This window comes from Rhamphochromis sp. 'chilingali' (genome assembly GCF_963969265.1).
Source record: "Rhamphochromis sp. 'chilingali' genome assembly, chromosome: 17".
Lineage (NCBI taxonomy): Eukaryota > Metazoa > Chordata > Actinopteri > Cichliformes > Cichlidae > Rhamphochromis > Rhamphochromis sp. 'chilingali'.
Genome location: NC_137944.1, coordinates 33755484 through 34030275, shown reverse-complemented (window position 1 = coordinate 34030275; position 274792 = coordinate 33755484). Strand labels below are relative to the sequence as shown.

Sequence of the window (274792 nt, the reverse complement as noted above, 5' to 3'; positions counted from 1 at the left end):
TCTATGATTTAGATGTTTAGCTAGGATTCGAAGAGAGCTCAAATGACCTGATTTATTTTTGGTTAAATAAGTTCAACAAGATGAAAAAGGAGGTTAAATACACAGTGGGCCAAAATTCAAAACTGGAACAAAGTCGCAGCCTAACATTAATATTTATTGAAAAAAAAATCTTCCTCCAGATATAAGAATGAATCTTCTCTTATGGACTCAAACAGGTTTTGCTGAAAGACTGAATATGGAACAAGCAAAGCTTAATACTAAACGATATATATATTAGCTGTATAATACCAGTAGGCCAGCTCTAGTAATTTGGTATGGCTTCGCGGGCCAAATGTAATTAGGCTGGCCAGAGTTTGACACTTATGTGCTAAGGTTTAACAGATCCACTGAGGCTCAAAATTGATTGTCTTTAATATTTGGATGGAATTTTTTTGTATTAATCGCTGCCCGATTTCTAGAAGCCAAGCCTGTGTCGCTAGCTATCACGTAGCACATCATTAAATACCAGCTAGCCTAACTTCAGTAACCCTACAAACGTCACTGCTGTTTAGTTTTCTGTCTTCATTTGTGTTGGAAGTGATAGCAGAGCTGTACGTTCGAATTTTTCTCGAAATCTCAGTCAGAACATGCTACATCATGTTTAGCTGGAAACTGAAGAAGGCTTTCCACTCTGTAAACCATCAGATATTGTTGTCCAGATTGACTCAGTTTAATATCTCCAGTCAGGCTCTTCAGTGGTTTGCCTCATATCTCTCACACAGGAAACAGTGTGTGGTGTTGGATGGGGTTAAATCTCCATATTTAGACTGTGATACAGGGGTTCCTCAAGAATCTGTTCTAGGGCCCTTATTGTTCTCTCTTTTTATCAATAACTTACCTGAGGTCTGTCCAAATATATTTACTCAAATGTATGCGGATGATGCAGTTATATATACGCAAGCAAATAGTGTCCAGCAGGTGGCAAAAGATCTTACAGCTGCTTTAGCATTAATGCATAGCTGGCTGGAGGACTCATGCCTAATGTTGAACACCTCAAAAACTGTCGGTATGTATTTTTCAAAACGCTCCTTAAACTTGAAGCAGTCAAACATATTCCTGGATGGAGCAGAGCTTGAATTAGCTCCAGAATTTAATTATCTTGGGGTCATTCTAGACCCAACATTATCCTTCAAGAGTCACATAAATAAAGTGTCCCAGGTACTTAAATTTAATAATCGAAATTTTATTTTATTTTATTTCATTTTTTTTGGCCTGTCCTGTTTGGCTCTTTTGCATCAGAATTGTTGTCTAAAGGCAAAGAAAGATGCCCAACGGATTTACTTTACCAAATTGACCATCCCAGCCTTGCCATAATGGTCCATTTGATTCACCTTTTATTGTTTATTTTATTTTCACTTACTGAATACGGGACAGACTTGACTGGGGGAAAGAAGGGGAGAAAGAAAGAGGGAAAGAGAAACAGCTGAGAAGAGGGACGGGGGAGAAGGGCAAAAGACAAAAACTAACAGAACGGGCAGGAAAAAAAAAGAAAGAAAAAATGCATATATCGATCACCTGGATCACCTGTTGAGAAAGAAAAAAGAAAACAAGCAGAAGAGAACAAGAGTAATAGAATAAACAACATCACAATGATATATGGGAATATGACAGTAAATACTAAATATTAAACATTATTGTGCAGCACATAAGATCAACAGAACACAGTGTGCTTTGAGGTAGGAGCCAAAAAGGGTGTAGTTTGTGGGTGTGATCACCCGTGTGTACACCTGTGAGCATGGACGCGCTTGTTTTTTGTTTTTTTAAAAGGTTCCTTCATGCAATGATCTGCTAGAGGGTGTGGGGGGGCCACAGCCCCGTCCTCCAGGGCATGAAGCAGGTATGGAGGAGATCAAAACTCCAGACATCCAGAGGCCCCCAGAACACAAGAGACCAAGGAAGACCAACAGAGGGGCAGCCGCGCCACTGTCCCGGAAAGAGCTGAGGAGAGTCCCAGATGAGGGCTCACTCAGCAGCCGCGGAGCAGAAGCCAGGGGGGGTTGCAGTGACGCGCCCGTGAGCTCCGCCGGCAACCAGCCGTGCCTGAGTGACCGAGCCCCAGGCCGAGAGGCCGGGGGCACCCCACCTCTGAAGTGGCCCGAGCGAGCCCCAGGTCCCAGGCCCCGATAAGCGGCCGCCAAGGAGTGAGCCGGTGTGTACCTGGATGCCCATCCCCGGACACAAAGAACCACCAACGCACCGACACCTGAGGGCGTCTGCCACTGGCAGGGGGAGTGGTGGTAGGGGGAGATAGGCCTCCAAACCTTGGAGGGCCTGAGATGTCCCCAGAGAGGTGGCGTCTGATACCCAACCTGACATATAGACACAGACATACAGGCACACACAGACACAAACATCCATTCCCACCCTCATGCTCTCATATGCACTCACTCCACACTCAACCAACGTGGAGACAGACATAAAGAGACGCTGTACACACGATCACACTCCCCAAGCGTACTCTACGAACCGGGTCTAGGTACCCTTGCCCCTGGAGGGGGGAACTGCACCCAGACCCAGGTGGTGTTACCCTTTTCCCTGCGGTGGGGAGAGGCAGACCGCCCCGACTCCGCAGCAGCAGGGAGGCCCCACACTCCAGACCGCAGTCGGACGGCAAACTCCTCCTCCTAGCCCCCCCGCTCCAGCAGGTCGCAGAGAATGGGGGTGAGAGAAGACTCCAAACCTCCCTCCACCCGCTCATTGTAGTGTTGATGCATATGTGTTCTAAGGTGCATTTAAAACCCAGGAGGGCATGGAGCTACCTGCCAGAGAGCAGCAGGTAAGCGCATAGCCCCTCCTGCTAGCCCTCAATGTCTACGTGTATTTAACCTTGAGAGGTGGGCAACGACGCCAGGGGTGAGGCGTACACCCTGATGGTAACTTGGACTCCGTGTATCGTGCCCACCCCCAAGATCCTATATGTATGTGTAATGAGAGTGTGAGTAATGTGAATGTCTAAGTTGTGGGATAAAATTGAGGCAGAGGCAGCCAGAAGGGGACGGGGGGGGTGGCCTCCTCTGCACCCTGGTGACATACCCCTACTCCAAGGTCCTGCATGTGTGGGTGGTTGTGGTGGAGCGGGAAGAGGGAGGCAGCTGGAGATGGGGAGGGAAGGAAGGGAGGGGCAAGTGACACCTCCCTGGGGCCAGCTCCCCCGCTGACCCCAGTAGGCACCCCCATACTCCGCGACCCGCCAGGGAAAGGGGGCCCAGGCCCATCCAGACCGGGCCCAGTGCAGCAGCGCCCCCCGGCCCCACAGAGCCCGGGACAGTCCACCCAACCCCACCACAGAGAAAACTGCACCCACCCCACCATCCACTCATCTTCCAGACTACATAAGACAGTAAACACCCAGGCTGAGATCTTCCTAATCTAAATTTTAATCATATACGTAATAATTTAAATATGAATGTTGCAAAAACTTACTTTTACTCAATGATCATCTCTCATATGGACTATTGTTTGACGTCCTGGTCACTTGCATGTCCAACAACACTTAAAACTATTGAAAACATTTATAAAAGAAGTTTAAAACTACTTGACAAAAAACCGACTTCCCACCACCACTGTCATGTGTTAAAAAAACATAAATTACTGAACTTCAATAACTTAGTGAAACTTAAAAGAGTGTGTTTAATATATAAGGTCTTACACTCCCTTGCTCCACCACCACTAAAGCAGTTCATTAAAGCAGTTCATTAAAGCAGTTCATTAGGCATAAAGAAAGCTCAGACAGGACCACTCGAGCTACAATCCGAGGAGACGTGTTTATACCCCACAGACGGACAGCATTTGGGCAGAACGTCCTTTCTGTCCAGGGTGGTCATCTATGGAACAGTCTTCCTCAACCCATTAGAGAATGCTCGACATTCAATTTGTTTAAGGCAAAGGTTAAAAACTGGTTATGGACAAATCAAGTGTGTGATCATGTATGAGTTGTATAGTTTTAATGTTTTATTTGGGAACAGAATGGTGTGTATGTGTAAGTTTGGTGATGGAGTTTTTATTATGAATGAATGATGAATTTTTATGAATTATTATGTCTATTTTTTATGTTTAAGGACAATAGATGGAAATTAGCCTTTGGCTATAATCTGGCATGTTTACATTCATGTAATTTTTTTTTTTTACATTTATGTTCATTGACATGCACTGTCCTAAATAAATAAATAAAATAAATAAAAAACTAGCTAACTTCCTGCTAACTGCTCTCAGTGATGCCGCAGTGCTCGTTTGACTTTGGGATCTGGGGTGGACGGACTTTAGGACCCAGATTACTCCACAAGGCTCCTGACTACGGCAGCCGTAATGCTCCCACAATCCCTCAAGCGGTGCGGCTCCATAGCTCACCAAAGTCGTACTAAAACATTTTTTTGACAGATTTTTGAGTGCTGTGTACCACATAAAATCGGTTCGAGGTCAGTAAGCACAACCAGAATGAATACATAAGGCGCACCGGATTATAAAGTGCACTGTCAATTTTTGAGAAAATTAAAAGATTTTAAATGCGCCTTATAGTGCAGAAAATATGGTTTTATATACTGTCAAATCACAACAACAGTTATGTCAAGGCGCTCTATATTGTAAGGTAAACTATGAGCAAGCACTATGAGCAAGGCGACAGCGGGAAGGAAAAACCCCTTCGTGTTAAAACTTCCTTTGAAGACATGCTGTGGAAGAGAGCCAGAGATTAATAATAACTAATAATTAAAGCCAGAGTGGTGTATAAACATGGATGATCTGATATTGTCATGTTGGTGTTGTTCCTGGAACAACATTGCAAGTAACCAATCACATTGTTGTGATGTTATTCTTTGGCGCACCAAGCCATTCGTGCATTTATGAAATTCCAATGTTGCAAGGACAATATCAATTCTGCTTAGCGTTTATTAAAGGGTCAGGGTCAGGGTCCGTTGATCGGTGGACAGAGGCACTTTCTCGCAGCTTAAGTACAGTTTTTTGTTTTACGGCTTTTTTTCCTGAAGTCGCAAAAGTATGACATCACAACATTCTGATTGGTCACCTGCAATGTTGATCCTGGAACAACATTTACTATGTTGTTCTAGGATCAACAACAACACGACGATATCAGATCGTGCTATAAACACATGGTGGGTGAAAGGTGGTGAGAGAAGGACAAACGCTCAAGCATTAGCAGCCTAAGTGTATTGCAGCATTAGGGAGACTTCAGGGTCACTCGATCCATCTCTAAATATTAGCTTTGTTAAAAAAGAACATTTTAAGCCCAATCTTGTAAGTAGATTGGGTGTCTGTCTCACAAGTTTAAACTGGGAGCTGGTTCCAGAGAAGACGGGCCTGTAAGCTGAGCACTGCCTCCTATACTTCTTTTGAATAAAATAGCATCCACCAGCCAGCAGTAGGAGAGCGCTCTTTTTGGGTGATATGCTAGTATAAGGTCATAAGATGGGACCTGACTATTTAAGACCTTGTGTGCAAGGAGCAGGATTTAAATTTTAATTCTGGATTTAATATAGGAGAAAAATGCTTATCACATTGTCTTCTACTCTATTCTAATTCTTGAGGCATTAGTTTTTACCGAATGCTGAAACTGAATCCTTTTGACTCAGTGGCCTATAAACAACGTCTCACATTTGCAATCATTTTTCCTAAGTAGTGTTTCTTAGGTTTCTTTCTAGGAAGGACTGTTTTCTATCTCATTACCTTTAAGCCACTCATACAGTTTAGACTTTAAGTGTACTGTTTAGCTAAATACACCATGACAACATGCAAGTGTCCTTACGAAGAGTCTATACAAAGTCAAAATACAACATCACACCCCCAGTAATTACAGGGATATTCAGAAACAGGTCCAAAGCTCCTTTTTTGGCGTTGTCACAGCAACAGTCACATCAGTTTGCCTTAGGTTATAGAGTAAGGATCCTATAATGATAGAGAAAAACTGCAGCAATCACTCATCCTCCCATGAGTTGCCTCATTGCTCATGGGACAGCGGAAAGGAGAAACTCCTTTTCAACAGGAAGAAACCTCCAGCAGAATCATTTAGATAACCTCTTGTCTTCTGTGTTCTACTTTATTTCCTTTGTCACCAGCTTAATTAGCTGTTTCAGCTGCTTCTTGTCTTCCAGGTGTTTCCTTTCTCTCAGATTACTCCATTTTTGCTCTCTTCAGTCTTTGTTAGCATTTTCCCTTCCTGTATGTCACCTTCCTACTTAGGATTTGTTTTACACTTGTGTATCTCACTACATGTTTTCAATGTCTGTTATCTAATATATCTACTATTTTCAAATATTCTCGTCTTTTTTGTTTGTAATACTGTAGACTTTGGAGGTGGGGTGCCCCCGGCCTCTCGGCCTGGGGCTCGGTCACTCAGGCGCAGCTGGGGGCCGGCGGAGCTCACGGGCGCGTCACTGCAACTCCCCCTGACTTCTGCTCCGCGGCTGCTGGGCGAGCCCTCATCTGGGACTCTCCTCAGCTCTTACTGGGACAGTGGCGCGGCTGCCCCTCTGTTGGTCTTCCATGGTCTCTTGTGTTCTGGGGGCCTCTGGATGTCTGGAGTTTTGATCTCCTCCATACCCGCTTCACACCCTGGAGGACGGGGCTGTGGCCCCCCCACACTCCCTAGCAGATCATTACATGGAGAAACCTTTGGAATGCAAGCATGCTGATCCACACAGGTATGCACACATGGGTGTTCACAGACGCGGACTAAAGCTTTCTTGGCTGCTGCCTCAAAGCACACTGTGCGCTGTCTATCTTGCGTGCTGCACAATATCGTTTATTATTTAGTAAATATTGATATCTATGACTAGCTAGTTTATTGTGATGGTGCTTTGTTTTCTCTATTATTATGTTGCTCTTTGTTGTTTGCTGTCTCCTCTGTTTGTTTTTTTTGTTTGTTTTTTTTTTCTCCATACAGGTGACCCAGGAGTTCTTTTTTTTTTTCTCTCTCTCTTCCCCCCCCTTCTCACCGTCTCTTCTCCCCTTTGGTTTTCTTTCTTTCTCTCCCCCTCTTTCTCTCATTCATTCCCCCTGTCCTATTTATTTAAAAAAAAAAAAAAAAAGACAAAGGATGAACTGAAGCTCTGCCATCACGTAATGTCGCATACTGCTGTTTCTGATGTCATTTAGAAAAAAAAAAAATAGGATTTGTTTTACACTTGTGTATCTCACTACATGTTTTCAATGTCTGTTATCTAATATATCTACTATTTTCAAATATTCTCGTCTTTTTTGTTTGTAATACTGTAGACTTTGGCTTCCTGCTTTAATTTAGGTTAGTTTTAAGTTTATTTCTGCATCTGAGTCCTCTGAAAATGTATTTCTCCTGCAAAATAACACAACTCACCTTTAGCAGGTTTAAATACCACATGTTATTAAGTCATCTCTGTCTCATCTCTTTGTTTTCACCTGCTACAGCCTGCATTGACCCTGTCAGGTTACAGGCGAACAGTTTGGTTTGGAGCTCAAATGTAAATGAATTCATTCATTAAATTATGGATTACTAAATAGAAGATGACCAAAAACAACCACTCTTCATTATTTATCCATTGCCATCATGACTCCTAGGATGAAACTACCACTGGTTGTTTTTTCAACAGGGTGAGTTGATTGAAATGATTCAATTCTAACATGGGAAACTCAGGGAAGTCAGAGTTTACAGCTCCTTTCTGTCACAGAGCCCAGGATCCCTGGTGTAGTTAGAAATAGCTGCAACTATGGTAACGCATGAAATCATCTTCAGTGAGTGAACGCAAAACAGTGATTATGATGGAAATCCTTCCCTTAGGAACAAGCCGTAGTCAAAAACACAGAGAATAAATTCATTTGTTTATTTTTCCGAAGACGGTGACAGAGAGAAGAGGGCATGCAGCTGTACGAAGTGGATTGCTAAACCGTGGAGGAGACAAACAGATTTGTTTCTAAATCAACATTCAGTGGGGAAGTATCTGTTTTCTCAGGATTATTAGTTGTTGGTGAGGAGGCTAAGAAAAACAAGACTCATGGGGGGTTTGTGGTTCATTTAGGCAGGTCTGGCACTTACAAAGATGAATGGAGCTCCTGTGACATCATCCACTGGTTTCTGAAGTCTTGTTACAGAGACTAGTGATTAATGCTTTCACTGTCACCAACTGGGAGATTTGAAGCCACATACCATAAGAACTGTCGGGACTGACTGGAATACCGGGAACGTCTTGATGTTCACCCGGATTAGCTGGAGGACAAGTTTTTTTTTTGTTTCTTTTAAATGGAGAAAGAATATCAACCAAAAAATAAATAAAACTCTTTTCATTGTTGTGACTGAGGGAATGAGGGTCTCATCCAATTCAATTCAATTTTATTTATATAGCGCCAAATCACAACAAAAGTCGCCTCAAGACGCTTCATAGATACAGAGAAAAACCCAACAATCATATGACCCCCTATGAGCAGCACTTTGGCGACACTGGGAAGGAAAAACTCCCTTTTAACAAGGCAAGGCAAGTTTATTTGTATAGCACAATTCAACAACAAGGTGATTCAAAGTGCTTTACAGAGACATTAGAAACAAGAACAAATAAAAAGCAGGATTTAAAATTGATTAAAACAAGCAAATAAACTAACTAACTAATTAACAAACAAACAAACAAACAAACAAACAAACAAAACAGTATATAAAATCAAAACAGATAAAATCAGAACAGTAGATAAAATCAGTAGTTAAATGTAAGTTTTGAAATTTAAGCTTAAAGTGTGGATTTGGTGTTTTATTCAAATGCAGCTGAGAACAGGTGAGTCTTCAACCTGGATTTAAATAAACTGAGTGTTTCAGCTGATCTGAGGCTTTCTGGGAGTTTGTTCCAGATATAAGGAGCATAAAAGCTGAATGCAGCTTCTCCGTGTCTGGTTCTGACTCTGGGAACTGATAAAAGACCGGATCCAGATGACCTGAGGGATCTGGAAGGTTCATACTGGGTCAGGAGGTCATTGATGTATTTTGGTCCTAAACCATTCAGAGCTTTATAGGCCAGCATCAGAACTTTAAAGTCTATCCTCTGACGGACAGGCAGCCAGTGTAAGGACCTCAGAGCTGGACTGATGTGGTCCACTTTTTTGGTCTTAGTGAGGACTCGAGCAGCAGAGTTCTGAATGAGCTGTAGTTGTCTGACTGATTTTTTAGGTAGACCTGTAAAGATGCTGTTACAGTAATCAAGCCTACTAAAGATGAATGCATGGACTAGTTTTTCCAGGTCCTGTTGAGACATCAGATCTTTTATCCTTGATATATTCTTGAGGTGATAGTAAGCTGACTTTGTTATTGTCTTAATGTGTTTTTCTAAGTTTAGGTCTGCATCCATCACTACACCCAAATTTCTCGCCTGGTTTGTGGTTTTTAGATGTATAGATTGAAGTTCTCTGGTGACCTGTAATCGTTTTTCTTTGGCGCCAAAGACTATTACCTCAGTTTTGTTTTTGTTTAGCTGGAGAAAATTGTGGCACAACCAGTCATTGATTTCCTCAATGCATTTACCAAGAGCCTGTACAGGGCCTCGGTCTCCTGGTGACATTGTGATATATATTTGTGTGTCATCTGCATAGCTGTGATAGTTTATTTTGTTGTTGTTTATAATCTGTGCCAGTGGGAGCATGTAGATGTTAAACAGAAGGGGTCCCAAGATGGAACCTTGGGGAACTCCACATGTGATACTTGTCTGCTCAGATGTGAAGTTACCTATTGATACAAAGTATTTCCTGTTTTCTAAGTATGTTTTGAACCAGTTTAGTACAGTTCCTGAAAGACCTGTCCAGTTCTCCAGTCGTTTGAGTAATATGTTGTGGTCAACTGTATCAAATGCTGCACTGAGATCCAGTAAAACTAGGACTGACATTTTTCCACTGTCTGTATTCAGACATATGTCATTAAACACTTTGGTCAGAGCGGTTTCAGTGCTGTGGTTCTGTCTAAAACCTGACTGGAAGGCATCATAGCAGTTATTCTGTTTTAAGAAGTAATTGAGCTGTTGAGAAACTGCTTTTTCAATGATCTTACTTAAAAACGGGAGATTTGAGATCGGCCTGTAGTTGTTCATTTGTGTCTTGTCAAGATTGTCCTTTTTCAGTATAGGTTTGATTACAGCAGTTTTTAGTGATTCTGGAAACACACCTGATAATAAAGAAAAGTTGACGATCTGTAACAGGTCTGACTCTAAAGTCTTTGAGACCTTTTTGAAAAAACTTGTTGGCAGGACATCTAAACAGCAGGAGGAGTTCAGTTGACCTAAGATGTCCTCCAGGTCTTTGCTGTTAATAGGTTGAAACTGTTTCATGGTGTTTAAACAGTTTTTTGGTGGACACAGTACATATCCTGGATCTGCTGTTGATGTACCAATTGCTTGTCTAATTTTTTGGATTTTTTCAGTGAAGAATTTGGCAAAGTCATTGCAGGCCATGGTCGAATGAAGTTCAGCTGCCACTGACACAGGAGGGTTTGTTAGCCTGTCAACTGTAGAAAATAAGACCCGAGCATTATGGCTGTTTTTAGTGATGATGTCAGAGAAGTAGGACCTCCTTGCATTCCTCAGTTGTAAATTATAATTGTGAAGTTTCTCTTTATAAATGTCACAATGAACCTGGAGGTTTGTTTTTCTCCATCTGCGCTCAGCTTTCCTACACTCTCTTTTTTCATTTTTCACCAGTGTGGAGTTTCTCCATGGAGACAGGAAGAAACCTCCGGCAGAACCAGGCTCAGGGAGGGGCGGGGCCATCTGCTGCGACCGGTTGGGGTGAGAGAAGGAAGACAGGATAAAAGACATGCTGTGGAAGAGAGACAGAGGTTAATAACAGATATGATTCAATGCAGAGAGGTCTGTTAATACATAGTGAGTGAGAAAGGTGACTGGAAAGGGAAAAACTCAATGCATCATGGGAGTCCCCCAGCAGCCTACGTCTATTGCAGCATAACTAAGGGAGGATTCAGGGTCACCTGGTCCAGCCCTAACTATATGCTTTAGCAAAAAGGAAAGTTTGAAGCCTAATCTTGAAAGTAGAGATAGTGTCTGTCTCCTGAATCCAAACTGGAAGCTGGTTCCACAGAAGAGGGGCCTGAAAACTGAAGGCTCTCCCTCCCATTCTACTTTTAAATACTCTAGGAACAACAAGTAGGCCTGCAGAGCGAGAGCGAAGTGCTCTAATAGGGTGATATGGTACTACAAGGTCATTAAGATAAGGTGGGGCCTGATTATTTAAGACCTTGTATGTGAGGAGCAGGATTTTGAATGAAGGGAAGCCAAAACAGGAGAAATCTGCTACCTGTCAGGACTCTTGCTGCAGCATTTTGGATCAGCTGAAGGATTTTCAGGGAGTTTTTAGGACTTCCTGATAATAATGAATTACAGTCGTCCAGCCTGGAAGTAATAAATGCATGAACTAGTTTTTCAGCATGACTCTGAGACAGGATATTTCTAACTTTAGAGATGTTGCACAAATGGAAGAAAGCAGTCTTACATATTTGTTTAATATATGCGTTGAAGGACATGTCCTGGTCAAAACTGACTCCAAGGTGCCTCACAGCGTTACTGTGGGTTTTACAGTACATGGCCCCATCCACCGGCCGCTCAGTGTGAAAAACAGCCCCAAATTCTTTATTTCAGAGAAAAAAAACACATTACATGAAAATTATAAACTGATTTGCATGTCAGTGATTGAACGATTTATTTGATCCCCTCCAGAATGGCTGTGTGTCCATGTGGCTCACATACTGCAGTCCATCAGTTACATCAGGGACAACATTATACAGCTGCACACAGCTGGAAGGGCCAACAAGACCATCTGCACGAAGCTTGGTGAGAAGGTGACAACTGTTGGTGCGATTATTCAGAAATGACTGTCAGTCTCTCTAAGTGTGGCACATGCAAGATTATTTAAACATAGAATTCATATTATTGCATTCATTTTGATTTCATGTTTTTCCTTATTAAGAGATTTATTGTCATAATGTGTTTAATTTATTATTGACCTACGTACGACTATATTTACCCTCCTGTTGTGTTCACCCTCACCTGCCTTACTTTAGTGTTCTGGTCACAATTAAACAGTTAGTTTTAACAGCTCTTAAATGATCACAAGAAACATTCTTCACCACCAAATTCAGCTCAGTGGGTCATTCAGTAGGCCTCCAGGGGGCCAGAGGCCAAAGGGCGGGACTCCCGTTCATTCACGTTTGACCGGGAACACCACAGATGTAACAAAGTTGACTAAAACACTCAAAATTCAATGAAAGACACGCTCATCACTTTTATATGTTCAAGCACATAGTGTGGAGGATGTCACAAGGCCTCGGATGTAAAACTCAATATTTATGAGGTTTTTTTATTTGTAAATCGCTGAGATTTTACTTTTACTTTTACAAATCTAGACAGGTGTGCAGCTTAACTGAACCCGCCAGCCTCTCTTAGTCGTCAAGACTCCAGTTCGACCACATTCTCTGTTAGTTAATAAACAAATAAAAACCGGTCTGTGCTATCTCTAGTTTCATTGAGTCACTTTTATATACACACACTGGAATGTATGTAAGTATCAGCATGATCTCAGGTCTCTCACATTCCAGTGAATCGAGACATCTGAAAAAGTCTCTACTTATTCGTGGTTTTAATTAAAGATCAAACGATTCATATCTTTAGGAGCAAGATGTAAAACAGAGCATCTTTAGTCCACAAGGTGTCATCACTCACAAAAAAAAACGAACAGCAACAGGATCAGTGTTCTGTGGTGAAAGTCAGTCTTACTGCAGGAGATGAGATCAAAGTAAAGAGCGATGTGAAGGTGTAAAATCTGCCTCTTGTTTCCCCGAGCAGTCTGATAACTAGTCTCAGCAGCAACCGCACTCTTGGATTAGATTTTAAAGACACTTTGAACATTTTCAAGGAAAGAATTTGTGGCCTTGTTAATGACTGCTGTGAGTTGGAATATTTTCAAATACTGAGGGAGAACAGTTTTTTTTTTTTTTTTTGGAGGAAGGGTGTTTGCATGTATTCCCTGTGTCTGCGTGGGTTTTCAGTCCAAGACAAGCAATTAGTGGGGTTAGCTTAATTGGTAATTCTGAATTATCCATAGGTGTTCATGTGGGTTTGGATAGTTATTTGTCTTTCTGTGTTAGCGTATCCAAGGTGCTCCCCGCCCTACAGCAGCTGGGACAGGGTTCAGCCCCTCCACAGACACCACAGTGAGTGTTCCCACCACCCAGCTTGTAATTTTTATTTAAACCCACTTTTATACCCGGCAGCTTGGACTGCTTCCCTAGTATCGTTTCAACGCATGATGTATCATCATTAGCAAAGCCAAAACATCATGTGGGGTTAACTCATCGCACCACAGTTTCAGGATCTACCACATCAAAGCACCTGTCAAACCGCACCGTGGGCTCAGTGTTACCCAACACCAACCGGAAAGAGAGAGAAAAACAACTGAACAGTAAAAAAGAAGAAGAAGAAATAAAGAAAATCTGAGGAGCAGCTTTATTTTATTTAAAGGTTCTTCATTCTGGTGGGAGTCCAGTCAATGCAGCATCCCGCAGGATGGATAGGTAGTGTTTATACAGACATCCCAAACCTGTATGATGATATAAAAAAATTTAAATGTAGGCTGTAAGAAGTAATTAAACTGGGGATAAATACAAGCCTTTTTTAAAATACAAATTAGCTGGAGTCATGCGGTGATGATGACGCATCCTAAAGTTGTGTATTGATTTTTTTACGGGGGCGTCATAGCTTAAATAGCGAGGAGAGGAAGCCGAAGCCAATCCTCCTGACAGAGATGAATCCTGCTGCAGCGCACACACCCCAGCTGTTTGCAATGGTAGGTGACGTCGTCAGCGTCTGAGGGATTCCCTCCTCACGCTAATCATTGTAGAACAAGCTCGCGTGGACGCATTTATTCGTTTAGTAAAGATTTTTGTTTGAGTTTGGTAAAAATGTGAGGTAGACGTTTTTAGCATGGAGACCTACAGTTTTCATTTATTTTGACTACTTCTAAGAGTAGCCAATAAGAGAGAGATTCATCTGTTCCACGTGTCTGTCGGACGCTTCTGTTTTCCTTGAAGTTATTTTCTTATTTCCTTCTTGGATTTTGCCGGACTTTGATGTTTCCTTGCACTCACCGTTGGTACTTTTCTCGTTTCTTTCCAGATGACGTTATCGGTGCTCCCGGTGGTGCTGCTCTCACTGCACGTCGTTCGAGTCGACAGCGTGGCCATGACCTTTGAAAGCAGAGACCCCATCACCGGGTCGCCGGTGAGCTGTGACCGCTGTCCCCCTGGGACATACCTGCGATCTCAGTGCTCGTCCGAGAGGAAGAGCGACTGCGCAAATTGTCCGCACGGCTCCTTCACTGAGGTGTGGAACCACATCGGGAGGTGCCTGCGCTGCGGAGTCTGCAGTCACAATCAGGTGGTGAAGACCCCGTGCACAGCGGACAGTGACTGCCAGTGCCAGTGCAAACCGGGGTACTACTACAAGACGCAGTACGACATGTGCCTCCCACACAGCGCGTGTCCACCCGGACAAGGAGTGCGGGCCAAAGGTAGAGTGCGCAGAGCTGCTGCATGAGCTCAGAGCTTTTCATCATAGGGAAATGTGTTTTCTGCAGCACGTATTTTGAGGTGTCATAGCAGTGCTGTTAGGTTTCCTCCTATGACGCATCGAAATTGCTGCCGCTCTGCTGTGTAAAAGGGCAACATCAACTCAAAATAGCCTGCTTCCTGAATTATGTGCCTATTTATATATTACAACAATGACGCTGTTTCTTTGGCACAGATGACATCATCAGAACACTAAGCAAATACAAACTGACAGTCTTTATGACACTGTCATTCTTCCCACACTGCAAACATTCTGTGCAATTTAAATTTTGCCTGCAACAGTTGTCTTGGCCATCTTACAGCTTTTGGTTTTTCTACTGAAAAGCCAACACAGCAACAAAGAGCAGGATTGCTTTAGGAAGCTGTAGGTGTTGCTTTTTTGTCAGCATTGGACTGAAGCAAGTGCACAGTCTCAGTTTGAGTTTCAAGACTGTAGTTTGCTGACACACAGGGGAAAAGACTGCAACTACATGTATTCATTCAGGGTACAGCGACACAGAGTCTTAGCAGGACCACTGTTACACCTACTGCATTTTTAGCACATTGAGCCGAGGGCGATTTCACTTAGTTCAAAAGGGTTTGGTTTTATTCCTTTCGATTAGTATGTTAATTGTTAACCTATCCCAAATAATATTCCATTTGTTACACGACTGATCTCAGGTGTCTTCATCAAAGTACTCATTACCTTTTCCAGGTACACCTGATGAGGACACCGTGTGCCAGACTTGCTCTGACGGCACCTTCTCAGAGGTTTCCTCTGCTCATCACAACTGCACAGAGCACAAGAGCTGCAGTGGTGCAGGACTGCAGTTGGCACTGAGGGGCTCCTCCTGGCACAATAATGTATGTGCAAACTGCGCAGATCTCAAAGGTGAGATGAGCAGTTTAAAAAGGCAAAAGGATGCATACGAATTTATTAAATCTGAAAAGAAACAGAAAGGAAGAAAATCTGAAAATGACGATGATTTTACGGGTGTTTATGTCAGCTCTTAGCGAGTGATCACAGACTTGGCTTTTGGTTATCAGAGGGAGTAAAACAACTGTGTTCAAACAGCTTCTTTCTTCCACCTGGAACAGTTCCAGTAAATACAATAAACAGTTTCATTTTCATATCTCAAGGTGTGGAAATCACCTATAACCATAACTTTGCATTAGTCTAAGAATATCTGATGGCTTATTATCAGTTTCTATAATAATAAGAATGGCTCTTCCACGCAAAATGTTTTATCTGAATGCCTTGTTACCATCTTGCTGTCAGAGCATTGCTCCATTTCTTTATCAGCTACTGATTGTCTGTACTTTTTGCAGATGGTGCCGACTACCTCAGAGAAATCCTCCCAGCTTTTTTTGTGCACCATAACATAAATATCAAGCGGCTGCGTCGAATTGTGCACAAGCTCCCATCTCAGGATGGGAAGAGACAGGGAAGAAACACAGAGCTGAACTCCTCAGAGCTTCACCAACGGCTCAACGCCTGGATAGCATCCGCGACAGCAGAGGAGATTCGGAAGCTTCCATCAGTACTGACGAACGCTGGAGCAAGCGGCGCTGGTGAGAGGTTAGACCAAAAGCTGAAAAGAGTTGACAGTCAGCTGAAAACTGAGTGTAGAGGGAATGAGGTGGAGATGGTTAATGTGCCAAAGTAGGTTGAGATTAAGAGAAAAAAAAAAAAAAATATATATATATATATATATATATATATATATATATATATATATATATATATATATATATATATATATATATATATATATATATATATATATATATATATATATATATATATATATATATATATATATATATATATATATATATATATAGATATAGATATAGATATAGATATAGATATAGATATAGATATAGATATAGATATATATATATATATATATATATATATATATATATATATATATAGATATATATATATATATATCTCATGCACAGGCACCAAAGAATTTTCCTTGTGTATTGTTTGTATTAAAATCTTTTTGTATTAGAAAGTTGCTTCGTTAGTTTAAATGCACTGAAGACAGGCTTTGGCACTTTTTTGTTACCATAAACATTGGTTTCATTTGAACATTAAGATTGTTTTGTCATTCTTTTTTTTGGGCCAATTTAAAAAAAAAAAAAAAAAAAAAAAAAAAGTAACCTCACTTTAGTTACAAAATGTTACATTTTTTAAATCCTTTGTCAATGATGTGCTGCTAATAGTACATTGATGACTTATCTGCTACTTCTAGGATCTACTTGTGTCAGTTATCACTTTATAGGTTCCCAGCAAAGTGACAATGTTTCACCTGTGTTTCTAAACTAACAAGCACTGAATTTAAAAACACCCATTTTTATTTCTGGAAGTGAAAACAGAAATATGCTCCAGACTTAATAAAGAAATGCTGGTATTAACCTTTACAGGAGAAAAAATTGACCTACCTCTTTCTTTGTTGCAACGGTTCTGCTCATTTCAAGGCTTTTAAAGCTTTAACAATGTGTAACAGCTCGATGTGTGAACTTTGTAATTTATTTTGCTATTTATAAGCCCGAGACAAGTAGAAAGAGAAAATGGTGTAGCCTGTTAGCCATCTTTATTTTTATATGTAAACAATGAGTTCAGTTTATTTTGAGCTCTTTTGGCTATGCTAGTCTACCTGAAGCTTTGTGTAATGCAAAATAAAATTAATATATCAAACATAAAAAGTGGCAATTTATTTGTTTAGTTAGTTTTCAAGGTCTCTCTAGTACCGAGAGTCATTTTTGTTGCAAGCCTGGCTTCAGAGACTGTAAGAAGAAAAACTGACCCCCACCCCTTCAAAGTTTACAGATCCATCTACAGTGCCAGTTATGCCAAAAAAAAGTGAAAGTGTCACTTAACCAGTGTGTGAATGTGAGAGTGAATGAATAGTGGTATTGTAAAGCGCTTTGGGTGCCTTGAAAAGCGCTATATAAATCCAATCCATTATTATTATTATTATTATTATTATTATTAAAAATGTAACCGAGTTGGGTGCCGGTTTAGCTCAGGCGACCACATGTCATACAACTCACAGCGGTCGGCCCGGGGTTGAGTCTGCCCCACGGCCCTTTGTCACGTCTCTCTCTGCCCCCACTTTCCTGTCCGCTCCACACTTTGTTTATCTAAAGTTGGGAGAAGGCTGGAGAACTGGAGCCCTCACTCGTCTCAGTTTAGGTTAGAATTCATGATTCAAACAAAAGGAAGAGGACGGGAAAAGTTCAATTCTTCCAGAAAATTCTGAAGCAGACTGTCCGTCCATCAGTTTGTGGCCTGAAGCTCAAACACAGTTGTGTTATGTGACAGGACAGTGAGGCAAAACACACCAGCAAGCCTGCCTGTGAAAGCTTTCAAAAGCAAAAGAGGTTTTAGATGTTAATCCGATCGGGCTACTTTGGAATAACCTTGAATGGGATATTCAGTCTGCAAAAAAGAGTTTGCCAAAATCCCCCCAAATAGAATAAAGACTCCCTGACAGTTATTACAGACACTTGATTGCAACTCTTGCTGCCCAGTGTCCCATATGGAAAAGATATATATAAATCTTATAAAGTTTGTATCTGTCTTGTGTGAAACTTGTATGAAAAGCATATAAGTGTGAAAACAGATATAAGATCCGTTGAAAAATTATATAATGAAACTTGTATGTTTCTGATACTTACTAAAACAATGTATGAAAGTAATGAGAAAGTGGCCACTTTCATGAGTAATCACATAAGTTTTTACTATTTCTTTTCCGTATGGGGTGGCACAACCAGTTATTAGGGTTTAGGGGGAAATTACATTTTCACAGAGGGCCGCGGAGCGTTGCTGCACACTACCTCATTACAATTAAGAGACTGGAAAAGCCCTCCAAGTCTCCAAACCACAGCAAAGACGGGGATGTCATCAGATGGTCTGAGCTTCATTACAGAGTATTGCAACCCACAGGAGGATACACATGCATTATTGGTCAGCCAGTGTCACATGTTTGTCAGCCAGTAACATTCTCTTGTGACCTTTAAATGTACTTCCCATTTCTGCTTCCAGCTTCCTTTTTTCTGACAGGTTTACAGCAGTTAAACACTAAAAACTGCCACCCAGGGGCCCAGCACAAAAAGTGTGCCACAGCATGTCCATCATAAGAGTCCACTCATGCTCACTGGAGGTTTTTTAGTCATGGATCACAACAGAAGCTTGAATTCCACTGAGGAGATTTCTCCACTAATCCAAACACACACACTGTGGTTAAATAACATGCATGCTTACGTTTGGTCAGCCACAGTGACTGCGTGTACTGCTGTTCAGATTATTTTGGGTCACTGCAGAATGGGTTCTCCGTTAGCAAGTGATATGGTAAAGCATGAAAGCCGGTGAGCTCCATAGCCTGTGTCTGTGCATGTCTGTGTTTGCTGAGATAAAAGCTCCAGTGGCTAAAAGGTTCAGATTATGACAGAGCCCTGTGTGAAGGAGCAAAGGAGTGCAAGTAGTGCCAAAGGAGGTGGTTGGTGTAGAGCAGGGGTGTCGAACTCCAGGCCTCGAGGGCCGGTGTCCTGCAGGCTTCTGGAGAACTTCAAGACATGTTGAAGAGGTAATTTAGTCATTTAAATCAGCTGTGTTGGATCAAGGACACGTCTAAAACCTGCAGGACACCGGCCCTCGAGGCCTGGAGTTCGACACCTGTGGTGTAGAGAGATCAATCTCTGACTGGAGAACTGCAACTATAAAACTGGTTGAACCAGCATGCTTTATTCTCCCAGTAACTCTGAAGTGTGATTTGTAGTTATTTCTTTTCTCCTTACTGTTGTTAGCTTATATTGCACCGCGAGCTGGAGCCAAAACTCCTCGGTTGAATTCCCCCGTCAAAGAAACATAATGAAGGAAGTCCTTTTGGGTGAATAATAATTGTGCCAGTAAAAAAATTCAAATATGTTCCTGGCAGGAAGACCAATATTGTAATTTATCTTCACATAATTGTCCATGTGTTTCGAGACTTACCTGAGATTAAATTTATTATCTACAATACTACTGGAGAGGCTTTAATAGCACTCTTGTTTGTCTTTGATGTCCTCAGTTACTTTGTGTCGTGACCTTGCAAATACCAGGAAAGCACGTTTGCAATTCTGTTGCAGGTGCATCACGTTCACTAACCTTGACTCTGTGTTGCATGACCAAAACAGCAGAATGCGGTGCTCAACCCTATGAGTAATCGGGACAAGAAGATTCCCATAAATGTTTTTTTTCCTCGTCCCATTGAAAGGTTATTGGTTACAGTAATGAGCCTCGAGGGAAATTCTTCTGGCCCACAATGCCACAGTAAGATGGAACGGACACTTGACTGACAGACACAAAGTGAGTGTTGAATCGGTGTTGGCGTAACTTTGGAGAAGGAGATATATAAAGCCAAGAATGTTTTTACCTTCGCCAAGGAGGGTCCATTTTTGCGCACATTCTGTCTGTAAGCATGTAGCTCGAAAAGTTTCGAGGGGATGCTGATAAAATCTTTGTAGGGGTGCAGAGTGGGGTCATGGTAACAATCCATTCGAGTGTGGCTGACAGGCCCCAAAGTCTTCAGGGTCAACTTAATGACTTATCCACTGAAAAAAATGAGAAAAAGCATGGTGGGTATTGTCAGCGTATAGAAAGCACCTCTCCTTCAAGGCCAATAGAAGAGCTATTGTTTGCATTGATGTAAGCATATTAGGAATGATATATAGGGATTTTAAATATAACGTTACTTTAGGATTCTGACGTCTTCTTCCAGGTCAAATGATGTGGAACAATGCTCTGAGTAAAGTTGGTGCTCTCAGAGGCCTCCTGGTTTCCTACATGTCACGACACGTTTCCAAAGCAAACATGTACTTCCGACTTTTAAAGATCAAAGTGTACAGCTCATGCGAGCTTCTAGGAAACATTTACTACTGTGTTATTCCTTCTTATCACTTCCTGGAGACCTTTCACTGTGTAATGACATAATAAATGTCATTTTTATTCCACTGAAGAGTAAAAACTGACACTTGAGTTCCTCATATGCTCAAGTCATTAAAAAACAAAACAGACGCGCACACGTCTGATAAAATCTCACATCAATTGTGAAACAACAAGCAACAAAATGGGAACATTTTTCACTGAATCCAGACACAATGCTCAGCTCTTCTTTTGTCTTTGCTTTATCTTGTTTTTAATATATTTTTCTTTTACCAAAACAAATACAGTCCAGCTTAAGTTTGGCATAGTTGTTGAAATAAAAACTTTTAAATACTTTTTTTAAAAGACTTAAAAACTCCTTTGTCCCACACGCCATCAGACTGTTTAACTCCTCTCTGGAGGGGAGAGGGAGGGGAGACAGGAGGACAAAGGAGGGGGAACAACTGAGCTGTAGTGCCTCTTCACCTCACTGTGCAATACTTTTGTTAATAGTCAACGGTGCAATAGACTCCATACTCGAAAGGTGCAATTTCACTTGTATTTTTATTTTTATTTTTTATTCCTATTTATCCCCTTTGTATATTTTATTTATATATGTCTCTGTATTTATATATGTGTATATATATATATATAATATTCTGTAACTTCTGTCGGTGCTGTGCTTTTTTGGAAACCGAATTTCCCAGAGGAACCCACCCGAGGGATTAATAAAGTTTAATCTTATTTTATCTTAATCTCTAGAATCTCACCTTTTACCACTGTGGCCACATCTGTTTCGCTTTGTGTTTCCTTTGGTAACAACACTAGAGAAACAAATTAGTGGACATGCTTTCAGTGAAATTAACCACTTTAAAAGGTATTTGATGGTGCAAGATGGCTAATAAAAGTAAACTTGGAACTAGCTGACAGAAATTTCCACATCCTTATTCCATTTCTAATTTTCAGTCAGCGCACACAGCATACAAATACAAGGTTTTCATTTTTTATATGAAGAAAATGGTTCCACCCACTCCACCCATTTTCTTATTCATGCATCCAGTTCAGGGCCTATCCCAGCCACCTAACCGCTGTGTCACTAATTCCTGTAGTGCTGAATAACAAACACGGTATGAAGAAAGAACGTTCTGGACAGTCACGATATACAATGCAAATAAAGAAAGTGTGGACAACTCTTAAAAACGCCTGTTTTCGTAGACACTGTGTGGTAATTGGAAAAGTTTTGCATTTCACAAGGTCTGTTAAAAACAAACAGACAGGACTGCTTCTTTCATGGGAAAGGGTCTGCCTGCTTGTATAAGGAAATCCACGGGGGAAACCAGGGACAGCTTCACTGCTGTAATGTGTTGCTTCCTGATGAGAACTGTCTCTACACTGTCACAACAAGGAAGCTCAGTCATTGGCTGGTTTCATAGTGACAAAGCACTTTCTGCTGTTTTAATAATCAGTTTATCTTATGCTTCCAGTCAGGAACTTCAGGCTGAAGCCTTACAATAATCAACGGACCCGAACAAACTGAATCACCCGAATTCCATCAGTTCATCCCTCCTTTAATAATAAGCTGTGAACACAAAATCTAACCATGAAACCAGCAAAACACCTAATGAATATCACTAACCACGACTTTACTGTAAAGCCTGAGGAAACACTGACGTATGGTTGCAAATTTATGCCAGGATCTTTGAATTTATTCATGGATTTTATTTGGTCTTTATTTACATATTGATTAAAAAAAAAAACCCTGAATTGAGTAACTTGTCATTTAGACAAGAGCTGAAGCTGTCGATGGGGCACAAGAAATCACAAGAATTTCTCCTGGATGTCAGCTGACTATTTTTTAAACACTGTTGTTAGTTGTGTGCTTTCTGACGTTGTCTTGTAGCCTCAGCTGACTCTTAGTTAGTTGACTCTTCTTGGCCCCTGACCTGAAATTCTCCTGTAAAGCCTGCTGTGTCCAGGCCCTGGGAGCAAAGCCAGAGAATGGGCTCACACAACTCGAGGCACGCAGCAGTATGACTTCCTTTATGGCGTTCTCCCCGTTAAAACTTTAGTTCCTGTGAATGCTGCTGTTATCAGCGTTCACGGCGACCAGTCTTTCTTCAGAAAAACAGCCTCACGTCCTTAACTGGAACGATGGACTCGGGCCAGCTTGTAGAAACATTTTAGCTACAGAAGCTTACTGAGTGTTTCCACTCTCGACTGTGTGCGATTTATCATCACATGAGAGCAAGGCTCCAAAAGCTGTTATTAACGGGTCATTAGTGTCGTCTGATTATTTTTGTCTGAAACTGCAAAAGTGGCTCTGTCTTATTATTTTATTTATTTAGCAAAAATGCAGAGCAACACCTCTATTTGGATTTTTTCTACACATCGAGAGCGTCTCTGCCTTGGTTTCTAACTGCTGCTCAGTTCAGTGCTGAAGAGGCAGCGTGCTGTCGCTCTGTAGCAGATGATGCTACGATGCTAAGCATTCAGCAGCATGGCTGAGATAAACTCTCCAGTCTGTTGTGTTTGTTCTTAAGAATATGCCCATAAGCCTGATTAACTATGTGGTGTATATGTACAGATGTATAAATCAACGTTTAGCACTGGATAACAGTAACCATTAAGAGTAGTTTTTTACTTCCAAATTGTAAATTACATTTCTGATGTTGCCTTGTGAACAAAGTGCTGCTGCAGGTTATTCTTGTAAATCTACACATCAGCTGCCTTTTGGTATGAAGGAAAATGTTACCGTTACTGGAATTGTTTTAAATGAGCTGCTTTACCAGCTATTCTTGACATTAGCTTAAGAGCTCCACCTATGTGGGGAAACCGGATGAACATTCCAACCTTAGTTTGAAGTGTGGGTGGAGATCTTTTACTGAACCTCTCTTAGCTGGGTGAGAGGTTACATGATACGTCTCCAACCATCCTTTAAAAAGGCGTTGGTTATGGTACATCATCAGGTGACAGCCTTCTTCAGGCTGCATAAAAGCAGCACTGTGTCCATGATAAAAATACACATGCTTTTTTTATTTTGCAGAAAACTAAAAACAGAAGCGTTTACAGTAAAAGGTGCAGAATCAAAAGTTTTAATAAAACTCCAACAGGGGAATTCAAAGCTACAGTCAGTGATTTAAACATGTCTCATTACCAAGCAGCATGTTTGGTTATCTCCAACAACATGGGCGATGGTGCCGCAGCAGCCTCGGTTTGGTTCTGACCCATGGTCCCTTGCTGCAGGTCTTCCATGCTTTCCTGTCTCATCTTCACTTAAAACTGTCTAATAACACAAGATACACTCTTAATGTGTCAAAATTAAACTCCAGGCCTCAAAGGCCGGTGTCCTGCAGGTTTTAGATGTGTCCTTGATGCAACACAGCTGATTTAAATGTCTAAATTAGCTCCTCAACATGTCTTGAAGTTCTCCAGAGGCCTGGTAACGAACTAATCATTTGATTCAGGCGTGTTGCCCCAGGGTGAGATCTAAAACCTGCAGGACACTGGCCCTCGAGACTGGAGTTCGACACCCCTGATCTAAGTATTTCAAATATTTATTTAATCCAGCAGCTCAACCACTAAGCTGAAGAAGAAATCCTCCCATCCTGACTAGTTTACGCTTGCTCACACTTGCTCTCCATATTAAACCCAATGCATGTTGGGTCTGGCTGTTTCCTTCATCTTCCTACTCAGGCATACCTCTGTCCACTCATTAAATATCCACAAGCTGAAAATGTTGAGTGATTACTTCTTGTAAATACAGTAGCTGCTTCTGAAACAATACCTGGCATGTCTATAATTATAGCTCTTTATAGTCCAAAGTAATACTTTTGTTTTGAGACACATAACATGGAAATATACCAAGAGGTGGAATATACCCTGGATGTTTATCACAAGATATTCTGAAACACAACAAAACAGCAACAGGCCACATGAATAGTTAGTTTCCTTATTTTTCCTCCAAATGAATATGCAGTTATTTCCCAGAGGACTTGGGAATCCCAGATTTTTATACCTAGATTCAGACTGAGAGTGGAAAGAAAAAAACCCAAAATGGTGATGTTACATCTGTATATTGTTAGAAAAATGGGAAATAGGAGAAACAATTTACTGGAACGTGCAAACACACGTGGACATCTAATACATAAAACAGAAACAGAGCTTCAACAGTTCTAACAAGTTGGAACATCAATATTTGGTACGACCAGCTTTATTCTTCAACTGAACTGTCATTTCTTTACGTAGTCCTCGCCAACACTGCTGAAGCTGTCATAAAGCCCTTCATTCGATGCCTTTCCTTCCATGTTCTGTCAGCTCTGGGAAAGTGATAGTGATAGTGTCCAGGTATGTTTCTACTGAACTGAAAGTGGATCCGGGATGATCGCTCTGCTGTAAAATGAAACCACTGACAATCAAATGGCATCAGTTTTGACAAGATTTCTAACCCCGTTGGCTGAAATGCAAACCCCCACCACTGTGGTTTACAGATGGCTGTAGGCTCTTACTCCAGTTACCTCCACCTCCATTTCAAATTTGAATTATCTTTCATTTGTCCAGTTTCCTCACAGTTTTTGAAGATAGCTTGCAGATCGTGTTTTCAGCTCATCGCTCTTTGGAAATCACCTAAATAATGCAATGATATTATTTTCTGCCTGTCAGAAAATAATATCATTGCTAGTAACAAAGTTGCAATTGAGGTACTTTATTGTCTGTAGAGGTGAAACTGGTTAGGTACTGTTTATGCTTAAATGACTGATGGGTCAGTGTTAAGTGATTTTATTAAATCACTTAACACTAAGCAAAAGTAAAGCGCTATACAAATACAGACCATTTAATAAAACACAGACACAAAGAAAGTCCCTGAAATGTTCAAGGACTGGACTGAAAATGAGTGAAAGGCAAAAGAAAGACTTTCAAAGACCTGCCTGGAAAACCAATTTAAAACATTAAAACAAAGGCCTTAGAAGCAAAGTATGACTTTTACACTAATGCACGAGAGGTGAGCAAAACGATCTAGAAATTGTTCAAGAAAAAAAAACAAACGAACTTCTACCTGATTTGAATTTGGTCCATTTTGTATTCAAGATCACCTTCACGATGATATTTTGTACTGGCGCCATTACCCTCCAGTTGTCCTCTAGTATGTCATTTTTTTCTAATCAGGTGAACAAAGTTGCAGTAAGGCAAGGTTGGTGGTAGGTAGTTGTCCCGGTGGTAAGTGAAAAATGTGTTTGTGTGGCCAAAAACCTCCCCCGTTTTTAAAGTGCCCCATGCTGACATGCAGGTATGCGCCACAGTTCACGCAGTTTTTTCAATATCCTCTCTCAGACGCCACGGGACAAATTGAACTGATGACAGATTCACCTTGCAGAATGAATTTGCTGTACAAAAGAGTCCAATTTCAAAAAGTAACCAGGAGAGAATGTTTTGGATTTGGTTTATCCCTCAGCAGATGTTTGCTCTCTGAGTGAAATCACAAAACGGCAGAGCACGCACTGCAAGTGCTCGGAACGGAAGTTTTTTTTTTTTTTTTGGCCTGTCCCGTTTGGCTCTTTTGCCATCAGAATTATTGTCTAAAGGCAAAGAAAGATGCCCAACGGATTTACTTTACCAAACTGACCATCCCAGCCTTGCCGTAATGGTCCATTTGATTCACCTTTTATTGTTTATTTTATTTTCACTTACTGAATACGGGACAGACTTGACTGGGGGAAAGAAGGGGAGAAAGAAAGAGGGAAAGAGAAACAGCTGAGAAGAGGGACGGGGGAGAAGGGCAAAAAACAAAAACCAACAGAACGGGCAGAGAAAAAAAATGCATATATCAATCACCTGGATCACCTGCTGAGAAAGAAAAAAGAGAACAAGAGTAATAGAATAAACAACATCACAATGATATATGGGAATATGACAGTAAATACTAAATATTAAACATTATTGTGCAGCACATAAGATCAACAGAACACAGTGTGCTTTGAGGTAGGAGCCAAAAAGGGTGTAGTTTGTGGGTGTGATCACCCGTGTGTACACCTGTGAGCATGGACGCGCTTGTTTTTTTTAAAAGGTTCCTTCATGTAATGATCTGCTAGAGGGTGTGGGGGGGGCACAGCCCCGTCCTCCAGGGCGTGAAGCAGGTGTGGAGGAGATCAAAACTCCAGACATCCAGAGGCCCCCAGAACACAAGAGACCAAGGAAGACCAACAGAGGGGCAGCCGCGCCACTGTCCCAGAAAGAGCTGAGGAGAGTCCCAGATGAGGGCTCACTCAGCAGCCGCGGAGCAGAAGCCAGGGGGAGTTGCAGTGACGCGCCCGTGAGCTCCGCCGGCAGCCAGCTGCGCCTGAGTGACCGAGCCCCAGGCCGAGAGGCCGGGGGCACCCCACCTCCGAAGTGGCCCGAGCGAGCCCCAGGCTCCAAGGAGTGAGCCGGTGTGTACCTAGACGCCCATCCCCGGACACAAAGAACCACCAACGCACCGATGTCTGAGGGGGTCCGCCACTGGCAGGGGAAGTGGTGGTGGAACGGAAGTTTTAGAGAGTGAAGTAAAAGCCGCAATTCACATGGGCACACCTGAGAGGACCGTCCTGGTATGAAATTGAAATCAGATATGACTTCTCATTTTCATAGGCCCAGTGCCAGAGCTTTTTAATCAGACCTTGTATGTACGAGCAGGGTTTTGTAGTAACTCTATAAAGAAGCAACTGGAATGCTTACACTGATTCCATTGTAATAGCAGTCAGTGATTCCCAGACAGCCATGAATAAGTCAGTTATAGCTGAGCATGAATGACGCAGCCTATGCACTTAGCTAATCCCACAGTCTGAGTCTATGATTCTGTTCTGTCAGTGATGAGAGTGGAATGTAATCTAATAGTGTTTCTGACGCACACATTTAGCTTGACTGCACCTTGTGCAGCTCCATTGGAGGTCATCAGGTCAGCTGCTGGGCTGTTTTTAGACCTTGTTGCGAGATCAGGTCTTAGCTTTTCTGAGAGCTAATAATTTGACCCTCCTCATTAATCACTAAGTAAAGTACTTTAGCAGCCAGTCTCAAACTGAAGTAGAAGACGCTTAGGCCTTCACTCAAACCTGCTACTAGATTAATATGTGTATTGTAAGCATGCATGCAATTAACCTGCTATGTTCTCATCTCCCCTCAGCATGTATCATCTGGACACTCTCACCAGTGAAGCTTAAAACCTTCTAGAATGGAACATCAACTCTTAACCAAGCACATTCATGCATTGTGTATAAAATGAACTCAACCTATAAAAATAGAAAGGTCAATGTGATGACAGACATATTCAATGCAATTTTATAAACCCTGTAGGAAATATTACTGATAAATGATACTGTGAAACATGTTATTAATACATTCTTCATAAGGCAAATTATATGGTAGCAATAAAAGAATCTCTGAATCCCAACAACCTCAATATCAAAATCAAGTTAAGATAATGATGGAAATGATGTCATTCAATATAATAATAATAGCCAACTGGCACAACTAAGGATTTCTCATTATTAGCTCAGTCTGTGAAGGGCAGAGACAGGGTTCGTGCTCCTGTCCTGACCACAGCCTCAACTTTTCAACTTTTCAACAATATGGAAAAAAAAAATCCTCTCGAGATAAAAGCAGGAAGTATATTTTAATACTGATAGTGTTTGGTTGAAGAGCTGCTGCTGTGCCAGCATTATCTCCATGATTAGATATCCAAATGGGTTTCTGTTGCACAGTCAAAATGAATGTGAAATTTCCACATAAGCAAAGTCAGTTTCATTTTACTCAGATAGAACATAATTAAAGTTTAACAGCTTTTATAATAAGTGGCTTATCACTGTGTACTCTTACTGAGAAAATATACAAATCTGTGAATTTATAGCCTAAGCTTGTTTACAGCTTATTTAAATCTTTCCAGCAGAACAACCTCTCATTTGCCTCTCTGCACATATCTTTTTGTTTCCATTTCACTAAGATATGTGAGAACATTACCAGAGCAGCAGGTCTGGCAAGCAGTCCAAACAAGTATGACTCAAAAGTAAAAGTCAACGCTGACCTAAATGACAGAGCCAGATAGACTAGACCAGACACCAAATGTAAAAATAAAATTGAGTGATTCACTGTGTGACACTCACATGCAGACCAAAGGTGGCCCAGTTTCAGTATGAAGCCTTTCATTAAATGCAACCTGGTAGAACGAGGTAACAATACAGGATGTATCAGTCATTCATTTTTCCATTCTCCATTTATCATCAGCTGTCATGGGGTGAAAGACAACCACAGATGCACACATTCACAGTCACCTTTGAACCAGTTAACCCAATGCCATATTCATTTACGTCTTATGACTCCAGGAGGGAGACACACTGGGATCTTTTCTCATGGGCCCAGGGCTCATGTGTTTTTCTGGAGTTGTTTACATTTTCTGAGTGTATATTGGGCTGGCAGTCCTAGCAGGTGGACTGGATCACTGCGAGATTACCAGCATACCATATGTTAGAGTGTTTGCCGCAGTTTTGTCGCATGTTACTAACGACCACCTCTGTTGGAATTCTTTCATTTCCTTTTTCTTTCCCCCCCTTCTGTTCCATACTTTAGCGACCAGAACTGTTGTCTGAAGGCCAGGAAAGATGCCCAACGGATTTCTTTTTTCAAATGGAGAAAATATGGCAATGCCATATTGTTCCACTTGATTGATCTATATTATTATTGTTTATTTATTTTAAGTTGTTACAAATTGGACAGACAATAAGACAGAAAGGGAGAAAGAGTAACAGTAAATACTAAATATTGAATGTTATTGAGCAGCATGCAAGACCCTCCCTGGGACCAGCTCCCCCACTGGCCCCAGTAGGCACCTCCGCTCCCCAGAATCCACCAAGGCCAGGGGGCTCAGGCCCATCCGGACCAGGGCCTACAGCAGCAGCACAGAGCCCCCAGCCCTGAAGAACCCTGGGAAACCCACCTAACTCTGCCACAGAAGAAACTATACCCACCCCATCATCCAGTCAGCTACCAGACTACATAAGACAAGACACCCAGGTTGAGTTTATTGTCCACCTGTCCTGTACCTCTCCCTCAGCTGCAGGGTGGACTCCTGGAGAGCAGAGACCTCCTGCAAGGATGTGACAACCGCCCGGCCAGTTGAAGAGGCCTCCATTACCACCGGTGCACCAGAGGCCCCCTGCGCCAGGGCTGGGCACTCGTGCACGCACCCACCCACAACCCCGGTGACACACCAACCAGGACCCAAGCCCCCAGGGCCCACCCACAACCTCAGCCAGAACCCCAGCCCGAGGGCAGAGTGCCCCCAGAACCCGAAGCCTGCCCCAGACCACCCAGGAGCAGCTAGGTTACCATGCCAGTGACCCACGCCCGCCAGCACAAACCCTCCCCCAGCCCTGCTGCACGCCTACACCAGGAAAATGCTACCCAAGAGCCACCAGAGGCCCAACCAGGATATGACCACAAGCCCCGGGCAGTGCCCTCCAGGGAAAACGTCTCTAGCGAATCTCCAGATGCCCAAGCCCGGAATTTTTAACTTATTAACTTATTTGTCACTTAAGGTTATCAAACTTGGTGAGCAAGCTGGATGGATACTCTCAGACACAGATGCCAAGTAACAAGTATAAAATCTCACTCATTAAAGCTGAAGCACAGTAAGTCCTGCTATGTGTCAGACAGAGATATTAAAAGTGCTCCACTGCAAACAAATTGGAGACATTCAGATTAGCAGGGAAGAAGCTTACCGAACAGCTAGTGGCCACATTCACCAATTCGAGCAAGGGGAGCTTTGTGAGCTGGCTCGCTAGGATAGCGTGGTGGTCCTGCGCTTGAATCCGCCTGTTAACTAGGCTCCCACTGTGTGGGCTCTCTACAGCTCTGGTTACCTTATACAGTGCACAACATGTACACTGGGTTGTTTGCTGATGGTTATCGGTCTCTGTGTGTGTCCCAGAACCTCCAGCTGGGATAGGCTCTAGCATTCCATAAATATGAATATCAGGAAAAAATGAATGCATGGTGGAGGAATGGATGAACTGCACTTTTACTGTTGTACTTAACATAGAGGACAGTATATTGGAACATATCAGGGTAGCTGTAGCAAAGGAGGTAGAGCAGGTCATCTACTGATTGGACGGTTGGGAATTCGACCCCCGGCTACTTGCCAAAATATCGTTAGTTGAAATACTGAACCCCACGTTGCTCTCTGACGCAAATGGTGGAAAGACTCATAGAGAGCCCATGAATTAAACACTCAGACCTTCAGTTAGTTTGCAATCCAATTTGAAGCACAGATTTTATTGCTGGTGTGGAATGTAAATTTGTATCTTCCGTTGCGTAATCAGTAAGCACATCTATGCCTTTCGTGTGAAGGCAACTCAGGATGACTCAATTTATTCAGGTGCTGTCTGATGACACTCCATTGACTACAGAAGATAATTGCATTCATTCAAAATAATGAGCAGCTTTGCTCCTGATAGAGGGTTGAATCAGACTAGCAAACACTCAAATACAAATATTTGGTTAAAGTCTGTGAATTCTTTAGAAATACCAGAATTTTTGACGTGATTACTAATATAGTTGTGGTCAAACGTTTACATAAACTAGAATGACTGTCATGGTATTATGGAGGGAATACTGATGTTTTTGAACGGATCTTTTTCCAGTTAACTAAAGCTCAGTTGAAAGGTTAATTGTTAAGCTTCCCATAACATTCATGCCCATGACGAGTGTGTGCATAATTCTAACCACAAGTGTGATTTCATCATCTAAGCCAAAATGTTCACCTGTTGCACGACTCATTGTGACCATCAGGAAAATCTTTAAAGTTAAACCACATTTTTTTCTCTGAAATTGAATAATAAGGATACATTTTCCCATGTGTATGAGCTCATCTTCAATCCTTTCTCTGGAATGTCTAATGACTTTTTGGATGATCATGGGAAAGCTGAGTTTAGTTTATCAGGTTTATTTGTCACTTCCTTTTACAGTGTTTTACAATTAATTTCCAGGCAAGAAGAAACTCCTCTGTCATGACTTACTATGACATATACAAAGAAGTTATGATTTATCCTGAGCATAGGGGCAGGGGATAGCCCAGTATAGCCCAGTACGTAGAGTGGTGGCCCCATGATCGGAAGGTTGGAGGTCCGAATCCACTAAACGGCTACCCTGAGGTGCCCCTGAGCAAGGTACCTTCCCTACACAGTGCTCCCCGGGCCCCCAGTGACTGCCCACTGCTTGACTGAGTGAATGGGTTAAATGCAGAGAGGGATTTCCCCACAGGGATCAATAAAGTCTAACATTAGATTAGATTAGAATAATATAATTCAGCCTGACCTCCAAGTTGACCTTGAAGTCATCCAACTGACATCCTTGTCAGATGCTGAAGGCAGGATCCATGATGGGTGAAGCAAGTGTTTTATGCATTATCAATGATTCTGCCTTATTTGGGACCCTTTTCAAGTCACCTTGAGAGTTGAAGACCACCCAACTAAAAAAAAAATACCAACATGGCAACATAACGGGACTACGCAAAGCAGTGGATGACAGCATGGTAGCTATACTGGTCTTTTATACTGGGCCACCACTACAGAAGTTCAAGAAACAGTTCTCTGCTGGTTTTCAGCAACAATGACCAAAAACCAAATGAAAAAAAAAACAAACAATAAATAAATGCAGTTAAGGGATGAGCTGAAAATGCACAGAAGTCCACTGTTCTTTTACGAGGTAATAAATAATAATGTTCTCACCTATTGTGAAACCAACTCCTAATTTGAATGCTAGCTTCCGCTTCACCTGGTTATCTGCAGCTGCTATTTTCAGGCTGTTCCCAGGAAGTCTCTTTCTCACCATTTGCACATGTAAATGGTGACAGACTCTGGTGCTTTGGATAGCTTTTCTACTCAGTTTGGGCCTTTCTTACTTTCACTAGCCGGGCCCACGTCCTCATTTTAGGTTTGACAGCGTTTTAGTAGGTAAAGGTGATGCTTTGACATGAACTGAGCTGCGGTTTGGGGAAGACCTCGAAGGGGACTGCGACGGCTCCCGGGCCTGGCAGATCCCCATGTACTAAATAGGAGTGAAGAAGTTGAACAATGGAGAACAAGTAGGGAGGGAGGGTGGGGCACGTAAATGTACAGCTTGCAGAACTGGGGGAACCTATATAGAAGACAGTTGGAAGGAGCCTGTTTGGAGGTGCGGTCCCGCTCCTGAAATTCCGATACATAATCTCCAAATAAGGCTAAGTCATACACACACCTTTTTTCTTTCTTTTACATTCACACACACAAATGCTGATGGATGCATCTCAGGGGCAACTCGAGGTTCAGTATCCTTCCCACCAACTCTCCCATAGCTACCCTAAAAATTTGCATCTGCAGTTTTCCTATGATCCCGAAACCTGCGCCAAACACAGAGTGCAGAAAACCATTGTTCAAATACTTGTGACCTGAGTACATCTCGGCTGACATAGCCAACGGAACGAAAAAAATTGCAACCTAACGACATAAAGAAGAAAAAAAAACGTAAGCATTGTTTTGACTGCAAACAGAGCAGCAGGAGCACTGGTGCTTTTTACACTGACATAGAACATAAATCAACTTTAAGAAAAATGAAAAAACTTCCCAGAGTGTCTGGAATGTTTTTGTAGTAATTTGTAGTGACATCTTTCCTCTGAATGTTGTGTAAACCTCATCCCCCCTAGTTTGACTATTCATTTAACCTAATACCTTATGTTACAAGTAGCTTGTGTTGGAAAAGATATGTCTGCCTCTCTTCATTGTGTCTGTGTGACGTTTCTGCTTCCACATGAATCAGACCATCAAAGAAAGAAAATGTTCACACAAGGTCAAGTAAATATCTGTGGGGTTTTTACAAGTGTTATGTGTCATTAATGCCCTAACAAATGACATTTTGAGGAAATGATGTGGATCCCACACGTCTCAGTCATGAAATGTCATACTTACTTCAGTTCTTTATTTCAGGACCTTGGACAGATCAAGTCCAGTTTTCGCCCCTGAAATCATCTTTTGTTTAGTCACTTTAAAAACATTTGATCTCATCACTGATTTACGTCATTTATTTTTACAAACCAACCAACGCAGTTACACAGGACATGATGTGGCCTCCTGGTGATTCAAGATTTTAAACCGTTTCAATAAATGTCTGTATTGTCATCTTTTTTTCATCTTTTCTGCACTGCAATGTCTAGATATTTAAGAAAACAATAGTTTTACTGACATATTTCAAAACCTACTGAAAATGAAGCAGTTTTGTTTAGTTAATCTCGCTAACACACAGTGCTAACTGTTTTACAGTTAATAACAGCAGCACTACCAGAAGTCACTGCTCCACAGCTCTGATATGTGATAACTCACAGTGCATCACACTGGGTCAGATCTTATTTTTAAAATGACTGAATCACACAGCTCAGACTTGACCAGGCGCTTTTTAGTCAGGGCTTGATTTAATGCACTTGTGATATAGCAAGAAAAACAGTTTAATGGCTGTTTGCCGCCATCTAGTGACTGATTCAAATGCACACAACAAATTAACAAATCATTTTGTTGAATTTAGGTTGAATATAATCACTCCAACGCAGGAGGTGAGGGCTGTCTGCTACGACTCCAGAGGCCATAAAACACTGGAAACCATACTTATGTGCAAACAGATGATAAAATGAGCTCATAAGGACAAAAGCAATCACGTCATGAGGTTCTAATCCCCGAGTACATCTCACACGTGGCAGACGGACCCAAATCCCGAGTTAGGAAACAAAGTAAACAACAAAAAACAACCTCTGTTAGGCAGAGAAATAAAGCAAAAGCTGGATCACAATTCTTCTCTCATTGTTCTCTTAAGGGACACCTGAACAAAGAAAAGCAGGACTTAAATACTCACACTGAGGCCCAGCTGGGGTAATGAGGAACAGCTGACACAAAGGAGACAAGGGAAGTCAAATTAAACACAAGTTACGAGATGCACGACTTGCCGGAATAAACAGGAAACAACGTAACAAAGATACTCCTAACACAGCGACGCCGCTGCAGAAAGTATAATAAATGCAAAGATTACAACCTAGTTCAGAAAATAAACAGATGGTTTTTAAAAGCACTCACTCGTAGGCATCCATCAGTGCCTCATCACGCAGCTGTAATAAGAGTTTTAACAAACTAAGAAGTTTCGATTACGAAGTTCACAAAATCATTTCAGTTAGTTTAGCTTTTTTTCAAAAGTGTAGTTTTTCTCCTTATTTTTGTTGTTGTTTGTATAATACAATTTATCCCACCCGCTAACAAAAGCTGTGAAGAAGAGATAATCAGTCTCGTCCACCTCAACTGCCTGTCTGATGTTATGTCGGATCAGTGTATGTTACAAACAGAATGATGCTTTTCCTGCTTCAGAAATTTTGACATTTAGACCTTAGATTAAATTATATTGTACTTTATTTTGTTCTTGTTCCAATGTCTGCATCCATTGATACTCGTCTTTTTTTTTTGCTAGCATTATGATGGGTGTGTTGTTGCTGCAACGTCATAATTATTGCCACATGTCTGTGACTCTGGAACAAGAAATCAGCGGGAGAACTTTGCCTTTAGTTCAGGGAATCAGGGGACAAAGTCAGTGTGAGGAGCAGAGTGTGTGTGTGTGTTTAGACATCTTTGCGGGGAAAAGAATTAGGAACGTTATTATACTGCTCACTCGTGAGGACTAAAGTGGCTGTCCTCATGAGCATTTTTGAGACTCAAATGTGGTTTTAGTGTCAGGGTAATAGTTAGGGTTAAGGTTAGTTTATTTATACCTGTAGGTAAATGGCCATTTTTTTATATAGAGAATAACATATAGCGCTTTACTAGTCCCTAAGGACTAGTAAAGCATCCTTAAGGACGCCCCCACTGACAGAGGCGAGGCTGCCGGACACTGGCGCCACCGGGTCCTCTGACCACCACCAGTAGGTGGCAACGGGTGAAGTGTCTTGCACAAGGACACAACGACCGAGACTGTCCAAGCCGGGACTCGAACCAGCAACCTTCCGATTACAAGGCGAACTCCCAACTCTTGAGCCACGATCGCCACGTGTAAATCTGCTTTACACAAAAATGATAGCATTCAGCATCCCTTCACAAAACACAGACATCTATTTACACCTGACAGACAGAAGGAAAATCGACGAGCAGAAGTCCCTTTACTCTCTACATGAATCAGGTTCAGTAGAGTCGAAAGTGCGTCCACTGCTCTATTGGGCCGATATGCAAATTACATTGTATCCAGCTCACGTTCGATCTCTTTCATAATCACATTTCTGATGATTTTTTTATTTTTAGATTTAGGAACAGGAACCATGATGGGTTTGTAGCATAAACCTGTTCGCTGGAACGTTCAAGACAACGTTCAACTATACAGCAAAAAGCACCAAGCAGGCAAAGTTCTTTATGTTTCTCGTGCACGGGACAGAACTGGACAAACGCCGCTCCTTCGCTTGACCCCAGTCGCTCTCGTCCGCTCCCCCGTAACACTGCTCTTTTATTGAGGTTACATGAATACGCATAGGTTCATTAACATATGACGTATACATACAAACAAAGAGTACCTTGCCTGTGCGTTGTGTGTGTGTGTGTGTGGGGGGGGGGGGGGGGGGGGGGGGGGGGGGTCAGAATGTGACCCCATAAAGACTTCTCTGAAGCTGCTGGTCTGGAACTCCAGCAGTTCATCTAAACAAAAGGCGCTTAGCCTAAAACAGATATAGATGTTTATCCTACCATGAAACAATAAGAGCAGGGACGACCTCTCTCGTGACCCCAGAGTCTGACACTCTGGGAGGCACACAGAGTCTTTACAGACTGCTAAGGATCAAACCTCTATCAATATGCAATTGATTATAAAACTAAGCATATATGAGTAAATATTTCTAAGCATAAATGACAATCAACCATATAAACCTAACAAACCACGACAGTTCTTTCCAAAGTGAGGAAAGGATTGATTAAGAATAACCTGAAATATTCGACTGAGTTCTTTAGAACAAGATTTAATCAGCCAGCCACTAGTGTTATCAGGACCCTGGCTCGTCTTCACGTTAAATGCATGAAAGGCCTTTTGGATATCTCTGAGTTTAATGATAAAGTGCTGAGTATCTTTCTGTTTCTGTTCCAAAATATTCTTGCTAAAATCAGAAGAACATATTCAAGGCATTTGCAAAATCTCTGTCTGAATTAAAACCGTCTAAAATGATCCGACTGCTGCTCTTGGGATTTTGAAGCCCTGCTATTTTTTGCAGAAAATTTGTTTTGTGTGTGTGTGCGTGTTGTCTTGAAGGATTGAAGGCCTTCAACACAATCTTCTCTTAGGGTGGCTGTATCTCAGGAGGCAGAGCAGGTGTCCAGCCTGATACTAACCCTGCAGAGCTGCTCGGTATCATCGGCGTATGAATGACTGTGAAGGTAGAAAGCACCTGTGTCGAAAAAGCTCTGAAAAACTATTTGTGTGCACAGGTGAATGAGGCAAGTGTTGTATAACATCAGTCCATTTAACATCTTATGTATGGACTGGTGTCGCCTCTTCACTGCTCAGACTGTAACTGGTGTACCAGTCAGTGCATATACTGGTACGCGGCTGTGTACAGCTCCACTGTTCATGAAAATAAAACTAACAATGTCACTAATATGTGCCATCCTAGAGCAGCTGTACTACCTGTGCAGCCTGAGGGACTTGCAGGTATCGTCTGTCTTTTTATTATTATTATTTCGTTTAGACTGGTGAAGTTAAAGAAAGCGACTGTGCAGCAGCAACTGGACGCCAGGTGTCCCCAGTCTCCCATTTTTCGCAGCAAGGGGAATCCTGCTGGAAAGAAGGGCTGACTGGAGTGTGTGAAGAAGTGCGTCCGCATGAGTTGTTTTCACACACACACGCCACTTTCGGGTACTTTTCAAACTGAAACTACTTTTAATCCATTTTTAAACTCCTCCGGGTTTCCTTCAGCCGCAGTAATGCAGACGTAAAGTCAGAGTGTGTGTAGGCATGTAGGAATGGATGAAGACAGTTGCAATTAGGAAAGCAGGGTGGCGACAGGTAGCCAAAGATAAGGGAAGAAAACGGGACTACACCTTTACCGCATTACTCGCCGCTTCCATCGGTGGAAGTTCCGCACAGCAGCCGCCTTTCTTCTCGGGTCTGCCCGCTTCTCCTGAACTCTCCAGCGGATTCCTCTTAGGTGTTTACTCCGGCACAATCATGTCTGAGGAAACAACGGATTTCCCTAACGAACTGTTCGGTAAGGTTACGATAGCGGGGATTCGTGTTTACGCCAGCTGACCGACGCGTGCGCTGCGCTGTTATTGCCCTCAAAATAAAATAAAAAGTTCGGAGTTCGTCGAACTGTTTTGACGTGGCTCAGCTGGCTCAGACGTCTTTTAGCTGCAATGGTTTAAAGGGAACAGCGCCATGTAAAACTTAACGCATTGATCTGATAGCGGTGACGTTGTGTTTTTACTCGCTTTTGAAATCACTGCGAGTCACTTTGAGACTCTCAGAAGTTACATAGAAGTTGAAGTTTTCTAAATATACGAGTGTTTACTACAATTCTGGGCCAGTGTTTTGGAAAGAATAACGTGATTCAACTGAAGGCAACAAGCTCATATTAAAACACACTAACTTCAGTAAACAACAGCTACACTGTCCTGCTAGTACTGGATCACACTGATTGGGCCTTTTATTAACAGGTGAAATAATCTCTGGTTTTCATTTGTCCATTTCTGTAAAAATAAAAAAAGTCATTTTCATGCCCTGGGGCTTTGGCTGGCTACCTGAGAGTCCCTCCTCTGCTGCCACTTCCTTATCTGAAGTGGGGGAGAGGGGTGTGTCTGTGAAATTCCTTTGGATTGTGGGATATTATCAACACAGACTGCCTGGATGACTGAGTGTCAAAAAAGAAGTGTAAATCACTGCATTTAGCTGGAGAGAGTAGCCTGAACTGAAATAAAACACCTTGCTGATACAGCCAGACAGCTGCAGGTCCATGTGTTTGACCTACATTGACTTCTGCAGGCTGATGTTGGACTGAAGCCACCTGCAACCTATTTTAGAACCAGTGTCTTACTTACTGACAGTTTTAGAGACAGCGGTGGGCCGTGAGGGTGGAGAGGCCGATTAAGGAAAAGCTTGAAAAACCATGAGGTCTTTCTATTTATTAGCTCACCATTAGCAGACTCAGATACTGCGTGATGAAGCTGACTCACTACCCCGTGCTCTCTGTTACGGTGTCTGCAGACCAGTCTCACACTGTATATCTGCGCTGACCGATGAATGGGGCTTTTTGTAGGCAGCCCTGCTGTTGGTTTTAACAGGACGGGCTGACCTGATGCTGCTCATCGTCAGTAATTTAAAACTAGGAGGGGAAAAAAGCTTATCGGCAGCGCTCGTTAGGCCTGACCTTTGTGTGCACAGAGACTGAACTAATGAAAAGTGAGGAGGATCAGATGCTGGGTGATTACATGCCAAAAGCTGTGTGAGAAAGTTCAGCAAGTATACGGACACCCATTCATTTCTTGTCTAATTTTTAAGCAGTCAATTTTACAAATAAATAACTAGAACCCATATGAAAGTAGACAGAGTCCATCTAATACCCCAAAATGCCAGTAGCTCAGCATTTCAGAGCCACATTTATCCCTCAAAAGTTGGTAGAGATTAAAAGCATTGCTGTCAAAGAGAGACTGCCAGACTTTTATTTAAGAAGTGGCCAAAAATACACCAAAAAGTATCAGGTTAGGCAGCTTTGTCTTTATATTCAGGTGTTGTTATACTCCCATTCCCACAGGTTATTTTAAAGAGCTGTACTAGGACATGTTACAGTACAAGTCCTGTTAAAGTGGCAACAAGTCAGCTTGTGGAATCTCTTCACTGCTAGATATTCTATAATCAGCTGGCATTATTGCAAACCAGAAGGGTTTAGGAGCCACAAAGGTCATGTAAAGTTACAGAGCGAGGTCGCTGAGGTGCATAGAGCATAAACGTCACCAGGACTCTGCTGACTCATCAGCATTAACATCAGCACAAAAACTGTGCACCGGGAGCTTCGTGGCATGAGCTTCTACAGCCCAGCCTCCTGTAGGCGTGACGTGCAGAGCCGGCACCTGTGTCCATAGCTTCGATGTCTCTAAATGTGAGCTTGTGCTGTCTTATAACTTCTGGCTGTGTAAAGAAGTCACAACCAACAGTTCAGGTTCAAAGCAGGAACTGTGATTTAAGTCAAAGACAAAACGAGTCTCGAGCCTCTCAAATCATAAATGAGAATCTGGAAGAATTAATTGTATAAAGGATGAAGCCGTCTGCACAGCATTTAATGGACTTTCAGAAAATAGTAAAGACTGAATTTCTGCCAGTGTGAAGTGTAACTGGAGAGTGAGAGCAGACGTTTGTTTAGATTCGGCATGTCGCAGGTTGTTACTCTACACTAATTAGTCTGCTGGGAAGTGGAACGTGTTTTTTATAGAAGCGGGTTGGACATGTGTTTCTGATCAGCCTCCACGCTGCTTCATGCTCTAATGTTTTGATCCTCCTCATGACCTCATTGTGTGTCTGGGTGGAGGACAGCATGAAGGCGGACCCGTGCTTTTTGACTTATTAAGACTCCTGCACACAGCACAGCGCCGCTCGTTTCTCCTCGTCTCACCCTTGTCTTTTACCCGATGCTTCCCTCTCTGCGTTCCAGCTTCTTCACCCTCGTTCTTTCTTCATGTCCCTGGACTTCCACACCAATACTAAAACAACATACAGACTTTACGGGTAAACCATTAACAAACCACTACTGGTTCCATCAGGGAGATCAGATGTGGTACATGCTGTGAGCAAATAAGATGTAAGGCAGTCACACTCGGTAAAACAGCACTGAGAGGGAATAACTAAGGAGTAAAATAAATATTTCTGGTGAAAAGCAAGTCCTTCGAGTTCTTGTATGTTCTGATTACAGGAAGCTCCAAGTTATAATGGATGTGGAAAAGCTTTGACTGGATTTTTCTCCACAGAAGTGCCACCAACCAACGTGCACTGCACATAAATGAAAGGAACCGTTTTTGATCAGCATTAGGTCAGTCAAACTTCTCGGAGAGCGATCTGCTCAGTTAAATAGCAGAGGAGGTTGTTAATGAAATGAACAACTGGTGCACTAGAGGGGCAACGATGAGACATCCCCAAACACGTTCATATTATCACAGCTGGATGCCACTGACGTTTTTCCCTACTTATTTTTTCAGACTGTTTTTCCTGTAGTGTTGCATTTGGTTAGAGTCAGTGTCACTACAGGTAGCATGAGCCGATACCTGGACCCTACAATGTTGCACGGGTAGTCCTGATGCACTGTCCTGAAGGTTTGTCTCAGCACAGTCTCAAGAGCCTGGAGGAAATTCCAGGAGACATGCAGTTACTCCAGAGAGCTGAACAAGGCTGTAGAAGACCCTTAGTCCATCAGGAGGACTTATGAGTGAGCTTGCAGGAACAGTCTGAGCGCTGCCAGAGCTACAAAATGACCTCCATCAGGCTACTGGTGTGAATGTTTCTCACCAAACAATCAGAAACAGGCTTCACCAGGGTGGCCTGAGGGCCTATTGGGGACCCTATGCTCACTATCTGGCACCATAGAGCGCAGTTGGCATTTAGAATACAAGACCAGAATTGGCAGGTCCACCAGTGGTGCCCTGTGCTTCTCACAGGGACACATAGCCCTTTTCAGGCTAGCCAACAGCAGCCTGATTGCCTTCAGGTACTGGGATGTCAGACCCTACACTGGCACACTGGGTCCTGGGTTCCTCCTGGTCCTCGACAGTGCCCGGCCTCATGTGTATGCAGACAGGAACTGCTGACTGGCTTAAATCCATCCTTTCTCAGCACAAACCTCTAGAATCCATCTTGTAATGCTAGTCTAAATTCTAGAAGGCATTCATCGGTCTTACGTACGTATTAGTGACCTCTTTGAGCCGGCCATACAAAATATCATTTGGTGTGATTTGTCCTTCTTTTGGTGCGCATGGCCCGCCCGTCTCCTTCGATGCTGACAAAGCAAGAGATTGATGCTCAGGGAACCGTCCTGCTCCAGCACAGCTGCGTTGGCGACCTCGTCGTTCAGTATTCATAATAGGAAGCAAAGGTGAAAGCTTTCTATGTGATTCCTTTATGTAGACATAGTTGTTTAACAGAGAGCTTCATTTCTAACGTTTCTATTCTCGCTCTTTGTACTGTGGAGAAACTCGATGTTCATCATGAACATCATGCAGCTTCTTAAACAAATGAAATCATTTGCATGATAATCTGGAAGTGATTCCAGTTCAGTGAAGGATGAGTTTCTCGTAAAGAAACGGACACTCTGCATTTACACTCAGCCTGTCGACACTAAACCCTCGTAAATAAAAACACGTTCTAAGTGATTGATTCTTTTTTCTGCGTGCATAAAAAAATGATAGCTACAGGCTGTGAAATGTTTGGTGTTGTGTTCGCGGTGCAGCCTTCCATCACTCATGTTTCCCTCTGCAGCTCATTAACTTTTGTCTGCTCTCTCCTGTAGAGAGACAACAAGATGCAGGTTGACACATAATTTGTGTTTTAGTGATTGCAAACCACAACTCAGTTTGCAGCATAAAGACGTTTTTTTTTTAAAAAAACATTTATTTATTGGTTTTAAACAGTTTTACATGGTGCACCGTGAGCTAAAGAAAAAATAAAAAAACACTAAATAAGCAAACTAAGAACCCCTTTTTAAAAACACTATAATGATCTGGTTAGAAACACATAACTACTTGGGAGAAATGTTACAACTGTCTCGGTTTACTCTGACATTTGGAAATAACAGCTTTCCTCCTGGTAGGGCGGATGCAGGTTTTAAATTTTGGTTCGATCAAGGTATAAGAAAAGTGTCTGATATATTTAGGAATAATACTCTTATGTCTTTTGAACAACTTGGAAGTACTTTTTCTATTCCTGTCAAACATTTTTTTAAATTTCTTCAATTAAGAAATTTTATCTTAACCACACAAGGTGACAGCTTAGAAATCTCCACCTCCTCCTCTCTAGAGAGCACAGTTATAAAGCATCTAAATGGGCGAGGCCGAGTTTCTGCATTGTACAAATTATTTATGGAAAATTCCAAAGAATCAACACAGTCTGTTTTAGAGGCTTGGAGGAAGGATTTGCAAATGAACATATCTGATGATGAGTGGTATAAATCACGCTCCTTGGCCCAGAGTCAGACAATTAATGTGCAATCTCGACTACTTCAATATAAATGGTTAACAAGACAATATATTTCACTGTATATGGGAGTGTCCACATGTGAAAATCTTTTGGGAAAAGGTAATAAATCTGTTGAGTCAAATTATTGGTGATGTGATCCATGTGGACTTAACAGCCTGAAACTCTAACTTGATTTGTGTATCTGTCCTTCCCTTTTGTTATGGTTTGCTTTGTTTTTGTTTCTATTGTTATGTTGTTTCTGTTGTTGTTGTGGTTTTGTTTTTATTTATTTATTTTTACTTTATACGTTTTTTTTTTCTTTTAATTATTTCTTTATGTTTTAAGACCATCTCAGAACACAATTCTTCATTAGTAAACGAGACGTGTTAATCTGACCTGAAAGCATCTGCAGGCCACCAAATCTCCCATCCTCCTATTGTTGTGTAACCTGTGATCCCTCCAGCTGTTCTGGTGTCAATTGTCGTGAGTTTTTGTGTGTTTGTAGAGAGTGTGCGGGAGGCAGTGGGGCGCAGGGTGAAGCTGACCCTGAGGCAGAAAGTCCAGCTGGAGGTCAAAGGTGACAAGGTGGAAAACAGAGTGCTGGTAAGTGACAGCTGTTTAGTGCTTTTTACTGTAACCATGTGTACTCACAGTTGTTGTTAAACTTTTGTTTTTGTGCCCTTTTTGGCATCAGGAATGTTATATGTGATGGGTGGGAAGCAGGAAGTGTCACTGCTCTTAACCCTGGAAAACACAGTAAGCTGAGTGTGTGTGTGTGGGCATGTTGCTGGAGCGGGAAGGTGATGAAGCAGGAAGTGCAGGCTGACGGTTTATCGCCACACGCAGCAGTTTGTATGTCTGTAGGAATTCATCTTCTTCTCGTCTCAATGCTTACTCAGTATTTATTTGAATAGGCAAAATACAAAAGGGTGCTCTCAAATACTCCAGATGTCGTGCGAGGAGCGCTGCACAGGCAGTGTTTTTTAGTTGCCTCGACGCGACTGTAGATTAGCAGCAGCCGGTGACTGATGAAGACCAGCGAGGAAGGATCGGTGCCATTTTTTTGAATGTTTGAGTGTTTATATATCACAACAGAACAACCCGCACCTTTAAAATGAAACTTCTATCAGCAGTCTTGGTTCTGATATTGTGAGGTTTTCTCGTCAGCTCGTGTGCGGTTGTTAAATATTTTGTTTGCAGCAGCAGCAGCTCGTCCGCCGGGAGCTGCTGCTGCTCTGAGTCACGTTGGGAGTGCTTCCTTGTTTGGGTTCAGTTTCTCTGCAGCTCTACAATCTTTAAAAAGTGTAAAAACTGATGCACAGCTTTTCCCCTGTTTTCAAAATGAGCAGCCATTCTGAAACTTTTGTTTTGATTGGCGATGTCGGAGCAAACAAAAGAAGGAATGTTGCTTAAGTTGCTTAATTGCAGGGTGGACGTTGTGAAATGGGCCTCATGGTCGAAGTTGAAGAGGGGCTGGTAGAGCTTGATATCAGAGCTCTGTGGTGCTGCTGTTTCATGCCAGGCTGGAAAGCACCTCCTTATGGACACGGCTTCGTGAGTGGCGACATTGTCGTGCAGAAACAGGAAAGGAAATACCTCAAACGTTTGGCACCAAGTTGAAAGCAAAATATCGTTATGATGAACTTTGTTTTGATTGAACAAGCTGTGCTAAGATGACGGGCTGATATTTACAGTTTAACCACTCAGGGGGTTTTTACCTGCAAGCCTCATTTGTACGAGCGCCGTTTTCCTTTTCTTTGTGTTCTTTTGTGTAGGAATCATGGAAGAATTTCCACACATACTGGGGAAGTCCTGAAATGAGGAAGTGGTGCAGAAATGAGGACTGATTGTTGGAACTTTTTGTTTGGTGATGTTGCTGCAAATATGATGCAGCAAAAGTAAAACTCTTATGAACTGTTGGAAGACGCAGCGCAGGGATAGGTGGGTGTTACCGGGCTATCTGGTTTCACCTAACTGCAGGTTTGTGTGAGTGTGGGAATAAGAACAGACAAATGAGTATCACCACTTCTGCTTAAAGCTCGTCCGCTCAGCTCAGGAAGTGCCTTCAAGCTCAGTTCATTTTTTTACGTCTTTAACACACTTGTGTTTTCCTTTGGCCACATACCACGGCTCTGCAGCTCCTGTCAGGACTTGACTGAAGCAACCCACTCACAGCCACAGGGTGTTGGGACACACACATTCCACAGCTGTATATCAGCAGTTCTACCCTATAGCTATAACTTCTTGAAATGAGCCAGCGTGCTCAGTGTTTCGCGATAAAGCGTCCTGCTGGGTTTCTTTTCATTTGTGGAAATTAAAGTAAAAAACACATTTTTCTCCTGAACTCCAACCCAGTGAACATGAATGTGTGTCTGCGTCCTGCATGTCAACACCAGGAATGAGTTTGTTTGTGAAGATGTGGGTCTGTAGTTTACCTTTGTGAAACCACTACAGCTGAGCGTTCACACTGTCGATGTCTTTTGCACCCACTTCAATCGTCACTGACTCCAAACTATGAAGGAAACGTGTCTGAGCTGACACACAAAAGCTACAGATTATAATTTTATCTATTTGTAATATTTGGGTCTCAGGACTGAGTGCTGGTGACCACCTAAATGTGCCCTCCATATCCACACGACACCAGTTTGTGTGCAGATTATTTTATTTGTTACAACTAAAAATTGATCATTTCATCTCAATTAATAGATTTTTTAAAATATTTTTTGTGCCTTTCGCACAAAAGGCAGCGTTTGAACATGAATATCTTAAAGACTGTTAAAGATAAAAGCTCAGGATGAACCTGCAGGCTTCGACAGCACTTTGATGCACTCTGGTTCAGACGCTTTGCATCTGATTTCTCTTCCCTAGTCTGCTTACGTGGACTTACTCACCTGCTCACTGCAGCTCGTCTGCAGAACGACCTGAAACAGGCCCGCCCCTCGGTCCATCGTCTGAGACAGTCGTATCTTCTTGGCTCGCCTCTGGCATTAGCAGATGTAACCTGGAGTGACCTCACTAAACTGTAGGCGCCACAGCTGGCTCGGCCTCCTGTGGCGTACAGCTCGCTTTCACTGCCCCACTTTGTTTCCTATAAAATCGTTGCAGTGAAAGTGTGATTACAAGGACCATTTACATCCCCACCATTTCACACCATAATTCATCAAACATCTCAAAAATAAGTCACTAATTTTGTCTGTAGGAGTCTGGCTAAGGCCGAGCAAGCAGCCATAATGCGCACTTGCTCCCCGCCAGGATTGAGGTTCAACACGTGGTGAAAGATAATGTGTATTATTATCCCACTGGGCTAAAAACCTCTCCAGAAGCCGGCGCTGCTGCCAGCTTCTCTGCGAGGGAGAATACACAAAGCTGTTGGGACCAAAGGCCCAGAGGGACTGCTGCTCACGTTTAGACTGAAAATGACTAAATTTCCTTTATTCTATTTATTTAGTTTTTCATGTGTAACATCATCAACGCCACAATTACAGTTTCTAAATTGCTCTTCCAACCGCAGGGAGTCCATTTGAATTCTTTTTCATTTTTTCTTCTTGTCGTTATTATCATTGTTATTATTATTATTATTGATGCATGAAAACCCTTTTTTGCCTGTTTTATTTAAGGGTGATTTCTTGTTGGGCGCTGATTGTACTCCATGACAGACAGCTGGAAACTCAGTGGCCAAGCTGTTCTTTGGGTGGATGCGTACACTGTAGTGTAGATGAGTCCACGTGGTCGCTAAAGCAGGCGGGCGCACAGATGTCCTCGCTGTCCACAGTCAGACCCCAGGATTTAGGTTGAACAGTTGCTGGCTGTGTGGTAGATGACTGTAGAGCGTGTAGAATAACCGTATGGATGTGTGGTTAAATGTGTAGTCCAAAGCACTGAGCGTTCATTCATTTAAAAAGAAAAGTCTTCCACATGTTTTCATTCATGTCAGAAAGCAAAAACTCAGTTTCTTCATCCTCATCTGTTGACCGTTGTCTGTCTTTGTCCTCAGGCTTTGGCTTCACATCGAGCCTTTCTGCTCACAGCACGAGTCCCCTCTAAGGTTAGTGACCCCGTTCATCTCACACTTTTTATTTCAATCTTTGTCTTTGTGTTTTGTGCTAAGTCGCAGTCTTTAACACGCTTGTACCGGCTGAATGTCAGCCCGTTGGATCGGCCACTGTCACAGAGAGCGTTTTGACTGGAGGGCAGCCTCGCCCCGAGCGTGACTACAGACTGTATTAATCTGTATTTCATCACAAAGTACAGCTATGTTTCCTATTAGTCAGACATTACCTCCAAACACACCTTTGTTTTTGGGCACTTGGCTGTGTGTTAACAGGATGTGTTTAACTATTATACTCTGGGGTGTTTTGATCACATGATTTGCCGGGCTTCCATGTTTGCTAATTATCCTCCTCTTCATCCCGGACAGCTCCAGCACAGGTTAACATTCAGAAAAGTCCCCTGCATAAACACTATGGTTCCCTGATAAAACACATTACCTTTCATGCATGTGCTCATGGTTTTTATTGGTCATATTGAACGTTACAAACCCACATTTTTTCTTGATTTCTCCGTATGTCTGAATTGTCGCGTCTCTTCTCCCCGTTCGCTCGCTGTTTCCTGCATGTGCCTCTCTACACAGTTGAGCAGATCTCAGCACCATATGGAGACATTTGATAGTTTTACCCACAATGCAGCTGTGAGAAATCAGCCTGTGGGAAAGAAAAACAGTGACAGGAAGAAAAGTTCAACCTAGAGGGCGAGAGGCAGGAACGGAGAGGAAAAACATTCTGGAAAGAGCAGAAAAGTAAAGATTGAACTATTTTCTTGAACTCTTCAGACTGAGAAAGATACGAAGGATCGTGAAATGTTTACGCTGCTTTATTTTTAGGCTGCCTGGGCACGATACGGAAGAGCAAACGTGACGTAAAACTAAGGAAAACCCCCCGTACTCTATCCCAAAACCCATTTTCAGCTGAATCCTGAATCTTTGTGTTTCCTCGTTTTAAGTTTAATAAACTGTTTTTAGAACTTCCGGCTCATCACAGTTCTGTATAATTAAAAAAGAGAAGTAGCTCTGTGGTTAAACACAGTTTCCACGATGCTTCCTTTTTGGTAGCATCTATTTTCATTGCTCCCTGGTGACTCTCGAGGGTTTTTTTTTTCTTTTTTGGGGGCTTCTTAGCAATGAGTGTGTGAACCAGGCCAGACAGAGACATAAAGTCTGATTCAAAGTGAAACTGAGTCCTGGGACTTTGCTCAAACTAAAACTAAATGGCTGTTTGGCTCCAGAATGTCAAACACAGAATCGTGACCCCAGAAACGATGTATATGTTGGAAATATGGCACATAATCATGGAAATCTCAGTCATATACGGTGTATAGAGGAAGATATAAGACGAACACAGATGAACAGATCCCTGCTAATCAGTGCAAACTGACAAAGTAATAAAGTAATCACATTTTCCTCGCGTCTCGGTAATGTCACCATATTATTTGTCAGATAATTTCATTAATGCAAACACCAGCACCGTTAACGAGAAGCATTAATTCATCAGCACTTTTGTTTACATGTGTTTTTTATAAGAAATCAGAACAAAATAACTGAATAGACTGATTAAGTTTGTCTCTGTATTTTTGTTTAAGAGGATTTCATTGCTACCACAGTACAAACACAGTGGAGAGGTCCACTTTAGTGCCTCGGTGGAGCTTTGAGCCTCAGCTGTATCCCAGCTGATGAGCTGCTGTGAAGTCGGACAGTCTGCGAGGATGGACTCGCCTCTGGAGCCAGCTTTAAGGGGGCGTCAGAGGAAGTGTTCTGGCTCTGTGATTTTGGATCTGTGTTGCCAGTTGACATTAATAGTTGCGTCATCACTATTGTTTTATTTAAGGTTGTTTTACGTTGTGCAATCGTTGCTGTCGGGGATTCCCTTATGACGGGATAATTGTTTTGTCTAAGCAAATGTTGTCTTTGATTATCAAATGACTGAAATAAGACTTTGTAGTTCAATGAGTTTAAAGCAGGCACTTTGTTAGCCGAGCGACTTTATTGGAAGCCACAGTAGAGGCCCCGTGTTTAAAATGAGTAAATTATGACTGAAGTTACGTATCACGCCTGTAAAAATCAGAGCAGAGTTTAACTTATTTGAAGTTTCTTTAATCAAAGTTTGGACCTGTGGAGGACCGACTGTGCTTTTGTTTGTCCGGGTTAATCCAGTTACCCGACTGAACAGAGCTCCTCAGATCAAAGTTGTCGGTCTTTTCGTGAGACATTTAAAACCTTCCTTGTTTTAAAAACACGTTATGATGATGAGTTGCGATGTTCAGAAACACGAGTGAACCTTACAGGCTGCAACGTGTTTCAGCTCCGCCAGCTGACCCCTGATCTGTTGTTCCACAGTGGGCCAGCGGTTTTTCTAACTGTGTAGGAAGAGAGTGGAACAGAGGGCGGTTTGTTCCTCGGTGTGTACTGTCCCAGCCCAGAGAGGCAGCGGGGAGGGGGGGGAGACAATGGAGGAATTTAACAGCTGGTGAGGAGGGCAGGGAGGGGGCACGGCTCGCCCTCTCGCTCTGCTTTTCGCTTCGTTTCTTATTGATTTCTTCTACTCGGGCAAAGTCCAAACCGTCCTCTCTTCCACCCTCCTCCCCCTCTCGCTCTGCATCGCGCCTCTTCATCGTCTGTCAGCTCTCCGGTCACTCCATCTCTTTCGCTTTCTTTTTCCGCCTCCCCCCTTTGCCCCCGCCATCGTTGTTGTGCTTCTCCCTCTTTTCCTCAGTCACACTTGTTCTTTTTGGCAGCGACCGCACATTATTTTTACTCTCTCTCTGGATTCAAAGGGAAGCGAGTGTGAGGCTCTGCTCCAGACATTTGTTCTGCAGACTATTTGTAGCCTGTGTTTTTTACATTCCTGTAGTCTCGCTGATTTTACTTCTTGCTCCTCTCTTCAGGGTTTGTTCAGTAGCAATAATAACCCGCCTCGTATCGGCACTGCACACTCTGTCCATCATGGAAAAGCATTTAAGAAATTCCTCCCTGGAGAATTGTTGATAGTGTAAATGAAATATAGTCCAGATGATTGGGTTGATTGAACGTTCTTGCGGCACAGCGAACTGTCTCTGTTGCTCAACCACGAAACAAGTTGGCGCTTGAGAAGTTATTCTCAGTCCATCTAAAAACAAATACGCACTCATCAAGGTAACACTTGTTCTGCTCCATGACTGAAAGTATGTGGACCCTCAACATTTCAGCCACATGTGATAGTTTAACGATGATGTTTCATTCTTTCCACCAGATGTTGCCTCGCTTGGCTCACATCAGCATTGCTAACAGTGAAGTTGGCTGATAAGATCTGCCTCGCAGTCGGCCTTCGGTCCTAAATGTGAAGGTCAGGTTCAAACAATGAGCACAAGTGGTGTTCTTAGAGCGGTAGAGATGTGCACCTCTGGCTGCCGTCATGTCCACATCCACGAGAGTGAGCCTCTCATCACCAGTCGTTGCACGCCTCCTGTTTCCTGGTGCAGTTCAGGAGAAAGAAATTAGTTTTCTGTCTGAATTTTTTAGGTAATAATAATACGTTTTATTTATAGGCGCCTTTCAGACCCTCGAGGTCACCTTACAATAACACGAGAACAATAGCAGCAATAAAATATGATAAACATGGCAAAATAAGATTTAGACATAAGGTAAAAAAACAAAACACAAGCATAAAAGTATATAAGTCACGATTTCTGGAAAGAAACTTTGCTGCTGAGTTTTTCAGTATGTTTCGATGCTTTGAGGCGAGTGCAAGGATCCCTGCAACAAATATGCAAAGGAAAAAACTGGGCAGCTCAAACCAAACCTCTCCCTGTACATCCTGTTACCTTCACATCTGCCCAGTTCAGTTGTTCAGACATACAGCTGTTGGCTCAAAAATGTAGATCAAATGTTGTGTGTGCGTGTGTGTGTGTGTGTGTGCGTGTGTGTGTGCGTGCGTGCGTGTGTGTGTGCATGTGCGTGTGTGTGTGTGCTCTCCTTCACAGACTTCAGCTTGTCCAGAATGCTGTGGCTCGCCTCCTGACTGGCACTAGAAAGCATGCCTCTATCACCCCAGTTCTTATTGATTTGCATTGGTTACCCATAAAATATTGTATTGAATTTAAAATATTGTTGCTCACCTTTAAAATTATAAATAATTTAGCCCCTCGTTATCTTGTCGATCTTCTTAGTCTAGATGTCCCTGGACGAGCCCTCGGGTCTTCAGCCCAATTACTCCTGGCTCAGCCTAGATCTAGACTTAAATCTAGGGGTGACCGTGCTTTTGCCCTGGTTGCACCGAATCTGTGGAACAACCTTCCTATCGCTATCTGTGCGTCAGACTCCGTTTTATCTTTTAAATCCCGTTTAAAAACTCATTTATTCAACATAGCTTTTCCATCTCGTTAGCGTCCCTGTTTTATATTTGGTTCAATTTTTTATCTATGTACTTTATCTTTTAGCTATATCTGTTCTTAGTAACTTTGTTCTTATATCCCCTTTTATTGCTGTATAATTAGTGCCCTTAACCTGATGACATATGTGGTACTTTGTTAATAGTCTTTTATTTAATCATGTCTTAATTTTCCTGTTTTTATTGTAAAGCACTTTGGGTTACCGCTGGTCTTTTAAACGTGCTATACAAATAAAGTTGTATTGTATTGTGTGTGTCCGTGTGTGCAGCACCTGAAATCCCTTCATCCAGCTAATGGCAGATTGTGTTTTCACTGTGTGTGAGGGGTAAACGTTTCCTGGGAAGAGCCCGAGTTTCTCATGCTGAAGGAGGAGGGACTGTAATCACTTCGCTTTGTTTTCCGTTGTAAATGTTCACATTGTGGGAAGAAAAAGCTCCTTTGTGATTGATGAAAAGTAGAAAAACACTTCTGGCTGTTTTTTCTCAGCCTGCTGCCCTTTCAGTGGCTCTTTGATCAGATGTGGAAATACAAGATTACGTTGACGGCGTCTCTTCTGAACCCTTTCAGGTTGAACAGTCCTTCAGCTATCTGGAAATCCAGGGAATCCAAAGCAACAAGCCCACACAGGTACAAACAACATTATTGAGCTTTTCATTCATTACATCGCAGCACACATGACAACATCTGGACTACATGCACATGTGTCTCATGTAAAACATTGACAGCTTTTCCTCATGAAGCTAAAGCAGGCTTGACTCGTGTCGAGAACTCTGACGCTGTCCTCTTGTCCACTGTGTGTCCTTCTGCATCATGTTGGTCTTTTAAACTGGAGAAGTGAAAAAGGCCTCCAGCTCTGCATTAACTCACTCACCTGAATCAGCCTCCTCAGGCTTTCAGGGGAAAACCAATCATCATCATCACGGGGTGTCTGCGTTTCTTCACATCCGTGTTTCCTTCATGTCCGATTCCTTTGTGTGTGTCGCCCCCTGCAGCTGGTGTTGGAGCATGAGCACGGCTCGTGGAGCCTCCGGCTGGGCTCTGCAGAGGAAGTGGACAAGGTGATCGCTCACATTGGCAGCTGTCTGCACCGGATCTGCCCGGCAGGCGTACCGGTGTAGGTACCACACAGCCAGCAGCCGCTGGCACTGTTAGACAGAACCAGAACCTGACAGAGGGTTGGAAAGACCCTTTAAGTGTGAAATAAAGTTTTCAGATCACTGTCATGACTGATACACGTGTCGGCCTCATTATTCGTCTCTTTGACCATGTTTAATCTGAACGTGTGTGAGAATCAAGAGCCTGAGCAGGTCCAAATTGTGCAGATCTTAAGTTTAAGGTCATCTTCTTATGCACCTCTGAAGCATTTTTAGCACGGCTGTTAGTTTTAGATCCCACAGTGGATCTTTGCAGTGTGTGCAAATCCTCTACAGCAATCCTTCAACGTGGTTTCATTTTCAGGATGTTACAGAAAGTCTCTGTGATGATGGTCGCATCCATGGTGACCACTTCATGTTCACAGTAATTCAGCAGTTCATAGAAATCAGACGTTTGTGGCCTTTGCACCCAGATGAAACCAAATGTATGTTTTCAGTCTAGTTGACTGCTAAACAAATCTCGTCATTAGTTATGAAAATGTGAGTTTAGTCCTCGTTTCTTTTTATTAGCTAATAAAGTCGAGCTTGTCTTTTTTCTTGTTTCCTGTCTTTAGTTTCAGTTGTTGCTTTGGGAGTTTTGTGAAGCTTTTGAAATGATTTTTAAGAAGTGTGGAAATGAATATGAAATGATCCTGTTTTGTTGTCCTGCTTTCTCCTCTTTTGTCCCTTCCTCTCTCTGTAAGGAAGGAAGATGATGAGGAAGTTAAACTTGAATCCCCCGGACAGGCTGGCAGCCCTGCAGGCCATCTGGGACGAGCAGGCGTCAGCTGACCTGGGACCGTGCGGTACATCATCATCACTCACTTCCCAGTTACACCAATTCACATGTTTAAAGTGTCTGTGCTTATTCGCTGCTGTCATGTGATTCTTTGCAGGCGGCTTCTCCCATCAGTACTGGTGTGTGTGTGATTACCTCCGCCAGCCGTACAGAGAGGAAGTCCAGTGGGTCGGTGCTGCTCGCTGGAATCATTACTCTTTTTAATCTGATGAACTTTGTTTCCTCTCTTTCGTCTGTAGTCATCAGCTTCTTTTCTTATCTGCCGCTTTCTGTTTTTCACTGATACCTTTTCCATCTTTTTTTCTTCGCCTGCTTCTCTCCAGATGTTTTTACTGTGATGTCACAGCCATGTTGAAGCAATAACTCAGATTCTTGTCACATCTGCTGGAGCTGCGTGTTTCTGCTCTTTTTTTAAGTTTGTGGTTTCTTTCCTCTCAGCCTCACGTCTTTTCTTGTTGTCACCAGGATGTGGACACCATCTATCTCACTCAGGACACCAAAGAGCTCAACCTGCAGGACTTTGTTCATCTGGACAACAAGTACTGAAACCACTCAACACCTCATTATGTATCGAGAGTGACTTTGAATATGGGGGGACCAGTTTGATCTTCATTTTTTATGTGCAGTATCAACGCATTTAGTTACAGATTCAGCTGTTTTGTTGTTGACGCTTCAAAAGGACTCTTGGCATCACATTTTTCATTGTGCTGGGTGAATGAGGTGTAAACTTTCAGGTCAACGTCAGCAGCAGTGTTTGATGTCCTTTTTTCTGTGTCACTGTGTGGAATAAGTGAAGGTAATGAAGGCACATTTTTGTCCTTTCAGGGATTTGATTCCAATCATTACAGTTCTGGAGTACAACCAGTGGTTCACTAAGCTCTCCACCAAAGACTACAAACTGGTAACATCCTGCACAAATCCCGCTTTACCTGTGACATAAAACATCCACACATGGCCTCCTGTGTTTTTATCATAATGTTAAAAATCCTTCGCTATATAATAAAAATTCTTTATTTATTTTTATGTGACTGGGATTCAGTTTAAGACCCGAGTCTGTTTTGTCTGTTTCAGCCGACAGATGTGTGCGACCAGATTTTGAGAGTGGTGGCTCGATCGAGCCGGCTGGAGGAGCTGGTGCTGGACAATGCTGGGCTCAAAAGGTCAGAGGTCAAATAAGAGAGCCAGGCACATGTGATTTGTGCTCATTTTCCGTTCTTCCATATTCTCCACATTTGTCAGTAAAGAATAAAAAGAGACCCCGACTGACCGATCTGCATTGTTGTTGCTCGTGTTGAGACTCTGTTAACAAAATCTTGCTAAGCCTGCTCGCTCTTCTTCTCCTGCAGTGATTTTGCTCAGAAACTGGCCGGCGCTTTGGCACACAACCCCGCCTCCACACTTCAAACACTCAATCTGAGCAACAACTCGCTGGAGGACAAAGGTTAAAAAATGTGTACACACACAGACACACACACACTACAGGCCGTAACGTATCAGCATGCCCTTAAACATCCCAGGAATACAAAAGAGGCGATGTTCTCGTAGAGCATTACTTCATTTGTTATTGTCCCGGATGAGAACTGGCATTAATTTCACTTCTCATTATGTTTAATTTTTTTTCATCTGTTAAACATTTGTTCAGAGTTCTGTTAGCAGTCTCCCTACGGGGCTTCCAGCTGCAGTCAGGCGCCCTCTGGTGGTCATTTCTTTAGCACTTTAAAGTCTAACGCACAGGTGTCGAACTCCAGGCCTCGAGGGCCGGTGTCCTGCAGGTTTTAGATGTGTCCTTGCTGCAACACAGCTGATTCAAATGACTAAATTACCTCCTCAACATGTCTTGACGTTCTCCAGAGGCCTGGTAATGAACTGATCATTTGATTCAGGTGTGTTGACCCAGGGTGAGATCTAAAACCTGCAGGGCACCGGCCCTCGAGGCCTGGAGTTGGACATCCCTGGTCTAACGACTTCAAATACTGATGTTTGTTTCCTGCAGGTGTTGCAGCTCTGAGCGCTCAGTTTGCCAAACTGCCCATGGGTCTAAAGCACGTGAACCTCTCCAGGACTTCCATGTCTCCTAAAGGTGAACAAACACAGGGACACTGAGAAGACGTCCTATTTTGTGAATTCTTACCTTTTTTTTTTTTTTTTAAGTGTGCGTTGTTGTCATCATTTTCAGGCGTAAACAGCCTCTGTCAGGCTCTCTGCGCCAACCCGATTGTGGCCTCCACCCTCACACACCTCGATCTGTCGGGAAACTCCCTCCGAGGGGACGACCTCCCGGTATGCAGTCATCCTCGCCACCGCATCTCGTATCAAACGCCAGGCTGGGCAACACTCGAGCTACAGTCACAGTTTGTGTTTTTTGTCTTCACAGAACCTTCACAGCTTCCTGAGTCACTCAAACGTCCTGGAAACCCTCGATCTGTCCAATAGCGACTGCTGTCTGGAGCAGGTCGGAACAACTTTAAAACTAAAAAGTCGGGTTCTGTGGTTCCATCGCGTTCTGATTATGTTTTTCTTCATCGTTTGTTATTGTGCTTAGGTGTGTTCGTCCCTGCTCAGAGGATCTTTGAAGCACCTTTCTGTCCTCAACATGTCAAAAACAGTCTTTTCTCACAGGTCAGATGTTAATAATGATGCACCTTAGTGTGATGTCTCTGCAGATATCCAATCTGATCACAAATGATGCATTCATTTCTCTTTTGATTTCTCCTTCAGCAAATCTTATCCAACAGTTGTTTTGTCACTTGACATTTATCGATGTGTTGATGCACGTGTCCTCACAGGAAGTGTAAAGATATCCCTCCGTCCTTTAAGCAGTTCTTCAGCTCTGCTCAGGCTCTGACGTCCGTCAGTCTGTCAGGAACCAAGCTGCCTCTGGAGGCTCTGAAGTAAGACTGTGATTTAAACGACACATATTCTGTACACGTTTCACATGAAAGCAAATTCGTCTCTGAAGCGGTTTGACGCTGAAGTAAGTGCTTCAGTCGCTTTGGTCATGTTTGAGCGTAACAGGTCTCCTGTTAGTGTTTTCAGTATAACGTTTAGCTGATTTCTGGAAACCTCAGGGATGTGTTGCTGTTCACACAGAGACAGATGTTAATAAAAGGAAGGATAACCTGGAAAAAGTGACACTGATGTCTGTAAGTCACACTCGCTGATTCATTTGTGTCTCTGCAGATCTTTGCTGTTGGGACTCGGCTGCAACCCGAACCTCAGCGACGTGTCTCTGGACCTCAGCTGCTGTGAGGTAAGACTGCAGCACGCTGCGTGAGTGTGGAGACTACATGTTGTTGTGATTTGTTCTACACAGATAAAGTAAACTGGAAGTATTGGAAAAGTGTTTACAGCGACTGTCTTCTGCTCCAGCTGCGTTCTGGAGGCTCCCAGATCCTGGAGGGTTGTATTGCTGAGATTCCCAACATTACCAGTCTGGATATTTCTGACAATGGTGTGGAAATTTTACTTTTAGTATTAAAGCTGCTCCTGTACTTGCTTTGACTGTGATCTTGGTTCATTCATGTTCCGTGCTGCCTCACGCAGGCCTGGATATGGATCTGACCACCCTGCTCGTGTGGCTGGCCAAGAACCGCTCCATCAGGCATCTTTCACTGGGCAAAAACTTTAACAACATCAAGACCAAGTGGGTGACAGACAAGCCACAAACATGGGTTTGCACTCTTTGTTTCACTGCGGCACAATTACTCACCTGGTAACGTTTCCCACAGGAATGTGGCTCAGGTCCTGGACAATCTGGTTCATATGATTCAAGAAGAGGAATCCGTAAGAAACTTTAAACACTAAATTCGTGTTTAAGGCTTTAAATTCATCCTGTTTTGATTTTAAACACTCAAAATGTGTCCGTTGCGTCCCCGTTTGCAGCCGCTGACCTCGCTGTCCCTGGCTGATTCCAAACTCAAGGCCGACCTCTCCATCGTCCTCAACGCTCTGGGCAGCAACACCTCTCTGACCAAACTGGACATCAGTGGAAACTCCATGGGAGACATGGGGGCTAAGATTCTGGCCAAAGCCCTGCAGATCAACACTAAGCTCAGGTGAGCTCAGGTGTTTCATCTTTAACTCGTGTTGTGGTGAACATCAAGAAGTTGAAGAGGATTTTAATGTCCTACAGCGATGAGCGTGGGAATCTCAAAAACATCCTGACAATCTTTTCATTTCTAAAAGTTTCTCATAGAGGATACTAAAAGAGTTATTTTCCTTTTTTGGCTGATTAGTTTTTATATTTGTTTTGTATCTGCAGGACGTTAGTGTGGGACAGGAACAACCTGAGCCCGCAGGGGCTGCAGGATGTCGCTGCCGCTTTGGAGAAGTGAGTGTCCAGGAAGGCACAGCTGCCAGCTTTAAAGCCCAGCCCCGGCTTTGGTGTTGTGTGAGTGAATCAAATGTGGTTTTTCCCCATCAGGAACTACACCATCCGTTTCATGCCTGTTCCCATCATGGATGCTGCTCAGGCGCTGAAGGCAAATCCAGAGAAGACGGAGGACGCCTTGTTCAAGGTTTTGGTTTTCTCTGTTTTGGTCGTGTAAAGATCATTTCTGTGTGATCTCACCGTGTGTTTCCTCGTGCAGATGGAGCAGTACCTGCTGAGGAACCACGAGACGCGTAAATACCTGCAGGAGCAGGCGTACAGACTGCAGCAGGGAATCGTCACCACCACCACACAGCAGGCAGGCGCAGCACAGATTTCTCTCTTGGTCTTTTGCAACAACTGTTGTGTGTTTAAGAAACAGATCTGTCAGAGAGGATGTATCTACAATAAAACCTCCCCCAGCACAGAGCGGCTGCAGAGGTGGTCAGGATCAAAGGAATGGCTTTGATCCTACTGCTTGAACTCAGACTTTACAAGTTTAAGAAACACAATGACACATTCAACAATTTGACTTAACAGTTTTATTGATTACAAAATACGCCATATCGGATTCATATCGGTATCGGCAGATATCCAAATTTATGATATCAGAATCGGTATCGTGCCATCTCTACTCTGTACTGACTTTTATTTAATTGTACAGATCAAAGGGACTTTAAATAATTAAAGTATTCAAAATATCGCGTGCAGTGTTGTCTGACCTTTGACCTCTGTGATGCAGATGATGGACATGATGTGTGTGAGGGTGCAGGATCATCTGAACTCTCTGAGGTTCACAGAGACCAGCGCCGTTCAGGAGGACATGAAGGTGGCCGAGAACCTCATGAGGGATGCCAGAAACTCCAAAACCGTAAGAACGTGCAGCTCACCTCAGATCCACCAACACTAACAGCACAGCCTGTGTGCGGCATGGAGACCGACCCAGATGCTCCTCACTCATATCCTTTACTTTTTATCGCAGCTGCTTCCCAACCTGTACCACCTGAAGAGTGCAGGCTCCACAGGTACGTGTGTCGGAGCTATTCAGGATAAACTGGAGTCGATGGCTGGAGAGATAGCTGCAGTGATGGACGACCAGCTGCAGGTAAGAACGGCCATTTTTACCCCTGAAACGTGGCTCTAATCTCGGCTGTGTGACGGGAAAGCAAGTCGAGCCTTAAACTCTAACTCGCTCACCTCAGACGATGCTGAGGTCCATGGTGGAGGCTGCAGAGGCCCTGTGTCCTAATGTGATGAAGAAGAGCAGCCTTCGCCAGGAGCTGCTGAAGGCCGGTGCGGGGAGGATGACCATTCCTCGCAGCTTTGCCACCACCACGCTGCTGGAGCAGTCCGGGGTCGACATCATCAATAAGATCAGGTCTGAAATGCAAACGAGGTTCCTTAAAAACACTTAAAGAGCTTCTGATCCTCAGCACACACACTTTTTTAAAATTGTAAAATCTTTTAATACCTTTTGATCTTAATATCCTGGGCACATGTGTAACACGTGTCTTATGTCGCCCGTGTGTGACAGTGAAGTGAAACTCGCCGTTGCCTCGTTTCTCTCTGATCGCATCGTGGATGAGATCCTGGAGTCTCTGTCCAGATCACAGCACACTCTGGTTGGTGTCCTCTTCACCTTCACCTCCACCACCTTTCTTTTTCTCCTCGTCGAGGTCTTCCTGGTTATCCCTCGTTATCTTTCTCTGGCTGTTTTCAGGCTGACCATCTGATCAGAAAGGACCAACCTCTGGTGCATCACAAGCCCCATTTGGAGATGGAAGTCTTAGATGAGACAGTTCTGCAGCCAGAGAGCTACGACCAGGATCAGAACCAAGATCGGGGAAATGACCTGGACGATATGGACTCCATGGTAGGAAAACACTAGTATGAATGATGTGCTACGAATGTTTCAAAGTCATCAGTAACAGAGCACAAGCTTGCCACATGAAGCAGGATTTAAAGAAAACAGGTCTGTTAATCCGTTCAAAGTGATCTCCTTGGGCCCCGCCCCTCCCTGAGCCCCTCCCCCCGCCCCTCCCTGAGCCTGGTTCTGCTGGAGGTTTCTTCCTGTTAAAAGGGAGTTTTTCCTTCCCACTGTCACCAAAGTGCTTATTCACAGGGGGTCTTTTCTCTGTATCCATTATTTTAGGGTCTACCTTACAATATAAAGCACCTTGAAGCGACTGTTGTTGTGATTTGGAGCTTTATAAATAAAACTGAATTGAATTTCAAACATACAAACTTGAAGACAGAGGCAGGAGATCATTTTCTGCTCTGGGTCTAAACTTCTTACATCTACAACATGGAGGAGGAGAATTCACCTCGAAGAGTGAGACTTCCACAGATGTGTGTGAGTACAGCAGAGACCTGGGAGCGGTGTTAGCGCTGCGCTAGGAGGTCACCTTGATGGGTTAACAGCTAAGCCCAAATCTGCTGTGTTTGTTTTTATGGCTGTACTCGTGAGAGTTTCACGTATTTGTGTGACAATAAAAAAAATAATGATTAACAAAAATACTTTGCTGTTTAGATGATACCCAAGTCCAAGAGGAAGAGCATTCTGGTCAGGATGCTGAGGCCCGTGTCTGTGGCGTTTGGTAAGTAACATGTTGAGTCAGGCGCCGGTGACCCTTTGAACCTGGAGGAGGTGGGAAATAAACAGTATGGAGACAGTCGGCAAGCATTTCATCCAGACGGGGAAAAGTGAACTAGATAAACAAATCTACTCATTACTGTTAGTCACTGATGAGACTGACGTCTAAGCATGTAGAAACTCTTCAAAATAAAATATAATACAGCTCCTTATAAGGCTTTAGACCAGGGGTGTCAAACATCAGGCTCGCGGACCAGAATCAGCCTGGCAGAAGTGAAGAAGGACACAGATTTGAACTGTATTTTCATAAGTTTACAATCTGTCTTCTAGTTGTTTCATGTCTTGTGTATCCAGTATCATGGGACAAAATATAACACAACATCTTAGCGTGAGGACCTGCTGCGGTGGTATTTGACTTGTTCGATCTTGACTTGTCTTTTTGAAATTCCCATGAGGCTTTGCTTCCTTCTGTCTTTGCCTGTCAGAGTTGGAGTTTGACCTCGACAAAGCTCTGGAAGAGGTACCTATCCACGTCGAGGACCCTCCTCTTCCTTCTCCTTCACAGCTGGACAGAACATCAGCGTACTACGAAGACCTCCCCCCTCCCCCGACTCCACAGGACGCAAAATCTGCCCCGCTGGCCGAGCTGCCGCCCATGGAGCACAAAACTCTGGAACATCACACCAAATTCCGGCCAAAACCCAAGAGGACGAAACCCGCTCGGCCACACGTAGGTCTCTAACATCCCCAAATCGACCCTGGGATGGATGTTTGGGATTTGTTTTGTGAGTCCTTTTAGTGTAAACTCATCATCAAATAATTGAGCTCTGTTTGTCTCTTTCAGCGGGAGGCCACGGGCGGCTCGGCGCCACAGGAAGCAGAGCCGAACAGCATCATGGGAAAGCTGGACGAGGGCTTGGATGACTTCTTCTCCAAGAAAGTCATTAAACTCAGCTTCAAGTGAGCATCGTGCCAAAACTGTTTTACATATTTTCACTCTTTAAGTAATCTTACTTTTAAAAGTAACTTATTACAATAGTAACAGTTCATTACGTTACCTGAAAACAGCAGTTTGCTAAAGTACAAATATGCACATCTTTGTATTTAGCTTGGCGACCGAGGCTCAGGGGGTTGGGAAGCTCATCTTGTAACCGGAAGGTTGCCGGTTCGATCCCCAGCTCTGTCTGCCTTGGTCGTTGTGTCCTTGAGCAAGACACTTCACCTACCGCCTACTGGTGATGGCCAGAGGGGCGTGATTTAGCAGCCTGGCTTCTGTCAGTCTGCCCCAGGGCAGCTGTGGCTACAACTGTAGCTGCCTCCACCAGTGTGTGAATGTGAGAGTGAATGAACAGTGGAATTGTAAAGCGCTTTGAGGGCCTCGAAAAGCGCTATATAAATCCAATCCATTATTATTATTATTGTTAGCCAGATGGTGTAAAGCCTACCGTGCATTTACCTTTGACTGTAGGCTAAATACAGGCTGGAGGACGTTTTGCGGATGTTAGAGACCTGCATGTGACCAGCTGGGATTTGTCCTCTTGAGTTTTGGATAGTGGCAGATGCATGTATTGGTTGGATTTCCTCCACCTCGTCCTCATCTGGTGCTAAACAGCTGTAGGATTGGATATTTTCCAGTCCTACAGCTGTTCAGCTCCATGTCGAGAAGTCAAAGAGACGTAAACATTGTTTTCCCTTTTTTTTGTGACATTAAAGTGATCATTTCCCAAATTCAGTTGGTCATGTTGGTTAAGGTTTTCTTATAATTTGAACATGTTTGGCATCAAATTCACTTTTGAGACTGAATAAATTTAGATTTTCTCATTTTGATCATCTCCAGAATTCCCTCTGGGAAAGGTTCGTCCACCAGCACTCAGGAAGGATCGGATAAAAAACGTGAATCCAGGAAGAGTGGTTTCTTTAATCTCATCAAACGAACGTCCCGTTCAGAGAAGAGCCATGGATCTGCCGCCATCACCCCACCTCAAGCTGCCTCTTCTGCCACAGCTGCACCCCTTTCCCCGTGTCCAGTGACTTGGGAGACGACACCGGCATCTCCCACATCACCTGTGAAAATCTGTCCCATTGTGCCGGAGCCCGAGCAGGAACCCCACAGGTCTCACTCTTCGAACCACACAGATTCTGAGATTGAGGCGTCTCCAGCTGCCACCGAACCTGCAGAGGAGGAGAAAGAAAAGAAGAACGTGGAGAGTAAGGAGAACCTGGAGAAGACAGAGCATCTGGAGAAAGTGGAGAAGAAGGGAAACCCCCATAAACCCCGTCACATCGGAGTTCCTATGATGAGAATGGACCTGATGGCTGAGATGAAGGCCAGGCAGGAGAGAATGGCTGGGAAGAAAGTAGGTGGAGTTTAAAGTTTGGATGCATCATTATCCAAAATATAAGACATGAATGTTCATGGGGTGGACAAAATAATAGGAACAGACCAGTACCACATTACTGCTGAGTGCAGCTACAGTAGTAAAGTAGCTTTATCGTCAGAACTCGTCAGAATGCTGCAGCGACGTAAGCCGAAGTGCAGATGTTCCTAATGAAAAGGCCAGTAGGAGCGCACTCAGTGACTGAATATAAAAATGTCTTTCTCTGGTTTCAGACGGAGGCAGCTCACGCACAGGACAAGGTGGACGGTGACAAAGGTTTGTGTCTTTATCATCTTACCTTCAGATGAGGCTGAACATGAAAGGCGGGGCTCCACATGAAATTTGAAATGCCATGAAAAATGTGATGTTTCAAGCGTGCTGGCTCTGTGCTGACGGTGCTGTCAATCGTCTTCCTGCAGCCAAGTCAGAAGTCCATCCCGCCGTGCCAGCAGACACTGATGAATCTAAACCAGAGCCATCACCCAGGGCTAAGCCATCTGGTGTCACCCCCAAACCACCCCAGGCTACCAAAGCACCCCTGGTAGCCTGCACCTCTGGACCCCTCAGCCCAGCTAGCCGCCGACCAAGCAGCACCTACGTCTCTGGTAAGCAGGGAGAGTGCGAAGCCACCACTTTGAAGCTGAAAAATATATGCAGTTCCCATTTAAAACCAGACCAAGTGTCTGACTGGTTGATTCCTCTGTGTGTCAGATGAATGTGGCAGTGCTCCAACGGGCAGCTTGTCTCCCAAAGCACCACTTCCTGCTCCTCGCCTGAAGAGGGCACCATCAGAACAGGAGCGAGCGAGTACCAGCAGCAACCCTGCAGAAGCTCTCTCTCCTCAGAAGGGTTAGTACCTACAGCACTGTGCAAAAGTCTTGAGTCACTCTGATTTCTTTATATTTTTCTTTCAAGCCACCGGACCTCCTTATACTTGTTTTCATTGTTTTTCATTGGACACCGTCATTTTCGGTCCAGTCCTGGATGATCTCGTCACAGCTGATGAGACCGATGGACAGAAAAGTGCCGTCATACTTTGGTCCACCGTGCAGTACCGTCTGCACATTTTTCAGCAGAACAATGATCCCACATACGATACCAGTGCAGTAAAACCACTATGGGTCATGGATCGGCCTCCCCAGAGCATGATTGAAGCAGCACATCTTGGTTTCCTTTGCATGGATCAGATGTTTCAATAAATCGCAGCACTTATTTTTCATTATCCTGGTAAAATGTAAAGAAATGAGGCGTCACACAAGACTCATATATGTAAAACCTTTCAATAAACAATTTAAGATAATCAATCTTTATTAAAAGGCATCAATCTCAGTCTATAAACATTATAGTTCAGGTATTATTTATTTATTACTTATTTTTTATTGATAAGGTGGTTTAAATTCGGCACAGATGGTCACTCAGACGATGTCAGACAGCCACGGCTGCTGAGACGCTTCCCTGCGATGAAGGCTGCACGACTCGCCGCTCTGGCAAAGCACAACACTTAATTTACCAGGTTCCTGCATGTTTAATGGAGGCTTCCAGGGCCGTGTTTGACGCCTCCACACGCCACACATGTTACGTCTGAAGCGATGGTCTGTCACACTTAAAGCAGATGCGTTCAATCCCAGCCTGTACTTGATACGTCCAAATGTCACTGTGCGGGGGATTTGGTAGTTTAATGCTTTAGTTGTGTAATTAACGCTCACAGGGACTCAGTGTTTTTCCTTAAAACAGCGACTCAGCTGCGCGATAAGAAAAAAAGACGACTTCTCTTCTTTTTTTAATTGTTGTGTAAAAAGATGTGATTTTAAAGTCAAAGAGACGAGAAGAAAAGGTCATTTGTACGTTTCCAGGACAGTTTATTGCACTCTTCAGAGTGAGTGTGTTTCAGCTGATGAAGCGTTGCAGAATATCTCAGTGTGAACCGCAGAGTTGTTGTTTTAACCTCGTTCAATATTTTATTTTTAAAGCAAACTTACACCCACTAGCTTTAGGATCACCACAATCCTCTTCTTTGGAATCTAAACTATCAGAGCTCAGCAGCTAATGCTAAAAAGTTTAATCATCAGTTTGCATCCACGTGTTTAATGGGTGCAGATACATGCAACCCTGCACATTAGCACACAAATATTATACCAATTATATATTCACGAAAACTTAAGGAAAGACTGATCTGTTCGTACAATAAGATGTGTAATTTGTCCAATATTATTCTCAGAAGATGTCTTAAAAGGCACCGACACCAGCAAACACAGAGCAGAGGTCCAGTGGAGGTCGGGACGCCTGTCAATCAAACGGCCTGCGGCAGTTATGCTAAACTGCTTTAAAATTTACTCAATAATAAAAAAGCTTTTTTAAAATCAGCCACTATGAAGTTATATTGGAAAGATTATTGAGACACTTTTTGCATCAAGCTGTAAACAAACTTTGCATTTTAACAGAAGAGGCTTTGGGGATGGAGCCGCACCTTCAAGTGGCCATTAGAGGAACTGCACTTTATTTATTTCCTTAATTTTCATTAGTTTCTTTGATACCGTCTTCATCCTGTAGGATAGTACCTTTCTGACTTCCAACACTTACCTTTGCATTCAAACCGGTTCCTAATCAGTCATCGGTAGTTCATATCTGCTGTCCAAGTCCACGCTGGGAAATCAAATGAAGCCGCTGAGAGTTTTCAGCTTCAAATTCGTGTCGGTCTTTACGGACAGTGTGTCCTTCTCTTCCAGAAGGTGAGAGTTCCACAGACGGCGATGTGTTTGATGGATCCGTCGAAGGCGCAGCGTCTGGCGCGGGCAGCCAGCGGTCGTCATCTCTGAAGAGGACAGTCAACCTTTCAGCTGCAAGCGAGGACAACCGAGAGCGCACCAAATCCCTCCCTGCCTACGGTACAACCAGTCACACTTACAATCACTGCATGTTGGTGCTCGATGGATCAGTCAGGAGGATGATCTGCTGTATTCTGTCTCTGCAAAGATGTTTTGAATGCCCAGAGCATCACGAGTAATCTGCAAAACCTCAGGCCACAGCAGCTCGCAGCATCCTCCCTGCTGATTGGGTCTAGTACTGTATGAATAATAATCACATCCTCTTTTTATAAAAACAAGCAAACCTCATAGTAAAGTATACAGACTGTATTCCACAGGCTTGAGGTGGTGTTAGAGTGCATCAGTATGATTATCTTTATCACTCTCTGCAGTGAGGCCTCCATCTCTGTCTGACGCACCTCCGAGTCCAGCTGATGAAGAGGCCGATCTCAAGTCTAACAGCAAATCAGAGGACGAGTCCAGTGATGACACGACATCAGTCTGACACCTGTAAGGTGTTTGCAGTCACCTAAATCCTGCTCGGCCACCTTTAAGGAGGCCGATCCCGTTCATACGGACAAAGACACACGTGTAAATATTTTTCTTTGTACGTGCAGTGGATGCTGCACTTTGTCATGCTGTTATCAGTGGGACTTTCCCGACCTTGGATTAGTCCCAGCTGTCAAAACAACGTGCACATCAAAACAACCCCACCACTGTTTCTGTCCAAAGCTCTAATAGGACCATGAAGAGCAGGAGGATGGGTTTTATCTGTGGCTGCTTAGATGAACATACTCAGCAATAAAAAGCTCACTTAGTCCAAAGCACTGAGGAAAATGAGTCTGACTTGTTGTTTTTGTGCGACTGTAAGACGGTCAAAGTCTAAAAATCTTTCTTTATTATCTTTAAATCAGCAAATTCAAAGCAGCTGGAAAATTCTCAAACTCATTAGAAGAGCAACAAACCAGTCAAAAAATTATCTTCTGAATTTTCTGTCGCTCCGTTCTGATAGCGAGATAAATCATAAATCAATCTGCACATTGTGACAGTGATGTTTCCTCAAAGACACGCGTGTTTGAGAGCGAGTCCACTCCATGGACTTGCAGCAGAAAAGGAACAAACTGAACTCCGGCCTGGAACATTAAAAGCAGTGACTGGAGGTTGGGGATGCTTTATATAAGCAACGTATTAGCTTGTGCCAAATGTAACAGATGTTGATTTATGTGTAAAAGTGCTAGACTCCAGCTCTAATGTCATAAAGCAGCATTAAATATAAGGTTAATGTCCACGACCAGCCAGCAGGCTGAGATGATTCCAGATGTTCCCAGGATAAAACACAGAGTAGGGACGATTGTTAAGCCAGAAACGATGCGGTGTATTTAATTAGAGCACCATCAGATTATCATTATTATTATTTATTTTTATTTTTTAATCAAGATCGAGATGTAACATTTTAGCGACATAAACGGAGCGTCAGAGGAGCAGTGAGACGATGCTGCGTTTATGTCGAGTGGACTGTAAATGCTGCTTTCGTCCACGTCCACTTCCGACTGCAAACCTCCAATTAGAGCCTTCCAGTCACCGCGGAGGGAAATGATACAGACGCCTCATTTCATCCACAGCTTGGCCTTCAGCCCAGTTGAACAGTGGGTTTGAACCCAGAAAAACAGCTGCTACGCTCATTTTACGTGATGTGAACACAGCAAATAAACCTCAGCAGGTGGAGACAGAACAGCTCGTGCTCCTTTTATTTATTTGCTCAAAGGCAGGCAAAAGTAAGCCAACAAGGAGGATGGTAATATTAAGATTTGAGATGCAAAATTTAAAGCAACAGTTCACCCCAAACTCACGTTTGCATGTTTTCCCCCACCCTGTATTTCTGGATTGTGTCGGCGTGGGTTCCCCGCTTTTTCTTATTTAGTTTTTCTTGATCATGAAGTGCACAGTAGTTCTTGAAGCACCTGAAAATACACCTGAAAACCTCTTTGCTGAAGTCACGCCCCTGTTTCTCATGAAGTCCACAAACTTTGCTGTGAGCAGTTTCATGTGGGAACTATTTTCTTTCTACCAAACTACAACCATCCAACAGTCTGCTCGGGCAAACGAGCACGTACCCATGTTGGGACGTGATTCCTGTTACGGGATGTAAACGCTGACGAGTCCTCTTGAGCAGAGCTGTAATGTTGGCTGTCTGCGTGCTTCTCTGGGCTGGTAGAGCTATGGTAACCGTTCCCATGTGAAGCTGCTCTTTCCACGGCTCGTGGAGGGTTTTTTATAACGAGCCGGTCATGATGTCTGGAAAGACGCATCACTGCTGAGCTATTCAAAGGTACTGTTTGGCCCTTAGAGCACCCCGAGGTGAGTTCACATCTCTGCAGCTGATCTCTCGGAAAGAATAGCACATTTGATTTGGAGGTGAACTGTCCTGTAATATTTAATTGGTTCTATCTAAATGAAAATAAGCAGTGCGTGTATCCGAAACGTCAAACTGCCTTTGGTAAATGTCACCATCTGTTACTCTTCTGCTATCACGAGTCCATAAAGTTCAGTGTTTAAACAAACAAAGTGATTTCTGTTCATCATGTACTGCTGCCCTCACCGATGTATCCTGTAAATATGAGCCGACACTGATTACAGACTAAGAGGGGTTTGTGTCATGTGATTTAAAATCCTTGGTGATGGGTTTCTTTTCTTTTTTATCTGTTTTTATAGATTTGCTGTAAATGTGACAGCGCACGGTCAGATATTTCTGTATTTGAATGTTTATACCAATAAATATTATTTTACTTGTGTCTCTCTCTCGCTCTCTTTACACGCATGTCTATTGGGCACTCTCGCTCACCCCTCCCTTCATATATACAGACCACCAAGTCTTTATGCTCATTTGGCTGATTTCAGGCGACGCCTGAGCAGATTTTATTTCAGGGGGACAGAGCGTCTTTGTCTCTCTGTGAGGACGTCGGGCACGTTTGTTTCCTGCCTGTAGACTGGTCTAAAGCACCATGGACAGCACACTGGACAGACTGGACGCTGCAGGATTCTTACAGATCTGGCAACATTTTGACATAAATGGTAAGAAGGCGAGCTTTTTAATGGACCTTAAATTACTAATATATATAGATATATGAACGTATTAAAAAGATATCTGGCATACAAACTGTATAATTGATTTGAGTTTGCTACTGCTTCTAAATACAAAGTGCAAAACTTGACGTGATATGAAACCAGTGAGTTGGGACGATCATGTTACAGCAGCTTAACAAACAGACCAATAATTAAATAAAATAATAGCTTAATAATGTACAGTAATCAATAAAATGGAACAGGACACGAAGAAATGCAAAAGTCCTTAAGCAGAAAATAATGATGGAATTCAAATAAAAGTAAAACTAAACTACAATCAAATACAAAAATAAACTAATAAATTGTTGTGATTGTGATTTGTAGCTGATGGAAGTGAATGTGTGAGATGATGATGATACGTGTGAACAGTGCAGGGTTTAATCAAGCTGTTGAGACTTTCTTCAGTTCCAGCTTCAACTTTGTGACTTTAAGAGGAAACTCAGTTTTTATCTGAATTATAACAATTAATTTTAAACAAACTACATTGTTTGGAAAGATTGTAACCGTCGCAGTAAATCCTGTTATGATTCCGCTCTCTGAAAACGGCTCGTGCAGAAGAACTGAACCAGTTTAGCTGGAAGAAAGAAGTGAAACTGTATCAGTGTCACATAAGCAGTTCTACTCGAGAGTAAGTGACAGAAAAACCATCATTTTGTTTCTGTCTTAGACGACGGCTACATCGAAGCCAGTGAGCTGGAGGCCTTCTTTAAACACACGTTGCACAAACTCGGGATGAAGGTAAGAGATCCACGTGTGAGAACGGTTAACGATGAGCGAATCGTTTCCTGTTGGCCAAACGAGGTTCTGAACTACAGTTTGTATTTTTTTAAACATTTGCACTGTAAAAGTCAGACACGATTAAAACAACTATGGTAACTTTTTGGTAGCATTTGGATTTTTCTGGGTCAGCTGTCACATTTAAAGGCCTCGAAAACTTCACTGTAACTCCCAGAGGTTAAAAAATAATAAGTAAACAGGACCCAGAAATGCCCAAAACTCATTAGCTGCAGACTGACGTCCATGCTGTTTTCAGAAGGAGGAGATAACTGAGGACAAAATCAGAAGGCTGAAAGAGAAGTTCATGCCTGCGTGTGACATCGGGGCTGACGGACGTCTGCAGATCCAAGAGGTACGAGGTCAGCCTTCGATGTGTTCTGTCAGCAACCAACAAGCATATTCACTCCTGTACAAAAAAGACATACATTACAAAAAAGAAGAAGAAATTAGACTCAACAACAGATTCTTCTGTCACCTTTTCAGCTGGCCACACTGATGCTGCCAGAGGAGGAGAACTTCCTGCTTCTGTTCCGCAGAGAGACGCCGCTGGACAACAGTGTGGAGTTTATGAGGGTGAGGGTCAAAGGTCAACAAATAATGGAGCGATGAGGAATGGAGGAGGAGGAGGAGGATGGGTATTTAATGAGTAACAGTGTGGAAGAGCATTTCACAAATCAGAGATTAATCAATATCAACAGTTTTGTTTCCTTTTGGTATTTATGTGCACATTTCTGAAACACCATGAGTCACAAAATGCTCAGAATTATAATTACATAGATAATGCATGCAAATAAAACAAAATACTAAATGAAACTGTAAAGGCGTTAACCTTTTAATTTAATAGACAATCAATATTCCCTGTCTTATCAATCATTACGAATGACACCGCTCTGCAGCCCCTAATCTCTTTGTAGGGCGAGAGTGTTCAGCTGTTGGCAGCAGTTGGTGAGGTGTGGATAAAGGCACACCTGAGGGAGGCTTATTATGTAATTTAAATTAAAACCTCTTCTTTGTGAAATTCTGGTATTAGTCTCCATATTTATGTTGCAGCTTTTGAGTCGTAACAGAGGAGAACCTGGATTTCTTTCTTTATTTTTAACCATGGACACTTTGGTAAAAACACGTCGGGAAGCTCCACCTTCTCTGGTTTCCTCCTTGGACATTGCTTCAGTTACTTTAAACTTAGTTTCAGCAGGCTTCTCGCTGACACCATCCTCCTCCCGTTCTCTGCTTCACCTCCAGCTAACCATTTTTCCTTAAATAGGAAAATGAGGAAAATTCCTCACCAAGAGAGTTGGAAACCATCGATGGAAAGTTCTGGGCCCACCAGGATGATGTTTGCTCACCATCTGCCCTACTGTTCACATTTGGCTTCCTGTGACTTTGCAATCTTCCACAACATTTACGTGAAGTTTCACACACTAGTAGAGATCCACTGTGCATCCACTGAATGATCTAAAAAGTGCAACGTGCTGGAAGAGGTCCAAAGCTGAACAAGGAAAGGACCTTGAAGGGGAGACCTGTAGGTTAGACTGTTGTCGGTGTGGCTCAACCTTCGGCACAAAGACGAACTGTAATTTCATGTTAATGGTTTATTTTTAGGATTATTCCTTTTTTTCTTTTTGCAGATTTGGAGAAACTATGACACAGACAGCAGTGGCTACATCTCAGCTGTTGAACTCAAGGTGACTGTTCAAATCTGAGGAAATATCTTAAAAGCAGACACAGCTTTCGGAGGTGGTGAAATGATTTCAGATCCCCAAAAATCAGCGATTTGCTTATTGTGTGAACCCAGATTAGATCGTTATTGGGGCTTAATTAAAATGAAAAAGCACATTTGGTGGAGTTTCTCTGTGGCAGACGCGTCTTTCTTGTGTCTTTCTTCAGGGGTTTCTTCAAGACTTGTTCCTCCAACATGGGAAGACCATCACCCCCAAAAAATTGGAGGAGTACACTGACACCATGGTAACGGGCAGTGAGGTTGGGATTTGGGGGGCAACAAGTTTGGCTCATCTTCACTCTGACGGGGTTTTTTTTCCCCCTCTAGATGAAAATGTTTGACAAAAACAAAGATGGCAGACTGGATCTCAATGACCTGGCCAGGTACTGTTCGAATTGTTTCACTTTCTGGCACCAACGAGTGTTTTTACACCCTTTTTGCAGCAACGCCTGCAGTACTTTTTCATGGGGGTGACACAGGGGAGGGGGTGAGGATGGGAAATCGTGAGGGACATACTACATGACACACTACAGATGACAAAAACTGTATAAGCAGCACTGAGGGGGCCAGCACATTTTGGGGGGGATGGCCCCTGCCCCCCCTTGGTGGCACCCCTGTCACTTTATCGGTCATTTTCTTTGTTTTGATCGATCGGCCTCTCTGTGTTCTTTTGTTTTTGTGACCTTGCTTGTCACGGTTTTGAGTCTCTTTATGATGTTTTTACATGTTTTTCTATTTTGTTTTCATTTTCTATTGTTCTGCTTTAAAATATTTTCTTTTTTTTGTCCTTGCATCCCGATAGAATCACTCACAAAAGCCTTTGAGGGATTGAAAATATTTATTGGATTCTATCATATTTCTATTTGACAAAAATCTGTTTCTTTTCTCCAGAATTTTGGCCTTAAAAGAAAATTTCCTGCTGAAGTTTAAGATGGATGTAAGTGTGAAGATGCTGACTTGTAGTGTAAAGTGGATAAACTGCACCTAACAACAAAGCCACTGTGACTGAATCATATTTAACCTTCCATACTCAGTTTGGATGTTCATTTATTCATATTCAGTGCAACATTCTGCTCTCAGGCTTGCAGTCAGGAAGACAGAAAGAGGGACTTTGAGAAGATATTCGCTCACTATGATGTTGTAAGTGGAATTTTGCCCACTTTAATAATCATCTCTTTCTCATTGGGCTTGAATTCTTTTGTTGTTTTGTAAATAGTACAACCAGAGAGCAGGACTGGTTCACGCAAAGCACATTTTTCATGTAGCTTTAAAAATGTGAATAGAGAAAGAAAACCTTTGAAGTTCTGACACGCAGTTATTCTTGATGATAAAATAATATTATGCCACGTGTGTGTAGAGTAAGACGGGTGCACTGGAGGGCCCTGAGGTGGATGGATTTGTCAAAGATATGATGGAGCTGGTGAAGGTATAACTCTTACTCTTACGATCCCGACAGCAGTGTTTTTGTTTAGTGCTGTTTAAATGTTTCTGTTGTTGTATGATTTTTGATATCACTCACAAAAATGCAGTTATTCTGTAACATTAAAAAAACCCTTACAGAGTAGGGTTGGTACTTTCTTTAAATAAACCTTTCTTTGTTTTAATAACCTGTAGAGACTTTTATTTGAAGCATTTAAATCCACTAAGACTTTCACAGCTATAAATTCTTTCTGCAGCCCAGCATCAGTGGGACAGACCTGGATAAGTTCAGGAAAGCCCTGATGGGTCACTGTGACATCAATGGAGACGGAAAGATCCAAAAGAATGAGCTGGCTCTCTGCCTCGGCCTTAAGCTCAGCTAACTGACCCTGGAAACATTCAAAGAAGTGTATATCCTTCCTTCCTCTGCTGATCTCTTTTACTTGCCGTCTTCTTTGTATCCTGCTGATTGTCTTAACTCGTCCCTTTTCTTTCTTCACCTGTGGTTTCTCGTCTGATCCCAGTTTTTGCAGGCATGTTGATAAATGGTGTTGTGTTTTTATTAACTGGGTCATATTTCCATAACTGTAAATATCTTTCTTTATTTGAAAATATTTTGCATTAAATGTGGATCTTGCCATAATGACATTACTCTACTGTAGATAAGTAAAACATATCTATCTGCTTTGAATTATTATAATGTTGCTTTTTCCAACGCATGCTGATTCTGCGTAATGTGACTAAATCACTGTTTGCATGACATTACTGTGAAAGTAGCAAAGATAGAAGAGATTTAATAAAAATGATTTACGTTTTGTCAGTAGTGTCTTTCTGAACATAAACCACAGGAGTCACAGACGACCGGCAGGACTCCTGAAGTCTTTTTACTGAAAAACATCAATCTGGCAACAAGGACCACCTTAGATTATTAAATATCACATAACAGGAAACAGTCCTGTTTATTACTTTGAAAATATACCTTTCATATGCTGTCCCTCCAAACTGATGCTCTAGATTTAAGTTTATATTAAAGCCTTCTATCCTGAAACTAATCAGAGGATGTGCCTCTTACGCTGAGTTAGTATAAAGTCTTAGAGGCCTGTACTGTGAAACAATTTTAAAAACTTCTACATACCCAGGACATCTTTTCTCCTATTATATTTGGCTTCATTTACCCTAACAAATCTCCACATCTACCAGAACTTGTTCACATAAAATGAGCTCAGTGAACCATGATGCCGTGTTGTGTCTGCTTTACCCCAGACAGGTTTAAGGTTTATTTGTTTATAATAAATCCCTCTGCACCCATCAGAAACTGAATAAGAAAGAAGAACATGTGCAAGAAGGCTGTAGCTGTTGCAGCAAACAGTGTGTTAAGTGGATGAGTTGTACAGGGAGCCACAGGCAGGAATGACTTCCTGTGTCGTTCAGTGGTGCTTTTCGGTAATCTCAGTCTCTCACTGAACGAGCTCCTGTGACTGACCAGCATGTCATGGAGTGGGTGGGAAGAATTATCCAACATTGTCTTTATCTTGGACAGCATCCACCTCTCCGACACCACCTTAGGAGAGTCCTGCTCCATTCCTACAACATTACTGGCCTTGCGGATCAGTTTTTTGAGTCCCCCAGCATGCAGCAGCATAAAGGATCGCACTGACCACAACAGACTCATACAAAATCCTGAGCATTGTCCAGCAGATGTTGAAGGACCTCAGTCGCCTCAAAAAATAGAGACGACTCTGGCCCTTCCTGTAAAGTGCTGTGGTGTTTTTAGCCCAGTCCAGTTTATTGTCAATGTGTACTCCAAGGTATTTATAGTCCTCCACAATGTCAACACTGACCCCCTGGATTGAAACAGGGGTCAAGTGTTTCCTGGTCTTCCTGAAGTCCACGATCAGTTCCTTGGTCTTTGCCACGTTGAGCTGCAGATGATTCTGCTCACACCACGTGACAAAGGAGTCGACCACAGCCCGGTACTCTGTCTCATCATCCCTGCTGATGCATCCAACCACCGCAGAGTCATCAGAAAACTTCTGAAGATGGCAGGTCTCTGTGCAGTGGCTGAAGTCTGTGGTGTAGAGGGTGAAGAGGAAGGGGGAGAGGACAGTCCCCTGTGGTGCCCCTGTGTTGCTGATCACCTTGTCAGACACACACTGTGGGAGACGTACATATTGTGGTCTTCCTGTCAGGTAAGCAACAATCCAGGACACCAGAGAAGCATCCATCTGCATCGCTGCTAACTTATCACCCAGGAGGGTCGGCCTGATGGTGTTGAAAGCACTGGAAAAGTCAAAAAACATGACCCTCACAGTGCTCGCTGGCTGGTCCAGGATGAGCCTTTCCAGGGTCTTCATGATGTGGGAGGTCAGTGCGACAGGTCTGTAATCCTGAGGTCACTGGGACGTGGCGTCTTTGGTGCAGGGATGAGGCATGATGTCTTCCACAGCACCGGGACCCTCAGACTCAGACTCAGCATGAACACTTGATGGAAGACTCCACAAAGCTGGGGGGCACAGGCCTTGAGGACGTGGGGACTCACTCCGTCTGGTCCAGCAGACTTGCCTGAGTGGAGTCTCCTTTCAAATGTGAACCTGCAGAAAACTCCTTCCTATCTACATTTTATTGGTAAGACTAAACAAAAATATAATGCTAACAACATTTCTACAACCATGTAGTGGGAAAAAGGGACAGCATGTGGTTTTTTATGATAAAATATCATAAAGCCTCTAGAAACCAAAGTCTTGAATTTTCATCACTAGGTTTATTTTAGTATATTTCATAATTTAACACCCATTTTAAGATAATAGACCAATAAGGAATGGGGTACCTTGGTGTGAAGACATGTCAGTTTAAAGTCATTATGCACCACAAATTTGAATGTAAACTCTATTGGATTTAGGTGGCATCCAAAAACTCGTGGTTGGGTGTCTCAACAATTAGACACAGGGGCTAAAGTTCTGTCATCACTTTGGTCAGCTGATCCTGTAAGTAGTCTACAAACTACGCTGGCTAATTAGTTTAATTCCAAACAGCTGCTGAGGTGGATGGAAGGGCCTCTGCTAATCTCTCCCGCCTGATTCAAATTAGTGCTATATGATTGGTTCTCAACCTGTTGTTTGTTTGCAAGCAACAGTGTGTGCTCTGCAGGCTGCTGGGTTGTGCTTTCTGAAAGATGGCCTCTGGACCTTGTGTGAGGTAAACTTGTTTTGTTCCATTTTAGCAAATCTGTTGATATGCTGACTTTGTTTAACACACATTGTATTTCCAGGGTGTTGTTGCTCTCACTGTTGGCCTTCAGCAAGCATGCTGAGGGTGAGTATTGATGTGTGCAAACTACATTATGCAATCACTAACCTGTTAGAGCACTGTCGATTTAATTTTCTCTTTGCAGCTCTTACTTACAGGAGGAGCTACTCCAGTGTCATTAAGCCTTATTTTGGGAAGCCTGAGGATTTTCCACACAATCAGTATCTTGTCTCCAGACATAAGAGCTATGCACAACCCCGAAGCTCTCTGGGTGTTTATGGGCCTGAAAATGGGTCACCTGAGAGTTCTTACCCCACTGCTGCAGGTCTGCCTGGTGGTGCTGGTGCTTCCTCTGGTAGGCCATTAAATGGTTACCTTCAACAAGAAAGCATGTCTAGCTACAGATCTGGCTCATCACAACCCCACAAACCATCATATTACCAGGGTGATACTGATGGTGCCCTCCAGTCCAAGGATGCCATGTGGGGTTTGGCACCATCCCAGAAAAGAAACTGGATTGACGCAGGAATCGTCTCAAGTTATCCAATTGAGATGCGTTCTGTACCCCAGCGGCCAAGTAATGAGCACCAGACCCAGCCACACGACAAGCAAGAACAGTTTAGCAATGAGTCCAGTATGTTTCAGTCTCGGCCCCAGCCTCGCCCGCTGCCCCAGCAGCCACGCTACGAGGCCAGCAAGCCCCAGGCCCGGCCTCGGCCAATGCCCCAGCAGCCACGCTACGAGGCCAGCAAGCCCCAGGCCCGGCCTTTCCCCCAGCAGCCACGCTACGAGGCCAGCAAGCCCCAGGCCCAGCCTCGGCCAACGCCCCAGCAGCCACGCTACGAGGCCAGCAAGCCCCAGGCCCAGCCTTGGCCTTTCCCCCAGCAGCCACGCTACGAGGCCAGCAAGCTCCATGTCCAGGTACAACCCGAGCGTGAACAGTTGGGCGACGAGTCCAGTAAGTTTCAGCCTCGGCCTTTCCCCCAGCAGCCACGCTACGAGGCCAGCAAGCCCCAGGCCCGGCCTTTCCCCCAGCAGCCACGCTACGAGGCCAGCAAGCCCCAGGCCCAGCCTCGGCCAACGCCCCAGCAGCCACGCTACGAGGCCAGCAAGCCCCAGGCCCAGCCTCGGCCTTTCCCCCAGCAGCCACGCTACGAGGCCAGCAAGCCCCAGGCCCAGCCTCGGCCTTTCCCCCAGCAGCCACGCTACGAGGCCAGCAAGCTCCATGTCCAGGTACAACCCGAGCGTGAACAGTTGGGCGACGAGTCCAGTAAGTTTCAGCCTCGGCCTTTCCCCCAGCAGCCACGCTACGAGGCCAGCAAGCCCCAGGCCCAGCCTCGGCCAACGCCCCAGCAGCCACGCTACGAGGCCAGCAAGCCCCAGGCCCAGCCTCGGCCTTTCCCCCAGCAGCCACGCTACGAGGCCAGCAAGCCCCAGGCCCAGCCTTGGCCTTTCCCCCAGCAGCCACGCTACGAGGCCAGCAAGCTCCAGGCCCAGCCTCGGCCAACGCCCCAGCAGCCACACTACGAAGTCAGCAAGCTCCAGGGCAGTGAAGCCAACTCTCCAAGTGGAGGTGTGCTGCAAACCAAATCTGGCATGTGGGACTTGGCTGACCCAAGAAGTTTCAGACCCATTCCAGTTTCATTAAGAAATCTCTACAGGTGGCCACAGCAACAGGCACCCATCTACAACAGATGTTAGCAATAGGTATTTCTGAATGGTTGTCTTTTATTTGTATTTGTTTTGTTTCTAAGAAGCTATAAAAACTCCATTTATTTTTCTCTCCTCAGGTTCTGGCCTCACCTGCAGTTCGTTCTGGCATGGCATCAGATTTTCTGAAATTAATAAAGTGCACAGAGCTGCAGTCCCTGGCTATTGTTAAAACCTCCTGTTTGTTCAGTTTTATGCATGCTCTCATGATAAACTGAGCTGCTCAGTAGATCTAGGTTTGTACTGTTGCTACCCTAATGTTGCAGTATACAAACTGATGCACAAAAGGCACTTTTATTTCCCCCCTGAAATAGTTAAACATAAAATTCCTCTCAGGCCTTAAGCCCCAAAGATTGTAATTATCTTACAGTTGTGTAGCTTAGCAAAGCAAACCTGCTTAGCTTTAATGTTTCACCAAGTGTTCAGGGTTCACAACCGCAATTTTCACTTCAAGAACAAGGGGTGGAAACATGGCAGTTTAATGCCTTCTATCAATGGCAAAAATTACAGTCCAACCAGATGCTAAACGGAAAATGGTGGTAGTCTGCCAAGCAGGTGGTCACTATTAGGGATTAGCATAAACTAAGGCAATTCAAAGCACAAGCAGCGATTATAGCTTTGAAAGGTGTGGGTGTCTTGTTTTTGGGGCCCAGTTGAGAACTTTGATCATTCCTTCACCGTCAGTATCAGGTGTTGTCTTTTTGTGCCTTAAAAGTAAACTGTATTAACAGACTCGGATTAAAGTGTTTTTATTCTGTAGAGAATATTCACTATTGCTTTGTCTTTGGACAAAAAGTCTTGAGTATTAATATACATATCTCATAGATGTATCATCAAATGCTACTTTCTTGTCTTTTCACTTTTCTGCTGCTTCTTGCTCAAACAGCGTCCCACCCCTCCTCCTCTGATAGCTGTTATTAGCTTAGTCATCTCCAGTTTGGGGAGATAATGACAGTGCTGTTTCTTTGGACACTGACTTCCTGTGTGTGTGGTGTTTCTCCCTGTCATTAAGCAGCGAGTCTGTGTGGTCAAAATGACACAGCTTTGACTGCAGGAGACGCTTCACCATCCGATCCCAGCTCCAATGAACTCACTGTTGGTTTTCCATTTTCAGCTTTCGTAGTGTCTGTTGCTTGTTTGGGGGTTTTACCATCCTTTCCTTTACTCATAGATAGATAGAGATATCATTTATTGTAAAACTTTTTATAGATATTTTGTAGCACACCGTTTACAGTACAGTGTTGTGGGCTTTGCTTTACATTCAATCAAAATGCACTTTAGTCAAAAGTGCATTGCAGTTCATCTGCAGTAACATATATTTGTTTTATGGATCTTTTACTCCCTCATTTATTTAAACAGTGTCAAATTGTAACAACAACCACTTCAAGGCGCTTTATATAGTAAGGTAGACCCTATAATACATACAGAGAAAAACCCAACAATTATGAGCCCCTATGAACAAGCACTTTGATGACAGTGGGAAGGAAAAACTCCCTTTTAACAGGAAGAAACCTCCAGTCAGAAACTGCATGAAAGGCTACGGTTTGCAAGGCAGCAGATGTAAAGCAACCAAGGCAGATGCAGCTGCTTAAATCAAACTCTATTGAACAAAGTGTTTCAAAGATGATTAAAAAGCTAATAAAAGAAATGACATACTTCAATAACTGACATATAATTAACAACACAAATCAAATAAATTAATTACAAATTTGAATGAGTAAAACATTACAAAAAATTAATTGATAACAGTTAGAAAATAAAATAAGCTATAAAGAAAGATAACTTTAGATAAAATAGATTAAAAGGAGTACACCATGTACAAAGTGTGTATGAGTCCTGATCAGTGAATAAAATAACATAATCCAATGGTAAAGACTAGAAAACAGCCATCCCTGTGGTTTAAAGAAAACAAAATAAACTGGAAATAAGTTTGAATATTAGTCCAAACAGAATTTCTATAATGATCGATTCTTTCGATAGCAGATATTTATGTTTGTTAAGGTTCAAAAATTGAGGAAGGAGAGTACAAACCACCATGGTCCAGAAGCTCTTGGTCAAACAATGATTTTAATACACACGTGGGAAGATCGCTACAGACAGCAATTGATCTTCGACTTCCTCAAAGCATACACAGATTTTTATAGCATCAGGGTTTGATTTACTGACGCCCCCTTCATGCGTCACAGACAGGATATATACACATACGTCAATATCAAAACCACAACGACTTTTGACACAATTTAAAAGAACAATTGTCTTCTATCTTCATAACAGGTGCTTCCTGTCACTGCCGGATGCTCGCTTGTCATCTTGACACCTCAGCAGCAGTTCGGCGACAAACTGCTTTTTGCAATCCCAGCAAAACATAATTAAACTTTCATCTATAAATGATTCTCTCTAACTGAGTGTGTGTGTCTGTGTCTGTGTGCTAACCACAATTGCACCCTGTTTCACCTCGCTGACTAGCTCCTGACCTCTAACCAGACAGAGAGACAGAAACCACTCTCGTATATGTAATAATCGAACTGAAACTATGGATATATCATCTACTTAAAATAAATGTTTTAATCAAGAACCTCTACTAAAAGCTTAATAAAAGAATATAAACGTATAACAGAATCTTTTGAATAACCTAGACTTTGCTTTCACTTCTGCAAACTCTCTGCAACTTCCTGTCAGCCTGCAACTTAGTCTTTCTGAAAGACACACACTGTTTAAACCTCTGAATGCAATATAAACTACAGATTATATTCTTAATGCAATGGTACTGTTGATAATTATTTAACAATAGCAGTAAAATAATTTCCCTGCTCCACATGTTCTAGAATCAGTTCTCGTACTTAAGTATAGATATTTTAGTAATTTGAGGTAAATTTGTAGTTTATCATTAACAAGAACAGTAACTATATTACTGGAATTGTCTAAATGACGGTAGGAACTACAACAGTCTGTTGCAGGGCAAACACAGAGAGAGAGAGAACCACTCACACTCACATTCACCCCTATGAGCAGCTTAGAATCACCAACTAACCTGACCCCACTCACTTCACGTTTTTCGACTGTGGGAGGAAGCCGGAGTATCCTGAGAGAACCCACACCAACATACCAACTCCGTGCAGAAAGGCCCTGGCCTGGATGAAATTCTAACCACCACACTAATGTTCAAATACCATTAAGAGCACTGCACACTGTGAGGCAACAGTGCTACTGCACCACCTGAATATCTAATCCAATAGTATTTTTTAACATCTGTTAGTTTCTTACTATTTCTTACTTTTTTCTTGAAGTTTCTTGAAGTTTGCAGCAGAATAGCTGTTTCCTCTGTTGGAAGAGGCGGCCATCTTGGAAAATGCTATCGCGTTAAAATTCTAGTGACTGACAGGATTTTTCAAATTAACGGCTCCAGAGAGACAAAGACACAAGATTGTAACAATTCTCTACTTCTCTAGTTGTGTAGTGTGTTCTCTCATAGAGTCCTCAGAGGTCAAAGAATATAAAACAGCTCACAGTAAGATGTAAAGACCAAACATGACTAAACATGACCCGTTATGGGTGGGTGGAGGTGAATGCTCTGTTCTTTCTGCTTCAGTATCTTGTCTTGATAGTTCAAACTACAGAAAACAGAATGCTCTTACAATCATCTCTACCAAGAGGTGATTGTAATGTTTGTTATGTGGTTACATGTAAGTGGATAATGTAATCCACTGTGTGTTGTTGCTTTTTCTCATACTGTTTTCTGCCAAAGCTTCACTGACTACATTTGACCATTAGATGTCCTCCAACCTCCATGAACACCAGAAGTCAGACGTCAGGGTGACGTTTACGGTGACACAGACAAAATAAATCACTGCACAAGACTTCAACTGACCAAACTTTCTTTGGTGTCCGGCTCATTTAAATTGTAGCAAACTTTAAAAATAAACTCATTTATGAACTTCACTTTGACAGTAATTTATACTTTTTTTATTATATTTTTATTGAAAAAAAAGGACTTGTTACAATAAAGTGCATTGATATTATTTAGTCGAAAAAAAAAGACTTTTTCTTAGTCCTTTTGTTTTACATTCAGGTAACAAAAAGTGATCTCGGTGCTTGACAGTGTTTACATAATCCAGCACGTTTAACTTATTTACATAAAGTAAATTAGGTATAAATTATGAAGTAGATGGTCGACCTGACATTGTACAGTACATGGGAGATACGCCAATTCAGAGCTGGTCTTATATTTCAAAAACCACCTTAAACCAATCAAGTGTTGGTGGAGTTGGATTTGACACTTTCTGGTTATTAATTTTTTGCTGGCTGCTAATAGCTCTTGTAAGAGCTTTGTGTCCCCTCCCCGGACCGAGCCAGCAACCAGGCCCAAGTACAAATTTACAAATTTAATATCAAATTTTATCTTAAAAACCTCACACAGAGTCTCATGAATTCCCAGCCAGTAATTATTTAAGTTAGGGCAGTCCCAAAAGATATGGGAATGATGTGCCTCTTCTGATCCACATCTTCTCCAGCATTCTGCTGTCCCATTTTTATATTTAGTTTGATGAGGGCTTTAGAAAAATCTAATAATGTTCTTCCAGCAGTGGTCTCTCCAATTAATGAACTTGTTGAGTACCAATGAAAATTACAAATCCTCTCCCAGTTCTCGTTTGTTTACCCATCCTTGATTCCAATTCCCATTTAATCTTAATATTTTGAGTAGTATCCTTCCTGGGCTGAAGAAGCACATCATATAGTTTGGAGATTGCCTTTCTCAGAGAACCAACACATGCTCATTTAACTATCTTAAACATTTCTGACTCAACCGAGTTTGGGTTTGGGATATTGCAATGTTTGTTAAAATAATCCCGCGTTTGAAGGAACCTACTTGTCTTAGGCCAGTTCTTGTTTGTAAAGATTGAAAACTCTGTAGTGTCCCTTTATGTGTGAAGGGATGGAGTGTTGTTAGTCCACTCTCTATCCAGGACTGAAATCTGGTAAATAAATGATTCTGTTTAATAAATTATGCTCATGCTTCAACATTAATATCTTTTATGAAAAATGTGGGTTCACTGTGAATTTTCATTATTGCATTTTCTTTAATCTCCTTTTTGGCTGCTCTCGTTACTGTGAACATACACATGCACTTATATTAATGCACATGTAAATGAATGTATGACGTGTATATATGAGTGTGTGGAACAATATGCAAACCAGGTTCACAGATGAAAACACTGAAACACACCTCACCTCACAGACTGAGCGTCAGACTGGTTCATGAGAAAAGAAAAGATGAAGATTCATCTTTGTGATTTTGTTTCCTGTAGATCCACGAAACACTCACTAGGGGGCGGTATAATTTTAAATATCTGTCCTACTCAGGTTTCTATTTCTTTAAATCACGAGCTCGTAATGAAATGAAACTTTACTGAGACTTTTATTGTTCAAGAACTCAGCTCAGTAGGTTATTATTTTGTGTGGCTGCATTTAGAAGTTTTGCATGAATGACAACTTCACTTGCAGACTGACAATAACCCAAATAAATATTTTAATGACTAATTCTTTTAAACATCCTGTTTTTACTCGTCTAGTTCTAGCAAACAAACCACAATTTACCTTCTTTAGATTTAAATGCTGGAAACAAAACATTTGTTTTACTGATATTATTTTTCTTTTACATGTTTGAACAGAACAGATTTTTCTGTAATGTTAAATACGGTCATTTTTCATATATTATTCCACTTAACAATAATTTAACTCTTTTGTAATCTGTAAAAAAAAAAGACTAAGTATCAATATGAAATAATTTAGACTGTTTGTTCTTTGTCAGAGAGCCATGCCTTTCTGTGACATTTCTTTTGCACATTTTATCTAATAAAATATTAATATCGCAGGCCTCGGCGTGTCTTTTGTTTAGAATGGCTTTGGTTGTCATACTTGAGCAGTTATTTGGGTCCTTTGTGTTTCTGTGTCACTAGCTTTATATTGTGCAGTCATTTCCCAGCGCTATCACAAAGACAACACCCTCATCTTTCCATTAAGAAAAAACCTTCCTGTGCTGAAGGCGGGGCCACGGGAACGCGCGTCCACGACCTTCCAAGCGCGCTCCCGGGCCGTGTCTCCTTCAGCTGTGTCAGAGGAGCAGGTTGGTGTGTGAGGTTGAGCTTCCCCGCTCTGGCGCGTCTCTGCTCCTCCGGCTGAAATGGGATTTGTGCGTTCCGAGTGGACACCGACCGGCTCCTGCGCTCCTGCTTTTGTCCGCCTTCTAGTCTCCTTCAGCCGGGGAAACCCTGCAGCGCAAGTGTGAGCGCTTACATCCCCACCGAACAGCGTCTCTCTCCCTCCCTGTGAAGCCCGTTTGTTTCCCGACGCTTCATTTATGGACTAAAGAAGCTCCGAGTGAGCGTGTTTGTAATTTCCGTTCACACAGCTGAAGATGGAGACGATGATGGAGAGGGAGTGCAGCGCGCTGGGGGGGCTTTTCCAGACTGTCATTGGAGACATGAAGGTAACGCGAAAAAGACGCGATTGTTCCACCTGATCCTGGTGGTTAACATCTGTGTTACACACATCTGATGTTTAAGGCAGGGCGGCTGCTGCAGAGGCTTCTGATCTGCAGACCCTGTTGCACAAAACCAGAGAAAAGCGTTCCGCCTGTGCTGGAGATTTTAGCGACATCATTAATTTTCTAATTAGCCCGAAGTGGGAGGTGAGCGCAGTCTGCTGGTTCTTAATGTTCAGCATCTGATCGCCTGCAGCTTTCTCCAGCAAATGACTGTAGCATGTAAACCAAGCTTCATCCCGGTAACCAAACACAGCTGCAGGCTACTAATGCATCGGAGGGATGAATGACACTGTTGCAGTGACACTGCAGGAGATAAACACACAATGAAGTGCAAAATGCTCGGTGTCCTCCCCGAGCTTCACAGAAAAAATCACACTCCCGGGGTTTTGATTGCCACAGGGGTGCGACTGCTAGGTTGGGCTGCTTTAACAAAACAAACAAACAAACAAAAAACATTTCAGATATATTTCTAAATCAATCTCGTCTGTAAGAGCTGCCAGAATTGTTGTGCCAGATAAAACATTTCAGTCTCAGGCATGAAATAGTGACAGAGCTCGATTTGTTGGAAATTCAACAGCTTTGCTCAAACCTTTTAAAAATGGCTGCTTTCATTTGTTCCAGCTTTTAAAATGTGAACATTTCTGCTTGTCTTTGTTCTAATTGTTGCTTTTAACTGGGTATTTATGGCTGAATTTTCCACCTTTCTGTGTCAAACACGTCATTGATTAATTGAGGAAATAAATGGCAGCTTAATGACAGTGAACTGAGTCATTAGCTGCATTTCCCTGAGCAAGAACACAATCAGTTATGGAGACCCGATGGCTGTAACTGGGGTGTTCTGTTGTAACGTTCGTGGGGCTTTAGTGTTTGCATGTCCACCAAACTGACCCATATTTAATTTGAATGGCAGGTTGTAACTGGCAGACACCCATCAATTGCCATACACATGTAGCACATACACTGTAGGAAAGACGCAAGCTACTCATGAGCAAATGGCAACGCAATCAGACAGCAACAAGCCATAATGACCGACACTAATATGAGCTGCCATATGTTAGCCAGAGGACAGAAGTAAATTAATAGCAGCACTTTGTGTAATAATCAGTATATGCAGATGAGAAGTGGTTAATTGTAGATGAACTCTGGTGACAAACCAGTAAAATAGCAGAAGTACGTTACAGAGAACTGACTTCCCATCAGCCCCTCCATCCTGGGTCCTGCTGCGCCAGGCTGGCTGTGGTTCAGGATTTATGAGTTTTATTGAGTCAGATTATCTCTTTGAGAAAAAGATCTGTTTTCCAAAATAGACCTGAAGACATGAAGCATTCAAATTCAAATTCAAATTTTTATTTGTCACGTACACAGTCATACATGTAGTGAAATGCTTGGACAACTGCTCGTGACCTAAAGAAAACAAAAAAGGAAAAGGCTATGAATAAGATAGGAAATAAATATGAAAAATTAAAAAGTGTAAATTTAACTAGGAAGGAATAAAATATAAATTAAGGTTAAAAATGAAATAACTGTACAACACAAATTAGAATGAAGGGTAAATTTAACTGGGAAGAATAAGATAAAATATATAAATTAAAGTTGAAAATAAAATAACTGTACAACAAAATACACAATATAGAACTATATAAGAATGTATGAAGAAATCTAGATATAAATAAATATATACACAATAACAGCAGCTGTACAAGTATTAACTGGAAATGAAGAATATAGTGACCAGTGTTGTGCAAAAACAATGTCCAGAAAGTCCAGTGTGTGTGTAAGAACCATATGTGTGGGTCAGTACTGTGTGGTGGTGTGACTGAGAGACCGTATCGCCTGCGGGAAGAAGCTCCTCCTCAGTCTCTCTGTGTTGGTCTTCAGGGAGCGGAATCGCTTTCCTGACCTCAGCAGAGAGAACAGTCTGTTGTTGGGATGGCTGAGGTCCTTCACGATCTTCCTGGCCTTGGTCCAGCACCGCCTGCTGTAGATTGAGTGCAGGTCAGGGAGCTCGGAGCGGATGGTGCGCTCAGCTGACCGCACAACCCTCTGTAGAGCTCGTCTGTCCTGCATGGTGCTGTTCCCGAACCAGGTTAAGATGTTTCCCGCCAGGATGCTCTCTATGGTGCACGAGTAAAAGTTCCTGAGCACCTTGGAGGGCAGTTGGAAGTCTCTCAAGCGTCTGAGGTGGTAGAGACGCTGTCGGGCCTTTTTCACCACGGTGTTGATGTGACAGGACCATGACAGGTCCTGCGTGATGTGAACTCCGAGGTATTTGAAGCTGTCCACTCTCTCCACTGGGCACTCGTTGATGACGGGGGTCTGGTAGTTCCTCTCCTGCTTAGTGCTGAAGTCCACTATCAGCTCCTTTGTCTTTTCTGATAAACACACGGTGAGCGTGAGGACACGGCACAGCTAAGACCAGATATTAACAAAATGAGTTTTATTAACAAAGCCAGTTATGAGTCCAGCTAATATCTTCAGTCTGTTTTCATTCTATAGTTTGATGCTTATCTGAATTGGATGTTGAGCTCCTGATGAGTCAAACTGTGTATTATTTTGTAAAAGTCAGCATCACTGTCTTTGGGTAAAGTAACAACAGGACAGTCAGAGGTAGAGTAAACAAACAAAGCCACAGATCTCAGTCTTTTCTACATTTAAAGGAACAGTTTATTTAAGAACTGAGGCATTTTTTTTGTAACCTTTGACAACACTCAGTAAATATTTGGCAACTTAGAAGACCTCCTGCTGTTATTTAGAAAGCCAAAGCTTAGGATTTCAGCTGCTTGGAGTCCTTCTTTTTTGTATTTTTGGTTCAGATGTTTTCACTGTGAGGCAAGTCTGGACTTCAGGATTCAGTTCAGTTTTATTTATAAAGCGCCAAATCACCACAGCAGTCGCCTCAAGCCGCTGACAGTATTAGGATGCTGTTGATTAACAACACTCGTTGTGTATTCTTTCCTTGTTGTTGTGCCAATACCTGTGCATATTATTCAGCATTAGTGGGGCCTTCACTGATGTGCAAGTTACAAGGAATTACCTCCAGTTTGTTCATGTAAGTAGGCAGTCTTCTTCTGGAGTCCCGCAGGGTTCTGTGCTAGGACCACGCTTCCTTTAGTTGCATTGTTATGCAGATGATACCCGACTCTATCTATCCATGAAGCCAGATCAATTAGTTGAACTGCTGGAATGTTTTAAGGACCTGACTTCTAATTTCTCATTTCTAAATTGAGATAAACCTGAGTTTATTGTACTCATGATCTGATATTAATTGAGTGCTATAAAAATAAAACAGAAATAAATGACCTTTGTCACAGGTCATAATGCAGTGCTGTGGTGAAGATCAGAGATTTCTGCAGATTCTCTGATATAACTCACAAATTATTTACTTTATGTTACATTAAAACATGTTAACGATCGACTCTTAGCTTCTTAGGGAGGCTCCTTGGAAAGTAAATAAATAAAAGGAATTAATTGTGAGATATTTCACCAGATTTTTCAAATCTCATATTAAATTAAAAATGAGTCCATTCCATAGTTTTTATATTTGTAATGTTTTCAGTTTAATATGGCTTTTAAATGGTTTGTAACAAGTTGAAGTTTCTGTTTGTTAACATTTACAAGGTTTTCTGGTACAACATGTACGTCTTACCTTCCCCTACTGTAACAGTGAGGTCCTGGCCCCTTTGTAAATTAGTCTCTGGTTCACAAAGCTCTTTAATGCGGGGTTCACACTACACAATGCTGTTGTTTAAGAAGATGCCAGATCAGGTAATTAGAGTGGGAGACAAATGACAGACTATGCGTTGGTCCCCTGACAAGTCGTAGCTTGCACATTTTTCACAACCTGAGTGATATCACCAGAAAGTGGTGCCGGCGAAGCACCACAAAGATGGTGGCAAACGTGCTGTGTTGGCATGGAAAAGCGCTTTGGATGCCCGTAGTGTGGATATGTTTTAAAAGTCTGAAGCCAAATGTATTCTTAGGTCATGGTGAACAGTCCAAGGTGCAGCACTGATTGTTGTCAGCCATATGCTAGATTAGATAAAACGGTCATCAGTCGTTTACAGACCCGACTCCTGACATCTTCAGGCTGTTTTCCTGCTGATATCATGTAGCTGGGACCTGACCCAAGCCAATGAATCAATGCAATTGGTTGATTTATTTATTTTTTTCAATTAAGATTTGTAATGCACTGTTTTCCTGCAAAGGTTCTGACATCATGAGCACCTAATAATACACACGAAAGTTAAAGATACTTTATTCTCATTTTTATCTTAATTGCTGAATTATCGTCATCATCCACCGCCGTTTGGATCAGACATGTGAGTCACAGATGGTCAAAGGTTTCCTTTTGTTAGTGTAAATGTGTGTGGGTGGAAATGGCTTCCACTCTGTCAGTGGGGAGACTCCAGTCTCCTGCGTTTCATTGTCTTTTACATGCAGACGTTTTGTCTGCGTGTTTGTGTTTGTGGTGTGCCCGGCCTGATGAAAGCCTCCCGACTCCCTCTGTCATACTTTGTGTTAACATGTAAAGTGATCGCTTTTGTATTGCTTTTAAAGTGATGCTGGATTCCTGTCACCTGGTCCTCAAACATTTGGAAGCTTTGAAGGTTTCATGTTGTAAGTTCTTCCTCTTGTAAGAATGATTTTGATACACACCATGAAAGACTGACTGTTTACGGACTGCTGGGAAAAGCACATGTCGAGAACTTTTAGTGTGGTTTTACTTTTTCAGTTGTTCATGGCACTGTTTGGCTTTAGGTGTCATGTAACTGCGCTCATGAAATTGACCTCCTACCCTCATTTTATTAAGATGAGGGCATAAAACAAGCATTGTGGCCTCTTTTCACTTCACTCATATCCTCCCTTCAAAATATTTCACGCTCAGTTTGTTATGATGTGCTTAGCATGTTGTGTACATGCAAAAGGTTTCCTGCATCGTGCTGTATGAATGTGAGGGTGTTTGGCAGCGTGCAGTCCATCATCTCCACATCACTGTGCTGTTTAAATGGAAGCAGACACATAACTGTTGATCCGTTTAAGTCGAACCGATCTGGATGTTTTTCCCTGGAGGAGAAACGGCTTCATCCTCTCATACTGTGAGCTGCTTGACTCTGAGCTGCGTGTGCCTTTAAACTTTCATTGTGCGTTCGCATTATGAACGGACAGTGAACTGTGGGTTTAGATAGTTTCTTTGACGTGCTTCGTGCAGCATATTTATGGTGTTAAAGATGGATTAAGCCTGATTTGTCTGATTTTTCTCTGGGTACTCCAGCTTCCTCCCACAGTCCAAGTACATGCAGTTAGTGGGGTTGGGTTAATTGATGCTTCTAAGTTGTCCATAGGTGTAAATGTTAATGTGAATGGTTGTCTGTCTTTATGTGTTAGCCCTGTTATAGATTGGCGAGCTGTCCAGCATGGGACATTTACCCCGCCACCCTGAAGTGGATGGATTGTATAACAGAGACAAAGATGTGTGTTAGCATCTAGCAGACATAAATGTCCCAAACTTCTGTTTGAATGCTTTGTTGTTGTACTTCTGTAGTGTGTGAATCAAGCGTTGTGGGATGTGCACTGTGCCTTTTGGAGGTTGTTGACGTAGCTCCTTTGTAGATACTAAACTGCTCTTACTCTCAGACATGCCCAGGATTGCCTCATTGTATAGCATTGATCTTACCTTATGACATTTTTATATCATGTAAAAATTTTTACCAGTATTTTCATGCATATTGTGATACATCACAGACCTAATGACACCAAACCAACACAATAGACAAACAATGTAACTAGCTAGCAGTAGTGTTTCCATCAGCTGTGGTAACATAACTTCTGCTGGTTGGAAATAAGCTTGTAATCCTTTTCCTACATTTTGCTTCCAATGAGGCAGCTATTGAGGGTAAGCATGAACGCATGAACGTGCTTATATGCTCAAAGCAGCGAGTATTGAGGAAGTATGTGATTTAAAATGCAGCAGGTTCTTTGTCTGTCTAATGAATATGCTCCATTATTTGCTTTGTATACACTCGCTGAGCCCGTCTGTGGTTGTTTGCTGGAAATGATGGGTTGTTTTTAATATGTGGGTAGAGGAGAGACTCAGTCATGCAGCCTGAATGAAAAGTAAAGGAAGTCAGAAAGTACACGGAGCTCCAGAGTAATGTGACCGTTTTCCACTTTTTAATGCCAAACAATTTATTTACATTGGATGTCAGATGAATATCATCCTTTCTAAACAAAACTGATCAACTCTATGTTCACATAAACCAAAGCAATACTAATAAAATGAAGATGGTTAAATCTTGTTTTGTCTGAAGAATCTTAAATAAGAGCACAGTTGTATAAAACACAAGTAATCAAAGTGGTTTTTACTGATTAAGCTACTAGATCGAAGTATTTCATGTTAAAACTCCTGTTAGGTTAGCTGATGGTTTTAAATCCCTGACAGCAGTGAGCTTCCCAAACAGGATAATGCAGATCCAAGCCCACAGGAGCAGCTCATAGGGCAGAAGAAGACTTTGACCGAGCCTCCAGGAGTTTCCTCCTGCGTGTCTTTTTAATAAATGGATGTGAGTCAATCCGGGACATTCTTTAAAAAGGACGTCAGACATTAATGAGAGTGCAAGGCCATTATCAACTCATTAGTTTCCCCTCCATCTCATTTTGAAGTTGCTGCTAACGTGTTTTACAGCATTTACCTCAGGGCAGCAATTAAACAAGACGGGCACATAAAGAAACAAACTGGAGCCATTAGACCACTGGGTGGGGACATATTAGGGATATGTGGGTGTGTGTGACGCATAAAGTATATGAGTGCATTTATATATATTTGTTAAGTCAGACATCAAATGAAAGATCGGACAAAAAATAAATGCTATAAAATAATCCTTGGGGCGATCGTGGCTCAAGAGTTGGGAGTTCGCCTTGTAATCGGAAGGTTGCCGGTTCGAGCCCCGGCTTGGACAGTCTCGGTCGTTGTGTCCTTGGGCAAGACACTTCACCCGTTGCCTACTGGTGGTGGTCAGAGGGCCCGGTGGCGCCAGTGTCCGGCAGCCTCGCCTCTGTCAGTGCGCCCCAGGGTGGCTGTGGCTACAATGTAGCTTGCCATCACCAGTGTGTGAATGTGTGCGTGAATGGGTGGATGACTGGATATGTAAAGCGCTTTGGGGTCCTTAGGGACTAGTAAAAGCGCTATACAAATACAGGCCATTTACCATTTACCTTATCCTCCTATATACTGTAGATATAAACATGCATGCTTACATCCGTACCCACACCTACATCTATAAATGTAAATATTCAGGAATATTATATATATGCATAATGTCATGATTAATCACTCCCAGACTTAATCAGACGGAGCCGATCCAGAGCGGGACAAAAAAACAGACCTCGAGGAGGGAGTCGGTTTTATCAGGTGGAAAATGGTCGATTCATTTTGGCATTGTATGTTATAGAAGAAGTCAGCGACCTGGTGACCTGTGCATGCTGCCCACCCCCTGTGGTTCCCAAATCAGTCCTGACTCAGTGACCTTTAATCGGGTTGAAACAGAGGTGGTTGGTCGTTTGGTTTGGTACCTGCGTGGCACTTTTCTACTCAGCCGAGCGCTCACCCAGTCACACACACATTCATTCAGTGCTTTGATCTAACATGATTTCTAACATTCACACTGCAAGCAATTCATTAGGAGCAACTTGAGCTTCAGTATCTTTCCTGAGGGTATTTCAGCATGCGGACTTGAGGAATCTGGGATTAATCCATTGACTTTCCAGTTGGTAGACGACCCATTCCTGAGCTAGAGTCACCCCAAGTTTGGTGTGCATGTGTGTATATTTGTTCACCAAAGATATATGAGGTAGTACTCCTGTTCGAAAGATGTCCCGTGAACGATTACACCAGAACCAGCAGCAGGTGAGGAGTGTGCTTCTATCCCGTGATCACGGAGGTTGGACCCGCTGCAGTCCAGGGCGATGGAGTTGGAATTCATTGGGCTGATTACTCAGTTATATAAACTTTAAGAAGTAAAACCTTTAAGACAGTCGTTCGCATACACAAACGCACACACGCACTGATTAGCAAGTAGACACAACTCTCTCCACCCAACAACCTCAGATAAACTAAGACTGAACATTAATGTTGTGATGACATCAGTGTGTAAAGTGTTTTTTGCTACTAAACAACAAGGCTTTCATGTGTGAGAGAGGGAGTGTAAGTAATGGACATGAGCACATTCGCTTGATGCTAATTTCCATTTGTCTTGAACTGAAGCCTTAATCACCTCAGACCTATAATAAGCCTGGTCTCTTTCTGCAGCGGGCTGCTGGTTAGACTGGTCTGTGAGTCAGGATTGTCATGGAAACATCACGGACAAAGCTGCAGCATTGACTTTGGTTCTTTGGCCAAATGGGTCACTTTGTTTTATTGTAGTGGTGCTGACATTGACTCGTGGGGAGTGAACTCTTGGCTGGCATCTGATTTAATTAAATGTAGGTACTACTACTGAAAATCAGCATAATAAAAACATATAAACAGCAGTAGCAGCACCCTTTGTGCTTATCCTGTAACACAGAAATGAAAGACACTCATTTGCTTTTGTATTTTTCGGAGACTTGAAGAAGATCGAATCAGTGTGGCACATATATTGTTTGAAGATGCAAATCTGCTACCACCTGCCAGCGTAACGTTAACAAAGGAAATTAGGGCTGACATATCCACCATACAGTATTCAATTCAGTTTTATTCATACAGCACCAAATCATAACAAGAGTCTCCTCAAGGCGCTTTATATTGTAAGGTAGGTCCTACAATAATACATTCAGAGAAAAACCCAACAATCATATGACCCCCTATGAGCAAGCACTTTGGCAACAGTGGGAAGGAAAAACTCCCTTTTAACAGGAAGAAACCTCCAGCAGAACCAGGCTCAGGGAGGGGCGGGGCCATCTGCTGTGATTGGTTGGGGAGAGAGAAGGAAGACAGGATAAAGGCTGTATCCCAATTCAGGGTCTGCAGCCTTAAAGTACGCAGCCTTAATGGTCCACCAGGGCCGCGTACTCAAAGACCGCTAAGGCCGGAAGTGCGAGGCTTGTGAAATGGGACGGTCTAGCCTCCGTTGCGCTGCCCAGGTTGCCTAGCAACCATGATACTAACAGCTGGAAACGTGTCATACAGCTGTGTTTGACAGAAATGAAGGAGAAAATCTTTTGTTCATTTGTTTCTTTCTACATGAGCTTTGATCATTCTCTGTGAGATGAAGCTCAGCTATTGAACGCCGTATATTTTAAAGTAAAGGCTTTAAAACCAAGTTAGTACAAACGTCACTAATGTCACATGACTTTGCCGACATGTGGCCAACAGTAATGTTTAATGTTCTTCGTTATTAAACATTTGCACATAAATAAGTGACATAATATTCAGTACTTACTTAAAGTTCACTCTTCGGCCGCCCCTCATCCGCTGTTTTTTTTTTTTTTTCTTTCAGGCAAAATTATCCACACCCACCGCCGCGCTATGCATTCTGGGATATGTTGGGCAACGAAGTCTACACTGCCACAGCCTTAAAATTCAGGGAAATGAAGGACGCATTTGAGGGCCGCATTTCGAGCAGCCTTCGAATTGGGACAGCGTTCGGCGCGCCGCTGTGACGTAATCGGCCTTGAAATGCGGCCTTTAAGGCTGCAGACCCTGAGTTGGGATGCAGCCAAAGACATGTTGTGGAAGATTGGTTGGTTGTCCAGTTTGTGCCTGTATAAAATGATATAAATGCAGAGAAACATGTCTGAGGTAATTTTGCAGTAGTGTCATCAGAAAGAACTCAGTCACCTGCAGCGTGTGTTGCAGAGACTGAATTAAAGTTGCGATTAACATTTTGTGCAGTCTGTATGTGAAGGATGGGCATAACTTCCAATTTGACATAAACACCTTAAACCTCCATTTTTTATTTTTTTATTTTTTTTTTACATTTTTATTTATTTATTTATTTTTTGTAATAGCCGGTTTAGGACAACTCCCAGATACAGAAAGATATCTGGGAGTTGTTGTGTAGACATCTATGGATAAATTAACTGAGCTCTCACTTGATTTATGACCTCAGCAATCAGGCTGATGAGCATTAATTCCACCTGTTTTTGAAGAAACATAGATTCAGAACTGGGATAAAACCAGCTTATTCTCAGTAGCTAATAGCTTGAAATTTAAGTCTTTAGCCAATAAGCGCGCAACGTCCCTCAGGTTCACAGTTTGATAGGTCTGTTGGGCGGATCGATGTTTATCTAGCTTTCAGCATAAAGAAATATCTATTAGGTGAAGCAACCTTGTGTTTTCTGTCATCTACCTGCCTGATATTTCGCCTGTATGATGTCCCCAGTTTAAATTGTGAGTGATCTCTGTGGACGAGGTAGCAGTCCTTACACAGAAACATTAAAGAAGCAGAAAGACTCAAGCAAGGATTGTATGGTTTGAAGCTCTTGCAGGTGTTCACAGAGCCATACAAAAAACAGAGGGATGGATTCCTGAAGGACCAGCATGCTGCTGCCACCTTTGGTTGTTGCCACGGTGACAATTTATGTCGTCAGTGACTGATGGATGCAGCGACCCTGGCCTCGCCTGTGTGTCCAAGAGGAGATAGAGAGAATGCAATGAGGTGTGGGCGTGTGTGCGTGCACAGCGTTAGAGAGAGGAAAGGATGAATGAGTAGGAAAGAGCTGGAAGAGGACATGACAGTGCATATGATAAATGTGTGTGTGAGGAGGGGGGGGGGGGGGTGAGGAAGAGGGGGAGAAAGGGAGGAAATATGCAGGTGTTGAATATGGATGAAAGGAAACAAAGAAAACAAACATGTGACACAGAAACTGTGTGTGAGATTGGGTGAGGATGCACGCACATGTGATCCTCCCCTCCTCACACACATCCTTCTCTGTGTGAAGCCCCTCTGCAGCCACCGGTGCTCCGGCAGCAGGGTTGCCATGGTAATGTAATCCAGGCAATGACGCTCGGCATCTCTCTCACAATCAGAGGAAGGCTGAACACACCCAGCTCAGCTGCACCGTGAGAAGAGCAGTGGGAGCAAAAAAAGGAGGGGGGGGGGGGCAGCACCCACAAAGTGCAGCCGAGAGGTGGAGGCGTGCCGGCTCTCCACAGGATCACAGGGTGGAAACGTTCACGGTCTTTATGTATGGCTCCTGTGCCGTGCATTCGTTTAGTGAGTTATTGGATGTTCTGGCTCATTCGGACCACTTCCTGTGCAGAAGTAAGCGACACCGTCTTAAAGCCTTGTGTTGCCTTCCTAATGATGGAGGTCAGATAGAAGCAGTCTGTAAAAACACAAGACACATGAACCATTGAGTCAAATGTACCAAATCTATAAAATGAAATTCAAAAAATGAGAATAGAGTTTACATTGTTGGTAGTTTTGCTGTATTTTGGACTGCAGTGTTCCCCTGTGGAGATCCTTCGGGTTAGTGCAATCAAAAATAGTGAAAGAACCAAATACGTTTTGTATGGGTTCAGGTCGCCCGACACTTTAATGAAGTCTGGGATAAAAGCTTAGTGGCTGAAGGTGTGTGCATACCTTTCTTGTATATTTTACTACATTGTGATACTAATAATGCACTATGCAATGATAAAGCATCACAACATAATATATCAGTAGGATTTTGAAATTTGGTGACAGTATTCTGTCTAGACAACCAAACCCTGTGAGGGAAGACGGCTCAGATCTGTCGCTGCAGTTTAAAAAGAAAGAAGCTCCACCCATCCTGAAGGCATCAGGAGACTCCTCCTGACATTAGAAGCGTAGCCTGGTTTGTCTCGCTGTGGTTGGCTGCAGTGGCTCGGTGTTTCCCTCCATGCGGCCTACTTTCTGAACACGCATCCGTCGCAGCGACTGGCTGCTCAGTCCTGCTACACCCAGGCAGCAGACCTACTGTATTTGCATGCCTGGGGGCGCTTGTTTGGCCTCCTCCTAGATGGGTGGGTGGTTGGAGGGAGATATGGATCGGTCGTATTGATCTGTCTCCTTGTTGTCTGTTTGTTAACTGCTGTGTCTGATTCTCAGGATTTATGTGTTTGGAGCCTGAAGAGGCGTGCGTGGGTTTTGAGTTTGGTTGAGTTATCTGTATATTTATATTTAACAGATAACCCAGACTGTGGGACCTTTGGGTGAAGAACAACTGTATGATAATGAGTATGTCTGCAATAGAGATCTCATTAATCTCATCCCCATCATTTCTATTGACACACTGACCTGATACGTTGGGTTTATAGCACTGCTGTCTCTGGCTTTAAGTGCTGATTTGTCTTAATTGAATGCGTTTCTTTTGTCAAAGCTTCATTTTTTTTTAAATTAAAGCTGCAAAATGTAAGACAAAAAATCTTCCCCACATTTTTTGCTTTCACTGATATAAAACTGTGGATTATTTGATATTTTCCTCATAATTTTCTTTCTTTTTCCTTCAGGGCAGTTACCCCGTCTGGGATGACTTCATCAGCAAGGCCAGCAAACTACAGTCACAGCTAAGGTAAAAATGCTTATTACATGTCGTAACATGTTTATTTACAAAAGACCAAATAAAGGGTTTAAAAATGACTTACTTGAGGGGAAAAGAAGAGCGAGAGGTTGAGCCACTGGCATAGGCCCGGCCCACATCTTCAGACGCCCCGAGTCTGTCATCAGAGACGGCACCTAGAACTCAGAGACGCAGATCACACAGGAGCCGAGCAATGACAGGAGACGGGGTGACACACAGCAGGAGATTGAAGGGTTTTCTCCAGCCTGGCTCCTGTAACGACAGCATCAAAGAACTGAAAATAACACGCAAGCGAACAAGTGAAGAAAACACAAATATACAAAAAACGCACCAGAGACAAAAAGTAAAAAATAAAGCAGGAAATCCTGCAAAACATGCAAGTCTCAATTCATGCAATAAAGTGCAGAGTACTGATGAATGTGTCACTATCTTATCTGTTCAACGTGTTTGATCAGCTTCCTGAAAACAGCGATTGTGTTCAGTGCAGAAGTTGCTCTTGTTGTGTTGCTCTGAGAGCATTTACACGAACTTTCTCAGAATCGGTCCAGTAGCACCAAACTGTGGCTTCTCATTGGTTTATGAAGAAGGTTATTTAGTTTCAGAAATGCAAAACTTTTGGGTCTCTGTATCCTTATTGAGCTGTTTTATATTGATTATTTATACATAGAGAATCATATTCATTGCTGTTTTAACCTTAAGATAAAAGGAAGCGTACCCACATCCTGAGAGTGTGCATAACCTGAGCTCCTGAACATCCAATCAGTCTGCTTCATTAGGTGTCTAAATGTCAGGCTCACCTCTCCTGTCACCTCATCCCTGACGTCCTGACACGCACGCACGGCTGAAGGTTGCCACCATCAATAGAAACATGTACACACACAGACCACAAAAACCACACACTTGAGCCTTGACAAAGTCTCCACACGTACATGTTTACTCACTTACACTTTTCAGCCATTAACCAACCAGCAATGACTGCCTTCACATACACTGTGTACACACACACACACACACACACACACACAAACAACTCAATTAACCTTCTGTGGCTGACAGAGATTAATGATGCCACCATAAAGTCATTATCAGCGAGATGGATCAGCACTGAGCCTCCAGAGATTCTGTCCTGGGACAGAGGTCATCAGAGGTCAAAGCTGATTGCTAATGACTCGATCCTTCGTCCTCTTCCTCACCCTGCATCTATTCTGTGGGGGGATTGTCTCAGTGTTTCAAAGGTGCAGAATTATGAATTTGCACATTTGAAATAGTTTCTCTCCCTGATGATGAGTCAGAGCATATGTCGCATTTTAAGACTGATTACTTGAGTTCAAAGTGCTGCGCCTGATTTGAATTTAGAAAGACGGGGAGCTTTGTTGCTACAGATCAGCTGAGTGATGACATGATATTAAAAACACAAAGAACAAATCAAATGAGTTTAACATAATTTTTTTCCAATAAAAAATTAAAAAGCCATCAAGAAAGAATTAATGAATAGAAACGTCTTTTTTCTGTGTTTCTACTTCCTGTTTTGTGTCTTCCAGGACGACGGTTGTCGCTGTAGCAGCCTTCCTGGATGCCTTTCAGAAGGTGGCCGACCTGGCAACTAACAGCCGAGGTAAGATGGGGACGAGGTGCAGCCCTTATGGGGACCAAAGTCCTGGTCCTGGTAGCAGGCACACTGTCAGGAGGATAGTACTTAAAGAATCGAGTGAACAGAGTCAGGTGCAGCTGCTGGTTATCGTAGTAAAGATGTCGGTAAGAGTACTGGTCGTATTTCTTACCGTATCCATTAGCTATTTGTTCAGTTCTCTGACATTCATCATTGTGGCTCTTTGGGGCCTTTAATCAAACCATAATGTTGTTAGAGAGCACAGTGCAGATATAACCTGCAGGGAACAGGGTGTGCTTGTAGAAGGACTGACAGCAGCAGCTTTGGCTTGTTACATATAAAAGAGAGACGAGTGCAGTGGATGCTGTTTTATATGTACGGTCATCTGGACCAAGTGATGCTTACTATCATATTATGTGTTGTGTTTGTAATTTCTGCTGTGCCTCTTGGTCAGGTCTGTCCTGAAAAAGAGATTTCAATCTTAAATGTGCACGTGCTGTTTCTGGACTTTTCATTTGCATTTAGCTACAAGAAGACGCATCCTTATGCAGTGGTTATACAGCTGCAGGTGCACAGCATGAGCATCAGATGAATCCTTTGGGTTGGATTAAACGCCGTGTTCTCATCTACTTTCATTATTACTGAGGCCCCACAGTGGCGTGTTGTATCCTCAGCTTTATTTATGGAGTGGAGAGTGACGTATTGCAACCTTTTCATGGTGACATGAGTTTCTCTCATCAGGACGAAGGTTTAAAGCCGCCTTTGTGAACTTTCCTACCTGGAGATCTTTCACCTTCGAGCATATGTTGGTCCAAGAAATCCAGGCGATATGACGTGTGTGTGTGTGTGTGTGTTGCTTGTAATGCTGCATGAGCTTTGATTCTTATTGTTGTTGCTGCTGTTGTTATGGAGCATTCTGTTGTTAGTGTGTTGTGATGCCTTCTCGGTTGCGTTTACCTGACAGTTACCACAAGAACACAAATGAAATTTCCAAGAGGACAATAAAATCTTACTTTATTTATTGGCTGTTTGTCAGCCAATAGGAATCAAACAGGAGAAGCCTGGTTTTTCAGTCAAAATGTTGTTGTTATATATGAAATGCATCCGTGCTTAGTGGGTTATTATTTTAGACGCAGAGGTGTCCGGCACAGAGTCCACAGAGAAGAGCAAAAGGCTAGTGATGTAAAAGCCGCAGCAACACTTGGAATATAAAGAAGAGCTGCATTGTTTTTAAATAAATCAAATAAAAATGGATGAAAGGCGGGGAGCTGGGACCAGGACAGGGCCCTGAGAGGTCGTAGGTTTTCTTTAAACATAGTTAAAGACTCACACTTTCTCAGCAGCTCGGAGCATGAAAGCTAAAAACTGCTTAGCCAAAAGTTTTTGTCCAGCAACAACTAAAAGAGGAGCCGAGAGCGAGAGTCCAGGTTCACAGCAGACGAGTGGGCCGCTGCGAGACCACTAAAGTGCTTTAAAGAAGAGCGAAAGAGAGGAAGCGAAACATTTCCCGGGGCTTTATGAATCTGCTTATGCTTGCACAGAGATGAGAGGAAAAAAGGGAGAGAAGATGGAGAGGAATCACAGAAAGAGCTGAGCTGAAAGTGGAAACACTCCCTCGCACACAGCCTTCATTACTGCTCTCAGGAAGCATTCAGCTGACACACAGCTGCTCCAGAGGGCGACCATCAAGGTGTCTGTGTGAGAACTCCTAGAGATGTTTGTTAAAGTCTGATTGGTGATTAAGTTCGTCAACACTTTGGTTGTTCTTGTTTTACTCATCAACCACTGAAGTATCTCTGAAGTGTCAGCAGAATGTAAAGTCCTCAGCAGCTTAAACAGCAACAAGTCTGACTGCAAACTTAGGAAAAGAGCCGGAGAAATAAAAGCATCCTGAAGCTTCAGATTTATTCTTCCTCAGTCAACAAACTGCAGGAGGTCCCAGTATTCTGTGCTGCTGTTTTTGAAGCTGGCTGCACGCTTTCTATTGATTTTTACTTTTCTGCTATTGACAAATGATCAGAGGCTGCTGTCTTCATGATCACTGGACTGTAACATCAATGGTGGTTGCTTCCTGGATTGATTAAGTGAAGGAGGCGGCCTTTATGGGCATGTTTGTGAGATTGTGTGTGTATACCATGCTTTCTAGTTTTCTTGTTCAGCACGACTCTTTATTGTTGTCGTTCTGAGGAGATCCATCTCTGTTCAAAAGTCTCGAGTCCAGCGATTTATTTATATTTTGCTTCCAGTGAGCCAGACTACTTTAGGTCAGGAGAGAGGCGTGGCCATGATGGTCTACAGCGTGTGTAAAATGCGGTGGAGGCTGTGTCATGATGGGGCTGCGTTTAATCGGGATGAAATTATGAATGCTAAAGTACCGCACGTAAGGTTGTTAGAATTCTACAAACTCGGTTCTTGCCTTCATGTTTGCACTTAATAATCCACTTCCCATTTGAAAGTTGGTTCAAGACTTTTGCACAGTTCTGTGTGTGTCTGTGTGTATTTATGCATCCTTAGGGCTGGATGCCGGCCAGCTTCCTGTTGAGGCGACTCGCTGTCATAATGACAACAGTAGCAGAGGAAACGATCAGTCACTGTCTTGATGATTCAGGCACTCTGTACGTGTGTGTGTGTGTGTGTGTGTGTGTGTGTGTGTGTGTGTGTGTGTGTGTGTGTGTGTGTGCGCGCGCATGCGTGTACACCTGGAGCTACATGTTGAATTATTGGTAACTGTTGGGGCAGTTAGGTTTGTAGAGCCCCGCCTCGCAACCTCAGACTTCAGCATCCACAGCTGGTTTCATATATTTTATACTGAACATATATTAACACAGTGTCTTTCTGACAGGTGATGATAATTATCACAGCTAGGCTCTGTGGCCCCGTCAGGCAGCGCCTGGTCTGCAGCCGCTGCTTTCCCCAATGTGGCTGTAGCATCAAATACATCACATTAAGTTATTTTTGTTTTTGAAATATATCTCTAAACTTAAATTGAATGAAATAAAAGCATTTGTTGGTAGAACTAGCTTAGCACATCTTCGGGTTGTTCTATTTTTTCCCCACACCCACACAATGGCTCTGTTTGAGGTTTAAGACTCGTTTTTATTGTTGAGGTCATGTTTCTGTGCGTCATGTGACTCACTGATAAAGACAAATGCATTTAACATGGGATATACAGGTTTTCTCCAAACCTCTGTAACATGTCCAAAAATAGAACGAGCATGGAAAAAAGGAAATTGTTTTGTGGTTGAACTAATGCCAAACGTATAAGCCTAATAGTCATTAGGGCCTAGTGTGTTAATGCGTTATTTTATTGTTATCATTGTAAATCTTACTAAATGAAATGATGTGTGATGAGGAGCATTATAAAGAATCAGGAAGAACAGCTTTCATGTTGGTTTTAATCTTTAATGGAAGCTGCAGTGATCCTGCTCTGACAGCTGTGATTTATTGAAATGAACTCTTGGTCCTATCGATATTCCCAGCTTCACCCTTATCCCCTGCATTTCTAGATTAATGGAGACACATGGATAGAAGAGGGGTGAAATTAGAGGAATAGATGGAAGCTGTGTTCAACCAAGGCGAGTACGGATTGTAATTTGGGGAAAATTACAGCAAGTTCAAATACTCTGATGATGGGGAGTAGAGGAAAATCGGAGAGAAGGAGGTAGAGGGCAGATGGTGATTGGGAGAAAGGTGGAGGGGTGGAGAGGAGCGGGAGGCCGTTGGCTGTCGTGTCCAGCCGGCTGCTGCTGCTATTGCTCATGGCAACAAGATGGAAATCACTGCAGAATTCAGGCTGAGCAGCAGATGCAGCATCTCTAACTGCCCCCGTCTGTCTCTGCTTATCTCTTCTTATCTTATCCGTCCTTCAGTCGTCTTATCAGAAGTCGTCTCCGCTATCATTTGGATTTTCATGTATTCCCATGTATTTACATTTATTTGGATGTGCTGTTGTAGATCAGTTGATTAGTCCCTCAGGAGAAATGGAACTGCTCCACTGTTTCCTCTTAGTGAGCCCACAGTGGGCATGAAGGTTTTCCTTCATCCTTTTTACACCCTGGAGGGAAATCTAGACAGGTTCTCTGCTATCTGTAATCATTGCACGGCTCGTTGCACAGACTGACTGGGAATCATGGAAATGACAGAGTGTGCAGAGGCTGTGTACACACAGGTTCAAAGACCTGGGCTCAGTTTTTGTCTGTTGCTGTCTAATTTTTGTTTTAATCAGAAGTCAAATTCTCGCCCTGAAGCTTTGCTTCTTGTACTGATGGCAAAATGGGATTGTATTGTACAAAATGAGCTTTGTGCTGCGTTAATGAAGACTCGACACGAGTGATTGAGACCATAATCTCACCAGGAAAACATTTGCTTTACTCGTAAATCAGTGAACTAAAGTGTCATTTTCTCATAGATAGCTATGGGCCACAGTCGGACTTCTGATTAAAACGGCATTAATCGCCCCCTGCTGGCCATTAAAAAGACTGCAGGTTTAATGCTCTGTCCAGAAGCTTTGTCCATCTTTTATGTACACCTGTGAATTGATCCACAGGTGTTTCTGCAGTCTGTGGGGACACAACCAAACTGTCCCTGCAGGTTGGTTGTTTTGTCCTATAGTATCACATGTGTAGGCAACATTTGTGCTGTTTAAGCTGAGTCATTATATTCTTTAATGTTTCCATTATTAAAAAACCATAATGAAGTGTGACCTTTTGTTTTGTTCCCTTTATGTGCTTTGATGGTGTTGTTGCATTCTGGTGGTAATATTGAGGGTGATATCCTCAGGTTACTGGATTTGCCAACAGATCAGTCACTCACTAAAGCAAAATTGAGTTATTATCGTTTTTTTAATTATTATTGTTATGAATTTATTCATTTCTAAAAAGCAGGTACACAATGAGCTTCAGCCTGTACCATGTACAGTATACCACATATGTGAAAATAAGGAGTTACTTCTTTTTGTGACATGAGGGACGTTAAGATAAAAGCTGTTACAGTAAAAACAGAACTTTTTTTTGTGATAATAATAAATGGCCTGTATTTGTATAGCGCTTTACTAATAATACTTTATTTGAACAGTTTCCTTTATTGTTTCTAACACTAACATCGCCGTGGAGATGAGGTGCAGCTGGTGTCGACCTCCATCTCCCTACTTCATAGTGTGTTGGTGTGGTTGCCATAACAACCTGCTGCCAGGGACAATGATGTCCTTAAAGGTTCGGTTAGCTGTGTCGCTTTTTCTTTTTTCCAGGGCCGTGTCAGTATGTAAACACCTGGTAACTGGATCGGACAGAGCAGGAGAAGAGGGCAGGAAGGACTGTGATGAGAGGGAGAAGAAAGGAGAGGAGATGAAATTTGAGACAAAATAGACAACGAATTGAAGGAAAATGAGGAGAAATGGAAAGATGTTAAAAAGACTTCAGGTTTAACATAGGAACATGTAGCCTATGGAAATGCTCCCTGCTTAGAAAGGTTACTTGGTTATGTGAAAAACGATATCAGCAAAGCTCGGGACTACTTCCAGATTGAAGTCTGCTCACAGACCGATTGTCTGCTGACTGCATTAAATCCGTTGCTGACACGCTGTCAGAGCATCCGTATCCAGTCGGCAACCTAATTGTCGGCTATAAAAACTACAGGAGCTTATGAGCCACCAAAGGCAGTAAAGGCCAGATGTTGTTTGGGTTAGAACATTCCCAGTGTGTTTGGCTGGTTTTGGTTAAGCCGAAGGGTAAAAATTCCCAATGTTGAGTTTCCAAAGGACACAAATCCCAGCATCGTCTGGCTTTACAATTACAACAACATGAGAACAAATCAGTCAACCGCAGCTTCTTTGAACCACCTCTGATCTCACTCCAGATCAGCTGTTGCAACAGCTGTCACTCCTCCAGATGTTGTACCTGGAGACGTGCAGCCGCAGGAGCATCGGTGAGGTCCTGAATTGATGCTCGGTGATGAGGTCTAGCTCACCAAGTGTTTTCGGGTCATCCCGCTGGCATTAGATGTGGTTGCAGTTCAGACTGGGTAAACAACTGAAGGGCAGCACAGCGGCTCGTGGTTATCAGTGCCGTGGTACCTCAGGGTTCAAACAGGGAGCTCTGCAAAAACATGCCAGAAACCCTCAAAGACGAGATTTGTAGTTTCAAGTGTTTCACTTTCTGGGTGAAATAAAAACACTCCTGCAGAAACTGGTAAGAGCATTTCTTTGACTTTAATATGTTTGTCATGTTAAATAATGAAGGGCCTTAGCCTGAATATTGTCTGAAACATTTGATTACAGCGTTTCCCCCATATTTAAAAAAAAAAAAAAAAAAAAAAAAAGAGGTTTTGGCCTTCCCTCAGAGGAAAGTCTCCAGGATTGTAATGAAACGAAATGTATTTGATTATTTTCCAAGCAGGCTTTCAGTTACTCAAACATATACGTCAGAAAATGCATAGATCTCTGTTTAGTGTGTTAACTGTAGCTTTGCTTTTTGCTTGTGTGGGTGTAAAGACCCAGGGTACTCCAGAAAAATGCAGGTTTAGATCGTAACCGTACTGTTACTAAAGTAAAATTTAGTTCAGCATTTACTAACTAGGTGCAGCAGAAGACTTTTTTTTTTTTTTTTTTTACCAAACAGCCTCGAGATGTTGGAGTTCCCTTTGAAGAACAGTCTCAGTTCTAAGGTTGCAGAAGTATTTGGACAGTTCTAACTAGGGCTGCCACGATTAGTCGACTAGTCACGATTACGTCGACTATTTAAATCGTCGACGGCTGATTTAATAGTCGACGCGTCGTTTGAAGCTTTGTAAGATCACAAAGGACACAGGAATAAGTAGCAGGATTTAAGAGTGTAATAACGGACTGAAACAGAAGATGGCAGCACTGCATGTACAAGGATGCCAGCTGCCGTTAAACCCCGAAGAAGAAGAAGCTGTGTCCCAGAATTCATAGCGCAGCCCAGCGCAGTAGTCAACAATGGCGGCAGCTAGTTAGTTTTAATGTTACTCTTATTATTCTTTCTGGGTCATAAAATAAACGTTTAACATATTTTCAGCTGTGTAAACCTCAAATATCTGCTCAGTTTATCAAGACACCGCATATTTTCAAAAGCGCTCCGAGACGTCTGTTACCCACCAGGTCGATAGCGAGCCCGGGGCGAGGCTCATTAGAGCCGTGAGAACACCGGACTCCCGGCAAATCGTTTTCAAACCCACCGCCGTCTTTCGCTACTCAGGTTAAACATGTAATATAAGTCATTTAGATAACTTAAAAATATTGTTGTTTGGCTTTTTTCAGTATTTTATTTGTTCCTGAGTAAATCGGTTTGGCTGAGATTAAAGTTATAGTTTTTACACAGCTGAATAAACGTCAAGCAGACAGCTGATCATCAGAAGTGTGAGATGCTGGAGAATATACTCCGGTGTCCTGTTATATTTTAGATAGCAAGGAGTTTATTAAACTTCACCGAAACAAACTATCATCTTGTCTTTATTTTTAGTTAGCACATAGCTTAAACACTTCAAGCTGTAAGCTAATGATAGTTATATACGAGCAGCTGTACGTTTTACATCCAATGGATGCATGATCTGATTAGTCGACTATCAAAATTTTTTACAGATAATTTTACCATAAAGTTTAATTTTGCATGAATATGCTGTAATATATTGTATAGTTGTATTTGTTTTCACTAAGCAGCACTGTAATGTCTGTATTTTTGTTTTAACGTTGTTTACTGTAGACAGGTTTATAGTGTAGGTGCTTGTTTTGCTATTTTTAAAGTGAATTATTGTCATTTTTTACTGACTGGGTTCAAATTGTCACCATATTTTTTTTTTTCAGTGAAGTTCTGGCAGTTTTACCAAATCAAACAAACATGTTTATAAAAGCAAAACATAAGCAGTCACATGATGTTTATGATGGTAGGAAGTGCACAACTAAACGTCTATCAAGTGCTGCTGCTGGGAACTATTCAGTAAGCTATTATTATAAGTCATTTAAAAAACTGAGCAATATTATTGGGCAACCATAGTAATGTAACATGTTCCAGCAGCACCGGAGGCACCTGCATAATGACATTATTCTGCAGGTTCAGGGTTTGACCTTTTGTTCTTCACAAATCACATTATTTCCATAAATTAGTTTCCTTGAATGTCACCAGCATAACCACGAGCTTCAGCTGCTGCTGCCAAAGGATGCTTTAGAGAAACTGTCACATACGGAGCTGAATCTGAACGTGATCCAGTTGTGTTGGTGATGGTATGCTTGAAAAACGGTGAACTGCTGGCCTGTAGTCTCGTGATTCTTCTTGTTTTTAGTCTGTTTTATTGTACAAACATGATTTCTGTCGTAGATTTGACCAGATAAAAGGAAAATGATCTTACCTGTTGGGCTGCTTGTGTAATTGTTCAGCACTTGTCTGTGCAAGTTGAAAACGTCGTGCTCTAGAGAGAACGTAATGAAGTGAATCCCTGTGGTCGCTGCAGTCAGTATCTGCAGTGTGTGTGTGTGTGTGTGTGTGTTGGTGGGGTTGAGTCCTCAGCAGATGGCCTTCTTTGGCAGCTCGTTGTTTAATGATATCATCTGAGGCGCAGGTGAATGATGTCATATCTGCAGTGTCCACATGCCAGCATTTTTAGGGTTTTCTTCAAGGTCACATAGAGGTCCAGAACTCGGACTCAAACTTTCGTTTAACCAAAATTAAAGTCCTTGCTCAGCATTTTTTTTTCCACATTTACAGGAAATCTCAACTGAGTTTAAGAAATCAGTGAATGTTAGGGACTATAGCTGGGTTTATATGCATTTAAAAAAAAAAGGTTTATAAAAACAAAAACCTTTGCACGCAGTCCCCTTCATGCAAACTCAAACCTGAGCCTGTGCATTTAGAAAGAAGTGACCTTTCCAGTCCTCATCGCTGCTGAAGGCTACATTGGTTGGTGATAGCAGACGAAAAAAAAGAAATCTTGGGTAATTTGCAAGTTACAACTTACAGCGCCCTCTAGTGTCCATGTGAATAATTGCCTGCAAAAGGTACAGTGGTAGCACATTATTAATCCCTCGGGTAGGTTCCTCTGGGACAAGAGCCTCCACATAACTTTGCTGGTGGTCTTCTACATTTTGCAGCTGTTACTGACACCAAGGTTCAGTCTTAAAAACGTGTGGAAAAAGTGCTCTGTGGGCTACTTTTGCTTGTGCCGCTGTCCTTCAGCTAGCTGTGGTAGACAAGAGTAACCGAACTGATGTGAAATGATAAAAACTGTTCGATGTGCTTCTCTTGCTGCAGGGTTGCACTTCATAGCATCAGTAGAGACACTCGGGGAGTAAGTAAATATCCATCGTCAGCGTAACGAGTAAGAAGCTTACCCTGAAAATGTTGAGAGAGTAAATACACTTATTTGCTCGTAGTTGCCACACTTGATCTCATCTCATGGGTTTTTCACTCACTTGGCATGCCAGGATTGTTATCCATCCAAATGGCCGACAAATTAATGCCACGTGGCAAAAGCTCAATACATCAGGATCCTGCAGGAAATCAGAGCTGCACCGCACAGCAAGCACTGTGCTTTAAAAAATAAATAAAGAAAAAGGAATCAAAATGGTTAAAATTAGAGATCGCTGTTTAAATTTTTTATGAAGCTAATCAGAGAACACAAATCCCTCTGTGATCAATAATTAATACTTCAAGACATCCAAATGTCTGTAAAATTAAAAATGAATTCGTGCATCAGAGTCGCACTCTCACCGAGCTCATGTTTTATTTGTTGTGTTATCGCTCTTTCACGTGTGAATCTCTGCAGACTACTGTGCTACAGTCACACTGCAATACAAATAAATGGAGCCACGGTATGGTAGAAATTTAAATATGACACAAATCTTTAACTTGCATCACATGAACTCACTAAACTCGCAGCATGATTATCTGCATCATTTCACATAACAAGTACGGGTAAAGGCAGCACTCACACTGTGGGACTCAGGATCGATTCTTTTAATCATTATTTTCTGCGAAACCTTTTTTGTAATCTTTCTGTTTTTAATTAATTGCGGCTAAATTTTGAAAAATATCTTGAATCATTCACAGACAGAAGTGTTTCCAGTAGGATTGTATTTTTAGCACTGATATTTCATCTTAAGTTGGATTAAAAGCACCATCGCAAACTCAAACATTTCCACGTGACGGGACTCTCACGTGGGATTTGAGTGAATTATCCCACTGCTGACTTGCACTACTACTAAAAGCACCAAAGTGTCCTTTACAGTGAGAACAAAGACTCCAGAAATGTTCTCTGGAAAACAGTAAAAGCATCAAGGTCGTGTTTCATAAACAGACATCACAAGAAATATTATACGGAGTGGGATGATGTCAGCAGGTTGAAGTGAGCTGGAGTTGGAGTGTTCGCGTTACTGTAAAACCAAACTGCCTGTTCCTCTGTTCCTGCTCCAAACTCACCATCCCAGCAGCCAAGTTACAGCAGTGTCGTATATCCTGTGCTCTGAGGTTTCTGCACCGCAGAGGTCAAACGTTCAGAAGTGTAGGCCGTGACATATTGCTGCTTATGAGGCTAATACTGTTTTGGCTCTTGGTATGAGCCTGCCTGCTGACTGTGAGGATATTTAAAGGGAACAAATTGAAATCTCTGAACTTCGTGCTACTTCTTGTCTTTTTAACTGCCTTTTTCTTCCCTCTTGATCACAGTATAACATGTAATGTGATAACCACAGAAGCTTCGATGGTGCTTTTTCTCAGAAAGGGAACAGAAATCTGGACAGGTTGGGCTGTTAAGTGGTAATCCTCCCAGCCAACTGGAAAAGTAGCTGGAACTCAAAGCTGACATCATCTTCTTGTGTGAAATGCCCAAACTTGTCAGGTGTTGACAAAAGAAGAGATGGAGGGTCATTGGAGAGAGGTTCGGGGAATTAAAAATACCGTGTGGTATTTCAAACACTGCTAAAGGGAGTAGATAAATGACTAGAGAGAGTCTCGGAAATGTTCTGGCCAAAGCCACTTTGTAAATCATCCCAGTCCAGTCATGTCACAGTAGTCAAGACCCTGTCCTGTTATTTTTAGTCCTGGACTGAACAGTTTCAACGAGATCCAAAAAGCCAGTGAAGCCAGAGTACTGGGCCAAAGTCATAACCCAACAAGAACGACAGACGAAACGAGAGCTCGGTCTCGATTATTTTTTTTAAACTCATTGTTTTTTTTTTTTTTATGTGCATTTTGAAGCCTTAGGCTTTAGGTTGACTTTTGATTACCAGAAGTGACCATATTTAGGAGACAGCATGGACTTTCAGATGGCTCCAGCACAACAATCATAGCATTTAGCCCAGTTCAGTGACGTTTAATCATCAGACATGAGGTTAAATTTACAGGGCGATCGTGGCTCAAGAGTTGGGAGTTCGCCTTGTAATCGGAAGGTTGCCGGTTCGAGCCCCGGCTTGGACAGTCTCGGTCGTTGTGTCCTTGGGCAAGACACCGTTGCCAGTGTCCGTCAGCCTCGCCTCTGTCAGTGCGCCCCAGGGTGGCTGTGGCTACAATGTAGCTGCCATCACCAGTGTGTGGATGAGTGGATGGCTGGATGTGTGAAGTGCTTTGGGGTCCTTAGGGACTAGTAAAAGCGCTATATAAATACAGACCATTTACCATTTAAATCTTTGAAAAATGTAAGTTAAATTAAAAAGAATCCACAGTACAGCTGTCACAAACGAGGAAACACCAAAACTCTCATTGTACCTGGTTATAAACATGTTGAATTTCTGCTGTAGGCGATTTAAACATGGGAACCTTTGGGCATTGATTCACTATTGGAGCGAGCTTCAAGTATCCATTAGAGCAGCGTTTCCCAACCACTGTGCCGCGGCACATCAGTGTGCCGTGAGAAATGATCAGGTGTGATGTGGAAGATTATCTGGTTCCACCTGATTAGTACTCTAAGCAAGTAACGGGCAGAACGATGACATCCTCTTCCACTAGAGGGCAGTGCAACTACCTGCTCTAATTAAACGGGTTGCCAACTGACAATAAAACAGAAGACAAAGAAGAAATTACATAATAGTCTTGCTTTAAGACGATGCAGCGCGAAATAACAAGAGATAAATATATGAAAAGAAAAAGTAGTGGGTCTGACCTGGTCCTGGAGAAAATTCTGAGCCAGATGAAGGCCCAGCATGAGTGGTGGTCAGAAGAAAGCAAAAAGGTATACTGGGGGCAAACCAGCCAATTCTGCTATACCTGCTGCGCATATCAATATGCTTTTTGTGACATTGTTGTTTGGTGGTGTGCTGTGTGAGCTAATGTGAAATATGTGCCGTGGCTCCAAAAGATTGTGAAACAGTGCATTAGAGGAACTCTCAGCAGTGAAAAACCTAGTGGTTAAAATCAGAACTACAGGACATGTAAGAAACTGGTAAATATTTTTGCCATAGTAATTTAGTAGACAATGAATAGTGGTTATAACGGCACCTCTAATAACTGTGAGCAGCCTAAAGCTCTGAGGATACGATCACTCTCGGAGTCGGACGCTTTTACTGCTCGAACACTTGCAGGCAGATGGAGGAAGAAGAGCTTTTATATGAGCTCCTACATTTGCTTCAAATGCCTGAGTTCTTTGTTCTTACTTATCCATCATTAAATCATCTCTACTGGAGAAAGTTCAGTTTTTAGCACGAGTCGGCTTCATTTTTCAGCCTGCAGGTTGACACTTAGCCTCGACTTGTTTTAGTCAAAGTCTAGCAGACAGAAAGCGGAACAATACTCCTTTAGTAGTTTTGTTTTCTCTTCTTAATAACACAGCTTTACACAAAGACTTTGGAACTCTGAGCAAGTAGATATTCTTGTGCTGAGCTAAAACTCTGAAAGCACGGATGGTTTTTATCTGGCAAAATAAAAGCCATCCGTTTGGACTAATGGCGGTAAATTAAAGCCAGTAATAATCAGCACTGGAAATGAGGCTCGTGTGCCAAAGCATTGCACAAGATGCCCACTTGGATATTCCTGCATTCTTTTCAGTATTAAAGGACTCAAATGACATCTTTCCGAGATGGTAGGAAACTGGTTTTGGGGATAAAAGTCGACTAAATGGGTTAAATTTGTGCTTCAATTGCAATAATGACTGAATTAGAAATCTGATCACAAAGCGAGGCCCCAGGTGTTCCTGCTTTAATGTGAGAGCAGAGCTGCAGTGACTGCCAGCAGCAGGAGCAGCAGCGTGTGGTCTTAAGGGCTTCATTATGGTATGGCATCACCACGGCAACAGCAGCAGCTGCCTGCTTTGACGTCACGCAGAATGTGAACCTCTATAAGAAACATGTGCACAGAGAGACCGCAAACAGACCCGTGCAGGGATGTGTTACCTGTACGTCCTGGTGATATAAATGAGTGGTGATGTTTAGCAGCTGGAACAAGCGTTTGATAACAGCGCCTTCTAGTTAGACCGTTTTAGGGACGATAAGCTGCTCGTGCACAGATGGAGAAGCCATTTTTCATCGGTGCCTGGTGAAAACCGTGCATCTCGTTTGGAGTGCTGCTTGAACTGGGCCAACACTCTGCACACTGGCACAGAGCACATCTCATTTCTTCCCACTAATGAATGTAATTACAGGTTTTTGTAGTGAAAGTGGAAAAGCTGAAAGGGAAGTTTGGATTTCTATGCCTAAAATAATCTGGCATCCATAAACGATTTTTACTGGGGAGTAGAAGCAGTCCAAATGTCGTTTGTTTTAATAATTTGTGCACATTATTATTAATAGATTGTACCTCATATAATATATATATATGAATCATTCCACTGCAGATGTGTGAGTACCCTTAATGTATGTTTAACTAAAGCACAGTTTTTGGATAATACAGAGGTTATTGAAATGCCTGTTTTGTGCATGTTGACAAGACTGTCAAATACTATCAAACCATTTGAAAACACAGTCATCAGATTTTTACAGAGTTTAATTACAAGTTCTGAAACAATGAGAACACAAGGAGCCAATACTAAAGTGCCAAAAACTGCAGTTCCTCTAATGGCCACTTGAGGCTGTCTCTAAAAGTGAGTCGGTGGCCACTGACTCCTGTGTTTAAAATATCCAACGCAAAAATTAAGACTACTACAAAAAATGGTTTTGTTCTTTGAATTGTTCCTTTCTTTTCAACTGAACAGAGCAGAATGTTTTTGACTCACCTGTATAAGGTGTGAAGGAGCCTAAAGACAGTCTGGGGTGTGGCCTCTTTTGATCAAGAAGTCTAGTGCTTCAGTTCTTTTAGGATTTAGGTTCTCTTGGGATTTTATTGGTATGTTAATTAGCGCTAGCACTCATAGTTTGCTTGCTAACAAAGCTGGTTGATGACTCCACCCTCTCGTCACTTTTGGCTCAGAAATCGAGAAAGTGAGTGAAATTGTGCACGTCACTTTAAGGCTTGAAAACAAAGCTTTTAAAAGTGTACAGGATGCTGACCTTGAAACTGAAAAGGAATAAATTTGAGTCACCAGGTAAAAACAGGGATATTTTGATGTTATTGGTAATCATGCATGTCTGTTTCTGTCTGTGCAGGCAGACACGAATATACCTGCTGTGTGAGTCACTCAGAGGGTGCGTTTGAATTATTAAGCAGGGGCACCCAGCAAGTGAAGCTCTGTGTTCTTTTCATCTCCTAAACAAACTGCTTCTAATTAGTCATGAATACCCCCACTCCCCACCACCCCACACCCACCCTGCTGTCCACCCCCATCTGATATGGCATCAAAAAGAATAACTAAGCACTCTTTTCTGGCTGTAATAATAATGATATTTTATTGCATTAAGCGCATCGTGATTTCCTTATTTGTGTATTTCTGCATGACTTTGGAAGAATTCATTTAAAAAAGTTTAGGGAAAAGAGTTGCATTTTCACAAACTGAAACAAGAAGGGAAGAAAACGTCGACCTGGTCCGATCGCTGAAAAGCAAAGACCCATTCGCTGGAGTGTTCGTCCCTCCCGAGAGCGGCGGTTGTAGCGGTGGAGGTTACCAGCAGGAGGTTGGAGCCATTTGTAAAGGTTGAGCAGCTGTTAAATAATTCACAGCTACTCTGTCACACTGCAGAGATGAACTCTGTGTACACTCTGTCACTCTCAGGCAGCTTCACTTCATCCTCCTTCACTGAATTAGTCATGTTATTCCTTTGCATTTACCCATAGACACTCTTCAGCTGTCACTCTAAACGGGAGACCTGCTCTGCTCATTTCCACCTCCATGTTTTTATTCTTGGACTTTCTAGAACAACTTATTCATCTTATACTGTTCCTTGATGCAGCCAATCCTCTATCTCTATATCTGTTTTGCCTCTCTGTAGCTTTCTTATGATTGGCTGCCCCTCTCAAACAGAACATTATAACAGCAGGTAACGGTGGATATATGACAGGAAATAGAGGAAAAGCATATGTCACTTTTAAAGCTGAATCAAATAACTAGTTATTTAAATCTTGTATAACTATGAAATGAGCGCTGATGCACTGTTGCATCCCGAGTCTTGGAGCACAGTTGTGTTACTGTGTTATTGAGGGTATGACACACTCTTCACCCCCATCATAGTGATTTACAGTAAACTCATTATCATGTTGCTGCTCGTCATAGATGTTGAATGTTTCTTTGAAGTTTCTGGCTTTAGGTTTTGTAAAACTAGAGTGTTATCAGCAGAAAACACCCAGCTTCATCCCGCCCACACCTGACCACCAGGTAGTTTGTATAGATGACTGTGGGGGAGCGGTGAGAAGGCTTACACAAAGGTAACCTAATGTGCCCACTGTTAAATCTGTGTGTGTGTGTGTGTGTGTGTGTGTGTGTGTGTGTGTGTGTGTGTGTGTGTGTGTGTGTGTGTGTCAGTCATCTCCAGGGAGCAATGGGAGGATCAAAGTGTGTCTGGCTTAACAGACACCAGCCAATCAGAGCTGAGAGAGAGCTGCCCAAACATGCTCTGGGTAGTTAAAACAGTCAGTGTGTTCATACACACAGGTGTGTTGTGCGTTGTGAACTGGCAAAATTACCCCTGTTGTCATAGACCCCCCACACAGTTTGTACTGACACAACACTCACACACAAAGCCTCCTTTAAAGTGGAACTTTTGTGCTTTTTGTGGGTTTTTTCTTATTCGTTGTCATATTTATCCTGTTCCAGTGGTCGATGATCTTATTAAGCATGGCCAGAGTTTTAAATAGTGAGGTCAGTGTTTGTACGAGTGATCCCTGCGGGCTGAAAGCTCAGTTTCACTTAGTTTGCAATTCTTTCCTCTGTTTTCCCTTTTCTTTGGACCTGTATCAGAAGCCCCGCCCACATTCTGGTTAAGAGGGGCAGCCAATCAGAAAACAAAAAGCCAGCACAAAGGGAACAGAGCTAAAACACTGTTTTCACGACAGAGATGATGCTCCGAGGGGCTGCACCGAATCCCAGAGTGAGATAAATAAAGGTTATCTTGAACTGGGAACCATACAAAGCTGCTCCAGCAGAGTCCAAGAACTAAAAAAATATGGAGGTGGAAATGTGCATACGGCCCTTTTAGTAAGTTCTGGTCATACTGGTGTGCACAGCAGTGGTTCTCCATCAGTCTCAGTCTTTTGGAAAGATTACAGTTTGTTAAACAGCAGACGAGCAGCGCTGGCCGCTGCCTCAGACTGTCTGCGTGTGTAATTAGTGTTAAGTGCTTTCTGTATACGGAGATAAGGTGGAGCTACAAAGACACACTCTCTCCGCACACTGTTATTATCTCTGCCTGTTTGAATCTCTTCCTTTTTCTTTCCTCGCTGAAAGCTTTTCTGTCTGCACTCTAGTAACTGCTGTTTACTGTCAACACATCCCAGTTTCACTGCTGCGACTCTGCCGCTGCTGATAATTACAGTCAGACCCGTTAAGACGCCGGCACATTTTCTTTTGCATGAATTATTGTACGATTTAAAGAAGAGAAAGAACTAACAGTTTCTTAGATTTGAAGCAAAGGTGCCAGCTCATACTGCCTGCAATTGAGCAATAAGGTTTCATGTCTGAATAATGAACATTAATCACACTTTTTGGCTTTAATGACTACTCCATGTGCTGGAAGAGGAATTTGTAGCATTTTCTTCCATTAAAAGAAGTATTAGGCTCTCATATGTGACCTGCAGTTCTGACTTTCACCACTAGGTTCACTCTGCACGTCCTTGATTGAGGCTGGCCCCAAAAGCGAGTCAGTACGCTCACAGTCCCATGTTGGTTTTTTGTTTGTTTTTTGCTTTTTAAAAGCTCGGCTTCAGCTGTGTAAATAGCATGTTTACAGCTAACAGTTGGTCTCTGTGAAAGGCTTTCCCTCCACACCATCTGTAGGCAGACACAGTTTCGTCACCCGTTTCAGTACTGTTAAGATTTCAGATTATTGGTATCTGTACAGACTGATAATCAACCCATAGTTTAGTGCTAGCCCTCACCTATGTTAATCTGAACCACCGAACTAGACCTCTGAAACATGTTTGTGGTGTTGGTGCCTTCTGGAGTGTCTTTAATGGCTTACTGTGTCGTACAAACTTTAAGATACAACCGTGCTCCAGTGTTGTCGAGTGAAATGCTAGTGTTTACTGATTAGCGAGTATCTGTTGTGGGTTGAAGCTTGTTGATGCAGCTCTCTCTTCAAGCTTGTTGAAATAGCTGACAATCCTACTTCTTGTCCAAATATGGTCACATCAGGCAACAAAAACTGAACCTAGCGATGCCCAAAATACCAAAGTTGAGACATCAAAATGTGGAGTCCCAAACCAGGGGGATAACAACATGATGGCTGTGCCTGGTTTTACATGCAGTTTGAGTGTAAAGTGATCGAGTGGGGGATGAGACTAGAAAACCACTGGTAGTCCATTTCCACACGCTGGGTTTGTCTCGCAGAGAGAATTAAGTCATGAAATCAAAAATGCCCCCAAACATGGTGAGTGCATTTATTTGAGTTCCACCAACATAAAATGATAAACGAATGTTGTTCTTATAGGAGAAGAACCTGATGAGAGTAATAAAAGATGTGCTGTGGCAAAAATTCCAATCTGACTCAGCTGTTCGATTGCAGACACTGCTGGACACAATGCACAACAACAATGATGGAAAATTTCACATATGCAAACAATATTTAAGGAACTATAAAACGCAGAATATGCATCCAAGATATTGAATATCAGATAAGTAATAAAAACAAATATTCATTCATGGCCTGAATAGGTGAAGGAACACTGCACCAACCCTGAACCGCCGACCTTAAAGCTCTGCACATCAACTCCGAGCATGTTGTTAGTGCTCAAAGTGCAGCTTAAACTAAACTACAAAAAATATAATAGAACAAACCAATGATGATGGCGGTGTTTGCAACCTCGTCATTAAATTCCATCTAGGGATGGGTACCGGTATCATGGCACCGGTTCAGACATAAACGGTAGTAACCAGACCGAAAAACAGCGCACATTTCAGTGCTTTATTTCGGTGCTTTTTTTTCCTGAGCTGTGATACACTTTAGATTCTAGCCAATCATTTTACGTTTCCGAGGATAGTAGGCGGGTCCAGGTACGTACGATCTTTTAGAGCAGAGCTACAGATTAAAAATGTCCAAGGCGAAGCGGTCAAAAGTCTGGCTGTACTTCACAGCAAAATATGCAAACTCAGCAGCAACAAGTGCTTTAAGCTGATACTGTGATACTGTCAAAGGAGGTAACACCTCAAATCCGATGAAACACCTGGCGACGCATAGCGTTTTTTTAAAAGCCGAGAAATGCGCTGTATTTTATAGCTTGCTGCGAGACCTCACACCGAGCACATCTACTGTGGTGCCTGTTATCGGACCCAGAGTTAGCAACATCCCCCAGAAACCCAAAGAATAGAGTCCTGGCCCCTAGCCCTGCCAGTGTAGCAGAAATGATGAGGATGATGATGGCAGCAGCAGCCGTTCTTCTCTGCGTGAGGAGCTTAATGTTGTTCGTGTGTAATTTACGTTGAGTAGGCTAACCACGTTATTACATTAATGCATGTAAGGTGAACTAGCAAACATCATCATAGCTACATGCGGCTGTCTTCTTGTTTGATGGCAGATGCTCCCTTCACCCTGGCCAAAAAGGCTAAAATGACCAAAGGAAAAAGAGGGAAACAGCTAAACATGAGAGGTTTTTGGACAAAGTTTGTGTTTTTTCCATTGTTTAAGCACTGCTTCCAGCCAAGAGTGATACCATATATGCCCCATAGCTGCAGAAAAGGCTAACATTGTTATCTTTTTACAAAAAAACAGCTGAACATGAGAGGTTTTTGGACCAATTTTGTGTTCTCCATTCTTTAAGCACCAGTTTGAGCACCGTTTAAGCACCGGCACCGTTTCAAAAGTACCGATTTGGCACCGGTATCGGATAAAGCCTAAACGATACCCATCCCTAACTCCATCCATCAGTGGAGGCAGATTTCAAACCATCAAACATTTGTAATAGTGACTGCGACACCTGCAGTGGAAAAGAAAAATGATCTCGATGTGACTTTTGACCACAGATGTGTTTTTATGTCGCAGCAATTGCACCACAGGCTGTGTTTTCTTACTCGGGCTGCAAATCTGTGAAATTGCACAGAAGCTGCTGCAGCAACACAAGAGGCAACAGCGTCTTTACCAGAGAGGTCGAACTCTGAAGTGACACAAGCTTTTAGCATTCAGACTCCCTCTCTGTTGCACGCAAGCACGCACGCACACACACACACACTCAGAGGGCAGTGGGTGTACACCGTGAGCCTGCCAACTCTTTCAGACTACAGATTAGCGGTGAAATAGGAGCTGTGGTTTCGCTTGAGGGGCTGGCAGCAGCTCGGGTCAAACAAATCAAACGCTCACTTTCCTTTGTTTTAGTCTCAGTTCAAAGAGTGTGTGTGTGTGTGTGTGTGTGCGCGTGCGTGCGTGCGTGCGTGCGTGCGTGCGTGTGTGTGTTGGCTGAAATCTTTCAAAGATGGGGACGACAGCGTTGGACGCTGTTTTAAAACGTTGGATTAAAGAGCGTCTGATATCAGCCGATCTGGTTTCTGCATTCCTGTTTCTCTGTACATCGAAGCAGGTTTCCACCTGTCTCACGTGTGTGTGTGTGTGTGTGTGTGAGGCCTAATGGCTGTGAGGTCGGTTGGTCCCTCTGTCCTCTGAGTTGTTTCATTCATTCTGTTTTTGCAGCTGTCAGAGGAACAACGAAACTGTCCATCTCGTCCATAAATATCTCCACAGATATTCACCTCATTGAGCGAGCTCCTCAGAGGCAGATAAATTGGCCGCTTTGGTTGTGCAATAGTTCACCGACACATGGGAGTTGTAACGAGACCGAATGATGCTGTGCTTTAAATGTGCAGCATTTGGAGAGCTGTCAAAGTTTAGGATGGCTCACAGAACATTTTCCACTCGAGCTAAAATGTCTTTCTAGGATTTTTACCAGGATAACAAACCAAGATTTCTCTTGCTGTCATTGAATTGTTAAACATTTGTAGCTGGGAAACTCTGGTTTGTCATTTTAAACAGCTTTGATTATACTTCTAATCTTTCATGGGTTTTTTGGAAGGCGTGACTGCTCCGTGGTCATAATGTCCAGGTCGCTGTAACAAACGAAACCCTGATAACCGGGTGGTATGGCGCTTGCCATCACCAGTGTGTGATTGTGTGTGTGAATGGGTGGATGACTGGATGTGTAAAGTGCTTTGGGGTCCTTAGGGACTAGTAAAGCGCTATACAAATTGAGTACAAGACCTCCAACATCTCGGTGTAATCAGTCATCTCCTGACTGCAAGTTTGATCCACGGATGTCCCACCTCACATTTGAAAGCACCTGCAGCCAACACGTCACTGCCTGATGCCACAGCGCAGCTTCAGAGGCCTCGTAGTGTCTACGTCTCGATGGGTCAGAGCTGCTTTACTCACATGGCAGAGGTAGAATTACACTGAAGGTGTTGGTGGAGGCATGTTAAGGTGAGATGCAATATTCCTGACTTCTGTCTGATAGTCACAGCTGTGATTATAGGCACGAATGAATAACCACACATGAATTCAAGGGACACCAGGTCCTAGGTTAACCTCCTAGGACCTGGTGTCCACATATGTGGACGTCACATTTTGGGTTGTCTAGACCAAAATACTAAAATTTGCTCTACAAGGGCCTGATATCCTCGTACAAGGACACTATACTGCCACTGTTCTATCGAAATTTAAAACGAATGTCCTCATATGTAGACCTCATTTTTCTCAGAAACAAAAATCTGGTAATTTTTACATTCATCAGGTCCCATCAGAGAATTAAAAATGCCATGAAAGCGTTCGGGGAGGTTAAAGGAGATTTTGAGAATCTTTTTTTAAAATGTCAAACTCTTCAGCATTTTTTTGAAGCCACTTTATAAAAACAATAAGTCTTTCTTTGTTATGATACACACGTTTTTATAAGCAATGTTATTCTGATGAACTCGACCTTTTTTCTTAATAGTGGAACACTTGGAGCGAACACGTGCCACGCGCTCCGTTTTCCTTCCTGCTCAGCGTTCCTGCAGCGGCTCACTGAGCCGCGGTCGGAGCAGCTGACAGGACGGCAGCTGTCTCACCGCTGATGACTGACAGTTATCAGTGTCCGTGACAACCCCGCCCCGCCCCCGTTACAACCGTGTCGGGTCAGCAGATACGACCGCAAAAGGCGCAAACCGTACGACTGCCTGCTGGAATTAGATGACTGAAAATAAAAAATAAAAATAAAACAGCAGATGATGCAAACCAACATGAACTCTTAAAAACATCGTTAAATTGTTGCTGCTCGTCTTGTTGCGTTCTATGAATCCCAACAGCAGCAAACAGCTTTCCAACCTCAGGACGTGACGAGAGAGGGGAGGTGTTATTTAAAGAATCTTAAGCCTTTACTGTATCTCACACACACACGCACGCACGCACGCACGCACGCGCGCGCGCGCGCACACACACACACACACACACACACACACACACACACACTGCAGAAAGCATCCTAAGACTGCAGCCCTATGTTGGCAGGCATCCTTGGATCGCTCCCCTCCCCACTTCTGTGTGTGGTATTCCAGGACTGTACGACCCCGGTCGCCCCTCCGTGAGATGTGAGGAATTCTGTTTACTCCCTAAAAACACTCCCACTGCGTGTGTCCTCTATCCCAGTTAGGAGAGGCGATTTTGAAAGCTTAAAGATGGAGCAACGACGCTTGAATGTGATCAGATCTGGTGCTGCCACATTCATCGATAACAGATATTCAGACTTTTGCTGCACGTTTTCTTATTGTCAGCGACTTCATAGCTTCTCATCCAAATGCCCCACAGCCTTTAGGCTAAATATAGAAGTTCAGGTAATGCATCATCTTGTTTCTGTCTCCATGGTTCAGGAAGCCGGACCTCAAGAAAATTGTGAAATTTTTGCACGTTTAAAAAATCAAATGGGCTGAACTCAAAGCTGCACTCATGATATTTCTACTGCAGCGCTCCGTACAAACAGAAGCTCTCACATAAAAAGAGATCAAAGACATCAAGATGTTTGTGTGCTGTGGAGTACTTAATGGGAAATATGAGTTCTTTGTTTCCATTTGAGCTCAATGTGACCTTTGTGACGTGTGGCTAATTGGCAGGAAGTTGGTATTTCGTGCCTCTGCATTAAAGAGATTGACAGCGAGCGACACGTTGACACGTGAGACGTATTGAAGTTGTAAAGTGACCTTGGCTATATGCAGAGAGCGATGCTGACTGATGCAACCACCAGGCAACACCATGCGCCTGATTTAACGCTGCCCATCACCTGATTACTTACTTCTGTCACGCAGCAGCAGACTGACAGGAGAAGCTGAAGTTTTGTGGGACCTTTTAAATGATTTTTGACTTCTTTACGGCTTTTGTGCCGAGTGTGAACTTAATGGCATCACAGCTGTGGTCATGTGTGTGTTACTGACAGGCAGCAAGGGAAAAAAGAGTGAAATCAAAGTGCTAATGTACGGTGATGCCAAACTCTGGGGTTTTGCGGATTAAAGAAGCTGCTGGGATTGCACCTTCATCACATATTGACAGTTTAGTCATAGCAGCCTGCTCTCTGAACTTCCATCCATCCATCCATCTTCTTCTGCTTTATCCGGGGCCGGGTCGCGGGGGCAGCAGCCTAAGCAAAGAGGCCCAGACCTCCCTCTCCCCAGCCACCTCCTCCAGCTTATCCGGGGGAACACCAAGGCGTTCCCAGGCCAGCCAACAGATATAATCTCTCCAGCGTGTCCTGGGTCTGCCCCGGGGCCTCCTCCTAGTGGGACACACCCAGAAAACCTCGCCCAGGGGGCATCCTTGTCAGATGCCCGAACCACCTCAGCTGGCTCCTTTCGATGTGGAGCAGCAGCTGCTCTACTCTGAGCCCCTCCCGGATGGCTGAACTTCTCACCCTATCTCTAAGGGAGAGGCCAGCCACCCTTCGGAGGAAGCTCATTTCTGCCTCTTGTATCCGCGATCTCGTTCTTTCGGTCACTACCCACAGCTCGTGGCCATAGGTGAGGGTAGGGACGTAGATCGACCGGTAAACTGAGAGCGTCGCTTTTACACTCGGCTCCCACTTCACCACGATGGACCGGTGCAGCGTCCGCATTACTGCAGCTGCAGCCCCAATCCGTCTGTCGATCTCCGGCTCCCTTCTCCCATCACTCATGAACAAGACTCCAAGATACTTGAACTCCTCCACTTGGGGAAGGAACTCATCCCTGACCCGGAGTGGGCACTCCACCCTTTTCCGGCTGAGAACCATGGCCTCAGATTTGGAGGTGCTGATCCTCATTCCCGTTGCTGTGAACCGTTCCAGTGCGAGCTGGAGGCCCTCACCCGATGAAGCCACTCTCTGAACTTACAACTTTAAATTATTGTGTACTTAAACCACATTTTTGAGAGTTATTTTTATGTGAAATTTCCTTACAAACATCCCATCCTAAAATAATAATTTGTAATTATTTTGTTATGCACACAAGAAGATCCAGATTTTGCAGTCGCGGTAAAGGTGGAGGCACTTTTTAACAGATTTGCACATTTGCTGCCTTTTTTAAAGAGTAAGTTTCCTGTTTGTTGCTCTCAAAGGTCAGAGTTTGGGTACTTTTCTCTTTTTTGATGTAACTAAAAACTGATCTGAGTTGGTCAGAAAACACGAGTAAGAGCAGCTGACAGCATTGCCCAGATGATCCTGCTGTAGCTACAGGTAAACCCACAGAGAGACCAACCCACAGACAACTGAATGCACTGCTGTCACTACAGCAACTGAAAGGAACAAAGTACTGAAAACGTTTTACTGCGATTCAGTCAGAAACACTTTACTGTCATTGACAGTGCGGCAATGCATCAAAAACTAATCTAGTAAACTCAAGAACAGAGCGGACATCAATATGATATTAGATATGACACCAATTATAATTACACTTGGCATGAAATGAAGACACTAAGGGGATGTGGGTTGCAAAGCGGGTTGCAGATACACTGGAATTGGGGCCTAAGGCAGTCCAAAGGGTGTAAATTCTATATAGGGTCTTCTCTGTGAATGTGTGCAAGGGTATGAGCTGATGTTTAGGGTCTGTGGGTTGGATGTGACTTCTTGGCCTGTTAGAACTGAGGCTACAACGTGGTTTAGCTTTTAGTATTTCTTTTTCTTTATCTGTGTTTTTTGTTGTTTGCACCGTAACACTTGTGTTTGGGATTAAAGAAGACGAGCAGGGTCGTTGAAGTCTTTGTTTCCTTTTAATTTTCACTTCAATCTTCCAGTTTTCCTTTCTTTTTCTTCTTGTATCCCATCTTCTGTCCTCTGCAGCTCCAGTTGTCGTTGTTTTATTCTTTTTCCTCCTCCTTCATGCTCCAGTTTTCAAAAATAGCTCCCTAGTAGTAACGTCCCTGTAGCAACAAGACAAGAAATATAGTCTCGTTCTACAGGACACTGATTTACTGCCTGTCCTGCTGGGCGTGTGTGTGTGTGTGTGTGTGTGTGTGTGTGTGTGTGTGTGTGTGTGTGTGTGTGTGAGAGAGTGTGAGATGCTTCAGCTGCTCCAGTTCCTCAGCCCAGTTCCACCAGTGTTCGTGTGGAGCTGCTCCTGTGGGAATGCGATGGCTGAGCTCACGTCCCAGTCGGATGGATTTAAATTCCAGTCTTAGATTCCAGGTCACCCACTGTTCACTTCAACACCGCGCTGACGCGGCTCAACATCCGCTGGTTAAAGTGTCGAGAGCGCTCGACAGCGAGGTTCTCGTCTCGGAAAAGTCGGTCAGGAATCTCGATTTTTAAATTGGGGTTGAAAGTGTGCGTGCTGGATTAGAGTCGTGCCCCAGGACACTTCCCAAAAAGTTTTTCTGTCTTTTACCCAGAAAGCTGCCGATGCTTGTGATTGTCGTTTGTGGCGCTGAAAGCTGAAGTTGTTTAAAAAGTATTTCAATGACGTCCAACATGAAGGTCAAACATCATCCAGGAGTTCGTTGAGTAAAATCAAGTCTTTCGCTGTTTTATTCAGTACTAAAGATGCAAATAACCTCATTCAAACGGAGCCAAATAAACATTAGCATAAACTCAAATATCAAAGAACTCTGTTTGAGTCCAGAGTCCACGAATGCACCAAATCCTTCCTCGTTGTGTTCCCAGAGTAGAAAACTTCGGGGCCGTTCTGTCTGCAGAGCAGCGTCTCTGTCTGACCTGCAGCCGGTTCGCTCTGAAGCTCAGACAGAGACGCTGCTCTGTCCCACTGAATTGGGTCAGCTGGGTCTCAATAACACACACACACAACACAGGGCCCGAGTGAGAAGTCGGGTCAATCAGCTTCCACTTAGGGCTGAAAAATCTCAAGTTAAACTCCAACAGGACGAGTCTTCAGTTACCTGGACAGATATCAACAATCATTCACTAAATTCAACCCACATCACACAGGAAAAAGATCACACCGCCACATCAACCACAGGTAACAAAAGCTCCTCTTTAAAGGCAAATAAAGGTCATGAGTAAAATCAAAGTCCTCATAAACCAGGATATTTAGTGGCCTGTATTTATAATTCCAGAAAGTCTTCATTGTCTATGACCTCTTTGAAAGAGGAATATGGTCAACTGCAGCAGCTCGCAGTGTAGAAGAGTAAGTGCTTAGCCATCGGGTCGCTAATGTCGCCTGTGTGTTTGGTGCAGTTATGTTCTGCTCACCTATCCTGCAGCTTTTTGCTTTACTAATGCTAAAGAAACTGCAGCTGTGACGCTCTAGGCTGTGGATTACAAATGAAGTTTTACAGTTAATAAAATAATTCATAGTTTTTGCTATAGATTATGAGATGACAGGGACGTACAGGAGGAAAGACCCTTTCCTGAGCTCAAGCTACTAATAACACTCAATAAATCAAAGTGAGAATGTCCATACTAGCTGTCGTCTGAGTTTATGTGACGTACTAATAGCACTGATTCATCAACATGTAAGCAGCGTTTTACTGTTGAGGCTCTCGGCTCTGCCGAAGGGTCACCAGATAAATCTCAGCTGTTCTGAGATGAGAAATGAGAGAGAAAAGGGGCGTGGCTACTGTACCGTTTTGTAGTGGTTTTATTTTCCTCTAATTTTTGACGTCACTGAGCTTTTTAAAGTAAAATCTGCTTTTACCGACTCAAGTAGAAGTGATGTCATATGAAAACATTCACAACAACAATATTATCTCTATAAACAGACATTATTGGGTTATCTCTTTTTACCTGATGAGCTCTTATGAAAGTTATGAGTCTAAAATCAAAGCTATATGAACACAGACAAAAAGAACAATATACACTTATTTATATTCTTCTCATATGTGCATAACATTTTAAACTACACTACGTAGTTATCATCGAACAGCTTCACTGTTGGAGTTGCTGGTTGTTGGAAGAAAACGGATGAGACGAGAGATTGTTCCAATGCAAAGGGATGATTCTGCTCTGTGTTTGGCGCTGGCTGAAGTCTTTTTGTGGTCCAGAGTAATGAACGCTGGCACAAAAAGTTGAATCAGTCTCGTTTGCTCATTATTTATTCAGATAATTCCCGATTTCCGTCAGAATTGTGCCAAATTTAGACCGCATCCTATGTAATCCCAAAGCAGAATCTTATGTTAGGTACAGAAACTTTGTTTTGTATCATCTGTGCTGTTTAACACGTTTCCAGAAGTAGTTTTTGGTTTCTAACTAACGTTACCTGAGAGGTTTTTTTTCCTCATAGGTTGAGATGTCTGAACCTCCTTGTTGATTAGCATGTTTCCTTCATTTCGCTCCGGTCCGGCCTCAGTTTTGATCTCTTTCCCTTCTTGCTGGTCTCTGACTAACAACTAATTTCCTGTGTGGTGTCACGGCCAGGGCTTCTTCTGTCTGAGGGTTTAAACGGGCCGAGTTTGGTCTTCCATGCAGATGAGCTGTTGTGGAGCCTCGGGCCGTTCTGTCTGCAGAGCAGCGTCTCTGTCTGACCTGCAGCCGGTTCGCTCTGAAGCTCAGACAGAGACGCTGCTCTGTCCCACTGAATTGGGTCAGCTGGGTCTCAATAACACACACACACACACACACACACACACACACACACACACACACACACACACACACACACACACACACACACACACACACACACAGGGCCCGAGTGAGAAGTCGGGTCAATCAGCTGCATTTGACCAATAACTGATTGACTGATTGTGACCCTGCAGGAAGAGCTCTAGCCTGCTAACACCGGACATGAAGTTCATCTGAACTGTGACTAAAAATCAAACCTTTGTACTGTTTGTGATGAAAGTTGAGAGATTAGTTTCCTTACTCAGCTATTTTTCTAAAATGATCTCCTTTCGTTTGTTCTGCTCAGCATTTGCACTCAGTTAAAAGGTTACTAAAGTCAAATGTGTGTGTTGCAGTGCTGATTATTGATCTACAGTGTTTGTGTGAGTTACCCAGTTTTACAGAGAACTGCTATAGCGAGGTCTGCCTTGTTTTCATACACACCACTCGCCTTGTGGTGCTCAAATCTCTTCAAGAAAAGGACAAATGAAAAAAATATACATTTGCAATCCCGACCCAGTTACTCAGAAAACACACAAACCTTGTTCTGAGTAGTTTCATGTAGGAACCATTTGGTTTCTGGCAAATTACAACCTGCCAACCCAAAGAACTGTGCAGCCAACTAACATCACAGCCCAGCTGAGGGGACGCCACGGACGTTTACATCATGTCACACTGAGCGTGATCCCAGCGTTTCTGCCAGAAGAGCTGTTAAGCTTGGCGGCTTCGGCCAGCACGTTCGGGGTGTGGATGGAAGGCAATTTTATGTTTTTATGTTTTGTGGCTCCACCAATCCACTAAAATGTAAATTGTGGGGTACAGATGGGAGAGCAGAGCTGTGTTGACATCGATGCGTCTCTGTGCACACAGACGTGAGAAAAAGACACCAGGAAGTTAATTTTCCACTTTATAGCCTGGAGCAGTGTGAACGCAACAGATCACAGTTTACAGCCATAAAATACAGCAAAGTGACCTAATCTACTGTAATTATACCACTGCATCAGTGCATCTGATGTGTGCGGATAGATCAAAGAGTATTGAGCTGCTACATGTGTTTTATGTCTTAGTAGTTTTCCCAAGCTGCTTTTATGTGTAATATGGCAATAATGGATTACTAACATACAGAGTTCTAGAGTAGTGTCACTACTACGGAGCTCAGACACACACTCTAACTCCTCCAGGATGGCTCATCAGTGTGTGAAGGTTTGCTGTCTCCCAGCACGGTCTCAAGAGCCTGGAGGAGATTTCAGGAAACGGGCAGTTACTCTAAGAGAGCCGAACAGGCTGCAAAAGGTCTTTAACCCATCAACATCTGTATCTGCATCACTGTGTAAGGAGGAACAGGATGAGCACTGCCAGAGCTACAAATGACCTCCACAGGCCACTGAGTAATCAGAAACAGACTTTATGAGGGCCGGACGTCCTCTGGTGGGCCCCTGTGCTCACTGTCTGGCACCGTGGAGCCAGACTGGCATTTGCCACAGAATACCAGGTCCACCACTTTCCACCCTGAGCTCATGTGACAGACCTGAAAGGGTCTGCCTGTAACATTAAGCATGACTGGTTTGGTGGCGATTGTCCGAGGAGGCATATCCATGGAGGGACATACAGATATCTGCAGGCGCAACAACAGCACTCTGACTGCCCTTACTTAGCCAAAGGAAATCCTTGGAGCAATTTTTAGACCCTGCGCTGGTGCAGTGGGTTAGGGTTCATTTCCTAGAGGAGGAAGGGACTGATACCACTGACTGGCCCCATCAGCTCAGTGATGCCCTGGTCCCGATCTGGGAGGAGATTCCCAGCAGACCATCCATCGTCTCATTAGGAGCATGTCCCAATATTGTCAGGCGTCCACAGCAGCTTGTGGCGGCTGCAGAAACTACTGAGCAGCATTTTGAGTTGCTCATGGAAACTTTGGCAAAGTGAACTAACCTGCTGCATCTTTTTTTACTTAGATTTTTGAGTTGTTTTTGTATTCAGCTTGTGTAGGTTGATCATTTTCATCAAAATATGTGGCATTGTTTCCTTCCTAAAACGTTACCTAGTCCATATCATTATAGATATATATGCATGTTTTTCCCCATTGTTTTCAAAGTGTTCTTTTAATTTATTTTGAGTGTATTTATTTGCACTTTAAACACATCTTATAATCAGACATCTCTGCAGCTGATTTCTCTAAAACTAGGCAACGGTTTGGGTTGATAAACAGCACTAAGAGCAAGTGGTAAAGCCTTTTGTCAAGAGAGACAGCGACTTGGAGATCCTGCCAGGATCACCACATCCACATAAACAGGTGTCCTCGCATTAGTAGTTTTAGATTTGATTTGTTTAGATTCGTACCAGGCTCTTTACAAATCAGAAGAACAGTTTGTGTACACAAAGTGAATGATGATCTGACTTAAAGGACTCTCGCCTCTTGGCTTGAATGTGAATTGTAACGCTTCAGATCATTGATGCTGCCTCCTAAAATAAAGAGAGTGCACTGTTAGTCACGCTATCTCAGACTGTGGTGGTCCTGAGAAATTGAGGATATGAGGTCAAAAAAGGTTGAAAGACGGGGAGTTACAGTGTGTGTGGAAAGCTGCCCAGCCAGCACTCAGGCCAAATGTTTGTAGATGAAATCATTTTCACAGATCTGCACGATTCAGATCGCCAGTGAGAAGCCATCTCGGGCCTTTTGTCCTGTAAGAAAACCTGCCATGTCAGCTTTATCAGCACGTCTGGCTCACATAGACCTTCAAAAGTGAGCTCATTTGGAGGTCTGCTTTCTGACTTTGACTCTATTGTTGTCGTAAAATCTTTGCCGGAGAAGCCCTGCAACAATTCTGACAAATTATATTTTGCACCACCACCAGAGATGGCGGGTGAGAAATTTGGCCTGGACCGATTCTGAAGTGTGACATCTTGTTTCTCAGAGGAGGGCAGCAGAGACGAGGAGATGAGGTGAGAAGAGAGGAGGCAGCACCTCCTCTGAATGTGAGAACAGACGAGAGAGAGGATGGGAGTGATGGAGAGACGGTGTGAAGGAGGGCAAGAGGAAAGTGGAAGAGGAGGTGGTATTTGGAGTGAACAGAGCTTCTTAAAGAAATGGCTAAATCAAACATGGATGAATGGCTGATGGACCGTACAGCCCCGAGGCTTCAGGGTTCAAGAAACCGTCAATAACATCAACAGAGCCCTAAGAATTTCTTCCAAAATAAAATAAATCAGGTCAAGTTAGGGTTCAGCTCTCCACTGACTTTGGTGCTGGAGTAATTTTGGGAGCCAGGAAAACTTTGCGCTTACGTGTCTTTCCAGGAATCATGACACGGTTATTTAAAACCTCTACAAACTTTGTTGTGAACAGTTTATGGGACAACTTTTCTTTTTTCTTTTTTTTTACTGTCTACAACCAAAAGAAGCAAACAGCTCACTGTGTGCTCCCAGAAACACCACACGACAGAGGTTTAGGGTCAGAAAGCCAGTCTTTAAAGTGTTTTTAATACATCTTTGCAATTGAAACTATCTGTAAACATAAAAATAGTTTTAGTGCTGAAACCTTATCAAACTTGGAACTGACACAATTTGGTCCTTTTATCAACCACAGCCTGATCTTTATTTGCACTTGGTTGCCGTACATTTCTTCCACTTCACTCACACAAGTTGATTGACCCGTTAAGCTCAGCTGACGGGAGCGGCACTAACATTGTCATGCTTGTTGCAGTGTCTCTGCTATGAGCCTCTTTTCACGCAGCTTTCTTCTACACGTTGATGTGGTTCAGCTTCCCATTTGGGACTTTGTTTCGTTTTCACTTGCTGAGAATTCGGCATGGAAGATTTAATCATCAGCAATCCATCATAGACACACATGTAGGGTAATGTTATTTCATCTTATATGTGCGCTGGGAGCAGGACGGCTCGTCCTCACTGTGCCTTCGATGGCTCTGAGGAGCTTAAAGAGAAGGCAGAAAAGAGACATAAGGGTGTGACAGAAACATGTCGGAGAGAAGACGAAGAGGAAAGGAGGAAGGCATCGGGAAGGGAGAGGAGTGGTGCATTGCAGTGTTCACCCACCCAGCCAACTCGTGTGTTTGCTCAGTATACTTGTGAGGGCTCTTCCTGATGATATTCCTTCCAGAAGTTAAAGAGTAAGCAAGTCCACAATACACGATATTAAAAGACAAGAATTTGCTAGTCAGGATATTAAGAAGTGAAGAATTCAGGAGAGGTTGAAGTCAAAGCTGGAGAGGAATGTGGTTGTTGATGGTCTTCACATGTACAGGAAGGCGAGTGCTGGCGTGTGTTGGAGGAGCTGCTGGATCTCCAGGCTGCCAGGCTGAGTTGTGGTGAACTTTTCCCCAGGAGGGAGTGTTCTGTCTGGGGGAAAGAGAAGATGACCATCTGGCGCCTGTGGAGCTTCTGCTGCGCTGACAGTCAGCTCCCCGACACCCTGCCAGAGTGTCCCTGAGCAAGACACTGGGGGTTGAATCCCGTCCATTTCTGGAGTTGCTGAAATTGCTTTATTAACTTGGTTAAGTTATCAAATGTGTTTGCCTTGTTTTCAGTCTTGAATACAGAAGGATATTTATTTAGCTCATGTTTTCATGGGTTTGTTTATCGAGTGGCTGTGTGGGAGAAGGTGCAGCTACCTTCTTTGTCCTTTAATAACATCTCAGATTACACAAAGTAACAGCGAACTCTGACTCGGCTTAAATTCACAGAAGAATGTCAGCCAGTCCAAGATACTTGGAACAAGCTTTCTACCAAGTAAGCTGATGAAGAAATCCGGTGTTGTTGTGCGCTCACACTAAATATTATCCAAGTCATCATTTGTAGAAGTGCAAAGAGTCAAATGCAGGAATTTCCCTTAGCTTGTAGCAGCTAATGCAGCGTGGCTGTGATGGTGGTGTAGATTGCAGCTCGGCACGTCTCTAGAATCTCTCATGAATGTTCACCTGAGCTGAGATCTGGGTGACTTTGAGGACAATGGATTATTCTGAATTCTGGATCATGCAAAGCTACTCTAGCAGACTCCAGTGGTAAGAAAATCACAGCTGTACATGAGTGGAAGGGCTCACATTTGGATGTATTTTTGATGCTGTGCAGATCTAATGCACGAGCGAAAGATGTCAGACCCACACAGAAGTACGAGTGCTCTGCAGTTCAGTCATTTCGACAAGGTGTGTGTGTGTGTGTGTGTGTGTGTGTGTTTACATTCTCCTAGAGATTTGCTCCATATAACACAAGCTGATGACATACAAGTGTTGTATTCATCAGTTGTTTTTGCTATCTTAGGTAAGGGGAATAATTCTGTTTGTACACATTTAGCATCCCTGCTGATTATAAACAGGATAAGTTATAGCTTGTCAAAGCTTGTGGTTTGTGTTTACCTGTTATGTTGAGGATGGTGGTTGCATGTTTTTACTATAATCCATTAAGGGTTTATTACTTGCTACACTCAGTGGGTGCTTCCTTAGGGTCTGGTGCTGGATTGGACCTGTGTTGGCCATCAGAATGACCTGAATTCTTCATGGCATAGATTCAACAAGGTGCTGGAAACATGTAAGATATTCTGGTCTAAAACCACGTGACAGAATCACACAGCTGCTGCAGATCTGTCAGTTGCATCCATCATGTGAATCTCCTGTTCCTGCCTCGAAGGTGCTCGATTGGATTGAGATCTGGTGACTGTGAAGGTCATGTTCAAGAAACCATTATGAGATGAACTTTGTGACACAGCGCGTTATCCTGCTGGAAGCAGGCACTGGGTACACTGAGTACTCAGACAGCCTGGGGCATTTAAATGATACTGTGTTGGTACTGAAGGACAGAACCTGTGCCAAAAGAAGTGTTCACATCACACCACCAGCAGGAGCCAGAACCACCAATAAAAGGCAGGATGGATTTACCATCAAAATGTTGCAGCAGGATCAAGACTCATGAGACCAGGCGGTGATTCTTCAGTCGTCTGTTGAGTCTGTGAGAATTGTATCCTCAGTTTCCTGTTGTTAGCTGAGTGCAGCGGGCTCGATAAGGTCTCTGTGCTATAGCCAGTCTGCTCTAAGGTGCGACGTGTTGTGCGTTTTCAGACGCTCTTCTGCACACCTCAGTTTTCACTGGTCAGTATTTGACTCGCTGTTGCTTCTTATCAACTCAAAGCAGCCTGACCTTTCACTTCTGTCTTCTGGTATCAACAAGGCATTTGCTCCCAGGGAAACTGCAGCTCACAGGATATTTTCTGTTTTTTAAACCTTAGAGATGGTTATGAGGGGAAAGTCATCAGTTTCTGAAATACTCAGACCAACCTGTCCGACACCAACAACAACGTTCAGTCCTTTAAATCACCTTCCTTTAACATTCTGATGCTCAGTCTGAACTTTAGCCGCTTGTCTTGATTACGCCTAAATTCATCGAGTCGCTGTGACTGCTTTTCGAGCAGGTGAAGGCTTGTAGCTAATAAAGTTGCATGTGAGCATCTATGGTATTGATAAGGTTTCTTATTTGGAGGAAAACCTGTTTCAGCTTATTTAGAGGTTAAATAAATAGATGATAGGCAGAAACACAGGATTTACAAGTGCAAGAGCTGCAAGGGTGATTTTAGTTGTGAGTTTGCGTCATGTTGAAAGTCTTCCAGTGATCTGCAGCTCCCGGTCTGACTGACAGATTGTCCTCTGTGTCTGTGTGTTTGCTTTCAGGGGGGACCCGGGACATCGGTTCAGCCCTCACCAGGATGTGCATGAGGCATCGCAGCATCGAGGCCAAACTACGCCAGTTCTCCATGTGGGTAGATCTGTGTGTGTGTGTGTGTGTGTGTGTGTGTGTGTGTGTGTCAGATGAACAGGAGTGGCCTGTCCTCCCAGTTCTCCATGGCAACCTGCTCCTCTGCCTGCCTCAGCTTTTAGATCCTCCATCCTGGTCCATCAGTCTCTGACTCAATCTAATGACATCATCGTGGCTGAAAATAATTATCCAGATCGTTTTTATAAATACACCCTCGTCCATCTTTGTGCCGCCTTCTTTCTGCTTTTACGAATCCTCCTTACACTCTTCATCACTCATGTTTTACATCCACGTGACCGCAGAGTGCAGTATCAGCCCCAGTCAGTCCTGCTGTGACCACATCCTTTCACCAGCTTTCTTTCCAAGAGCCTGTAAACCTCACCTACCGCTCCTCCTGATCAAAATCAGCCTTCCTCTTTTTCATTTTGCCTTCGCTGCATGAGTCCATTAACTCCACCCGTATGAAAGCAGAGAGTCTGAGAGATTGAAGCTGTAAGATGGGACCTCCAGCTGACTCTGTGAATAGGGATGCAGTAGCAGGAGGATGCAGGGTTCACCTCTGTTAATAAAGTATGATGTGTCACGGCAGACATCCAGTTATTTTCTATATGGCTAAGCAAAGCGTCCCAGATGTCCTTCACCCAACCACCTCCCCCCTCCAGCTCCTCGGTGGGGAGGTGTTTCCTGGCCACATGGGATGTAAAATCCTCTTATTGTCACATTATACAGTATCAGGCTGATAAATCTTAAATAAGTGGCCGTGACCTCAGCAGTCATTTAACTTGGGAATGAAAGCTAATTGGTCCCTTTTCAGGGTTTTTATTCTCTACTTGTAATCACAGTATTTATTCTAGACCAACGTTTCTGAGACTGTGAGGCTGCTGCTGGTGTGCAGATGACCAGGGGGAAACACAGGAGTGAAACTAGTGTTGGACTTCCTTTTAATGCTGGACATATGCACAGCAGCTCATGTAAATCCCAGTAAATATGACCTCATAATATCTAATGGCTCCTGATCTCTGTCAGCCTTTAATTACTAAATGGAAAAATGACCTCAGAATAAATCCTCTTACAAACTGCTTTATGAATCAGCTCTCTTCTTCATTCAAGAAACTGAATACATATGCTTGTGTCAAATTATTGGTAAATCCAAACTTCTTAGAAGTGGCATCCTGGGAATGATCTCCATGCACCAGTTTACTGGTGATCGAGCCCCAACGGAGGCAGAGAGGCTCATGCATGCTCCGGATGCTGTATGCACACTTAAATCTGATCTGTATGCTTAAAAATATCAAGTCCTTTGATTTCTGCACGTGCGTCAGTTCTGTTAGGAAGAAACCGCTGCAGCTAATCACTCTGCTAATGATGCCCACACACACATCTGCATTAATTCCCCACAGATTTAATCCGGCCTTCATCTTTAATTTGATTTGTGTTGTGTGGTCTTTGTTATTGTCTGCAAAAGGAACAGATTTAACCATACGTGGTGTGTGTGTGTGTGTGTGTGCGCTTTCAGGGTGTTTCTGGACTGTCTGATCAACCCTCTACAGGAGCAGATGGAGGAGTGGAAAAGAGTCGCCAACACTCTGGATAAAGACCATGCCAAAGGTTTCATACACACACACACACACACACACACACACACACACACACACACACACACACACACACACACACACACACACACACACACAACCTCTACATGCATCTCAAACTTCACACGCTGTTTGCATTCACACCGTGTTTGTGTGCGTTTTCCAGAGTACAAGAAAGCCCGTCAGGAGATCAAGAAGAGATCATCAGACACTCTAAAGCTGCAGAAGAAAGCTAAGAAAGGTTTGTCACGTGTGGGTTCACTGCATAAAAAACTGCGGCTGAGGGGCTGCGATATTTTGCTGCAACTTGAAACTGTTTAAATTAAACACTTTGTGGTATTTGTGGGAAAATTCAATCAGTAGTTGTTTTATAGGGTGTAACTGGCATGGAGCAATGTGCAGATGTAAAAGCTAATATCATGTTTTTATGTGTTTCCTTTGGCGTCCCATCATGCTTTGCTCGTCCAGCTGATGTTTTCGGTAAGTACACACCCATCTATCCACCTTTCTAGCTCTTCTCAATAATGCAAAAGGCTCAGGAGACTGGTGTTTTCCATTTTTACTTCTCCAATGTTTAGTCTGAGTGGTTTTAATATTTCAATAATAAAAAAAGTGTGTTAAAGTTTTCCACGATAATCCAGAGGGCGAGCTTAGAGGGTTGTGAATATATCAACATGGTGAATATGAGACAGTCGCACTCTGACACCTCCAGCTCAGTTTGAGTTTGACATCCAGCCCACTTCGGTCGGCTGAAACATGTTCCCACACTGTTTAGACGTTTGTGTGACTCACACAACAAAGACTAGAGGCACACCGAACGAGAGTCTTCAAAGGAAATATTTTCATGGCTCGTTCAGTAAAACCGTGTCAACCAGTGTGACTCAGCCCCGAACGCAGCACACGACAGGGTCAGCACCAAATGTTTGGGGTTGTGGAGAGGCTCAGTCAAGCAAGGGAGTTCAAACATCTTGGAATCTTCTTCACATGCGATGGGAAGTCGGAGAGCATTGGATTGGTGAAGCCACTGTGAAGAGAGCGTTGCTCAAAGGTGGACCGTTCGATTTACCCGTCCATCGACTCTTCACCTCTGGTCATAAAGTCTGGGTAATGACTGAAAGAGTCATGTTGTGACGCCTCAGCTGATTCGGATTCAGAGTAAACAGACTACAGGTGTGAAAACGTCCTTAGTTTCATCTGAAGGGTGGGTGGGCTCGGGCTTAGCGATAGGGCGATGAGCTCGGACATCTGGAGGAATCCGGAGGAGTAGAGCTGTCGCTCCTGCAGCGTCAAAATGAGCCAGTTAAGGTGGCTCGGGCTGAATAGATTACTTATCTCATCTGGAATAGGAATGCTTTGGGAACCCCCAGAGGGAACTGGAAAGTTTGCTTAGGGTGCCGCCACCATGACTTGACTTCAGATAAGTAGAAGAGGGCGGGCGGATGAACGGACGCTGACAGAGCTGCTGAGGTTATCCAGCATGTTTGAGGTGTGATGAAAAAGTTTGGAAAACAGCTCCATAAAGACCAAAAGCCCTTATTAATGTAAAATGAACTGAGCTCCTGTTCAGCATCGTCTTCTCGGGCATGCTTCCACGCTGATGCTATTTTCAGATAACAACCTGGAGGTCCACGTTAGCGACGCCCTCAACAGCTCCATCTAACAGCAGTGAACACAGTACGTGCTGAATCCTGTGTAAAGCCCCGTTACCTGTGCAGACTGCGATTTCAACCGAGGACCTCAAACTTGAGAGAGCAGAGATCGATGAGGATCATTGTAGATGATGAGAGCTATAACACAGCCGATATCAGTGGTCTGTCTAAATGCAGTGATATCAGGATATTTTTTGATCATTCACAGTTGTAGATGATGCTCCTCCAGGGTCAGGCTGTTAATGCAGAGTAAACCTCTTATTTGCAGGCTCTTAGAGCTGATAGCATGACCGCTGACTTGACTAAATTGTTCTAAAATAACTTTTAGGATAGCATGAAGTCCAGTGGAATTACAGGAATGTGATGTGGCAATATTACTTCTTCACTCTGCCCGCTGAACTCCAAAGGACTACGAGTAAACACCAAAACAGGCTCTGCTTTTAGAACAAGTAGTCCCAGTCTGAGCAATCGCACTGAAACGAGCCTTATTATGACTGGAAACAAAAGCTCGTTGTTGCTGCCAACAAAGGACTCGATGGTTTCCAGCTTTGAATTGAGCTTCTAAGACAAAACAAACAGGAACCAGGGTTGACCCCAGAGGAACCTCAGATGTGGTCAGACTGCTTCAGTCCTCAGGTCCTCCCAGCCTGTTATTACTGCACGAGAGGAAACTCTGCACTGGAGTGGATGTCACGAGGGAAGAGGACATGGAGAAGTTTCAAGGAAGGAAAAAAAGAGGTGGAGGAACTTGAGCTGGAATGAAATGAATGTAATGACAGGAGACTGGAAAATGAAGGGAAAGCGCTGAGTAAGAGTTAATATTATGAGAAACAGATTGAGGGAAACCACCTTAAGAAAGGTTTTTTATTTATAGCGCTGGCTTTGAGCACGGGAACTCGGAATGGATCGAGTTTAAACAGGAAAAGGTGAAAGAAACTGTTGATGCGAAGCTGGAAACAGCACAGCTGGTCTAAAGCGGTGGGTCATGTGTGAGGTGAGCTCCAGTACCCCATCATAGACACCACCATGTAGTGCTGAATTTAATTGGGTGTTATGGTCCTCTATAGATTTTATTATAGTATCACATGGGATCCTGGAGTTGCTGGAGTTTGAAAATCCAGTTTTGTAGCTGACAGTTTGCACCAGTTTGTCTTCATGTCTCTTTTAAATTCAAATATGTGGATGTGTGTGTGTGTGTGTGTGTGTGTGTGTGTGTGTGTGTGTGTGTGTGTGTGTGTGTGTGTGTGGCTAAAAAAATTAAAAACCTAGCAACTGCAGGTATCCAGGGTACAACAGAAATAATGTGCTGCTTCGTTGAAGGGTCACCACCGCAGATCATATTCCACTAGCATCTTGTAAATCTTCCCTTTTACTCTCATTCTTTATTTATGAAAAGTGATTTGTGATGAGATTTAAATCTAATTTCCAAGAGACACCTGGGCAATTGTCTCCACCCACTCCACCTTGCCTGCACTCTTGTGCATTGACCTTTTGCTTTGGGTGTTTGACTCCAGGTATTTAAACTCATCCCATTAAGATTTGAATTATTATTGCATCAGTTCCCAATAACAATTATCCGAAGGAATCTTAAAAATCAGAGAAAGTAAGATCCTACAATGAGAGAGCGAGAGAGAGAACCCGAATGACCAGGCGATGTCTTGGCGATGGCAAAAACTCCCTTTTAACAGGAAGAGACCTCAGATCCAGGTTCAGGGAGGGACAGCCATCTGCAGCGACCAACGAGGGGCGAGAGGACAGAAAGACCATGAACCGGTTAGGTTATTGGGTTTGGTAAATGCAACGTTCTCACGCAGACCCCTGATTGCATTACAGTGGAACTCCATGTTGTCCAATCCTTTGGAGTGCACAAGCTTGCAAAAAAATCTGTTGTCTTGGGATTGTGGGTCTTCTCAGTTTGACCTGTATCGAAAAGGCTACGCAAAGGTCAACAGAGGACACGAGGATGAGGAGAAAAGAAAGCATTCAGAAATGTCTCGATTTAGACAAAAAAGGAGGCGATCGTGAGATAAACAAGAACATAAGAGCGATGTTCTGCCCGAGACATCCTGTTTGTTTGAATTCTGTGGGAAACCTGGAATTACGTTCACATTTCTGGAAGCAAGTCTTCACCATTTCTTTCCTCTTTATCACTGAAGCCTGTGCTTGGAAAATTCTTACAGAGAGACGGCGCGCGTTCTCCCGTCTATCAGCCCGACCACAGAAGCCGGCCTCGGATCTCGCTGGAGGAATGAGGAACTTTAATTGCATGTTTATGTCTGTCCTCAAATCCAGAAGATGAGATTACCAAACGATCGCTTTAAAGAGGAGAAACTGAACCCCAGAGCACCATGTGGAGGGGGAAAGACAGCAGTTGTTAGGAGTGAAATTAGCTGATTAAATGTGATCTCGTCACACAAAAGTGAACGTCGCTTTGAGGTTTAGAAAATTGCTGCAGGCATTTTTCAGTCTGCTCTGTCATGTCGTATTTTCATGACAGCAAAGTCAAGAAAAGACTGAGTAATCACATGTTGGTCTGCCTGCTCTCTGCCGCTGTGGGCCTCGGCTGCAAGCGGTTCATGGCACTGTCCGTGGTTTTAACGAATTGGGGGTGCAGGGTGCATTTTGGAGGGGGCCTCGTTGTTGATGGATTAACTCAGATTTTGTTCTCCAGTGAGTGTTTAAGGAAGCAGGACAGTCTGAGGAATCAAAATAAACTTGCATCCATGGTAATGATTCATGTCATGCCACATAACGGTTTAAAAGCTGTTCTCTGGACATGACAGGAAGTTGTCTTAAAGCAGCGTGCTTGGGTAACTTCTTGCATATTTCAGCAAGAAGCTGAAACATTTCAGATCCATCACTAACAGAAGACACCAAAGCAGCTGTTGACAAGCTAACATCCTCTAAAGTGTAGCTGTGGGCTGATGAAACCAGCAAGGAAAGAATTCAGTATTGCACAATGCATTCATTACATGTTATAATACAGCAGTGCAGAAATATTAACTTAACAGCCTCGGGAGACCCGGGTGGCCTGTTTCCGATCTGTGCCGCTATACTCATTGTCAAAAATGGTTCTAAACTTGCTTTCAGCCAACAGCCAAATAAAGAAGGAATAAAGCTGCATTTAAGACTCTGGAATTCTTTTCTGAATTATTCCTATCAGTGAAAGTAAAGACCTGATGCTGTTTTTCAGAGAATCGTTTGGTCAGTAGATCTGGAGGTGGTCAGGTCTGCAGCATAAGTTGTGAACTTTCTTCATAAGATGGAAATCACAGGGTGAAACCTGAAGTTCCTTCGCTAAGCCCTGAATCCTGTTTCGTAGTACGCGGGCAAATGGAAGAAAAGAGTAAAATACGCCTGGATGTAGTAATGACTCACCAGGGATGATCTAAGTCGCCTTATACTCCTGTTCAACATTTCCACATTTCCAATTGGAACATATGAATTTACCAGAATTAACGTGTGGCATGCTAAGATCCCCAAACACCCGACATATTCAGCGCTCCGGGAAACCCACACCCACAATAACTGCTCTCGATCAGTCAATGAAACAATGTAAAAATAGTTCAGCTTTGCTCTGTGTCACAAAGTAAATTAACTAATCCAATTACAGTCGCTGTGGGAGATGATATTAAAGCAGATACAGACTCCAGCTCATCAGACTCATGTCGCAACGGCCGTGTCGACACGTGAAATCAGTTTAATCTTCTGTGTATGAAACCGCTTTAGTAAAGACTTGGAGTAAGGGAGAGTTGAGACATTTGGACAGAGTTAAAAAATAAACCAGAAGCATTTCATAAAAGCAGCAATGTAATTTCAAAATGGCAAACATTATTAATGTGTGGTGTGTTTTCAGTGGGATTCCAGTGGTTGTTTGTTTCCAGCTGACTGATCGCCAGAGAGAAAAGACTTGTTTGAGACTTTAATGTGGTTAATGGTTGGTGGGAGGCTCTGACTGTTGTTTTTGAAGCCACTGAGTGATCGTAGTTTCAGAGCAGGCTCTGCTCTTTGTAGCTAAAGTTCTGTTCAGTGAGAATTGGATTTCACAGATGGCTGATAATCTGGCTGCAGCTGTGAGGCTGCCTCCTCTTTAGTTCTGTGTGAGTTTGTTGATCTGAGCCAAGATGGACTGAAGTGATTGCATTTTGTTAACGCCACAGAAACGGTTCCTCTGCTCATGTGTAGGTCTGCAAGAGAGAGAGATTTAGAAAACTCTGGTGTTACCTTTGGGTGGCTGCTTAAGTTTAAAAGTTTAAATCAGCATTTTGAAAGACAACTTTTTCTTTTTTTGTGTATCGTTTTGATTTTTAGTTACTTTTTATTGCAAATAGTCCCCATTTCCTTTCTTTTTAGGCTATTTTATGCCTTAAAGATACTTCCTGTGACTAAAACTTTCATCAGCAGAGGGCAGCATTTTTCCAGAATGTTTGTTATTTCTTCTTTTCTTCATTGCTTGATTTCCACAGGAGGTTTTACCTTGTGCCCATCCCCCACTGTAAAAGAGAATGTGTTTTAGTGACGGGCACAAACTTTGGAACAAAGCAGGCCCAATTCAAACTTTTTGTTCTGTAGCTTTTGCACCCATTCACAGGTCTAGAGACCGGTTGGCAACTGGTCACTAGGGAAAAATGACTATTCTCCAACTGGTTGGCAAGTGGTTGTGAGGGTCTGCTTGCTGTTTCTAGTTGAAATTGGATGCAACGAGGTATGTGCACGTGTTTGTGTTCAGGCCGTGGAGACCTGCAGCCCCAGCTGGACAGCGCCATGCAGGACGTCAGCGATAAGTACCTGCTGCTGGAGGAGACGGAGAAGCAGGCGGTGAGGAGGGCGCTGGTGGAGGAGAGGAGTCGCTTTTGCTGCTTCGTGTCCATGCTGCGGCCTGTCGTGGTCAGTGATGCATTCAAACTGTTTATGCACAACACAGAAAGATGTTTGGAGCTCTAACTACAGTTACGCAGAAACTCTGCAAGCCTTTGAAGAAACACCTGGCCCCCTTAGATTTGTATGTTTATGCTTTGCTGGACGTCAGCAGCTGCAATCCAAATGTAAATCTCTGACGAACATCAACTCCTACACCTTCTGTGCTGCAGCTCTCTCTTTAAACCTCCTGTGGAGCAGCTGCTGTGATGACGTCAGTCTCAAAGCTGTTTTTTGTGTAGAATTTGCAGCTGATGAATGTTTGTGTGTCTCAGGAGGAGGAGATGTCCATGCTGGGGGAGATTACACACCTCCAGACGCTGACAGACGACCTGAAGATGCTAACCATGGACCCACACAAGCTGCCCGCTTCCAGTGAGCAGGTACTCGTGGTGCTGTGAGGGGTCGTGTGACCACACAATCGAACGATTTGTCCTCTGTTATAAATGTCTCAGTTTCAGCCCCGTTCTGTACCGATTAAAATATTTCAGAAGGGTTTTTGATTTAAGCACGTTCAGTACACCTTCACTCACTCTACCCGCTGATCAGTGGTAACCTCGACACGGAGTAAACACGCCTTCCTTTGACCTGACTGCACACAGACACCTTCACAGAAACATCATAGACGATTCACAGCATTTTTTCTCTCCAGGTAATCGTAGACCTGAAGGGCTCCGAGTGCACCTGGTCCTACCAAACTCCTCCCTCGTCACCAAGCACCACCGTATCCAGGAAGTCCAGCATGTGCAGGTTAGTTATGTGGCTGCTGCCAGCTGCTTATTATCTCAACAATAGAGGGAGATAAGGTGGTCTGCTGAGAGCCTGTCCTCTGCTGCCTCTCTGTGGTTAACAAGTGGAACTACAGCTTTTTTTTAAATCATCGATTTTTTTGAAAGTTTTGATTTATCAAAGAGAAATAACTCCAGTAAATGTTATTTTACCATCATGTCTTATTACTCAGAATATTTCATCTGCCTGACTCATTTTTCGGGTTGATTGTTTATTCTTTCATGTGATGAGCTGAGATTTTAAAACAGAAAATCAGCGAATGACTTCAGAGCTTCTCAGGTTTCCTTCTTTCTGACATTTATTTGTCTCCTCCCGTCCGGCCCACAGCAGCCTGAACAGCGTGAACAGCAGCGACTCTCGCTCCAGCGGCTCACACTGTCACTCCCCGACCTCCCACTTCCGTTATCGCGCCTCCTCCTCTTCCTCCTCAGTGCTGCCCCAGCAGACCCCTGCCCGCCTCTCTTCAATCTCCTCACACGACTCTGGCTTCATCTCTCAGGACGCCTACCAGTCCAAATCCCCTTCACCGATGCCCCCAGAAATCCTGCAGGTAACAAAAGTCGCGGCTCAGTGCTTTTAGTCATCGACTCACTGAGAACAGACGCCAAAAATAAACCAGTGAGTTCTGTTTATGATGTCTGCGGATGTTCCCCAGTTCCTACGATGTGGTGTGTTTGTTAGCTGGAAGCCACATGTCGCGTGTGCGTGTCTCAGTAACCTCAGAGAGATAGATGGTTTCTATCTATCTATAAACTCGAGGTATCGTCAAATTTAGAGCCATGTCTAACACTCATAACAACAACATCATCTTTTGCTGTTACTTGTTTAAAAACAAAAAAGTCAATCTCGTCGTCATGTTGGAGAAATGACAAAATCCTGAACGAGACCAGGATATACAGCAACGACATTCATTCAGACGTCATCTGCATCCAGTCTTGTTAAGCGCCTTCAGGGTACAGACACTGGTCAGTGTTTACGTTGTCGAGCCTACACAGGCTTTATTTTAAATAGATCAGTTCCTCTCGCACTCAACGATCCTGGTGCCCAATCAGGTGGAGGTGATGATATCGCCCCTGGCTCTAGCTGTGAGACGCCTCAGGCGGGAATTGGAACTGCAGCACCTGCTTACCACTACGCTACCCAGCTGCATATACATACATGTATATACATTTATATATAAAACACATCATAGGCACTACTCGAGTTAAGCTATTTTAAATACGATCATTTTAGTTTTAGTGCTGTGCCAAGATAATTTACATTAATTAAATATCCAAAGACAGAGCGTGAAGGTGTCCACGGTCTGTTGGTGCTGATGTTTTTTCAGCAAAGATAATTAGGACGTAAAGATTATATGTAGTCAGTTTGTTTGTGCTGATAATTTAGCACATGAACAAAATGACAGGATGTTTGTGTGTGAGAGGAAGGAGACGTTCAGAGTGCGACAGCCTGCCGTGTGCTTTCATCTTCACCTCACCTCAGTAACCCAGCGCGCTGTGACACTGATCAGCCATGCTGCTATTATAAAACTTTAACCAGTCATGAATCACATAATAGAAGAAGACACAGACCTGAAGCTTCAGCCTGCGTTAGCTCTGTTTCTGATTTTCACTCCAACATGACTCACTGTTAAATATAATGAGAAAATACTAGCAGTAGTGCTTTTAAAAAAAAAAAAAAAATCATAAAGTTGATAGTTTCTCTTTCCACCTGCTGAACCGGCTTCTGCTTCGTCTTTGCTCTGTTTGACCTCTGACCTGGGATCAGTGTTTGGGAGATTACAGCTTCTCATTAAATGTTTCATAGATTCACTCCTCCTAACACATCCTAACCCAATTTCACTGCACTTAAACCCGTCTTAATCATTTTAGACGTGCAGAAATCTGAAAACTGCATGTGCATTAATGCTCCCCAGCACTGGTTGTCCTGCTGTTCTAACCTGTTTGTTGCTGCTTCCTCTGCTTTTCTCTCGTGTCTGTGTTTTGATCTGTTTTCTTGGCTTCCCTCTGTGCTTCCTGCAAACTGCTGTCTCTGTGTGCGCTCTGCATGGCGCTGCTGCGGTCGTGCGTCTCTGCTTCACCCTCTCAGTCTGTCACTGTGGGGCCTTCCTCGTACTCCTCTTCTTCCTCACCCTCACACCCCGAGCCACGCTCTGGGCAGCAGCAGGTGAACACGTAGACACACAATTGTGTTAGTGTTTTGTTGTTCTTGTTTTTCCAGGTGAGTCGTGTGTCAGCTTTTATTTTTGAGTGATATGAACGGGAGCCTTCATGAAGCACAAAAAGCCGACTGCACAGAAACGTTTCCAGCTGCTTAACAAATCCAATTACATTCAGTGCTCAACACTGGCAATGAATAAATGAACAATTAAAATATAATCTAGTGTTGGCTGAGGAGGAAGAAATATTCCAGGTTTGATTGGCAGCCTGATAATCATCAACATCCTGAAAACTAAGAACAGCACACGATGTTCACTCCACCGTGAAATGGATTAAAAGATTACTCGCATGTAAAGGGAACCCAGCTCTGTGAGCAATAAAGGGACCAAAAACAAACAGATTTCCCCTCAGGTTTGTCAAACAGAAACATTTACAAAAGCCAAAGAAATCCCAGTCTGGTCTGTTTATGGTCAGAGTGTGTCAGGGTGAAGAGGTCAGGTTACCTGGTCATTTTACCAGGTAACTGTTCAGAATATATGAGATATTTATATGATGAGGCTCTCAGGCAAACAGTTATTCTAAACTTTTTAAAATCAATATTGAGTCGACATGTTTGATTTACTCGTGAATGCACAGTTGGGACTGAGTGACTTTGATGCACATCTCAGCTACGTCACTAAAACAGGAAACGTGCAGTGAAACCTAATGAACATCACCATATGGTCCCCAGTGATGGTTCATAATTTAGTTGGTTATCAGAACTTATGCAGGGCTCTCGTCCTCCTCCGGTGGGGCTTCACATGGATAAATTGCCAAAACAAAAAACACAACAAAGATCGACTTTCATTATATTTGCTGAGATGGTATTGGCTTAAGTAAAAGTATCTTTAGCGTAGAATAAAATTACTCTGTTGCAATTAAAGATGCATAAATGTGAAATACAAATGTGTAGGGAGTATTTGGGTGGCATTAGTTGAAGCGAATTTTTGTAAGACTACAAATTCTTTTCATAATTGTTTTGCAAAATCTCAGAAACTGGGAAAGGCCAGTGAAATAAAATACTGATTAAAAAGTGAAAAAATCATCTGCTTCAAAGAAACTCCAGATGAAATTGTCAGTGCTATAAATCAGGATGTTTGATGTTTGGATGTGTATGAATGCTGGGACCTCACTGCCGCCCAAACATTAGCTTTTTCTGCCGCATGAAGCACCTGTTTTTGCGCTCATGTCTCGTGTTTTCACTCCTCGGTCGTGAGCGTCATCTTTAATTTTTGAATTGTTTCTGCTTCTTCATTCATTCACATTCAGTTGACAAATGGTTTTGACCATCACGGAGCCCAGGACCCCCACCTCCACCCTTCATACTTCTCCTACTCCTCTCCCACCACCACTACCACCACCTCTCCCATCTCCTCGCCCTCCTGTTCGTCCGTTTCACCCACGTGGCCGTGGTCTCGCTCAGGCTGCGGCCAATCAGGAGAGTTCCTGCCTCTCAGCCCCTCGGGGCTTGGAGTGATCCCATCATCCAGAGTCCCGTCCTGGAAGGTTTGATCCTCATTCTCCCCGATGTCCTCCTCTTTTCTTTGAGTTGATCTGTGTGTTATTTTCTCTTCTTTCTTGATGTCAGTTCATTCTCTCAAAAGTTTCTCATTTTCCAGTCAATTCAATTTAGGATCAATTTCACCTGATATTTTTGTTAATTTTATTCCTGCTTATCTTTAAGATTAAAAATTGAAACGTAAACTTTAAAACAACATTGATTATCACTATACAGAGAGCCTTGCTTACCTGTGCTGGTGACAGGTGTGAGTTTTCAGGTTGTCCATTTTTCAGGTACTTTTTTACAAAACTCCTCTCACCACCAGGTGGCAGCATTTTACCTAAAAGCATTAGCCTAGCTGTTCAGCCGAGAACTACAACTTCTACTTTCAAATGTACATAACTTCTAATCCAGTGTTTCATAGCCTGTAGCCTTGTTGTGATAATGCAAGCTCGAATAATTCTGAGATTTTTCATGTTGTGTTTGGGGCAAATCGGATTCTTCATTCATAAAGCTGAGAATGCAGCCCGGTCCTGCAACACCCACCGGACAGAGACGCCTTTAACATGATGCCATAGCTGTTTCCTCACATTCTGTCGACGGGTTCATTCAGATGTCAAATTGAATTGTTGCCCACATGCTAAATGCATTTAAAGTCTTCTGTACATATGTACGAATCAACCACAACATTAAACATCTGACTAATTTTGTGTAGGTCCCTGTTATGCTGTTAAAACAACTCTGACCTATAAGGACCACAGCGAGTGTTCTGTGGGGTGACTGGCTCTGGGATGGTGACAGTCTGGTCCTTTCGGCCCGCTGGGCTGTGGGACAGGGTGTCTGCTCTGGTGTTCTGATTGGATTTGGGATATAAGGACTTTTCCTCAATGACTTGTTCTTGTGGCGTATCCTCTCCTGATGGGGGAGGCAGCTGCCGTTGGGGAGTGTCATTGGAGGTTTTTGTTTAGGTGGGCGGTATGCGATAAAGTCCAATCCTTATGGACACCAGGACGCAAGTAAACGATCAGCGTCGATTCATTTCACCTGTGTGTGGTTTTAATGTTGTGGCTGAGTTGTAAACTCCAACTTCACTGGGAGGTGGAGGCATCCAACTGCAAGGCTGTGGTTTATATTTTTACAGTTTATATAATAGCTTCTACTTTTAAAGGCGTGTTTTGAGGTGCGGCCTATAAAATGGTTTGGTTTGCTTGCATAGACCTCTGGTGTTCTTGCAACAGTTTCCAAATGTTTGCTCACAGCAGCAAACATGAGCATTTTTGTCATTTCTATAAAAGAAACATCCCTCTGTTCATGCTTCTATTTGGACGTTTGACTAATGGACAAAATTAACAACAATATTAAAAAACTATTTTACTGTTATTGATGATATCTTCCTGTGTAGGATTGGGCCAAACCAGGCCCGTACGATCAGCCCATGGTTAATACCCTGAAGAGGAGCAAGGACAGGAGAGAGACTACAGATCCCAGCAGCCACCAGGGTGCTGATGTCACCACACCAGGAGAGGAGCCAAACAGGGGCAAAGGAAACAACACTTCATCATCCCCCAAGGTCGGACACAATGACCAGCAAAATGCCAAACAAGTCCTTGAATAGAAAGTCACATGACTAACTGGGAGCATTCTGATTGGACAGACGAATCCTAATAATTCACATATTCCCGTGTGTGTGTGTGTGTGTGTGTGTGTGTCTGTCTCTGACAGGTGGACAGGGAGACCCGTGAGGAGCTGGCCAGAGCTCTGGCCCGCGGCCTCCAGCTGGACATCCACGGCTCCAGCAGAGATTCCCTGCAAGGCTCCAGCGGCTACAGCAGCCAGACCAACACACCCTGCTGCTCAGAGGACACCATCTCCTCACAGGGTAAACGTACTTAACTTACTCCCACCAGATTAATTAAATACAAACTACTTCACAGTTTAACTCCAGCAAAGGATGCGTTGCTGCTAAGCTCAGCACTAACTTTATTCAAATGTTCACTGGACCCAGAAACAAGCCTGAATTGAATCACTGAAAAACAAACTTCCGTTGTGTCTCTTCTGAACGTCTCAAATCTCGCTCTGATCTAAACTCTAAACAGAAAAAATCTAATTAAAGTTAACGTGAATTAAAAAGACTTTAATTATATAATATCTGGGGAATGCTTGAGATCATCAGCTGACTCTGCTCTATTCAAACAAATTCTGTTATCGTGCTAAATTCTCCCCCCTCCTGGTCTCTGTAGTATCGGACTGTGACTACTACTCTGTGGGAGCAGATCAGGAGGTGGAGCAGCAGTCCTCAGACTTTGATAAATCCTCCACCATCCCGAGGAACAGCGACATCACCCAGTCCTACCGCCGCATGTTTCAGTCTAAACGCCCTGCTTCCACTGCTGGCCTGCCTTCCAACCCCTCTGCTGTAATCACCCCGGGGGTTGCTACTATCAGACGGACACCGTCCTCCAAACCCAACTTGCGACGACCATCCGGGGGCCTCAACCTGGGCCCCATCCCCATCAAGCCCCCCATGATCCCAGTTAAGACTCCCACTGTGCCTGAACACCCTGGATTCCCCAGCAAAGCAGCGTCAGAAGACGGCAACACCCCGCGGACCCCGCTAAGCCCGGCCACCACTCCTCTGTCACCAGGCAGCAACGGGTCATTGTCACCAAAGTCTGTCCCTTGGGAGATCCAGCACATGGGCAAGGGATCGGATCCTCCAACCCCACCTCCACAGCCCAGCGGTCGGTCATCAGAGTGGGAGCGTCGACCCCTCCCAGAGCTCTTGGAGGAAACAGAATACGCTGAGGTGGAGGACTTTCTGGTGGCCATCCGACGAGGCGTCAAGCTCAAGAAGACGACAACCAACGACCGATCAGCACCAATGATTCACTGAGACTGCAAAGGTTGGTTTGACATGAGCCATTTTGTGTCCCTGGCTGAAAATACTGTTGGAAGGGACACAAAATGGTTAATGCTAAGTAAAAGCAAATCGCTATGACATCAAATGGATGCCAGTAACAGGAGGAAGTTGCCCAGAGACTCTGATTGAGGATCATTTTAGAAATCTTGTCTTTTAGCAGTGATTACAAAAAAATGTGCATTTTCACAGTTTGGCCAAAGAGTAATAATATTTGCATTTAAATCAAACAAAGACCGAGTCCATTGTCAGCTGGGATCGCCTCCAGCCTCACCTGCACAGGTGCACAAGGAGAAATTTTAAGTAAACTTTCCACAAAGTGTTGACTGGACTTGTTAAGCACATCTCCCTTTAAAATCAGTTCTAGTTCCTGCGCGAGGCCGAGCCAGGAACTCTGATCCGAGATCGTTTCCTCAGGGCAACTTCGATAACAGAGCGAGGGAGACGGGATCATCCTGACGACCGAGAGACGCCTGGACAAGGTCGACCTTGTAGCAGGAAAAAAGAGGCTTAAATGAAATGAAATCCTAATGTTGGGGAGAAGTGAAGGTAGAAGAAGAGAACACTTCTCAGACAGACGATGCTGAGCTGGGAGGAGTGATGGAATATTTTCGAAAGATCAAATCATTATTTGTATGTACATATTTCTATTTTGATGTGTTTGTATGTTTTACACCCTCGTAGTCTCCCATTTCCACTAAAGGTGCCAAAAGCCTGTGTGCTGAATACGACTTACATATTTAATGCTGGATTTTCTTTATGTACAAACATGAGTATGGTGTTTGACAGAGAGTTGTACTTGGACACCACCTGAAAGAGGATTTGTATATGTAGGGCAGCGTATTGAAGAGTGGCGTGTAACCATTCGCAACTAAGGATTTTCTGTTGTTACAGTAGACTGACCTGCATGTATTCAGTTTGCCTCAGTATAAATGATCCTTTTGCCTCTTAAACCGAATAAGAAAACCCCGGCAGCAGGAGAGGATCAGGAACTCTGGATGGAACAACTCGAGGTTAAGGCTGCTGTCCAAACAACGTCCCGGCTCTGAATTTCTAAGCTGAAAACAATACTGCAAGGTGCCGTTGGAGGTTCATTTCCTCTCACTGCGATTCTGTGCTTGTCAAAAGCACTTTGTGAAATTTGAGCAATTTAAAAATGCACAAAAATACAGAAACACCATTAGCAACGCAGCATGGCCACAGCGTGCGTCAGCCAACACTCCAAGTCCATAGCAGTGCAGTAACAGAGGCTACCACAGTTTCCTCCTGTGCTACTGCGTATCTGTAGTAAATACAATCATGTGGATTTGTGTATTGGTCTGGTGTAATAGAAGTGTGCTGATTTAGGAGGCACAGATTTAAACAGTTGTGGATGTTATTTTAGTGACGTTACTGCTCGGTCAGTGCTTAAATTATTGGCCTGTGACCTGATGTTTAATGCTTAATATCTAAAACGCAGAAAATCTGGTCTATGTTGTATAACTCAGTCGTAGTTAGCACTTTTTACTAAATACTGAAATGTGCAGTGTGCACATATTAAATTGTGTGTAAGCCAGAAATGTGTACAAGTCTAAGGATAGCCGACTTCCCAAAAATGCCAAATGACTGCCCTGAAAGAGCAAGACGGTTGAACACAGTCACTTTGGAAGGCTGAACGTGGTCGGTCGACCCCCCCAGTATTCTGCCTACAAGTATAAACAGTGTCATGTATAAAAATCTCTAAAGAGAGGAGATGCACAACACGCTGGTTTGGAGTTTAGCTTGTTTTTAGTCCCAAACTGTTACTTACTAGCCTAAAAACACCAACTGTTCAGTGTGTGGAGGTGTTTCAGGTGGTGCGGGACACGCTGTGGTAACCATGTTGGAGGTCCAACACTTTATACAGCTATGAAGTCAAATCCTTCACACGCTGATCCACAGAGTGCTGTTCACGTCTTATTCATCTTGGTCCTGAAATTGTCTCCAGTTCAGAGACTGCTCGAAAAAAACTGAACAAAAGTAAAGTCAAATTATTATTAACGCCCACTTCTATTTGAGCTTTGATATATCATCACTTAGAAAAGTGATTCTACGAGTAGTCCTGTCGTGCCTCATCGTATTTTACAAAAATTAAGATCTGATGCTAGTGCACGACTGCACGAGCTCATCCCATCAAATTTAGAGATGCCATTAAAAATAACCAACAGCTGTCAATGATTGGTGAGAACAAAGCTCTAATTGATGTTTTTAAAAACACTGAGCCTCAGCTGCCTGTGGACCTCCACAGTGACACCACACGAGGCCGACGTGACCCACCAGGAGATCCTCTTAGCTGCACACAATCAGACCCTGCTGCATACTAATATGAATATAAGTCCAGTACGTATGTATACTTTAACTGTACTAGCTTGTTAATACATGTCAGATTTTAGCTGTCAGCAAGCTGAAATACACTAAAACTCCCATTTCTACCAAATAGCACTGCTAATATGTAGTCACCACATAATTATTACGTGCTTTAAGCATTTATTAATTTAAATATTCCCATCTTTTTCGTTTGACCTGTTGAGCATATAAAACCTATTAACGAGACTATATTTAATATGCATGTCGTCTTTCGTTTGCTTTGTTTAGCTGAGCATAATGATTTATTAGCCTGCTTCTCTCCTCTGTTGATCCAACTCTTCTGGACCAGGATGCAGTTTAGATTCCTGCAGGATGCAGAAACGTTTCCTGCTGTGTGTGACGGTTGTTTGACGCCCTGTACGACGACCGAAGCCGGCTTCGTTTTTAAAAAAAATCCAGGCTTATTCTCCTGTGCAGGTTTACAAATCCAGTCGTGTGTGGCTGACGCGATAACAAGCGTATGAAGCTGAGTGTTTGAAGACTCTGTAGATGTTTGTCATCGATGATCCGAGTGAGGCCGACACACACTGAGGATCAGAGGAGCGTTAGAATTCCCGTCAAAGCTGGAAAATGATTCGTTTAAATGTGTCACACATTCAGAGCGCACCGGGTTAGAAAAACCAAGTTAGATGAAAAGCCAGCGACCCGGTCCTCAGTGTGTTGAGACGCCACTCTTGTCCCCGAGCTGTAAACACAGCAGCTGTCAGTGTGTCCGTTTAACCCTTTAAACTTCAGCCTTTCATTTTCAGATGAGTTGCCTAATGTCTTACCGTATACTCTTAAAGAAGCTCTGGGTTTGATTTCTTTGTATGATACTCCTCCTTCAGGTGCTCTCCTATAACTATGAGGTTTCCCTCGTGCATTTCCTCAACAGATTTTGATACAGCCACTTTATTTTATGGAAAGTATCAGAATTAGAATTTTGGCCCTTAGATTAATTATCACCATAGTCTCGGGTGCACGTTTTACAAAAAATGCATTTTTAGTCAGTTATCATTTATTGCACAACAACAAAAAGCCTATTTAAAAATATTTCAAATATCTTTCTTGTAAGTTTGAAGTATTATGATTTATTCTGTCAGATGTACACGTACTGTGGTGGATTCTCATTGTAAACGTGGCCACAGATTCAGATATGAAGTCAGTGTTTGTTCATGTCGGCTTTTTATGCACTCAGATCTTTCAGGCACTGAGAGAGACCCCTCGGCACGTTTAAGCCCCACCCACCTGCCGTTGAGCCTTCTGTTTGCCGGACCCATCCAATCAGCAGAAAGCTGGCTTAAAGGTATCTTAAAGAGGGAGGAGCCAGAGTGAAAAATGCATTTTATAAATCACAGATTGAGGCCTAAACTTTGGGACAGCAGTCCTTTACTTCCCCAGTTTGCTCTTACGATGGTAAATAAAAGGCGGATTTTAAGGCAAACTGCAGCTCTTATTAATAAAAAGACTTTAAATTAGACTTACAAAAACAACCGCGTACAGTGTGTCAGGTAAAAAGTCTGCTCCAGTTCTGATTTATAAAAGTTATTATCAGCTACGCCTTCGTAGTGAAATGTCAAAAACTAAATCCGTTAAAAATTCAGCAACGAGGTTGAGATCAACAGCTTCGCTAACATCACTCACTCACTATAATAATCACTTTAAGCCGATGTACAAGTGAGGTTTAATTTTTATTGATTTTAATAAAAGTAACTGCACATGAATGTAACTTTTTACTGACAAATTTCCCACTAGCCTTGAACTCAGCATGGCTCCTGTAAGAACAGCAGCTTTTCTCCATCTCATTTCAGCTGTTTTTTAAAACCGTGAGGAAACAAACAGGTTTTATTAAAATCCTAAATCTGCAGCAGCTACAGACCTTTCCAGCGCTGTGACGAACTCACTCCTGCCTGTGGTGCTAGAAGTAAAAAACCTTTTTTATTTAATTTTTTTTACTACTTTTGTAATTCTGTAAATTCTGCTTCATGTTCCTGAATATTAATCATCTTTTTCTATGTAAACCGGTTTTTTGTTGGATCTTGGCTGTAAAATAAAATCGTACGTTCGATGTGCACCTGATGACGAGGGAAACCTGCGCTTTGCTTTTATCGTTTTTTGTTTCTATTTAACTTCATGAGGCTAAAGTAGGAAACCTTTAGTTTGACTGTGAGCTTGGGCTTAAGATAAACGATTGGTTATCTTTGGTCCTACTTTTTCATGCAAGACGTTTTGATTGTCCCTTAATAAACTTATCAAGTACTGACAAATAATTGAGTCTATTTATTCATTCGAGGTTGTTGATGCTCCAAATCACGATTTTCATCGTTTATTTTGTAAATGAATCAGCATCCGATATTACGAAAATCAGGTTTCTTATTCTGATAAAATGATTTAACCAGAGGAAGCAGGAGGACGAGGACGCGCTGGGAAACGTCTGATATGAATTAAAGACGTGCAGGCTTCCGTCTACGAGTCGATCGACAGATTTTATTTGTTCTGGTGAGATTTAAATCAAGTTCTTTGAAATATAAGGAAGTTATTTTAGGGTTTTACTCTTTTGTTCTTATAAATAAAGACATAAAATGACAACATTTCACCATTATGATTATTTAAAGATATGTTTACAAAGTAAATCTCCAAAAAGTTGATTCTGTTCATCTGGACGTAGAAACGTTTCGTCATCATCCAACTGCCTCCTTCAGTCTCAGCTGACTGCAGGTTTTCTTATAAACAGCACATTTGCATAATGACTGAAACCAGCCCAGTGAGGGAACAATGGGCCGGGAGGTCAGTTCCTCAGTTCCTTCTCATGACCATTGATCAACAACCACTGATCAATGGCCATGAGAACCATTCACAGAGAGCTGGGGAATGGCTGCAATCACAGCACAGTTTACAAAGTGAGTTTTGGGTTCAGGTGAGAGTTTACAAGATTTTCTTAGGATTAAACCAGAAATGTTTTAAAGGAATAAAACAAATATACACTCAAAGTGCTTCACACTACATATTTAACCATAGATTCAAGCAAATGCTTCGGTCTGTACACTTTACCTGCATCTCTCCTCTGGGTGAACATGCAAACTCCAGGCGGGGTTTGAACCAGGAACCTGCTCATGAGAAACCTGCAGTCCAGAGCGCGGAAGAATAAGGATAAACCAAGATGGTAATCAGTGATGTGATGAGTCTTTATCCAGCGAGTGTGCAGAGATCCTCAGTCATACTCATGTCTGCTTCAAAACACCAAGCTGAGTGTTCGACCTCAGCAGACCTCATGACCAGTCAGTGATGTCGCTCGGCAGGTTTTGAGACACGCATACAAATGACGCGATTGGACTAGAGCGATGCTGTAACGACCCCACGCACATTAGGTGGTCCTCGATTGTAATGGGGAGCGAAACGCAGTCGAGCTGTGTAAGCAGGTACGAGTGGGAAAAGGGCTAAAAGTGACCTCACAGTGGCTACATCCATCTTTGCTTTACAGTCTGAGCTCATGATTCAAATGAACGTGCTGTTTTCAGGACCTTTAAACACTGAACGTGAGCTCAGTCCTGCTCGCAGCAGCGTGCTCAGCCTGGAGTCCCCAATGAATGAATGAACGAGAGGTCAGTGAAGCATCACCTGCAGAGCCACAAGCAAACACTCGTATTCATTTACTTTTGTTTTAATTGCACATAATGTTGCAAAATACATCCACACATCATCCTTCAACAGTCCAGGTTGTTCGGTACATACTGTACATGCATCAGTGCGCAGCGGCTGTTCCAGACTGTCCACCAGATGGCAGCACAGCACGGCATTCCTTTACCCGACAGCCTTACATGACAAACTTCTTGTTTATAGGCTTCAAAGGATGACTTCACACAATTAAATGAAGGAAAATATCATCTTAAAAAAGCAAAACAAACAAAGTTTGATTAAAATCTTTTCCTCGTGTAAAATAAACACAAACATGAGAAAGCAAACGAGTTCTGAAGCATCCTCAGTTTTACCAGGTTCACACAGACTCAGACTTAACTAATCTGTCCTAATGAGACGGGCAGACAAAGAGCTCACTTCCCTCGAGGCTTTTACAATTAATCCAACGACAAACTTGAATGTCTCCTGCAGTCGAGTCCAAACCCTCATTAAAACACCGTGCAAACATTTCTGTCTGAGCTCACAGCTCTTAATTCCTTTAATTCAGAGGATGCGTTGGGATTTGTGCTTAAAGCGTCTCCGTCCCTCTGAAGACAAACATTTCATAATCTGCTAGAAAAACAGCAGGACTCAAAACCACACATCACAGTTTTTATCAGGAAACTTGTGATGGCGGGAGGACGTCTGAAGAATGTAAGGCTGATAAAAACAAGATAATGATGCTGTGATGATCGACCTGGATCAACCTTCATCTCGCAACTGCTGAACCACACCGCAGCCAACGTTCTCTAATTATCCATCAGTTTGCTTTGGATTGCACAAAACATATTGAACAAAAACTGCACATTATTGCACTGATCAGACATCAAAGCCCAGCAGAGAACAGAGGGGTGGAGCCTATCCCAGCTGTCACAGGGTGACAGGTCGAGCACCTCGTAGGGAAAGATGTCTGATGTAGAATGAGCTGATAGAAGACTGCAGGAGGAAGAGAAGTCCTTCTAAACATCTAACAGCCTGAAAATACTCACTGTGTGTTTTAAGCAGCTGGCAAAGACATTTTCACCTATTAGAAACAAAAACAATCTGATTTTTGCCTCTAAAATGTGAGAATCTGAATTATCCAAGTAAGTCTCAGCAGCTCCTGGAATAATAAGAGGATTTCTGACAGTTTGTTAAATCTAAAAATGATGAAGCTGCTGATCAATAAGAAAAGAGTCACTGTGGAAGCTCAAATCAAGCAGCAAACAAAACACAGACAGGAAGCTGGGGGCGCGGGCGTCTGAGGATGAAGAGGAGGAAACGCCTGACGTGGGTTCAGCGTCGTTATAAGAAGCACCTTAGAGGTCTGTCGACAGCTGGAGTGTTTAATGGTGACAAAGTCTGAGCCACTTCTCTGACTTTGAATCGCACCTTCTCAGGCACCATCTGCAGCTTCAAGTCATCAAACAAAAGCTAACAAAAAGAAGGAAAACCTGGATGCGAGTGAAGCGACCGTGTGAGAGAACGAAGGAAAAGATGGTGGAGAAAGTAAAACAAACAGATACAGAGCGACCTTGGAAAGCTCAGAACGGAGCCCAGAGCTGAAAATAGAAACTTCAGTTTCCCGAGTGTGCGCTGCCACTGAACGCCTCCTACATCTCTAAGCACTCATAAAAACCATCTGACGAGATTACAGAGCTACACAAGTTCATGCAAACACAGAAATCATTCCTCGAGGTAGCAGATGACACGTTTTCAGATTTGCAGGATGGCGGCGACTCGACGGGGAAGTCCGCTCGCTTCCAGAGCAAGTCGTGACAAAACACTTGTTGCTTTGACTCATGAATAAATAGTGTTTTTGGAGATGAAGTCTGTAAATGTATAAAGTGTCTGCTGAAGAGAAAATTTAAAAATTTGTGCTTTTTTCTTTTTTTTGTTCCTCCAATTAATCAGAGATCAAAACGAAACGTGAGCTAGTGTCTGAAACAGTCGCGTCCGTGTTTCTGCTGTCGGGATGGGAAACACTCGTCGCTGCTACAGCGCCGATGTCTGGGAAGAATAAACCACACCGGCGGTGCTGAGACTGCAGAGGGTTTCCCATCCTCCGAGCTGCCCGGGCGGATTTACACGAGCCGTCTGTGGGAGGGAAATCAAAGTTTTGTTCCACCAGAGAAGCATCGATTCTTCCCATCAGCCCCTGGGACCGAGTCGCAGAGAGGAAAGCCGAACATGTGAATTTCTGGGAACTCGACTAACATACTGATACGGGGGGAAAAAAACTACTGGATTAAATGCCAAGCAGCGAAATCAGCACCAAGGTTACGCGTATGTTCGTTTTGCACAGGCCTCTCTCTCCAGGGTCTCCGCCAGCACCGCATCTCCCTTTTTATCAGGTTAAAATTAGGACACATCACAGCGTCAGACTCCAGGATCCCTTTTTTATGCTAAGCAACCTCTGACTGCTGAAACTGTGAAAGGAAATGTGGCGTCAAAACACCGCGTGCAGCAAAACCATTGAAACTGCTCCAGCAGCTTTACTTCGTATCCCTTTGTGAATTTCCACTTGTTCCCAGCTTCCGTGTGGTCTCCTCGCAGATTTGGGCGCTTTAGCTTCACACTGCACGGAGAGCTGAGCTGGTGATGTGACAGCGGGAACAGAGTCCAGGAGTGAATCCATTATTGTGGACGTTTGTGGTGCTGGAATAGTTGGAAAACATGCGGTTGGAGCACAAAGCGACAAACCTTCGATAAGCCATGAAACTGAATGTTTAAAACGTTTTGATTAACGGTGCAAATTCACGCACTGCACCGATCGGCTACCTGCTGCCCACCTGCAGTGACCTAGATCAGCTAAACAAGTTTTTACTACAAACACTGATAAAGTCATGCTGGCAACGAGCAGTGCACTGAGATCTGCAGCCTCACCTGGTCAGGTATGACCAACCGCTAACATCAGCAAGAGATTTTTGGATATTCATAAACTGATATGTGGGATTAAAGCGGAATAGCTGCTAAATTAAACCCAGTTTTCTATTTGTGCTGCTCAACAGAGGCGGAGCAGATTCTCATTTCAGATGATGTGTCACAAAGACGTGCTTTTACAGTCTGAGCCACATCCACACTGGGGCTGCAACAACATCAGATTTTTCACATTATCGTGATTTTAAATCAGCCTGAATTATCAATAAGGATCTTTTTGCTTTCAGTAAATCATATTTAATGCTTTCTCCTTTAGTGATGAGTCCCAATACATCCATACAGATGTGGTTCAGTGACTATTAGAACACTTTCTGCACAGGCAGAAACCCCTCACTGTGACCCATCACCTGGATTATGTCTCCTAGTTACTCCTAGCAGGCTTTCAGGGGGTCACGAGTGGACGTTATTGGCATTTATTGTGTGCTTTTCCTCTTTTTTGGCAAATAAATTACTCTGAAAATGTGCGTGCAGGGACTCTGCAGCCATAAAGATTATAACAACTATGCGGCCGTTTCCTCTCTGCTTTTGCGCCCAGAACACTGGGAATGGGACTGATATGAAGAATCGATGAGAATCGCAGCTTGAACCTCCCGCTGAACCAACAGACGCCGCTTTCTTGGAGCCGACGGTGTAAAAATAACTCTGGTCGCGGTCAGCGGCCAATTACGTTCCCTCAAACTGTACGCCGCCCGAGCAGGATGACAGAGAAACGTCCGACTGTAAATACTTTTTTTTTTTCTTTTCTTAGAGCTGTGACATCAGCAGTGTTATGAAGATGTAGTGGCGTGTTAGGAGGAGCCTGATGGCGCGTCGCCGTCCTCCTTCTCGTCGTCGTCGCCTAGGAAAAACAGCGGGAACATCCCCAAAATACAGCCGATGGACACGCCGATGGCCTTACCCTGCAGCAGGAGGCGAAGGAGAAATCATCAGAATCTGTTATCCTCAAACAGTCGGGTGTGCAGAGGTGAAACTAGCTTCGGAAAGTCTGGGCAGCGATGCTCTTATCTCAGGATACATGGATTATTCATGAGGCGGTAGTTTTAGCTTCCCTTTCATGCTCTTACACACCTCTGACAGGATCTGTTTGATACGAATAATTTTAAACACTCATGTGGCTCCACCACAAACTTCCTGCATTTTCGCCCCTTTGAACATTATCTGTTGTGATAAGTGCAGCTGATTATAATCAACACTTTATTTAATAACCTGGAAAAGTGGAGCGCCCTGCTTGCTCTGAGATAAAGAAGCATGAACTCCTGCTTCCTCTTCCTTCCCATCATCCCTCTTTTGTTGCCACTACGAATAAGAACATGAAGAGGATTTAAAAATAAGACCCAAAGGAAAAACCTCACCATGTGAGAGCTGAGCCTGGTCTGCCACATGTCCACCTGCTTGGGCGTCAGATCTGGAACCTGCATCCCCAGTTTGGAGGCCAGAACCTCCACATAACCTGCAAGACTTCACACAGACAACAAATGTGTGTTAATCGCTGCACAGGCATTTAGTGACATCACTTCACCCAAAAATAAAACACGTGCTCGTGGTTTTCCATCCATGTCCTTCATGTGCGAGTTGCCCAGTTTTGGGGACATCAGCTGTGGAGACGTCTGCGATAATTCCTGCAGAAACTGAAATCTGCGAAACGGGCCGATGCAGATCAAGTTTGCCAGCATTCAGTGCCAACGCTTTGCATGCTTTGGATGCTGGTTTAGCAGCTTTGTCTTCTTCCAGACGTTATTCAAACCAAGTAAAAACTTCCATAACTGCTCAACCAACCAAAGGGAGCGTGCAGCCAGCTCACATCCCAGCTCAGCTGAGGCTTACAGGGGTCAGAGGTCACAGTAATAGGAATAGGAAATCCCAGACAGTTTGTTCTGTTCATGTGGCTTCAGCGTTTTCAGTGGGAGAAATGTTTCATCACTCATCCAGGTGATTCTGCCTCGACATTTGTGCTGAACTACACACTCGGGATAAGGCTAGCCTTCTTCTGCACAACTGTTAGCGCAATTAAAAAGGCCGAACAGCAAAGTTTGAGCCTCTGAAGTGAAGATCCTGTTAACATAAACACTGTATATACACACACACACACTCAACAGTTTCATTTTCAAACCCGGAAAACAGGAAGAGCTCATAACATGTGTGTATTTTTGGATGTTTTAGTGCCGGAGTAACGATTAAAACTAAACCAGATCAGATCAACAGCTAAAAATCTGTTTTTCATTCAGACTGATTAAAACTGAAACACAGAGAAGCTTCACATCTCCTGTGTGAAGACATCTGCTGACTGCACACCTTCTTCAACACAAAACCGTCCTTTCAAAGATGATGTCAGACTTTAGTTACAGTGTAAACCTTTTACTACAGATAAATAAGAAAATAAAAGGTATTTAACACAGAAAAATCACCAAACTACAAAAACAGAAACACAACAGGACAAACTTCACGTCATTGATTGAAATCTTTGAGCAGTTCTAACTTGCTTTAAACAGACTTCACACAGTTCGCCCAGAATAAACCGAAAAGCCTCAGAGGCCGTTTATAAAGATGCTGCTTACCCGAGCCCCGCCAGATCTGAAACCAGGTTCCCCAGAGCCGCCGCTGCAAACACAAAGAGGCACACACTTTGGTTTCTGCTGCTCTCACAAAGAACAACAGCGAGCACAGTGACAGACACAAATGCATCAGACACACAGAAAAGAAATGCTGAGGATTTGTGAAACTCAATGATTTGATTTATGCAGATCTTAATATCTAATTATGAAAATAACGGCATCATTTGTGATTTCTGTGAACAGTATCGATCTCTTTCAGACGCTCCTAAGTCATCTTCTCATTCCCAGAACTTTAACAGACTTTAAGAAGCTTTATAGTTTCAGAAAAACCAAACTCCTCCTGAGACTCTCACAGAAACACGAGGTTTATTCAGACTGAATCAGAAATCTGATAACCATCAAGTTCCTCTGGGAGGCCAGGCGCCAAAATCTCTGAAGGAAATCTGCTCACTGCTGTGCTGACGTCCATCAAACACAACTTAAGCCTGACACATTACACACACACACACACATGCACGTACACGCACACACACACACATGCACGTACACGCACACACACACACACATGCACGTACATGCACACACACACACACACACACACACACACACACTCGCACACATACATGCACGCACATGCACACACACACATACATGCACTCACACACACATACATGCACGCACGCACACACACACACACGTATGCACACTCGCACACATAAATGCACTCACATGCACACATAAATGCACTCACATGCACACACACACATACATGCACACGCACGCGTGCGTGCACACATACATGCATGCACTCGCACATGCACACACACACACGCACGCACACTCGCACACATACATGCATGCACTCGCACATGCACACTTACATGCACGCACATGCACACATGCACACACGCACATGCACACATGCACACATGCACACACGCACATGCACACACACACACACACACGCACACGCGCACACACACACGCACGCACACTCGCACACATACATGCATGCACTCGCACATGCACACACGCACATGCACACATGCACACACGCACATGCACACACGCACACACGCACATGCACACACGCACGCACGCACACACACACACGCACGCACACTCGCACACATACATGCATGCACTCGCACATGCACACTTACATGCACGCACATGCACACACGCACATGCACACACGCACATGCACACACGCACACATGCACACACGCACTCAAATCAAATCACTTTTATAGTCACATCACATGTGCAGGTACATTGGTACAGCACATGTGAGTGAAATTCTTGTGTGCGAGCTTCACAAGCAACAGAGTTGTGCAAAATACAAGAATGTAAACAGGCAAAATATACGAATGGCTACATCTGAAACTAATAAATATATGTACAATATATAATAGTATATGCAAAAAAAATAAAATAAATAAAATAATTTCTGGATGTGTATACTAAATGTTTTTCTATGTGTGTGTGTGCATACACATATTTTACAAATTAAATAGAGTCAACAATAAATAAAATATATAAAAATATACAGAGTTGAATATGTGCAAAACAAGTGGCATTTATATACAGTGTGTAGTGCATAATGTTAAAGTTCCAGTAGTGAAGCTGAGGTGTCTATGACGTGTTCAGCAGTCTGATGGCCTGGTGGAAGAAGCTGTCTCTCAGTCTGCTGGTTCGGGACCGGATGCTGCAGAACCTCCTTCCTGATGGAAGCAGTCTGAACAGTTTATGGCTGGGGTGACTGGAGTCCTTGATGATCCTCCCCGCTTTCCTCAGGCACCGCTTCCTGTAGATGTCTTGGAGGGAGGGAAGCTCACCTCCAATTATCCGTTCAGAGCACCGCACTACTCTCTGGAGAGCTTTGCAGTTGTAGGCGGTGCTGTTGCCGTACCAGGTGGTGATGCATCCAGTGAGGATGCTCTCAATGGCACAGTGATAGAAGGTCCTGAGGATGCGGGGGCTCATGCCGAATCTTTTCAGTCTCCTGAGAAAGAAGAGGCGCTGCTGCGCCTTCTTCACTGTTTTGTTTATGTGTACTGACCACGTAAGATCCTCAGCCAGATGTACACCAAGGAACCGGAAGCTGCTCACTCTCTCCACAGCAGCGCCGTTGATGGTGATGGGGGTGTGTACTTCTCTGCACCTCCGGAAGTCCACTATCAACTCCTTTGTCTTTGCGACGTTGAGGGTGAGATGGTTGTCTTGACACCAGTGGGTCAGGGCGCTGACCTCCTCCCTGTAAGCCGTCTCATCACCGTTGGTGATAAGACCCACCACTGTAGTGTCGTCCGCAAACTTCACAATGATGTTGGAGTTGATAGTGGCTGTGCAGTGCACTCACACACACACACACAAGCACTCATTCACACATACATGCACGCACATGCACACACACACACACACACACACACACACACACACACACACACACGGACGCACACACACATACATGCACGCACATGCACACACACACACACTCGCACACATACAGTGGGGCAAAAAAGTATTTAGTCAGCCACCGATTGTGCAAGTTCCCCCACCTAAAATGATGACAGAGGTCAGTAATTTGCACCAGAGGTACACTTCAACTGTGAGAGACAGAATGTGAAAAAAAAAATCCATGAATCCACATGGTAGGATTTATAAAGAATTTATTCGTAAATCAGGGTGGAAAATAAGTATTTGGTCAATAACAAAAATACAACTCAATACTTTGCAACATAACCTTTGTTGGCAATAACAGAGGTCAAACGTTTACTATAGGTCTTTACCAGGTTTGCACACACAGTAGCTGGTATTTTGGCCCATTCCTCCATGCAGATCTTCTCGAGAGCAGTGATGTTTTGGGGCTGTCGCCGAGCAACACGGACTTTCAACTCCCGCCACAGATTTTCTATGGGGTTGAGGTCTGGAGACTGGCTAGGCCACTCCAGGACTTTCAAATGCTTCTTACGGAGCCACTCCTTTGTTGCCCGGGCGGTGTGTTTTGGATCATTGTCATGTTGGAAGACCCAGCCTCGTTTCATCTTCAAAGTTCTCACTGATGGAAGGAGGTTTTGGCTCAAAATCTCACGATACATGGCCCCATTCATTCTGTCCTTAACACGGATCAGTCGTCCTGTCCCCTTGGCAGAAAAACAGCCCCATAGCATGATGTTTCCACCCCCATGCTTCACAGTAGGTATGGTGTTCTTGGGATGCAACTCAGTATTCTTCTTCCTCCAAACACGACGAGTTGAGTTTATACCAAAAAGTTCTACTTTGGTTTCATCTGACCACATGACATTCTCCCAATCCTCTGCTGTATCATCCATGTGCTCTCTGGCAAACTTCAGACGGGCCTGGACATGCACTGGCTTCAGCAGGAACACGTCTGGCACTGCGGGATTTGATTCCCTGCCGTTGTAGTGTGTTACTGATGGTGACCTTTGTTACTTTGGTCCCAGCTCTCTGCAGGTCATTCACCAGGTCCCCCCGTGTGGTTCTGGGATCTTTGCTCACCGTTCTCATGATCATTTTGACCCCACGGGATGAGATCTTGCGTGGAGCCCCAGATCGAGGGAGATTATCAGTGGTCTTGTATGTCTTCCATTTTCTGATGATTGCTCCCACAGTTGATTTTTTCACACCAAGCTGCTTGCCTATTGTAGATTCACTCTTCCCAGTCTGGTGCAGGTCTACAATACTTTTCCTGGTGTCCTTCGAAAGCTCTTTGGTCTTGGCCATGGCGGAGTTTGGAGTCTGACTGTTTGAGGCTGTGGACAGGTGTCTTTTATACAGATGATGAGTTCAAACAGGTGCCATTCATACAGGTAACGAGTGGGGGACAGAAAAGCTTCTTACAGAAGACGTTACAGGTCTGTGAGAGCCAGAGATTTTCCATGTTTGAGGTGACCAAATACTTATTTTCCACCCTGATTTACCAATAAATTCTTTATAAATCCTACCATGTGAATTCATGGATTTTTTTTTCACATTCTGTCTCTCACAGTTGAAGTGTACCTCTGGTGCAAATTACTGACCTCTGTCATCATTTTAAGTGGGGGAACTTGCACAATCGGTGGCTGACTAAATACTTTTTTGCCCCACTGTACATGCACGCACGCACACACACACACACACACACACAAACTTCCCAATTCAGTGAAAGCTTCATCTGATCTTTTCTGGACCCAAAAGTGCATCGACAGGGAAGTGAGTCGAGGTCGCACTCGTCTTAGTCGCATCAGGAAGTGTGACAAGAAGTCAGGCTGAGACTCTGCTTCTGCTTTTCACGGCGTTAAAACACTTTGAAATTCTTTATTCAGCTCAAAAACCAGAGAAATAAGCAAAGGGTAATTTCTTATATCAAAGACGATCAGAAATGCAGGAAATGGAAAACGATGAATGGAATAAGGAGTCATGAATCATGTACATCTGAAACCATCACTCATGTGTTCCAGTGCAGTGGCGTTCTCACTGATGATGTCAGTGCTGCTGATAAAACACTGGGTCTGATTTAGCAGCAGTGCATTAACTGGACGTCTGCTGAGACTGTTTCTCCTTTTCCTATTGGCTGCTCTCTCTCCTAATGCCTAAACGCTCCTGTGAGGTCTTCCTCTCCTCCTGCCTGGCAGCTCCAGCATCAGCATCCCTCACCACTACAGATCAGTGTTACCTGCACACAGTCCACAGAGACTCCTGCCTGACCTCATCCATCACTACGTTAAACCTCACCACCGTCTCTTAGTCCTCATACCTGTCCTGCACCACCCTCACATACGTCTCCGCCACTCTGACCTCCTCACGCAGTACCATCGTCACAGTGAAGCTCCTTCTCTGTACTCCTCCAGCCTCACCCTCAAACTTCACATCTCAGCATGAAGCCACACCGCTGCTCGCTGACAGCCGCCTCTCTTCAACAGCTTTTTCCCATATCTTCATCGCACGGCTCATCAACTTCATTACTTTGATCCACATGTTTGATCTGACCAACATTTCACACCGGATGCCCGGTGCTTGGAAGCAGCGCGGTGAGTACGCAGGAGATTGTTTATCTTCTGTAAACAGCCTGATGTTTCCCACACTCAGCAGTTTTGGAACAAAGTGCATTTTTGCACAATAATGAAACTCTCGATTAATGCTCGGACTTTTATCCGGACTTTTTTTGATTAAACTTTTATCATGATAAAATGTCCTAATTTCCCCATTAATCATTTAATTTAAAGTAAGCTCCCATACTTATTTAATTGTAAAGATGAATCTGAGCCACATTTGAATACAGCTAAAGCATCCAAATAACAGATTAAAAAGTACCGTGATCACCATCTGTGACATCGTCCTCCTTTTTCTGTATTTAATGCATGTTACATAAATCCTAACGCACTGCTTGCTTCTCCAAACATCCTAATTACACCCACAGCGTGTGGGGGAGATGGAGTGTGAAGAAGATCTTCCCGGATGTGTCCTTTTAACTCTTTTACAGACGCTTCCACCTGAGAAAGACTCCGGGGAAAAGTCTCGATGCAGGGATTTTACATCCCATCTGGTCCGGGAGTGCTACAGCATCCCCCAAGAGGAGCTGCAGGAAATATTCAGGCAACATAATCCCACACCTATATGATTCTGATGTTTTAGTGTAAATCATTTTATTGTTTTATTGTTTCATGTAAAGCACTTTGGCATGCCCCTGGCTTTTAATGTGCTCTATAAATAAAGATTGTTGTTGTTGTTGTATCTGTTTCTCCTGCAGGAAACTGACAGCTGATTAAAGTTCAAATCTAACAGCACAAACATTTACCTGATGCTGAGGACGCACGCTTCCCTCGACAACAAGCTCCTTTTTAAGGAAGCCTTTAGAAACCCACCCACACATCACGCCCTGAACAGATAAGTGCATATACCTACAAGTGTGCAGTGCCAAGTGGCCCACATACATCTCTGCATACTCACTAATGATGAAAAAGCAGAGCGAGTGTCCAAACAACACATCAAAGCAGAAACAGGGGAATCAGCAGGAGCGAGAAGGAGTGAAAGTTTTCGAGGATCAAAGAGCACCTTTGGAAAAGACTCCCGTCAGCTTCTTTGTCTTCTGCTTTCATGGTTTCACTGTCAGCAAAATCGGCTTTGCAACAACTCCAGCTCACTGACAGTACACCACAGCTCTGAATAATTAACGCTGTGGACTGCAGCGTGGAGGAAAATGCATTTGTTCATTGAAACTATAAAGCGTGTTTGTTTTGCCTTCAGGGAATCTGGAGGATTAAAAAGAGACGAAGCTTGAAGCTGAACGTGCACGAACGTTCCTGCAGGAGCTGAAAGTCCAGATGGACACCTTCCCCTCAAAGAGAAGCTCCTTGATGGCCAAGAGGAGGTGAGACGGTGAAACTAGCTGGCCTTGTTTCACCCAGAGCTGGGAGAAGACACGGGAGTCAAAGGTGCCAGCCCCCAAAATCTAACATAAACCCTGCAGGGTGGACAGCGATGACGCGGACGCGTCAGAGCCTGGATGGATGGAGACGTCACAGCAGAGCTATTGATCTACAGCCCGTCTTCAGCCTCCGATTTGCACTTTGCAGAGGAAAATGGAGCCAGGTATCCATGGAAACTGAATAATCGCGCGGGGAAGAGGGGGGAGAAGGCGAGCTCGGGTGCCTTTATGGTTTCGCAGAGCAATAAAAACCCAAACTGAGAACCGCAACAGGAGACGGGGTGACGGCGGGATCTGTCGCAATAAGCGGCAACAATTCTGTAGAATCGAGTGTAAGCGCTGGTGGCGGCGCGGGAGCTGCGCAAGCAATAAAAACGTCTTCCAGGTGAAGCCTGATGGAGAAGCCAACACTGCAGGTGCTGTGAAAGCAATCACACCTGGGAGGATTTTATGTGGGACTCTAACCTGGTGACAGGATGATTTTCTGGAAGGATTGTGCTTCCTTTATCTCCTCGTTTAGAACTACATCAACTTATGACTTTCCTGCTGGGCTGCTCTGTTGTTATTGCTTTAATGCCAGTGGCACAGGGGGGTGGACTGCTGCCCATTTCAGACTAAATACAAGTTGTTTTCCTTCACTGAAGCCCTGAACTTTGCTAGATATCACCGGGAAGAAGCTGCGCATCCTGTAACTTTCACTTAGGTGTTCACTTAGGAAATGGAAGGAGTTCTGTAAACTCTGCACCAGGCCTCTCAAACTCCAGTCCTCCAGGGCCGGTGTCCTGAAACTTTCAAGTGTCCGTGCTGCAATTAGTAGGTCACTAGCAAGACTTGACTGCATGCTGAGGTGGCAATGCAGCCATTTGACTCATGTCAGCAGGCAGGCACATGGAAAAGTTTCAGGACACCAGCCTTAAATTCGTGGTGATATTTTGACTTAAGATCCACTCTGTAGTCCACATGTTGTCCTGACATTCAATCTCAAATCTCACTTTATCTGGTAAACAAAAAAACGTTTCTCAGCATCTTTGGCTTTGGTTGTTTTTTATTACGAATGCTAAAAGTTCATTTCCCATAACCTGAGATAAGCACCAGCATCATGTGCTGAGAGACGTTCCCAGCAGAAACAGTTTCTCAGTCTTATCTGTCGTCTGCTTCAGCGGCGTTTTTACAGCCACGCTGGGAGCAGCTAACGAGCTTCTTCCTCTCCTCCTTTTTCCTCTTTTTATGGCGCTGCGAACATTAAGATTACGATCTACTGTTTCAGACTACTATAAAGATAATTACTGGAGTTAGATATTTGTAGTTTTAAAGTATCAACCTGTACTGCGAGACCCTACGGCCAGGCTGAGGTGCACACTGAACGACCCTGAACGATATAAAACGAGTTGCTGAGATCGACAGATTTTTACTGCATGAGGCTGAAAACAGAGAAAACTCAACTCTGATCGGGAAGGTTTTGATGTGGCCACACCCTCCTCTCCTCCTCATCCATCAAAGCTTCGCAGCTTCTACCGGTTATTCGAGTGGGAACGCTCCTCAGTGGAGTTTCATAAATCAGGGATTTGAGGATTCATATGTACATATATTAACACATATTTGCTGTAAAGCGGAGAAATGAATCATGTCACGCAGGAGAAATGGGAGCAGAAAGTTGCTTTGCTTGGTTATCCAATCAAAACTTTCTACATTAATCAATTAAAATATTCATTAGAAATGAGCTCAAGAAGGCCAACAAGATAATGAAGTCATTTTAAGTTTACACGACTCGCCGCTCGGCTCTTACCAGCCATGGTGGAGATCCCCAGAGTGACTCCGATGGAAAGTTCGATTTGAGTTCCCTGGAGAATGAAAGAGAAAGAGGTGAAACGCTCATCCCGACTCAGAGTTAGCACATCAGGAAGAGCAGGCAGAAGGAAATTACAGCCTTAATGCAGAGATAAGACTCTTTTTTCTTTACAGGCGACTAATTCCTGCAAAATGAGATTCAAATACTTACTGCTGCAATCATGATGGCATTATCCAGAAAGCCAAATCCAACAAAGGGGATGGCGTTGTGGAGTAAAACTGCAAATTAACAGAAGGAAAATGAGAAACGTGGAAAGCACAGAACAGATTTATTTGAATGTAACTTGGAGTAATTTGCACAGTGAACAGCTTCCCTGTATCTGTGATAACGGCTTGTTTACAGACCCGTTCTGCTCATTTCCACCTGCATATTTATATTAACTGGCTCTGTAAGATTATCTTTGCATCACTCAGATAAAAAAGTCCTTATGCATCTTAAACCTGGCCTCGGTGACGCCCTTCAGTTCAAGGCTTTGCGAATATCTGCTTTTTAAGGCTGCTTCTTTTAAAGAAGACTAACTGATCATCTTTGATAAGAGCAGCATCCACTGTAACAGCAGAATAGTTAATAAAGCTAATTATTGATTTTACCTTCATATTTCTATTTGAGACAAAGACAGTCCAGGACAAAGTGTCTTAAACCTGCACTCCTTCTAATCACCAGCAGGAGGCGACTCCTCTGGCTCGCTTGATTCGTGACCTCGGTAAACATGATCATGGGCTCAAAATTATCTTCATTTTGTGAATTTCAGTCCCAGTTTGAGTTGGACAGACGATAAAGAAGGTCTGCTTATCAGCTAAAGACATGTCGTTAGCCGTGTCCTTCGGCTCAGTCGGGAAAGCAGCCACTCTTCACTCCTCCCCTCACAGGACAGGCAGACTTAATCGGTTACGTCCATCTTTTTTATACAGTATCATTAAAATCTGTCTGATTGGTGATTCTGTGCATGCATTTTTAATGTCCCGGTGACCAATGACAGTCACTTGTGAGGACACACAAGCCGGTCCTCACAAATTTGAAGCATTTTTGAGACTCAAAATGTGGTTTTAGTGTCAGGGTCACAGTTCGGTTATGGTTAGGGTAAGCAGCATATAAATACACACGTGTGTGTGCGCGCACACGTATGTGTGTTTGTTTTAATCTCTCACCGTATCTGATCTGGGCTGCCGTCGGCGGCGAGGGCTCCACTTCATCTGAGAACAAAAAAAAAGCAAAGAGAAAATCAGAGTTTCACTCATTAACTGCTGAGGTTTGACTTCAAGTGTCTGCAGCAGCATGGAGACGCAGCCAGAGACACGGATTCACTTCTTTAGAATTTCAACTTTAATCATGGAGCTCATCAGTGTGAGGTGCAATGATTAAACGCTCACACCACCACCCCACGTTTCATTTATGCAAATATAAACCAAAAGGAATTTAAATCGAGTTAAAACACCAAGACGAGGCCACTTTTGTGTTTATGGCTCATGCTGTGTATGCTGCGCAGTGGATTCCCACTCTGAGTTGGGTGGGTCTGTCACCAGCCACAGCAGCTGGTCATTTACTTGCATTGCAGGACTAACACAGGGACAGGTGTCCACTCACAGCACGTTCACAATGACTAAGCTAACGCTGATGCCTGTGGACGGTGAGAGGAAAGCTGGAGTCCTCGGAGAAAACCAACGGAGGCACAGGGAGAACTCCACACAACAGAAGCTTCTTACTGTGAGGCAACAACACTAACCGCTGCACCACCGAGCCATCGGGAAGGAACTCCTGTTTCCAAATAACGTTCTTTTCCCCCCAAACTTGATATTGTTTCTGCTGCTCTCTAACAGCCACAAACTCAGGTATCAAAGGGCTTCAAATATGAAAATAATGCATAAAAACCACAGTTAACTACCAGCAGATTCACTGAAACTCTGCGAGAGCGGCTTTCTGACGTCCATCCACAGACTGGCTAATCTCACGTGTTGGTTTGGTCCTCTCACCTTAATTGGTGCGAGGAGCAGCAGACTGGCTGGTGTGTGGAGCGCCCTCGAGAGACGCTGAGATAACTCGACAGAAGTGTGCCACTGGAGCAGACCGCACTCTCGGCCAGAGTCCAATTACGGGAGCGGGTCGATTACTGCGACGCATCGATTTCCCGACCTCTGCCTGTGCGTCTGTATGCTCCTCACACACTAGCTTCACCAAGTTTTCCTCCTGTTCTTAGAGCAGACAGTTTTCTCTGTGCACCCTCGGCTCTGAGGGACTGTGAGGCAAGAAGCCTCAGGTTAGACTCGTTTCCCCAAAAATAATTGTTTAATAAGTTTATATCCTTAAATGTGTGCAGCCTCACACAAACAATGATTCGCAGCCTCCTCAGACTGAGGCGGCATTAATGTATCGCTGGTATCACAGATACAGGTTTTCTCTGCCGCTGTCTTAAGACAAGCAGATGAAGAGAAGTAAGAGTAATAAGAACAATATTTTATTTCTGTCAGCCCGAAACAATCAGCTGAGGGAAAGAAAATGAAGATTATTTCCTTCATTTTCTGTTTCTCGTTTTAAAGCCACACACAGAACATGATCAGAAAGCACAAACAATAAAAGATCATGGACACGAACATGAGCTGTGGATAACCTTCTTTAGTTTGATTTAGTAAACTGGATGGAAACTTAAATGTTGCTCCATGTTCAGTTTTAACTGGGAAGGCAGTGAAATGTTCAAGACCGATGATCAATATTTGATTTGGATATGCAGGAAACCAGTGCCAGCAACTGGGCTGATGGGATCCACATCCCTGATCTTAGAAACATCCTGTAGCTGCTTGGTTTAGCTGAAGAGGAGAAAATAGAATAAAAGAAAGCCTGTGCCCTCCTCATTCAACCTAACATCCAATTACCACAAACCTCCAGCCTTTGTATTTGACTCTGAACAACTTCTCATGAGGAAAAAGAAAAAACATTCATACTGTAAGAAAAAGAAATCCTTCAGCTGAGGAAACCAGCATCTACAAATTAAAGCTTCTCCGAAGGATCCGACGCTTCCTTCTGCTTCCTCACTGAAAGCTCAATAAGCCAAAGTTGCCAAGCAACAAAATCCCGTTCCAGTCAGCGAGGCCAGGCCTTAGCAACAACATTCATCCAGGAAGTAACTCGGCTGAAGGGTGTGAAGGAATGTAACAGGTACAAAATGTCACTCTTCACTCATCTTTAACACAACAGGATGCCTCTGAAGTGTAAGGAGAGCCTCTCACACATCAGCACTGACAGCTTCCACTACAACAGCAGCAGTCGATCCCTCGCAGGCATGGAAAGCACTGCTGGCTTTATTTTGGAGGTGTAATATTAAAAAGGAACGACAGGTGAGAGGCTGAGACGTGAATGTGTGATCCTGCCAGTCAAGCAAACTGACTGATGCTCATTAAAATTCAAGCAAATGACCAGAAAACCAACTGAACTCTGAGATATTTGAGGATTCTGCAGTGTTTCCCACCAACTGAAGGGCTTTTTGTGCTGTCAGCATATGTGAGTTTGCTGGGACGTACTTGTGTCCAAGTGGCATGAATATCATCAGATGGTGAGCTCGAGGCGCTGCGTAGATGCCCGAGTACCTGCCAAGTTTCGTCTGACCATATGGACTCATCAGCAGGGCATTATGATTAAGGGTGTGCATGACCGGACAACTACATGTTTTAATGTTGCAGCCTTTGCTAGAAACACTAAAACACCGTAAAAAGATGCAACAATGCTACGACCACCAGCACCGGTCTGCAGTACTTTGATATAAAGACTGATGTCAGCTCGGTCAGAATAAACTGGAATATCGCCAAATCGGTCGAGGTGACGTGTGACCACCTTCTGCACAGAGGAGTGGACGCGAGCATGGAAGAAGTACTGCCGCTCAGGTCAGTGCTCAGTTTTAGTCAAATAGACTTTTTTGTGTGTTAGACGTTGAAACAAAAACAAATGAGTTACAATACACCAGCTACACACTGGCCTTTTAGGCAGACTTCAAAGAAAACAAGAATGAATGTTTGATCATGAGGTCTGCAACCGTATAGTTCTGTTATACTCTGTTGTGGTGTGCAGAAAAGAAATTAATTATTCCACTTACAGGTTTTTCCTCTGGAAATATTTACATTTGTACTTTGTGACAAATAACTGAGGTTGAGTAGTTCTGGGAACAAGTCTGCAAAAATCCCAAACTTCACCCGATTAAATTCAGTCAACCTCACGATCGAGAGCATGTTCTCTGCGCGTGCAGACAGACTGGGATCGCTGGAATCACTCATTCGGGGTCCCATTCTGACCAGTTACACTGTGCACTTCAGACCTCAAACTGGTGCAGACAGCAAACATCGACTTCTGGTTTAATTGGACCCAAGTTTCCTGTGGAGGAACATCTCTGGAGAGGCCCGTCTGGCTGCAGCGGAGACGTTTTCAGTTCACAGCTTTCAGGCCTGAAGGCAGCACGTCAGGCGAAGAGTGCGAGCGCGTATTTATGTATTTGTGGGGACCACAAATTGGAAGTTTACTATACTTATGGGGACCAAAATCCTGGTTCCCACGAGTCTGAAGGCATTTTTGAGAGCTATGGTTATGTTAGGTATTCATTTTTCATGGTTAGGGTTAGGGGCTGTCCCCACAAGATATGAATACCTGACGTGTCTGTGTGCGTGGGATATCCACTGAATGTCAATGAGAGGATCTGGTGGAGCTGCAGGTTCAATCCGATGTGATTTATTCAGATGATGTTCTGATTATACTCGCACGCAGGGCCGCCTCGCTCTTCACACAATCACTGGAGTTTTCATTATGCAAACATCTCAGGAGCTTGTGTCTCACAATTTATTGTGTTCATCGAGAGTGTCACACTTCATTAGTAATTCATAGAGTGAGTATTTACACTTTTACTTTTAAAGAAGTCCATGCAAAGAGAAAAGAGAAAGAAATGATAATAAACTGTGTGTACTTCAGCAGCATTATGAATTGCAGATGTTGTGCTCTGGCAGCAATAATTTCCCCTGACAGATGATACACTTTAAAAAAAAAGATCAAACCTGACCTTAAGCCTAATTATTATAAAGCACTAATTGATCTGTAAAGTTAACCAAAACTAAATAAAAGCTTTGAGCAGGTCCAGCCAGTGAGACCTTTAATCTTAGAGCTGATCAATGAACCTATAACACATTAATCTGAGGAGCACGGCGGTACAGTCTGCTGTGAAAGGCTGGGCCTTCATTAAACACACTTTGATCTCAGCAGCTTTCAACACTTCTTTAATCAGAGAGGCCAGCGTTCAGTTTTAGTGTGGCGATACCTCCAGTTTCATCAAACTGGGAGGGTGAAGGCCACACATGTGTGTACTGTGTTTAATCTCTGTCAACAGATGTGCGACATAAATATGTAGGATCACAACATCTTTGGTTCCCGTTTGCAGTTCAGGTAATACTGCTGAGTTTGTGCAGGCTTGGACTGGATGCAGAGAAACAGACCACGAGAAGGACAGAATAAATACTGCATTTATTAAAACGCAATCTGAAAACCATCAGTAATGTGTTTACATTCATAAACAATGGAGGGCACACAGAACACCATCTGCTGTGTGGAGATGCCCTGGCTACACTGAAAGCTGGCAGCTGAGCTGCCCACAGAGGCTAACCACAGCAACACACTGGGAACACGTCTGTGACGACTCGACTAAAAATCAGCAGAAGTGTTTGAGAATGCTGCTGACTTCCTGCCCTCTTCCTCAGCTGAGTGCAGCTTTGCTCTGGAGCCATTTCAAACGACGTGGAGCAGAGAGCAGCTTCTGAGTGCAAGTTGATGGTATTGTAAGCCAAAGCGACTCGAGCCGAGTCTCGAGCGGGTGAGATTAGATCCAGAGCCCCACATCAGAAGCAGAGCGTGACAGAGCATTGCTGAGGTGGCCGATAAATCTGCAGGTAAGTCTGCAGACTAGTTGGGATTTTGCATTCATGCAGAGTGTACGTGTCAAAGGAAAATCCAAGTTAGAGATAAAATGGACTGTTACTTACATTAAGCACCGTTTTTCACAATAAAAGTAACAATACAGGAACAAAGCGTTTGCTCTGACACTTGGAAACTCACAGGTTTGAATTTGTGGAACTAAAAAACAGCACGACTCTGAACTCATCATTAATGTTTCTGAATGCAGAAATATTAAAGATTAAAACAACAGAAACAAACCAAAGATGAAACGTTTCCTCTGACCTGAAATACTCTGTGTGAAAACAGCTTCAGGGTCTTTTACATTAGAGCTGACGGAACCTTTGCTGTTCTCCTCTTGAACCAAACTTTACCTCCCAGCAGCAAGCATCTAAGAACTAACCTCTATTTTCCCAGCCTTCAAATCATTTTGCCTCCTGGCGTGTGGGGAGGACCGCAGCCTCGTGCAGCCGCTGTACTGGTGACTTTGTGTCTTTCTTTTTTAGGCCACAAAGAGCGAACAACTCATTTTCACTCTTTTTCATTTTGACTTCCTTGCGCCTGCAGTGTGAGTACAAACACTGCGACTCCTGGGAAAACGTCCAGAAATAGGTCTGCCTGATGCAAGCGAAAAATTAATATCACTGTACAATCTGCCAATAGCTGCAGATTTGGAGTCAGATGAGTAAACGCTGAAGAGTTCAGCTCTCGAGTGTTTCTGCTGCAGGGTATCTCATAAAGCTGCTAATGACAGCAGTGTGAGTGGAACACAGTTCATGTGTCAGTGTGTGATTAAATCAAACATAAGCTGACTGTGTGTGTTTGTCTGCGTATACATAATTAGACTTCAGCAGATGCAGCATCATCTGTCTGCTGTCACACTGCTGATTAACAGCGTGGAAATGCTTCCTGCGACACGCCTGACGAACACACAGCCGACGCCGCAGACACAAGTAAATATAAATAATCACCACAGATGACATCGTTTCACAGCCACAGCTGGACTCAGAGAGGGATTTATGTACCAAAGTGCATTTACCCACATTAATCTATTCCTGTGCCAGATAATACGCTCCATTATTAACACTTGTGCATGCATAATATCAACAGTGTGCAGCTCTGAAGGTACAGAGCGAAATCCACCCAAAAGTGGAAATCAGGATATTTACTCATGCATTTGCATTTTTGAGCATCTTTTGTGCTCCTTGAAAACTTCAACCTTGAACACTTTCAGTGAAATGTTTCCACTGGCTCAGTGAAAATAAGACAAATGCTTACTCTCATATTCTCTGTGAGATGAAATCCTCAGGATTGGCTCCAAAATCAAACAGATTGTTCTTCTAACATTTTCTTTCTCCCAGAAACTTTTATACTGGGAACACTGGCAGCATTGGAGTTCACCCACAGGAGGTCAGAGCGCTGCACAAGCCAACAAAAAACTAAAACCTTGACTTTGTGCAAGAGCACAGTCATGCTGAAAGGAAAAGGACAAACGCAAAGAGCCGATGGCCCCGAGTCTTTTTCCTGCTCTGGTGACCTGCTGTAAGCTGCAGGACCACGCATTTGTGCAGCAGGTGGAGAAGCTGCTCACGTCAGGCTACGCCGATCTCACCGAGGGTGCAGGACAAGGACAGCCACCAGGAGCTCTGTGCAACACGCTGAAGAGGAGCAGCAAACAGAAATCTGCTGCTCGGTTTTCTCATCTGTTCCACGTTATTTGTCAAATACGGGGCGATTGTGGCTCAAGAGTTGGGAGTTCGTCTTGTAATCGGAAGGTTGCCGGTTCGAGCCCCGGCTCGGACAGTGTCCTTGGGCAAGACACCCGTTGCCTACTGGTGGTGGTCAGAGGGCCCGGTGGCGCCAGTGTCCGGCAGCCTTGCCTCTGTCAGTGCGCCCCAGGGTGGCTGTGGCTACAATGTAGCTGCCATCACCAGTGTGTGAATGTGTGTGTGAATGGGTGGATGTGTAAAGCACTTTGGGGTCCTTAGGGACTAGAAAAGCGCTATACAAATACAGGCCATTTACCATTTACCATAGTCCGTGTGCGCGCATGTAGCAAAAAGAAGCGCACACACACAAAAACTTTTTAATTGAAGAGAGAAGAGAGACCGTCCTATCAAGGATGCGGGCTGTTATGTCTCTCTCTCACACACACACGGAGCAGAAAGGGAGATTAACACCAACCTCCGGCCAACTGCTTCTCCTCCATCAGCCAACCTGGCGGCTCATCAACCATCACTCAGAGGTTTCTTTATATTAGAAACTTTGCTGCTCACGCAGAGGAAAAATAATTGGTGGTGTCAGTTTGGCATCAGTCGTTTTAAAGCAACCTCATCCCCATTTTCAGCCTGGGGTCTAAATAGTTGTCATTTATTAAAATTATAAATATATTTTAACTCAAAAGTACAGTTTTTAAATGTAATGTTGCTGAAACAACAAAGTAATAAAAATAAATTAATCTATCTGATTGAGGAATCACTCATCTTTGGAAAAGAGAGTTTATTACAGAGAAATGGCTCTTTCAAAATAAAAGCTATACTAGACGCTTCTATATTCTCAGCAGCGTATTAAACATATCAGGTCCCCATAAGGAGAATCATGTGCTAACGGCTGTCTAAATGACTCGGGTAAAGTTTGCAGCATGCGTGCTTGTTGTTTTTGTCTGCTTCCACTTGTCTTTGCACTAGGATGATGTCGGCGTAAATGTGCAGTCATATTTGTTGTGTTCCCACTAGTGCTGTCAGCGTAAATCTCGTTAAAATGACGTTAACGCCACAACACGGTTAACGAGCTACCGCGGATCGCCCCGTGCGTGGGGCTGGACGGCGCCAACACGTTAACGAGCTAACTGCGCTAACACACTAGTTCCCACCCATGTAATTGAGCATTGCGTGGCACATCCAACATACTGTTTTACTTTAGTCCATGACGCGCTTACCTTCAGGGTCATACGTCACATGAAAACCAAAATAGTTCCAAACGCCAGATCTGAATGAGGGTGGGGGAGGTCCAATTTGCCATGTTGCAACAACAGCTTAACTTCCGTCTCGCTAGCTTGCCCTGCGCTCAGTGGATCTGCGTTCGACTACTCCACCTAGGCTGCACTGTCGAGTGCAGATCCACTGAGCGCTCAACACAGACAGCATCGTCAGAAGGAAAGTTGATAAAATAAATTAAAAATGTTGTATTGTTCGATACACATGCATACCGAACCGAAAGCACTGTATCGACAGGTTCAATATCGATACGAGTATCGTTGCACCACTAGTATTTTAGGCTCCTGCAAACACCCCGTCCACTATAATTACTACAATCACAGAATATGAAAGAGCAAAATAAGCATTGATTAAGTGACATGAAAAGCTGATGTGTATCCAGACACTTAATGACCAGTGATAATGAAGTCTGATGTGCGTGTGGTTTAATGATTTCACTCAGCTCAGCGATTCTCCTGCAGACTGTTATCATTAATCTCATTTATGTGACGAGTCATCAGTTTTCTTTCTTTGTTCCATTTCAAAGATGCCACACAGTTTTTCTAATAATAAAACAGAATAATCACATAATCTGGAGCTCTGCCCGTCCTTGAGGATTTTTAATTTATCTTTATTTTACTTTATTTACTGCTTTCTGTTTGCAGCTGACTGGGTCTCTTCACAGCTCTCAGCCTTCCTTCGTTCTGCATTTCTCCACCCTGCTGTTCTTCTTCTCTCGCGCTCTGTTTGTGTAATTGTCAGCTTTGTCAGAGGAGACGATTCATCTCAATCTCCCTGCGTGACGGGCTACTTTGGGCTCAGCTGAAAGCGATATGATGTGGGCCTGGCAGGCGGGGGCGCTGATATAAGGAGGCAGCTCGAGTTTTTAAGCGAGGGCCTAATTTATGTGCCACTCAACAGCACCTCAAACCACTTCTTCAACAGAGTGTTCATCGGCCTCAAATCTCAGAGGAAATGACACGCTACACACTCACGTCCACAGAGAGGCTGACAAGTTCCCGAGGAGGGCTGGCAGCCTGCAGAGCGCGATCGAGTGGATGAGCACGTGGACATGTGCACACAGCGCTGTCTGTCATACTAGTGCTGTCAAAACATTTATTTCCTCAAAAGAAACCATCAACACAGAAATGAACCATCAGAATATCATCAATTATTCATTTTCACTATCAAATGTCTTTGTTTATAAGTTCTATAATAAAATTCTGGATGTTTGTTGATGGCCTTTGCCAGCAGTAAGGATTTGGTGTTATCATACATTATGTATGTTGAATGGAGAATAATATATAATTAAAGCTGCAAGCAGCGTTATGAGGGCCCGAGCACCCCCGGCGCGTCGAGCCATGCCCAACACCTAAAACCAGCACGTCCGATCGATGTCACATTGATGGAATTCATGCATTTAACTACCAGCTAACATTTCAACTCATTCATTCATGATTAGCTAGTCGTTCCACTAGGTGGCACTCTAACCATTATGTACAAATGGCATAACAAACATTTCCGAACTCGAGTCTCATTATGCCTGCGACCTTTGGGTGAGATTGGACATTGTGTTTTTGAGTGAAAGCAGATTACTTCTTTTTGGCGAGTGATTGAAACTCCACATGCCGCCATGACCACCCCGTTTCCCTGAACGTAAAAAGCTTCGCAATTTAACATCACAAAGGTCTTTAGATTCCACACACTGGAGAATGGTTCAATATGATGAAATCCCTTGGAGGAGTACGTCAAAGCACGGTGCCTGAAAAGAGGGGAAAATGTTGCCAAAATTGCACATTAATTTTAAAATGGCTGACTTCCTGTTGGATTTGGGATATTGCTCCAAGAGACTTTTTTGTACATCTTGATATCTCCTATAAGCTTACCAGGTTTCAGACTCATACATAAAACACAGAGCAGGGGCTGTGATTTTGAAATTTTGTAGGGGGCGCTGTGGAGCCATTTTGGGATATTCAATGAAAATGATCACATGCCAACAAAGCCTTAACCACATTGGAGGTGTGCGCCAAATTTCAAGACTTTTTAAACTTTCCAAGCCCCTCAAAAGCCACTTCATCTTTCATGGTGGACCGCGTTGCCACCAGGGTGCGGCGTTCAGTTTAAAGTCACAATTTTTGCACTGAAGCATCACGAGGGACTGATGGTGATATTCACCGCTTTTGAGGTGGCCACGATGAACCTGTGAAAATCAGTACAACAAAATTAAAGCCATGACATTTCCTGTTGCCACTAGGTGGCGCTGTACGTATTCCCGACAATGGGCACATCAATCTGTTCAGGGCGGGTCTGACATCATGCCTGTAAAGTCTGGTACTGAACAGACTGGATTTCATTGAGGTATACTAATTTGTTTCTTCATGGCGTGACATCAAAGTTCGCCATGCTGCTGGGGTCACACCCTTTTGCGAAAAGTCACAGTTTTCACTGTAACCCAAGACCAACTCCTTAAGGCTTTCCTGGAGAAATTTGAGGCTGCAGGTGTCACCCATCACTATACTGTACCCCAAAGTGTAAAACATGACATTTCCTATTCCCACTAGGTGGCGCTATCCCTGGTGTCAAATATGGCAGTTGAAATATGTTCAGGGGTGGAGCCTTATCATATGTGTTCACTTTGGTCAAGGACAGAAAATCTAAGACAAAATGAGAGGCAATAAGATTTTCATGGCGAGTCATCGAAATTCGCCATGGCGCCACGGCCTCATAGTATTGTGAAAACTCAAAAGCTCCGCAATTTAACATGGCACAAGGGTGTAGTTGACACTGTCCAAATTTGAAGTTTATAGGACCAAATCCCAAGGAGGAGTTCGTTAAAGTTCGAGGCATGGAAATGGCAAAATTAGAGCCAAAATGTCACCTTCTCTTCCAAATGGCGGACTTCCTGTTGGGTTTGCGTCAATGGGCCCACAGACTTTTTTGTTCGTCTTGGCATGATACACATGTGTGCCAAATTTCATACATGTAGCTGAAACGATGTGGTCGTAGGGCTGCATTTAACAAGGCATAGGTGGCGCTGTAGAGCCATTTCCCAGTGCTCATATGTAAAACCATTAAAATACAAAATTTTTCACCAGACCTGGCATGTGTGCAAAATTTCATGAGTTTTTGAGCATGTTTAGGCCCTCAAAAAGGCCCTTGTTTCGCCTGAATAATAATAATAATAATAATAATAATAATAATTAAAGCTGCAAGCAGCGTTATGAGGGCCCTCGCACCCCCGGCGTGTCGAGCCATGCCCAACACCTGAAACCAGCACGTCCGATCTGATGTCACATTGATGGAATTCATGCATTGAACCACCAGTTAACATTTCATTTGGTTCAACCATGAGTATAGTCGTCCCACTAGGTGGCGCTCTAACCATTATAGACAAAGGGCATAACAAACATTTCCGAGCTCGAGTCTCATCACGCCTGCGACCTTTGGGAGAGATTGGACTTTGTGTCTTTGAGTGACAGCATATTACTGCTTTTTGGCCAGTGATTGAAACTCCACGTTCCGCCATGACCACCCCGTTTCCTTGAACGTAAAAAGCTTCGCAATTTAACATCACAAAGGTCTTTAGATTCCACACACTGGAGAATGGTTCAATATGATGAAATCCCTTGGAGGAGTTCGTCAAAGTATGAAGCCTGAAAAGAGGGGAAAATGTCGCCAAAATTACACATTAATTTTAAAATGGCTGACTTCCTGTTGGATTTGGGATATTGCTCCAAGAGACTTTTTTGTACATCTTGATATTTTCCATAAGCTTACCAGGTTTCAGACTCATAGATGAAACACAGAGCTGGGGCTGACTTTTTGAAATTTTGTAGGGGGCGCTGTGGAGCAATTTCGCGCTATTCAATGAAAATGATCACATGACAACAAAGCCTACACCCATTTGGAGGTGTGTGCCAAATTTCAAGCCTCTATAAACTTTCCAAGCCCCTCAAAAGCCACTTCATCTTTCATGGTGAACCGCGTTGCCACCAGGGTGCGCCGTTCAGTTTAAAGTCACAATTTTTGCACTGAAGCATCACGAGGGACTGATGTTGATATTCACCGCTTTTGAGGTGGCCACGATGAACCTGTGAAAATCAGTACAACAAAGTGTAAGACGTGACATTTCCTGTTCCCACTAGGTGGCGCTGTACGTATTCCCGACAATGGGCACATCAATCTGTTCAGGGCGGGTCTGACATCATGCCTGTAAAGTCTGGTACTGATCAGACTGGATTTCATTGAGTTATACTAATTTGTTTCTTCATGGCGTGACATCAAAGTTCGCCATGCCGCTGGTGTCACACCCTTTTGCGAAAAGTCACAGTTTTCACTGTAACCCAAGACCAACTCCTTAAGGCTTTCCTGGAGAAATTTGAGGCTGCAGATGTCACCCATCACAATACTGTACCCCAAAGTGTAAAACATGACATTTCCTGTTCCCACTAGGTGGCGCTGTCCCTGATGTAAAATATGGCAGTTGAAATATGTTCAGGGATGGAGCCTTATCATATGTGTTCACTTTGGTCAAGGTCAGAAAATCTATGACAGAATGAGAGGCAATAAGATTTTCATGGCGAGTCATCGAAATTCGCCATGGCGCCACGGCCTCATGGTATTGTGAAAACTCAAAAGCTCCGCAATTTAACATGGCATAAGGGTGTAGTTGGCACTGACCAAATATGAAGGTTATGAAATCAAACCCCAAGGAGGAGTTCGTCAAAGTTCGAGGCATGGAAATGGTAAAATCAGAGCCAAAATGTCACCTTCAATCCAAAATGGCGGACTTCCTGTTGGGTTTAGGACATTGCCATAATAGACTTTTTTGTTCGACTCTGAACATTATATAGGTGTACCGACTTTCAAACATGTAGGTCATACCCATACCGGGGGCTCGCGTTTTTCATTTTTCTAGGTGGCGCTACTGAGCTAATTTTCCCTGGCCATGTCTGAGAACATTAAAATACGTAAATTTTCACCAGACCTGACGCGTGTGCAAAATTTCATGAGTTTTCGAGCATGTTTAGGCCCTTAAACGGCCAATTCATTTGCCGAAATAATAATAATAATAATAATAATAATAATAATAATTAAAGCTGCAAGCAGCGTTATGAGGGCCCGAGCACCCCCGGCGCATCGAGCCACGCCCAACACCTAAAACCAGCACCTCCGATCTGATGTCACATTGATGGAATTCATGCATTTAACCACCAGTTAACATTTCATTTGGTTCAACCATGAGTATAGTCGTCCCACTAGGTGGCGCTCTAACCTTTATAGACAAAGGGCATAACAAACATTTCCGAGTTCGAGTCTCATCACGCCTGCGACCTTTGGGAGAGATTGGACTTTGTGTCTTTGAGTGACAGCATATTACTGCTTTTTGGCGAGTGATTGAAACTCCACGTGCCGCCATGACCACCCCGTTTCCTTGAACGTAAAAAGCTTCGCAATTTAACATCACAAAGGTCTTTAGATTCCACACACTGGAGAATGGTTCAATATGATGAAATCCCTTGGAGGAGTTCGTCAAAGTATGAAGCCTGAAAAGAGGGGAAAATGTCGCCAAAATTGCACATTAATTTTAAAATGGCTGACTTCCTGATGGATTTGGGATATTGCTCCAAGAGACTTTTTTGTACATCTTGATATTTTCCATAAGCTTACCAGGTTTCAGACTCATAGATGAAACACAGAGCAGGGGCTGTTGTTTTGAAATTTTGTAGGGGGCGCTGTGGAGAGATTTCGCGCTATTCAATGAAAATGATCACATGACAACAAAGCCTACATCCATTTGGAGGTGTGTGCCAAATTTCAAGCCTCTATAAACTTTCCAAGCCCCTCAAAAGCAACTTCATCTTTCATGGTGAACCGCGTTGCCACCAGGGTGCGCCGTTCAGTTTAAAGTCACAATTTTTGCACTGAAGCATCACCACGGACTGATGTTGATATTCACCGCTTTTGAGGTGGCCACGATGAACCTGTGAAAATCAGTACAACAAAGTGTAAGACGTGACATTTCCTGTTCCCACTAGGTGGCGCTCTTCATATTCCTGACAATGGGCACATCAATCTGTTCAGGGTGGGTCTGACATCATGCCTGTAAAGTCTGGTACTGATCAGACTGGATTTCATTGAGTTATACTAATTTGTTTCTTCATGGCGTGACATCAAAGTTCGCCATGCTGCTGCGGTCACACCCTTTTGCGAAAAGTCACAGTTTTCACTGTAACCCAAGACCAACTCCTTAAGGCTTTTCTGGAGAAATTTGAGGCTGCAGATGTCACCCATCACTATACTGTACCCCAAAGTGTAAAACATGACATTTCCTGTTCCCACTAGGTGGCGCTGTCCTTGATGTCAAATATGGCAGTTGAAATATGTTCAGGGGTGGAGCCTTATCATATGTGTGCTCTTTGGTCCAGATCGGAACATGTATGACAGAATGAGAGGCAATAAGATTTTCATGGCGAGTCATCGAAATTCGCCATGGCGCCACGGCCTCATAGTATTGTGAAAACTCAAAAGCTCCGCAATTTAACATGGCACAAGGGTGTAGTTGACACTGTCCAAATTTGAAGTTTATAGGACCAAATCCCAAGGAGGAGTTCGTTAAAGTACAAGGCATGGAAACGGTAAAATCAGAGCCAAAATGTCACCTTCAATCCAAAATGGCGGACTTCCTGTTGGGTTTAGGACATTGCCATAATAGACTTTTTTGTTCGACTCTGAACGTTATATAGGTGTACCGACTTTCAAACTTGTAGGTCATACCCATACCGGGGGCTCGTGTTTTTAATTTTTCTAGGTGGCGCTACTGAGCTAATTTTCCCTGGCCATGTCTGGGAACATTAAAATACGTAAATTTTCACCAGACCTGACGCGTGTGCAAAATTTCATGAGTTTTCGAGCATGTTTAGGCCCTCAAACGGCCAATTCATTTGCCGAAATAATAATAATAATAATAATTAAAGCTGCAAGCAGCGTTATGAGGGCCCTCGCACCCCCGGCACGTCGAGCCACTGCCAACACCTCAAACCGGCACGTCCGATGTGATGTCACATTGATGGATTTCATGCTTTTAATCACCAGCTAACATTTCATCTTATTCAACCAGGATTATAGTCATGCCACTAGGTGGCGCTCTAACCATTATTGACAAATAGCATAACAAACATTTCCAAGCTCGAGTCTCATCACACCTGCGACCTTTGGGAGAGATTGGACATTGTGTTTTTTAGTGACAGCAGATTACTGCTTTTTGCGAGTGATTGAAACTCTACGTGCCGCCATGACCACCCCGTTTCCCTGAACGGAAAAAGCTTCGCAATTTAACATCACAAAGGTCTTTAGATTCTACACACTGAAGAATGCTTCAATATGATGAAATCCCTTGGAGGAGTTCGTCAAAGTATGAGGCCTGAAAAGGGGGGAAAATGTCGCCAAAATTACACATTAATTTTAAAATGGCTGACTTCCTGTTGGATTTGGGATATTGCTCCAAGAGACTTTTTTGTACATCTTGATATCTTACACAAGCTTACCAAGTGTCAGACTCATAGATGAAACACAGAGCAGGGGCTGATGTTTTGAAATATTGTAGGGGGCGCTGTGGAGCCATTTTGCGCTATTCAAGGAAAATGGTTACATAACAACAATGCCTTCATCCATTTGGAGGTGTGTGCCAAATTTCAAGCCTCTATAAACTTTTCAAGCCCCTCAAAAGCCACTTCATCTTTCATGATGAACCGCGTTGCCACCAGGGTGCGCCGTTCAGTTTAAAGTCACAATTTTTGCACTGAAGCATCACGAGGGACTGATGGTGATATTCACCGCTTTTGAGGTGGCCACGATGAACCTGTGAAAATCAGTACAACAAAGTTAAAGCCATGACATTTCCTGTTGCCACTAGGTGGCGCTGTCCGTATTTCCGACAATGGGCATATCAATCTGTTCAGGGCGGGTCTGACATCATGCCTGTAAAGTCTGGTACTGATCAGACTGGATTTCATTGAGTTATACTAATTTGTTTATTCATGGCGTGACATCAAAGTTCGCCATGCTGCTGGGGTCACACCCTTTTGCGAAAAGTCACAGTTTTCACTGTAACCCAAGACCAACTCCTTAAGGCTTTCCTGGAGAAATTTGAGGCTGCAGATGTCACCCATCACTATACTGTACCCCAAAGTGTAAAACATGACATTTCCTGTTCCCACTAGGTGGCGCTGTCCTTGAGGTCAAATATGGCAGTTGAAATATGTTCAGGGGTGGAGCCTTATCATATGTGTGCTCTTTGGTCCAGATCGGAACATGTATGACAAAATGAGAGGCAATAAGATTTTCATGGCGAGTCATCGAAATTCGCCATGGCGCCACGGCCTCATAGTATTGTGAAAACTCAAAAGCTCCGCAATTTAACATGGCACAAGGGTGTAGTTGGCACTGACCAAATATGAAGGTTATGAAATCAAACCCCAAGGAGGAGTTCGTCAAAGTTCGAGGCATGGAAATGGTAAAATCAGAGCCAAAATGTCACCTTCAATCCAAAATGGCGGACTTCCTGTTGGGTTTAGGACATTGCCATAATAGACTTTTTTGTTCGACTCTGAACGTTATATAGGTGTATCGACTTTCAAACATGTAGGTCATACCCATACCGGGGGCTCGCGTTTTTCATTTTTCTAGGTGGCGCTACTGAGCTAATTTTCCCTGGCCATGTCTGAGAACATTAAAATACGTAAATTTTCACCAGACCTGACGCGTGTGCAAAATTTCATGAGTTTTCGAGCATGTTTAGGCCCTCAAACGGCCAATTCATTTGCCGAAATAATAATAATAATAATAATAATAATAATAAACAGAGCAATTACAATAGGGCCTTCGCACTGTCAGTGCTCGGGCCCTAATAATAAACAGAGCAATTACAATAGGGCCTTCGCACTGTCAGTGCTCGGGCCCTAATAATAATAATAATAATAAGAAACGGAGCAGATACAATAGGGCCTTCGCACTCTCAGTGCTCGGGCCCTAAATATAAGTAGAAGAAGAAAATCTTAAAATCTGTTAGACCTGGTGGCTGTGACTGGGATGGCTGCACTACTATGAGCTCTGCCTCATTCTCTGCCATGAACCATTTGACAAATACACTTACATCCATGTAATCTGTAATCCAGTATTAGTCTGGATGATTTGTTTGTCTATTTTTCAAAGACTGTAAATGATGGAGAACAGATATGAGAAGAAAGAAAGATGAAAAACTATGAAAAGGAGGCCTTAGGTCGACTATACTACACATGTAGTGTCTAGTTAAATCAGCGCTCCTGAATCTTTTTTGCGCCACGGACCGGTTTATGTCCGACAATATTTTCACAGACCAGCCTTTAAGGTGTCGCGGATAAATACAACAAAATAAAACCAGTATCGGTACCAAAAAAAAGAAGATTTATTCATAACACACAGGAGAAGACCCAGGGAAACCGAGTTAATGATAAAAACCCTGAAAACCATGGATTTCACACCTGAGTCTCAACTCTCGCGGCCCGGTGCCGCTCCGTGGCCTGGGGGTTGGAGACCGCTGAGTTAAATGATTAATAAAAGTTATTACATACAACGGATCCTTTACAAATTAAATGTGACCTTGTACTCTGAGGATATTGTTACAAATTTGTCATTTTTCTATTTAGAACTGATGTCATCCCTATAATAATCAGAATCAGAATCAGAATACTTTATTGATCCCTGGGGGAAATTATTTTTTGTTACAGTGCTCCATTTTAAACCAACATTAAGACAAGACAGACAATACGCTAACTAAGAATAGTACAATATATACATATATATACATACATACATACATAAGTCACTTATAAATAAATAGTTGGAAAAGAAACATGTGTAGTTGTAGCAGCAAACAGTGTGTTAAGTGGATGAGTTGTACAGGGAGCCACAGGCAGGAATGATTTCCTGTGTCGTTCAGTGGTGCTTTTCGGTAATCTCAGTCTCTCACTGAACGAGCTCCTGTGACTGACCAACATGTCATGGAGTGGGTGGGAGGTGTTATCCAACATTGTCTTTATCTTGGACAGCATCCGCCTCTCCGACACCACCTTGAGGGAGTCCAGCTCCATCCCCACAACATTGCTGGCCTTACAGATCAGTTTATTAAGTCTGTTGGCATCTACGACCCTCAGCCTGCTCCCCCAGCATGCAACAGCATAGAGGATCGCACTGGCCACCACAGACTCATAGAAAATCCTCAGCATTTTCTGGCAGATGTTGAAGGACCTCAGTCGCCTCAAAAAATAGAGACGACTCTGGCCCTTCCTGTAAAGTGCTGTGGTGTTTTTAGCCCAGTCCAGTTTATTGTCAATGTGTACTCCAAGGTATTTATAGTCCTCCTATAAACTCCTATAAACAGACTATTTATAGTCTGTTTATAGTAATAGTCTGTTTATAGTAATAAACAGATACATACAGATACATACATAAATATGTAAAAAACTTGCAACATTTTTAGAACTGTTTGCTTTTTGGTTACACACAGTCCATCCTTCATATACAGTCTATGACTACAGCTTCTTCTAGTTTCATTTTTTTAAGCCAATATGTAATCAGAGCTGCCTCCATCCAGCACTAAGCTGATGTCTGAAGTGAGGGAGCATTGATATTGTGCATTAATAAGCAGAATTTGTAGGCAAACAAACAAGAATCCCCCCCCCATGTTCGCTGCAGCGACACCCCACGTGTCCTAATCCCACTAATTAACTCCCTGAAGATTTGCACTTCTTGAATTCACTGCAGGTGTCACCGGTGGGAAATGTGCTCAAACCTGGAGAAAAGAAAGCCTTAGACGCATTAGCCTCTAAAAAGACTTCTCTGAGATCAGGGGATATTTTACTAGCAGTTTAGCACAGCTGGTATGGTAATATATATGTTTATATAAAAGCTGCATCAAAATCTGTATCAGCAACACGGGTGGGCAATATAGGCTCAAAATTATGTCATGATATGTTGAGCAAATTTAAGACAGAGGTTCCTGAAGTAGCTCTCGCTCTCATGCACGTCTGGGTTTGTCTGGTTGCTTAAGGAAGAAACCACACGGCTACTTAAAAGCAGTTTGGTGTTGTATGATTTTGTTCATCTGGCCAAATTATTTGATAAAAAAGACCGAAATGCACAGCAGACCCCGAGTGTGACCCATTCATTGCCTGGTCTACGTGCTGGTTCGCTGTATGTGTCGCAAACTCAGTGCACAGAGACAAATTATAAACTGAAGCGTATGGAGGTCACGTCAATCCATCAGGCAGGTTCACTGAGCAGCACCATAAACAGAGCGCTCTGCATTCATGTGAAGGAAACGTCCGTCACACTTTTCAGTCTGACCCCCGAGTGCGCTCTGAATGAGGAAAATGCAAAATACTGAAACGTTCCCCTCAGAATTCTTTCAGTCTTTGTTCAGACAAACCTGATGGTGGCTTCTTTTTTTTTTACTAACGAAGTTTCAATTAGTCAAACTTTAAATATATTTTTGTTTATGAAATGGGAAAAATAACAGGAAAATTCTGACTTTTGCTAAATAGAAAATCTTTATGCAGACCGATCGTGCTCGTGTGCGGGCAGAGGACCAACAGGTGAAGTAAAAGTAATGTTCTGGCTCCTCAAGGGTCGCCCGAGCTATTATGTGGTGATAAATAGGTTCATACAGTATTTGTTTTGGGGGGCATTTTTACACTGTTTTATTTTGACATCCTACCAGAAGCGGGGCATCTCACTACTTCCTGTCTAACGGTAGAAGGATAATTATCTACTCCTGTGCCTGCCTATGCTGTGTCCTAAGCCAAAACCGTCTGTAAGTTGGCAGTAATGTTGTATCTTTACAAGCGTGTGTTTGGTGCCAACTGTCGTGAGTTACTTGCGACTGTTTATACGTTAGCTAACGTTAGCATGTTTAGTTTTGCTTTACTTTGTATGATAAGGAAATACAGCCTGATGTTTATAGGTCATAGAATTTTCTAATTGTAAAAAAAATGTTTACATATGTCAGCTTACACATGAGATTTTGTGTCTTGTTTTTCATTCATTCTTTCATAAAATCCATGCCATGCATCCAATGTGAAATAAAATACCAGAACGAAACAACGGTGTGGTTTTTCTTTGTGAGATGATGGTTATCCACAACGCCTAGTTAAGTGCGAGGTCATGAGTAATGTTACTGAAGATGACTACATAAGTGCCATTTGTTGTTTCCCGGTGTAGAGAACAACACAATATAAAGTGAGATTTTCACTCTGGACTGAAACACAGGACAGAGAGAAGTCTCCAGAACTAACTTGTGGTTCGTTCACGCCACAGTGAAGCATCCTTCGCCTCAAGTTTATTTATTTGCTCTGACAGCCAGCACGAGGAGTACAGCAGATAACTGTTCTCGCCTCTCACCCAGTGTTTATTTTTATCATTTTGCAAAAAGTCTAAACATTGTCAGCGCTATGAAAGTGAGGAAAAGCAGCAGCAGTGGCATGTACTTACATTTCTGTGATGCACATAGACTATGGTATTATTATGTACTATAATGTGTAACAGTACTGTTATATGCAATACAAAAGCTTCTCCAATAAATGCTCAAAACTCTGCTGCTGGTGGCAGAGAAGCCCCTCTGTTTGCATTCAATTAGTTTAATTAAGCGTGCCAACACCTTTGTTTCCTCTTCAAAGGATTTGCAACTTTGGATATTTGCTAATTCCTAAAGCTAAACCTGGGTTTGGATTCTTTTAAACACCCTAGCCTCCAGGCTCTGTGCAGTACACACACACAAAGCTGTGGCTTTAAATCAATATCCCCAAACAGCAGAATGTGTTGTTCGGGAAGAAGCACATCACAGTGACACTTGCTGCCAATGCACAACAACAGTCCAACACTGATCTGTCCTCCCACTGCCGATGCACAAACATCTGCATCATCTGAGCCGCAGAGTGCTGACCTTAGGACACGTTTTACTCCTTTAAATCCTCATGTTTACTCCTGGTGGTTTCAGGTATCATGACAAATGGCCTGTTATAAGTCACTGATCTCTCAGACTGCTACCTCACCTTGTTTTATAAAGTTCACAAAAAAGCTTAAAGCTAACGGTAGCTTCTAGCAGAGTGAGTTAGAAGAAAATAAAAGAATGCATCGTCTCTACCTTTAGGACTCGCAGTGCTAAAATGAGCTCCTAACAGAGAACTTATCTGCGGTCACTGCCAGTAAAGTTGCACCAGTATTTTAAACAGCTACAGCAGTGAGCCGCCATTAAAGAGGATGGTGATGTTGAAGAAGCTGGTAAGATGTTCAATCACCTCATTAATAACACAAATAAATATTTTAGTAACATCCAGTATCACTGTCTACAAAACTCTACTGTTAGACTACTATCACCTTTAAAATGCAGTTATGGATCAGTCTTTTAGATTAATAATCAGCAATGAAGTTAATGTTCACAGTGTGTGAGTGAGTGGAAGTTCCACAATCCCACGCCATCTCTGCGGCCAAAAATGTACGAGCAGAAATCCAACATGTGAATAAAGCTTTGTTTTTGTGTCTTTGCTCATCAAAACAGTTTAGAAAATATATTAAAAAAAACTTCAGCTGCCTCTATCGCCCAGCAAATCCTTTAAGAAACGTGACATCATCCAGAAGTAATGCGGTCAATCGTCCTTATTGGTTTCATCTCATTTCTTTACAGAGAGTTGCTCTCAGCATCGTTCTCAAGGGAAAGTCTGAGGAGTTAAAAAAAAAAAAAAAAAGCTCCTGCCAGCAGGATAAGAAGCCACATCCGTACTGCTGTTTTCATCTACACGGGAGGATCGTTTCAATGGACAGCAGCCACACTGTGAAAACCACCATCATCTACTTCAAACCCACATGAGCAGCAGAGTCACACTGTAATGCATTTTAATTGGACTCAGTGGATCATCCAGTCCAGCTGTGGCACACAGTTATACACAGATACTGCAGATACAGATGTTCCTTTAATGTTAGAACTGTGAAACACTTCAAATAGATTCATTGTGGTGCTTCGTGTTAGTCCACTGTAGCAACAATGTAACCAAAGAACTACACCAATACCAACTATAAGACACCAGTTTATGCACTTTGTTGTGGTGTTGTGGTTGTCGATAAGCCCTTTCATGGGCAGTAAGCCAAGAATCATCTTTATGAAAAATAAAGTAACAGCTGAACTATCTGAACAATGAGCAAGCATAAAACTTTAACGTCACAGTTTTCCTGCACATTAAAAATTTCTGTACTCAAATGAAAATCACAAGAGCTGTGATAAAATATTTAACGGTTTTCTTTACGTGGAGCTTAATTATGTTTGGTGTTAACATGTAAACCAATCATGGTTACACATGTGGCCTGTTTTTAAACCTTTATTTAACCAGAAAGTGAAACTGCTCAGATTAAGAATCTCTCGTTACAGTCGCTTGGCTCAAAACAGAAACGGTGAACTTGGTTCTCAGCTGTCGGGACAAACTGTCCAGTAACAGAAAAGGATTCAGCCTCCAGACAGAAGGGTTTGAACCCTGGACAGTAACTGTGAGGCAACACTGAGCCAGGGAAAACCCTGGACGTGATACACGGGACGCCAAATGCTCCTCATATGCAAAGCCCAAAATCCACCAATAACCATATTAGAGCTGAAATATCAGTGCATCCATCCAGGAAATGAATTATACAAAGCAAGTTATTTTAGCTTTTTCCCCCATATTTTGAAGAGCATGATGTCATTCACAGTCAATATATGAGTGGACACCTGACTTTCATTGTCAAAGTCCAAGTCACAGTCTAGTTGCGTCTCTTGCCTCACTGCTGCTCCACTGTGATGGACCGCTGCTGTCCTCCTCTGCCGTGAGCTGGGGTTGCTCTCCAACCATCACCTGTAGCAGATGCAGGTTCTGCTTCATGTCCTGCAGAGCAGAACAATAACCAGCAGCAGCAGAGAATGATCGGCCACGCAGCTGATCATAGCACTCTGTTATTTAACGGCCCTTTGCAGAAGAACAGCATATACCGTCTGGATCAGCATGCCTCCTTTTGAGCAGCCGCTCACCATTACGGGAAAACAAATCTATGAGTGACGCTGCTTCCCACGCTTTGAAGAGCAGGTGAAATGTAATGACTTAGTCTCATCCTCGGTACTGCACAAAACAGCTCAATATTTTCCTCATTTTAAAATACCACGAGTCAGTCGGGTTCAAAGTGGGCTTTTTAAATGTGGCTTTAAAAGAAATCTTGCTGTGAGTGATAATTTCCATCAGTAACGGAGAGTTTAATTACAGCTTAGCAGCAGCAGCACATCCACATTGCTAATTTATGCCTCATTATTCATGGTTTCCTAACAGCTTCGTTTTTATGTTAAACTAAAGTAATGAAAAGTGTGAAAACACGTCTTTGCATGTATCACATTATATGTGACTTGTGTCACATAACAGCACTCTAAGCCCACATTTCTATCAGACTGGTACCACATGATGTCCTCAGAAAGCATCAGTATCTAATTTAGTTCACCAAAAACAAACTGAGTTACAAGAGCATCATTAGTCACAATCTGTTGCTGCTTGAAAATCTCTAAATGTCCTTATTAAGTGTGACGACATATTTAATGGTGCAAATTGAGTTTGCAGCATAACTTCAATTTATTTCTTTGGCTCCTGGATGGGAACTGCCACTGGCTGCCAGTCCGACGTTATTGCACGTGTCACTGTTTGTTTTGGAGCGACCGAGTGGTCAGAGAGTCTGCTACACAATAATAGTCCCAGTGGGATGTATGCAATTCCACAACTCACAACAACTCACTGCTTTCAGCTCGAGGCTTCAGGACCCAAGGCTGTCGAAAAATGACCTCTGGTTCAGCTGGACTGCTTTTTCGATGGATTTGGAGGAGACGGTCTCCGTGCGGTTGTTTTGGTCCGAAGCAGACTGTGATTACACAGTCAGTCATTACAACCACACCTAATGAACCAGAGGTCAACACTAAACAAACTAAACAGGCCGACAGTGTGGAAACACCCGTAGTAATGTAGCAGTAACGTTACCTTTACGCACCCAAGGATCCTGAAGATTCAAGTTTGGCATTTACATAACTGAGATCATCATTTTAGGTTTAGGTACTCAATGTTCCTTTTCCCCCCTCTCGAGTGGGTTCCTCATCACTAGTTGTTACAGTTTAAACTGCAGTCGGTGTTTACATGGCTTCAACTTTGCATCTTTGAGGCCTGTCTGTGTTGTAGCTTCCTGAAACAGCAGAGCGAGCTCGTGGTTTGTAGCCTTGCAGACGGAGGGTTAGTGCACCAGGTCTCGTCCAGTTCGGATGGTGGTCCGTGCCTCTGGGACTTATGTCGTTGGGCTGCAGTGTACACCACAGGTTGGTTGCACCTGAATATGAGTCTTTGTTGGCTTGGAAAAACAAGGACTTCACCCAATGTGGGAAAACACACTAGCACTAACTGATGGATATGAAGTGCAAGGATTTACGATAACAGCAGGAGCCCATGATGCCAACAGCACAACATGAAATACAGATCTACCCTGGTTTATGACAACTCAAAACCTTTGTGACAAGCCAACAATCTGCAAACCATCAGATTACACTCACAGCGCGCCTCCTGCATTAACAGGGTTCCCTACAAGAAGATGTAATGTGTTAACAAGCCTGGAGACGAGCTCAGAGAAAATCTTTCAGAGTTTCTCGCTGTTCCTCGATGGCATTTAGCTCATTAGCTGGAAAAGTAATGGGCGCGGGGGGACGGGTGGGGGTCTGAGCTGCAGACAGTTGCTTATTAGAAGACGTTCGGGGCCAAACCGGCCGTCTAATTAATATGGAAGATGGTGCAGAAGAAAGAGGTGCTGCTTCGGTGCCCGACTACACCATCACACTGAAAAAACACATTAGCCAGTCATCTGAAACCTGACATACTTTTACTAACTTACTTTTACTGCAACTTTTTCCATTTGTTGTAAGAAACTCAGAACACTTTCATATTTAAGGCTTTTCTGGTAGAAACAGTGGGAAGAGCAACAATAACAGGATTACCTGCTTCTAATGTTACAACTGAAAAGAAAGCACCGCACTTAAAAAGAAGTTCAATAGCAGTTTAAGCATCAAGTAAGTCTATGAAGAAAGGAGCTTCTACGAAGCTGAACTGTGGTGATCCTTCTAATTCTGAAAGGAGATTAACTGTTTGGGTCAAACTCTCCCAAGAGGCGCTCAAAGCGCTCTGCTGCGAGGCTGACATTCACTCATCTAATGGGACAAAAAGACATTTAAATAGTGACCTTTAAAACTTTCTGGGTGCTTAAAAAAAGAAAAAAAATAGTTAAAGAATTAGAACTCACGTCCACTCCCCCTACACGAATCCGACCAGTACTTGTGTGTAAATACCAGTCCAGTATAGAAATAATGGTACCGGTTTATACGTTATTGAACATGAAATGATATGAAAACCTAAGCAGCAGCTGAACAGACGACGGGGGAGTCAGGCATTGCTTTCACAGCAAACCAGGTTTTGAAATAAATTCATAAACATTAATATTAATATACTACCCATAACAAGCAGCTCTGTATAAACTGCATGTATCACTCACAACTAACACGAGGGGGGGTGATTAAATGTAATTTACTATTAATGCTGAGCTGTTGGTGACGAGATGGCGAGACAGGAAGACAGAGACACACCAGAGCGTTCGCTTCACCTTTACAGCCTATTTCAGTGAGAACTCACCACACAACCCTGTTCACCAGAGTTCATGGTGCTGTTCTCTTCTTCTTTTTCTATGTTTTTAATAAACATTTCGAGCTAGAATGAGCTAACCTACAATAATCTGCAGTTAGTGGACAGAAATGGACTCCAATCAGATCCTGTTATTCAACCTAAAGCAAGCGACCACTTATCAGTGTTCAGTCAGTATATTAGTGTACCCTGTCTGAAATGTTGGCTCCTATGATTGTTTCTATTCTGTTAAAAAAATCCTCATAAAAGAAAACTTCAGTAATTCTGAGGAATAACTTCCTGGTTAAATACACCCAAACATCAGTAATGCAGTAGCTCATCCAGCCCACAGTCCTGGCTGTGGCGCATCTTTACGTAATATAAAAGTGTCATATCGCACTGCCGTTGCTATAGTAACTCCACTTGTTTACATTTCCTGGTGCACAACAACGAAACAAAGCCAACCATGTCTGAGAGCGAGAGCTGCGCATCAGCCTCTGATGTTACTTCAACAAACACAGAAGACTGTGAAGGTGGAAGCAACAAAGTGGCAAAAACACATCTGTGAACACAACGAGGCTACGAAGGAGGAGGTGCAAGCAGCTGGTGACAAAACCAAACTGCACTATTTGGGCTCCGTGTGACAGAAAAAGCAAACAGAGGGTGGAAATCAGTGACGTGTGGTGGGAAAAACAGCACGTGAGAATATTGTACTGATCTAAAAGATATTTAAGGTTAAGTTACCTATTGTTAGACTGTTATTTTAGACTGTTGCTTACATTTCCCACCCAGCTGCTGCTGTACTTGCATGTACTGGATATACTGCACTACAACGCTGCTGCTGGCACTGTGTTTCAATAGATTCACATTTGGAGTTCGGTAGTGTGTCATCAGTGACAACAGCTGATTTTTAAAAACAGGAACACATCATTCATTCACTAACACTTCAAAATGCTGCTGCCTGTAAGCAAGTTTTGTATTTTTTTTCCTATATCATCATAAATAATCTTCATCGTAAAGTTCCTAAAACACTGATATAATTCTGAGGCTGAAATCACCCACCCCTCCTCACAGTCCATTACAGTTCACAGGTTATAAAACTGTAATGTGTGAAGTTTTCTTCTCATTGGTCGGCTGCAGAGGGTTAAAGTCCACTGTGTGCAAGTTTGACTAAAATCGAACCAACACTGGAGGAGGAATCATTCTCATCAGCTGTAGACAGACTGTGTCACGGCCTCATTGGTCCTAATTTATTAAGCCTGTCATTTCATTACTGAGTCACTGGGTTGCTGCATCCTGTGGTTATTTATAGTCCCACTAGTTCCTCCTTTGTGATACATGCCCTCAAACATGGAGTGAAGCTGAGAGCAGACAGCTTAAGATAAATAATATCAACCAAGCTGATGGTAACAGGTAAGGTTCCTCTAAATTTAATAAAATCCTCCCTGAACTGAACCATCGTCCTTGCAGCTTCTACCCCGTTTAAAGTTTCTCTGACTGAAGATGATGAGTGAAAGTGAACGAGTCAGAGTGAGAGAGGAGCCAAAGCATTGCTGAAAGAGAGAAGCTGTGCAGTGTGCGTTACCTCCATCCACCCATCCACCTTTAAATCAGGGGTGGGGGAACTCCAGGCCTCGAGGCCCGGTGCCCTGCAGGTCTTAGATGTGTCCTAATCCAACACAGCTGATTTAAATGGCTAAATTACCTCCTCAACATGAGGCCTGGTAACGAACTAATCATTTGATTCATGTATGTTGACCCAGGGTGAGATCTAAAACCTGCAGGACCCCGGCTCTTGGACCTGGAGTTCCCCGCCCCTGCTTTAGATACTGACAGTCAGACCAGATCACATCCAGACTGGTGCAGCCCAAAGAGCAAGAGGAGTTTAAAATTGCTCAGCAGAAACCCTCAAATTAACGCCCACACATTTGTTAACTTCTCATGCTGCTGTTCAGCGTTTCTGTAATAGGAAACCTGTTGACATCAGTGAGAGATTTTTAGCTAACAAATATTGTCTGGCAATTTTTCGAAGCTCTCCACACCCGTGCAACGTGGGAAGAAGACACACGCCTGCATAAAACACCTGATACAGCAGTCTCTCTCTCCTAAATCGAAAAAAATCACGTTCAGTGGTGGGCAAATAAAAACTAACAGTCAGAAAAAGAAATCAGTTTCCTGAAAAAGGAAATCAGCGCATCATCCCACACAGCAGCCTCGGTGCACACGACTAACGAGCAACGTGCTGCACAACAAAGTGATGGGGAGCTGGTCTGAAGCCGTCGCCGTTTCCTTTAATGTCTTCTCAGTAGAGCAGGGCGATATGACCAAAAATATTTATCACGATATACATATAACTGACGATATAATTGACACTAGACAAAATACTTTACAACTCCTCAACTTTATTAGTGCAAAAACAAAACATCAATGTATTTTCACTTAAACAAGCAGCTGTTTATGTGCATTAAAGTTATATAAAAATGTAACAGTGCAAATGCAAATTCCTTGCTGACAGTTTAACCAAAAAGCATTTCCAGTGGAAACTGGCCGACATATCCTCAGCATAACCATGTATAACATCCACAAAACTTAAAAAGAGCTTATACACACACAATACGGTAATATTATGTTGAAGCACAGTACGTATCACTCCGCGAGGCTCCGCCTACGATAGCCGTAACGCTCCGACAATCCATCAAGCGGTGCGGCTTCGTAGCAAAGTCGTACTGAAACATTTGACAGATTTTCGAGCGCCGTGTACATAAAATCGTTTCGAGGTCAGTAAACACAACCAGAGTTCATACATAAGGCACACGGGATTATAAGGGGCTCTGTCGACTTTCAGAAAAATCAAAGGATTGATTTTAAGTGTCTTACCGTTATTACATAACGACGGCCCGCTAGCATGCGCTACCAAAAATAGTGCTTTGTTGTGTATCTGACGGACGAAAGCTAAACCAGTTCCACACCACTGAAGTTGCAGCATTTTTACAAACCAGTTCTGGTTCATCGTTTCATTCAACGATCCGCTTTCGCCCTTCTCATTCTCTGTCGCCGCCATGTGCGTATGTAAACAAAGGCACTGCACATGCGCGTTTTACCCATATTCGATCGCGATATTTCATTTTCTTATTGTTTCCCAACATTATGCTGGTATTACCGTGAACCGTATGATATGACCCAGCCTTACTTCTCAGTGGGGATTTCACCATTTCAGCACCATCTGACTGTACGAATAAGAATGAGGGAGAACAGGTACTGTTGAATGGAGGAAGGCCGTAAACGCACCACGAGGTATTTGAGGCACTAACCACACACTGAGCACACCCTGGGTGCTGCAGGTCCGCCGTATTGGTCAGTGGATGCCATATTTGTATCTCCCGTGGCTTCTACAGAGTGCTTCCAGACACTCGAGGGGATTACTCACATTTCCTGACTGGGCAGCTGATTTGACTATTTTGGTGCTCCGATGAGTCACCGTGGTTTTGGTTTCATTCACGTGGAGACGCTTTATTTGCTTTCAAGCAAACAGTAAATACCCTGCGAGTCAAACACAGAACAACACACATGTGCACGCACGCCCAGCTGTCCACACCCAACAAATGTACAACCTGACACTGGAAGACACGTCAACACACACACACACACACACACTAAGCTTATGAGTGAGGCGTTCACTTGCCAGTAACTATTCAGTAAAAGGCTGATTGTGTAAATGGTTCCTCATAGAACAACCCAGCGTTAGGGCTGTGCGATATGACCAAAATCTCATATCCCGATATAAAACATCTATCGTCCGATAGCGATATAAATCACAAAAATTTAACATTTTCTGTAAATTCTGTGAATCTCGGGCAGCTCGACTTGCAGGAAGTGTTTCCAGCTGCGAGTCATGTAGCTGGAGTCGAGTGTTTTAACCGATGCATGAAGCTATACATTTTTAGACATAAGTTGTAACGGCCGCCGTTTTCTTTGTGAGTATTTATCACACGGCGTGCTGCGGGGAAAAGCCTGTTCTAACGTTTGAGTCTAAGCTTTATTTTTTAGCACCTGGCGGCTCTTTTTTACTTCTCATCCGTAAATAATCTGCTCTTTCATGTGATTCAGTTTATTTTGAAAAGTCTCAACAGGATCTTGAGCTTTATTGTGAAAGGTGTATGTGGAACAGAAACAAGCGGACACGCGATGGTTTTACCGTTGTTGTTGCTAAGACAACCCATAGAAACAGGCGCTTGTCCGTCCGTAGTGTGGTTATATTAAATATAAGAGAAAGAGAGAAGTTTAAGAAATTAATATAGCCACTACAGTCACCATCAAAACGATACAAACATATTGCCGTAAACAGTTTATTTTGCGACACCACGAAACAAACGATAGCGTAAAATGAAACGATAGACGTTTTTATATCGTCATCCGATATTTATCGTTATATGAACAGCCCTACCCAGTAGAGCAGGGCGATATGGCCAAAAATATTTATCACGATATATATTTGAAAATTTGCGATAACGATATAACCGACGATATAATTGATGCGAAACAAAATACAACTCCACAACATTACTAGCGCAAAAAGACAACCTTCCATTTATTTTCACTTAAACAAGAAGCTGGTTTTTATGTACATTAAAGCTTTATAAAAATGTAACAGTGCAAATGCAAATTCCTTGCTGAAAGTTTAACCAAAAGGCATTTCCAGTAGAAATGGGCTGACATATCCTGAGCATAACCATGTATAATATCCACTGAAGTTAAAAAGAGGTGCTTTGCAACATTAAACTGCAGTGTGCAGTACGTATTTTTCGGACCATAAGGTGCACGGGATTATAAGGCACATTAAGCGAAACAAAGCAGTCAGATAAATCAAACTTTATTAAACTCATTCTTCTTGCTTCCTCCACTTCTGTACCATTGATTCATTAATGTTGAATTCTCTGGCAGCTGCTCTATTCCCATGTTGTTGCAGTATATTAATGACTAACCTCGTATTGTGGATGGATTGTCTCAGTTGTTCTCCTGACTGAAGTTTGGTCCGTTTACAGCATCCTGCCATGCGATTGCATTTGTCTCTAACCATGAAGAACCTTCACGTTAACTTTTATAAGTGGAAAAGTGTTAGTGTTCGTCCTCCAGCTTCACTGTTTATGTTATGCTAACATAGCTGTGTCGCTAGCGATCACGTAGCACATAATTATATACCAGCTAGCCCAACTTCAGTAACCCTACAAACGTCACTGCTGTTTAGTTTCCTGTCTTCATTTATGTTGGAATTGATAGCAGAGCTGTACGTTTGATTTTTTTCAGAAATCTCTCCGTCAGAACATGCTATATCATGCTTAGGTAACTAGCGAAACTAGCGAGCTAACTTCCGCTAGCTTCCTGCTAACTTCTAACTCCGTTAAATGTAATAACTTTTGTTTTCATGGATGCCTGGAAGTTAAACTTTATAGTTACACCTGGTAAAGCAGCAATGCTGATCGTTTTATTAAAGATGAAAGAATTTAGACAGTTTTTAACTCTAAGTGATGCTGCAGTGTTGTTTGACCTGAAGTTACGGAGTTTAGGACCCAGATTACTCCCAGATTTAAGAGCATCTTAGTCCGACAAATAACGACGGCCGCTTGCATGTTCTGCAAAAAAATGTGCTTTGTTGTGTATCTGACGGACAAACACCAAACCAGTTCCACATCACTGAAGTTGCACCATTTTTACAAACCAATTCTGGTTCATCTGTTTCACTCAACAATCATGTGCGTATGAAAACAAAGGCACTGCGCATGCGCGTTTTACTCATATTCTATCGCGATATTTCATTTTCCTATCGTTTCCTAACATTATACCGGTATTACCGTGAACGGTATAATATGGCCCAGCCCTACTACCCAGCATCACCTGACAAATCCTGAACGTGTCCTCACTCCTCACTCATGAGTGGGGAAGCACAGTGGGCGAAGCGTGGAGACACTGATGACACGCACAACGCTATCACATGCACTTCTGGGCTACCACACAAACAAAAACTCTGAAAGAGACAGCGTTTAACCCTCACCCCACCTGCACGCTCATCTCCAGGTGAATGCAACTGCCTTTAACCCTGGAGGACACGCCCACAAAAGTAAAAACCAGTGAAGTGCAGACACATAAACCAAGCACCTCAATACAAACCAAATGTACACAAAAATCCCAAATGCTGAGGGAACAGCATTTGGGATCAGTCGGAAAGTTTCCGACTGAGTGAAGCAACAGAAAGCATCTGCATGGCTGCACTAAAGCAAAGGCACTTTGCTGCTTCCTTCTTACACAGAACCATACGACACGTCATCCCACCATTCATGTAAACAAACCATCACAATGACTGCAGCACACACTGTGTAAAAGTTAGCAAGCATTTTGCATTTAATGGCACAACCTGCCCATATGTCTCAAACCTTCAATCACAGGTCTCGTTAAACCCACAGGAGAACTCTGAACACCGCTGTGATCTTCTGAGGCAGTTGGCTTGGAATTTGAGCTTAAGTTAAGAGTGTGAGCTATATACAAAGGATCAAAGTGAGTTTTAGGTTAGCATAATTCACTTTATTATTTCGGTCCTCAGTTTGCTGAGGAATAATTTGACTTCAGGTACATTAAGTCTTAATACAGTCGGGAGCTGCAGGGGATCAACTCTCCAGCAGGAAGAGAAAATACAGGCGGACAGGATGTGACAGACATTATATTCATGTTATAGTTTCCTTTAAACTTATTACTCCAAGTGTGGTAATGAGATCAGTAACATCCTCCATCGAATGTAAGTCTGATTCTCTGCGCTTCACGTTTCTGAGTCCTTGTAAAGATGCGAGTCATTTTCTGCACACAGCATTGGTGGGAAAACATCCAAAACACACGACAGCTGAAGAGCGACATCATAAAAAATGTTCATCTTTTTTTCTTTTAAAGATTCTGCCAGTTTCCCTGGATTATTATCAATATTGGTATTATTTAAGCATTTATGTGGGCCTTTAAATTGCTTTACAGTGGTTCGTTTTTTTTAATCTGGAGAATAGAAAATAGAAAACACTTTCATATCATCGGAAAACAGAAATAAAACCACACAAAAAACCTCTGTTATTGGGCTTTGGTAAAATTTAAATATCAGGGCTACAAAGTCTTTAAAAGATTTTATTCCTTATAATTCAGACTTGAATATAATCCCACTTTCTGTGCTGGCTCAACACAGTCAACATCTGGCTCGAGCACCCAAACCAGCTCGTCTTCAAGCTTAAGGTGGCTACAAAGCCTGGACAGACCAGCCAGTGAGGAGATTTCCAGCAACCTGCAGTCTGGCAGGCGACAAAGAAAATATGCTGTGTGACTGAGCCAATGCACCAGACAACACACTGAAAGACAGAACATGTCTTTGTACCAAAACAAACAGGGAAGACAACCAGCAGCTCGCACTGTTTATATGTAAAGCCATTTGTACTGAAGAGGCAGAAAGCCTGGCTGAGATCCTGAGTATGAGCGAGGCTGACTGCAGAGCTCACAGAGGGGGCTGGTAATGAGGCTGTTTACAGTATTTCAGTCAGAAATGACTGAGTGGCTGGAGCTGAAGACCTGAAATGACAGTTTTTATCTGCCTCAAACAGTTGACCCAGACTGGGACAGAGCTGGCAGGTCTCGTCACACCCTGATGATGTCAGTCACAGATTCAAACTGCCACAATGACATGCAACGTGTACATGTAACGGTTTCAAGTCTTAACCACCTTTAAACCATCAAATCCCAGCAGGGTTCAGTAGCTATGGATGCTGGCACACTGCTGCCCTTCCCACAGTGACCAACTGGTGTCACTACTGCTGTTTTCTTTCCCTAATGACGCCTTTAAACGTCAATTAGGCGTCTAATTAGCAACACCTGGTGTATTCAACTGTATTGAAACAGTGAGTCCGCGTGTGCCTTTAAGGGTAAGTTGTCAAAGACTCCACCCAATGACCAGGAGCGTTCAAACATAGAAGAGCCCGCCCATCGTGAACTCAATCGGCCCCTGACCGAACACCCAACAGTGTTCTACACCTGGGTTTGACCCTGGGGAGGTACAGAAGTATATCATTGCTGGTCTACACTGCAGGAGGGAAATGTGGGCTCGCCTGCACCGACAACCTGTGACCTCTCATTCAATGTGCCACGTTTAACCCACGCTGCTCGTTGCTTTACCTTGTGCGAGTGCTTTGGACTCGAAGATCTGCAGCTCCTGTAGTAAACACGTCCTCTCCTTGGGGTGAAGGCGGTAAATAAACTCTTTGGCCCTGGTGGGGGAGTTCAGAGGCTCCAGGGGCTCGTTTCTCCCGTGTGTTCCCATCCAGCAGCTCGGAGCGTGTCGCGCAGTCCCCGCCGCCTTCGGTAACTTACGGAGAGCCGGGCGGAAAGCTCTCTGCAGGCAAATCCTTAACATGGTGCCGAAAAGAGCGACTCCTCCAGTCTTTAAGACACAAAGTACTTCTCTGAAGGGTCCTTCTTCGCTTCGCTTTCACGTCTCTCGGGGAGAAGTTGGCCGTCCGTCGGTCCTTCTCGCTCGCTCGTGTTTAATGGTGATAAAATGTGCTTTTAAGAGCAGTTTCTGTAAAACTTTGGTCAAATTTCAAACGGCCGTACATGTCCTCTTTCCCCGCTGTCTGCCGAGGCAGCCGTCTCATGATCTTTTATGACTCGGTGGTCAGGAGTTTGGCACATGAAGTTCAAGCTAAAAGGCGAACAAGACAGCCGCAGTTACACTTCCGCTGGTGGCTTTCAAAATAAAATAATGGCATCCGGTCAAAACTTTTTTTCCCTGTCGTAATATTAAAACTTGTGCAGCAGCCAGGAGTGTTTCTAAGTTGGTTATCAGCGAAAATATCGAGGAAGCAGACAGGTGAAGGTAGTCTTTACGGACGAACAATGTAAACTATTCAGGCAGGAGTCTCTGCGGTCTGAGATGTTTGCAGACGACTTTGGAAACGACCTGGAGAGGATGTTTACAGGATGACAGTAAGACGTGTATGATGCAGGGTTTGGAGGTGGTGGCCACAAGAGGAGGGCCACCTAGATGATGTCCTAAAGCAGCTGAAAGTAGAAGAATTATTGATCCATGAATAACTTCCATGTTGCTGCTGGAGGGAATCTTACTTAGTTATATGACGACGCGTAGCTTTATCAGAAATAATACAGCGTCATATAATAGATTTCTTAGTATATTGCATATAAAACAATAATAAAACGAAACCAGTTCCTCACCTTCTCACCTCCAAGTCATCTATAAATACTTCGGTTCATCGGCCTGTCAGTTCAGATGGGGCTCGTGTTTGTGTGTGCACATCGGTAGCGTGGCCGAGCGGTCTAAGGCGCTGGATTAAGGCTCCAGTCTCTTCGGGGGCGTGGGTTCGAATCCCACCGCTGCCAAGAATAATTTTTGGGTTGGCTGCTCAGTGAGTGGAAACAAAAACGTTATCCACTGGTGGGAACGTTCGTGGTTCATATTGTGACCCCACCAACCTGCGTGGTCTCACACGTGTTTTGTGCAAGAAAAACGTTTTCAGGACAAATAGTATAACAGCACCACCTTGTGGTCCAATGACTCAACTGCATGTGGGCACACTTCTCTGCACCTAAACTTCTACAGTCCTTCATTTAATGAAGTTATGCTCTATTAGGCAACGTAGGCAAGACTCCGGGTTCTGTCTGGTGTCTAAATCCAATCGAGAATCTGCAGCAAGATCTGAAATCATTATTAGATTTTTCTAAAGCCCTCATCAAACTAAATATAAAAATGGGACAGCAGAATGCTGGAGAAGATGTGGATCAGAAGAGGCACATCATTCCCATATCTTTTGGGACTGCCCTAACTTAAATAATTACTGGCTGGGAATTCATGAGACTCTGTGTGAGGTTTTTAAGATAAAATTTGATATTAAATTTGTAAATTTGTACTTGGGCCTGGTTGCTGGCTCGGTCCGGGGAGGGGACACAAAGCTCTTACAAGAGCTATTAGCAGCCAGCAAAAAATTAATAACCAGAAAGTGTCAAATCCAACTCCACCAACACTTGATTGGTTTAAGGTAGTTTTTGAAATATTTAAAATGGAAAAGTCGACATTCTTTTTAAAAATTCCAAAAGACAAATTCTACAAAATATGGAATAAATGGATTAGCTTTGTTTCCCCCATCCGCCCTGAATTTAGGTAAGACCAGCTCTGAATTGGTGTATCTCCCATGTACTGTACAATGTCAGGTTGACCCTCAACTTCATAATTTGTACCTAATATACTTTATGTAAATAAGTTAAACATGCTGGATTATGTAAACACTGTCAAGCACCGAGATCACTTTTTGTTACCTGAATGTAAAACAAAAGGACTAAGAAAAAGTCTTTTTTTTTTCCCGACTAAATAATATCAGTGCACTTTATTGTAACAGGTCTTTTTTTTTTTCAATAAAAATATAATAATAATAAAAAAATTAGATTATGCTCTACTGTGTTTATGAAGAAGTCACTTAAAGGCATCATCAGTCCAGATGCAATATCAAAGATGATTTTATTTACATAAATCTCTTTTTTAAAACGAAAGGCAAAATGAACAGCTTCCACCTTTTAAAAAGCTTTCAGAACAATCAAACTGATAATCAAAGTCCTTCATTACTGAAACAAAAAGCACAGCTTTCTAATCAAATTAGACCCAACACTTCCTCATATGTCATATCCTCTTATCGAGCAAGAATTCAATGGATTCCTTGCAGCTTTTTTTTTTTTTTTAAAACAGCACAGAGCACAAGTTTGTAGTCAAAGCCTTCAAAACGTTTGGGCTGTGGAAGTCTACACATCATAATACTCGTGGAGTTGTGCTTGAAAGCCAGTTTTAATACAGTTTCACATTAAAGATCTCTGTAGTCGCTGAGGGAGCCGAGTCAGCCGGGGCTTCGTTTTGGACCAGTAGTTTAAATTTTTAGATCAGCAGGTATAAACCTCAGGAAAATAAAAACATTTTCTTATTTTAAACAAATTTTTAACAACATGATCGCACACTGCCTTCAGAGGTTGCACGTCTGGATCGTTTCCAGTTTCTTTCTTCCAGCCTTGCAGCCTGTGGCTGCTAACACAGTTTTAGCCTTTAAAAAAGTGCCGTCCTTGTAGCTCGGACACAACAAGGATCTGTACCAGTGATTAGAAAGAAAATGTGCATTTAGTGAATGATAAAACCACCAGTGTGGGAACAGAAATTCCATCCAACTCGTTTAAATTTTTCCCTTAAGAAATGCAAAACAACTGGCACCACCTATATTTTTATGACCGTTACTGAACATAGCAATCATTTCACCAAATACATTTTTGGACTCTAGCTCTTCAGATGTGCTTTCCACCACACCTTCACACTCTTATTAACCGCTCCCAGGTCTGAAACAAGCTTTTAGCCAACGTCAACACTGATTTCTTAAAAGAATGATGTAGAAAGTAGCGTCAAGGGGAAACGTGTGCACATGTTTGTTTCATTAAATGTACAATAACGTACACAAATCTAAGCAAGGTCACACAAGAGACCAGTAGTAAGTAATGACAGAGGTATATCAGTGATTACAGTAGGATGTCACCTTTACAAAAAAAAAAAGAAAAAAAAAAAAGAGACACCTCTCAGTTTTCTCTGGTCGGTGCAGAGCTGATGGGGAACTGCTTCGCTCTCCTGCTTCATTCACAAATCCTCGGTTTGCATTTAAGGACAAAAACAAAAGCTGAGCGAGTTCACCACAAACCTGAGCTGTGATCAGTCTGCAAGTCGGAGATTTTAACACACAGGAAACTAATCAAACACATTTAACGTCACCGAGGTGAAAGATGCCAACTTTGATGGGGATCCATCGTCTATTCAAATAAAAACAGCTGAATCAGTCGTGACCGTTTGTGCTCACAGCTTTTCTAAAAACTCAAATCCAGCAGAATGACTAGAGCTCAAAATCTGTTGAAATCGCTCCTCAGTTGTGTCGTTAATAAACACTCCAGCATCTTTCCCTGCAGCACACCACGAGGGAACACGAACCAAATTATTAAGACACCATCTTATCACATTACAAGTCGGCAGGCACACAAACGACCACGCTCACCTTTACACACACACACACACACACACACACACACACACACATCAGGGCTGCATATTAAGTGCATTTATGTTCAGAGACTCCCACCATAACTTAAATTTCAGCAGGCTCCCCACTTACGCCCCCCCGTGCACCTCTGATCCACTCGGCATGGTTTGTACTTTCAGACCTTTTACAGTTTCTCTATTTTAACCACGAACCTTTAACTAGTGCAGAGAGAAAACTCCATTTTCAAACGGACAACTTTCACACTATGAACCATCAGTGTGGATGAGGTCTCTGAAGCAGCACATCAGATCCAGTAGCCTCATTGTTTTGGACTACTGATCGGTGCTGGTGGTGGATTTGTCCACCAAGGTCAAACCGCCTGTCTATGCAAAGCTCTCCTGTAATGCCGTGAGAGTCCGTGGCACAAACCACCTTCACTAAAACGTCATCATCCACCGCCCACCCTACTAGCCAGATTAGCCTCCCTGTAACTTTTTCCATGACATCAGTCCAACCGTTATCTGAAGGAGGGTTGTGGTAGGAGCCGGCTAAGCAGACATCCTCCTCACCAGAAACACTTTACAATTCTGTTTATAGGTCTGCTGTAATGGGTCCTCGTACCTGGGCGTGTCTGAAAAACCTCTGAAGGGAGGAGTCCAGGAGGCATTCTGACCAGACGCCTGAACCACCTCAGCTGCCTCAGCCTGAGATGAACGAGCAGCGGCTTTACTCTGCAGTTACAACTTAGATTAAATACAGATGCATGCGCTTCACTTAAGATAAGAAACTCAAAAGGTTTTGAGACCCTGTGCCATAACCTGACATGCACCTCCCTAGAAATACATCAACGCAGCTCACAATGACAGGGACTGGCTGCTCAGCACTGCCATTTCCTCCTATCTGTGACGGCTTCTGCTGCCAACAGAATACATGAATCACACATAAGGCTAAGCCCAGCCAGCCTACCCACTACAAATGTAAGAGAGGCACGTGTATTCTTGACCTTCCTGTTTTGGTCATGGCCACAGGGTGAGGGTTGTAGCATCATGGACTGGTAAATCTAAAAGCCTCCAGCTCAGCTCTCCCCTCCCTTCCTTAAAATGAAATTTAAGTCATGGTTTTGACAAACTGGAGGAAATGCAACAGGCAACCCAGAGTGGTCAGAACAGGAGAGACCAGATAGCAATGAAAAAAAAACAAAAAACAGACAATCTGAAAGCTTTCTAGAGGTGCACAAAACAAGGATCCCGAAGGAGGAGCTCAGCTAAATTTCAAACCAGATAAGTTTTTATGCTCATAAGTGACAAAGTCTAAAGAAAGAAAATAACGTGCAGCTTTGTTTCTTTTCTCCATTTGGAACAAAACACTTCTACCACCATCTCCAACAAGGCAGAATCTGCTGCTGCAGATAGTCTCAGGTTTATTTGTATTATAAACGTTCTGATTGGCATCAGGGAATAAACTGTGCAAAGTCAGCTGTGCCCACATAGCAAGATTTCTATCAGGATCTCGATACTCCGGAGATACTGTCGAATAAAAAGAGTAGTTGGGAGTTTTTTGGTCTGTCATACAGCTTCAACATGCGCGCACACACACACACACACACACACACAGAACGAGAGCAGCAGTTACTCTTTCCACGAGCCCTTGTAGAGTAAAACTCAAAAACGTAAAGAAACTAACAAGAGAAAGACATCCCTGACATTTTTCAAGAGCAAATTAAGATGCTTAAGATGTCTTTTATCATTTCTTAACTTAAATATAATAAAGATAGATGTTTATTTATCTATAGCTCTTCTGTCGTCAGTCCTCTGTGGAGTCTGTGTCATCATTGATATAGTCTTCTTCTACCAGCGCGCTGCCGTTCTGAGTCCCCCACTCGTCTTCATCATACTCTATGCTGTCATTGTCCTCCAGCAGATCGTGGTCCAGCGCCGCCGCTCCTCCTGCGGCCTGCGCGCCAACTGCCACTCCGTTGGCCTGCAGTTCTGCAGCCGGCTGTCCTCGCTGATTATCCCCCGGTGCCGGTGGGCCCGCAGCGGCGGCATCCTGCTGCGGAGCGTAGCCCCCGTTGTTATTGGAAAAGGCGGCTCTGTCTCTACTCTCCTCCTCAACGTAAACTTTCTGGTGGCACATGGGGCACGTGTCCTGGATGTAGAGCCACTTCCTCAGGCACAGTGCATGGAAGTAGTGGTGGCAGGGCGTGAGGCGGGCTGAGGTGGCGAACTCCTGATAACAGATTGCGCACACGTCCTCGATGTTCCTCAGCTGGTCACCGCGCACCTCCGGCAGGGAGTTGATCTTCTTGACGGCAGTGCGGCGGTTGATGAACGTTTTCCAGCCGTTCTTGGCCTGCAGGTAGATGTTAAAGTAAGCGTGCAGGCACATCATGCAGGCGCGGATCTTGCTGCCCGTCTCGAACATCATGGTGTAGGCGCCATTTCCGAACATGATGACGCCGAACAGGAACTCGATGATGTTGCCCGTGGAGCGCACGTAGTAGACGTAGTCATCCAGCTTCTCCCACAGGACATTGGAGAATCCGTCAACCATGAAGAGGCCGTAGACGGTCAAAGACACAACCACCTGGAGAGCAGGAAGCAGAAACGAGAGCTGAATTTAATCAGCAGAGATCAAAGCAGACGAGTGAACGGTTTCAGCTCCTGACAGGGAGTGAGCACGCCAACGGGAAGTTTGACAAACTCTCCTTTAAATTCTTCTGTGTGTGTGTGTGTGTTCATGCTTCACTGCATGCTCCAAGTTAATTTGAGAAAGAACAAAAACATCCTGCATGCTGTTGATCGCCTGAACTCACAATTCATGTTTTAGTTGAAGTTTGTACATCTTTACTTAAATTGTTGTTCTTTAAAGTTTACTCCCTGAATAATGAACATTCACAAACGTAAAAATGCAACAGCCATACATCCTCTGTGACACGGAGCTGAAGCTGACCTCTGGTGACAGCTGGAATGTTTTTGGACCCTAAGCTTGAAGTAAACAGTCTAAAAATGTGTCGCCGCTCTCCTTCAGAACAGTTTGGATTCGACACCCACAAACTCGCCATTCCTCAGCGGGTCCCCAGGCTAATTTTAGTCAAGTGAGCATGCCCAGAATATCGAATGTAGGAGCCTGGTTCCATGTTCTTATAGTTACATTTGTCTCTAAGCAGTAGAAACACTAACTTACAAGTACTTTATATGCAAACTCACAACACTTAAGAATTTACAAACAGTATCTGTGGTTCCTTGTCCACCTCTCTGACTCAGTTTTACTGTTGTTGCTGACAAAGCCTGGCCCTCACCTCAGCTCTCCCCTCGCCTGTCGAGGAGTGAGTTTGGGTTTTTAGAGACGTGCTGCAAAGGAAAAGTGGTGCGTTGGATTTAGCACAAAACACAAAGCGAGAGCATAACTGTGAAAAGGAATCCAGACAAGTAATCATTTAATCCTGATTATTTCTTGTTTTCATAAATGCTGGAAGCCATAAGTGTAATTGAACATAAATACTAATTAACTGTAGGCACAGACTATAAACTCAATAAGCAGAATACTATCAGTCTCCACTCAATCCCACGTTGACAAACAGACAACAGAATCCTTACTGACTCCTTTGTAGGGCTAAATCATGCTCTTATATGCACATCAATCAGGTCATTATTGTTACACATTTGATTATTTAAGTCACAAGTTTGATTACTCTTGATCTCTTGACTAACACAACACACAAAAATCTCAGACTGAAAACGGTGGGAGACATTGGACGTCATCAATTCCAGTCAAAGATAAATTGTTTGCGCTCACCTTGAGGCAGAGCTCAACACAGAAGGCCGTGACGGCAAAGAGCCAGGTGTTGAGGACGTAGTGATGCCAGAGGGCGTAGCTGAGCACCACGGGGAGTACAAAGAGCGCCAGGGACACCAGCAGGACGGGGAAATGCCGCCGAAAAGAGGAGACATGGGAAGCGCTGAGAGACATGAGGACGGGGTCAGTCATGCCGTGAATGAAGTGCAGGATGGCGGTCAGCAGAAGGCACATGTTCCGGCTTAGGCGGACCTGTGGATCAAAACCAAGACTAAGTTACGTGTACGAAGTTGTTCTGTTATAACCACGGGAATACAGGATTACAAGAAGAACAGTGAACTCTGCTACTGTGTGCAAATGTCATTTATAGTATAAATGATTAAACATGTTTTGTTAGTTTAGAGGGCAACATAACAATTCACAAAGAGACTAAAACAGGGGTGGGCAACTCCAGGCCTCAGGGGCCGGTATCCTGCAGGTTTTAGATGCGTCCTTGATCCGACACAGCTGATTCAAATGGTTAAATGACCTCAACATGTCCTGAAGTTCTCCAGAGGCTTGGTAACGAACAAATCATGTGATTCAGGTATGTTGACCCAGGGTGAGATCTAAAACCTGCAGGACACCGGCCCTCGAGGCCTGGAGTTGCCCACCCCCGGGCTAAAACACCAAAAAAAATGAGAGAAAAACAGTTTGCCGGCTGCTTTGACGGTGTAAATTGGAAGCACGAATCCGAAACGTACCAGACGTTCCTCAGGTTCCAGGCTGCTGAGGCCAGTCTGAAGAGCCAGGATGAAAAACAGGACAGGAGCCACAAAGCCCAACCGCTTGTCCTCCTCCTCAGTCGAACCTGAAGGTTCAAATTAAGAAAGCGCTCAACTCCAGAAGCATCCAAACAATTACATGAAGGGCAAATCAGGAAGGCTTTTACACCTGCTAGCACTCCAACTAACAATCTCAGTCATACCTATGAAAGCCAGGATGCTGAGACCCAGGTAATGTGCAACAGAGGAGATAACAGCACTCATCCCCAGCACAGTGAGCGTGGAGTCGCAGCCGGAGATGATCAGGTTACTCGTGAGATCCCAGAACACATCCCAGCTCAGCAGGTAACCCTGAAAACGGTGCAGTCACACAGGTACGCGCGTCACCTTTACTCATAATCCCTTTTAGCTTCAGTTCAGACTCTGCAGTCTTTTTAGGTGAGACTTTATTATTAACAGCAACACAGAACACGAAGAAGCAGCTTCAGTAGAAAGGAGGTTGTTAAAGAATTATGACCTTGTTATTAGGGGTGCAACGATACTCGTATCGATATTGAACCGTTCGATACAGTGCTTTCGGTTCGGTACGCATATGTATCGAACAATACAAAATTTTCAATTTATTTTATCAACTTTTCTTCTGACGATGCTGTCTGTGTTGAGCGCTCAGTGGATCTGCGCTCGACAGTGCAGCCTAGGCAGAATAGTCGAACGCAGATTCACTGAGCGCAGGGCAAGCTAGTAGGGCTGGGCGATATGGCCTAAAATTCATATCGCGATATAATTTGATGCATGTGCGGTAACGATATATATCACGATATATTCTTTTCTTCTGTATAACGTATTTTCCACACTATAAGGCACACTTAAAATCCTTTAATTTTCTCAAAAATCGAGTGTGCCTTATGTATGAATTCTGGTTGTGCTTACTGACCTCGAACCGATTTGGGCAGAAATCTGTTAAAAAATGTTTTAGTACAACTTTGGTAAGCCGCACTGCTTGATGGATTCTCAGAGCATTACGGCTGCCGTAGTGAGGAGCTTCGCGGAGTAATCTGGGTCCAAAACTCCGCCTCTTCAGCTCCCAAAGTCAAACGAATACTGAGAGTTAAAAACTGTCTAAATTCTTTCGTCTTTAATTAAATCATCAGCGTTGTTGCTTTACCAGGTGTAACAATTAAGTTTAACATCCATGAAAACAGAATTTATTACATTTAACGGAGTTAGAAGTTAACAGGAAGTTAGCTCGTTAGCTCGCTAGATTCCACCTAAACATGTTGTGCTACGTGATTGCTAGCGAAACAGCTATGTTAGCATAACATTAGCACAGTGAAGCTGGAGGATGAACGCCAACTGTTTTCCACTCATTAAAAGTTAACTTCAGGGATTCTGGTGGTCAGGGACAAATGCAATTGCATAGCAGGATGCTATACACGGGCCAAACATCAGTCAGGGGAACAACTGAGATTATTCATCCACAATACAAGGTTAGTTATTAATATACTGCAACAACATGGGAATAGAACAGCTGCGGGAGAATTCAACATTAATGAATCAATGTTACGGAAGTGGAGGAAGCGCAGTTTTTGGCTTTCCCCTTATTTGAAAAGTGCTTCATCTCTTTGCTGTGACTGTCGCCCGTCATAATTTGCAGATGATAATGGTTTTAGCCGCTGCGATGCTTTCGACCAAAACAGGAGCAGCTTGATGACATCATCAACATGCGCTATCGCAATAGAGGGATATAGTCAAAATCTCTATCGTTGGCCAAATTTATATTGTTTCTATTGTATATCGTTTATATCGCCCACCCCTACAAGCTAGCAAGACAGAAGTTAAGCTCTCGTTGCAACATGGCAAATTGAACCTCCCCCACCCTCATTCAGATCTGGCCTTTGGAACCATTTTGGTCTTCATATGAAGTATGACTCTGAAGGTAAGCGCGTCATGGACTAAAGTAAAACAGTATGTTGGATGTCCCACGCAATGCTCAATTACATTGGTGGGAACTACTGCGTTAGCGCAGTTTGCTCGTGAACGTGTTGACGTCGTCCAGCCCCACGCACGGGGCGATCCGCGGTAGCTCGTTAACGGAGATTTGCCGTGTTGTGGCGTTAACGTCATTTCAGATTAACGCTGACAGCACTAGTGGGAACACAACGAATATGACTGCACATTTACGCCGACATCATCTTCATGCAAAGACAAGTGGAAGCAGACAAAAACAACAAGCACGCATGCTACAAACTTTACCCGAGTCATTTAGACAGCCGTTAGCACAGGATTCTCCTTATGGGGACCTGATATGTTTAATATGCTGCTGAGAATATAGCCCAGAAGAAGCGTCTAGTATAGCTTTTATTTTGGAAAGAGCCATTTCTCTGTAATAAACTCTTTTCCAAAGATGAGTGATTTCTCCATCAGATAGATTAATTTTTTTATTACTTTGTTGTTTCAGCAACATTAAATTTAAAAACTGTACTTTTGAGTTAAAATATATATTTATAATTTTAATAAATGACAAATTAAAAAAGCATGAACATTTTTGTATCGAAAAAATATCGAACCGTGACTTTTGTGTATCGTTGCAGCCCTACTTGTTATGTAGTGTGCATCATTTTTAACTGCTCCTCAGACATCAGACACTGTTTATAAATTATTAAAAGAATATTTCACATTGAAATTTGTGCATTAATATATCTGTAAAACACTGCAAAGAGCTAATGAGCCGGCTGGACTTTACTTGGCTACAGAACACAGGAAACCTGTAGAGGTCACCTACATACATTTTAGGCTTTCAGAGATATTTTTAAAAACACAGGAGCTCATTTTTAGATATAATTACAGAAATCCAACAGGGGCGCCTGGGGCTGCAAAAGGAAAACTTCTTTCCCCAAACAAATATATGACTTTTGTAAACATTATGATATGTCAAAGACTCTGAATAAGGTCATTAACCAAATATCAATTCATTGTGGCTAACAGCTTGTTAGCTTACCTTGCTTATGAAGTGACCATCATATAGCAAACATGTCCTGGAAGTGAAGTTTTTTTATCTAAAAAGCAATTACCTGTGCATCAGAGCTCCCATCTGCAGCTCCACCTGTGGCATCTCCGCTCTCTCTCCCCACCGCCTGCACCACGTAAACCAGTATCAGTGCCTGGACTGTTACCCGGGTCAGCCAGAACACTCGAAGCACATCAGGGAACCTGATCCTCTTCCACGTGTCTTCCAGCAGCAGCTGGAGTCCGTAGATCCTGTACATGTGCCGTACGAGCAGGTAGACGTACCGGCATGAATAGTAGAACCATTTGAGCCTCGTGGCGAGGCAAACGGCTGTGCTGAGAGCCAGCACCAGGCCCGAGAACATTGCCACCAGATGCCTGACATCTGCAGGAAGTTCAATCATCAGCCCCCACAGAGGAATCATGATGTCCAGGACCACCAGCGCAGCAAACACCGACTGGAGGTTAAGCAAGAACACATAGCCAATCCCAAAGACGAGCTGGACGGCGGCCATGCCCAGCCACAGCGTCGGCCCGTTTCTAGGCAGCAACCTGAAGCCCAACGCTGCTTTGTAGTAGGCGTTGTAGAAGTCCATGTGGGAGGTGGCATAGTAGTTTATGAGGACTGCTGCCATGCCAAGGAGGACAGCAAAGAATAGAGTGTAGAACTTAAACAAGGCTTTCTGAGAAAGCAGCAGCACCACAGTGGAGATGAGGACACCTGGAACACACCGGAGAAGCAGTCAGAAAGACAGGAAAGGCAAATATTTCTCACTGCAAACTGAACAAATGTCAAATGTCAGCTAACTGTAGCTTCCAAGTTTGTCTGATTATAGTGAGTATTTAGATCAATCTTTGTGAGAAAACAACAGATGCAGCACATTAAAGAATTTTGGAGCAAAATAATCAGCATAGAGTTGAGTAATCCTGATAAGTAAAAGGCTGAACAAGCAACATACATAATATAACAAAAATAGAAAAACAAATAAGAACAAAAACAAACAAAGAAATGCCTTTCACAGTCCATGTAATGCTACGTGCGCATTTGATAACACTATGATAAACTGATCGTACATACTGTAGAGGACCTCAACCAACCTGAGCCTTACTGCTTTAATATAAAGTTGTTCAAACATCTGGCACTATGGAGTCTCTGTTCCTGTACTAAACATAAAGAAACACGGCTACAGAAGCAAACCCAACAGCTACTCTCACTCCCTGTCCATCCAAACCCAGAGCTCTTGGCTAACACTTTCAGATGGCCCGAGCTGCTCAAAGGTCTGCAAACTGGAAAACTGAGGTACATAACCTGTTTGTTGACTCAACACAGAGAAGCTTTACTCTGTCACAGTGATGAAAACGAGGAGCTGTTATGAATTACGGTGTGTAGAGGAAACTCAAATTTAGTCAGGCTACAGACTTATTCTATCAATAAATAAAAAGTGAAACAGATTTTTGTTAGTAGCAGCTCTGGTTATTACACAACACTAGTCCAGAATGTAATTCCCCTGTCCGAAAATATGACACGTGCCAAGACATACAAATGATGTGCATAAAGTGGGACACCAGGTCAACACACGTTGATATAAAGTCACAGGTACAGAGTTCAGACCAGAGAGCAGCTCTCTGGGTACAGTTAGAGGAGAAGAAGCGAGCTTTGTCAGGAAGAAGGACCTGAATATGATCCATCTGGGTCCAAGGTGCCTCTGAGGCCATCCGTGACACCACAAATCACACTTGTGACAACACACCTTGACGTTAGCCAGCTAGTTAGCTTGCGAGCTGATGGCGCCAAAGCAGAGTAAATTAGGGTCGAGGTGAAGCAGTTAAGCAGCGTGTCAGATGGATCTGCCCTGTGTAAATGTTATTGCTGGTCGCTTAATCGGCTTTAGCCTGTCTGACAGGTGACACAGCTCCACACAGCCGACTAATGTCACGGCTAACGCGGCTAGCTCGTTGTTGTTGAGGGAAACTTAAGCGCTCCTTCATGTTAAAAATACTTACCCATGACTCTGACAAACACCTTCCCCATCGCCCCGGCCCAGCCCGAGCCAGGGTCGTAGTAAGAGTTAAAAATGGCGTCGATAATAAAAATACATGGAACTCGCAGAGCCACATCCAGCACCACCAAGGCCTGCTGGCCTATCCGGGCTTGGGTGGACGCCATACGGCTTTAGCGGAGGGCTTTTTACAGTCCTGTTGGGACCCAGCTATCCATGTAACGCTGAAATACGTGACGAGTCACCCGGCAGCAGTCCTTCGTCTTCAGTTTCGCTTTGCCCAACGTTTACTTGGCAGCTGGAAGCCTGCATCTGTCCGCCATGTTCGTCCACCTCAACCTCCTGTTGCTTCTCCGGGTTACAGCCGGCAGCCGGTAAACTTCACGCCCCCATCAGACCCGGCGCTGTCCGCTGTCACAAAACCAGTGAAGGCATCTCTAAATGTCAGTTTGTCAGTGCTGTGAAAGTGCCACTTGACTTCTTTTTTTTTTTTTTTTTTTTTTTAAAAACCAAAGAAGTTGCTAGGCTGTTACGACGTATCGCGTCAGTGGGCGTGGCAGCTGACGTAACATTTCTACAAACTATAAAATTACACAGCGTCATTTTTTTCTGTGTCCTGTTTGCTACACGTTTTAATGTAGACGTTATTTTGCTTTCAGAGGATGGTTTGCTAGTACAGACATCCATAAATAAAATATAACACAGACTTAATATAATAATAAGACCATTATATTAAATATATTTCAGTTTAATGTATTTTCGATTTCAGATTCGTTGTATTCCTTATTAAATTATTTGTTGTGCCATATCGTATTTGATTTAGACAAACACATTTCAAAGACTTTGGGATTTCCGAACATCTCGAGGATCCCCAAAAATTGTCGAAAATATTCTATGGACCGAGAAAAGTTGAACTTCTTGAAAGGTACGAATCCGGTTACATAAAAATCTGGCATTAAACTAAGGCAGCTTTTCATAAAAATTCATATAAACAGTCAAACACGGTGGCGGTAATGTGATGGTCGGGGGCTGCTTTGCTGCTTCTGGACCTGGATGACTCGCCGTAACTGATAGAATCATAAATTCTGTTGTCTTCCAGAAAGTTTTTCAAGCTCAAGAGCGCTCAAGTTATGCAGCAGCACAATGATAGTGACACACCAGCAAGTCCACCCCTGCATGACTTAAAAACACAAACCTCTGAGAATGCTTTTGATGGACTTCAGCATGACTCTAAAACAAGCTGACTGAATTAAAATCATTTTGCAAAGAACATTTGGCCAAAGACTCATCGCCAGGTACTGAAAACGGCTGATTTTAGCTCTTGCTGCAAATGTTGGCACAGCCAGTTTATTAGGTTTTGTATAACTTTTTATATTAATAAATTAACATTTGAAAACTCTGCATTTGCTTGGGTTACTTTTGTATAATATTAAAACTTGTTTGATGATCTGAAGCAAAAGCACTGTAGGGGTACTTGAACAATCACAAACATCAAAGCTTTTTGTGTGGTTTGAATAAACTCATTAACATTTATGTTTTTCTAAACACAACAACTGATGTGTTCCTTATGAAAAAAATATGTTTATTGTGCATTAACAGAGGACTGTAAACACAAATAATATAACAGTATAAGTGGTTTGTCCTGAGGCGCACAAACAGATTCATAAAAGAATATTAATGACACATCGGTGAGTCTGATGATGTCATTTATTATCAGCTTGAGCTGAAGAAGACTTTGACAGTGTTGATGTAGATTGTGTTGCCCAGCTCCAGTGGATCCTCCTCCCTCGCTGCTGCCATCACCTCCAGGACTTGTCTGCAAGAGACAAATAGTGAAATCTTAAAATTAAAGGTCTATTGTGTTTAACAATATTCATGCTTCAGTGCGACGTCTGATTGTATCCATTGATTTATAAAGCGTTTCCCTTTAGTGACTCACATGATATGACAGGGCTCATTCCGGTCCTTCAGGCAGTGTCCTGCCTCCCACTTCTTCTTTGTGGGAAATGTCGTTTTAACACATTTGGACCCGGCATGAGTGTTCTTCACACCACACCACGGGGCGTCTGGAAATGAGCAGGAAGGTGGAAATCCATAAATAACATGAATGTAGCATTTAAAGAACTGTAACATCAGCAAAATATTTCTATAAAGTGAGCACAAACCTATTTAATCTAATATATTCCCTCTTATTGGTGATACAGCTTCAACAAGAATATAAAACCAATGACTCCAGAGCTTTAAGAAAACTTTATATTAAAGGTTCACTGTGTGATCAAACTCAGGCCACATTCTGCCAAAAGCTTTAAAATAAACAGACGGTGTGACTCACCTGTTTCTATCATGAGCCTCTCTGTGGGGATCGAAAATAAGAGTGAAGCAGTAGCTCGACGTCATGTTTCTGCTTCCCTCTGTAGAGTCCTCTGAACATGGGATCTGTCAGATTCACCCCGATGTCTGAACAGCAAGAGGTCAGGATTTATCTACATGTACTGACTCACAGAGTGTTACTGATTGTATCTTTGGAATTAAAGCATCACAGTATTGGTACCAGCATCATGTGAGAGACGCTCTGAGGTCACGTTATACAATAACACTGAACACATTTAGCAGTAATGGATACTTTACTTACAGACAATAGAAACACACTGGAAATACAGTCATATAACAAAACGAGTAATTACAGATTACAGATTATCTGTCTTTAGCCTACAACATAAAAAACTATAATCAACACCTAAATTCTACAACAATCATGTACTGAGTTTAATAACAATTATTAGTTTTAAAGAATTTATTTCACTCCATTGGTAATCTTTATAGTGACTCACTGCGAGGTGCCGCATACTTTAAATACTTCTTTGACATACTTTGAAGCACAGGTAGGTTTTCATTAAGAAATTACTAGATGATTCTTTCAGAAATATTACCAATTAACAATTTTCTGTCAGCTAAGTTACTAAATTGCTTGGACACATCTAAGTACACTGAGAACTGCTCTGCTTTTTAGACATTTCCATTTTGTAGTCGTTAATATTTAAATGAGAGATGAGCTGCTGGATGTACTGATTTGCATCATTTTATCTCAGTTGATTTGAACTTTGTGTAGCTAGGACTACAACCCTACACAGCTTACAGCTGTCCTTAATGAAGAGCAACCACAGGCTGTATGCAGAGGAGCTTCACGGACAGGTAAAGGGTTTGACTTGGTTAAATCTAATATATGGACCAGCACAGAGCTCATGCTGTGCTATAGCTTCTTCATTGCCAGCACAACAGCACCAACTGCTGATCAGCTGATCAGTCTACTGTGAGCTGCCATCGTGGCAGCTGAACTACTGTAAACCTGAAATAAAGTGCCTGGTATACTGTATTCCTGCACAGCTGTGAGCCTGTCACTCAGTCTGTTCCTGCCGTGTTGTCATTTTCAAGAAGCTAACTTATTAGCACTGATGCTAACAAAACATGCAGGCTGCTCCGTTTAATAACCGTCAGCAGCAGCCAGTGACATTCGCTCTCTTCTACCTTTTCTGGTAGGGTTTAACAGGCGATAAAGCAGAGGCGACTTACCAATGAATTTGTTTTGTGCCATGGTTGAAATCAAAGTCCTCAATGTTCCTCAGCTGGTCACCGCGCACCTCCGGCAGGGAGTTGATCTTCTTGACGGCAGTGCGGCGGTTGATGAACGTTTTCCAGCCGTTCTTGGCCTGCAGGTAGATGTTAAAGTAAGCGTGCAGGCACATCGTGCAGGCGCGGATCTTGCTGCCTGACTCGAACATCATGGTGTAGACGCCATTTCCGAACATGATGACGCCGAACAGGAACTCGATGATGTTGCCCGTGGAGCGCACGTAGTAGACGTAGTCATCCAGCTTCTCCCACAGGACATTGGAGAATCCGTCAGCCATGAAGAGGCCGTAGACGGTCAAAGACACAACCACCTGGAGAGCAGGAAGCAGAAACAAGAGCTGAATTTAATCAGCAGAGATCAAAGCAGACGAGTGAACGGTTTCAGCTCCTGACAGGGAGCGAGCACGCCAACGGGAAGTTTGACAAACTCTCTGTGGTAGGACTTGACTTAAGCGGCCAAAGAAGTGCAGGAGGCTGATGCTGTCCAGTGTAGCAAGTGGTTTATTCACCATTTGTGACCCAAACAATATTTACAAAAAATAAATAAGAAACTCAACTCCATAGTTAACTCCGTTCAAATAAACATAACTGCACACAGCTACACTGACCTTTTTCCCCAAACACCTGAGTTCTTCTGCTTAAATCGTCCACTTAACCAAACAATTTCTCCTCTGGACTATTGCATTCAGTAGGTAAGATGAATATTATCGACCTCTACTGCAATTCTTTACTAGCAACATAAACTCTGGTGTAATCCATACATTACAACAATAAATCTATTTCTCTATAAACACTCTAAAATCAACTTTCTTAAATTACAAGAATTCTTCCCCTTCCGCACTTGGTCTCTTCCTGTGACCTCAGATGAACCCAGAAGCTATAAAGCAAGAAGTAAAACTACATTTCCTCCTTTTGTTTCTGGAAGACAGGTAGGTAAGGTGAGTTCTAACTAAACCAATTAACAGTTGAAATAAATAACATGTTAACTTAACAAACTTGTAGGAATTGATTTAAACCAAGATGTCATATTATATAATCTGTAAAAGTGCAAAACACAAACAAACCCGGGATAGTAGATGTTTGCCTACTACAGAATACATATGAAATATGGTTAAATCAAAACAAGAATGTTAACTAAGAATATGGACAAGTGGTACTCTGACCCACACTCTCCTTTAAATTCTGCTCTGTGTGTGTGTGTGTGTGTGTGTGTGTGTGTGTGTGTGTGTTCATGCTTCACTGCATGCTCCAAGTTAATTTGAGAAAGAAACATCCTGCATGCTGTTGATCGCCTGAACTCACAATTCATGTTTTAGTTGAAGTTTGTACATCTCTACTTAAATTGTTGTTCTTTAAAGTTTACTCCCTGAATAATGAACATTCACAAACGTAAAAATGCAACAGCCATACATCCTCTGTATATGTGACACGGAGCTGAAGCTGACCTCTGGTGACAGCTGGAATGTTTTTGGACCCTAAGCTTGAAGTAAACAGTCTAAAAATGTGTCGCCGCTCTCCTTCAGAACAGTTTGGATTCGACACCCACAAACTCGCCATTCCTCAGCGGGTCCCCAGGCTAATTTTAGTCAAGTGAGCATGCCCAGAATATCGAATGTAGGAGCCTGGTTCCATGTTCTTATAGTTACATTTGTCTCTAAGCAGTAGAAACACTAACTTACAAGTACTTTATATGCAAACTCACAACACTTAAGAATTTACAAACAGTATCTGTGGTTCCTTGTCCACCTCTCTGACTCAGTTTTACTGTTGTTGCTGACAAAGCCTGGCCCTCACCTCAGCTCTCCCCTCACCTGTCGAGGAGTGAGTTTGGGTTTTTAGAGACGTGCTGCAAAGGAAAAGTGGTGCGTTGGATTTAGCACAAAACATAAAGCGAGAGCATAACTGTGAAAAGGAATCCAGACAAGTAATCATTTAATCCTGATTATTTCTTGTTTTTGTAGGGCTAAATCATGCTCTTATATGCACATCAATCCGGTCATTATTGTTACACATTTGATTATTTAAGTAACAAGTTTTACTATTCCGGATCTCTTGATCTCTTCTTGACCTTAGGATGTTAATTTCATCCATCCATCCATCCATCCATTTTCTTCCGCTTATCCAGGGCCGGGTCGCGGGGCAAGCAGCCCAAGCAGAGAAGCCTAGACCTCCCTCTCCCCAGCCACCTCCTCCAGCTTATCTGGGGGAACACCAAGGCGTTCCCAGGCCAGCTGAGAGATATAATCTCTACAGCGTGTCCTGGGTCTGCCCCGGGGCCTCCTCCCGGTGGGACATGCCCGGATAACCTCACCCAGGAGGCGCCCATGGGGCATCCTTGTCAGATGCCTGAACCACCTCAGCTGGCTCCTTTCGATGTGGAGGAGCAGCGGCTCTACTCTGATCCCTTCTCGAATGGCCGAACTTCTCACCCCATCTCTAAGGGAGAGGCCAGCCACCCTTCGGAGTAAGCCCATTTCCGGCGCTTTTATTCGTGATCTCGTTCCTTCGGTCACTACTCACAGCTCGTGGCCACAGGTGAGGGTAGGGGCGTAGATCGACCGGTAAATTGAGAGCTTTGCTTTTACACTCAGCTCTCTCTTCACCATAACGGACCGGTACAGCGTCCGCATCACTCCAGCCGCTGCACCAATCCGTCTGTCGATTTCCCGCTCCCTTCTCCCATCACTCGTGAACAAGACCCCGAGATACTTGAACTCCTCCACTTGGGGCAGGGTCTCGTCCCTGACCCGGAGTGGGCACTCCACCCTTTTCCGGCTGAGGACCATGGCCTCAGATTTGGAGGTGCTGATACTCATTCCCACCGCTTCACACTCGGCTGCGAACCGTTTCAAGGCAAGCTGGAGGCCCTCACCTGATGAAGCCAACAGAACCACATCATCTGCGAAAAGCAGAGATGAGATTCTGAGACCACCGAATTGAAAGCCTTCCGCCACTTGGCTACGCCTAGAAATTCTGTCCATAAAAATTATGAACAGAATCTGTGACAAAGGGCAGCCCTGGTGGAGCCCATCACCTACCAGGAACGAGTCTGACTTCTTGCCGGCTATGCGGACCAAGCTCTTGCAACGGTCGTATAAGGACTGAATGGCCCATAGCAATGGGCCAGACACCACATACTCCCGGAGCACCCCCCACAGAACCCCCCGAGGGACACGGGCAAATGCCTTCTCCAAGTCCGCAAAACACATATAGACTGGTTGGGCAAACTCCCATGCACCCTCAAGTATCCTCGAGAGGATAAACAGCTGGTCCAGTGTTCCACAACCAGGACGAAAACCGCATTGTTCCTCCTGTATCCGAGGTTCGACTAACAGACGAACTCTCCTCTCCAGCACCCTGGCATATACTTTCCCAGGGAGGCTGAGGAGTGTGATTCCCCTGTAGTTGGAACACACCCTCCGGTTCCCATTCTTAAAGATGGGGACCACCATCCCAGCACACCCTCACTGCACGTTTGGGTCCGCCAGGTCTGTCCAGCGTCCTCCCTCGCCACATGATTCAACTCACTACCAGGTGGTGATCAGTTGACAGCTCAGCCCCTCTCTTTATCCGAGTGTCCAAAACATATGGCCTCAGGTCTGGTGATACAATTACAAAATTGATCATCGACCTTTGGCCTAGAGCGTCCTGATGCCATGTGCACTTATGGACACTCTTATGTTCGAACATGGTGTTCGTTATGGCCAAACTGTGGTTTGCACAGAAGTCCAATAACAAAACACCGCTCGGGTTCAGATCCAGGAGGCTGTTCCTCCCAATCACGCCCTTCCAGGTCTCACTGCCGTTGCCCATGTGAGCATCGAAGTCTCCCAGTAGGACAACAGAGTCCCCAGGAGGGGCACCCTCCAGTGCCCCACTCAGGGACTCCAAGAAAGCTGGGTACTCTGAACTGCCGCTCGGTGCATAAGCACAGACGACAGTCAGGACCTGTTCCCTGACCCGAAGGCGAAGGGAACAAACCCTCTTGTCCAATGGGAAACACCCCAACATACCAGCAGCAAGCCAAGGGGATACAAAGATACCCACCCTAGCCTGACGCCTCTCACCAGCAGACTGAGGAGACTGGTTCCAGAGCCCCGGCCATAAGTTGAGGTGAGCCTGACTATATCTAGCCAGTACCTCTCAACCTCACGCACTGGCTCAGGCTCCTTCCCCACCAGAGAGGTGACATTCCATGTCCCAATTGCCAGTCTTGGTAGCCGGGGATTGGGTCCGCCAGGGCCTCCACTCCTGGCCGCCGCCCGACTCGCACTGCACCCGGCCCCTAAGGTGCCTCCTGCGGGTGGTGGGCCTACAGGAAGATAGGCCCATGTCCCGTTTTCGGGCTGTGCCCGGCCGGGCCGCAAGGATGTTAATTCATTAATTTTTTTCATTAGTTTGAGTCATGCTGAGTCCAAAAAACCTCACATACGTGAAACTGAATGACTAATATAACGCACAAAAATCTCACAGACTGTGAAAACTTTGGGAGACATTGGACGTCATCAATTCCAGTCAAAGATAAATTGTTTGCGCTCACCTTGAGGCAGAGCTCAACACAGAAGGCGGTGACGGCAAAGAGCCAGGTGTTGAGGACGTAGTGATGCCAGAGGGCGTAGCTGAGCACCACGGGGAGTACAAAGAGCACCAGGGACACCAGCAGGACGGGGAAATGCCGCCGAAAAGAGGAGACATGGGAAGCGCTGAGAGACATGAGGACGGGGTCAGTCATGCCGTGAATGAAGTGCAGGATGGCGGTCAGCAGAAGGCACATGTACCGGCTTAGGCGGACCTGTGGATCAAAACGAAGACTAAGTTACGTGTACGAAGTTATTACGTTATAACCACGGGAATACAGGATTACAAAAGGAACAGTGAACTCTGCTACTGTGTGCAAATGTCATTTACAGTATAAATCATTAAACATGTTTTGTTAGTTTAGAGGGCAACATAACAATTCACACAGAGGTTAAAACAACAGAAAAATGAGAGAAAAACAGTTTGCCGGCTGCTTTGATGGTGTAAACTGGAAGCTCAAATCCGAAACGTACCAGACGTTCCTCAGGATCCAGGGTGCTGAGGCCAGTCTGAAGAGCCAGGATGAAAAACAGGACAGAAGCCTTGAAGCCCAACCGCTTGTCCTCCTCCTCAGTCGAACCTGAAGGTTCAAATTAAGAAAGCGCTCAACTCCAGAAGCATCCAAACAATTACATGAAGGGCAAATCAGGAAGGCTTTTACACCTGCTAGCACTCCAACTAACAATCTCAGTCATACCTATGAAAGCCAGGATGCTGAGACCCAGGTAATGTGCAACAGAGGAGATAACAGCACTCATCCCCAGCACAGTGAGCGTGGAGTCGCAGCCGGAGATGATCAGGTTACTCGTGAGATCCCAGAACACATCCCAGCTCAGCAGGTAACCCTGAAAACGGTGCAGTCACACAGGTACGCGCGTCACCTTTACTCATAATCCCTTTTAGCTTCAGTTCAGACTCTGCAGTCTTTTTAGGTGAGACTTTATTATTAACAGCAACACAGAACACGAAGAAGCAGCTTCAGTAGAAATGAGGTTGTTAAAGAATTATGACCTTGTTATGTAGTGTGCATCATTTTTAACTCCTCTTCAGACATCAGACACTGTTTATAAATTATTAAAAGAATATTTCACATTGAGATTTGTGCATTAATATATCTGTAAAACACTGCAAAGAGCTAATGTGCCAGCTGGACTTTACTTGGCTACAGTACACAGGAAACCTGTAGAGGTCACCTACATACATTTTAGGCTTTCAGAGATATTTTTAAAAACACAGGAGCTAATTTTTAGATATAATTACAGAAATCCAACAGGGGCGCCTGGGGCTGCAAAAGGAAAACTTCTTTTCCCAAACAAATATATGACTTTTGTAAACATTATGATATGTCAAAGACTCTGAATAAGGTCATTAACCAAATATCAATTCACTGTGGCTAACATGTTGTTAGCTTACCTTGCTTATGAAGTGACCATCATATAGCAAACATGTCCTGGAAGTGAAGTTTTTTTATCTAAAAAGTAGGGCTGGGCCATATTATACCGTTCACGGTAATACCGGTATAATGTTAGGCAACGATAGGAAAATGAAATATCGCGATAGAATATGAGTAAAACGCGCATGCGCAGTGCCTTTGTTTTCATACGCACGTGGCCGGTTGTTGAGTGAAACAAATGAACCAGAATTGGTTTGTAAAAATGGTGCAACTTCCGTGATGTGGAACTGGTTTTGTGTTTGTCCGTCAGATACACGACAAAGCACATTTTTTTGCAGAACATGCAAACGGCCGTCGTTATTGTCGTATTTGTCGGACTAAGATGCTCTTAAATCTGGGAATAATCTGGGTCCTAAACTCCGTAACTTCAGGTCAAACGAACACTGCAGCATCACTGAGAGTTAAAAACTGTCTAAATTCTTTCATCTTTAATAAAACGATCAGCATTGCTGCTTTACCAGGTGTAACTATGAAGTTTAACTTCCAGTCTCCAGGCATCCATGAAAACAAAATTTATTACATTTAACGGAGTTAGAAGTTAGCAGGAAGCTAGCGGAAGTTAGCTCGCTAGTTTTGCTAGTTACCTAAGCATGATATAGCATGTTCTGACTGAGAGATTTCTGAAAAAATTCAAACGTACAGCTCTGCTATCACTTCCAACATAAATGAAGACAGGAAACTAAACAGCAGTGACGTTTGTAGGGTTACTGAAGTTGGGCTAGCTGGTATATAATGATGTGCTACGTGATCGCTAGCGACACAGCTATGTTAGCATAACATAAACAGTGAAGCTGGAGGATGAACACTAACACTTTTCCACTTATAAAAGTTAACGTGAAGGTTCCTCATGGTTAGAGACAAATGCAATCGCATGGCAGGATGCTGTAAACGGACCAAACTTCAGTCAGGAGAACAACTGAGATAATCCATCCACAATACGAGGTTAGTCATTCATATACTGCAACAACATGGGAATAGAGCAGCTGCCAGAGAATTCAGCATTAATGAATCAATGGTACAGAAGTGGAGGAAGCAAGAAGAATGAGTTTAATAAAGTTTGATTTATCTGACTGCTTTGTTTCGCTTAATGTGCCTTATAATCCCGTGCACCTTATGGTCCGAAAAATACGTACTGCACACTGCAGTTTAATGTTGCAAAGCACCTCTTTTTAACTTCAGTGGATATTATACATGGTTATGCTCAGGATATGTCAGCCCATTTCTACTGGAAATGCCTTTTGGTTAAACTTTCAGCAAGGAATTTGCATTTGCACTGTTACATTTTTATAAAGCTTTAATGTACATAAAAACCAGCTTCTTGTTGAAGTGAAAATAAATGGAAGGTTGTCTTTTTGTGCTAGTAATGTTGTGGAGTTGTATTTTGTCTTGCATCAATTATATCGTCAGTTATATCGTTATCGCAAATTTTCAAATATATATCGTGATAAATATTTTTGGCCATATCGCCCTGCTCTACTAAAAAGCATTTACCTGTGCATCAGAGCTCCCATCTGCAGCTCCACCTGTGGCATCTCCGCTCTCTCTCCCCACCGCCTGCACCACGTAAACCAGTATCAGTGCCTGGGCTGTTACCCGGGTCAGCCAGAACACTCGAAGCACATCAGGGAACCTGATCCTCTTCCACGTGTCTTCCAGCAGCAGCTGGAGTCCGTAGATCCTGTACATGTGCCGTACGAGCAGGTAGACGTACCGGCATGAATAGTAGAACCATTTGAGCCTCGTGGCGAGGCAAACGGCTGTGCTGAGAGCCAGCACCAGGCCCGAGAACATTGCCACCAGATGCCTGACATCTGCAGGAAGTTCAATCATCAGCCCCCACAGAGGAATCATGATGTCCAGGACCACCAGCGCAGCAAACACCGACTGGAGGTTAAGCAAGAACACATAGCCAATCCCAAAGACGAGCTGGACCGCGGCCATGCCCAGCCACAGCGTCGGCCCGTTTCTAGGCAGCAACCTGAAGCCCAACGCTGCTTTGTAGTAGGCGTTGTAGAAGTCCATGTGGGAGGTGGCGTAGTAGTTTATGAGGACTGCTGCCATGCCAAGGAGGACAGCAAAGAATAGAGTGTAGAACTTAAACAAGGCTTTCTGAGAAAGCAGCAGCACCACAGTGGAGATGAGGACACCTGGAACACACCGGAGAAGCAGTCAGAAAGACAGGAAAGGCAAATATTTCTCACTGCAAACTGAACAAATGTCAAATGTCAGCTAACTGTAGCTTCCAAGTTTGTCTGATTATAGTGAGTATTTAGATCAATCTTTGTGAGAAAACAACAGATGCAGCACATTAAAGAATTTTGGAGCAAAATAATCAGCATAGAGTTGAGTAATCCTGATAAGTAAAAGGCTGAACAAGCAACATACATAATATAACAAAAATAGAAAAACAAATAAGAACAAAAACAAACAAAGAAATGCCTTTCACAGTCCATGTAATGCTACGTGCGCATTTGATAACACTATGATAAACTGATCGTACATACTGTAGAGGACCTCAACCAACCTGAGCCTTACTGCTTTAATATAAAGTTGTTCAAACATCTGGCACTATGGAGTCTCTGTTCCTGTACTAAACATAAAGAAACACGGCTACAGAAGCAAACCCAACAGCTACTCTCACTCCCTGTCCATCCAAACCCAGAGCTCTTGGCTAACACTTTCAGATGGCCCGAGCTGCTCAAAGGTCTGCAAACTGGAAAACTGAGGTACATAACCTGTTTGTTGACTCAACACAGAGAAGCTTTACTCTGTCACAGTGATGAAAACGAGGAGCTGTTATGAATTACGGTGTGTAGAGGAAACTCAAAGTTAGTCAGGCTACAGACTTATTCTATCAATAAATAAAAAGTGAAACAGATTTTTGTTAGTAGCAGCTCTGGTTATTACACAACACTAGTCCAGAATGCAATTCCCCTGTCCGAAAATATGACACGTGCCAAGACATACAAATGATGTGCATAAAGTGGGACACCAGGTCAACACACGTTGATATAAAGTCACAGGTACAGAGTTCAGACCAGAGAGCAGCTCTCTGGGTACAGTTAGAGGAGAAGAAGCGAGCTTTGTCAGGAAGAAGGACCTGAATATGATCCATCTGGGTCCAAGGTGCCTCTGAGGCCATCCGTGACACCACAAATCACACTTGTGACAACACACCTTCACGTTAGCCAGCTAGTTAGCTTGCGAGCTGATGGCGCCAAAGCAGCGTAAATTAGGGTTGAGGTGAAGCAGTTAAGCAGCGTGTCAGACGGATCTGCCCTGTGTAAATGTAATTGCTGGTCACTTAATCAGCTTTAGCCTGTCTGACAGGCATACATGCCAACCCTCCCGATTTTTCTGCGAGAATCCCGAATTTCAGTGCCCCTCCCAAAAATCTCCCGGAGCCACCATTCTCCCGAATTTCTCCCAATTTTCCTTCCGGACAACAAAATTGAAAAACCATATCCCAGATTGGCCCAGCCAATTCCAATTTCCAACAATGGCTACTACCACTGGAGCTACTTAGTTTAAATATTACTCTTATTAGTCTTTCGTGGTCGCAAAATTAACTTTTAACATATTTTCAGGCGAGAATGTAGCTGTGTAAACTTCAAATATCTGAGCCGGAGAGAACTCCCGGCACATCGTTTTCAAACCGCCGCAGTCTTTTGCCTCTCAGGTTAAACATGATATATAAGTCACTTAAATAACTTAAACATCTTTTTGTTTGGCCTTTTTCAGTGTTTTATTTTTTTCGTGAGTTAATCGGTTTGGCTGACATTAAAGTTATTAGATTCGATTAAATAAAACGTAATAATCCCTCGGGAGGGTTCCTGCGGGGTTTTCACACAGCTGAATAAACATCAAAAAGAAAACTGATTAAATAGAAGTGTGAGATGGTCGAAAATTTATGCCAGCGTTCGGTTATATTTTAGATAGGAAGGAGCAGATGCCAGAGTTTCACTCCACCGAGAGAGCTTGTCATGTAATTCTGAAGGCTAGACCGTGTCAGTTCCCAAATAGACAAAAACAAACTAAAAACCAGTGATAAACAACTTAAACATAAAAAAAAAAAATCACAAAGAAAAAACAATACAGTATCCACATCTGATGCAAAGAGTAAAACAGTGAAATGTGGATTATTAAATATTAGGTCTCTCTCCTCCAAGTCTCTGTTAGTACATGACTTAATAATTGATCAACAAATCGATTTACTCTGCCTCACAGAAACCTGGTTGCAGCAGGATGATTATGTTAATTTAAATGAATCAACACCCCCGAGTCATTCTAACTACCAGAAACATGGAAGCACAGGCCGAGGGGGCGGTGTGGCAGCAATTTTTCACACCAGCCTATTAATCAACCAAAGACCCAGACAGACTTTTAATTCATTTGAAAGTCTGATGCTTAGCCTCGTCCACCCCAGCTGTAAAACTCAGAAACCAGTCGTACTTGTTATCATCTATCGTCCACCTGGGCCTTACACAGAGTTTCTGTCTGATTTCTCAGACTTTATATCTAATTTAGTTCTGAGCTCAGATAAAATAATTATTGTGGGTGATTTTAACATCCATGTAGATGCTAAAAATGACAGCCTCAACATGGCATTTAGTCTGTTATTAGACTCAATTGGTTTCTCTCAAAATGTAAAAGAACCCACCCACCACTTTAATCACACTCTAGATCTTGTTTTAACATATGGCATAGAAACTGAACATTTAACAGTGTTTCCTGAAAACCCTCTGCTGTCTGATCATTTCCTGATAACATTTACATTTACAATAATTGATTACACAGCGGTGGAGAGTAGACTTTATCACAGTAGATGTCTTTCTGAAAGTGCTGTAACTAAGTTTAAGAATATAATCCACCCACTGTTATCATCTTCAATGCCCTGTACCAACACAGAGCAGAGCAGCTATCTGAACGCTACCCCAACAGAGGTCGATTATCTTGTTAATAATTTTACCTCCTCACTACGTACGACTCTGGATACTGTAGCTCCTGTGAAAACTAAGGTCTCTAATCAGAAGTACCTGACTCCGTGGTATAATTCTCAAACACGTACCCTAAAGCAGATGACTTGTAATCTGGAGAGGAAATGGCGTGTCACAAATTTAGAGGATCATCATTTAGCCTGGAGAAATAGTTTGTTACTTTATAAGAAAGCTCTCCGCAAAGCCAGAACATCTTACTATTCATCACTGATTGAAGAAAATAAGAACAACCCCAGGTTTCTCTTCAGCACTGTAGCCAGGCTGACAAACAGTCAGAGCTCTGTTGAGCCAACCATCCCTTTAACGTTAACTAGTAATGACTCCATGAACTTCTTCACAACTAAAATTTTAATCATTAGAGAAAAAAAAAATTACCAATAATCATCCCACAGATGTAATATTATCTACAGCTACTCTTAGTACCATTGATGTTAAGTTAGACTATTTTTCTCTAATTGATCTTTCTGAGTTAACTTCAATAATTACTTCCTCCAAACCATCAACATGTCTTTTAGACCCCATTCCTACAAAACTGCTCAAAGAAGTCCTGCCAATAATTAATGCTTCAATCTTAAATATGATCAACCTGTCTCTAATAACCAGCTATGTACCACAGGCCTTCAAATGGCAGTAGTTAAACCTTTACTCAAAAAGCCTCTCTAGACCCAGCAGTCTTAGCTAATTATAGGCCAATCTCCAACCTTCCTTTATATCAAACATTCTTGAAAGAGTAGTTGTCAAACAGCTAACAGATCATCTGCAGAGGAATGGTTTATTTGAAGAGTTTCAGTCAGGTTTCAGAGCTCAGCACAGCACAGAAACAGCTTTAGTGAAGGTTACAAATGATCTTCTTATGGTGGGTAACAGGTATCTCCGAAAACGTTAGAGTACTTATGCAAATATGTGATGTCTTGATGAATCGAGCAGGTATTTGAAGTTTAAAGATATTTTCATGCGAGAATGGTGCTGTGTAGTGATGTGACGTTCTGTATCGAGGCTTCGAAGCTTGTGTCGAGTAATGGAGGGGGCGTTTCCGCGATGCGCGTATCAAGGCTTGCTTCATTTATGGGAGGAGCTGAAAATGATGACGTCCGAAGCCTCGCTGCCCGGCTGTACCACGTGACTGGTTCATGAAGCGGTTCGAACTTTGCCACGAGATATGACAGCGATATAAACCCCTCAGACTCCATTCAAAATCTAGGTGTTTGATGGAGAGTTGCGGTTAGTGAGAGTTTGGAGGTTTATGAGAGTGAGGAGAGAAAGTCAGGAGAGAATGGAGCCAGCTAGGAAGAGGAGGATGTCCTCGCCTGTGTGGGAACATTTTGATTTTATTCCTCCCAACAAGGTATGTAAATTTCTACAGAAGATGTATTTTCATAATACTGATGGTGCAATAAAACTTATGTTAAGCTGTCTTGACTTTTGTACAAGGTGAAGTGTTTGCTATGTGCCAGGGAGCTGGGATATAACAACAACACCTCATCCATGCTTAGGCACTACAGAGCTTTGCATGAGAATAAGGGGAACACCGATTGTGGAGCAAGACCAGGTGAGCCATCAAATGTCATGATAATATAGCATGCTGTAATGTTACTAAATGATATAACAATATTATACAGCTGTAATAAGTTACGTGTGTGATATTTATATTTGTGCTTTGTCTTTATTGTCTTTCCTCAGGAGAACAATCTCCAATAGATGAAGACCTGGTCAGCATGGTGATTGAGGACTCCCAGCCATTTAGCATTGTGGAGGACAAAGGATTCAAAAGATTTGTTAAATCATTAAATCCTAGCTATGTTCTCCCCACTAAAGGTTATAAAAGCAGTGAAAATTTAGTTTTTACTGAATAAAATATGGGCAGGACTGACGCCTCAGTGTGTAGCTGTCCATACCTCAACGTTACAAAAGCACAACTACTGTCCACACCCCAACCACACCTCACCTCACAGTAAATGATCATTTCCATTTTAAACATTTCCAAATGATCATTTTCCATACTGCCAGTATAAATATACACAGTATACTGCCATCACTACAATATAGATGTTTTAAACACTCCTTTTGTTGTTGACATTTACAGGCTGTGTGCAAAAGGCCACACTCTTCAAATTCATGCCAACTAATATTTTTCCGTCCAGTAGGTGTCCTACTAGAGCAAATGAAGCTTCAAGAAGCTTTGCGCTGGGGTGAACCAATAGCTAGGTTTCATTTGACGTAGACGTGACGTCGACGTAAAGCGCGAAATTTGACTGCCGGTCGGAAGTGAAAAAGATAAGCGCAAAATCACAGACAGACAGTACGCAAAATGCCTATGTCCTGTTGTGTTTACGGATGCTCCAGTAGGTCGACCCGAGAAACTGATAAACGGTATTTTAGGGTACCAAAAATAGCCCAACGAAGAGGAGAAAAATGGAAAATTCTAACCGAAAAACGTAGGAAAAAATGGATTTTAAATTTACGTTTACAGTCGGGAGGAGCAGAGTCTGCCAATGCCCGTGTCTGCAGCGACCACTTCGTCAGAGGTAATGTTATGTTTGCAAACGAACTTATTAGCATTAGGTTGTCGTTAAATTCTCGTTTACTTAGTGCTTTTAAGTTAGTAGTCTAATATTGACTTGATTGGGACTATAGGCTGCCCAAGTGCCTATAGAGAAATCATTATCTAGGTGATGACATGACTGAATAGTTCTACCCTCTATCTGAAAAATGCATCTGAGTGTCATGAGGGATCTAAGGCAATCACACAAATTCTTAGCTGATGAATTCTTAGCTAAAAGAAAACACTCTCTCCCCACTACTACTGAAGTACACCTGCAAAATGCTAGCAGTGCCCTATGCGTATATGTGTGTGTGTGTGTATGTGTGTGTTCTCATTGCAATAACATCCTACTTAATTAGGCTACTAACCCTGCCATACAATTGCAATGAGCTGCAATCACTTCTCCATCCTCCTTTGCAATTACCCAAGTCTTCAGAGGTGTCTCGTTAGACCTCTGAGAATGGTTTACCTTGAAACAAACAACTGTCACTCTAACGAAGTCCTAAGGATGTGGCATGTTTGTTGACGTTAAAGCCGCTACCGCTAACTGTTAGCGTGTTTAAGATAAAGCAATATAAGAACAAACACTCACCCTTGCAAACACCAAACTGTATCCATCACGGAGACGTTTTGTTCCAAGGTTGTGGACCCACCCGCTGACAAAAAAAATTGTACGCCTCCAGACTCTTGAAAGCTTTCATTTGCTGCCTAGTGTAGTAAGAAGTCTGGAGGACCAAGTAGTTGGTGATATCCACAGCCTCGATAGTAGGCAAATCCTTTACTTCTGTGGTGTATTCGGACATTTTCAAAGAATACGGATCACGTCCGATATATTTTTTAACTATCTGTTTATATCTCTCCCGAGAAACGGGGTCTAAAGTTGCACAATAGCTGCTCTCCTGACTCTCCACAGTGTCCTCCATGTTTACTTCCGCCCTCCACTCAAAAATCGCGCTGCCTCCGCACGTCATCAGAACCACGTGACCGCAACCCAACTATTGGATGAAAAGCTTCAGTGCTTCATGAAGCTTCATCTGCCCATCACTAGTGCTGTGTAAAGTTTATTTTGTAACTCAGAAAGAGTAATATTTCAAACTCCGCCACTCTGTGTTCCTCCGTCACTGCCTCGTTTGAGTTTTGGACGAAATGGATTCTGGGATATTGCATTTCGTCATTTCGAGCTGATTGGAGACCAGAACAGCGAATCAGATTTTTTTGCATCCAAGTCTGTGATTGGCTGGTTTTGTGGCACAAATATAACGGTGAAGTTGAGCGCGCACGGGCAGAAATGTTAAGCGCGCGAGCAACACATTGAGAGCGAGCGCAAATGCAAAAACTGAGCGAGAGGGGCTGCTGTTGTGTGTATGGATAATAGCAAACACTGAAATACATTTTTTGCACGCAGGAATGAATTTTGTTCACTCAAATTCAGCTTTAATTCGCTCAAAATAAATTTCTCCTCAAAATACAACACTTGCACCTGCAAACTTTTCTTTACGTGCGCTCAGAATAGTGGCACAAAAATAACGCCATACTAAAGCTGCTAGCTCGTTGCTGTTGAGGGAAACTTAAGGGCTCCTTCATGTTAAAAATACTTACCCATGACTCTGACAAACACCTTCCCCATCGCCCCGGCCCAGCCCGAGCCAGGGTCGTAGTAAGAGTTAAAAATGGCGTCGATAATAAAAATACATGGAACTCGCAGAGCCACATCCAGCACCACCAAGGCCTGCTGGCCTATCCGGGCTTGGGTGGACGCCATACGGCTTTAGCGGAGGGCTTTTTACAGTCCTGTTGGGACCCAGCTATCCATGTAACGCTGAAATACGTGACGAGTCACCCGGCAGCAGTCCTTCGTCTTCAGTTTCGCTTTGCCCAACGTTTACTTGGCAGCTGGAAGCCTGCATCTGTCCGCCATGTTCGTCCACCTCAACCTCCTGTTGCTTCTCCGGGTTACAGCCGGCAGCCGGTAAACTTCACGCCCCCATCAGACCCGGCGCTGTCCGCTGTCACAAAACCAGTGAAGGCATCTCTAAATGTCAGTTTGTCAGTGCTGTGAAAGTGCCACTTGACTTCTTTTTAAAAAAAAAAAAAACCCAAAGAAGTTGCTAGGCTGTTACGACGTATCGCGTCAGTGGGCGTGGCAGCTGACGTAACATTTCTACAAACTATAAAATTACACAGCGTCATTTTTTTCTGTGTCCTGTTTGCTACATGTTTTAATGTAGACGTTATTTTGCTTTCAGAGGATGGTTTGCTAGTACAGACATCCATAAATAAAATATAACACAGACTTAATATAATAGACCATTATAGAAGTATATTAAATATATTTCAGTTTACTATATTTAGATTTCAGATTAGTTTTTATACCTTATTGAGATATTTGTTGTGTCTTATCGTATTTGATTTATTGAGCTAAAAACAAACACATTTCAAAGACTTTGGGATTTCCGAACATCTCGAGGATCCACAAAAGTTGTGGGAAAATATTCTATGGACGGAGAAAACTGAAGACAAAAGTTAAAAACTTGAACTTTTTGAAAGGTACAAATACAAATACTGTTACATCTGGCATTAAACTAAGGCAGCTTTTCATAAAAAGAAGGTCATATAAACAGTCAAACACGGTGGCGGTAATGTGATGGTCGGGGGCTGCTTTGCTGCTTCTGGACCTGGATGACTCGCCGTAACTGATAGAATCATAAATTCTGTTGTCTTCCAGAAAGTCTTTCAAGCTCAAGAGCGCTCAAGTTATGCAGCAGCACAATGATAGTGACACACCAGCAAGTCCACCCCTGCATGACTTAAAAACACAAACCTCTGAGAATGCTTTTGATGGACTTCAGCATGACTCTAAAACAAGCTGACTGAATTAAAATCATTTTGCAAAGAACATTTGGCCAAAGACTCATCGCCAGGTACTGAAAACGGCTGATTTTAGCTCTTGTTGCAAATGTTGGCACAGCCAGTTTATTAGGTTTTGTATAACTTTTTATATTAATAAATTAACATTTGAAAACTGCATTTGCTTGGGTTACTTTTGTATAATATTAAAACTTGTTTGATGATCTGAAGCAAAAGCACTGTAGGGGTACTTGAACAATCACAAACATCAAAGCTTTTTGTGTGGTTTGAATAAACTCATTAACATTTATGTTTTTCTAAACACAACAACTGATGTGTTCCTTATGAAAAAAATATGTTTATTGTGCATTAACAGAGGACTGTAAACACAAATAATATAACAGTATAAGTGGTTTGTCCTGAGGCGCACAAACAGATTCATAAAAGAATATTAATGACACATCGGTGAGTCTGATGATGTCATTTATTATCAGCTTGAGCTGAAGAAGACTTTGACAGTGTTGTTGTAGATTGTGTTGCCCAGCTCCAGTGGATCCTCCTCCCTCGCTGCTGCCATCACCTCCAGGACTTGTCTGCAAGAGACAAATAGTGAAATCTTAAAATTAAAGGTCTATTGTGTTTAACAATATTCATGCTTCAGTGCGACGTCTGATTGTATCCATTGATTTATAAAGCGTTTCCCTTTAGTGACTCACATGATATGACAGGGCTCATTCCGGTCCTTCAGGCAGTGTCCTGCCTCCCACTTCTTCTTTGTGGGAAATGTCGTTTTAACACATTTGGACCCGGCATGAGTGTTCTTCACACCACACCACGGGGCGTCTGGAAATGAGCAGGAAGGTGGAAATCCATAAATAACATGAATGTAGCATTTAAAGAACTGTAACATCAGCAAAACATTTCTATAAAGTGAGCACAAACCTATTTAATCTAATATATTCCCTCTTATTGGTGATACAGCTTCAACAAGAATATAAAACCAATGACTCCAGAGCTTTAAGAAAACTTTATATTAAAGGTTCCCTGTGTGATCAAACTCAGGCCACATTCTGCCAAAAGCTTTAAAATAAACAGACGGTGTGACTCACCTGTTTCTATCATGAGCCTCTCTGTGGGGATCGACTTCATAGCTTCAATATTGGCCTCTGTTTTCAAGGAACTGAAAGATATGGAAGTGAGACTCAGTGTGATTCAGGTCACGTTCAAGGAAACCGAACAACATTTCTCAGATTATCCCACCATCCATTTATTCCAATATAGAGGTCCAGGTCAATGAGAGCAGCAGCATCTTCTGCAGTTCCATCAAACGAGTGGACCTGAAATTCAAATGAGCAATGACGCAGAAGAATTTTGATCAGATTCATTCATAAAGTGACTCAGTGGCTTTTTAAATATGCAAACTAGTTTTATTGAATGAAATCAGGTTTGTTTGTGAATTTATCCCAACAAAAGTATTAACTTCACAGAATTTTACATTTTAGGTCCTTAATCTGTTCAGTTTACATCGAGTATTGTAACCTGTCACAGAAATAATTCACTTTTACACAGGTTGTTTTTGCATCCCCAGAATTTGGAAAGCATATCCTCCTCTGTCTATGATATTTAGATATCATATCATCCTTACCACTCCTCCAACACATCGGTCTCGATTTCTCTTCATGATGTCTGTGGAAACAAAAACAGTTGAATGTTTCGCATAAAAATCAAATTCCTGAACCAGATCAGGTGTCTGCTTCACAAACCTACCAATGAACTCCTGATGGGAGTTTCTGCAGTGGAGGAACATGGGCAGCTTGGTCTCCTCCGCCAGGTCAAACTGCCTCTCAAAGTATCTGCAACACACCAGGAGCAAATTGAGGCACAGGAAACAAAAGTCCACGAGGGCCATTTAAGCTAAAGGCCATTTTCTTATAGACTTCTAAAGAAAGCAGGTTAAAGGTACTTTCACTTTTCAGACTCGGAAACAATCTGCAAGTCTGTGGAGTCATAGATGAACCATAATGTTTATTAGAAGGAAATTAGAAGGAAATCTTCAGGGGAAAAAAAGCTTTTAGACTTTTTGGCACATCTATCAGGTTTCACTGGTAACTTTAAGGATGCAGTCACTATTAAAATTCCCAATGTGCCCTTAAAAAATGGCCGCCGAGTGGCAAGTTTTGCTTCTAGAAGGCCGTTTTTCAAAACTCGTGAAAATCACACAAACTTACTTGAGCTGAGTTTCTTTTGAGCAAAATTCCAGCCTGTCAAAATCTGAAACGAGGAGAAAAGAAACATATTCATAGTTGAACGCTAAGAGTGGGTAACCCACAGAGTGAAAAATAAATAAGGTGTAAATGAAGACTTATTTCTGTCATGTACATTCATACACGTGCTCGTGTACACACACCCAGTCCACACTCTCCGATGGCCACCACCTTTCCTCTGTGTGCTGCTGCCAGCTCCCTCAGCCCAGTTAAATACTGGGATTCTCCATTCTGCTCAAACTCGCCGCACCGGGTGGGATGGCAGCCGACCGTGCAGTAGAACTCATCTGTGATGAAGGAGGGGGCTTGTTAAAGGTGAGACGCTCCAGCACGGAGGGAAACATTAGGTAGGTTTGGCTGTCATTATCACCTCTGGTCTCAGCTAGTTTAAGAGCTTCCCTGCTGTCGTCAAGGCTCCCCCCTGTGATCATAAACTGCAGTGAAGCAACAGATAAAACACGCAATCATTAAAACTGAGAACAAATAACTTTCAAATTACACATTTCCAACAAACACAAAAAAGAGTAACTATGAGTTTATATTATGTTTTATATCTGCATCGGCATCCTGACTACTTGCACCACAATTCTTTAGCATATATAATAAGGCTCAGCATGATAGAGTATACCAGCTTATATGTTGAGTGTACTTAAAATGTAGGTGAGGCTTTTTTTTGTTCTTGTTCTTCTCTTCTTTCCCTCATCGCCCAGTCCATATCAGGGAGTGAAATAAATGAGGGTTTTGTCCGGGATATTAACACTCATAAACATCTCCAACAGCTATTAGCCAAACTGTTGCTGTAAAAATCTCTATCATCCCAGAATTTCACGATGATCTTTTTAAAACAAATCAACACTGCAGCGATCCCTGAAGTCATGGCTATGATTAAAATACATGAGGCTTCATCAAAGTGATGGACACAGCATACCTTTTCAACTCCTACTTTGAGAGCTCGGTCAATGATCTCATTGAAGTCATCTGTCAGGAAAACGTGAGACTCAGAAAGACATCATGTGAACAGCTCCACAGTGAAAATAAGAGTGAAGCAGTAGCTCACCGTCATGTTTCTGCTTCCCTCTGTAGAGTCCTCTGAACATGGGATCTGTCAGATTCACCCCGATGTCTGAACAGCAAGAGGTCAGGATTTATCTACATGTACTGACTCACAGAGTGTTACTGATTGTATCTTTGGAATTAAAGCATCACAGTATTGGTACCAGCATCATGCGAGAGACGCTCTGAGGTCACGTTATACAATAACACTGAACACATTTAGCAGTAATGGATACTTTACTTACAGACAATAGAAACACACTGGAAATACAGTCATATAACAAAACGAGTAATTACAGATTACAGATTATCTGTCTTTAGCCTACAACATAAAAAACTATAATCAACACCTAAATTCTACAACAGTCATGAACTGAGTTTAATAACAATTATTAGTTTTAAAGAGTTTATTTCACTCCATTGGTAATCTTTATAGTGACTCACTGCGAGGTGCCGCATACTTTAAATACTTCTTTGACATACTTTGAAGCACAGGTAGGTTTTCATTAAGAAATTACTAGATGATTCTTTCAGAAATATTACCAATTAACAATTTTCTGTCAGCTAAGTTACTAAATTGCTTGGACACATCTAAGTACACTGAGAACTGCTCTGCTTTTTAGACATTTCCATTTTGTAGTCGTTAATATTTAAATGAGAGATGAGCTGCTGGGTGTACTGATTTGCATCATTTTATCTCAGTTGATTTTAACTTTGTGTAGTTAGGACTACAACCCTACACAGCTTACAGCTGTCCTTAATGAAGAGCAACCACAGGCTGTATGCAGAGGAGCTTCACGGACAGGTAAAGGGTTTGACTTGGTTAAATCTAATATATGGACCAGCACAGAGCTCATGCTGTGCTATAGCTTCTTCATTGCCAGCACAACAGCACCAACTGCTGATCAGCTGATCAGTCTACTGTGAGCTGCCATCGTGGCAGCTGAACTACTGTAAACCTGAAATAAAGTGCCCGGTATACTGTATTCCTGCACAGCTGTGAGCCTGTCACTCAGTCTGTTCCTGCTGTGTTGTCATTTTCAAGAAGCTAACTTATTAGCACTGATGCTAACAAAACATGCAGGCTGCTCCGTTTAATAACCGTCAGCAGCAGCCAGTGACACTCGCTCTCTTCTACCTTTTCTGGTAGGGTTTAACAGGCGATAAAGCAGAGGCGACTTACCAATGAATTTGTTTTGTGCCATGGTTGAAATTCTCCCAGAAAGAACTACACATGCAGCTCTCACCAATCCCATAATGCCGCAATACCGTAATAACTGTAACAGACCGGATCACTGTTACTGAAAAAGATTTTCGGCTACTCTTCTCATCTTATCCAAACATTTTAGACAATATCGAAAACATTTCGACGCGTGAAGATAATTTACACTTGTATAACTTACACTTAATGCGTGACCAAAAAGAAATGTAATATATTCGCGCTGCTTTTTTTAATATTTACGGGTTTAGCTTCCAGATGCCACAAAATCCCAGAATCCTTCGCGCTGCTCGGCGAGAAGGTGACAGGGGACGGCTAACATGGCCTCTGCCTATCTCACTCACCAGCAGAAAGTGCTGCGGCTTTACAAGAAGTCCTTGAGACACCTCGAGTCGTGGTGCATATTTAGGTAAGAAGGGCTTCTTAGTTAGTGTGGGACTGTGGAAAAATATAGATTATCGGTGTTTTACATGCAGTAAGTTCACTGTCCTGCTAAGCTAACAGCTGCTAAACCAGGTCACTCATTCCTCAAGTCTGACAGTTACACCTCCAAAGTGTTATCTTTGTTTCTCCACTTGTCATTCAGATGGGAATGTGCGTAAGAGATCGCGAAGTTGCAATAGTTTCATTTTAATCTTTTTGAGCAGGAGTCAGTATATGTTACTTGTATTTACATGGCGCCAGCTAGCGTCAAAAGCAGCTAATAATAAAGTTCTAGCTGAGCTCCCACTTGGCTCAGCTGCAGACAGGTTATTAAACACATTACTCTACTTAATCATCAGAGGCACTAGTCTAAACTTTATGTGGAAAATACTCCAAAGTTGGTTGCCATGATGTTTAATATTTAGGATAACTAGTATTCATTCAGTCACTCGGATGTAGCGTTATTTGTGTCAGTTCTGGTCTATGTGAATAAATGAAAGGCTTTCATTGGTGAAAGATCAATACATACAGTTAGGTCAGTAAGATTTTGGACATTTATCCATCCATCCGTCATCTTCTATTTATATGGAGTTAGGTTGTGGTGTCAGCAGGCTAAGTATTCCAGATATCCTTCCCCACACCCATACTTTCCAGTACCTCCTGAGGTGTTCCTAGATCACATGAGATCTCCAACGAGTTCTGAGTCCACCCCAGGGTTTCTTTCTGGTTTATCAGGAAGCATCCTAACATGATGCCCGAGCGACTTTGACCATCTCCTTTTACCACACGGGAGCAGCGTCTCTGCTCCAAAATCTGTTATGCTGAGCTCAGACATCGTATGGAGGAAACTAGTTTCAGCCTCATGCATTTGAGAGCATACCTTGTCTGTCAGATTTCATTACCATCGGTGAGGTCTGGGCTCAGACTGGTAAATTGAAAAGTTGGCCTTTCCGCTCTCTTTACCATCCCAGCCTCATACAACACACACATTACTGCTGACGCCACACCAATCCATTGGTCAAACTCGTGCTCCACATTACAGATCTAATTTTACACTAGTAGTCAGCCAGTATTTAAATTATTATTAGAGTTTTGTGCTTGTTTAGAAATATAACCTGCCTGCAGGAGCTTCACATTATGAAAAGAGATGGACAGAAGAATCAGTATCAGGGTTTTAATGTGAATCACCATGTTACCCACGTCAGCATAGTCTTTCTAATGAGGATTGAAGGCTGCTCCTTTAAGTTGAGATGTTATTTATGTTGATTGCAAGAACAATAATATATATTTTCATTTTAGAAAAAGTAAAGAGAAAATTGTTCATTTTCCTTCTTTAGAGTTTGTTTTTAAAATGTTTTGCACTGATGATATTAAGTTTTAAGCAAAGTCTTGTCTATTTTTATAGATAAAATTCATATGTAATGTTTCTGTTAGTATAAAATATACACATGCTTATATTTTAACACTTTTTTTCTCTTGATGTCATGTAGTTGCTTCAAACATGTTGGTGGTCTCTCTTGAGGTCTGACTGTTGTTTTGTCATTATAGAGACAAGTACCGTTTCTATGCCTGCTTACTGCGGGCTCGCTTTGATGAAAACAAGACTGAGAAGGACATGGTAAAGGCCACCATGATGCTAAAGGCAGGAGAGGAGGAATTCTGGACCAACCAACATCCTCAGCCCTACATCTTCCCCGACTCTCCTGGGGGGACCTCATATGAGAGATACGAGTGCTACAAGGTAAAACAGAGCAACCATGAAATTATTTCGTTCTGTATCTAACTTTCTTTTTTCTGGACCTAACTTCTGGTCTGTTTGAACTAACTGGGAACAAGTACAGGAAAACATTTGATGTTAGAAACTTGAAGTGAAAACGCTGGCTGTCCTAATGTTGGATAGAGACGTGTCTGTGAGCTCTGCTTTGTCTCTGTAGGTCCCAGAGTGGGTGCTGGACCACTGGCACCCCTCGGAGAAGGCCATGTATCCTGATTATTTCTCCAAGAGAGAGCAGTGGAAGAAACTGAGGAATCAGAGCTGGGAGAAAGAGGTGGGCAGCAAACATTTACATGCCAGCATTACTTTTGACCTCCTTGTTTAACCTGGTCTCCTTTGCCAATGACAAGAAAGGTGCTACTTCTTGTTTACTGTTCCATATAGCTCAGCTTTTAGACTCTTCTTGGTTTTCTACTCTTGGATTCGTATGACGTCATTGAGAGCAGATAATCCTAGACTTGGTCACAGCTTAACGAGAGCTGAGTTGATTGGTTAACTAGGTTAATTGGTGATTTTAAATTGGCTGTAGGTGTGAATATGAGTCTGTCTCTCGGTGTTAGCCCTGTGATAGGCTTGTCTGTCACCCTATGACATCTGGGATAAGTTCCAGCCCCTCTGCAAACCTGATTGGATAAATGGTTAAGAAACTTGATGGCTGGAGATAAATGGCTTGTTTTAGACAGGATGATCTAAGGCCTGTATAAGATAAATAGGAATTATTTTGAACTGTAAGTCATGCAAAGCTATACAAGCAGAGCCCAATGCTGAGAACATGGAGCTAGAACTGAATGTAAGGGTCCCTGTTGATGACCAACTCCAGTAGGTGGCACCAGAGTGCTTTTGTTGGACTGGAAAGTTCAGGTCACCATTTCCTTCCTTTTACTTCCAGGTTGCCCAGCTAGAGGCTGAGACCCCTGCTGTTGGACCGAAGTCCGAAGCTCTCCCTCCTGCCCGCAAAGAGGGCGACCTCCCCCCTCTGTGGTGGCAGTTCGTCACCCGTCCCAGGGAGCGCCCCACATAAAGGATCTTTTTCACGTGGGCCTGCTCGTTCCTGCAACCTGAAGAAAATCTCACAACAACAGCATGAAGACAGGCTGACCCGTCATTACCATCTGTCTGTACAGAGTCGTTTCTAAAGGAGTTCACCGGTGCAGGTTGCATTAATTAAGAAAAACAGCCTTTGTGAATTCAGAGTGACTCAGAAGTCCTGTAGATGTACCAGTTAATTCCTGTTCTAATAAATGTGTATTAAAACTGACTGTGTGTTTTACTGCAGCTGAAACGTTTGTTTGTCAGACGTTTATTAGGTGTACCTGAAGGTCTGATCGACCAGATCATTTTACATGTTTCAGGAGTAAACAAAGTGACAGTCAGAGCAGTGCCTTAAAATAAATGTTGCTTAACATTTAATTTAACGAAATAGAAAAGGCTCACAGTTCGCTTTTACATGTTGAGACAAGCAGAGTTTTTGTAGATCATTAAAGCGTTGAAAGGCATTCTAGTCATTATCGGGAGAGTATGACCTTAAATGTCATTAATGTTTAAAAAACCAAACTGAATCCTAAGCTGTTCTCAAACTCTGAGAGTGACCGCACTGACCACAAATCTGTGGTGTTACCGTTGATGGCCACACACACGTGTCCTTGGATCTTGTTAAACTGGCCTTGAGAAAAAATTCCCGAAGCTGTAGGAACCCTGTGAACACGCTCATTAACATGTGGACCTGTGGGTTACTGATGTTAGCTGTGAAATCAAGTGTTACCAGTTGGTTTCTGTACCAGCTGCTGCTCGTGTTTCAGGAAATCTTCATCCTTTAAATTCCCCCAAACCAACAACGTGGAACTTTCACTACTTTCTGAGTTGACTGTGCGTCTCAGGTTCAAGTCCAGTGGTGTGTCAGTTTGAATTTAAAGTGATTTTAGGGCACTTGGTGTGGTTAAGAAAATCTTTAAGCAAGCATTTTATGATTAATAGAAATCCCTGCAAACAGCTCAAAAATAATCAGTTTTATTCATCATTTATGTTTAAAAAAAAAAAAAAAGCAAAAAGTTATACAGAAGGAAATGATGCATTTTTTGGGGGAATATTTCCAGTACGTAATTGATTCTGGTACAGTTACTTCTGGAAGCTCTTAGTTGCTCAGCTCAAGTGCTGCTCATTGGGCAATTATTTGTGAAGTTAGTTTGGAAGAAATATCTGAATTAGCTTACATTTCAGTGGCCAATGACTTTTAAAACAGCCTGTGCAGAATCACCAGTCACTTTCTAGAAAAATGTTTTCAAAAATCTGCTGCTGCAGAATTCTTGAGTGTCATTGAGAGTGTTTCTATGGTGACAGGCGTGGCCTGAAGTTATGTGGTCGTGCCATCATGGTGACCGCCTTCAGAGAGTAGAAGTCTGAATCCTTCCAGGAGAACCAAACAATGCCATCTGGCCCCAGCAAGTTCTGAGCTTTCAGAGAGTAGTGCCCCCCCTGATGGAGACACGTGGAAGCATCAGTCTAATTTTACCATCAAACCATTGTTTCTTTTATTTCATACAAATTTACTGTTATTCTCACAATTTCTGGCAGAAAAACAACTTTGTAAGACTAGAACTTACCTTGTAGTAGACACCGTTGAGGTTAGCATAGAAACACTGGTGGAACCACCAGCCAGCGTGGCTGATCTCAGCACAGATGTTGCCCGTGTCTGGTGTGCTGAAACCCTGCAGGTCATGATACCAGCCGAACGAATCCTCCGCTGTCCCGCTGAAACCGGACACATGCAGGCGGTACTGGTTGTCCTCATCCTCGATTCTGCAGCGAGAGGAAAATGATCAAATCAAAACTATTCAAGGTTGGCTGATGATTTACTCCTGTTGTACTGTGCCAAACAGCTACTACTGTTTATAATAAGGTAGATGAAAACCACAAGGTGGAAACGTTAGTGCCTTTTCAGTTTTTATTGCATGTGACAGTTTTCGTTAAATGCAGCTCTGAATATAGTCTGTAAATCTGAATATAGTTCTGGGTCTGCAAAGAGAAGCCAGTGCGGACGTACACCTTCATTCTTTAACCAGCAGGGGGCAGTCTCTTCTGGCAGCACAAAGGTGTCTGGGTGTGTAGAAATCTATAACAGAACAGATCTACCATGCACTTTCAGTTTGAGGTTTTATGTATTGTTTAATCTTCTTTCAGCTGCTCTTTAGGGGTAACCACAGCGGACTACCTGCCTCCATCTCACCCTGTCCCCAGTATCCTCCAACACTACACTCGTGCATCTCCTCTGTGCGCTTCCCCTTTCCTCCTGCCTGGCAGCTCCATATTCAACATCCAGTATATTCTCTATTCCTCCTCTGCACAGGCTCAAACCATCTCAGTCTCACCACTCCAACCTTTTTCTCCAACCCTTCAGCATGACCTGTCCTTCTGATGAACTTATTTCTAATCCCGTCCATCCAAGTCACTCCCAGTGAAAATCTTAAGATCTTCATATCTCCTACGTCCAGCTCGGCCTCCTGCCTATTTGTTAGTGCCGCTGACTCCAAACCATAAATCATAAACCGCTCTTATTGAATACAGTAGGATCTTTTTTTTGTAAGTGATGCTCCTCGTTAGTGCCGAAAAGGAGTATAAGGCAGGTTTGCTTTAGGGCGAGCCTGCAGTGACATCAGCAAGTCCCTATTATTTGAGCATGGAGCATCCCTCAGTTCTTCAGTTTTCATCACTTCCTGTTTAAAAACAACAAGACAGTGAAAATCAGACAGACTTCACCACAGGTCTTCATTAACCATCGTTAAGAGCATCTCTCTTACTGAGTAAGTAACTGTCCAGTTCCTGTGCATTTACCACCTTTCATTCTTCTATTGTGTCTGTTTACCTGAAAGTGTGGTACAGAGCATGTTTGTGGGCGTGGCTCCAGTCCTGCAGGTCAATGCGGAGGCTGTAGTGGCCCTGGTTAGACAGCCGGTGCAGGTGCTGGTTCCCCAGCCAGTGTTCACCTCGCGGCTCGCCAAAGCCATCACGGTACTCAGACCATCCACGGTTGAAGCTCACTGACCCATCACGGCGCCGCTGCAACACTGTCCAGCCTCCACCTAGTGCACACACACACATAGAATTGTGTAAAGTGTGTGTAGTATCTGAGTGTTTCCATTACTGGCACTAGTATTGCAGGAACTAACACACCAGCTGTCTCACCCTCGGTCTCCATGTCGCAGTAGACCGGCCGGGCGGTGCCTGGTGACAGGACAATGGTGTAAACACCAGAACGACGGACACCGTTGTGATACAGAGACGCACAGTCTGATGGACAGAAAGACAGGGGCTGTACATCTGAAGGGAGACGGACAAAGTTAAAATGTACTGTGAAACATCAAATATCCCACAATTCATCACTGTGTTTGCTGCTGGTGCACCTGGCGGCAGTGTGTCTCGCATGCCGAGTGGTGGCGCAGTCCTGATCACGTTGACCTTGCAGCCCGTGTTGTGACTCATGTGGCGCGCGGTTGCCGACAGGTTTCGGAGCTGCACCTGCAGCTCGTACAGCAGCGCCGCGTGCACGTGGAGCAGCGTGTCGGCCTCGGCGTGACGGCGCTCCAGAGAACGCAACCGCTGGTGAAAGGTTGAGTTTAAGTTAACACTTTCTTCACCCTGAGCAGTGCAATGAGAGAAGATTCACCTTATTGTGTGGTCATAGTGAGGTTAGTCAAATAAATCCCTGAAAAAAGCAAATAGAAAGTAAAAAGAAGCTGAGATGGAGGAAGCTAGTTACCTTTTAGTCAACTTCAGCTTGCTTCATTTGTGTGTTATAAAAAGCCAACGTACCATCATTTTATTGTGAATGTTTTTATAATGGGAACAACAGTAACTAAATATAGCCCTCTGCTTAATAAAAGTGGGGTCAGCTGATCTCTAAGATGAACAGTAACACAATTTAAAGAGTAATTCATTCTACCAGGTGTTCCACAGGGCTCGGTGCTCAGACCACTGCTGTTTAATATCTACATGTTTCCTTAGACAAAAAGTTAACCACTTCAGCTGCTACTGAGCTCTAGACTGAGGAGGAAGGTTTGGCAGAAACGTAATGTCCAAATGCCTCTGTGACCGAACTTAATGTTGAAACTTGGTTTTATAGGTACATAATATTATTTGTTCTAATTAATTATTTATTAGTTTTAGAAGCCTGCAAGGATCCATTGTGGGTTGGGCAGACTGAGAATAATGTAGGACCCCGGCCTGCAGCTAATCCTGTTAGCGTTCAGGGTTAATGAGGACTTAGTGAGTGTCAAGACAGAGAGATATAGCGAGATAAAGGAGAGCGTTGTATTTCCCTGCATGAGTAATGTTCTCCACCCATTTAGATAAAAATCTTTTTTATTTCACTTTATTTAATTTATTTTATTTTTGAAACTCCAAAGTTTAAAACATGTGTTTCCTGTTTCACTTTGTTCACTTTAATCGTGCATATGTTGTTCTTCTCTGTGTTTGGAGGATTTATTTTTCTCTTTTCTTCAGCACTAATTATAAGTAATCACACTACTAGAGACTAACTGTACTTTTTTCACTCAAACTAATTTCTTGAATCAGAATTTATTTCTTTGCTTTGGAGATATGACATCACACTCTTTTTTTAAGCCCACGTGTCTCAAAATACAAATCTGTTCTTTACAAAGTTCAACACGACATCTCATGAACGTGGAGTAGACAGCAGGAAGTCTACCTGCATCTCCAGGGCCTTGACTCGATGCCGGTGGTTCCTCAGCTCCTCCTGGAGCCCTGACATCGTCTCTTTCAGCTCTTCCAGCTGCTCCTTTCTGTTTTCGTTCTCATGGAGCCAATAGGAGACGTCGTCTGTACACCGGAACATGTCTGGGCAGCGTTTTTGAGAATTTCCTACAGGAGGAAGTGTTGCAGTCAGTCGGCATTGTCCGTTAGACATCAGCTGACTGCTGAACTCACCGCACTCTGACGCTGATGAATTGCTGATAGTCTGGTTGAAGGTTTGGTTGGTGCTATCTTCAGCGCCAGTGTTGTCATTGCGTATCACCAGTGGGGCGTCAGGGGTCAGGTCGGTAAGCGTTTCCGTAAAGGAGGTAAAAGGATGCCAGTCAGCGTCCTCATAGTGGTCCTTTCTCATATCTGGCTCGTCCCAGTTTGTCTCCATGCTCGTGTCCCGTATGTCCCTGTTTGTTTGGATATTCCTGCCCGGTGCATCGGCGTCGGTTTCTGTGAGGGTGTTGGGGTGGGCATCATCATCATGGGTAACATCTGAGACCAGAAAGTCACTGTCGACAGGCCGGACGCACCAAACAATCAGTAAGAAATAAAATATTAACACTTCAACCCGCTTCATTCTGAACAAATGACTCCTCCTTCCTGGCTGTTCACTTGTATCCGAAACAAATTCAGTTTACTGGTAAAATCAGTTTCAGTTACTGAGTCAGGATCAGACTCTGACATCATCGCAGAAAGATGCGGTCCAGATTTCACCCAAACGTAGGCATTAGGTCCAAAACTGTGGGAGATCTGAAAGAAAAAGTAAAATAAGGTGTATTGTGACCTTTAAACTCAGAGCCACACCAGCCAGGTCTCTGTGAATGTGCGAACCCGATCCAAAACAATGAATGTGGTTTAGAGTGGAGCCACTGTTTTGAACTGAATCAGTGCATAATCAAAAGCCATCCAGGAACAAATGAACTTCTTCACATCAGTCTTACAGCTCGTCTGTTAAGATTTCTGTTTTGTTGTGCCAAAATAACATTTCACAGGCATCTTAGATTAGATGAAACTTTATTTATTCCTCGGGTGGGTTCCTCCAGGAAATTCAGTTTCCAATAGCACAGCACCAACAGAAGTTGCAGAATGTGAGCAGGAATAATCATATATACACATATATATAAATACAGAGTATATAATAGGGATAAATAGAATAAACAGGAATAAGAAGGTCGAGAATGCACAGAAGCGGATAGATGTCCGGACTTCCGGTAGACGGCATGTCGAAATAGTCGCTCTTCGCAGGGCTTCTACTTTTATCACAACTACTTGATAATTTCTCACTACCCGCAACAAAGTGTGGAGTTGTATTGGTGGTATTGTGTGTCTGGTGTCATAATCTGCCAAGATGACCAGTAGAAACACCAGGAACCAGGAGCAAAAAAGAGATGAGCTCGCTGCGGCTAATGAAGCCATCATGGCTATGCTAAAGACCACGCTGGACGAGCACAAAGCCTCGCTTTCGGCAGAATTCAAGACATCCGTTCAGCGACTTGAAAACAAGCTGGACAGCATCCAAACGACTCTCAACAACCATGACCAACGGATTACAGCCTTGGAAACTATGGCCACAACTACGAGCGCGGAGCTCCAGAACGTGGTGGCTAAGTTAGCGGTGGTGGCGGAGGATAACGAGAAGCTGAGAGCTAGGCTAATCGACGTTGAAAGCAGGAGCCGCCGCAACAATATTCGCCTCTTGGGGGTTCCTGAAAATATTGAATGGCCCAGGCCGACTGTGTTCTTTTCTCAGGTGCTTGTGGACATATTTGGAGTGGACGTTTTGAAAACGGCCCCGGAGTTGGATCGAGCCCACCGGGCACTGGTGGCAAGACCAGGCCCCAACGCGAAACCCCGAGCGGTTGTTGTCTGTTTCCATAGCTACCAGACCCGTGAGCTCGTTGTGCGCAAAGCTCGGGAAATGCGGGGTAAACTGAAATATAAGGACACCCCCATCCATATTGTCGAGGACTATTGCCCTGAGGTGCTGGAACAACGGTCCGCTTACCGCGGAGTTATGAAGGAGTTGTACGATCTTGGACTCAAGCCTCAGCTTCGCTACCCGGCTAAACTGTTCGTTATGACTGACGAAGGGAATCGGAAGCGACTGGCGTCACCAGGCGACGCTCGGAGCTATATCGCCTTACACCGTCCCCTGAGTTCTAACATTCTGGAAACCTGATCTGAGGGTCATGGTTGGATCCTGCCACTTCCATAGAAGGGCTCATGACATTTTAGTTTGATGTTTGGTACCTAGAGGACAGCATGGTTTGAGTAATTCTAACCTCATTGTTTTTTCTGTTTTTCTCTCATTTTCCTTTATAATACCCCTGTTTATATTTTGTTCTAATATCACTGTTGGCATGCTAGTCTGCTACGTATACATATATGTATATACTGTTTTACTTTATATAAACACACATTTTTTCATTATTATTGCCTCTCCTACAGTTTGATTCCTGCCATGTACAAATGGGGGACAACAATACCCCAGCCTGCCTTTTTTGTGCTTTTCTTCTGTCCGTTTTTGTATAGTAAGATACATCCTAGTTCCTCAATTTTTTCTAGCAGAATATTGACAAGGCATATTTTCATAGTGAGACCTTGCCGCCACAGGGAAGCAAGCCATTTGATAAGAGTTGTGATGGCGAAGTCTTCACATGGGAATGTTTACACCCTGCTGTGCAATGGACAGTTGCAAGTTTTGTTTTCGGGGGTATCCAGGTCCGATTTATGTTGTTCGATCTGCATGTATGTATTGCCTTGTTTTATGTTTTTTCTGTTGTTGTTGTTGTTGTTGTTGTTGTGTCTTATTTATTTTATTTTATTTACTTTTTTTTTTTCTGTTTTTTTTTTTTTTTTTTTTCTCTTTTTTCCCCCTGTTCTGTTCAGTCTACTACCTCAAATACAGACACCAGCTTTCCCCTGGCCACGGTCAACTTGTCAAACCAAAGACCTGTCTGAATATAGTAAGGTATGTCGAGCACAATCAATGGTCTTAGAATTGTCTCCTGGAATGTGAGAGGGGTGGGGAATGCAACCAAAGTTAACAAAGTTATGGCGCATTTACAGCAGCTTAAAGGAGATGTGTTTTTTCTTCAAGAGACACATCTCTGCAACAGAGAAGTGAGGCGACTCAAGAGAAACTGGATCGGCAATATATATCATTCCAAATTTAACGCCAAGGCCAGAGGGACAGCTATACTTATTCGTAATAATATTCTGTTTGAGCAACATAAAGTTATTGCTGATCCAGATGGCCGTTTCACATTTGTGTCAGGAAACTTGCAGGGCTCACTTGTGATACTGGCTAGCGTGTACGGGCCGAACTGGGATGACGACTCTTTTATAGCTAAACTTTTCTCTTCACTTCCAAATCTGGAAAACTATCATCTTATTATTGGAGGTGATTTTAACTTGGTTCAGGACACTCTGTTGGATAGATCGTCAACTAAGGCCTGTTCCCTGAATAAATCTGCTAAAACCCTAGAATTTTTCAAAACTCAGCTGGGGATTGTGGATCCATGGCGACATGCGAATCCCACTACTAAGGCATTTTCCTTTTTCTCTCATCCCCACCGTACATATACACGTATAGACTTTTTTCTTGTTGATATTAGGTTTCTCTGTAAAATTAGCCATTGTCAGTATCATGCTATCGCCATTTCAGATCATTCACCAGTTTCTTTTGATGTGGTATTAGCGACCCCGTCTCGACCCATTAAACATTGGAGATTTAACTCTAGCCTGTTGATAAGGGATGACTACACACATTTTTTGAGATCACAGTTCTCACTTTTCCTTGAGTTGAACGATTCTACTGAAGTGTCAAGAGGTGTATTATGGGAAACGTCGAAAGCCTACATGAGAGGCCAGCTTATAGGATTTGTGTCAAATTTAAAGAAGAAAGAGTTAACTTACACGTCCAGTTTATTGAATAAGATCAAAGATCTAGATGGCAGATATGCATCAAACCCAGATCCTAACCTCTATACAGAACGTGTGAAAGTTCAAGCCAGTCTTAATTTAACCACCACCGCAACAGCTATGGTTCAATTAATTAAGACTAAGCAACGCTTTTTTGAATCTGGCGACAAGGCAGGGAAACTTCTGGCTTATCAAGCCCGTGCCGAAGCAACCTCTAAGCTAATCCCAAAGGTCAAGTCTGCTGCTGGTGACATAATATCGGACCCAGAGGGAATTAATGAAGTATTTGTAAGTTTCTATTCCAATCTGTACACTTCAAGTTCTCCCCCTCTATCAGAAGAAACTCTCCAAAATATACATTTTCCAAGAATAGATAGAGATCTGACGAAAGGATTAGGGGGACCTATCACTGTAGTAGAGGTACAAGAAGCCATTAAATTCTTAAACACAGGTAAATCGCCGGGCCCTGACGGTTACTCTGCAGAATACTATAAAGTCAATTCTGATCTTATGGCACCGTTGTTGAAAGATATGTATAATGAAGCCTTTTCAAAATGTCAATTACCCAAGACTTTGTCCGAAGCTACTATTTGTTTAATCTTGAAAAAGGATAAGGATCCCTTGTTGTGCAGTAGTTACAGACCAATTTCTCTTTTAAATATTGATTTTAAAATACTATCTAAAATCCTCGCACTTAGGCTACAACGTGTTCTGTCACAAATTATCGCCTTTGACCAGACGGGGTTTATGGCCGGCAGGCACTCATATGACAATTCAAGACGCCTCTTGAATATTATCCATACATCGTGCAACTCAATTCCAGAGGTTGTGGTATCTCTTGACGCGGAGAAAGCTTTCGACCGCGTCGAGTGGAGCTTCCTCTATGAGGTGATGGATAGGTTTGGCTTGGGGGCTGACTTTATTCTCTGGGTTAAGCTACTATATTCCTCGCCATCCACCTGTATTCGTACTAACAACAACTTGTCTTTGCCTTTTCCACTTGAGAGGGGCACTAGGCAAGGGTGCCCTCTCTCACCCCTCCTATTCGCCATTGCTATCGAGCCTCTTGCAATATGGCTGCGTTCAGAGGATAGATTTAAAGGCATTACAAGGTTCGGTGTGACTCACAAACTCTCCCTTTATGCAGATGACTTGCTCCTGTACATTTCTGACCCTCTAAACTCATTCCCGGTGCTTTTTGACATACTGGACCAATATGGTACACTGTCAGGATATAAGGTCAATTATCAAAAAAGTGAGTTGCAACCCCTTAATTCCCTGGCCAGAGCTCTTCCCCACTCAATAGTGCCTTTTAAGTGGACAGAAACCGGATTTAGATATTTGGGGGTTTTTATTTCCTCTTCTATACATAAAATGATGAGGGAGAATTTTCTATCCCTACTAGAAAATGTTGGGAAAGATTGTGACCGTTGGACTTCTCTACCATTGTCAGTGGCAGGGAGAGTTAACCTGATAAAGATGAGTGTCCTCCCAAAATTCTTGTATCTTTTTCAACATGTCCCGATTTTTCTTACCAAGGCATTTTTTGACAAGTTAGAAAAGATTCTGTTACATTTCATATGGGGAGGGAAACAAGCTAGAATTTGCAAGTCTATTCTTCAGTCCTCTAAAAGTGATGGTGGTCTTGGTTTGCCCAATTTTAGACACTACTATTGGGCAGCTAACATACAAAAACTTTTACAATGGGTTCATAACGACCCCCCTGTAACAGCCTGGGTACAAATGGAAACTGCATCTAGCTGTTACTCATTATCATCAATACTCAGCTCATCACTCCCTTTTTCTCCAACCCTTGTTGGGGATAATCTAATAGCTAAGGAAACAGTAACTATTTGGCGACAGTTCAGAAAATACTTCGGGCTACTTGGACCGTCTTTGCTAACACCTTTATCAAAAAATTTTAATTTTGCACCTTCAAACACTGATGCGGCCTTTAGTAGTTGGAAAGATAACGGACTTAGGACTGTTAAGGACTTGTATAGTCAGGACACCTTTCTATCTTTTGCTGACCTATCGTCCAAATACGACCTGCCTAACTCCAACTTTTTTCGCTATCTTCAGGCTAGAAATTTTGTAAAAACGCAGTTCCCTCACTTTCCCAATCGGCCTCCAGAAACAAATCTGGATATCATCCTGCAGACGAACCCTCATCAAAACAGACTGATATCAACCTTGTATAAAATACTAGATGTTTTGGTCCCCAAATCCATTTCTCATATTAAGTTGAGATGGGAGGAAGAGCTTCAGACAACCCTGCCAGAACAGCAGTGGGATCGTGCTTTGAAATTGATTCACTCGTCTTCAATTTGTGCTCGTCATGCTTTGATTCAGTGTAAGGTGGTCTATAAAGTACACTATACAAACGCAAAATTATCTAAAATCTATCCAACCATCAGTGATGCCTGTAGCAGATGTGGACTATCGCCTGCCAACCATGTCCACATGTTTTGGTCATGTTCGAAACTGAGTGCATTTTGGAGGAATATATTCGACACACTTAGCCAAGCATATGGCCAGACTGTCCTTCCTAACCCACTCTCTGCAATTTTTGGCATTCCTCCTGACTTGAACTTATCTGGTCCCCTCAAACAGGCCCTAGCCTTTACCACTTTACTGGCCCGGAGGCTTATTCTGTTGAAGTGGAAGCTTCCCCACCCCCCAACTCATGACCATTGGGTGAGAGATGTACTCTTTAACTTAAAGCTGGAAAAACTTAGATTCTCTCTAAAAGGTTCTATTAGGGAATTTAATAAAATCTGGAAATCATTTCTCTTGCTGGTCGACACTATTACTTTACTTCCTGAGTCTGCAGTGAACTGAGCGAAGCTACATTATAATGTTTTTTTTGTTTTTTTTTTTTAATCTTATTTATACCTTATCTATTTGTTTTTCCTTTTGTTTTGCTTGGTCCTTTCTCTGTTATTTGTTTTCTCTGTTTTTGTTTTGTTTGTTTTTGTTTGTCTGTTTGGTTACGGGGCGGGGGGAGGGGGGGGGAGTTGTGGTTGTTGTTGTTTTTTGGGGGTTATGCTTGTTATGTGTATGGGTCCTGAGGTGTTGGTTTTTTTTTTTGTTTTTTTTGTTTTTTTGGGGGGGGGTTTTGTGTGTGTGTGTGTGTGTGTGTGTGTGTGTGTGTGTGTGTGTGGGCAGAAACTGGTTTTCTGCAGTGCTTTGTCTATTGTAGACCTGGTAGGGGGAGAATTTGGGTTGGGGGGTTGGAGGGTATAATGGACATACCACTGTTCTGAAATCAAGATGGACTTAGCTGTTGCTAACTTTGTATGTCATTGTTGAAATTAATAAAACAAAGTTGAAACGAAAACAGGAATAAGAATACAAGGGAATTACACATTTCAACTATTGTGTGTCTATTGCACTGTTGGATATTTTAAAATCTCATAAATATTGCACAGTGAAAAAGGCACTACAGCTCAGTTGTTCCCGCCCTCTTTCCCCCCCGTGTCCCCTCCCTCTCCCCTCCAGCGAGGAGTTAAATGGTTTGATGGTGTGTGGGACAACGGAGAGAAGGCTTGGTGGATATTCAGAATTTAAAAAGGCTTTTTCCATCTAGATGACGATGCTTGTTTAATTTTGAATGTTTTACCTTCAGCAGGCCTCTTCCTGCAGCCTTTACACCTAAAACATGGGTGGACTTTGGCCTAAAAACATTCTCATATATCATTTAATGTACCAGGTATATGTAAGCACACGTCTTGGGGCAAGTTGAGAGTGTTGCCTTTTCCACACAACAACTACAATCTGACCTTTTGTTGTTATTCCCCAACACAAACAGAGCAGACGTTAAATAGCCTCAATCTGCAAACTTTTTTAATATAACCTATATAATGACCTCCTATAGGAATAGTGCAGATAATGCACAAGTGGTCAAGTGGGCCTCATGTATGCAGTCTGTATGCTTCACCCAGGCTCCACCCTTTACCTAAACCAGGTACTTCTGTTAGCTGTTGTCAGCTAGATGAGAGAAATACTAAACTGAATTATGTAGCATAAGAAACAAGTTTAGCTTTATTTATAAAGTAGGAAATATAAAGATCAGAGACAAAAAACTTGTATTAGTGCTGCAGTGCCGAAGATGGTCAAACTGTAAAGGAGGAGTAAAAGTTGATGAAAACTCATTAACATACTGCGCTGAACAATGAATCTTGTAGCTTTGACAATAAAACTGAATGAGTGCCGACTCTGAGTGTCTGTCCTCAACAGGTTTTTGCAGTGATTTTCTTAGATTTAAATCAGGTAAAACTAATCCTCCTAAGAAAACCTGATAAGTTTGAGATAATGTGTAATAAAAGTGTAACAGCAGTACACCAAACGATTAAACCTGCTGAGCTGACTACAGATCATTTTATATTTAAGATGAAAACTACTCTCCTACCTGCTGCCATGTCGCAGTGCTGAATTCAGCTGAATGGAAAAGTGTCAGGACAGCCAGGAAGCAGCATGTGTGTCTGTTTGTTCAGCACCGGGTATGACATCGTATCCTTATAATCCTCTAATGAGATTGGCAGCCAGTGGCCTGGAAAGTAATAGATTACATATAATGGGATTAGAGTAATGTGACAACAAGTTACAGTAATTGCATTACAGTAAACTAAAGAGGACTTTGTGTGTTTTAACTCTTTGCTTTAAGTGTATTAATTTTTTTGTGCTTTTACCGATCAGAACTTATTTTGTCCCCTATTCAGTATAAATCTTTGATTTTAGGTGAAGCTTTTTCAGCCACCGATAACGCAAACGTGACAAATATTATTGAGAAAATTTATAATTTAAAGAACTGATGTGTTTAAATATCAAACAAATCTGAAACCTTGTGGGATTTTGACCAACTGGAATTTTTTTGTACTCTGGGCACCTCAAAGTGATTCGTGTTTCCTCCTGCGACAGGACAAGGGATCTTTCAGTTGTTAAGCAAACATCACCACACTATGGAGACACAAATGAGTTGCTGCTACAGGCTACAGATGGATGTAATTGTAACAGCAATCTGAAATACCTCTAAAACTCACTCAGCTGTCAGATTCAGCTGTGCTTCATTTTTAAATGTTAACATTATGATAAAACTACCTGATAATTTATAAGACTGTCTTTCTGCTAATGCTGTTACTGTGAATATTAATTCCAGATCTCTAAAACTGTCCAATTTCAGTATATTTATTGTCTTTGTTGAGTGTCGTCTCTCTCACACACACACACACACACACACACACACACACACACACACACACACACACACACACACACACACACACACACACACACACACGCAGAATATAACAACTGGAAGTTTCCGGCTTTTTTAATACTGTCACTATCTTCAATTTGAGTCCAACTGACTACTTTTTCCATCAGACCATTAGCTCTTCGTTTTATCCCCAAGAATACTTGAGAGTTTTTAATGGACTGAATGTTCAAGGCTGTTTCCGCCTTTAATGGGTTTCTGTTTACCGTTTACCTCCACAAGCTGCTCCGTTTGTTCCATTAGAGAAACTGAAAGAACTGGAAAAAAGCACCGGTGTCACGGTGCTCTCAAAACGGACTTTAGATTTATGTTTGACTTTCAGAGCTTTGATTTATGCTTAAATTGCTTTCAACACAAAAGTTATTTGAAATAATGTGACATGCTGCAAGTGATAAGATTAAAAACTCTGTTGTATTATGATAATACTGTGAGTAAGGGGTTATCACGGGAGAACAAAAGCTCCTTTGATGTTGATGCCTTAAGCAAACCATAAGCAAACACTTCAGAACAGGTGGTGTTGGTGTGTGGGTGGTGCTTCCTTTGCTTTCACTAACTGTTAATTGCTGCATAGAGATACAGAAACTACTTGGTTAGCACAGGAAGAGATGAGCAAAATATTGTATGATTTTTGATAAATGTGACGCTATTCCGTCTGTCATGACAGCAGCTGAAGTGCTGAGTTAGAGTGCAGTATGGTGAGTAAAAACACAAAAAATGTATACATTTAATTAGTACCAACAGTTGCTTTTGGATGTTTAGTGTTGAGGTTTTTTCTTTTCTTTTTCTTTTTTTTGTTGAGGTTTTTTCTACCCTTCATCCACCTGGACATCCTCCCCACACTAAACGACTGGCGTTCCCTCTGGGATGATTCATGCAACCACTAGAGGGTGGTGTGATTTACAGTTTTTCTGAATTGCTAAAACACTAAATCCCATTGTAAAAACTAATCTGTCAACTATGAAAACTCTTTCGTCAAATCAACCTCACAGTTGCCAAAATCTTAAACACTATTCATCTGGTGAGGACACCATTTGCAAATCTGAATCTCCCGTTTACCAAAACTCTAAACACATTCTCAAACACAAAACACATTCAGCGGTGTGGTGCACTTGTACCCAGAATGGTGCACACAGGCAACAGAAGTTAAACACAATTAACACTGTTTTCATCATTAACACACTACCACTCAAAATTGAAAACACATGTTGCAACCTCTTCTGCTTTTTGCTCGATTGAATACAGCTTCATCCACGGAGATGTATTCATGAGGCCTAACCATTGAGTCAAGCTCAAAGATTCTCTGTACACAACAAACTAACTTTAGTTCTGTAAATGAATAATATGATGTATACATGTGCTATGCATACAAATATACTTGTAACTAAATAGTATTTTGTTTAGAACTGAAAGACGGCCACATGAGGGTGGAAGAACACGCACGCGCTCACAACACCAGGAGACACTTATTGTGGATATGGTCCGTCAGAATAATGCAGTTCGACTGCATGAAATACAGCAGTGGATTACAGAAGACAACATACATGTTGAATCTAGCAAAAAGGAGAAGAAAAGGTTGCAATGTCATAGGTCAGCGTGCCATTATTGAACTGCCTGGTCAGCGTGGTGGAAACGTACCTATCTGTGGTGCCATCAGCAGCTATGGGGTTCTCCACAGTCTGTTACTGTTGGGCCGTACAACACCGAACTTATAGCAACATCCCCGGAGGGTCTACGGGATGCTTTGCTCGAGTAGAGATCGCGAGCAGGCAGAGCTTCCCATATCATTTGAGACAACGTGAGCTTTCACCGAGGTCCAAGAATATGCAACTGGTTTCACAATGAGCATTTTTATCAATCTGTTTCTTCCACCATACTCTCCCTTTTGAACCCTATCAAGGAGTTTTTCTCAGCATGGAGATGGAAAGTACAGTGGGGCAAAACAGTATTTAGTCAGCCACCGATTGTGCAAGTTCCCCCACTTAAAATGATGACAGAGGTCAGTAATTTGCACCAGAGGTACACTTCAACTGTGAGAGACAGAATGTGAAAAAAAAATCCATGAATTCACATGGTAGGATTTGTAAAGAATTTATTCGTAAATCAGGGTGGAAAATAAGTATTTGGTCACCTCGAACAAGGAAAATCTCTGGCTCTCACAGACCTGTAACGTCTTCTGTAAGAAGCTTTTCTGTCCCCCACTCGTTACCTGTATGAATGGCACCTGTTTGAACTCATCATCTGTATAAAAGACACCTGTCCACAGCCTCAAACAGTCAGACTCCAAACTCCGCCATGGCCAAGACCAAAGAGCTTTTGAAGGACACCAGGAAAAGTATTGTAGACCTGCACCAGACTGGGAAGAGTGAATCTACAATAGGCAAGCAGCTTGGTGTGAAAAAAATCAACTGTGGGAGCAATCATCAGAAAATGGAAGACATACAAGACCACTGATAATCTCCCTCGATCTGGGGCTCCACGCAAGATCTCATCCCGTGGGGTCAAAATGATCATGAGAACGGTGAGCAAAGATCCCAGAACCACACGGGGGGACCTGGTGAATGACCTGCAGAGAGCTGGGACCAAAGTAACAAAGGTCACCATCAGTAACACACTAAAACGGCAGGGAATCAAATCCCGCAGTGCCAGACGTGTTCCGCTGCTGAAGCCAGTGCATGTCCAGGCCCGTCTGAAGTTTGCCAGAGAGCACATGGATGATACAGCAGAGGATTGGGAGAATGTCATGTGGTCAGATGAAACCAAAGTAGAACTTTTTGGTATAAACTCAACTCGTCGTGTTTGGAGGAAGAAGAATACTGAGTTGCATCCCAAGAACACCATACCTACTGTGAAGCATGGGGGTGGAAACATCATGCTATGGGGCTGTTTTTCTGCCAAGGGGACAGGACGACTGATCCGTGTTAAGGACAGAATGAATGGGGCCATGTATCGTGAGATTTTGAGCCAAAACCTCCTTCCATCAGTGAGAACTTTGAAGATGAAACGAGGCTGGGTCTTCCAACATGACAATGATCCAAAACACACCGCCCGGGCAACAAAGGAGTGGCTCCGTAAGAAGCATTTGAAAGTCCTGGAGTGGCCTAGCCAGTCTCCAGACCTCAACCCCATAGAAAATCTGTGGCGGGAGTTGAAAGTCCGTGTTGCTCGGCGACAGCCCCAAAACATCACTGCTCTCGAGAAGATCTGCATGGAGGAATGGGCCAAAATACCAGCTACTGTGTGTGCAAACCTGGTAAAGACCTATAGTAAACGTTTGACCTCTGTTATTGCCAACAAAGGTTATGTTACAAAGTATTGAGTTGTATTTTTGTTATTGACCAAATACTTATTTTCCACCCTGATTTACCAATAAATTCTTTACAAATCCTACCATGTGGATTCATGGATTTTTTTTTCACATTCTGTCTCTCACAGTTGAAGTGTACCTCTGGTGCAAATTACTGACCTCTGTCATCATTTTAGGTGGGGGAACTTGCACAATCGGTGGCTGACTAAATACTTTTTTGCCCCACTGTATACGACGAAACCCTCACACAAAGGAAAATCTACTTCAAGCAATGAATGGAGCATGGTGAGATGGGAATCTTGCCAGGGCTGGATTGGGCATGCTAAAGGATGCTTTCCTTGTTGCATCGCAAGGGAGACCATAACATATGATGTGGATGAAGTCGTGTGGCCTGACCCAGCACAGAGATGCTGAGGCAGATTAAATTATCTGAATATGCTGTAAAAATATATATATTTTTATGTATATGTAACTTTTTTATTGCAGTTTTTTTTGTTAAAATGTGAGTGCAAGAATAAATGAATGAATAGATGATGATTATTTTCCAGCTATCCCACAGCGTTTTGTATTTATTTCTGTTTGCACATTGGCTGGTTTTGTGTGGCTTTTGACAGTAGTGGTTGATTTTGATAAAAGTTAAAGTAGTTTTGGGTCAAATGTTTGGTTTTGCAAGACAAGTTGAAGGTTTTGTGTGTGTAGCTTGAATTTTACAGTTTGTGTTTAGTGTTTTGGGACAAAGAGATGAGATTTTAGGAAATGTGTTTTAGCAATTCAGAAAAACTGTAATGAAACATGCAACATTTCCTGGAATTAGTGATACCATCACTCACAATGCTAGAGGCTGTTTACACAAACATTTATTAATGATTTCAGTTTCTGTCGTTTAGACTACAAACCTGCTTTTGAAGCCAGGAATCAGACTGCCACGGTCTGTGGTCAAATGGTGTTTGTGTGGAATGCAGGATGTGGACTAATGTTGAACTCACTTGATAAAACAAAAAACAAACAAACAAATGAAAATTAAAAATCAAAATCAAACAGGGCAGGACAATAAATGCAAGTTCAAGGACCCTCCTGGGAAATAAGAGGCACAAAGCACAAGGGGACACTCAGCTAATATATACAGAAGGGTGATTGGAGCAGAAAGGAGACACCTCGGGGACAGAACTGAACTAAATCAGAATAACAAGCAACAGAAGAAAAGTAAAACATGAAAGCAAAGACAGATGACTATCAAAATAAAGCAGGAAGTGAGTAAACTGATATGACAGACTAACATACAGATTTGACACAATGTGACACAAGGAGAAGACTCAGATGGTAAACAGATTAAGCCTTAAACAGGATACTAACAGCAGAAACGTAACTAAATAAGTTTCAACAATAACAAAACTAAGAACCAAATAGAAGACCGGGATGTTAAACAGGCACAAAATGAAACATCTGGATCCAAAACCAGAACCCCTACGGTTCCCCCTGCAGGTAGCTTGCTCTCAGGACTTAAGACCACGTGAGTCCAACTCAAATCAAAGATAAAGACAAAGTGTTGTCTAACTGAATTCTTAGCTGCAAGTTAACTAGTCTAGTTTTCAGAAAATAGATGTTATCTTTCAAATGAACTCCCTCATATTTATTTAGAGTTGTAGTGAAATGTTTTATGTATCTAAATACTTAAAGTAAGGTGTGGGTGCAAGCCAAACCCTAACTTTAAATGAGTCTCTGGTGACTTGATGGATGTTAAAATGTAAAGGTGATAAATGTCAGAGCTCAGTATTCATAAAGAGACGTTCCTGGTGAGTTTTTGGGAGAAGCGGAGGAAGGTAAGGAGGTTAAAGCCATGGTTCCTTCACCTTTCCCATGGTATTACCAGCACCCGTCTCCATCAGGGTCATCATTACAATAGAATTAGTTAAATCACCTGAGACTTAATCAAAACTTTACCTTTGTAGTCATACATTGTGGACTCAGACAACAAAAAGATGTGAATGTTTGTGTAGAAGTCCAAACTCTTACTCACACATTTGACCCTCCTCTTCCTCTTTGTTTGAACATGTCAGTCCGGTGCTAATCGGCTAATATGCTGCAGATATTTACAACACAACAACATCAGCGTCAGCAGTGTGGGGATTTGCCACGGTGTATTTATCTTCACTGATTTTTCTGACTTTATAGTCTGAGAACATCAAGTCTGTTTGTCTGATGGGCACTGCACACAAATCTGTCGATAACAGTCTAAAAGGAGACGGCCACTCGGGAGCGAATCGTCTACAGAGGCCATTGCTCGTTGCTTTTTAAAATAAAGAAAGACATTTAATGGATTCTTCTTTTGCAGATGCTCCATTCCTGCAGCAAATTTCATTAAAATTTTCCTGGTAATTTTTGTGTAGTCTTACAAACTGATAATTAGAGAAGTGCCATTGAAAACGTACAAACAGGCACAGATGGAAACAGCTCATTATCAGTTTTCTGCTGGTCTGATGTCATAACATGAACACATTATAAACACATTTTAATACTACGATGAGTATGCTCACAGGTCCAATGTATTTGTACTAAATTTAACTATGTTACTTTCTACTTTGGATGCAAATATTAATATCAACATTATATAGTAAGTAATTAAAATAACCAGCTGGTGTGATGATAAAGAGATTTATACAACAATACCTAAACAATAACCGTCCAACAGCACATCTGCTTAACTGCATATGACTTATGACTAGCTTACAAAACAAGTATCCCAGATAAAAATATATATGACCTTAATAATAAATAAATGTAACAAATAAATAATAATACAGCAGTAAGAGGAAACCCACAAACAAACATCAGTGTCAAAAATAATAACCACATTACTCCAAGAAACAAGTAAACAAAACAAAACAAAACAAGGAGAAAAAAAAAAGAAAAAAGAAAGAGTCCCTCCATCTAACGTTAGCCAATCAGACCATTTCTCACTCTGTCACAGTCTGGCAGAGGCAGACTGCATATATTGTGAAGAGTGGACCCAAAGTGCAGACATGAAGGAACTTGGACCAAAGCTTGAGTATTAACAATAAGCGAGCCGTTTAATACGGCTGATAAAGTACAAAAACAAAAGGCAGATGCACACAAGAAACAACTTAGCTAGAACTAAACTGGGAAAACAAAATGATAAACACAAAAGGCAAAGAACAAAACCTTGAACGGTGCAAAAAACCTAAACATGGAAAATCCTGGAGACGTGACGTGGAACAACAGACGACCTGACAAAGAATGAACAGAAACACACAGACTAAATACACACAAGGGTGATTAGGGGACGTGGAAACACATGGGGAAACAGCTGACACTATTCTGACATAACGAGACAAAGGAAGCAAAGCTGACTACACTGACATAGGACACAGACCGAGATCCAGGAGGAAGCTCAGAGGGGGCGGGGCTCCTAAATTATGTAATAATTTGCCCATGCACGTTAGAGAGGCCCCTTCACTGTCCACTTTTAAATCACGTCTTAAAACCCACTTTTATTCCTTGGCTTTTAACCTCAGTGAGACTTAGTTTCTCTTTTAATTGAAGTAGTTATTTAATTAATGATTTCACTCTTCTTTTATTTGGTTTTTACTTATATCTCATGTAATTTTATTTTACAGTTCCAATGAACAGCACTTTGTGTCAGCTGTGGTTGTTTTAAAGTGCTTTATAAATAAAGCTGATGATGATGATGATGATGATGACAGACCTTCAAAATAAAACAGGAAACATGAGACGCAGACAAGACAATATAAACTTGACAACATAAGACGCGCAGCATGAAACAGGGAGAGGGAAACTTAAATACAGGGGTAGAAAACACAAAGAGAAACTAATAAACAAATGAACTTAGCTACCCTAAAGAACTAAAACATAACATCCAAATGAACTAAAACTCAAAACGCTGGGTCAAAAGACCAGGAACGTGACACACTCTTCAGACTCCTTCAGAACGAACAAGTTCACTGCAAATCCTACAGGGGGGTGGCGGTGTGATTGGTTGGAATAGCAGTGTGACTGAATCCTCTGCTCTGGGTCAATCCATCACAAGCTGCAGCTACACTTGCAAATGAACACACAATCACACTGGAGACACCTCGTGCACAGCTTCACAGAGGGAGAGAGGTGTAGACTGTTTTTGCTGTGCAGTTCTGTGCGCCACTAAGTTAACCTCTATGCTGATCAATATTGCATCATGCAGGAACGGATATAAAGATTGTGGAAGGCGGATGAAGCGTGAATATGGCAACGTGTTTACTGTGGGGAAGTAACTTTGAAGCAGAGTCAGGACAGGCTTCGTGGTCTGAACATCACGAGTGTCAACACAGGACTTCAGTACATCTGATGGTTGTTTTTGTCAAACATGACTGACCCACAAAGCCAAACGCTGACTATGAAGTTCTTACAGAGGATGCAAGATGTTACAATTAAAATATTAAAAACTAGTTATTTTAATATGCACACAACCCAACAAAAGGACGTTTTACAGCTTCATTAAAAAAGAAAACAAAAATGTCCACAAAAGTCCCCAAGTCTTTTAAAAGTCCATAAATCAGGCTTTTAAATAAACATATATTTTTTTCAGCAATCACAGACAAACCTGTTAGTTGTGAGAGATTCAGAGATATTTCTGTGGGATTTTAGATGTGACCTGTCAGACATTTAAAAAATATATAAATAATGTCCGACTGCTTTTCCAAGAAAGTTTAGCCCTGCGAGCTTGAACGAAAGAACGATGAGTGTCCCTGTTTGGAGGGGTCGAGCGATGGGAGGAAGTAAGAACGTCATCATTGGTATGTTTGTGCTTTGGTGACAGAGTATAAAATCAGTCAGTGCATCAGAGGAACAGAGCAGCAGAAATCTGTTTCACTGCTAAACAACAAACTGCATCAGACAGAGAGTCAGAGGGCAGGTGGTGAGTGTCTTCATTATGTGTTGTTATTTATTTACTTTATAGTCTTTTATTTATTTTAATATTCTAAGATATAACAGCTAAAGCAAAAGCAACAGAACAGATTGTTTATATGTAATGAAGATAATTTTATATTAAAAATTTCAGCATTTTACAGTGATGTGAATGTTTGAGAGAATTGTACTTTGTTACTCTGTTGCATAATTTCTTAATTTTTTATTTTATTTTAAAAAATGCATTAACTTAACATAAAAAAGTGAAGAAGTGGTTTCTCTGCTGTTTGATTGGTATAAATGTAATGTTTAGGAATGCATAAATACAGCAGTGCAATGAGACATGTCGCAAGCTTTTGATAGAAGACAACATGAACAAAATGTGTCATTTAAAAAATTATTTTATGCCTGATTCACATTTTCATTCCATTGTTTGACATTTACTTCTTACTTCTGTCATGTGAAATTTTGTTCATGTGTGTTTTCATTCTGTCTCCCTGTGGAAATATGGGACTATATATATATATATATATATATAACTCTGTAGAGTTTAGAAACTAGAAGATTGGTGAATGTATCAAAAGAAATTTGAGAATGATTTGATTTTTGCACTATAAATGTCTTACCTTTTGACCTCTTAACCTAACCTATTGTTTAATTAGAATGATCTTATCTTATCTTATCTTATCTTATCTTATCTTATCTTATCTTATCTTATCTTATCAGAGTGCATTTTGGAAGAAGACACTGATTTAAAGCCAGGATGAACTTAACCTGACTGTAACTGTGGTTGTCTTGTACTGTGTATTTCAACAGCAGATGCACAGAGAATGTGTCCTGTGTTGCTATTGGTGTCTGTAATAGTAGTGGACGTGGCCAGAGGAGCTGAAAGTCAATGCTGGGACCATCCCGTCTGTCAGGAGGTCAACTCAGAGAGGAGCATGATGGTAAACGCACACACTGAGGCTGAACCAAAGCTGTGAAACTGCAGGCCAAGAAGAGCTGAGGATAAATAGTGAGAAGTGAGAAGTTTACCGTGCACAGATGATTTTAAGGGCCCAAGGTTGCATACAGACAGATTTGTCAGTGCTGCTGACCAAGTAGAATTACAGAGGTGATTCCACCATTCAGCGTTTCTGATCGATAACTGACGTCTTGATGTAAAATGTTATAGAAATGACAGAAAACGAGGGACAGAAGACCATAAATTCAAGGCCACAAACAAATCATTAATTTGATGCAGCATCATGATGGACTGTATATATGAGATGAGTCACTGTGAAGTCATTTACTGGGTTTCACTGGTAGACTCAGCATGGGTGGGTTTTCAGCCTGGGACGCCTGAACTCCCATCATTTGAGATTGGAGCAAAGGGAATTATGGGAAAACGTTATCATCTAAAATTTGGTCAGATGATAGCCTTTGATGGTTTGCACGTTTTGTCCTGCAGGAGTGTATTCAGCTTTGCCACTATGAAAACAACGAGAAGCCCATCATCCCTGGTGATGCCCACCTGCAGCCTCCTCCCCCATCGGGCCCTCTTTCTCTTTTACCTTTCCCTCCGCCCTTCTTCTCCTCTCCTCAGGCCAAACGCTCCTACTCCATGGAGCATTTCCGCTGGGGGAAGCCTGTTGGGCGAAAACGCCGCCCGATTAAAATCTATACCACCAATGGTCTGGAGGAGGAGTCGGCGGAGCTTTTCCCCGGTGAGATGAAAAAGCGGGAGCTCGCTGGTGAGATGATGACGATGGACGATAACGAGGGGAAGTTAGCAGAGGGGGGCCAGGAGGAGGTGCCAGATGACAGCCATGAGAAAAAAGATGAAATGTACAAGATGAAGCACTTTCGCTGGGGCGGCCTGCCGGCAAGCAAGCGTTACGGCGGGTTCATGAAGAGCTGGGACGAGCGCAGCCAGAGGCCGCTGATCACGCTCTTCAAAAACGTCATCAACAAAGAAGCCCAGGAGGAGAAGAGGGAGCAGTGAGGAGGGAGAAAAGAGGGAGGGATGGAGAGAAGACGAGCAGACAGAAAAGTTTTATTCACAACTGCAAACAAGTCCTGTGACTAAATACAAGATGTGTTTTTGTCATTGCCACATTATGACAGGGTTATTAATCCATGAGTGCCGCATGATGTAATACGTCCATGAGCAGGAAATATGAAATTATTTGAATACCCCAGTTTTCCAAGTTTTTGGATATTTTGATTCAAAACACGGTAACCACCAAATATTAAAAGATCCAATCAGCCTTTCTGTACAAAACAACGTTGGGGCTGCTTTCCATTTGTTTGAGCTGAATAACCAACGAGGAGAGAAAAGAACAAAGGGAAAGAGAGTGGTCTCATGTCACTCAGGTTAATAATGTTGTCTTATTCAGGGGTAAACAAGGAACAGTATCTTTCCCATCATGTCTGTAAGTCCCTGCCTCCCAGACTGATATACTGGACCTAACACAGAGTTCTCGATGCTTCAGAAGAGTCAGAACTTTCATTGAGGTCATTACACTGCTGTCATTATAATCCCCCAGAACAAAAGTACAGATTTAGTTTTATTGTGACAGATAACGTCCAATGGAAGCTAACAGCTCGCTCAGTGAGATGCAAGTAATAAAAAGGATTATTATTAGTATTATTTTTTTTTTTAAATCTTTGTCATCTTTGTGCCAGAAATGAGAAAGAAACACAGAAAGAAGATGAGCGAGAGAGAGTGGGTGAGAAGAAATGTTTCATATAATGCAAAAAACCCTGTAAATCGCATAAAAACATAAAGATATTTGCAAGCAAAAAATACAATGCATGTTGTTTTTCTATCTGATTCAAAGAAAAATACAATTTATAAAAACTATATAATAAAGATTATTCCTCACGCATTTACATTATAGCCATATGATGAATAACTGATTATAGTGAGTGCTTCAGTAACAGCTGATCAGCACGTGTGTGTAATACCACACACAGGCCACCAGAGAGCAGCACTGTTATACAGCTTTACAGACACGTCCACGGCTGATCAGTTGAAAGGTTTATTGTACTTTATTAATAAATTAAATGCTTTACATGTGACACATTTCACAGAAGTCGAGCTCAATAAAGAAGCTTCAAGAAAAAAGCATAGAGTCAAACCAAGGACATTACTCCTGCAACATGAGCATTGTCTACGCAGCCAGAGGTATTTATCTTAATTTGAATTAAAATCATCAAAGGTTGCTGAGTTTTCTTCTGATTTTCAAGCATTTTAGTTTTATACAAATGCTATAACTGTATTTATGACTTAGCTCAGTTTAAAATGAGTTTTAACTGACAGATTTGCTTCATCATTTTAAGGGATGAAGGGTTCTGTCCTGGCAACGTCTGACTAGAAACTAGAGCAGCAGATGAGTCACAGAGTCCCTCCTTACTCAGTATTATGTTAACAGTCTTTACAGAAAGACGTTTAGACATTTAGAGAAATTAGGATTACAGGAAAAACTGGAAATTTAATTCATTGTGATCTTCAACATATTTCGGTTGGCTCGTGTGATGGGGCACGCAATCAATGGTGGATCAATGTCCCTCTTAAGGGAAAATCTGGGACTTTCCACCATTTGCCTTTTAGAACCAAAGAAACTTCTCGGATGAAACATCCTCAAGAACTTACAGAGGTCCAGTCGCTTTATTTCCAGACTCCTAAGATAAATAACTAATAACACATTTTACATTGATTTATGAATACTAAAGTATAAGTCCACGGTCATTAAGTGTGATCCTTTACATTAATTTTAGCCAGACGTAATGAATCCTATGTGAAGTGTGTCCCTGTTGAATATGGTCCAGTGGGTTGTACCTTCACTTACTTTTAGTCTGCAGCAAATCTATTAGTATATTTACATAAAGATTGTGTTATTCTACCCCACGCATAATCAGCAATTATAGGAGAATTTTTTCTTAAATAGACAAATGTGCACAAATTCTAATTATTAAATTACAGAAATGAAAGATTAATAACTAATGATATTTTCTTACTATCTGAAAAATTTACACTTGGTGAAGTATTAACATTTTTAAGTTTTTCATGCAAATTTTTGTATATGGATGGATTACTGTGCAAAAAAAGGCATTTCCATAGAGGGGCACTTTGCATCAGCAGCACCATGCTCCAGTGCTCTGGGAGAGTTTATAGTCCTGAGAGTTGAACACTGGATGACTGACAGCTGTCCTTCATCACAACAGAAGCCACAGAAATCCTCCTCATCAAAAACATGACTTTGATCTGCGTCCTCATCTGGACTCTCCTCTGCTGCTGCTTCACAGGTAAAGTCCAGAGAATCAAACTCCTCTCCTCTATCAACATCTGTCCCTCTGAAATGAAGCCCACAAAACCATGAAGCTGCTTTATGTTTTTGTCTCTGTGTCCTCAGAGTCCAGAGGACAGATCACAGTGACTCAGCCTGGAGCAGTGAGCTCTGCTGTGGGAGGATCTGTGAGCATCAAGTGTACGACCAGTCAGGATGTTTATAACAACAACTATATGTTCTGGTACCAACAGAAAGATGGAGGAGTTCCTAAACTGCTCATTCACTATGCTAGCACTCGAGTATCAGGGATTCCAGCTCGTTTTACAGGCAGTGGATCAAACTCTGACTTCACTCTAACCATCAGTGGAGTCCAGGCTGAAGATGCAGCAGTTTATTACTGTCAGAGTGATCACTACATTAACAGTCAGAGTGTGTTCACACAGTGAAAAACAGTCGTACAAAAACCTCCCTCAGTCAGACTGAACAGAAACTGAAGTGACTGCTGCAGCTGGAAGATACTGCAGAGACTGATACAGTTCACTGAGGACACACACACACACACACACACACACACACACACACACACACACACACACACACACACACACACACACACACACACACACACACACACACACACAAAATGAAGTGATTCATCACAAATTTGTGTCCTACATCGCATGTATGTTGTGTTCAACTTTCAAATATATATTTAACTAAAGAACAAACGTGGGCCATTAACAGATACCAGGATAAGTCCTGTTCATGACCTTTGACCTTAGAGCAAACACTGAATCTATATCAAGATAAAATAATCTGAATCCAAAAAGCTGAAAATGTTCCTGATCAGTGAGGCTCAAAATAAAAACAACACACCTGTGAATTTAAGTGTAAACATATCATCAAACATGAACATGAGTGAAAAAGCTGTTATTGAACCGAAGGTGTTTTTTCATAGTTTGTTCATATCATCATTCATTTAATCTTCTCCTTGTTCGTCAATGAAATTAAAACTTTGTTCTTCAGATTCTTTCTAATCACTCCTTGCATTCGTTGACTCTCCTGTCTGTGAGTTCTCCTCAGAACAAACAGCTCATTAGAGACACTAAAGACTCTTTCTTCTTTAGACTTGCTTTGTAGTCTGGTGAGACTGTTTCCGTGGTAACCAGGTCCCAGCATTGCTTCATGAACCAGTCTGTCTGGTACAGGTGAGCAACACCACCAACAACCTACCACACACATTTAAATAAACATAAAAATAACCTGTACAACTTTAAAACTCCTTTTTGCCAAAATGCAGATCTCCTTAATGGTTCTTTCAGCCTGTGTTTTATTTTACCAGTGTATAATAAAGACATCATGTTGGAGTGCAGAGTTGGTCTAAATTCTTCTAAATGAAACATATATTCATCAAGTGCAGGTTTGTAGATTTGAATAAAATTAAATGTCTGATTCAACCAAAATTCACTTTGCAAAACATCTTTATTACCTAAAACATGAATGTTGTCATTATGAGAAAGAAAATAACAGTTTTAGTCTTTATTTGTTCTTAAAAAAGAAAGATGGAGAGACAGTTACAGAGTTGAGAATGAGAGCATTAAACCAGTATCAGGTTGAGTCAGGTCAGGACTGGGAACACTGGTCTCTCCTCAGTGGCTCTGAGACCAGAGCCTGGCAGCCCTGGGTGGCCTCACAGGTCACAGAGCCCACCTTCATCCAGCGGTCTGCAGGGAGCCTCAGGGTGCTGCTCCAGCTGTAGAGGCCGTCGTTCTGCAGCACCACGGGGCTCCTGCTCTCCTCCCAGCTGATGCTGCCACTGCCATCCACCTTCCAGGACAGACTCCAGTCTGAGGGGAAGCCCTTGTTGGCCAGACATGTGATTGTTGCAGTCCCCTGCTGTAGCTCCTCACTGGAGGGGGGCAACACTGTCAGGACGGGACGGGCATCACCTAGGAGACACCAATCAGCTTAGAGCACAGGGAGCACACAGCTGTCAATCAAACCACAGACAGTCGGACACCTTTACTGTAAGAGCTGATTTTCTCCGTTAAGAAGTTTCTGTCAGGTGTTTTTTCTGCTCCACCAGTCATTCACTCACACATTGTTTCACTTCCCTTTCAGAAACCTCTCATGCATATCAGCACAGAGAGAATCATCACACAGTTTGAGCTGAAATATGTTCAAACTACACTGGAAATAAAAGAAGCAGAAGTGGAAACATTTACAAAACAAGTTTAAAATCATCAATATTGTACATGACTGACATTAATATTAACTGGAAACAAATAAATAGAATAAATTAATGAATTCAGCGAAACGAAATGCTCTTCATGTATATCTAAAACAATTTTTAAAATTCACACAAACTCAAAGTAATTTCAAACAATACTTGAAAGTTTTTCTTCTTTATATTATTGTTGGATTTTTTTTTCGGTTTTAATTTGACTGAAATGTAGACATAATATTTTGACAGAGCAGATCTGAATTATCCTCCACGACACAAGAGGATGATAAAAAATTCCAGCATCAAACTTATTGTAAAGCTACGTGCTTTTCTCTTAAAATCAGAAGAGAAATTGTTAAATGCACTTTAATAAAAAGACAGTATTTGATAGTAAACCAGAATAAACTTACGTCCAACATTCAGTCTGGTTCCTCCACCGAACGTGTACCACAGTGAAACAAACTCATTGAGGCGCTGTACAAAAACCTCTGACTGTAGAGAGACACGGCTCTCTGACTCTGAGACAAACAAACTCAACTAAATAATTCACTGTTTGCACAGCAGCCATGACTCAGCTGATGTGACTTCTTCAAATACCATCATACAATGTTAGTTTAAATACAGTTCAATCCATGAGCTTTTGGACGATCACATTTTTTTGTCCTGTCCCGTTCGGCACTGAAGCAATCAGAATTACTGTCTGAAGGCCAAGAAAAATTCTCAACAGATTTATTTTCTCAAGTGAATCAGTGCCATACTGGTTCACTTGATTGATCTTCATTATTTTTTTATTTTTTTATTTTTTTAAATGATTACAATTGGAACAGATATAACCGGGGGATCGTAAAGAGAAAGACAGATAAGAGAAGTTTAAGAAAAGTAGAGGGAAAGAAAAACAGAGGGGAAGAGGGACAGTGAGAAAAGACAATGAAAACCCATGAGATCACCTGCTGGAAGAAAAAGAAGAAAACAAGCAAAAAGAGAACAACACAGTAGGGAGACCACAGCAACAACCTAGATAAGCATAAGTAAGAGTAAATAATAAAGACTGAATGCTACTGAGCAGCACAAAAGACCGACAGCAGACGATATGCTTAGAGGCAGCATCCAAGGAAGACGGTGAGTGTCTGTGCACACCTGTGTGCGTGAGTGCGCTTGTTTCCAAAAGGTTTCTCCATGTAACTATCTAATAGTAATTGCGGGGAACCATAGCACTGCCCCCCAGGACATGGAGCAAGCACGGAGGACATCCAGGACCCAGACATCTAGATTCCACTCAGAGCACAAGAGCCCAAGCAGGACCACTGGAGGGACAGCCGCCTCCCTCCTAGAAACAAGCTGGGGAGAGCCCCAGACGGGTGTGTGTGGGGGGGCGGTGAGATGGAGTCTAAGACCCAACCAGACATATAAACATAGACAAAGCTCTTCATAAAACATGCCTCATCCACAGACATTCGTATAAACACTAAATCCTATGCCTGAGTGCTTTCTATCTAGCATTGAGACAAATGTTCAGCATTTTACTCTCACCAGTCAGAGAGTCTAAAATATTTGAAACTGTAGCCTTTTGTGTTTGTCACTGATCAATATCTGAGTAATATTATTCATAATTAGGCACTAACACACATGGTGTCTTGATGCACGCTCAATCATCCAGGTAAGTAAAACCCACAAGGTTGATTCTGTTCATCTGGACGCAGCGTTTTCAGGGGGAGAAACGTTTCGTCACTCATCCAGGTGACTTCTTCAGTCTCAGCTGACTGCAGGTTTCTCCAACCTTAGAAACAGCACATTTGCATAATGACTGAAACCAGCCCACTGAAGGAACAATGGGCTGGGAGGTCAGTTCCTTGATCATTAATATGCAAATTCTCATGACCATTAATGAACAGCCACTGATCAACGGCCATGAGTAACACACATGGTCTGGTGCAAAGATTCAGTATAAGTTCTGATGATGTGCTGCTTATGTTTTTAAGCTGTAATCTTTATAGTGTAGTACAGAGCACGATGAAGAAATGATGACTTTTCTTCGTGCAAATATTTACCAACTGTATTACCAGATTTTAAGTACGTCACAGAATAGCCTGCCCAATCCTCACAACCAAAACTTGCTCAGCATAGGATGCACAATGTAAAACTTTAAAAAAATGCTTTTAAAAATAATCAACAAAACACAAATTGTTGAGTTTATGAATAACTCAATGGATTAATTAAAAAGAGAAAGAGGAAAAAAAGATGAAATTACAGCAGACAGGAATACCAAATCACTGATTCTTGAACACAGAGTAAACCTTTTATAATGGACAAGGGCATTTCCATGATTTCCATAGAGAGGCACTTTGCATCAGCAGCACCATGCTCCAGTGCTCTGGGAGAGTTTATAGTCCTGAGAGTTGAACACTGGATGACTGACAGCTGTCCTTCATCACAACAGAAGCCACAGAAATCCTCCTCATCAAAAACATGACTTTGATCTGCGTCCTCATCTGGACTCTCCTCTGCTGCTGCTTCACAGGTAAAGTCCAGAGAATCA

General features: G+C 42.9%; 10 protein-coding genes, 1 long non-coding RNA gene and 2 gene segments (V, D, J or C); 8 read left to right on the top strand and 5 right to left on the bottom strand.

Annotated features, from left to right (window-relative positions):
• The first annotated feature begins 13298 nt into the window (after positions 1-13298).
• On the top strand, positions 13299-16317 carry tnfrsf11b (tumor necrosis factor receptor superfamily, member 11b). The gene is made up of 5 exons (XM_080864122.1): positions 13299-13576; positions 13761-13848; positions 14178-14571; positions 15324-15500; positions 15938-16317. Exons 1-5 carry the CDS (start codon positions 13569-13571, stop codon positions 16273-16275), a joined length of 1005 nt encoding a protein of 334 aa, XP_080720248.1. The 5' UTR covers positions 13299-13568; the 3' UTR covers positions 16276-16317.
• Positions 16318-37377: 21060 nt separating this feature from the next.
• carmil1 (capping protein regulator and myosin 1 linker 1) lies at positions 37378-67983 on the top strand. Of its 2 annotated transcripts, none has more exons than XM_080862986.1 (38): positions 37378-37794; positions 43246-43343; positions 46735-46785; positions 51726-51785; positions 52151-52272; positions 53000-53097; positions 53188-53258; positions 53556-53629; positions 53916-53991; positions 54162-54250; positions 54437-54531; positions 55084-55170; positions 55267-55370; positions 55465-55542; positions 55633-55709; positions 55877-55981; positions 56271-56340; positions 56460-56541; positions 56634-56733; positions 56819-56873; positions 56973-57145; positions 57352-57420; positions 57514-57607; positions 57680-57778; positions 58202-58330; positions 58442-58564; positions 58662-58837; positions 58994-59081; positions 59180-59332; positions 59990-60056; positions 60538-60782; positions 60897-61012; positions 61890-62409; positions 62664-62706; positions 62850-63035; positions 63142-63279; positions 65160-65315; positions 65627-67983. In XM_080862986.1, the coding sequence occupies exons 1-38, from the start codon at positions 37554-37556 to the stop codon at positions 65737-65739; spliced, it is 4521 nt and encodes a 1506-aa protein (XP_080719112.1). In that variant the 5' UTR covers positions 37378-37553; the 3' UTR covers positions 65740-67983. The 2 variants fall into 2 exon arrangements, with proteins under 2 accessions (XP_080719112.1, XP_080719111.1); XM_080862985.1 differs by having other exon boundaries at positions 37379-37794; positions 65157-65315; positions 65627-67982.
• Positions 67984-68154: 171 nt separating this feature from the next.
• On the top strand, positions 68155-73049 carry LOC308384421 (secretagogin-like). Its single transcript, XM_080862987.1, has 11 exons — positions 68155-68306; positions 69025-69095; positions 69391-69486; positions 69618-69707; positions 70763-70819; positions 71022-71099; positions 71182-71237; positions 71746-71791; positions 71935-71994; positions 72212-72280; positions 72531-73049. The coding sequence occupies exons 1-11, from the start codon at positions 68237-68239 to the stop codon at positions 72654-72656; spliced, it is 819 nt and encodes a 272-aa protein (XP_080719113.1). The 5' UTR covers positions 68155-68236; the 3' UTR covers positions 72657-73049.
• A 2351-nt stretch (positions 73050-75400) lies between these two features.
• On the top strand, positions 75401-76087 carry LOC308384738. Its single transcript, XR_013969386.1, has 3 exons — positions 75401-75468; positions 75542-75585; positions 75665-76087. It is a non-coding gene; the product is annotated as an uncharacterized lncRNA (long non-coding RNA).
• Positions 76088-83321: 7234 nt separating this feature from the next.
• On the top strand, positions 83322-152348 carry LOC308384713 (protein MTSS 1-like). 3 transcript variants are annotated; one of them, XM_080863302.1, is made up of 16 exons: positions 83323-83716; positions 93247-94407; positions 96222-96283; positions 97834-97907; positions 132064-132148; positions 133665-133756; positions 133910-133984; positions 134212-134223; positions 140122-140279; positions 140585-140692; positions 140962-141059; positions 141426-141648; positions 144566-144802; positions 146200-146367; positions 146520-146676; positions 147038-152348. In XM_080863302.1, the coding sequence occupies exons 5-16, from the start codon at positions 132099-132101 to the stop codon at positions 147688-147690; spliced, it is 2031 nt and encodes a 676-aa protein (XP_080719428.1). In that variant the 5' UTR covers positions 83323-83716; positions 93247-94407; positions 96222-96283; positions 97834-97907; positions 132064-132098; the 3' UTR covers positions 147691-152348. The 3 variants fall into 3 exon arrangements, with proteins under 3 accessions (XP_080719426.1, XP_080719427.1, XP_080719428.1); XM_080863300.1 differs by lacking the exon at positions 93247-94407 and having other exon boundaries at positions 83322-83716; XM_080863301.1 differs by lacking the exons at positions 93247-94407; positions 134212-134223 and having other exon boundaries at positions 83322-83716.
• A 672-nt stretch (positions 152349-153020) lies between these two features.
• On the bottom strand, positions 153021-202898 carry tmem65 (transmembrane protein 65). The gene is made up of 7 exons (XM_080863126.1): positions 202335-202898; positions 168652-168696; positions 167654-167721; positions 167441-167495; positions 159228-159270; positions 158025-158130; positions 153021-157571 (listed from the first exon to the last, which is right to left on the bottom strand). Exons 1-7 carry the CDS (start codon positions 202570-202572, stop codon positions 157461-157463), a joined length of 666 nt encoding a protein of 221 aa, XP_080719252.1. The 5' UTR covers positions 202573-202898; the 3' UTR covers positions 153021-157460.
• A 1770-nt stretch (positions 202899-204668) lies between these two features.
• Positions 204669-235140, bottom strand: rnf139 (ring finger protein 139). 3 transcript variants are annotated; one of them, XR_013969308.1, is made up of 9 exons: positions 234598-235140; positions 226951-227606; positions 224704-224851; positions 224480-224586; positions 223969-224220; positions 219369-219739; positions 218131-218255; positions 217738-217864; positions 215965-217614 (listed from the first exon to the last, which is right to left on the bottom strand). XR_013969308.1 is itself a non-coding variant. In XM_080862838.1 (8 exons), the coding sequence occupies exons 3-8, from the start codon at positions 215963-215965 to the stop codon at positions 208034-208036; spliced, it is 2109 nt and encodes a 702-aa protein (XP_080718964.1). In that variant the 5' UTR covers positions 215966-217614; positions 217738-217864; positions 218131-218261; the 3' UTR covers positions 204669-208033. The 3 variants fall into 3 exon arrangements, 1 of the variants encoding a protein (XP_080718964.1); XR_013969309.1 differs by having other exon boundaries at positions 217738-217865; positions 218191-218255; XM_080862838.1 differs by lacking the exons at positions 219369-219739; positions 223969-224220; positions 224480-224586; ... (1 more) ...; positions 226951-227606; positions 234598-235140 and adding exons at positions 204669-208816; positions 210029-210280; positions 210772-210878; positions 210996-211143; positions 213864-214519 and having other exon boundaries at positions 215803-217614; positions 218131-218261.
• A 1041-nt stretch (positions 235141-236181) lies between these two features.
• tatdn1 (TatD DNase domain containing 1) lies at positions 236182-240559 on the bottom strand. The gene is made up of 12 exons (XM_080862839.1): positions 240346-240559; positions 239167-239232; positions 239038-239087; positions 238480-238543; positions 238253-238396; positions 238074-238116; positions 237613-237698; positions 237491-237531; positions 237106-237182; positions 236955-237025; positions 236562-236688; positions 236182-236438 (listed from the first exon to the last, which is right to left on the bottom strand). Exons 1-12 carry the CDS (start codon positions 240416-240418, stop codon positions 236336-236338), a joined length of 945 nt encoding a protein of 314 aa, XP_080718965.1. The 5' UTR covers positions 240419-240559; the 3' UTR covers positions 236182-236335.
• Positions 240560-240636: 77 nt separating this feature from the next.
• On the top strand, positions 240637-243836 carry ndufb9 (NADH:ubiquinone oxidoreductase subunit B9). The gene is made up of 4 exons (XM_080862840.1): positions 240637-240790; positions 242353-242545; positions 242739-242852; positions 243468-243836. The coding sequence occupies exons 1-4, from the start codon at positions 240702-240704 to the stop codon at positions 243597-243599; spliced, it is 528 nt and encodes a 175-aa protein (XP_080718966.1). The 5' UTR covers positions 240637-240701; the 3' UTR covers positions 243600-243836.
• An 805-nt stretch (positions 243837-244641) lies between these two features.
• Positions 244642-248723, bottom strand: LOC308384908 (angiopoietin-4-like; the record flags this gene model as incomplete). Its single annotated transcript, XM_080863546.1, has 6 exons — positions 244642-245050; positions 245179-245374; positions 246438-246654; positions 246758-246892; positions 246976-247210; positions 248280-248723. The coding sequence occupies 6 exons, from the start codon at positions 248721-248723 to the stop codon at positions 244904-244906; spliced, it is 1374 nt and encodes a 457-aa protein (XP_080719672.1). The 3' UTR covers positions 244642-244903.
• On the top strand, positions 248722-267742 carry LOC308384909 (pro-opiomelanocortin-like; the record flags this gene model as incomplete). Its single annotated transcript, XM_080863547.1, has 3 exons — positions 248722-248875; positions 266575-266705; positions 267209-267742. The coding sequence occupies 3 exons, from the start codon at positions 248722-248724 to the stop codon at positions 267740-267742; spliced, it is 819 nt and encodes a 272-aa protein (XP_080719673.1).
• Positions 267743-269996: 2254 nt separating this feature from the next.
• LOC308384503 (Ig kappa chain V region 2717-like) lies at positions 269997-270478 on the top strand. The segment is given in 2 exons: positions 269997-270048; positions 270156-270478.
• A 1177-nt stretch (positions 270479-271655) lies between these two features.
• Positions 271656-272134, bottom strand: LOC308384502 (Ig kappa-b4 chain C region-like). The segment is given in 2 exons: positions 272131-272134; positions 271656-271981 (listed from the first exon to the last, which is right to left on the bottom strand).
• Positions 272135-274792: the final 2658 nt, after the last annotated feature.

What these genes read in the sequence shown, in the direction of transcription:
- LOC308384713 (XM_080863300.1), top strand. Translation starts at nt 83,645, where the DNA reads ATGGAGACGATGATGGAGAGGGAGTGCAGCGCGCTGGGGGGGCTTTTC. An exon ending in CCTGGCAACTAACAGCCGAG is followed by an intron (nt 97,908 to 132,063) that starts GTAAGATGGGGA and finishes GTTTGCTTTCAG; the next exon opens with GGGGGACCCGGGACATCGGT. An exon ending in CCAGAGTCCCGTCCTGGAAG is followed by an intron (nt 144,803 to 146,199) that starts GTTTGATCCTCA and finishes CTTCCTGTGTAG; the next exon opens with GATTGGGCCAAACCAGGCCC.
- tmem65 (XM_080863126.1), bottom strand. Translation starts at nt 202,572, where the DNA reads ATGTTAAGGATTTGCCTGCAGAGAGCTTTCCGCCCGGCTCTCCGTAAG. An exon ending in GTCCAAAGCACTCGCACAAG is followed by an intron (nt 168,697 to 202,334) that starts GTAAAGCAACGA and finishes TTTTGTTCTCAG; the next exon opens with ATGAAGTGGAGCCCTCGCCG. An exon ending in GGGGATCTCCACCATGGCTG is followed by an intron (nt 159,271 to 167,440) that starts GTAAGAGCCGAG and finishes TTGTGTTTGCAG; the next exon opens with CGGCGGCTCTGGGGAACCTG.
- tatdn1 (XM_080862839.1), bottom strand. Translation starts at nt 240,418, where the DNA reads ATGGGATTGGTGAGAGCTGCATGTGTAGTTCTTTCTGGGAGAATTTCA. An exon ending in TCAAAGTAGGAGTTGAAAAG is followed by an intron (nt 238,544 to 239,037) that starts GTATGCTGTGTC and finishes GCTTCACTGCAG; the next exon opens with TTTATGATCACAGGGGGGAG. An exon ending in TCAAAAGAAACTCAGCTCAA is followed by an intron (nt 237,699 to 238,073) that starts GTAAGTTTGTGT and finishes GGTGTGTTGCAG; the next exon opens with ATACTTTGAGAGGCAGTTTG.
- carmil1 (XM_080862985.1), top strand. Translation starts at nt 37,554, where the DNA reads ATGAAGACAGTTGCAATTAGGAAAGCAGGGTGGCGACAGGTAGCCAAA. An exon ending in TCCGAGGGGACGACCTCCCG is followed by an intron (nt 55,371 to 55,464) that starts GTATGCAGTCAT and finishes TTGTCTTCACAG; the next exon opens with AACCTTCACAGCTTCCTGAG. An exon ending in CGAAACCCGCTCGGCCACAC is followed by an intron (nt 60,783 to 60,896) that starts GTAGGTCTCTAA and finishes TGTCTCTTTCAG; the next exon opens with CGGGAGGCCACGGGCGGCTC.
- LOC308384421 (XM_080862987.1), top strand. Translation starts at nt 68,237, where the DNA reads ATGGACAGCACACTGGACAGACTGGACGCTGCAGGATTCTTACAGATC. An exon ending in ACAGTGTGGAGTTTATGAGG is followed by an intron (nt 69,708 to 70,762) that starts GTGAGGGTCAAA and finishes TTCTTTTTGCAG; the next exon opens with ATTTGGAGAAACTATGACAC. An exon ending in AGGAGTACACTGACACCATG is followed by an intron (nt 71,100 to 71,181) that starts GTAACGGGCAGT and finishes TTCCCCCTCTAG; the next exon opens with ATGAAAATGTTTGACAAAAA.
- rnf139 (XM_080862838.1), bottom strand. Translation starts at nt 215,965, where the DNA reads ATGGCGTCCACCCAAGCCCGGATAGGCCAGCAGGCCTTGGTGGTGCTG. An exon ending in ATGGGAGCTCTGATGCACAG is followed by an intron (nt 211,144 to 213,863) that starts GTAATTGCTTTT and finishes CACCGTTTTCAG; the next exon opens with GGTTACCTGCTGAGCTGGGA. An exon ending in TGGAACCTGAGGAACGTCTG is followed by an intron (nt 210,281 to 210,771) that starts GTACGTTTCGGA and finishes TTTGATCCACAG; the next exon opens with GTCCGCCTAAGCCGGAACAT.
- ndufb9 (XM_080862840.1), top strand. Translation starts at nt 240,702, where the DNA reads ATGGCCTCTGCCTATCTCACTCACCAGCAGAAAGTGCTGCGGCTTTAC. An exon ending in GAGTCGTGGTGCATATTTAG is followed by an intron (nt 240,791 to 242,352) that starts GTAAGAAGGGCT and finishes TTGTCATTATAG; the next exon opens with AGACAAGTACCGTTTCTATG. An exon ending in ATCAGAGCTGGGAGAAAGAG is followed by an intron (nt 242,853 to 243,467) that starts GTGGGCAGCAAA and finishes TTTTACTTCCAG; the next exon opens with GTTGCCCAGCTAGAGGCTGA.
- tnfrsf11b (XM_080864122.1), top strand. An exon ending in CACCCCAGCTGTTTGCAATG is followed by an intron (nt 13,849 to 14,177) that starts GTAGGTGACGTC and finishes GTTTCTTTCCAG; the next exon opens with ATGACGTTATCGGTGCTCCC. An exon ending in AAACTGCGCAGATCTCAAAG is followed by an intron (nt 15,501 to 15,937) that starts GTGAGATGAGCA and finishes TACTTTTTGCAG; the next exon opens with ATGGTGCCGACTACCTCAGA.